General features: G+C 43.6%; 7 protein-coding genes across 24 annotated transcripts; 3 read left to right on the forward strand and 4 right to left on the reverse strand.

The window, feature by feature from the left end:
- Positions 1 to 13,032: 13,032 nt before the first annotated feature.
- On the reverse strand, positions 13,033 to 69,514 carry agtpbp1 (ATP/GTP binding carboxypeptidase 1). 10 transcript variants are annotated; one of them, XM_042320400.1, is made up of 28 exons: positions 62,971 to 63,325; positions 62,631 to 62,788; positions 61,599 to 61,660; positions 60,492 to 60,622; positions 46,591 to 46,658; positions 43,150 to 43,213; positions 42,494 to 42,640; positions 42,228 to 42,359; positions 41,949 to 42,042; positions 41,827 to 41,864; positions 41,402 to 41,604; positions 41,064 to 41,241; positions 40,910 to 40,948; positions 40,285 to 40,379; positions 32,866 to 32,982; positions 31,883 to 32,508; positions 31,685 to 31,786; positions 31,520 to 31,606; positions 29,235 to 29,383; positions 29,009 to 29,096; positions 27,079 to 27,223; positions 23,066 to 23,216; positions 22,729 to 22,909; positions 22,438 to 22,567; positions 21,368 to 21,499; positions 20,164 to 20,340; positions 17,352 to 17,512; positions 13,033 to 14,187 (listed from the first exon to the last, which is right to left on the reverse strand). In XM_042320400.1, the coding sequence occupies exons 3-28, from the start codon at positions 61,628 to 61,630 to the stop codon at positions 14,019 to 14,021; spliced, it is 3,636 nt and encodes a 1,211-aa protein (XP_042176334.1). In that variant the 5' UTR covers positions 61,631 to 61,660; positions 62,631 to 62,788; positions 62,971 to 63,325; the 3' UTR covers positions 13,033 to 14,018. The 10 variants fall into 10 exon arrangements, with proteins under 10 accessions (XP_042176334.1, XP_042176339.1, XP_042176338.1 ...); XM_042320405.1 differs by having other exon boundaries at positions 31,685 to 31,768; positions 62,971 to 63,324; XM_042320404.1 differs by lacking the exons at positions 62,631 to 62,788; positions 62,971 to 63,325 and adding an exon at positions 69,446 to 69,514.
- naa35 (N-alpha-acetyltransferase 35, NatC auxiliary subunit) lies at positions 69,039 to 81,267 on the forward strand. 2 transcript variants are annotated; one of them, XM_024417137.2, is made up of 23 exons: positions 69,039 to 69,145; positions 69,716 to 69,844; positions 70,200 to 70,233; positions 70,391 to 70,508; positions 70,683 to 70,757; positions 70,864 to 71,031; positions 72,798 to 72,864; positions 72,977 to 73,020; positions 73,258 to 73,308; positions 74,804 to 74,887; positions 75,083 to 75,197; positions 75,330 to 75,508; positions 75,642 to 75,701; positions 75,780 to 75,886; positions 76,103 to 76,169; positions 76,395 to 76,493; positions 76,620 to 76,798; positions 76,894 to 77,039; positions 77,145 to 77,212; positions 80,179 to 80,319; positions 80,484 to 80,606; positions 80,707 to 80,787; positions 80,869 to 81,267. In XM_024417137.2, the coding sequence occupies exons 2-23, from the start codon at positions 69,724 to 69,726 to the stop codon at positions 80,926 to 80,928; spliced, it is 2,187 nt and encodes a 728-aa protein (XP_024272905.1). In that variant the 5' UTR covers positions 69,039 to 69,145; positions 69,716 to 69,723; the 3' UTR covers positions 80,929 to 81,267. The 2 variants fall into 2 exon arrangements, with proteins under 2 accessions (XP_024272905.1, XP_024272906.1); XM_024417138.2 differs by having other exon boundaries at positions 70,394 to 70,508.
- Positions 81,194 to 93,254, reverse strand: golm1 (golgi membrane protein 1). 2 transcript variants are annotated; one of them, XM_024417139.2, is made up of 11 exons: positions 93,065 to 93,254; positions 90,042 to 90,176; positions 89,475 to 89,651; positions 87,366 to 87,420; positions 87,112 to 87,214; positions 86,867 to 86,984; positions 83,157 to 83,355; positions 82,763 to 82,930; positions 82,354 to 82,518; positions 81,997 to 82,107; positions 81,194 to 81,927 (listed from the first exon to the last, which is right to left on the reverse strand). In XM_024417139.2, exons 2-10 carry the CDS (start codon positions 90,168 to 90,170, stop codon positions 81,998 to 82,000), a joined length of 1,224 nt encoding a protein of 407 aa, XP_024272907.2. In that variant the 5' UTR covers positions 90,171 to 90,176; positions 93,065 to 93,254; the 3' UTR covers positions 81,194 to 81,927; position 81,997. The 2 variants fall into 2 exon arrangements, with proteins under 2 accessions (XP_024272907.2, XP_042176344.1); XM_042320410.1 differs by lacking the exon at positions 93,065 to 93,254 and adding an exon at positions 89,812 to 89,900 and having other exon boundaries at positions 90,042 to 90,174.
- A 3,335-nt stretch (positions 93,255 to 96,589) lies between these two features.
- On the reverse strand, positions 96,590 to 123,103 carry cep78 (centrosomal protein 78). Of its 2 annotated transcripts, none has more exons than XM_024417141.2 (16): positions 123,017 to 123,103; positions 116,891 to 117,156; positions 116,624 to 116,793; positions 116,467 to 116,539; positions 116,272 to 116,375; positions 105,909 to 106,083; positions 105,647 to 105,760; positions 105,398 to 105,462; positions 103,523 to 103,628; positions 102,726 to 102,840; positions 102,511 to 102,553; positions 102,246 to 102,380; positions 101,956 to 102,033; positions 98,071 to 98,240; positions 97,688 to 97,823; positions 96,590 to 97,506 (listed from the first exon to the last, which is right to left on the reverse strand). In XM_024417141.2, exons 2-16 carry the CDS (start codon positions 117,147 to 117,149, stop codon positions 96,937 to 96,939), a joined length of 2,313 nt encoding a protein of 770 aa, XP_024272909.1. In that variant the 5' UTR covers positions 117,150 to 117,156; positions 123,017 to 123,103; the 3' UTR covers positions 96,590 to 96,936. The 2 variants fall into 2 exon arrangements, with proteins under 2 accessions (XP_024272909.1, XP_024272911.1); XM_024417143.2 differs by having other exon boundaries at positions 96,591 to 97,506; positions 97,706 to 97,823.
- An 11,347-nt stretch (positions 123,104 to 134,450) lies between these two features.
- LOC112248262 (guanine nucleotide-binding protein G(q) subunit alpha) lies at positions 134,451 to 148,810 on the forward strand. Its single transcript, XM_024417144.2, has 7 exons — positions 134,451 to 135,360; positions 141,620 to 141,804; positions 143,003 to 143,157; positions 143,434 to 143,562; positions 144,703 to 144,832; positions 146,621 to 146,774; positions 146,919 to 148,810. The coding sequence occupies exons 1-7, from the start codon at positions 135,225 to 135,227 to the stop codon at positions 147,107 to 147,109; spliced, it is 1,080 nt and encodes a 359-aa protein (XP_024272912.1). The 5' UTR covers positions 134,451 to 135,224; the 3' UTR covers positions 147,110 to 148,810.
- Positions 148,811 to 158,911: 10,101 nt separating this feature from the next.
- Positions 158,912 to 185,706, forward strand: LOC112248263 (guanine nucleotide-binding protein subunit alpha-14). 3 transcript variants are annotated; one of them, XM_024417145.2, is made up of 7 exons: positions 158,912 to 159,158; positions 172,445 to 172,629; positions 172,811 to 172,965; positions 173,436 to 173,564; positions 173,683 to 173,809; positions 182,556 to 182,709; positions 182,979 to 185,706. In XM_024417145.2, exons 1-7 carry the CDS (start codon positions 159,035 to 159,037, stop codon positions 183,164 to 183,166), a joined length of 1,062 nt encoding a protein of 353 aa, XP_024272913.1. In that variant the 5' UTR covers positions 158,912 to 159,034; the 3' UTR covers positions 183,167 to 185,706. The 3 variants fall into 3 exon arrangements, with proteins under 3 accessions (XP_024272913.1, XP_042176345.1, XP_024272914.2); XM_042320411.1 differs by lacking the exon at positions 158,912 to 159,158 and adding an exon at positions 159,443 to 159,836; XM_024417146.2 differs by lacking the exon at positions 158,912 to 159,158 and adding an exon at positions 162,958 to 163,008.
- A 2,391-nt stretch (positions 185,707 to 188,097) lies between these two features.
- Positions 188,098 to 268,420, reverse strand: LOC112249461 (vacuolar protein sorting-associated protein 13A-like). Of its 4 annotated transcripts, none has more exons than XM_042320413.1 (70): positions 268,119 to 268,420; positions 265,499 to 265,542; positions 265,351 to 265,393; positions 265,102 to 265,197; positions 264,891 to 264,992; positions 264,541 to 264,650; positions 264,344 to 264,403; positions 263,970 to 264,029; positions 263,773 to 263,853; positions 263,600 to 263,657; positions 263,254 to 263,381; positions 262,832 to 262,938; positions 262,427 to 262,598; positions 261,832 to 261,894; positions 261,428 to 261,560; positions 258,637 to 258,731; positions 258,374 to 258,516; positions 257,705 to 257,906; positions 257,427 to 257,541; positions 256,983 to 257,119; positions 256,270 to 256,402; positions 255,995 to 256,112; positions 254,866 to 255,010; positions 253,954 to 254,038; positions 253,640 to 253,818; positions 253,351 to 253,507; positions 252,601 to 252,680; positions 252,387 to 252,446; positions 252,044 to 252,251; positions 251,565 to 251,681; positions 245,722 to 245,825; positions 245,247 to 245,414; positions 244,687 to 244,994; positions 244,305 to 244,452; positions 244,002 to 244,152; positions 243,767 to 243,891; positions 243,054 to 243,223; positions 242,276 to 242,520; positions 241,784 to 242,103; positions 241,271 to 241,633; positions 239,846 to 239,947; positions 238,510 to 238,662; positions 237,995 to 238,256; positions 237,511 to 237,671; positions 237,249 to 237,352; positions 228,792 to 229,086; positions 226,408 to 226,842; positions 226,143 to 226,247; positions 225,787 to 225,933; positions 225,385 to 225,516; positions 225,074 to 225,207; positions 224,348 to 224,425; positions 223,455 to 223,581; positions 209,917 to 210,146; positions 209,628 to 209,781; positions 209,307 to 209,453; positions 209,027 to 209,108; positions 208,787 to 208,856; positions 208,447 to 208,561; positions 203,293 to 203,406; positions 202,951 to 203,096; positions 199,063 to 199,144; positions 198,760 to 198,873; positions 198,521 to 198,596; positions 197,637 to 197,800; positions 196,699 to 196,983; positions 190,680 to 190,765; positions 190,463 to 190,586; positions 190,085 to 190,159; positions 188,098 to 189,951 (listed from the first exon to the last, which is right to left on the reverse strand). In XM_042320413.1, the coding sequence occupies exons 1-70, from the start codon at positions 268,216 to 268,218 to the stop codon at positions 189,901 to 189,903; spliced, it is 9,783 nt and encodes a 3,260-aa protein (XP_042176347.1). In that variant the 5' UTR covers positions 268,219 to 268,420; the 3' UTR covers positions 188,098 to 189,900. The 4 variants fall into 4 exon arrangements, with proteins under 4 accessions (XP_042176347.1, XP_042176346.1, XP_042176350.1 ...); XM_042320412.1 differs by having other exon boundaries at positions 243,978 to 244,152; positions 268,119 to 268,419; XM_042320416.1 differs by lacking the exon at positions 224,348 to 224,425 and having other exon boundaries at positions 268,119 to 268,418.
- Between the last annotated feature and the right edge of the window lie 2,246 nt (positions 268,421 to 270,666).

A 270,666-nucleotide genomic window follows, 5' to 3' on the forward strand; every position in this document is an offset into this window, starting at 1 on the left:
GGTGTTCCTTTGGGGGGATCCTATCCACTGAAGTTGAGTCAAGTTTTTAAAAATCAAGGCACCAGCTGCAACACAATTTGTAGTTACCCAACTTTGGGCATTCAAGTTCTGCTAACATACATTCCTGAGTTATCTCAACACATTTGTTATATCTGGAGTACTTCTCCTGTCCTATCCGGTGTCCTGTGTGAATTTAACTATGCTCTCTCTAATTCTCTCTTTCTCTCTTTCTTTCTCTCTCTCGGAGGACCTGAGCCCTAGGACCATGCCTCAGTACTACCTGACATGATGACTCCTTGCTGTCCCCAGTCCACCTGGCTGTGCTGATGCTCCAGTTTCAACTGTTCTGCCTGTGATTATTATTATTTGACCATGCTGGTAATTTATGAACATCTGAACATCTTGGCCATGTTCTGTTATAATCTCCACCCGGCACAGCCAGAAGAGGACTGGCCACCCCACATAGCCTGGTTCCTATCTAGGTTTCTTCCTAGGTTTTGGCCTTTCTAGGGAGTTTTTCGTAGCCACTGTGCTTCTACACCTGCATTGCTTGCTGTTTGGGGTTTTAGGCTGGGTTTTTGTATAGCACTTTGAGATATCAGCTGATGTACAAAGGGCTATATAAATAAATTTGATTTGATTTGCCAATGTTGAATAAACTAGAAATAGTACTGCAGCTAGTTGCCTTGATTTAAAAAAAAAATGTATCAACTTTTGATTTCAAGTCCTCTCAACTTAAAGATGTAAGGGTATCAGATGAACTATACATTTATGTTGGATGAACTATAATATAGATGTTTCCTCAACTATGGAATTACTTTGTTATTGACAGATAATTTCTAGTTTCAGTCATGATCTAATTACTGGACCAGAAAGTTTTTTTCTTTCAAATGCTTCCTGACTAACCCCAGAATATGTCCTGACTAACCCCAGAATATGTCCTGACTAACCCCAGAATACGTCCTGACTAACCTCAGAATACGTCCTGACTAACCTCAAAATATGTCCTGACTAACCCCAGAATATGTCCTGACTAACCCCAGAATACGTCCTGACTAACCCCAGACTACGTCCTGACTAACCCCAGACTAGATAATCAGGTACAACAATCTCACTAATGGTTCAAACAAATCCATTTTTTGGCTATATCTGGTGTAATGCATCATATTTTAGTCTATATGTTATAATTGTAAACTGTCCCTGACAAGTATATTGACTAAAATAATTCAGAATACATCTTGCTAAAAGGCGTCCAGAAAACATTTAGAGACATTTATTTTAAGCCAACACAGTGTTTTAAATTGGGTCTTAGCAAACTAAACTCTTTTGTGTGATCAACTCAGCTATGTGTTGCAATATTTAAGTTCACACAAGTTCACACAACATTGTTTTTCAAATTCAACTCACATTGAACAGAAATCAATAGGGTTAGAGGATTATTTCATGTCAACTCAACAATTTCCCAATTTTAAGTCTAGCCAACTTGAATATTTAAGCAACATGGAATTTTCTTAGTTGCATTTTTTTTAAGTGTAGGTGGAGTTGAAGAGGAAGGATGAAGTGGAGGGAGAGGAGGGAAAGGGCTGGGGGTAGTCGAGGACCTCTTGTCCCCATACAACCTCTGTTCTACAGAGCACCCCTGTGCCTCTCATTGAGATGTTTTGTGTAGTGTGTAGTGTGTGTGTGTCCTAGCAGATGTGATTCCTCCAATGCCAATGAAGGCAGTTTGACTGGTGCTCGAGAGAGAAGGCTTAATGAATGTTCACAGTGTCACCATGGACACATTTGTTTGATACTTTTTTAGGCCAGAGAACGTGCAGTTGGCACTCTCTCTCTGTGTGTGTATGTGCACGCATGTGCACGCGTGTGTCTGTGTTGGGAGAAGGCACTAGAACAAAAAGGTCCTTTTGTGTTAGAGAGGAAGTTAGAGACGCCACCTTTTGGTTGAAGTGAAAAGTCATCAGTTTACTATCAACGTGTTCCACAATATTTTACAGTTTTCTTTTTTATCACTTTAGTACTGTTTTCACAAGTAATGTGGTGATGTTTTTTGGGGGCCCAGTGGCCCTGTCTAACTTAGGTGTTTTGCTAAAAAAAATATAATTATCTGGCTAATAACGGGGGCTTCAAGGGAAACAAATGGGCCGGTATGCGTGTGTGCATGTGTTGCATACTGCTCATCAAGCTTTGATTATTTTAATCATGCATTATTGTAATAGTGAACGCCCCCCAAAAATATGTGCACCCCTTGGGGTCCCAAGGACCGAGTTTGGGAAAAGCTGTAAGAGTTGAGTACCCATGGTATAAAGAAAGACAAGAATACAACAGAAAGCAGAAAGTGCATTTTTGTGGGGAAGGGGACTAGACATGTGAATAGGTGACTATTGAAACATTCCTCTGCCTTTGTGAGACTTTACTTTCTGACTGCACGCACTTCTTTAGTATCTTTTTAGGTGTCTTTGACACGGAAAAGCCTGCGGCTATATTAAGATTCATAAGCCAAATGATCGTTTGTAATATAACACACATATTGATACAGACAGATGTCTAGACTGCCTCCACATGTACCCTCTCAAATTCTCACACAGACATATCCGCCGGTTGCCATGGTGATCCTTAATTATATTGAAGTAAGGCTTCATTGTTGTGGCCAAATAAAGTGCTCACTATTGATTGCAATTAGGAAATGTATCTACTATTACCATTGATTTTAATAAGGTAAGATGTTTATGCATTGATGAAAGAATATGACTAAGTGTCACACACCAATACAAATACACTTTGTGTGGGCTATTATACGCTTGCTTGCGCACGCAGGCACACTTATAATGCAATTCTTAATAATACGTGCAGAGTAAAAGAACACAGGCACATGGTTGAAGAGGTGGTGGTTAGGGCTGGGCGATAAATCAATATCAATAATTATCGAGGTAATTACTTCCCTCAATAGCGATATAAAGACGTTTAGATTCATTTTCGATAATGTCGATATAGAATAATTAGGTACAGCAGTCCATTTCACCCCTGACGCAGCAGGAACATGCGGAGAAGTGACAATATGCACGTGGAGAGGTATACGCCCACAAAAACCACTTAGCACCTCGAGTGATGGAGAAGCCACTATTAACCACAAAATGAGTGATGTAGGCGAAAACAGTGGCAGTGATAGCCATGGAGAAGGAGAAGCTTCCAACGAATAAATTATTAACCACAAAATGAGTGATGTAGGCGAAAACAGTGGCAGTGATAGCCATGGAGAAGGAGAAGCTTCCAACGAATAAATTATTAACCACAAAATGAGTGATGTAGGCGAAAACAGTGGCAGTGATAGCCATGGAGAAGGAGAAGCTTCCAACGAATAAATTATTAACCACAAAATGAGTGATGTAGGCGAAAACAGTGGCAGTGATAACCATGGAGAAGGAGAAGCTTCCAACGAATAAATTATTAACCACAAAATGAGTGATGTAGGCGAAAACAGTGGCAGTGATAGCCATGGAGAAGGAGAAGCTTCCAACGAATAAATTATTAACCACAAAATGAGTGATGTAGGCGAAAACAGTGGCAGTGATAGCCATGGAGAAGGAGAAGCTTCCAACGAATAAATTATTAACCACAAAATGAGTGATGTAGGCGAAAACAGTGGCAGTGATAGCCATGGAGAAGGAGACGCTTCCAACGAATAAATTATTGATAAAAGGGGTTAAACTGTTTCAGTAATTTGGAAGTGGTTTGGCTTTTTGAAGTTTGACAGTGGCTACGAAGTCTGGTAACCTTTTTCATCTGAAGCAAAAATCACTCTTTGGAACATGAAGAAAGTTTGACTTTGCGCCACGGTATTGATAAACTTCCCTCAAGCTCCAGGCCAATCTAGGGATGTTTGCCCGAAGCAGTCAATACTGATAGTGTTTATGCCCTACAAGCAAACATCAAAAAGACAAAGACATCACAAATGCTATTATGCATTGCATTACTAAGGACATGCTACCAATTAGCACAGTCGAAAAGGAAGGTTTCAAGAGGCTTATCAATTTAATTGACCCCAGGGTATGTGCTCCCTGGCCGCAAACATGGAACAATTTTCCTTAAAGTATAATTTTATGTGTAGCGCACATAATAAAAAAATTAACCTTTATTTAACTTGGCAAGTAAGGTTAAGAACAATTTCTTATTTACAATGACAGCCTATCGGGGAACAGTGGGTTAACTGCCTTGTTCAGGGGTAGAACAACAGATTTGTACCTTGTCAGCAAAACAACAGTCTCAACGTCAACAGTGAAGAGGTGACTCTGGGATGCTGACGTTCTAGGCAGAGTTCCTCTGTCCAGTGTCTGTGTTCCTTTGCCCATCTTAATCTTTTGTTTCTATTGGCCAGTCTGAGATATGTTTTTCTTTGCAACTCTGACTAGAAGGCCAGTATCCCGGAGTCGCCTCTTCACTGTTGACGTTGAGACGGGTGTTTTGCGGGTACTATTTAGTGAAGCTGCCAGGCATCAGTTGTGAGGCATCTGTATCTCAAACTAGACACTCTAATGTACTTGTCCTCAGTTGTGCCCCGGGGCCTCCCACTCTTCTTTTTATTCTGGTTAGAGCCAGTTTGCGCTGTTCTGTGAAGGGAGTAGTACACAGCGTCATACAAGATCTTAAGTTTCTTGGCAATTTCTCACATGGAATAGCTTTAATTTCTCTGAACAAGAATAGACTGACGAGTTTCAGGAAGAAAGTTATTTGTTTCTGGCCATTTTGAGCCTGTAATTGAACCCACAAATGCTGATGCTCCAGATACTCAACTAGTCTAAAGAAGGCCAGTTGTATTGCTTCTTTAATCAGAACAACAGTTTTCAGCTGTGCTAACATACTTGCAAAAGTGTTTTCTAATGATCAATTAGCCTTTTAAAATTATAAACTTGGATTATTAACACAACATGCCATTGGAACACAGGAGTGATGGTTTCTGATATTGAGCCTCTGTACGCCTATGTAGATATTTCCTAAAAAAAAATCTGCCGTTTCCAGCTACAATAGTCATTTACAACATTAACAATGTCTACACTGTATTTCTGATCAATTTGATGTTATTTTAATGGACAAAAAAAAAAAATCTTTCAAAAACAAGGACATTTCTAAGTGACCCCAAACTTTTGAACGGTAGTGTATGTACTGAAAATATTAAATACATTTTACTGTATGCATCCATTTGTTTACCTTGTGACTGCTAAAAAGATCATATAAATATTGAGGAGACTTAGAAAGACATGAAATCACCACGGCGACAACAAGGAGAGTACGATAATAATAAAGGTTTTCAGTGGACATGGACTGAAAATTAGCAAGACAAAGAGGGAAAGACAAAGCGAGAGAGAGGGATGGTCTTTTGACGGCAATTCATGCACATTGGTTATGACTGCCCTGTGCCAGGAACATAATGAGTCAACTGATCAATGACCCGGTCGATGCGAGCTGTTTTGACATTGTACATTAAGCACTAACTAATTGCTAGATTGCTAAATGCTTTTAAAAAACATATCCAGGACAATCAATAATGCAATCGCTCACACTCACACACACATAATACTGTCAGGGACAGGCAAGGAGAGAGGAGTTGTTGTGGTCCATGAACATGGGAGTTGTGGTTTAGGACTAACTGTGATTTTGGTTGGGTTTCATTCTCAGTGGAATTGTTGATTTGTTTCACAGCTCGGGTTGACCACCACCCATTTAAAGAGCTCAATGGAAGTGAAAGGTGGTTTAACGTTAAATGTGTTTAATGTACATAGTGTGTGTGTGTGTGTGTGTGGTTGTGCGAGTGTATGAGTTCTTGATAATTGCGTACTGATGATTTCATAGGTCAGGGAAAGTGAGAACATGATTTATCTCAGAGTAACAAGGTCAGTGTGAGTAAGAGAGTGTGTGTGTGTAATATGGTGAGGGACATTGTGAATGATAATCCAGTCAATCGCTTTCCTTACAAGAAAGAGGAATTTCAAAATCCTTTCCATTCATTTTGAAGCGGAGTGAGGCTGGAGGTTGCTGGAGGTCTCCCCTTGTGTATAAATGTTTAACAGTACAGGGTGGACACGTGGCATTACAGTTCAGCTACACAGGCTGTTATTGTTGTACAGAGGAGCACATAAAACAGCCTGCCTGTAAACCATGTTAAGTGCAGCTGGATTCACTAGTTGATGACAGGCGGGGGGAGGGGTGTCAATTTATTCAATTGAAATCCACTTCCTGGATGGAAAATTGCCCATTGTTTTCTATAAGGCTTGATCGAATTGAACATTTCATTTACTCCACCTTGCTTCATAGTGTGGCTGACATTTTTTATTTTCAACATGCGAAAATAGTGTAAAGACCTGTGTTGCCGTCTCAGCATGTTCTGATCCGTACACAATCGATGAAGCCCCTCCCCTCACAAGCCGCCCATCACGACCACGCTCACTATCTGTTACCCTCTTCATGTTACGGTTGAGTTCCATATGAAATTGGATCATGTGGTCACCTGGAACACTGTGAATCAAATCAAATCAAATCAGAAGAAGCAGACAGAAGATTGATGCCAAGCTAAAGAAAGCTGCACACTGGAAAACCACCTAACCACTGCTGCCCTGGGAGAGGGAGGCTTCATTAAGTACACAAGTAACACTGATCCCCGGTCAGGTACACGAGGATCACAGGAATGTGATGAAAGGAAAACCACACTTTTAGCACTGACTTTGGGTCAGATATCAAATGGATCACACAGGTTTATTCATAAAGGTCCAAAACAAGCACACAACACTGACTTGGCTCCATTATAGGCCTTACAACAATAACCTTGCTAATGTTGATGTAACGTTGCTATCCCCAGGACCCCCCTCCCTTGTGTGCCTCTCCCCACAGCCCCCCCTTCCCAAGCTCCAAGTTGTCTCCCGTGCCTTCCTTCCTCCCATCTCCCTCCAGTAGCAATTACACAGATAAATTATTAATCATTATAATAATCAATCAATAATGCTCTTTCTATACCACTTAATAATTGACATATCCAGAAAGAACCTCTACCCTTCGTAGAGTGTGTGTCAATTTGTTCAATGCTATTTTAAGCTTAAGGGTTAGGTTTTGGGGTTAAGGTTAGGGTTTTGGGATTAGGGTTTGTTTTAAAGTTAGATTAAGGGGTAGGGTTAGGTTTAGGGAATATGGATTTTTATTTTATTATTTTTTTGAATTTTGCCCCTTTTTCTCCACAATTTCATGGTATCCAATTGTTAGAAGCTACTATATTGTCTCATCGCTACAACTCCCGTACGGGAGTGTATTAGAGGACGCATGAAAGTCATGCGTCCTCTGATACACAACCCAACCAAGCCACACTGCTTCTTAACACAGCGCGCATCCAACCCGGAAGCCAGCCGCAACAATGTGTCAGAGGAAACACCGTGCACCTGGCAACCTTGGTTAGCGTGCACTGCGCCCGGCCCGCCACAGGAGTCGCTGGTGCGCGATGAGACAACATTAACATTTTTACTCACAAAAATAAAGCAGTGTGTAACAGTATAACTTTAGACCGTCCCCTCGCCCATACCCGGGCGCAAACCAGGGACCCTCTGCACACATCAGTCCCCCACGAAGCATCGTTACCCATCGCTCCACAAAAGCCGCGGCCCTTGCAGAGGAAGGGGAACCACTACTTCAAGGTCTCAGAGCAAGTGACGTCACCGATTGAAACGCTATTTAGCGTGCACCGCTAACTAAGCTAGCAGTTTCACATCCGTTACATGTGTTCATAAGACAGTAAATGTTTCCAGAGTAATAATGTGATGTGTCATAATAATGTGATCTTTCTATAGTATGGCTATAGGCCACATAAACCAGGGTCAGAATAGAACCATGACACAGATACAGGTTTCTCTAATCACAGCCAGTCTTTCTCACTCTAACCGTCTCATCTGAGCAACAAACCCATGCACAAACATCCACCTCTAGAGTCTAGGCTAGCCCTCTCTAGCTACAGTACCATCATGGTTTGTTTTGCGGGTACTGCATTGGCTCTTATGAGGAGGGCCAGACACCTCAGATATGACAAACATCAAGGCCTGTATGCATAAAGCATCTCAGAGTAGGAGTGCTGATCTAGAAGTCTGGGTAATCAAAAATAATCTTGCTCAGGTATCCCTCAACACTCACCGTTTTAAACTTTTAACCAAACACTGTGATATCTAACACAGTGAAAAGGAGATGACACTTGAACACCCTCAGGGGGAGCAGAGGCTTGTGGGAGATTAGTGTTGTAATGACGGGTTCCTCTGGGGCTTCCTGTCACAACTAAACAACTGGAGGCTCAAGGAGATTCCAGCACCAATACCAACGCCTCTATCAGAACAGCTTGCGGTAAAAACAAACATGTCCTCTCATTGACTCTAGCCGGCTTAATCATGGGGCGTGTCTGCCCAAGGTTGCAAATTCATGGGGTGAATAGTTATTTTGCTGCAAACTGTGTGTACGGGGCCTCTGTCCCTGACCCTTCAACACTGCACCCTAAATGACCTGCTAGCAGGACCTTTCAGACAAGAATGTTAAGCTCAAACTATGGTTCTGATTGTTGTGACTTGTTGTGATGGAAGTGAAGCGCTATTTGATTGACAATTCTGTAATTCCTTACTAAATATACTGTGTCTTTCACCTGTCACATGTCCAGCAGCTATGCTCTTCTTCCCTCACCTGTTATTCTCAGGCCAGTTAAAGACCTGCACATGTTTGATAGGGCTGGTGGTGGGAGTGGGTGTAAGAGAGTGAGTCAGTGTGAGTGAGTCAGTGTGAGTGTAAGCGTGAGAGAGAGAGAGAGTGAGATGCTTGCAGGTTAACTATGCTCATGAGAGGGTGTGTGTGTGCTCCAGTGTCTCTCTTGGAGCCTGCTTGCCCCCTGCTTTAACCTGAAGGTTATTGCTTTTAACTCAGACGGTGTCCATCGACATCCCAGTCGACCTGGGCAGGACCCGCTGTCATAGGACTAGCCCATCAGTCGTCAGCTAATGTCCATCAGTCACTCACTCCATCACAAACATCCCAGCTAGTACATTTGGAAGTTGTGGGAATGGAACGTTTTTTAAAAACGTTCTGAGAATGGAATGTATGTTTTTATATAACATTCTTAGATCATTCTCTGAACGTTACTAAAGTTTTCTTGTGGTTTTTAAGGAAAGTGTTCTTAACGTTCTCTGAACAATTTGAGAACATGGCTTTAAATAGAATCATGAGGAAACCTGTAGGAAACGTTCTGGTGTAGTACTGAAATTCTCACAGAAGAACGTTGTTTCTTAACGTTCTCTGAACTATTTGAGAACATCCCTAATTTTAAACCAGTTGGAAAACATTTCTAGATCATTACCAAAAAAGTAATGAAATATCAAGAAATAGTTTTTTGTGTGTCAATTTCCTTAAATATTCCAAAGCCAAGCAACTATCCTGCACCATTACCAGAAAGTTGTGGGAAGGTTGTATGCAAAATGACCATAATAGGAGAAAGACGCTTTCACCAAGCTCTAAGAAAACATACGGTTCTCTGAACGTTATGTGCTATTTAGGATACATGTTCCTTTTTCTTCGCCCTCGCTCTCTCTTTGGCACTCACACTCTTTCACATCTCAACATTGTCCTCATACGTAAATGTGAGTTTGACCTCTGGTACCCTAGACATTGGAAAGACTACAGAATAAATAACCAGCCCCTGGGTAATACATTGTCTCATGAGTCTGTTTTCAACAGAGTTATAAACTAGGGCACAAAAATACTACAGTATGTCAGTCTGTATGTTATTATTTTTAACTGCCCCATCTATCACCAGGCCAGTGAGAGCTCTGGCTATAGGGCACCACTTCCTGTTCTCCCACAATGACAACCTGATATGCCCGAGAGAATGAAAGAGGGAGAGAGACAGAGCGAGCGAGAGGAAGAGCGAGAGAGGGAGAAGAGACAGAGAAACAGAGAGAGAGCAAAGAGATGCACACAGACACAGAAAGCAAAGAGCCCCAGCTCTTTTTATTTTATTTACCTTTATTTAACTAGGCAAGTCAGTTAAGAACAAATTCTTATCTTCAACGACGGCCTAGATGCGCTTCGACTTCTATGCGCGCTTCGAGTAACACTGAAGCATGCATGACAGCACCAGCTGTTCTGGACGACTGTGTGATCACACTCTCCAAAGCCGATGTGAGTAAGACCTTTAAACAGGTCAACATTCACAAGGCCGCAGGGTTACCAGGACGTGTACTTCAAGCATGCGCTGACCAACTGGCAAGTGTGTTCACTTACATTTTCAACCTCTCCCTGGCCGAGTCTGTAATACCAACATGCTTCAAGAACACCACGATAGTCCCTGTGCCCAAGAACACTAAGGTAACCTGCCTAAATGACTACTGACCCATAGCACTCACGTCTGTAGTCATGAAGTGCTTTGAAAGGCTGGTCATGGCTCACATCAACACCACTATCCCAGAAACCCTAGACCCACTCCAATTTGCATACCTCCCCAACAGATCCACAAATGATGCAATCTCTATTGCACTCCACACTGCCCTTTCCCACCTGGACAAAAGGAACACCTACGTGAGAATGCTATTCATTGACTACAGCTCAGCATTCAACACCATAGTGCCCTCAAAGCTCATCACTAAACTAAGGACCCTGGGACTAAACACCTCCCTCTGCAACTGGATCCTGGACTTCCTGACAGGCTGCCCCCAGGTGGTAAGAGTTGGTAACAACACATCTGCCACTCTGATCCTCAACACGAGGGCCCCTCAGGGCTGTGAGCAGCGATGAGACAGCCTATAGGGAGGTCAGAGACCTAGCATTGCGGTGCCAGGATAACAACCTCTCCCTCAACGTGATCAAGACAAAGGAGATGATCGTGAACTACAGGAAAAGGAGAGCCAAGCACACCTCCATTCTCATCGATGGGGCTGTACTGGAGCAGGTTGAGCGCTTCAAGTTCCTTGGTGTCCACATCACCAATGAACTGTCATGGTTCAAACACACCAAGACAGTCGTGAAGAGGGCAGGACAACGCCTATTCCCCTCAGGAGTGAAAAGATTTGGCATGGGTCCTCAGATCCTCAAAAATTTGACAGCTGCATCATCAAAAGCATCCTGACTGGTTACATCACTGCCTGGTATGGCAACTGCTCGGCCTCCGACCGCAAGGCACTACAGAAGGTAGTGCGTACGGCCCAGTACATCACTGGGGCCACATTTCTGCCATCCAGGACCTCTAATACCAGGCGGTGTCAGAGGAAGGCCCTAAAAATGTCCAAAGTCTCCAGCTAGTCACAGATTGTTCTCTCTGCTACCGCACAAGTCTAGGTCCAAAAGGCTTCTAAACAGCTTCTACCCCCAAGCCATAAAACTCCTGAACAGCTAACCAAATAGCTACCCGGACAATTTGCATTGATTGCATTCATTTCAAACTTCACATTTCTCTAGTAAAGGCTACTTATCGTAATGAACGATGGCAGCAAAATGCCTGCGATAATTAATCGGTATGGTCGGTGTCGATCATTTTCGGTTTATCGTCCCAGCTCTAGCCTGTACCCTGTCCCTATCTCATTACCACAACTCACGGCCTGTTCCATTCACATCCCATTTTAATTGGTCTCGAGAATTGGGTTTATTTGCATATGCATGTGAACAGGAATCGCATCGGAGGAGAGGGAGATAGAATGTAGATGGAGAGAAAAGAAAAACATTTGTGAAGAGGCTGAATGAATAACACGCTGGACGGGAGTAAGCGCGTCCTAGAAAATAGGTCTACAGTTACCGTGGCAACGTGAGGTTGAAGTCAGCTCCGCTTTCCACATAACCAATTATGCCCATGTGAGTATGTCAGAGAGAAAGTGTGTGTGTGTGTGGATTTTTTTAAAGCTTAGGTTGAAGGTCTGATGGCCAGTTTGGCAGGGACAAAGTATACAGTTGGGCACGGACACTTATGTTAATTGCCCATGTCGTATAAGGGCCTCAGCTTAGGCCAATAAGAGACTGTGAGACTGAAAGCCGTGCATGGCGCCCAAGTGATGTGTGTGTGTGGGTGTGATGAACATGGCGATCTTCGGCAGCAGCTGAATGCCCCCCTCCATCGTCAGACAGAGAGAAGCCGGAACTGTAATTGGGTTGGGGGCGGAGGACGTCTTTTAGTTCTTTGTTCACCACATTTCCGAGCGTGTGATTGACACAGGGGAGGGCAGGCAGAGACAGGAAGTGGGGCGTAGGGCTGAAAGAGGAAAGAGCTGTTGATGCACTACCTCTCTGATTAACATTTTACTCCACTACTAATCCTCCTCCTAACACAAGGCTCTCTCAGTGTCCTGCAGCTTTTCTCTTCTCCTCTGCTGTCACTCTGCCCATCAGCGGCACAATGCGATGACAGAGAGAGAGGTTGACTGCATGTCCTCCAGACAGGTGGCTCTTTGGCTGATTTATTGACATGCACACTGTACAAATGAATTAATATGCTCTGTCTTCAATGACTCCTCTTTCATTCTAGATTTCCCTCTGTCCAATGTCCAGGTTGTCTGTAGGTCGTTGGTTTGGAGACACCACCCTCTCTCCATGTGTCCCCTGATGAACTTTAACCTTCTCCATGAAGCTTTGTCTAACCCATAGAGAATGAGAGGGCTCTAGTGGTCAAAATGACTTTTTAGCATGGGCAGCGCCATAGAGGGCCTCCACCATGCATCTGCCATTTTAAAGTAGTCAACTGGGTGGGGATTCCTATGGGTTGTAGCCTCAATGGTGCTGCCCATGCTATCACAGACGCTATAATGGCACAGAAATAAAGAGGAGTCCACTTTCTGTATCAATGGTCCGACCTCAGATTGGCATATACAGCCAGAGGGGCATTAGCGGTGGGCACACACATCACTTGCACTCAAACAGAATCAACAAACACCTCTAAAACACATACACCACACACACAAAACACATCCTTCAAAACAAAATACTCACTCGGGCTCAACATTCACATGATTAAATGGATAATAATACACCGCAAAATGATCCAGATATTTTCACATTCACATTTATTTCCCATGATTTCATTGCAAGCTTCAACTTATTTGTGTTACAATCAAATTAAAAGGTTTAGTCAGTTTTCTTTTTTTACTCCCACAAACAGAGCGTTTGGCTGCCCAGTTCTATGGTGGTCTAGCATTTCCATCTACTAAACACACACACACACACACACACAAGGTGCGTCTCACAAATAAAATAAAACTAAATAAATAAGAATAACATTAAAATAGTCATGCACCGACTGTACAAACACAACAAAAACCTAATAGCTACTTACATCTAGAAAAAATACAAGTAAAAAATAAAATATCTAAACTACTCCCAGATAGCACCATCCTTCCTAAAACTCAGTACCATTGCATTGTACGGACAACCACCTAAGCTTACAGGCAGACTAGAGAAATACATATACTTCTCAGTAGCAGAAAACAGATCCACAACATCAATGTCAGTTTTGGCCTGAGCTTTTGACCTTTTACTGTGAGGTGGATTGTAAAAGTGCCTTTTCTTCTGCCCTGTACCTGTGTTCATGTGTACGGTATGCATGTTGATGTGTTACATGTGCAAATAGTTCTACTTTGCATACTACCTTTCCGGTATGCCAATTGTGCGCTACCGTTATTAGTAGGTAATTGAGACATACTGTACTATTTATGCAAATACGACCAAGGTGTACATTCCATCTCAACTTGTGTCTAACCATAGAATTACCTATAGACATACGTAAATAGATATTTAGAAATTCTCTTTGTGTAACACTTTTCATGACAAATGGCGACATTGCAACAAAACCCTTGTGAAAACGTATTAGTCTAATGTGTCTATTCATTCTATAACGCTCTAAATCTGCATGAGATATGCAAGGCAGATATAGCATGGATGTGGTATCCATGATGCACCAAGGCCAGAGGGAGAGGAGTAAGTAACTTCAGAGCAAAATGGGGATATCTGGTTGGGTAGTGATCAGGGGGTTTGAGCTAGGTGAGTGAGTCTCTATGGTTGTTGGACTCGGAGTCGGAGAGGTGGTTGTCGTGGGGGTCGGCGGTGTTGGGGTCGTTGTCGGGTTCATCGCCACTCTCGGCGCTGTAGTCCACCTCCTCCATGAAGGATGCCTCTTCATCCTCCAACAAGTATGTACTAGGGGTGCTGCTTGACAACACAACACACAGACAGACCATCATTCTAGGCAGGCTCAATGTGTGAAATAGGACTAACATAAAACACCCACCAAATGATTAAAACACAAAGTATTTGAAAGAAAACAAATATTTGACCATGGGTCTGGACAGAAATTAGGTATAATGATTTATAAGATTTCAGAAAGAAATTCAGAAGATAAAACTAGTGTTCAGGCACGTAAAATAATACAAACCCAATGACAAAAATCAAATCAATCACTAGTTGTGCTACGTTTCTGATAGAGACATCTCTTCTTACGCATTGGTTTAGTGGTTTAATGGATAAATGTCTCAGATGTTTAGTGGTTTTAGTGTTTTTTAAATGGTTTTTAATGGTGTGAGGTCTTTGAAAGAGGATCCTGTGGAGACAGTGGATGGTTGGGGTTCAGTCATTGACCCCTGCTCCCCGCCCCAACCCTCTCTCTGCCCCAGAAAAGGGTAAAGTGGATTAGGAGGAGGGTGTGACGGGTTGTAATGGGATGGACAGAGTGCTGTCTGGAGAGGAGTATTAAGATCCCAGAGTGAGAGAGCTTCAGCCATTACAGTCCATTAGAGAAAGACTGCAAGGGCCGCACTTACACCGGACTGGCCACACACACACGTGCATGCACACAAAGGCCACACACACACACACACACACACACACACACACACACACACACACGTGCATGCACACACACACACACACACACACACACACACACACACACACACACGTGCATGCACACAAAGGCCACACACACACACACCACACACACACACACGTGCATGTACTGTACACATACAGGGCCTATTGAACATCTATACAGCCCTTGCATATGCTTCTAATTTTGTTGCCTTAAAATTAAATCTAAAAAATGAATACATTATATTTTTTGTCCTACAGATTTACACAACCTAGCAATGTTGACAAAAACAATGTCCCTGAGAGTTGTGCAAGGTTGGTAGAATATTATTGTAAATTATTCACAGCTGTAATGGCAAAAGGTGCTTCTACCAATGTATTAACTCTGGGGTGTGAAGACATACACAATCAATATGTTCTCATTTTGTGTTTTTAGTCATTTGGAAAATGTTTTATAATTCTTCTTTCACTTTGAAAATGTGTAGATTGTAGGGAAAAAAACATATGTCATTACTTTATAGATTACATTTTATGGCAGAAAAATGTGAAGACTGTGCAAGGGGAATAGCCTTCCACAGAAACACACGCGCACATGCACAAAATTCCAATCCTATTGTTATATCATTGGTCTGATGATGAAATATTAAACGAGAAAAAGCATAAAGCTGTGATGAGCCTATAGCCAAGCCCTGAGGTCTCTAACCTGGCTACTTGATGGGAGTCAATGAATACAGTGCATTCGGAAAGTATTCCACATTATTCATTTTAAAACAAGGCTGTAATGTAACAAAGTCATTTTTTCCCTCAATCTACACACAATACCCCATAATGACAAAGCGAAACCAGTTTATTTTTTATTTTGTATACAAAAAAATGTATATAAAACTTATTTACATAAGTATTCAGACCCTTTGCTTTGAGACACCGAAATTGAGCTCAGGTGCATCCTGTTTCCATTGATCATCTACAACTTGATTGGAGTCCACCTGTGGTAAATTCAATTGATTGGACATGATTTGGAAAGGCACAAACCTGTCTATATAAGGTCCCACAGTTGACAGTGCATGTCAGAGCAAAAACCAAGCCATGAGGTCGAAGGAATTGTCCGTAGAGCTCCGAGACAGGATTGTGTCGAGGCACATATCTAGGGAAGGGTACCAAAACATTTCTGCAGCATTGAAGGTCCCCAAGAACACAGTGCCCTCCCATCATTCTTAAATGGAAGAAGTTTGGAACCACCAAGACTCTTCCTAGTGCTGGCCTTGCCAAACTGAGCAATCGAGGGAGAAGGGCCTTGGTCAAGGAGGTGACCAAGAATCCGATGGTCACTCTGACAGAGCTCCAGATTTCCTCCGTGGGGATGGGAGAACCTTCCAGAAGGACAACCATCTCTGCAGCACTCCACCAATCAGGCCTTTATGGTAGTGGCCAGACAGAAGCCACTCCTCAGTAAAAGGCACGACACTCTGCTTAGAGTTTGCCAATAGGCATCGAAAGGACTCTCAGACCATGAGAAACAAGATTCTTTGGCCTGAATGCCAAGCGTCACATCTCGAGGAAACCTGTCACCATCACTACGGTGAAGCATGGTTGTGGCAGCATCATGCTGTGGGGATGTATTTCAGCGACAAGGAGACTAGTCAGGAACGAGGGAAAGATGAAATGAGCAAAGTACAGAGAGATCCTGAAAACTTGCTTCAGAGCACTCAGGACCTCCGACTGAGGCGAAGGTTCACCTCCCAACAGGACAACGACCCTAAGCACACAGCCAAGACAACGCACGAGTGGCTTCGGGACAAGTCTCTGAATGTCCTTGAGTGGACCAGCCAGAGACTGGACTTGAACCCCATCAAATATCTCTGGAGAGACCTGGAAACAGCTATGCAGCGACGCTCCCAATCCAACCTGACAGAGCTTGAGAGGATCTGCAGAGAAGAATGGGGGAAAGTCCACAAATACAGGGGTGCCAAGCTTGCAGCATAATACCCAAGAAGACTTGAGGCTGTAGTCACTGCCAAAGGTGCTTCAACAAAGTACTGAGTAAAGGGTCTGAATACTTACGTAAATGTGGTTTTCAGTTTTTTTTTAATACATTTACAAACAAACACTTTGTCATTATTGGGTATTTTGTGTAGATTGATGAGGGGAAAACAACTATTTAATACATTTTATAATAAGGCTGTAACATAACAAAATGTGGAAAAAGTCAAGGGGTCTGAACACTTTCCTAATGCACTGTAAATACATGAATTATACATGGATAAATCAATAAATGCAAGAGGAGATTTGTAAAAAGCCACATTTAAATGTCATGAGGATTCTGAGGATGACAGCGGACGGTGCAGCTACACTACTGTCCTGAGTGTTGGCCATGCTGCAACTCTCAAACTAGTGTACCATGTATGGTTTATTGTTGGTAAGTGGGATTGTGTGTGTGACCTGGTAAGTGTGAGCGTGTCTAAGTGTGCGTGTGAGTGAGTGACCTGGTGGGGGGGTGTGTGTCTGACCTGGAGCCTTTGCAGCGTGTCTCCGTAAGGTCACTCTCGACGTCCAGCAAGTGTGCGTGGTTCCTCAGCTTCAGGGGGGAAGTTAGTCTCTTCAGTCTTAGCAGAGCCACACAGAACTGGGCTCCCATCTCCTCTAGCTCTCTGGTGCCTATCTGAAGACCCTGGACACACACACAATCACTTACTGTACAAACATTATATAAACATACACAAGCATGCATGCTCAGTGCACACACACATTATTTTAGGGCTGTCCCTGACTAAAAAAACCTCCTGGTTGACCGAGAGTCTGTTCTTCCATTTTAAAATGTGTATTTTCCATATATTAGACACATCCTATGTGTTTTAAATCAAATCAAATATATGCACTGAACTTGTCAGATGCTTTCAGCGCACTCTTTGATTAAATAATTAAGACACAAATAACTAAATGGAGTCCGACTGCAATTGATTTGATTGTACTGGGCCAGACGAAGACTTGCTGCGCTGTGTAAAAAAAGAAAAAAAAAGACAGTGAGTGACTGTGTGATTAGCACCCAATTGTCTCTGTCACCCCAGTCAGACGTGTGGTATAAATTTGACTATTTGTGGAAAATACTGGAGATCAAGAACAAGAAGGTAAGGAGCAAGGTCTGCCTGCATATTATGTGTGCCAAACAGGTGCTATTAGATTAGAATATCATTTTTCCAATGTAAACACTAAATCAATTATAAGCAAGTTTTTTTGTGAAGCATTTATTACAGCAAAGACTAAAAACTGCTGCATTCATTCGTGAATCCAATTTCCGAAATGGAACAGTTTGTTTACGCTAATTATTCAAGTGGCTTTATTATTTTATTTAAAAACTAAAATGCTTAATTGCATTTCAAATCATGAATGACTCATATGCTGTGAGATGACATGAACAAATTAATGATTGATACAGTACTGTAGCCTATAAAAAGTTGTTATATAGGCCGAAGTAAGTTACGGCATTAAGACTATACAGGATGTGGTCTTTGGCCTACAGCTCGATGGTGGTTATAAAAGGTTGCTATGCCAATCCTACCAATGATAATGACATTACTTATTAGTTTAATGATGATCATAAGAATAACAATAAGGAGATCAAGAAAAAGGAGGGTTATTATTTTTAAATCAATTATAAATAATATCAAAGGCTGTTCTAACGGGAAAAAAGTGTAACGCATTTATTACAGAATAGCGAAGATTAAAAACAGCCAAATTTGTTAGAAATTGTTGATCCGACATGTGGTTGCGTGAAGCTTGGCACTCACGGAATCAGTAGGCTATTAAACAAACACTCAAGCAGGATCTGTCATATTTCTGTGGCTAGATATATACAGTAGGGATGATTTATAAAGCCAGCCACATTTAACAGTTCGGCTATTGATTATAGACCTAATAAAGTTGGGGTTTCTTCTCTCCTCACTTTTCCTAGACAATTAAGGCAAGGGCTGTTTTCTAACTCTGCTGCTGCCTCCACTGCATTGTTCTCAACACCAATATGCTGGTTAACCTTGCTATTGTAAACATAGCAACATGGTCTAGGAAAAGGCGCCAATTCAACAGCGCACTGATGTGTTTCACAACCATGGACAGCGACCATTAACTAACGCGGGAGAAAGTGCATCTGTTATGAAATAATATTTTTTATTAGTGTTGCACCATTGTTCTTATGTAATATAACCATATACAATTTCAGTTGCACGTCTTAGTGATGGACTGTGCCATCCCTACGGCCTCCACAGTGGATTAGTCCACTCAGACAGGTGTCTTGTACACCATTAATTATTATTTTTTGCTACTGCTCGACTTAAGAAATCTCGGTCAACCAACAGCCTATCGACCAAACAATCGACCAGTCCTCTAAATGAAGTCAGCGCTGTATTATTTACACTTAAAAACATCTCACACACACACACACACATCTGTCCCATGTGCAATCTCAAGTCTACAGTGGGCTTCCAGTAAAATGGTTGTGTTGTGGAGCATTGTGATTAGCCGAGTGGTTAGAGCGTTGGACCAGTAACCGGAAGGTTGCAAGATTAAATCCCCGAGCTGACAAGGTAAAAATCTTCCGTTCTGCCCCTGAACAAGGCAGTTAACCCACTGTTCCTTGGCCGTCATTGAAAATAACAATTTGTTCTTAACTGACTTGCCAAGTTAAATAAATGTCAAAAATAAATAAAGAGGACACTTGCTTGGCATGATCATGACAAATAGAACGTCAACAAAATGGGCTTCCTGCACATCTGTCCAAACAATTTCCCCATAAATATATAACCCAATCAGGAAGGATGAGAGAAAGGGACCATACCAAACTGGCAACCCTAGCCTACCCCTGGGCTCTGCAGATGTTGACATTGGCAACTCCAGTGCTGAGAGGGCTAGGAGCTGCTAGAGGTTTCTGCACTCACTGACAGGCAGAACATCGGTACACTCAATTCTGTTTTTTCTACCTTCCTAGTGGGGACCAAACAGTTGATTCCCATTCATAATCCAATTTTCCCTAACACTAATTGTAACCCCAAGCCTAAAATTGCCATTTTCCTTGTGGGGACAGGCGCATGTTTTACTAGCCTTGTGAGGACTTCTGGTCCCCACAAGCCTTGTGAGGACTTCTGGTCCCCACAGGGACAGTAAAACCACACACACACAGTTCTGTTCCGTGTTTAGTGGATATGACATAATAAGCCCGATGATGCTGCTTTTAGTCACTGACAGTATGATTTACAGGACTATAGCTCCCCCTGCTGGTTGTTAGTCCACACACACACCAGGCTGTATCGGCACACACACACACCCCACCTTGTATTTGCCCTGGTCACAGCCGCAGAGTGTGCTTTCCATGGTGTAGCTGCGCTGGACTCCGATCTCCCTCCACACCACCACGCGGGCCGTGGCCTCCTTGGAGCGCTCCACCACAAAGCTACAGCTGGCCATGCTGAAGGCCGGTGCCATCTGGGACAGGATCTTAGGCAGAGTCTGAGGGACGGAGTACGGGGGAAGAGTTTGAGCTCAACACCCATAGACAATAGACAATGAGGGCATGCCTGTGGATGGATGTACGTGAGAGGATCTAAAAGAGAAACAGTCGGTGTGTGTGTGTATGTAACTATACACTGTGTCCGCATTGTTTCCAGGTGGCCTGGTGTCTCCCTGTATGCAAATTATTTGAGAGATATTGTTGCGGAGTTGACCTGAGAAAAATTGTACAGCCATGAAAATTCCATGAAAAATGTGGAAAGCATATCCAGAGATTCCTATAACAGGGATCACAGCTATACTGATGTAATCTGTTCTGATTTATCATCAGGGTTTCATTGGCTAAATGCAAGTAATATGTTTCTGAGCCAGAGCCTTAATACATTAACAAACATAAGGGAAGATAGTGTGTGTGTAGGGCTGGCACAATTACCGAGCATTTGTGCGGTTGACTCCGTTTCTGTGGTGACATGGACTTTAACAAGGTGATGAAACTTTGTTGCTCCTTTCTGAAACAAGCAGCGTGTTGTAGCAAAACATAGAAATAGAATCAATAGAATGGGCTTGGAACCTCTAACCCTGAAAATTTGACTGGTAAAGTCATGGGTACACTCGCAATGGCTGCCTGGTATTGTGATGCAATCATTTCCATGGTAATGTAGAATGTTCATTCAAATTGGGTTAACTGATGTGGCTCATGCAATGGAATGTATTTTTTGTAATGTCAGTTGAATCAACAAATCCCAACACATATTAATGGGTACGCTCCCTGCTTTGCTCCTATGTACACTTGCAAAGGCTGCCAGTCCCACCCATTATGCAATCATTCACTTGAATGGGGACACCCGTTCTATTCCTTCTATTTCTATGGCAGCACATGCAGTCAGGACCGGAGGAGAAAATGCACCCCAAACGGTAATTACGGAGACCGCAGTCATTTGGCTGGCCAATTACTGTCATCCAAAATTCTATGACCGTCACAGCCCTAGGTGTGTGTGTGTGTGTATACTTGTGTGTGTGTTCTCACCCTATAACCAAGGTCTTCATGTAGCTCACAGGATGTGGCGCTGATGTTGGTCTCCCATACAGTCTCCTTCAAACTGCAACCGTACATAAACACGTTCTTCTTCCGGGAGTGACCGTGGTAGTCACAGAACACCTACATAGCAGAGGGAAGGAGAGGAGTCAGACACACAGGGAAGGAGAGGAGTCAGACACACAGGGAAGGAGAGGAGTCAGACACACAGGAAAGGAGAGGAGTCAGACACACAGGGAAGGAGAGGAGTCAGACACACAGGGAAGGAGAGGAGTCAGACACACAGGGAAGGAGAGGAGTCAGACACACAGGGAAGGAGAGGAGTCAGACACACAGGGAAGGAGAGGAGTCAGACACACAGGGAAGGAAGAGGAGTCAGACACACAGGGAAGGAGAGGAGTCAGACACACAGGGAAGGAGAGGAGTCAGACACACAGGGAAGGAGAGGAGTCAGACACACAGGGAAGGAGAGGAGTCAGACACACAGGGAAGGAGAGGAGTCAGACACACAGGGAAGGAGAGGAGTCAGACACACAGGGAAGGAGAGGAGTCAGACACACAGGGAAGGAGAGGAGTCAGACACACAGGGAAGGAGAGGAGTCAGACACACAGGGAAGGAGAGGAGTCAGACACACAGGGAAGGAGAGGAGTCAGACACACAGGGAAGGAGAGGAGTCAGACACACAGGGAAGGAGAGGAGTCAGACACACAGGGAAGGAGAGGAGTCAGACACACAGGGAAGGAGAGGAATCAGACACACAGGGAAGGAGAGGACAGACACACAGGGAAGGAGAGGACAGACACACAGGGAAGGAGAGGACAGACACACAGGGAAGGAGAGGACAGACACACAGGGAAGGGGACAGAGATTGTGAATGTATGAAGACAATCAAACTTCATCAACCTGGCTTTCCTGCCACGACTGTTAGGGAAAGAGAAAAGGTTAAGGTAATGGCTAGGGAAAGGGTTAGCGTGACAGAGTTAGCCACGTTCGACCAGCGCTGTAAGGGTGTCGGGCTATGGCACATATGGTGGGTACGGTATTCAACCGTGGGGCTGACCAATGGCGCCCTCTGGATGGCAGCGAGGTACTGCAGCAGGCTCTTAGTGTGGTAGATGGTAGGATGCAGCTCAGGACTGGGGTTCTGCCACTGTCGGTTCAGATCCTCCCCGCTCAGAGAACAACGGTGACTGGAGGGAGGGGCGGGAGAAATGGAATGAGAAAAAGAGAAGTTAATCAACTTGAGTTTGTGTGCGCACGTGTCTGCAATATAGTATTAGCTGTGTGTGTGTGTTCGCGTATGTGTGTGCGCACATGTTCATACGCGCATTGTGTGTGTGTGTACACTTACTTGCCATTGACCACTCCGTCAGGGTTGAGCATGGGGACTATCTTGAAGATGTAGGCCTCCCTGAGACTGTGTGCCAGGGGGCTGCTACCCATCAGGAACTCCAGGGTGCCCTTCATCACCCAGCTGGCGTTGGTCTCCCCTGGGTGCACCCGCGATGACAGGAACACCAGCGGACGGTTCCCTGGACACACACATCACACAGTACATAGAAATACACTCAGCAGCACACACACCCCCCCAGAGAAGGAGGAGACAGTTATCTGACAGACAGTGATATCTTTAACTCAGTTCAGGTCAGTGTTCCTACCCCAGTAGTCAGTGGTCAGTCAGTACTCACTGAACTGGCAGATCTGGTCGTTGCTGGTGGACTCGGGCATGGCGGTGATGGTGAGGAGGGGGCAGCTATTGCCCCCCAGAGTCTCACACAGGATGTCTTCGCGCAGGTAGGTCTGAGGGGTCCTCAGCGCCTCCAGCTTCTGCAGGTGCATCTGGGCAGGAACACAGACGTAAGAAGGCTTTACACAACGGTGGAGCTCTGTTGCACAAACATCAAAACAGTGAAACTTGAGTTTTTTAAAGAGTTGATTTAGCTTTTATACCTTTAGAGTACAGTAGGGGTAGTGCTATGCTGGGCGGCATGTACCCTAGCGGTTAGGAGTGTTGGGCCAGTAACCGAAAGTTTGATTTATAATGGACTGGTTTTGGATTGGTTAAACAGTAATTGTGTGAGGGCGGGGATGCAGGGTTCTGTTCCAAACAGCACAGCTAGGAGAACTCAAAATAGCACCTTATAGTTGAAGACTCATCTTTGAATCATAAAAGTGCATTGAAATGACTTAGGAACTGTGTTGGAGAAGTGTGTGTCCAATTAGAGACACCAGTTATTCCTCTCACTCAAACCCTTGTCATTGTTTTGTCTCATGTTGCACCTACCCCACATTATCCAGAAATATTCTTATCATGTTACTGAATGTATGCAGAGTATTTTCAGATTTCGTTATCAACAAATGCGGCAAAAAGTACAGTAAATACACTGCTCAAAAAAATAAAGGGAACACTAAAATAACACATCCTAGATCTGAATGAATGATTCTTATTAAATACTTTTTTCTTTACATAGTTGAATGTGCTGACAACAAAATCACACAAAAATGATCAATGGAAATCAAATTTATCAACCCATGGAGGTCTGGATTTGGAGTCACACTCAAAATGGAAAACCACACTACAGGCTGATTCAACTTTGATGTAATGTCCTTAAAACAAGTCAAAATGAGGCTCAGTAATGTGTGTGGCCTCCACGTGCCTGTATGACCTCCCTACAACGCCTGGGCATGCTCCTGATGAGGTGGCGGATGGTCTCCTGAGGGATCTCCTCCCAGACCTGGACTAAAGCACCCGCCAACTCCTGGACAGTCTGTGGTGCAACGTGGCGTTGGTGGATGGAGCGAGACAAGATGTCCCAGATGTGCTCAATTCGATTCAGGTCTGGGGAACGGGCGGGCCAGTCCATAGCATCAATGCCTTCCTCTTGCAGGAACTGCTGACACACTCCAGCCACATGAGGTCTTGCATTAGGAGGAACCCAGGGCCAACCGCACCAGCATATGGTCTCACAAGGTGTCTGAGGATCTCATCTCGGTACCTAATGGCAGTCAGGCTAACTCTGGCGAGCACATGGAGGGCTGTGCGGCCCCCCAAAGAAATGCCACCCCACACCATGACTGACCCACCGCCAAACCGGTCATGCTGGAGGAAGTTGCAGGCAGCAGAATGTTCTCCACGGCGTCTCCAGACTGTCACATCTGTCACATGTGCTCAGTGTGAACCTGCTTTCATCTGTGAAGAGCACAGGGCGCCAGTGGCGAATTTGCCAATCTTGGTGTTCTCTGGCAAATGCCAAACGTCTTGCACGGTGTTGGGCTGTAAGCACAACCCCCACCTGTGGACGTCGGGCCCTCATACTACCCTCATGGAGTCTGTTTCTGACCGTTTGAGCAGACACATGCACATTTGTGGCCTGTTGGAGGTCATTTTGCAGGGCTCTGGCAGTGCTCCTCCTGCTCCTCCTTGCACAAAGGCGGAGGTAGCGGTCCTGCTGCTGGGTTGTTGCCCTCCTACGGCCTCCTCCACGTCTCCTGATGTACTGGCCTGTCTCCTGGTAGCACCTCCATGCTCTGGACACTATGCTGACAGACACAGCAAACCTTTCCGTAGCTCGCATTGATGTGCCATCCTGGATGAGCTGCACTACCTGAGCCACTTGTGTGGGTTGTAGACTCAGTCTCATGCTACCAATAGAGTGAAAGCACCGCCAGCATTCAAAAGTGACCAAAACATCAGCCAGGAAGCATAGGAACTGAGAAGTGGTCTGTGGCTATCACCTGCAGAACCACATGTTTATTGGGGGTGTCTTGCTAATTGCCTATAATTTCCACCTGTTGCCTATTCCATTTCCACAACAGCAAGTGAAATGTATTGTCAATCAGTGTTGCTTCCTAAGTAGACAGTTTGATTTCACAGAAGTGTGATTGACTTGGAGTTACATTGTGTTGTTTAAGTGTTCCCTTTATTTTTTTGAGCAGTGTATAACATTCACATAAAATCAACAGTGTAATGTAGAGATTCAGTCTTTTATTCTACAGGCCATCCATTGGTGAGCTGAAGCTGATGGGCAGCTGGGTCATGCAGCAAGACAATGATCCAAAGCAAGTCTACATCAGAATGGCTGAAAAGCAACAAATGTAAACTTTTGGAAAATGTCCATACCTAAAACCAATGGAGATGTGGCAGGACCTGAAATTAGCAGTTTATGCTTGAAACCCACAAATGTCGTGGAGTTACAGAAGTTCTGCATGGAGGAGTGGGACAACATTCCTCCACAGTGATGTGAGAGTGATCAACAACTATAGGAAGTGTATGTTGCAGTTATTGTAGCTAAAGGTGGCAAAACCTGTGTTACTGAAAGGGGGCAATTACTTTTTCACACAGGGGCATTGGGTGTTGCATAACTTTGTTTCTTAAAATACATGAAATAAGTATCTCATTTTTGTGTTATTTGTTCACTCAGATCCCCTTTATCTAATATCACGTTTTGGTTGAAGATCTGATAACATTCAGTATGGAAAATATGCACAAATAAAGTAAATCAGAAAAGGGGCAAATACTTTTTCAGGGCACTGTATACAGTACCTTTAGAGTAGTGTAGGTGTAGTGGTATACAGTACCTTTAGAGTAGTGTAGGTGTAGTGGTATACAGTACCTTTAGAGTAGTGTAGGTGTAGTGGTATACAGTACCTTTAGAGTAGTGTAGGTGTAGTGGTATACAGTACCTTTAGAGTAGGTGTAGTGGTATACAGTACCTTTAGAGTAGGTGTAGTGGTATACAGCACCTTTAGAGTAGGTGTAGTGGTATACAGTACCTTTAGAGTAGGTGTAGTGGTATACAGTACCTTTAGATTAGAGTAGGTGTAGTGGTATACAGTACCTTTAGATTAGAGTAGGTGTAGTGGTATACAGTACCTTTAGATTAGAGTAGGTGTAGTGGTATACAGTACCTTTAGAGTAGAGTAGGTGTAGTGGTATACAGTACCTTTAGAGTAGAGTAGGTGTAGTGGTATACAGTACCTTTAGAGTAGTGTAGGTGTAGTGGTATACAGTACCTTTAGAGTAGTGTAGGTGTAGTGGTATACAGTACCTTTAGATTAGAGTATGTGTAGTGGTATACAGTACCTTTAGAGTAGTGTAGGTGTAGTAGTATACAGTACCTTTAGAGTAGTGTAGGTGTAGTGGTATACAGTACCTTTAGAGTAGGTGTAGTGGTATACAGTACCTTTAGAGTAGTGTATGTGTAGTGGTATACAGTACCTTTAGAGTAGGTGTAGGTGTAAGGGTATACAGTACCTTTAGAGTAGTGTAGGTGTAGTGGTATACAGTACCTTTAGAGTAGGTGTAGGTGTAAGGGTATACAGTACCTTTAGAGTAGGTGTAGTGGTATACAGTACCTTTAGAGTAGGTGTAAGGGTAGTGGTATACAGTACCTTTAGAGTAGGTGTAGTGGTATATAGTACCTTTAGAGTAGAGTAGGTGTAGTGGTATACAGTACCTTTAGATTAGAGTAGGTGTAGTGGTATACAGTACCTTTAGATTAGAGTAGGTGTAGTGGTATACAGTACCTTTAGATTAGAGTAGGTGTAGTGGTATACAGTACCTTTAGATTAGAGTAGGTGTAGTGGTATATAGTACCTTTAGAGTAGAGTAGGTGTAGTGGTATACAGTACCTTTAGATTAGAGTAGGTGTAGTGGTATACAGTACCTTTAGATTAGAGTAGGTGTAGTGGTATACAGTACCTTTAGAGTCGAGTAGGTGTAAGGGTAGTGGTAAGCGAAGTAGCAGACATCGTCCTTGTGGTTGAAGGTCATGCTGAAGGTCATGGTGTAGTAGGACTTCCCCTTCTGACCACCTGCTGCTATCGAGCTCCTAGAGAAGTGGTTTCTAGGTAAAAGGATGTTGAGAAGTTCACAAAAGCTTGATACAATAACATACAGAAACACATTCACATGACACCAGTATCTACGGAAGTGACCAACAAGTAACCTATTTCATGGCCCTGTTCAAATACTTAACTACAAAATGCACCCCTCCTTCCTCGCTTCCTTGAGGTAAGCACAGACCTAAACTAGCAAAAAAAGAAACATCCTCTCACTGTCAACTGCGTTTATTTTCAGCAAACTTAACATGTGTAAATATTTGTATGAACATAACAAGATTCAACAACTGAGACATAAACTGAACTGTACTGCAGTGCATCTCCTCCTCATAGAATGCACCAGAATTGCCCGTTCTTGCTGTGAGATGTTACCCTACTCTTACACCAAGGCACCTGCAAGCCCCCAAACATTTCTGGGGGAATAGCCCTAGCCCTCACCCTCCAATCCAACAGGTCCCAGACGTGCTCAATGGAATTGAGATCCGGCATTGTCATGCTGGATGAGCCTGCAGGAAGGGTAACACATGAGGGAGGAGGATGTCTCCCTGTAACGCAAAGCATTGAGATTGCCTGCAATGACAACAAGCTCAGTCCGATGATGCTGTGACACACCTCCCCCAGACCATGACGGACCCTCCACCCCCAAATCGATCCCGCTCCAGAGTACAGGCCTCGGTGTAACGCTCATTCCTTCGACGATAAACGCGAATCCGACCATCATCCCTGGTGAGACAAAACCGCGACTCGTCGTTGAAGAGCACTTATTGCCAGTCCTGTCTGGTCCCACGACGGTGGGTTTGTGCCCATAGGCAATGTTGCCGGAGATGTCTGGTGAGGACCTGCGTTACTACAGGCCTACAAGCCCTCAGTCCAGCCTCTCTCAGCCTATTGCGGACAGTCTGAGCACTGATGAAGGGATTGTGCGTTCCTGGTGTAACTCGGGCAGTTGTTGTTGCTGTACCTGTCCCGCAGGTGTGATGTTCGGATATACCGATCCTGTGCAGGTGTTGTTACACGTGGTCTGCCACTGCGAGGACGATCAGCTGTCCGTCCTGTCTCCCTGTAGCACCGTCGCATCCTGTACCTGTCCCGCAGGGGTGATGTTTGGATGTACCGATCCTGTGCAGTTGTTGTTACACGTGGTCTGCCACTGCGAGGACGATCAGCTGTCCGTTCTGTCTCCCTATAGCACCGTCTTAGGCATTTCACAGTACGAACATCACAATTTATTGCCCTGGCCACAGCTGCAGTCATCATGCCTCCTTGCAGCATGCCTAAGGCATGTTCACGCAGATGAGCAGGGAACCTGGGCATCTTTCAGGGTTTTTCAGAGTCAGTAGAAAGGCCTCTTTAGTGTCCTAAGTTTACATAACTGTGACCTTAATTGCCTACTGTCTGTAAGCTGTTAGTGTCTTAACGACCTTCCACAGGAGCATGTTCATTAATTGTTTATGGTTCATTTAACAAGCATGGGAAACAGTGTTAAAGCCTTTACAATGAAGATCTGTGAAGTTATTTGGATTTTTACAAATGATCTTTGAAAGACAGGGTCCTGAAAAAGGGATGTTTCTTTTTTTGCTGAGTTTATAAGTGAAAGCAAAGTTACAACCCTATTACTTTCACCACACTAATCAATTTAGATCTGGGGTTACTTCAAGGTACAGGTCGGAAGGATGCATTTCTAAAGTATTGGAACGGGGCTCATTTCTCCTGACAGGTACACTACTTGTCCGTTGGGCTGTGTGATTACTGCCTCTGCTGGCGGGGTGAGGGAGGACAGTCACACCTACTTGTAGTAACATATGTCCGTTCCGGTGCGAACCCAACGGGGCCTGCCGCTAATGGCCTCCTGTACAGAGTACATCAGAACCTGCATACCTGAAGACGGTACCAAGAAGACGTTAATACCATACACACAGAAAACTGAACTAGCATTTCTTTCGAAACACAGAACCTTTGCCAAACATCATTGACTAAATAATGCAACAAAAATGACCAAGTCAGTGAGTCACTTACCGTAGTTGAACTGGCTGTTTGACTTTTCACAGTTGATGATGTTGAAGCGATAGGGGGCTCCCACGCGCATGCCGCTCACCTCAAAGTAGAACCACTGGTGGTAGTGGTTACTGTTGATGTCGGAGTTTAGGACCAGGTCGTACTCAAACCTGGAACACACACAGATCACATCAGCTCAACCTTTACGCAAACCAAATGGCCCATACATGTGGGCAAAGACGATTGAATACAACAACTACTACCTTTTTTTTTTACATTTAATTAACTCTTTACAGTTGTGGGAATTGGCATATATGGACAGGGCAAAATTAAGAAATATGAGAAGCATATGCATAACCATGGTAGCAATTGAAAAGGAACAGTTTGGAGACCGTGGGAAAATTATTAGACCAAAGGTGAGTATCAACAACAACAGTTCACCTGACAAGACTGAATCCAAATATTACACTGTTGATTTTATGTGCATTTTACATTTACTGGACTTTACCGCATTTGTTGATAACGAAATGTGAAAATACTCTGAATACTTTCAGTAACATGATAAGAATATTTCTGGATAATGTGGGGTAGGTGCAACATGAGACAAAACAATAACAAGGGTTTAAGTAAGAGGAGTAACTTGTGTCTCCAAGTGGACCCACACTTCTCCAACGTGTTCACAGTTCTGCACTTATGACTGAAAGAGTCTTCAACTATACGGTGCTATTATTATTTGTAGCTCTGCTAGATATACCATTGAGGAACTCGAGCAAAGCACACCTGTAGTTGTTTTTAACACAACCCTGCATCCCAACCGTCACACAATTACTGTGGTTGATGACGCAATCCAAAACACTATAACAATCCTGGTCAGGTGGGCATGATTTGAAAGCTTGTTCTATCGACCCCTTCCTGTGTTTGCAAACATTGCCACAAGTTAGTGGCAGAACAAGGGGAAGTTCTTATAGAACGCCAGCAAAAAAGCCTCCATTTACATGTTGAATTATAAAAATGGGATTTTAAGGCTTGTATGAATGTCCTGCTTAATATAATGTTTGCGTCATCATCGCAAATCTGCATTATACTTAAAAAACATTTAAACTTCAAGCAGTAAAATGGCTCTTTGGCTAGCTTTTGCTACAGCCTATATCAATGAGGGTTAGCATTCTAGCTAACAACTGCAGCATCCAAAATAGTTATTTTGCAAAGACCACAAACAAATATAATCTAAGTGACTGTTCAAGCAAGAATTAAAACATCACTGTAAGCGTATGAAACCCAAAAAAGTTATTTAGTTTAGAAGTAATAAAAACATAGATCTAGGCGATGTTGAATGGGCGCAGCTGGCGATGGCTCTCTTACAGCCTCCAAGAGTCGCGGGTATCTGTACCGGATGTCAGCGGGTCGTGTACTGGAAAAGGGTCTATTGCCAACATGACTAGCTAAATTACAAAATACGATATTACAGTTTTAGGCTTTCGTAAGGTAATTCAGAGAAACAGATCATTTTAGTGTGAATAGAAAGGAGTCATGTTTAAATGATCTAAATGTTGAAAGTGCGTGTGCGACGGAAAGAAATAAAATGGTGTAGTTTCAGGCCATGTGGCGGAAAGTGTTGCGGGCTGGAGATGGGGGTGTGAGCAGGTGGATCTGGGAAGGGGTGATATTGGGGATGCTTGTGTACATCTGTATGTTGTCGTTTGTATGTGGATGCTTTGAATTGTAAAAAATGATCACACCCAAAAAAGAAAGGAGTCCTGAGTGCATTCAGGTGCGTGTGCCGCAGCAAATCTTCTTCACAATAAAAACAGACTCATTCTGTTCAGAACAACCCAGTGTATGACGCCATGTTGTCTTGTAACTGTACATCAAATACAGTGATCATAAACATTGACACTGTATAGGACATGAGTTTTATGAGATGGAAATGAGAAGAGCATATTTGGACTCATGGGTGTTTGGCTTGCGTCTCATCTTTCAAAATACATAGTCATCTTAATTTACAGCATTTCCCCTCTCTCTGACAACAAAACATTAGCAAAGGTTTCCCAATTAGCATGAGTGATCGGGGAATCATCTTGTCGCGCTCGTTGCTCAAGTTCAGAATGGCTATCAGTGAAAACCCACACTGTGAAGAGCAGAGCCAGAGCTCTGGAAACGCTAGACCCCAGTATAATGACAGCCACTACGTTTAAACTTATTAGTGTCCAAATCTGCCATTTTGAACCCGTATACAGGTATGACTAAACGGTCTACATTAATTTTATTTTATCCCAGTTTATGTAACAATGGGACACAACACTCACTTTCTGATTTGAACTGCTTTCCTCAGGTTGCCAGACTCAAACTGAGAGTTGAACTTCAGAGATTCGCCACCGTCAACCACTGGACAACTGAAACACACAGGGCCCACACCGTGAGACACACACACACACACACACACACTTCCCTGGACGGACGATGGTGCTCACCTCTGTATGTCCAAGTCGTAGACCACCTTATCCAGGATGTCGTTGGGGTGGATCAGCCTCTCAATGTCCTGGAAGATCTTAGTCCTGAAGGGGGGCAGAGGACTGAGTGACATCATCATCATCACACAACAGTAGCAGTAAGACAACGGAGAGAGGGGGCAGTCATATAGATCCTAGATCAGTGTCTAAGGGTCTCACCTCTGCACGCCGTAGACCCTCTCCAGGATGTGTTCTCGGGAGGTGGGCGCCACGTGGCCAAAGTAGTCTGGGTAGGCCACCTCAGAAAACTGTGGCACAGAGCTTGTGCTCTTCACCATCTCCACGTACAGGTCAGGGTCGTGGAGCGGCAGGAGCAAGGCCGTGTCCGGCACATGCAGCACTCCCTCCTCGCTGCTCTCCTCCTCCTCAGCCCAGTCCTCCGCTAACATCTCCTCACCTTCTCCCCCCAGTCGGGCAGCCACACCCCCAGCCAGTATTGGGGGCTGTCTATTGTGCTTGTTGCCCCCTCCTCCTCCACCCTGAGGTCCAGCCCCATCCAGGGCCACCTGCTCCAGTCCCTGCACCAGCTCCTGCTCCAGCCCCGCCCCAGGGTGGGGTCGGCTGTGGGTGTGGTCACCGCAGCCATCTTGGTCCTTGGTGATATTGATGGTGTCAAGGTCCAGGGCAGGGACTGGGGCCGGATGGGGGCACTCCCCCTGAAGGGGGGCAGCAGTGGGGTTTTTCGGGGGCAGGGCCTGGGCGGTGGGAACGACTATTGGGCGGTGAGACTTGGGAGCTGCTGGGGTGGCCGTCACACCTTTCTTTGGGTTGTCAAAGTTAAACACCTGCATAGACACAAAGGAAATTGGACTTCAGGCAGCTTTCTGATCACTTACCACAGTGTGGTCCCCAGGTTAAAAACACACTTCTGTAAGTTTTAAGATGGAATGTTGAAAATGTGGGGGGCAGGTAGTCTCGAGGTTAGCGCGTTGGGCCAGGAACCAAAAGGTCACTGGTTCAATACCCAATTGCTTCAGGGGCACTGGACAATGGGGTCACTGGCCGTGACCCCACTCCCTGCAGGTGTCTCAGGGTGAGTTGCAAGAAACATTTCCATTACACACTAGTACAAGTGTATATAACGGAAATATGAAAACATCCCCAAAAATACTATTATTAAACCAAAAGGTGTACTGCATTACCTGGAAATCCTCTGAGAGCTCCATAAAGAATCTCTCATAGATCTTCAGCTCTTCAAACGGCCTGCTATGGGTCTCTTTGGGTCTCAGTTTATTGATGTCCGTTTCTATGTCATCATTCTGCAGAGGGGAAAACATCATCATCAAACACCTGAAAAAGCTGGAACAGGATCCCAATAGAAAACCCTGTATTAGATTGTTTTTACTTCAACCAGAGAGAGAGAGAGAGAGAGAGAGAGAGAGAGAGAGAGAGAGAGAGAGAGAGAGAGACAACCCAGAGAGAGAGAGAGAGAGAGAGAGAGAGAGAGAGAGAAGAGAGACAACCCACAGACAGGCAGAGAGAGAGAGAGAGAGAGAGAGAGAGAGACAGACAGGCAGAGAGAGAGAGAGAAGAGAGACAACCCACAGACAGGCAGAGAGAGAGAGAGAGAGAGAGGAGAGACAACCCACAGACAGGCAGAGAGAGAGAGAGAGAGAGAGAGAGAGGAGAGACAACCCACAGACAGGCAGAGACAGAGAGAGAGAGACAACCCACAGACAGGCAGAGAGAGAGAGAAAGAAGAGAGACAACCCACAGACAGGCAGAGAGAGAGAAAGAAGAGAGACAACCCACAGACAGGCAGAGAGAGAGAGAGAGAGAGAGAGAGAGAGAGAAGAGACAACCCACAGACAGGCAGAGAGAGAGAGAGAGAGAGAAGAGACAACCCACAGACAGGCAGAGAGAGAGAGAGAGAGAGAAGAGACAACCCACAGACAGGCAGAGAGAGAAGAGAGACAACCCACAGACAGGCAGAGAGAGAGAGAGAGAGAGAGAGAAGAGAGACAACCCACAGACAGGCAGAGAGAGAGAGAGAGAGAGAGAGAAGAGAGACAACCCACAGACAGGCAGAGAGAGAGAGAGAGAAGAGAGACAACCCACAGACAGGCAGAGAGAGAGAGAGAGAAGAGAGACAACCCACAGACAGGCAGACAGAGAGAGAGAGAGAGAGGAGAGACAACCCACAGACAGGCAGAGAGAGAGAGAGAGAGAGAGAGAGAAGAGAGACAACCCACAGACAGGCAGAGACAGAGAGAGAGAGACAACCCACAGACAGGCAGAGAGAGAGAGAAAGAAGAGAGACAACCCACAGACAGGCAGAGAGAGAGAAAGAAGAGAGACAACCCACAGACAGGCAGAGAGAGAGAGAGAGAGAGAGAGAGAAGAGACAACCCACAGACAGGCAGAGAGAGAGAGAAGAGACAACCCACAGACAGGAGAGAGAGAGAGAGAGAGAGAGAGAGAGAAGAGACAACCCATAGACAGGCAGAGAGAGAGAGAGAGAGAGAAGAGACAACCCACAGACAGGCAGAGAGAGAGAGAGAGAGAGAGAAGAGACAACCCACAGACAGGCAGAGAGAGAGAGAGAGAGAGAGAGAGAGAAGAGACAACCCACAGAGAGGCAGAGACAGGCAGAGAGAGAGAGAGAGAGAGAGAGAGAGAGAGAGAGAAGAGACAACCCACAGACAGGCAGAGAGAGAGAGAGAGAGAGAGAGAGAGAGAGACAACCCACAGACAGGCAAGGCAGAGAGAGAGAGAGAGAGAGAGAGAGAAGAGACAACCCACAGACAGGCAGAGAGAGAGAGAGAGAGAGAGAAGAGACAACCCACAGACAGGCAGAGAGAGAGAGAGAAGAGACAACCCACAGACAGGCAGAGAGAGAGAGAGAGAGAGAGAGAGAGAAGAGAGACAACCCACAGACAGGCAGAGAGAGAAGAGAGACAACCCACAGACAGGCAGAGAGAGAGAGAGAGAGAAGAGAGACAACCCACAGACAGGCAGAGAGAGAGAGAGAGAGAAGAGAGACAACCCACAGACAGGCAGAGACAGAGAGAGAGAGAGAGAGAGAAGAGAGACAATCCACAGACAGGCAGAGAGAGAGAGAGAGAGAAGAGAGACAACCCACAGACAGGCAGAGAGAGAGAGAGACAACCCACAGACAGGCAGAGAGAGAGAGAGAGAGAGAGAGAGAGAGACAACCCACAGACAGGCAGAGAGAGAGAGAGAGAGAGAGAGAAGAGAGACAACCCACAGACAGGCAGAGAGAGAGAGAGAGAGAGAGAGAGAAGAGAGACAACCCACAGACATGCAGAGAGAGAAGAGACAACCCACAGACAGGAGAGAGAGAGAGAGAGAGAAGAGAGACAACCCACAGACAGGCAGAGAGAGAGAGAGAAGAGAGACAACCCACAGACATGCAGAGAGAGAGAGAGAGAGAAGAGAGACAACCCACAGACATGCAGAGAGAGAGAAAGAAGAGAGACAACCCACAGACATGCAGAGAGAGAGAGAGAGAGACAACTCACAGACATGCAGAGAGAGAGAGAGAGACAACTCACAGACATGCAGAGAGAGAGAGAGAGAGAGAGAGAGAGAGAAGAGAGACAACCCACAGACAGGCAGAGACAGAGAGAGAGAGAAGAGAGACAACCCACAGACAGGCAGAGACATGCAGAGAGAGAAAGAAGAGAGACAACCCACAGACATGCAGAGAGAGAGAAGAGAGACAACCCACAGACATGCAGAGAGAGAGAGAAGAGAGACAACCCACAGACATGCAGAGAGAGAGAGAGAGAGAGAGAGAGAGAAGAGACAACCCACAGACAGGCAGAGAGAGAGAGAGAGAGAGAGAGAGAGAACCCACAGACAGGCAGAGACAACCCACAGACAGCAGAGAGAGAGAGAGAGAGAGAGAGAGAAGAGACAACCCACAGACAGGCAGAGAGAGAGAGAGAGAGAGAGAGAGAGAGAGAGAGAGAGAAGAGAGACAACCCACAGACAGGCAGACAGGCAGAGAGAGAGAGAGAGAGAGAGAGAGAGAGAGAGAGAGAGAAGAGAGACAACCCACAGACAGGCAGAGAGAGAGAGAGAGAAGAGAGACAACCCACAGACAGGCAGAGAGAGAGAGAGAGAGAGAGAGAGAAGAGACAACCCACAGACAGGCAGAGAGAGAGAGAGAGAGAAGAGAGACAACCCACAGACAGGCAGAGAGAGAGAGAGAGAAGAGAGACAACCCACAGACAGGCAGAGAGAGAGAGAGAGAGAGAAGAGAGACAACCCACAGACAGGCAGAGAGAGAGAGAGAGAAGAGAGACAACCCACAGACAGGCAGAGAGAGAGAGAGAGAGAAGAGAGACAACCCACAGACAGGCAGAGAGAGAGAGAGAAGAGAGACAACCCACAGACAGGCAGAGAGAGAGAGAGAGAAGAGAGACAACCCACAGACAGGCAGAGAGAGAGAGAGAGAAGAGAGACAACCCACAGACAGGCAGGAGAGAGACAACCCACAGACAGGAGAGAGAGAGAGAGAAGAGAGACAACCCACAGACAGGCAGGCAGAGAGAGAGAGAGAGAGAAGAGAGACAACCCACAGACAGGCAGAGAGAGAGAGAGAGAGAGAGAGGCAGAGAGAGAGAGAGAGAGAAGAGAGACAACCCACAGACAGGCAGAGAGAGAGAGAGAGAAGAGAGACAACCCACAGACAGGCAGAGAGAGAGAGAAGAGAGACAACCCACAGACAGGCAGAGAGAGAGACAGGCAGAGAGAGAGAGAGAGAGAGAGAGAGAAGAGAGACAACCCACAGACAGGCAGAGAGAGAGAGAGAGAGAGAGAAGAGAGACAACCCACAGACAGGCAGAGAGAGAGAGAGAGAGAGAGAGAGAGAGACAACCCACAGACAGGCAGAGAGAGAGAGAGAGAGAGAAGAGAGACAACCCACAGACACCCACAGACAGGCAGAGAGAGAGAGAGAAGAGAGACAACCCACAGACATGCAGAGAGAGAGAGAGAGAGAGAAGAGAGACAACCCACAGACATGCAGAGAGAGAAGAGAGAGACAGACATGCAGAGAGAGAGAGAGAGAAGAGAGACAACCCACAGACAGGCAGAGAGACAACCCACAGACATGCAGAGAGAGAGAGAGAGAGAAGAGAGACAACCCACAGACATGCAGAGAGAGAAGAGAGACAACCCACAGACACATGCAGAGAGAGAAGAGAGACAACCCACAGACAGGCAGAGAGCAGAGAGAGAGAGAAGAGAACCCACAGACAGGCAGAGCAGAGAGAGAGAGAGAGAAGAGAGACAACCCACAGGCAGAGAGAGAGAGAGAGAGAGAAGAGAGACAATCCACAGACAGGCAGAGAGAGAGACAACCCACAGACAGGCAGAGAGAGAGAAGAGAGAAGAGAGACAACCCACAGACAGGCAGAGAGAGAGAGAGAGAGAAGAGAGACAACCCACAGACAGGCAGAGAGAGAGAGAGAGAGAAGAGAGACAACCCACCCACAGACAGGCAGAGAGAGAGAGAGAAGAGAAGAGAGACAACCCACAGACAGGCAGAGAGAGAGAGAGAGAGAGAGAAGAGACAACCCACAGACAGGCAGAGAGAGAGAGAGAGAGAGAGAAGAGAGACAACCCACAGACAGGCAGAGAGAGAGAGAGAGAAGAGAGACAACCCACAGACAGGCAGAGAGAGAGAGAGAGAGAGAAGAGAGACAACCCACAGACAGGCAGAGAGAGAGAGAGAGAGAAGAGAGACAACCCACAGACAGGACAGAGAGAGAGAGAGAGAGAGAAGAGAGACAACCCACAGACAGGCAGAGAGAGAGAGAGAGAAGAGAGACAACCCACAGACAGGCAGAGAGAGAGAGAGAAGAGAGACAACCCACAGACAGGCAGAGAGAGAGAGAGAGAAGAGAGACAACCCACAGACAGGCAGGCAGAGAGAGAGAGAGAGAGAGAGAAGAGAGACAACCCACAGACAGGCAGAGAGAGAGAGAGAGAGCAGAGAGACAACCCACAGACAGGCAGAGAGAGAGAGAGAGAGAAGAGAGACAAGGCAGAGAGAGAGAGAGAGAAGAGAGACAACCCACAGACAGGCAGAGAGAGAGAGAGAGAGAGAGAAGAGAGACAATCCACAGACAGGCAGAGAGAGAGAGAGAGAGAGAGAGAGAGAGAGAGAGAAGAGAGACAACCCACAGACAGGCAGAGAGAGAGAGAGAGAGAGAAGAGAGACGAGAGACAACCCACAGACAGGCAGAGAGAGAGAGAGAGAGAGAAGAGAGAAGAGAGACAACCCACAGACAGGCAGGCAGAGAGAGAGAGAGAGAAGAGAGACAACCACAGACAGGCAGAGAGCAGAGAGAGAGAGAGAGAGAGAGAGAGAAGAGAGACAACCCACAGACATGCAGAGAGAGAGAGAAAGAAGAGAGACAACCCACAGACATGCAGAGAGAGAGAGAAAGAAGAGAGAACCCACAGACATGCAGAGAGAGAGAGAGAGACAACCCACAAGAGAAGAGAAGAAGAGAGACAACTCACAGACATGCAGAGAGAGAGAGAAGAGAGACAACTCACAGACATGCAGAGAGAGAGAGAGAGAGAAGAGAGACAACCCACAGACATGCAGAGAGAGAAGAGAGACAACCCACAGACATGCAGAGAGAGAGAAGAGAGACAACCCACAGACAGGCAGAGAGAGAGAGAGAGAAGAGAACCCACAGACAGGCAGAGAGAGAGAAGAGAGAGACAGAGAGAGAGAGAGAGAGAGAAGAGACAACCCACAGACAGGCAGAGAGAGAGAGAGAGAGAGACAACCCACAGACAGAGAGAGAGAGAGAGAGAGAGAGAGAGAGAGGGAGAAGAGAGACAACCCACAGACAGGCAGAGAGAGAGAAGAGAGAGAGAGAGAGAAGAGAGACAACCCACAGACAGGCAGAGAGAGAGAGAGAGAGAGAGAAGAGAGACAACCCACAGACAGGCAGAGAGAGAGAGAGAGAAGAGAGACAATCCACAGACAGGCAGAGAGAGAGAGAGAGAGAGAGAGAGAGAGAGAAGAGAGACAACCCACAGACAGGCAGAGAGAGAGAAGAGAGACAACCCACAGACAGGCAGAGAGAGAGAGAGAGAGAGACAGAGAGAGAGAGACAACCCACAGACAGGCAGAGAGAGAGAGAGAGAAGAGAGACAACCCACAGACAGGCAGAGAGAGAGAGAGAGAGAGAGAGAAGAGAGACAACCCACAGACATGCAGAGAGAGAGAGAAAGAAGAGAGACAACCCACAGACAGGCAGAGAGAGAGAGAGAGAGAGAGAGAGAAGAGAGACAACCCACAGACAGGCAGAGAGAGAGAGAAGAGAGACAATCCACAGACAGGCAGAGAGAGAGAGAGAGAGAGAGAAGAGAGACAACCCACAGACAGGCAGAGAGAGAGAAGAGAGACAACCCAGACAGACAGGCAGAGAGAGAGAGAGAGAGAAGAGAGACGAGAGACAACCCACAGACAGGCAGAGAGAGAGAGAGAGAGAAGAGAGACAACCCACAGACAGGCAGAGAGTGAGAGAGAGAAGAGAGACAACCCACAGACATGCAGAGAGAGAGAGAAAGAAGAGAGACAACCCACAGACATGCAGAGAGAGAGAGAAAGAAGAGAGACAACTCACAGACATGCAGAGAGAGAGAGAAAGAAGAGAGACAACTCACAGACATGCAGAGAGAGAGAGAGAGAGAGACAACTCACAGACATGCAGAGAGAGAGAGAGAGAGAGACAACTCACAGACATGCAGAGAGAGAGAGAGAGAGAGAGAAGAGAGACAACCCACAGACATGCAGAGAGAGAAGAGAGACAACCCACAGACATGCAGAGAGAGAAGAGAGACAACCCACAGACAGGCAGAGAGAGAGAGAGAGAGAGAGAGAGAAGAGACAACCCACAGACAGGCAGAGAGAGAGAGAGAGAGAGAGAGAGAGAAGAGACAACCCACAGACAGGCAGAGAGAGAGAGAGAGAGAGAGAGAGAGAGAGAGAAGAGACAACCCACAGACAGGCAGAGGCAGAGAGAGAGAGAGAAGAGACAACCCACAGACAGGCAGAGAGAGAGAGAGAGAGAGAGAGAGAGAGAGAGAAGAGACAACCCACAGACAGGCAGGGAGAGAGAGAGAGAGAGAGAGAGAGAGAGAGGGAGAAGAGAGACAACCCACAGACAGGCAGAGAGAGAGAGAGAGAAGAGAGACAACCCACAGACAGGCAGAGAGACAACCCACAGACAGGCAGAGAGAGAGAGAGAGAGAGAGAGAGAAATCCCACAGACAGGCAGAGAGAGAGAAAGAGAGAGAGAGAGCGAGAGGAGACAACCCACAGACAGGCAGAGAGAGAGAGAGTGAGAGGAGACAACCCACAGACAGGCAGAGAGAGAGAGAGAAGAGACAACCCACAGACAAGCAGAGAGAGAGAGAGAGAGCAGTTGTGGTTGTGGTCAGTATATATGTTTGCATATTACGTCTGTCAGTCTGGTCACTGCAGTGTAACCTTTCTTGTGGTCATTCTGAGGTCAGTCAAACAAGGTGCGGTTTAAATTAAAAGGCTGTGGTCATGGTCACTGTACCCCAGCGTGGTGGTCCTTCTCCTCCACCTCGTTCTCCATGTCGTTCTCGGCCTCTGCATCCTCATTATTGTCGCTCTCGTCCACCACATCATCCACTGGCAAGCACAAACAGGGAAACAGGCAGGGTTAGCATCAATTCCATTTCTAATCAGTCAGGAAGTAAAACATACATTATAGTTTACTTTCAGTTTACTTCCTGAATTGAGCCCAAGATTAAGGCGTAACCTGACTGGTTACAGGGGGTAGCGTTTCCAAAAAACAAAGACAATCTTAAGTCTATTAGTAAGCAAAGGATGAACAATGATCAATGCTTAGTTAAATAAATGGTTAAATAAAATGTAAAAATGCTAAAGATAATATTTATGATTTCTGATTGGTTGGTTGGATTGTACACTAGAGAAAGGTGACTGAGAATAAGTAGCCAGGAGTGAGATGAGAGAGAGCTGGTGTCTTGATTGGCTCGTTGAGTGAGGTGATGTCAATGAACAACTAAGTAGTGTGAAAATTCACGAGTTACAGATCCTTGATGTAGGACAGGGTGTATTATACTGTTAGCAGTGTGACAGACTGAGGAGTGTGAGTCAGTAGTGGTTAGGCTGCTGCTATTTATTGTGACAAGTCTTACCCCATGGGGGCTTGGTGTAGAACTGGTAAATGGGTCCTCCTGAAATGTACATGTGGAGCGTGAGAGTGAACTGTGTGCAATGACCATTGGGGTGATTTAAGTGGCTCGCAAGTATTGTGGGTGTAGAATGTGTGTGTCTGTGTGTGAGCCTCACTCCCCAGTGGCTGGTTGTAGAGCTGAGCGACTGGCCCTCCTGCAGGTACACGAAGCAGCTGGTGGTGGAAGACACTCTTGATGGTGGGCAGAGGGAGGCGGTTCTTGGGGAAGCACTTCCTCATGATGAGGCTGGAGGTGTTGATCAGAGGGTCCAGAGTCCTCACTGGCAGGCACTCCTAAAAACAACACATCACCATCATTAATATTCACCATCACCACCATAATCATCCATTTTGGTGTAATGTAAAAGGTGAGACAGCATTGGGGATAGAACTAGGAACATAGAGGGTGGCTGAGACTGAGCTCAGGTTTTGGTAATGTTGTCACCCTACTCACAGTGGAGGTGTTATAGAGGATCCTCATCCCGTCAGCGTCGATGAAGGCCTTGCGGCCCAGCTTGATGTTGGTGATGTTCTTCAGGCAGCCCAGGATGCCCTTGCGGATGAGTATGTGGCGGTGGCGCGTGTCGTTACGGTGCCAATCCTGATAGATGTGCAGCAGGATGGGCACATGGACCACCGCCCGCTGGGCGTTCGTCTCTGAGGGATGGAGAGGGAGGGAGGGATGGAGAGAAGAAGGAATGAGCAAGTGGGCAAGGGAAGGATGTAAGGAGAGACGGGGAGAGGGATGGAGAGAGAGAGAGAGAGAGAGACTGGTTGATAATAGCCACTGACAATAGCACTGTTATTGAAGAACCATGACAGGACATTGTCCAAAACACTGCAGAGCGAGAGAACGGGGGAAGAGAGAGAGACACTTACTGGATTTGAGCAAGGCCCCCAGTGTGTCCAGGGATACTCTGTTGAGTAAAAGACAGCCAGAGAAGGGTCAAAAACAGCAGCACCCACACCATTCATCCTCAACACATACACACGCCACTTACTTCAGCAGACTGGTGTTCTTTTTGCTGTAGGGTCCAATGATTTTGAACATGAGCTCCACCACTCCATTCTTCCCCAGGGACACAGCATTCACAGCTGAAGGCAGACAAACCTCAATGCCCTCAACAATACCACCAGACAGTAGTTGGCTGTAGTTGAAGTCATACTACAATAGGCTGGGTTTGTAACTGTCAGATGTATGGTTCCTATGGCAACAGCAGGTTGGGTTAGTAACTGTCAGTCAGATGTATGGTTCCTACAGTATGTAAGGTCAGACTCACTGTTGGAGGAGTAGACCTGTAGAACCAGCAGACAGGGCAGCAGCAGCTTGTAGTTCTGCAAGTTTTGTTTGAGCAGGTTCACAGTGACGTTCAGAGCTCCGTTCAGACGGGCTTTCACACCAAACTTCCTGTCTGGAGAAAGACAGACGTGAAGGGGTGTACATGCTGAAATTGGTATGGATTTAGTTTATGGTAGAAGTTTGAATGACAATGTTGGGGCTCCTGGTACAGCAATAGAGTACCTTAACATACAGAGTGTGTGTTACCTTTTGGTCCAACCTTGGCCAGGACTGAGTGGAGCTGCAGCATGACCTCCTCACTAGGGGGAGACTCTTTACTGGCACTGATGACCAGCTGCAGCAAGATGCCTGTGCCACCCTTGGACACAAACACACCAATCCTGCGACCCCCACCTGGGACAGAGAGAGAGAGAGAGACACACACACACACACACACACATTACTACAGCCTCCACAAATTGATCAATCACCATTTAAATGTTCACAAGTCAAATGATCCCCATCAGTTTCCACAAAACCAACCTATCAGTTCAGCTGTTATTGAGCAGAGTTCACACAAACCATGTGAGAAAATCTAGTCTGATCTCAACTGGATTCCATTGGTCTGGCAGTGTGACCGGGGAAAAAAAGATAACGAACAAATTCCTGTTTACATTTTTTTTAAAGATTCTTGATCAGTCTCAGATTTTGTGTGAACAGGTTCCAAATTTCTACAACTTGACAATCTACACCAGTTGAAATGAGTCTACATTTTCTTAGATGGTCTGCGTGAAAACAAAACCTACGCAATCAAAGCACTGTTTCCACCCAAGACAATTGACACTTGTCAAATCAGAGATCAGGACACTCAAACAGAACACCGTTTGCCCCCATTATCCAATTACAGAGCGGTTACCACTTACCCACGGTTAACAGCTCATTCAGAATGTACAAAATGTTCAGGATAGATTGCAGATCCTGTGTGTTCTATCAAAAACAGAGAGCATGCTGGGTATTACCAACACACTCAATAACACGTGAGCATGGACAAACACATTTGTATGTGCACACACAGACAGACACACAGTCATTCATGCACACACCACCACATCTACACACACACACACACACAAACCGTCTCACTTAGGTTTCAGTCTCTACAAATAGTAATGGCTTTTCCCCAACTCATAAATTGATCTGTCATCAAGTGGTATATAAAGACATAGGGAGATATAACTAGACAGGGAGATTTAGAAGCCATTGCCAAAACCAAGTGTGTGCTATGTAAACTGCATCTCGGGAGGACAATTATTTCCAATACTTTTAGGATACCATGATGTTGATAGTAGGGCTGGGCGATATGGCCAAAATATTATATCATGGTATTTCAAAAAAAACTGGACGGTATGATGGTATTTTTAGTTGTTGAATAATAAAAGTTGAACATTTGCTTTATGAGTAGTGAGTGATCCTAGGGTGGCGACACATACATTCTAAGTGATTTCAATGAGTCTTTCTCCATTCTGATTGTTATATACTGTTCAATTCAACTTCAACCAAAACAAATTACAGCACTTTTATAATTTCTGCATTTCCTGCATTCAATTGCAGTGGTGGAAAAATACCCAATTGTCATTCTTGAGTAAAAATAAAGATACGTTAATAGAAATGACTCAAGTAAAAGTCACCCAGTAAAATACTACTTGAGTAAATATCTAAAAGTATTTGGCTTTAAATATACTTAAGTATCAAAAGTAAAAGTATAAATAATTTCAAATTCCTTATATTAAAACCTCTTAGGGCAAGGTGAGACGTCTGTGTCTCACCTAGCCAACAGGAAATGGACATGCGCAACGCCAAATGCTAATCGTACTCGATAAAACTCAAACTTCCATTAAAACACACATGCAGGGTACTCAATTAAAGCTACACTCGTTGTGAATCTAGCCAACATGTCAGATTTTTTAAATGCTTTTCGGCGAAAGCATGAGAAGCTATTATCTGATAGCATGCACCCCCCGCAATACCGGAAAAAGACGTAAACAAAGGAATTAGCGTAGCCGGCGCTACACAAAACGCAGAAATAAAATATAAAACATTCATTACCTTTGACGAGCTTCTTTGTTGGCACTCCAATATGTCCCATAAACATCACAATTGGGTCTTTTTTTTGATTAAATCCATCCATGTATACCCAAAATGTCAATTTATATAGCCCGTCTGATCCAGGAAAAAACAGCTTTCCAAAACACAACGTCATTTTTTAAAATTAAAAGAGTTGCCGATAAACTTTGACAAAACACTTCAAACTACTTTTGTAACCCAACTTTAGGTATTTGTAAATGTTAATAATCGATAAAATTGATCACGGGGCGATCTGTATTCAATAGCAGCTACTCTTGAAATCATGGTCCAAATTCTCTCTTCTAGAAACTTCCTCCTGTGTACTGGATGACAGGAGGTGCCTAATTCTCATTTCACCAAGGATTAACTTCAACCCAATTGCCAGTACTGGCGACATCGTGTGGAAGCTGTAGGAACTGTAAACTGGCCGCTATCTATTTTCCCTTGCCATAGACAATACAGAGACTGGCAGATGGATACTTTAAAAAAAAATTTGTGAACAGGTTTTTCTTGGGATTTTGCCCGCTATTCACGTTCTGTTATAGTCACAGACATGATTTAACCCGTTTTAGAAACTTCAGAGTGTTTTCTATCCACACATACTAATCATATGCATATACTATATTCCTGGCATGAGTAGCAGGACGTTGAAATTTTGCGCGATTTTTAACAAAATGTTGAAAAAATGCAGGGGAGCCCTAAGAGGTTTTAACCAGACGGCACAATGTTCTTGTTTTTTAAATTTACGGATAGCCAGGCACACACTCCAACACTAAGACATAATTTACAAACAACGCATATTTGTTTAGTGAGTCCTCAGAGGCATTAGATGACCAGGGATGTTCTCTTGACAAGTGCGTGAATTGGACCATTTTCCTGTCCCACTAAGCATTCAAAATATAATGAGTACTTTTAGGTGTCAGGAGAAATGGTCAAAATCATGTAAAACATACAGTATTTTCGTTAGGAATGTAGTGAAGTAAAAGTTGTCAAAAATAAAAAATGGTAAAGTACAGATACCAAAAAAAACAACTTAAGTAAAAAATACTTTCAAGTACTATTTAAGTCTTTACACCACTACTCAATTGAGATAACTTCCGCACTGCCACGTAGGGCTGCACTATATAGGCAAATAATTGCGATTTGACTTGTGAATTAGGGCATAACTATTGGAATCATGGAAACAGAATGACTATTTTGAATACAGTGTCGTTTGAATACAGGCACTTTGAATACAGTGTCGTTTGAGACAATTAATTAAAATGCTAGGGAAGAGTAATTGTGACATGGTAGGAACTAAAGTGTTGATAAGTGTTTCCTAGGGGACCCTATAAGCTTTGGCTATATTGCAAGTTCTCTTATCTACTTCATGTAGCTAACATTCTTGCTTTACATAATCCTCTGATTTAGAAGATACTGTTGCACAAACAACATGCTGATTTAAGTCTACACTATCACTGGTATTATCAGGCTGTATTAGCTTGCTACGTTTGCTCTTACTCAGTACATTTATTAGCTAGCTAGCTATTAGCATCTATCAATTAGCATCTCACAAGATTTAGGGCAACATGCTATGAAAAGACAAACTAGCTGTTTGCTGATGTAAGAAACACAAACTAATAGTGTCATTATAGAACCCTAGTGGAATTATATGAAGAAGCTAAGTGAAAACAGCATTGTTGTCATCAACATTGTTGCATGTGCTGCATTGACCATGCAGACTGAACGCAAGTGCCTTGTGGTTGAGAAACATCAAATGCACTCCTTGAGTGACAGGGGGCGTGGCTAGGTCTGTGTGATTAGTAGAGCGGAGAAAGATGACTCAAGTAGCGAAATAAACTATAAAAATTAACATTACACATGGTGTATACCAGTTAACAAACCAAACATTCAAATACCGTTACAGAAGGTAAAGTAAAAACCCATACCGCCCAGCCCTAGTTGATAGTTATTGCTATAACTGAGTTGTACCCTTTTCACACTACTGAACCAAGCTGTACAGTACTGGCCTGGTTACGCATCCACCATACTTGCTGGACAAGTGCTAAAAAAGGCAAACTGAAAAGAAATTAGCAACACCAGCACAATATTCCTTGTTATGAATGTGTTAGTCTCCTTATTCCCTCTCCTTATTATGTTGTGGTATTGTACAGTAGCGGAATATGGAGTTAAATTAGTGACATGTGAGCTCGATTTTTGGCACCAACTTAACTCTATAGTGGAATGTGGCGGGAACTCACCTCCAAAGTCGCCAGGATAACCTCCATGCCACTGGAGCCCTTGGACACGATCTCCTTCCGTGTCTTCTCTGTAACACAAACAGGGACCTTAGTTACATTACATTACATTACATTACATTTCCCTCCACTATGTTAGCGCTTACAAATAGGCTACTGTAGTACAAATAATCAATCATCATCATCATCATCATCATGCTGGCCTTTTTACCATGCCATTTCTTAATCAAATATCAGAATTCATGTGAAAGTGAGTAGTAGTGTATAAGCAAAGACAAAAATAACATTCAGTGCCTTTGGTGCATAACTCAGACCCCTTTACTTTTACCACGTTTTGTTATGTTACAGCCTTAAAATAGTTTCCCCCCCCTCATCAATCTATACACAAGACCCCATAATGTCAAAGCAAGAAAAGGTTTTTAGAAATTTGTGCAAAAAATAAATAAATAACTGAAATAGACCCTTTACCCAGTACTTTGTTGAAGCACCTTAGGCAGCGATTACAGCCTCAAGTTCTTGGGTATAACGCTACAAGCATGGCACACCTGTATTTGGGGAGTTTCTCCCATTTTCCCCTGCAGATCCTCTCAAGCTCGGTCAGGTCGGATGGGGAGCATCGATGCACAACTATTTTCATGTCTCTCCAGAGATGTTCGATCAGGTTCAACTCCAGACTCTGGCTGGTCCACCCAAAGACATTCAGAGACTTGTCCCAAATCCACTCCTGCATTGTATTGGCTGTGTGCTTAGGGTCATTGTCCTGTTGGAAGGTGAACCTTCGGCCCAGTCTGAGGTCCTCTGTACTTTGCACTGTTCCTCTTTCCCTCAATCCTGACTAGTCTCCCAGTCCCGCCGCTGAAAAACATCCCTACAGCATGTTGCTGCCACCACCATGCTTCACCATAGGGATGGTATTGGCCAGGTGATGAACGGTGCCTGGTTTCCTCCAGACGTGGCGCTTCGCATTCAGGACAAAGAGTTTAATCTTGGTTTCATCAGACCAGAGAATCTTGTTTGTCCTGGCCTGAGAGTCCCTTAGGTGCCATTTTTTCACGGAATCACAGCTGATGACATGGATATTCAGCTAGCAGGATATACACTGTACCAGCTAGATAGAACAGTGCACTCCGGTAAGACAAGGGGGGGGGTTGCATATTTGTAAACAGCTTCTGCACGAAATCTAAGGAAGTATCTACATTTTTCCTCGCCTGAAGTAGAGTATCTTATGATAAACTGTAGACCACACTATTTGGCAATTGAGTTTTCATCCTAACTTTTCGTGGCTGTTTATCTACCACCACAGACAGATGCTGGCACTAATAAGCAAACCGCTCACCCAGAGGCGGCGCTCCTAGTCGCCGGGGAATTTAAGGCAGGGAAACTTAAATCAGTTTTACCTCATTTCTATCAACATGTTAAATGCGCAACCAGAGGAAAACAAATCTAGATCACCTGTACTCCACACACAGAGATGCCTACAAAGCTCTCCCTCACCCTTCATTTGGTAAATCTGACCACAATTCTATCCTCCTGATTCCTGCTTACAAGCAAAAATTAAAGCAGGAAGCACGAGTGACTTGTCTATAAAAAAGTGGTCAGATGAAGGAGATGCTAAACTATAGGACTGTTTTGCTATCACAGACTGGAGCATGTTCCAGGATTCTTCAGATTGCATTGAGGAGTACCACATCAATCACTGGCTTTATCAATAAGTGCATTGAGGACGCCATCCTCACAGTGACTGTACGTACATACCCCAACCAGAAGCCATGGATTACAGGCAGCATTCGCACTGAGCTAAAGGGTAGAGCTGCAGCATTCAAGGTGCGGGACTCTAACCTGGAAGCTGATATCTTGCTAAGCCCTCCAACAAACCATCAAACAGGAAAAGAGCCAATACAGGGCTAAGATTGAATCGTACGACACCGGCTCGGACGCTCATCTTATATGGCAGGGCTTGCAAACTATTACAGACTACAAAGGGAAGCACAGCTGCGAGCTGCCCAGTGGCACGAACCTACCAGACGAGCTAAATCACTTCTATGCTCGCTTCGAGGCAAGCAGCACTGAGGCATGCATGAGAGCATCAGCTGTTCCGGACGACTGCGTGATTACGCTCTCAGTAGCTGACGTGAGTAAGACTTTTAAACAGGTCAACATTCACAAGGCCGCGGGGCCAGACGGATTACCAGGACGTGCGCTCCGGGCATGTGCTGACCAACTGGCAGGTGTCTTCACTGACATTTTCAATATGTCCCTGATTGAGTCTGTAATACCAACATGTTTCAAGAAGACCACCACAGTCCCTGTGCCCAAGAACACTAAGGCAACCTGCCTAAATGACTACAGACCCGTAGCACTCACGTCTGTAGCCATGAAGTGCTTTGAAAGGCTGGTCATGGCTCACATCAACACCATTATCCCAGAAACCCTAGACCCACTTCAATTTGCATACCGCCCAAACAGATCCACAGATGATGCAATCTCTATTGCACTCCACAATGCCCTTTCCCACCTGCACAAAAGGAACACCTATGTGAGAATGCTATTCATTGACTACAGCTCAGCGTTGAACACCATAGTACCCTCAAAGCTCATCACTAAGCTAAGGATCCTGGGACTAAACACCTCCCACTCTGCAACTGGATCCTGGACTTCCTGACGGGTGGCCCCCAGGTGGTGAGGGTAGGTAGCAACATATCTGCCACGCTGATACTCAACACTGGAGCCCCTCATGGGGCGTGCTCAGTCCCCTCATGACTACATGGCCAGGTACGGCTCCAACACCATCATTAAGTTTGCAGACGACACAACAGTGGTATGCCTGATCACCGACAACGACGAGACAGCCTATAGGGAGGTGGTCAGAGACCTGGCGGTGCCAGATTAACAACCTATCCCTCAACGTAACCGTGACTAAGGAGATGATTGTGGACTACAGGAAAAGGAGGACCGAGCACGCCCCCATTCTCATCGACGGGGCTGTAGTGGAGCAGGTTGAAAGCTTCAAGTTCCTTGGTGTCCACATCACCAACAAACGAGAATGGTCCAAACACACCAAGACAGTCGTAAAGAGGGCACGACAAAGCCTATTCCCCCTCGGGAAACGAAAAAGATTTGGTATCGGTCCTCAAAAGGTTCTACAGTGCGTACGGCCCAGTACATCACAGGGGCTAAGCTGCCTGCCATCCAGGACCTCTACACCAGGCGGTGTCAGAGGAACGCCATAAAAATTGTCAAAGACCCCACCCACCCCAGTCAAAGACATTTCTTTCTACTACCGCATGACAAGCGGTACTGAAGCGCCAAGTCTAGGACCAAAAGGCTTCTCAACAGCTTTTACCCGCAAGCCATAAGACTCCTGAACAGGTAATCAAATGGCTACCTGGACTATTTGCATTGTGTGTGTGTGTGTCCAAACCCCTCTTTACACTGCTGCTTATCTCTGTTTACCATATATGCATAGTCACTAACTGCTAATCTCTGTTTACCATATACAGTGGGGCAAAAAAGTATTTAGTCAGCCACCAATTATGCAAGTTTTCCCACTTAAAAAGATGAGAGAGGCCTGTAACTTACATCATAGGTACACTTCAACTATGACAACTATGGTTTCACTGCTAACCTACAAAGCATTACATGGGCTTGCTCCTACCTATCTCTCTGATTTGTTCCTGCCGTACATACCTACACGTACGCTACGGTCACAAGACGCAGGCCTCCTAACAGCTGGAGGCAGGGCTTTCTCCTATAGAGCTCCATTTTTATGGAACGGTCTGCCTACCCATGTCAGAGACGCAAACTCGGTCTCAACCTTTAAGTCTTTACTGAAGACTCATCTCTTCAGTGGGTCATATGATTGAGTGTAGTCTGGCCAGGAGTGGGAAGGTGAACGGAAAGGCTCTGGAGCAACGAACCGCCCTTGCTGTCTCTGCCTGGCCGGTTCCCCTCTTTCCACTGGGATTCTCTGCCTCTAACCCTATTACAGGGGCTGAGTCACTGGCTTACTGGGGCTCTCTCATGCCGTCCCTGGAGGGGGTGCGTCACCTGAGTGGGTTGATTCACTGTTGTGGTCATCCTGTCTGGGTTGGCGCCCCCCCTTGGGTTGTGCCATGGCGGAGATCTTTGTGGGCTATACTCGGCCTTGTCTCAGGATGGTAAGTTGGTGGTTGAAGATATCCCTCTAGTGGTGTGGGGGCTGTGCTTTGGCAGAGTGGGTGGGGTTATATCCTTCCTGTTTGGCCCTGTCCGGGGCTGTCCTCGGATGGGGCCACAGTGTCTCCTGACCCCTCCTGTCTCAGCCTCCAGTATTTATGCTGCAGTAGTTTATGTGTCGGGGGGCCAGGGTCAGTTTGTTATATCTGGAGTACCTCTCCTGTCCTATTCGGTGTCCTGTGTGAATCTAAGTGTGCGTTCTCTAATTCTCTCTTTCTCTCTCTCTCTCGGAGGACCTGAGCCCTAGGACCATGCCCCAGGACTACCTGACATGATGACTCCTTGCTGTCCCCAGTCCACCTGACCGTGCTGCTGCTCCAGTTTCAACTGTTCTGCCTTATTATTATACGACCATGCTGGTCATTTATGAACATGTGAACATCTTGGCCATGTTCTGTTATAATCTCCACCCGGCACAGCCAGAAGAGGACTGGCCACCCCACATAGCCTGGTTCCTCTCTAGGTTTCTTCCTAGGTTTTGGCCTTTCTAGGGAGTTTTTCCTAGCCACCGTGCTTCTACACCTGCATTGCTTGCTGTTTGGGGTTTTAGGCTGGGTTTCTGTACAGCACTTTGAGATATCAGCTGATGTACGAAGGGCTATATAAATAAATTTGATTTGATTTTGATTTGATGACAGACAAAATGAGAAAAAAAATCCAGAAAATCACATTGTAGGATTTTTAATGAATTTATTTGCAAATTATGATTGAAAATAAGTATTTGGTCACCTACAAACAAGCAAGATTTCTGTCTCTCACAGACCTGTAACTTCTTCTTTAAGAGGCTCCTCTGTCCTCCACTCGTTACCTGTATTAATGGCACCTGTTTGAACTTGTTATAAGTATAAAAGACACCTGTCCACAACCTCAGTCACACTCCAAACTCCACTATGGCAAAGACTAAAGAGCTGTCAAAGGACACCAGAAACAAAATTGTAGACCTGCACCAGGCTGGGAAGACTGAATCTGCAATAGGTAAGCAGCTTGGTTTGAAGAAATCCACTGTGGGAGCAATTATTAGGAAATGGAAGACCATCAGCAAGGGCATTGAAGATGAAACGTGGCTGGGTCTTTCAGCATGACAATGATCCCAAACACACGAATGAGTGGCTTCGTAAGAAGCATTTCAAGGTCCTGGAGTGGCCTAGCCAGTCTCCAGATCTCAACCCCATAGAAAATATTTGGAGGGAGTTGAAAGTCCGTGTTGCCCAGCAACAGCCCCAAAACATCACTGCTCTAGAGGAGATCTGCATGGAGGAATGGGCCAAAATACCAGCAACAGTGTGTGAAAACCTTGTGAAGACTTACAGAAAACGTTGCCAACATACCCATTGCCAACAAAGGGTATATAACATTGCCAACAAAGGGTATATAACAAAGTATTGAGATAAACTTTTGTTATTGACCAAATACTTATTTTCCACCATAATTTGCAAATAAATTCATTAAAAATCCTACAATGTGATTTTCTGGATTTTTTTTCTCATTTTGTCTGTCATAGTTGAAGTGTACCTATGATGAAAATTACAGGCCTCTCTCATATTTTTAAGTGGGAGAACTTGCACAATTGGTGGCTGACTAAATACTTTTTTGCCCCACTGTATGCATAGTCACTAACTATACATTCAAGTACATACTACATAAATTAGCCCGACTAACCAGTGCCCCCACACATTGGCTACCCAGACTATCTGCATTGTGTCCCGCCACCCACCAATCCCTCTTTTACGCTACTGCTACTCTCTGTTTATCATTTATGCATAGTCACTTTAACCATACCTACATGTACATACTATCTCAATTTGCCCGACCAACCGGTGCCTGTACATAGCCTCGCTACTGTATATAGCCTCGCTACTGTTATTATTCACTGTCTTTTTACTGTCGTTTTTAAGTTCCTTACTTATCTATTGTTCACCAATACCAATTTTTTTTACTTAAAAATTGCACTGCTGTTGGTTAGGGTCTATAAGTAAGCATTTCACTGTAAGGTCTACCTACACCTGTTGTATTCGGCGCACGTGACAAATAAACTTTGATTTGGGCAAACTCCAAGCAGGCTGTCATGTGCCTTTTACTGAGGATTGGCTTCCGTCTGGCCACTCTATCATAAAGGCCTGTTTGGTGGAGTGCTACAGGGATGGTTGTCCTTCTAGAAGGTTCTCCCATCTCCACAGAGGAACTCTGTCAGAGTGACCATCGGGTTCTTGGTCACCTCCCTGACCAAGGCCCTTCTCCCCCGATTGCTCAGTTTGGGCAAGCGGCCAGCTCTAGGAAGAGTCTTGGTGGTTCCAAACTTCTTACATTTAATAATGATGGGAGGGCACTGTGTGCTTGGGGACCTTCAATGCTGCAGACATTTTTTGGTACCCTTCCCCAGTTCTGTGCCTCGACACAATCCTGTCTCGGAGCTCAACGGACAATTCCTTCGACCTCATGGCTTGGTTTTTGCTCTGACAGGCACTGTCAACTGTGGGACCTTATATAGACAGGTGTGCCTTTCCAAATCATGTCCAATCAAAATAATATACAACAGGTAGACTCCAATCAAGTAGTAGAAACATCTCAATGATGATCAATGGAAACAGGATGCACCGAAGCTCAATTTCGAGTCTCATAACAAAGGGTCCGAATACCTATGTAAATAAGGTATCTTTTAAACCTGTTTTCACTTTGTTATTATGGGGTATTGTGTGTAGATTGATGAGGAAAAATATGAATTTAATCCATTTTAGAATAAGGCTGTAACGTAACAAAATAAGCAACATTTTCCTCCCCAATGATGGGTCTGCCTGCCATAGATTCTCTCTGAAACACTAACCACACGGATGGACAAGAAACTCCAGCAACCTTTCCGTGACGGCTCCTCAACAATTTGTAAAAATAGTAGAGGGGGTCTCACTCACACACACAAACACACTAAAAACCAACGGAGCAAAAGCTCAAAACACTAACTAAAACGAATTTGTGTGCCCTAATGTATACCCTCTGACCAACAGCACCAACAGAAACCAACAGAAATAACAGAAAGTCCAGGAACGCAAACAAAATAAGGCCTATAAAACTCAGTCAACAGCACCCAGGGCAGCTCATATCCCATCAAATAGAGTCTCACCACCCGGACCAATAAATGGTTGATGGAGTGGACCTTATGAACCCCAGGATGAATGGGAATATGGAGATGAAAAGTGTGTAACATCCCCCCTCTGATTTATAGACTCATAAATAAAGCACACGTCACAAATCAGGTTTCAGCAGTGGGGCAGCCAACGAGCTCAAACATGTGCATACACAGACCAGACGTGCACCCACACAGACCCCCTGGTGCATAATTCAACTTCACAAGACCCGGACCAGTCTCTCATCTATGCCCCAGCGCGCACACACACACACACACACACTTCAACAGTCAGTGGCTATACGAAAAAGTGACCTCTAAAAACATTTCTGTCATACTAGACTTTTTAAGCTCTTCGAAAACAAAAACAGCTCACAGCTGATCTTGAAAACCAAAACAAGAATGCAAATACCTATCAAAGAAATGCATCAAGTAAAATAAACTTAATGGTTCAAATCAAATGCTACTATTGATGTGATGACGGACATGCCAATGGCTTTACTGTAACAGTCTTGTAATAGGATAGGAAGGAACTATTACGGGCACTACCTATCCAGTATTATGGTATTCATGTTGTGTTATCTCCACAAGAAATAACCAATACAAGGGTTTTATTGGTTATTGAAGTCATCTACAGGATAATAGAATACAGTGGGGTTTACACTGACATACTGGCTGGCAAGGTGAACCGTAAACACTTCAGAAATACGTTCAACTTTACACAACTTTCTTTTATTAACAGAGTAGTGATTTTATTTTGTGCAAATACAAGATTTGCAGGCTCTATAGAAACCTTTGTCCCATTGAACAGTAGCCTAGCTGCACAAACTGCTCAAAGCAGTAGCTACAGTAGCTGTGGTAGAACTAATGGTGTTCTGCACTACAGGGGCTGCACAACTGTAGAACTTTTCTTCCTCATCCCCCAGTCTCAGTCCCAGTCCCATTCCTTACCTGGGGAGGTCGATCGCTCTGCGGGCTCCACCAAGCGGCTAGGTCTCTCGGTGCATCTATATTCCATCTTTCTCAGAGGTAGGATCCCCCCAACCAGCCAGGAGTACACTGACGCTAACCGCCCCCAAGCCCAACCACCAGACCAGGATAGAACACAGCTCTTGGCACCTCCTCCTGCACTCTAAAAGTTTAGACCTAGAAGGCTACTACACTACCCAGCATCCACTCAGCATTCAAGCCCAGACCGACAGACAGGCAGACCAGACTGCGTTCCAGCCATGCAGACAGCACCTCTTATGCAGACAGCGAGCACAATACCCATGCATGGATAGAAAGACAACTGCCTCCAATCTCGCTCTCCCTCCCGATGGATACAGTTCCATACCATAATATTATTTTGGACGATATCACGTCGATACTTTGACTGCAAATTGATTTAGTTTTGCTAGGTAGCGTTAGCTAGCGCTAATCGGCAGTACCTGTGCAAAAACACTTATTTTTCATCCTATATTCTTTTTAAAATAGCAAGCCAACATGTTTTCAGTACTTAATTCCATAATCCATGACTGATTATGGAAATAAGTGACACGTCTCTCTGCAGCAGACATATAGAGAGCAATATCTTTGGAACATCAAATTGCAATAAAATGAACCGTATCAAATTGCCAGTGTTTCCACTGCAGTCATTTATCTTTGGTGCTGCACCACGGCAAAATTGTTGCCACCACGCCTATAAAATATGTAACATGAAAAAATATTTATGCTTGAACAGTCCACATTGACTTTGTCGGCAAACAAAACGAGTAACGAATAGAAAATTCAGATTACCCCTTAGACTAGTTTAAATCTATAGTATTTACTTAGAACACACAACAACAAGCCGACCTATGCAAGATAAATATTCCTCTCGAGGCGCATTCAAGTTAGGAGTGCCATAGGGAGGGAAACGTGCACAACAATTCTTGCAATTATGGGGAAAACAGCAGTTTTAAAACAGCCTTTGTTAAAAAGAAGGGGATCTTTCCAGCTTTCCATTCCTACTTTCTTATTTCTCAACTCCTAAATATGTACTATTCTAAACCCAGTTTTTATCAGCAGCTTTGTAAGCATGTTACTGCGCAGCAATTTTCTGTGAGTGGATAGGGGAGAGGGGCTAAATGTAACATGGGTCAATTATAGGATATTTTTGGTTAAAAATGACACCCTACTTCAAAATGACTGTTTTGGAGTGACTTATATTATAATGAGACAGATGACATTTTAAGTTTAGCAAGAGTAGTGGCAACAATGGAAAGTGTTGGGGGAAGAAATGGTGACATTAAGAGGTTTCTGTGAGAAGTACAGGCAGGGGGCATGTTCACGGACCCGCACCAGAACCCAACCTCCCCCCCAAAACCATTGAGAGGAAACTGGAGGAAATGAATTACATACTATGCTGTTTTTTACTAAAATAATTGTCCATTGTTACATGCTAGTAATTTTTACTCATACAAACTTGTCTTGTGTGACTTAGTCATACATCTGAGCGTACAAATTCATGAGCCATTTGGGTGCGACTACAGCATGTGACCTCTTGTGTCCACAATCGGCAGGAATTTAGCTATGTGGGAATTGCACGGAGGAACAGAGAATGGTGGCGATATCAGCTATCTTGATCTGCACAGATGAGCCAAATTATTTCTTGCAACTCGTTCCCCAGCCCTGTTTCTGCACATCTGCTAACTGTCACATAGATAAGAGGATGTACTTTCTATAAAAGGAGAGAGCCAACTTTGTTCGTTGGGCTTTCAACTCTGAACTATTTGAGTGATTGTTGATTGCTCCATTTTTGCAAATCTTATAATAAAGTTGTTTGAAGAATCTACAGTCTCTCTTTAGAATTTCCACAACAAAACAATTATGATAATTTGGTGCCGATATGTATTGCTTTTCTCACAATTCTATATCATATACTGAGGTCCCTGACAATTCTATGCCCTAATGATGACTGTGTGAAACAGGTCTGGATGTCTCCCAAGTGGGGCTGATCGTGTCAGGGTGTGGCCGGAGGCCGAGCCCGAGAAGAGCTGTAGCCTGCCGTGCGTGCAGGAGTCAGGGCCACAGAGATTTATCACTGCAAGAGGGACGTCCCACCAAGAGAGACACGCTCACGTTTCACCACGCACCGCTGCTCTGATTTCAGCTAGAAACTACAGCTGTGAGACAGCATTCCCTCTCTAGAAGACTATATTTCCATAATAGACACATACAGTATCATGTTTTTTCGAATGAAAACCTATTTGAGCAACAACAACCGAATAGATAATGTGATAATAGATAAACCTTCAATGAATCCAAAAGTGCTGAAGCGTGACTTCTACTGGCTACATCAGACATTGGAAAGTCTGTGCTGCCCATGTTCAAAGAAACAGATCTAAAACAAAAGGTGTAATGGCTGAAAGCTAAGTTTTGCTAAGTGGCTATGAGCTTAGAATGAAGAACTTGATCCAGCCAAGTGACCTCTACATCAGTGGAGGCTGCTGAGGGGAGGACAGCTCAGAATAATGGCTTGAACGGTGTGAATAGAATGGCATCCAACACATGGAAATCATGTGTGATGCATTTGATTCCATTCCACTCCAGCTGTTATCCATGAGCCTGTCCTCCCCAATTAAGGTGCCACCAACCTCCTGTGCTGTACAGCTAACTCAACTTGGTACAACAAACCAATCCATGTGTCAATGCTGATCTTGAAGTGATCTTCAATCAATGTTTGACGTCCAGTTCTCTTGTTTCCATTTTCAAAGTCTCAACTTTGCTCTAGCGCCACAAACCTAGCACCACCGGTCCACCACTGACCCTTGTCATCGCAACAGATGTCTATATATGGATGTGAGTGTCCACAACACAGCTGTGTCATGCGAGTCTCTGACATTTATATTTCTAGCTATGCCATTTATCTCAATAGCAAAAGGCCAATGTGTTTTTTTTCCAAACAGTATCACATTGCTGACTAATGAACGAAGTGACGGGATCTCACTTTCTCCATCAGCTGTTGACTCAGCAGTCTTCACTCGGAATGACGTGATACACCAGATTAGTTGTCAGGCTTTTCTTTTTTTTGAAGCAGTCGCCCTATACAGCATAACGGCATGCAAATGTTTGTTATTCACTCAAACCAGGACCTGTGTGTGTGTCCACACACACACACACACACACACACACACACACACACACAAGCACACACACGCTCGATGGCCTTCCTCAGTGCAGTCTGTCTGAGAAGATTCACTGAGGGCTGCTGGCTGGGTAATTATAAACTGAGTGAAACAGCTTTTCCTCAAATGTCAGATTCTCTGTGACGTAAGAGCCAGCAGGGGGGTGGGAAGGAGGAAGGATTAAGAGGAACTCACATTGGTGAGGGAGCTGGGCAGTCCAAGAGGGGTGGAGGGGGTCAGGTATCACTCCCAATGGGGCAGAGAGCTGAGCATTCACTGGGTGGGGGGGGTCTAGTTACAGAGCTAACCGTCCCTCTGCTAAAATGTTTCCACCACTAAAGACATGCCATCCTAGGACAACCACCCCAAATATCTACCCACTAACATCCCAACACTCCTTTCACCCTCGTAAATCTCCCCTGACCAACAAACACATACCCTTTGATGTCACCAAACATCTACTTAGCCACCCAAATACCTTTTGACCTATTCACATATCCTATAGGCTGTCACTTGAACAGAGTCCTCATCTACCCTGAAATGCTAAAGACAGGCTACAGGACAGGACAGTAAGTGTGGTCAGCTCTGCATAAAAAACAAACAAGATCAGGTAAGAGGAATTACGATGGACCTTGTATTCAACCCCAGAAGACCTCGACTTTGCTGATGACCAGGATGTTTTATCACACACACACCAACAAAACTCACCAACAACTACCCTACAAGAAAAACAACTGAGATGCAAGTCAGACTGGTTATTAACTGCAAGACAATGGTCATGCCCATCAACACAGCAACAAAAAAAAAAGAATGAAAATAAACATGACCTGGAGTTACTTGACAAAGTTTTACATACCTAGGGAGCACCATCTGCCATGACAGTGTACCAGCACTTGGATCAACAAAGAACAAACGACTAGTGATGACTATATATCGCATTGACAATATCGCAATATCCTTTAAGCGCTAGTTGGCTGTACCTACACCAAAACAGTATTTTTCCTTCCTAGCTTGTTCTCAATCTTCTTTTAAATAGGGAGCACTTTTATTTCCATGACTGCTCAAAACTTTCTCAAGGCTCTGTCTCGTCCCTCAGCAGCCAACATATGGTGAGCAACATGTTTGGAACATCGAATCGCAATAAAAATCACAGAATCAAATCGCAATACATATCGGCACCTAAGTATCGTGATAATATTGTATTGTCATTGTCGCTGGCAATTCCCAGCCCAACAAACAACACAAAACTCAATATCTACCAGAGCGGTTTACTAACAACACTTCTAGGAGCAGGTCGATAAGGTTATTCTAAGTGCTGAAAATGACCAAAAAATATATACACCTTACACACAACTTGTATCTGAAGAATCATGAACAGCATCTGGACTCCAGAAGGAAGGCCCAAGACAACATGGTGGATTACCATAGAGAATCAGCTACAACAACATCAGCACTAGAGTAAAGGTACAGAGAAGATGGCCAAGACAACCTTTGATAATGCTATATGCGCCAGCTGGAATAACAGGGGTGAGTGAGTGAATGTCATGTGTGCATAATACTGTAAGTAATGAGAGTAATACTGTAATGGGGTTGAGCTGAAGGGAAGTGCAGCCATGAGAAGAATACAAATAATGTTGAAGTGTTGTTATGAGCCGTTGTTGGGGCTTGGCGACGCACGTGAGGTAGAGGTTTGGTGCAGGTGTAATGCAGCCAAAGGTACAGATGTAGGATCATAATTTGAGCCAGTTTGCTACAGCAGGGAAATAATCCTGCAGCAGAAAATGTTAATTATTATTTGGATTATAATTAAATGGACATTTTTGTACATATACATTTTTCATTTGGGAAAATCAAGTCTGAAGCCTCAAATACATTACAACTTTAAAATGTCCTGCATTGAGGAAAGTTATACTACAACAGGGTGATCAAATTAGGATCCTACATCTGTAGCACAAGTGCCTCAGCTTGACTTGTTTGAGAGGTTCCACAAAGACATGCGATACAGGTATGATCAGATATGTCTGTGATACAAATATGATAGGGTGCAGCTATTATCAGGCTGTATTGCCAGCAATCATTCAGTGTGAGCTAGAGATGCTGTGAAATTCCACCAAGTAGACTGGCAAAATGTGTGCAGCTTAATTATATAACTATTTTTTGAACAAGCGTTTATTAGAGGCTAGCGTTTATTTGCAAAAATGTGAAATTATACCCAGCTATTACAAGAAACAGGCACTTGTTGGAGACTCAGCGTTTAATGGAAGTTTTACGGTTTGCTGACTATAATATAGGATATTATTTCCCATTGGCCTTTATGGCATGGTTTCAGCAACTATATGGTCAGTGAGTAACAGGCTAGCTTGATCAGCTAGGCTCAGTGAGTGTGAAAGGAGTAGTATACAGTAGGCTAGCACTCTTCTCACCTTGAGTCTGTATGAGGTGAAGGATCTTGGCAGTGATCTGCCTGGCGATCTCAGGGTCCACCAGCATGGACTCCCTGTTCAGCTTCTCCAGCTGGCCAAACAACATCAGCACCCTGGAGTTACTGGGAACGCTGGGAGGGAGAGAGAGAGGTTTAATACTTGACACATAGCCAGACATGATCAGCCCATGCTCTCATAAAGCAAATATTTTCCGTAGTACGCCCTAATGAACATGACCCTGCTCTATGGTTATATTAAGCTCATAAGGGGCAGTGAGGTCAAAGGTCACTTTGGAATGACAACAGCCATGGGAGAGACAATCACAATGTAGAAATAGACCCAATGTCTCTCATATGACCTTATAAAGACAGAGTGAGAGATAGACAGAGAAAAAAGATAGACAAACAAACTCACAGACCAAAATACAGTGAGAGGGAGATGGAGTAAGATACTGCCCAAACAAATCTACCAAAGCAAAAATACACATGCGCATACATATACCTTCATTCATTACTAACACACTCAGACACATTAGTTAGGCTAAAGAGAACAGACATCCACACTCAGAGTCAAACATTCTGCCAAGGCCTTACAAGAGGGTAAACATTATGACTGTTTTCAGAGTTCATAGCTTATCAAAATGTAGCCTAGAAATTGTGCTTTGCCATTGAAATGTTAGGCCTTCTTACTATAAGGAAAAAAGCTAATGATTACAGGTGGAGAATCAAAAATAGGCTAGCTTCTGTCTCAGTGTCTGGCGACGCAAGACTAAGGCTTGACAATAGGTCAATAGGTGACAATAGGCTAGTTATTACAAGGCCCCAAAAAGTGATTGACCCCAAACAGTAATGTTTGACAGAGGAACCCAACACAATAGCTAGGGTCAAGATGGCATCATGACAGGCCCTAGCAGGTTTAATGATCTGTGGTGTTGCTGTCCTAAGACTGACCTTACATTGTCACAAGACATAGAGCAAACAAGAGTGTAGCATTTGAGGGCAGTGTGTGAGAGAGACTAAGAGAATCTGACAGAAACACTTCTGTTCACACACACACACATATCACACAGAAAGAACCTGGCGCATGTGTTCAAGACTGGTTACTCACCCTTTCTCAGTAATCATTTTGTGCTTATTCATTTTTTCTCAGACGTCAACATTTCACATCAACTGCAAGTAAAGAAACGCAAGGATCAGCAATGCAATTCAGTTGTCATTCCCGGTCCGGACTTGTGTGTTCACCCGTGGACATCACAGTCTATCCTTTCTATTCTCTCTCGCTGTCCTGTGGCAAGATGAGATCAGCAACATAGAGAGATGACCATGAACGAACAACCCATATCGGTATATGCAATGTAACAAAATAGGGCCAGTTTTGCTCTAACCAGCTCAACTTGTTTAACCAAAACAAAAGGGTGTCCAGTAGAGTTAAATGGCTCCAGTGTCAGGAAACAAAACAGCCCTGACTATGTAATTAAGACACTTAATCAGCGCAAAAGCATGACAAGCCAACAGGAGAAATACACTAGTAAAGAGATAGAAGACAAGAGTGTAGACGTGTGAAGATACAGTACTTGACCGGTGTCATTAATGAGTTATTACCATTCATTATGTCATTGATGATTTTAATAAGTGTGTAGCCTATCACATGCACTATTCCTGGATATCAAATTGGAGGCCATCATTTTATTACAAGGTTGTAACTAGTGGGATAACATGTACAGCCGATGCAGTGCATGCTTGTTGTAGTTAGCCCAGCTATCTAGCTAGCTAACTTGACCCAACTGATGTAGCTAGAAGGGCCTAATCAAATTGAACAGCGTAATCTGGCCAGGCTGCCCATCTGTCAAGTGTGTTGCAGATCTTCATTGACAACAACAGAACTAGAGTTAGCACAACGGCGAAATCAGCTAGACAGCTAGTGACTGACTGGTTTACGAGATAACTGGCTGGCGAGCTAAGGACTTCACAGCCCACATTGCACCTGCTTAGTCAGTGTCCATTCAGTTTGCTATCTGACGTTAACGTAGCTAGATAACTTAACATTCCTGCTAATTTGGCTACCTAGCTAGACATACATTTGTAAACAATGACATGTACTAGCCATGCAAAATACTTCAAACAAATACATTTTTCGAACCTATATTGAAAGGAATTGTTGTCCCATTAGGGCGAGCCAATCCATAGACGTATTTGTGTTGCCTTTAAAGCCCCGACGTTATGATACAAACCCCCTACTCAGTTGGAGAATTAGGGTCCGGACCTTGATTTGGGTTGTAGAAACGAGGGATATCAGCCCTTGACGAGAACAGGAAAAATCAAAAATCTAACAGTAATCTGCACCGCACGGTCATGTTGTCAACAAGGCATCATGATGCATTGTTCAGAAACATACATATATTTTCCATAAAATATATGTTCGAATTTTCAAAATAGTTTTAATTGCATCACCGACCAGTGTGAAAACACAGAATCCTTACCAGAGAGAAAGAGGCAAATCGAGAAGTTTTACTCGTTTAAAATCTGTCCACGAAAATAAAAGAACGAAGTGAGGAAATGTTGTATGGAGGTTAATTATAGTGTCGAATTTGGTTGAAAAAAATGGAATTGCTGAGGCTTATTTGATCGAATATTAATTTCTTATTGTTACAATGCACTGATATAATTGGACGCACGTGTCATTTCGGGGGAAAAAAACGACTTTATATCAGGTTGTGCCTGTTGTAGAGATAGAGGATTGATCATGGATATAACCTGATTTAGCATGTACTTAGCCAATTTATTATTATTATTTTAACTTGGGAAGTCAAGTAAGAACTAATTCAAATTCGTATTTACAATACCGCCAAACCCGGACGATGGTGGGCCAATTATGCTGCGCTCTATGGGACTCCCGATCATGGTCGGATGTGATATAGCCTGGATTCGAACTAGGGACTGTAGTGACGCCTCTTGCACTGAAATGCAGTGCCTACGACCGCTGCTGCCACTTGGTAGCCCAATAAGGGCTTCCACCATTTTAAAGTAGTCAACTGTGTGGGGATTCCAATACGTTGGAAACAATTAGACAATGAAGACGAATTGACTACTTTAAATGGATAAAAGTTCAATAAAAATAAAAAAAAACCTAAAGGCACTGCCCATGCTGTCAGACGCATAGCTTATATCTATATCATAGCTGTCTATATCTATGACCTGTTGTTCCACACACATCTGTCCTCTCATTGGCTAAAATGGTCCCACCTGATCTCGCCTCCTTCCATATTTTAGGACATGTATTTCCATCTTTAGAGCGGTCACTTGACAATAAAGTAGACAATATTTGACGCTATTCATCCACAGCCACACGTGCTTAATTAATCTACATCACTTTTGTTTTGAGCCGACTTCGCCGTCGGCTAAAACGGATCACCTGGCTCGAACGCAGTTCCAAAACGAATGCCATCAATGCTAACCCGATTCACCCGGGGCGTTAACATAACTCCCTCAATGTCAAGAAGATCTACCAGGAGGCGTGAACAAGGCGAGAAAGCAAATTTAGTTTTTAGACGCGACACGAAATTATGACTAGCAGCTCTGATGCTGCGTTCATGGGATAGTTGGAACTAGGAAACTCTGACATTTCCAACTTGTATAACTACAACCAAAATGTATGAACATGTTAAATTATTATTTGACGTGAGGTCATATTCAGGCCCTGATTGGTCAATAAGCTTATTTTACACGTCAAATCGTGTTATTTGACGTGTATCTTTTTGACACGCAAAGACCCAGACGGCGTTCCAAAAGGAGCAGCGATTATGCTGAGTTCAAATGCTAGTTGAATTGAATAAACTCTGACATTTCCGACTTGCTGATTCGGTGAACACGGGACTTGTATAACTACAACCAGTTAGCAAGTCGTACATTTCAGAGTTTCCTAATTCCGACTAGCATGTGAACACAGCACGAATGAAAGCAGGTCATAAACGCGGATCAAACATCACATACACCATTAACAAAATAGGGTGCAAAACCCCCGTACGGGCCTGAAATTATCACCCAAAGCGAACCTCCAAGCATAACCGACCAGCTTGTTTACAGTTGTACTAAGGTCGGACAGCATTACTGTGGAGCCGGCTCGAGATATGGCTCGGAAAACATACGTCAATCCAGGGATGAGAAATGCAATGTACACCGAATTGTCCCATTATCCCAACTGTTAAACTGAGAAGATTGAACGACTGCAAGAAATAGTAGTTCAATCTTCTTGGTGTAACAGTTGGGATAATGAGACAATGCATATATGCAATATCTGTCATCTCTGGATTGAGGTATGTTTTTTGGACTATATCTCGAAGCGGCTACGAGGTGTTTTAAAGGTGCAATAAGAAGAAATTGCTCCCCCACTTACTGGTTGCAAAAATTCTAATCTTTTGCCTAATTTCAGTTTGTGACAAACCGCAGTGAAATATCTTTTCAATTACCAAAAGATTGTATTTTCAGCTGAGTCTGGTGTAAAAAAAAAAAAAAAAAAGTAAAATATGCAAAAACTAGGCAATGATGTCCTTTATCTACTTCCCCAGAGTCAGATGAACTAGGGGATAACATTTGTATGTCTCTGTGTCCAGTATGAAGGATGTTAGAGGTAGTTTTGAAAGCCAATGCTAACTAGGGTTGGTGCAATGACTGGAAGTCTATGGGTATCTGGTACACAAAGTCTATAGGTATCTGGTACTTCCATCATTGTGATAACGGCAGTTACCAATTGCGCTAGTGCTAATTATATGTGAATTTCTATGTGAATTTGGTGGGGTCACCAGAAAAGTTACATATAGCAGCTTTAATATTTAGAGGAATGCTGTCTGACGCTGCAGCTGTAAGTGAGCGGGTCGGATCTGCTGGCTATTGCAATAGCTAGCTATGCTGTGGGACTTCATGTCCAAAGGTGCAACGTAATACCATCCTATTTGTGCTTTTTCCCAGGCTCAGATGACTGCTAGGTAAAGGTATTGAACAGGAATATGTGGTGGTGGTGGTGGAGGTGTGGTTGAGAGGAGGGATGCTAGTGGTAGAAAACTATTATAATCCTTGTCAGATATTGGACCTGGAGGTGCTGGAGAGGGTGGAGTGCCAGGATAGAAGTAAGGTAATGTGGTGAGGGGATTTTAATGCCCACAATATGCTCTTGGGATGGATGGTTGGAAATTACCAAGTGATGGAAAACCTGATAGAAATGAAAGATCTGGTGTGCCTGAATGATGGCAGAGGGACCAGGATTGATGTAGCCACAGGAAGAGTCTGCCTTAGACCGCACTCTGGTATCTAGTGTGATGGCAGGAATCTGTATGGGAGGAGTCGACAGTAGGGAGTGATCATTACCCCATAGCATGCACAGTAGGCCAGAGGGAGGGGGAGGTGTCAGTGGATGGCAGGTGGGTGTTGGAAGGGAAAAGTTGGATCAATTTCAGGAACTGAGTGAGCAGGTGATGGCTCGTGTGGATATGAGAGGGGATGTGGATAGTATGAATAACTGGGTGAGAACAGCGTTAGTGGGGGCAGCTACTGAGGCTATACCTAAGAGTTCAGGGAGGAGGAAAGCAGTCCCATAGTGGATGGATGAGTGTGGGGCAATGGTGAGGAGTAGGAACAGGGCATTTAGAGTACTGAAAAGGATGCATAACTTCCAACATCTGATTCAGTATAAATAGGCCCAGGCCAAGGTGAGGAGAACTATCCATTAGGCAAAGAGGTAATGTTAGCGTTGGTTCGGTTTTGAATGCACCACTTACCATGGCAGAGGTGAAAGGGGCAATATGTAATGCTGGATTAACTTCACCTGGGAAAGATGATGTGTACTCAGTTATGTTGGCCCATCTTAGGGATGAGTCACTGGATAAGGTATTGGTGTTGTACAACAGAGTCTGGGAGTAGGGGAAACTACCAGGTAGTTGGAAGGAGGCAGTAGTTGTACCAATCCGGAAGCCAGGAAAAGACCCAACAAGGCCAACAAACTATCAGCCAAAAGCTTTAACATCGCATGTACAGTTGAAGTCGGTGTTTTGCATACACTTAGGTTAGAGTCATTAAAACTTGCTTTTCAACCACTCCACAAATGTCTTGTTAACAAACTATAGTTTTGGCAAGTCAGTTAGGACATCTACTTTGTGCATGTCACCATTCATTTTTCCAACAATTGCTTACAGACAGATAATTTCACTTATAATTTACTGTATTCCAGTGGGTCAGAAATTTACATACACCAAATTGAATGTGCCTTTAAACAGCTAAAACGATGTCATGGCTTTAGAAGCTTCTGATTGACGTAGCTAAGCTAATTGACGTAATTTAAGTCAATTGGAGGTGTACCTGTGGATCGATTTCAAGGCCTACTTTCAAACTCAGTGTCTCTTTGCTTGACATCATGGGAAAATTAGAAGAAATCAGCCAAGACCTCAGAAAACAAATGGAGACCTCCACAAGTCTGGTTCATCCTTGGGAGCAATTTCCAAACGCCTGAAGGTACTACGTTCATCTGTGCAAACAATAGTACGCAAGTATAAACACTATTGGACCACACAGCCGTCATACCGCTCAGGAAGGAGATGCATTCTGTCTCCTAGAGATAAATGTACTTTGGTGTGAAAAGTGCAAATCAATCCCAGAACAAAAGCAAAGGACCTTGTAAAGATGCTGGAGGAAACGGGTACAAAAGTATCTATATCCACAGTAAAACTAGTTCTATATTGACATAACCTGAAAGGTCGCTCAGCAAGGAAGAAGCCACTGCTCCAAAACCGGCATAAAAAGCCAGACTACGGTTTGCAACTGCACACGGGGACAAAGATTGTACTTTTTGGAGAAATGTCCTCTGGTCTGATGAAACAAAAATAGAACTGTTTGGCCATAATGACCATCATTATGTTTGGAGGAAAAAGGGGTGCTTTGCTGCAGGAGGGACAGGTGCACTTCACAAAATAGATGGCACCAACTTATTGTGAGAAGCTTGTGGAAGGCTACCCAAAATGTTTGACCCACGTTAAACAATTTAAAAACTTGGAGTATACCCAGGTTTCTTGAGGTATACCTTGACACTAGACTAACCTGAGCACAACACATTGAGAAAGTGTAAGAAGGTGCTAAATGTGATGGCTGTCTGACAGGGAAGGAGTGGTGGGTTGGGTGTTCCTCATTGATCCAAACTGTAATCGACTATGGCAGTATAGCGTATGGTTCGGCAGCCCGGACCTCATTGGAAAGGCTAGATGTCATACAGGAGCAAGGATTCAGAACATGTAGTGGGGCGTTTCGGACGTCCCCAGTGGCTGCACTACAGGTGGAGATGGGGGATATGCCATTGCAGATTAGGAGACAGTAGCAGGCAATGAATTATTGGTTCAACCCACAAGGACATGGGGTGTCTCATCCTGCGAACGGGATTTTACAGGCACGCTGGGAACATGAGAAAAGACAGAACACAAGCTTTGGGTGGGTGGGTAATACCCAGGCGAAGGGGATGGGACTGTATGGAAGGGAGTTTAGTCCAATGGTAGCTATTCCTGTAAATCCACCATGGCTACTCCTGCCTCCAGTAGTAGATCTAGAAATGTTGGAGAGACTACAGAAAGATAGAGAGGGTGTTGATCCATCTGATTTGTTTAAGATACACAGTATGCAGACGTATCAGGATTTTGTTGCCATTTACACAGATGGTTCAAAAGATCCAAGGACAGGACGTACTGGGTCAGCATTTGTAGTGCAGGAATGTGGGGTGGAAGTCAGGAAATGTATAACTGATCATCTAGCTGTATACATGGCAGAGCTGATGACCATACTGTTGGCCTTGCAGTGGGTGGAGGAAGTCAAGCTGACCAGAGTAGTTATTTGCTCTGATTCATGTGCAGTGTTAGAGTCTCATGTCCAGCTCACATAGCAGACAAGACCTGCTTTATGAGGTGCTACAAACCTATGGCAGGATTAGACAGAATGGTTACAGATAAGATTTAATTGCGTCCCAGCTCATATGGGGGTGGAGGGGAATGAGGCAGTTGATTTACTGGCTAAACAAGCACTTAGTAGTGGGGATGTTGATGTTGTAGTTTCAACGAGCAAGGCAGAGGCAAAAAGCCTGATATGGACAGTGATGGTGTAGAGATGTCAGGAGCAGTGGAATAGAGATACTAAGGGCAGGCATTTATTTCAAGTACAAAGGAAAGTCGGGGAGAGGAGGACGGCAGGAAGAGACAGAAGAGAGGAGGCTATATTTACAAGATTATGGGTGGGACACAGCCAGTTGAAAAATACCTTAAATGTGATAGGAAAGCATCCAACAGGAAAGTGTGATTATTGCCAGGAAACAGAGACTGTGGAGCTGGTATTGCTACAGAGTGGGCAGTATCAGAGGGAAAAAGAGCGACTGAGATCTATGAGGGAGAAGGGGATACAGGAAATTAGTTTAAAGAGTATTTTTAAGAAGAACATCATTAGATATAGTCTCACATATATTGTTCTATTTTTTTTAGAGCAACGGGGCTGGCAGGTAGGATTTAGTTTCTCCCTGTCCCTGGCTCACACTCCAGTACAGTAGATGGCGGTAATGCACCATCACGTTGGATGCCAACCGCCGAAGAAGGAGGAGCCTCCGACGACTATCTAGCAGCGCTAGCAGTTAGCAAGGTATGTAGCTATGTGATTTTACAACGAAAAGATCCCATCAAATGTCCCCAAAATATGCCCAAATGTTTTATGCAATTTGATTCATATGTATGATTAAACATTTGTGTTGATGCAGAGACCAAACTAGTTAACGTTAGCCAGCTCGACTGATTTATTATCCTCCAGCTCGGAGAGAATCGTAGCAAAGATATTTAGCATAACTAGCTATTAACACTGGCTAGCTAGTGCAATGACATTAGACTCCGGTGCCTCATTACAAATTGCGGTTAGCTAGTTATCGTATTGAATGAATCCACAGACCTCACAGTCAACTCTGACTGGCAGAAATGATAGCCTGCTGAGTTCCCCCTGGACCTTCCCCCGGTGACTGAGTTGTACTCCAATCAGAACCCATATAACCTTGTTTTACTCAAATGATGTTTTTGAACAACGTACATGTAAACGAACACTGTAGTCTCAACACATGGGTAAAATTATACATTTTATATCATGGATGGTCAGTCCTTGCATCAATAGCTCTATACATTTGTATCTTATTTGAATTTGACAACCTACTGGTTTTACTTTCAGCTGTAACCATGGTGATGAAGTCATCAGTAGAGGATGACGATGTAGGATGGGGATTGGGTGTCCCAGAGAAGATGAGGAACAATGCAAACTGGGTGGACATTACACATGAATTTAAAGGGGCATGCAAAGGTACAAACTCAGTGTGCGTGTGTTCTGTTACATGTGTTAACACCGTTTTTCAGGATGTGCTGATGATTTGAATTGTGTATCGGGGGTTTATGATACTTGTTCCTCTCATTTGTTTGCTGGACAGTTCTGAAATACCTTCCCTGGTAAATCAGGTTTCTCATCAAAAGATTGGTGTAAATCTGCACAACCAGTAAAAGAATGGCCAATACAGTAAAGTAATTCTTAATGTAGACCCAGTGATTTCAGCTCTGGGAATTTGGTGCCACCAGTCTGAAATGCAAGCTGGATGGCACAGGTTAGCATAGTTCAGATGACTGAGTACTCTTGTATTTGTTTTCTCGTGTTGTATTTACAGAGCTCAACCTTGGGGAGTTGCTCCATGACAAGTTGTGAGTGTTTCTGTTTGTTTCTCACACTGTTCTCTATGCCATTAATTCAAATGTGCTGTGTTAGTGAAATACTGAAGTGCTGCAATATACATGCATCTATTTATCACTAGACAACACACACACACAGCTTTAGGTCTTTTAATGGCAGCGTTTTCAGCAGGTTTGGCCTGTTCGAGGCTATGTCTGCCATTGAGATGATGGATCCCAAGATGGACGCAGGGATGATTGGTAATCAGGTCAACAGGAAAGTCCTCAACTTTGAACAGGCAGTCAAGGTATGACTCTGATTCCTGGAGTTTCAGACTGTGAAATGAAAATGTTGGTTTTATGTTGAACCTTTAGTGAGGTGCATTATAGTCCATTAAGACTCTCCCTCACCTCTCCTTTTCCTCTCTGTCGCTCGCGCTCTCTTCTCCTTTTTTGTCTCTCTCCTCTCTTGCTCTCTCCAGGATGGTGCTATCAGAGTGAGGGACCTCAGTCTTCCTGAGCTGATTGGGATCATGGACACCTGTTTCTGCTGCTTGGTCAGTTGTATTTCTTTATCAATACCAAACTGCATCAACCCACTATGCATAATAATTACCAATCAAAACAAACATAAGTACTTTTAAGTTGTTTGTGTGTGTGTAGATCACCTGGCTGGAGGGTCACTCCCTAGCCCAGACAGTGTTCACCTGCCTCTACGTCCACAACCCCGACCTGATCGAGGACCCTGCCCTCAAGGCCTTCACTCTGGGCATCCTCAAGGTGTGCGACATCGCCCGCGAGAAGGTCAACAAAGCCGCCGTGTTCGAGGAGGCAAGACATTTGGTCTCTTTGGGCTTTTGCACGGAACACATTCTCTCTCTATCACTCACACACTCTGTCATGCCAAATAAATTAGCAAGACACCACCAACAGATCTGGGACCAGGTTAACACAAACTGTCTCTATACCTCCTATAGTCCCGTCTATGGGACACAGTCAAACTACAGTGCATTCGGAAAGTATTCAGACCCCTTGACTTTTTCCACATTTTGTTACGTTACAGCCTTATTCTAAAAGAGATTATTGTTTTTTCCCCCCTAATCAAATTACACACAATTCCCCATAATGACAAAGCAAAAACTGGTTTTTCGAATTTTTTTGGAAATGTGTATATATATATATAAAAAACTGAAATCACATTTACATAAGTATTCAGACCCTTTACACAGTACTTTGTTGAAGCACCTTTGGCAGCAACTACAGCCTCGAGTCTTCTTGGTCTGGTGCTGCAAGCTTGGCACACCTGTATTTGGGGAGTTTCTCCCATTCTTCTCTGTAGATCCTCTCAAGCTCTGTCAGGTTGGATGGGGATTGTCACAGCACAGCTATTTTCAGGTCTCTCCCGAGATGTTCGATCGGGTTCAAGTCCGGGCTCTGGCTGGCCCACTGAAGGACATTCAAAGACTTCTCCCGAAGCCACTCCTGCGTTGTCTTGGCTGTGTGCTTAGGGCCGTTTTCCTGTTGGAAGATGATCCTTCGCTCCAGTCTGAGGTCCTTGGCGCTCTCGAGCAGATTTTCATAAAGGATCTCTCTATACTTTGCTCTGTTCATCTTTTCTTTGACCCTGACTAGTCTCCCAGTCCCTGCTGCTGAAAAACATCCCCACAGCATGATGCTGCCAATTTAAATCTTGGTTTCACCAGACCAGAAAATCTTGTTTCTCATGGTCTGAATCCTTTAGGTGCCTTTTGGCAAACTCCAAGCGGGCTGTCATGTGCCTTTTACTGAGGAGTGGCTTCCGACTGGCCACTCTGCCATAAAGGCCTGATTGGTGGAGTGCTGCTGAGAATGTTGTCCTACTGGAAGGTTCTCCCATCTCCACAGAGGAACTCTGGAGCTATGTCAGAGTGACCATCGTGTTCTTGTTCTCCTCCCTGACCTAGGCCCTTCTGCCCCATTGCTCAGTTTGGCTGTGTGGCCAGCTCTAGGAAGAGTCTTGGTGGTTCCAAACTTGTTCCATTCAAGAATGATGGAGGCTACTGTGTTGCGGACCTTCAATGCTGCAGAAATGTTTTGGTACCCTTCCCCAGGTGTCTCGGACCTCTATGGACAATTCCTTCGACCTCAAGCCTTGGTTTTTGCTCTGACATGCACTGTCAACTGTGGGACCTTATATAGACATGAGTGTGCTTATCCAAATAATGTCAAATCAGTTTAATTTACCACAAGTAGAAACATCTCAAGGATGATCAATGGAAACAGGATGCACTTGAGCTCAATTTCAAGTCTCATAGGAAAGGGTCTGAATAAATGTTTTTTCTGTTTTCTTATTTGTATTACATTTGCAAAAATGTCTAAACCTGTTTTTCTCTTTGTCATTATGGTGTATTGTGTGTAGATCGCTGAGTAAAATGTTTTACTTAATCAATTTGAGAATATGGATGTAACTTAACAAAATGTGGAAAAAGTCAAGGGGTCTGAATACTTTCCGAATGCACTGTATGTCCACTGTTCCTCCTAGGTCTTCTGATCTGAAACAACGCTTAGTTTAGTTCTAGGTATAATATTTAAGATACTGTTCTATGTCCTGTCTCTAGGAAGATTTCCAGGCCATGACGTACGGCTTCAAGATGGCCAACAATGTGACAGACCTGCGGGTTACAGGTGATTTTCATGTGGTGGCTTAAGTTCCATGTTTGGCATTGCATGTATAAAATAATAATGTAGTGATGTGTGTGTGCCAAGTTAACTTTATACATGTCAATGGCACCAACAGGTATGCTAAAGGATGTGGAGGATGAGTTACAGAGGAAAGTTAAGGTACATGCATACTACTGTCTTCACCATCCACTTACACTCTCACAACCGGTGCGAATACAGCTAACCAGACTCTGGCAAAGTGATGAAATAATGTATCTGATACTTAGCTGAGATGGCCGCTAGTGTATACAACTCTTTGTGCCACTAACATAACTCCACAGCTCGTCCGTCACACGTTCTCCTCTTCCTCGCTCTCCTTATCCTCTTTTTTCCCCCTCTATCTTTCATCTCCTGTAGAGCACACGCAGTCGCCAGGGTGAGCAGCGGGACCCGGAGGTGGAGTTGGAGGTAAGACTATCAGTCACTCTGTCTCTGAGTATATCAACCAGTACACCCCATCATCTCTCCCATCCAATAGATGCGGTAAAGCTGTCAATGGAACTCAAACCAAACAATAGAAATGCATGGGGGAAAGATCCTGAATCTCCTAACTGCCCCCCAGTAAAATGTGCCTTCATATCGAAACAATAGCCAATGTGTGTTCCACACTATGTTGAGGTAAACATCTGTATAAAGCTGGTATGGATGTCAACCCCACTACATGTTCATGTCAGCGTCACCAATCAAATGCATTACAGTTAAAAACTACTTTGACTACCACCACCGATTTCTGTATGCTAGCTATGCTACCAGCTTATAAGAACGGGAGTAGGCATTTAGCAATCACTTCTTCTAAACCTGAAAAGGAACAATTTCTAAATGTTATGCAGCGAAAATAGCCAAATATATCAAAATCTGACTTTAGTATCCACTTTGTGGGCCTGTTGCAATACATCAATCATGACATATCTATCCACTTTGTTAGATTTGTTGAATGTTTGCCAATCTGGCATCCCCCTTCTATCCCCCACAGCACAGGTTGACCTCTTTACTGCATCTATGGCCAATCTCAAATCAACCCCTAAACCTTATGCACTTGTGGAGATCTATTGAGGATTTGATAGGTGTTAGCAATATGGTGAGAATCCCTCCTATCCTATCAAGAGGACAACTTACAACCTTATCTCTACATCCAATTCGGTCAGAGTGCATAGGCTGTAGTGTAGGGGTCCATTTGGGATTAGCAATATCTATTACCCCTGCCTTCTGCCCTGGCCAGTCCACCAGAGCGTGGGAATGAGGCAGCCTTTCATTGAGACAAGCCTGGAATATGCAGCTGTAAAAAAAAAAGCACCCATCCCCCAAAATGGAGAGGTCTCTAGATGGTCGGAATCGCCATTTTACGACAGAGCTAAATCTGTGTCCCTACAAAGATACTGAGAGTACAGAAACATTAGGAACACCTTCCTAATATTAACAATTTGTCGGGGCATGGACTCTACGAGGTGTCAAAAGCATTCCACAGGGATGCTGGCCTTGTTGACTCCTATGCTGTCCACAGTTGTCAAGTTAGCTGGATATCCTGAGGGTGGTGGAGCATTCTTGATACACAGGAAAACTTAGTAGCGTTGCAGTTCTTGATAAACTAAAACCGGTGCGCCTGGCACCTACTACCAAAACCCTTTCAAAGGCACTTAAATATCTTGTCTTGCCCATTCACCCTCTGAATGGCACACATACACAATCCATGTCTTATTTTTAAGCCTTGAGACAATTATTTCTTTAACCTGTCTCCACCTAGTCATCTACACTGATTTGAAGTGGATTTAATAGGTGACATCAATAAGGGATCATGGATTCACCTGGTCAGTCTGTCATGGAAAGAGCAGGTGTTTAATGTTTTGTACACTGTATAGTGTGTGAGAGACTTGTTATTAACCTGTTTCTCTGCCTCCTTTCTCAGCATCAGCAGTGTTTGGCACTGTTCAGTCGGATCAAGTTCACACGCCTTCTACTGACAGCGGTGATCGCCTTCACGAAAAAAGAGGTAACACAAATAAAATGTATTCATAAAGCATCAACAGATGTCAAAGTGCTTATACAGAAATCCAGCCTAAACCCCAAAGAGCAAGCAATGCAGATGTAGAAGCACACCACACACGTTTTAGCTTAGCTTTACTAAAAAAGGAACAAATGGTTGATTTATTTGATTGAGCATGTGATGTCATGTTGGCTCTGTCAGACCAGCTCAGTGAGTGAAGCTCAGAAACTCATGCAGCAGGCGGCAGATCTCCTCCCAGCCCTCCGCTCCAGCATCGAACATGGCATTCAGTCCCAGAACGATACTACTAAAGGAGGTAACACACACACACTCCACAATGGCACCTAGGCCCAATGTGTCACTCACTACCATAAAATGAATGCTTCACTCACTTAGAAAAACTCTAACCGCAAGTGAACCATTCACAGTTCTGAACCCTGCGTTCCAGATCACCCGATCATGATGGGGTTTGAACCACTTGTGAACCAGAGACTGCTGCCCCCCACCTTCCCCCGCTATGCCAAGATCATCAAAAGGGAGGAGATGATCAACTACTTCAGCAAGCTCATCGACCGCATTAAGACCGTGTGCGAGGTCATCAACACAACTAACCTTCATGGAATTCTGGTACTACATCTATAATACTATTGTACTTCACCATTACTGTAATATAAAATTCTGACAATACTTGTATAATGGTTTGCCTGTTCAAGCATTTGTTAAAGGTTGTAGTAATGTCGTTTTAATATTCTGCTTTCAGGACTTTTTCTGTGAGTTCAGTGAGCAGTCCCCCTGCGTCCTCTCCAGGTCTCTGCTGCAGGTAAGGAACATTCTCCCTCATCCCTGCATCTGGACAATTCTCGGATCCAGTTCTGATGAATACCCTCCCTGTCTCTAGACAACGTTCCTGATTGATAATAAGAAAGTGTTTGGGACCCAACCAATGCAAGACATGATCAAAGATGCTCTGAGGTACTTTGTCAGCCCACCAGTCCTCTCCTCCAAGTAAGTCATAGAAGATTGGAGTGCTTCTTTCTATGGCCCTACCTTCAAATGCATCCTTCCTTCCTAGAAGTCCTTAGAGATCTGAATTGGTATTTGTATATGGTGGCATTCTTACGTTCAAATATCTCAAGGAAATAAGGATGCATTTCTGAGGTATTCGAGTTCAAGATCTACCTCTGTCTTTGAAATTGACTGATCCATGCACTGCCTCTGCAGGTGCTGCCTGTATAATAACCACCAGGCCAAGGACTACATTGATTCCTTTGTCGCACACTGCTCGAGAGTAAGTCACCTGGCTGCATTCCAATACACCTTCTCTTATATTAATGCCACAATCCTTCATTTGTTTTTTTCCAGCCCAAATGGCATCCCCTCCACTCGGTTAGCATAAGGGGAAATGTAACCACTCAAATGCATAGATGAAGCTGTGGCTCTGACAGTCCTTGATGTAAACATAATATTGTTCCCAAACAATGGAGTAAAACAACCCTGGACTGTTTCCCTGCAGCCCTTTTGCAGTCTCATCCAGATTCACGGACACAACCGCGCTCGGCAGAGAGACAAACTAGGCCACATCCTGGAGGAGTTTGCCACACTGCAGGATGAGGTGTGAGAGAGAGACCGTATGAGTATGCATTGCTGTTTAGCGATGTAAATTACCTAATGGGGGTGTGCTTGACTGTATGTTGCTGTTCTCCTGTGGTTGACTGTGGTGTGGGGGCACCCCCTGCAGGCAGAGAAGGTGGACGCAGCGCTGCACAGCCTGCTGATGAAGCTGGAGCCCCAGAGACAGCATCTGGCCTGCCTGGGCACCTGGATCCTCTACCACAACCTGCGCATCATGATCCAGTACCTGCTCAGCGGCTTCGAGCTGGAACTCTACAGCATGCACGAGTACTACTACATCTACTGGTGAGTGTGTGCCATGTGTACACTTGACCGATTTGTGCCGTAAGAAAATATGTTCGGTGTTCACTTGAGGTATGCTTGACTGAGGTGGTGTGTAGGTATCTGTCAGAGTTCCTGTATGCATGGCTCATGTCCACTCTGAGTCGGGCGGACAGCTCTCAGATGGCTGAGGAGCGCCTCCTGGAGGAGCAGCAGAAAGGACGCAGCAGCAAGAAGACCAAGAAGAAGAAGAAGGGTCAAGGAGGTCAGGGTTACATCACAGTATTTACATTTAATTTAATCCATCTGGTACTACACTGCCGCCACCCAGCCATAACATGCTCCTCAATAAGAATGTGTTTGCCTGCAGCTCGCCCCCTCAGCAGAGAAATCACCATGAGCCAAGCCTACCAAAACATGTGTGCTGGCATGTACAAGGTAAGTGTACACACACACTTGTGTCCTAAACATGTACTCTGTCCTGGCTCAGTTGTAGTCCCATTTTCTATCAAGACTACACACACAAATCAAATCTATTTATATAGCCCTTCGTAGATCAGCTGATATCTCAAAGTGCTGTACAGAAACCTAGCCTAAAACCCCAAACTGCAAGCAATGCAGGTGTTTAAGTACGTTAGCTAGGAAAAACTCCCTAGAAAGAAACCAGGCTATGAGGGGTGGCCAGTCCTCTTCTGGCTGTGCCGGGTGGAGATTATAACAGAACATGGCCAAGATGTTCAAATGTTCATAAATGACCAGCATGGTCAAATAATAGGTCTGGGACAGGTAGCACATCCGGTGAACAGGTCAGGATTCCATAGCCGCAGGCAGAACAGTTGAAACTGGAACATCAGCACAGCCAGGTGGACTGGGGACAGCAAGGAGTCATCATGTCAGGTAGTCCTGAGGCATGGTCCTAGGGCTCAGGTCCTCCGAGAGAGATAGAGAGAGAATTAGAGAGAGCATACTTAAATTCACGCAGGACACTGGATAAGACAGGAGAAGTACTCCAGATATAAACAAACTGACCCTAGCCCCCGACACAAACTACTGCAGCATAAATACTGGAGGCTGAGACTGGAGGGGTCAGGAGACACTGTGGCCCCATCCGATGATACCCCTGGACAGGGCCAAACAGGAAGGATGTAACCCCACCCACTTTGCCAAAGCACAGCCCCCACACCACTAGAGGGATATCTTCAACCACCAACTTGCCATCCTCAGACAAGGCCGAGTATAGCCCACAAAGATCTCCGCCACGGCACAACCCAAGGGGGTGCGCCAACCCAGACAGGAAGATCACATCAGTGACTCAACCCACTCAAGTGACACACCCCTCCTAGGGACGGCATGAAAGAGCACCAGTAAGCCAGTGACTCAGCCCCTGTAATAGGGTTAGAGGCAGAGAATCCCAGTGGAAAGAGGGAAACCGGCCAGGCAGAGACAGCAAGGGCGGTTCGTTGCTCCAGAGCCTTTCCGTTCACACTCCTCCACACTCATGGGCCAGACTACACTCAATCATATGACCCACTGAAGAGATGAGTCTTCAGTAAAGACTTAAATGTTGAGACCGAGTTTGCGTCTCACATGGGTAGGAAGACCATTCCATAAAAATGGAGCTCCATAGGAGGAAGCCCTGCCTCCAGCTGTTTGCTTAGAAATTCTAGGGACAATTAGGAAGCCTGCGTCTTGTGACCGTAGCGTACGTGTAGGTATGTACGGCAGGACCAAATCAGAGAGATAGGTAGGAGCAAGCCCATGAAATGCTTTGTAGGTTAGCAGTAAAACCTTGAAATCAGCCCTTGCAGGGAGGAACTGGAGTAATATGATCAATTTTTTTTGGTTTTAGTCAGGATTCTAGCAGCTGTATTTAGCACTAACTGGAGTTTATTTAGTGCTTTATCCGGGTAGCCGAAAAGTAGAGCATTGCAGTAGTTTAACCTAGAAGTAACAAAAGCATGGATTAATTTTTCTGCGTCATTTTTGGACAGAAGGTTTCTGATTTCTGCAATGTTAGGTAGATGGGGAAAAAGCTGTCCTTGAAACAGTTATGTTCGTCAAACAAGAGATCAGGGTCCAGAGTAACGCCGAGGCCCTTCAGTTTTATTTGAGACGACTGTACAACCATTAAGATTAATTGTCAGATTCAACAGAAGATCTCTTTGCTTCTTGGGACCTAGAACAAGCATTTCTGTTTTGTCCGAGTTTAAAAAGTAGAACGTTTGCAGCCATCCACTTATGTCTGAAACACAGGCTTCTAGCGAGGGCAATTTCTGGGGCTTCACCATGTTTCATTGAAATGTACAGCTGTGTGTCATCCACATAGCAGTGAAAGTTAACATTGTTTTCGAATGACATCCAAGAGGTAATATAGTGAAAACAATAGGTCCTAAAACGGAACCTTGAGGAACACCGAAATGTACAGTTGATTTGTCAGAGGACAAGCCATTCACAGAGACAAACTCATCTTTCCGACAGATAAGATCTAAACCAGGCCAGAACTTGTCTGTGTAGACCAATTTGGGTTTCCTATCTCTCCAAAAGAATGTGGTGATCGATGGTATCAAAAGCAGCACGGGGACAGATGCAGAGCCTCGGTCTGATGCCATTAACAGGTCATTTACCACCTTCACAAGTGTAGTCTCCATGCTATGATGGGGTCTAAAACCAGACTGAAGGATTTCATATTCATTGTTTGTCTTCAGGAAGGCAGTGAGTTATGGAAGATTCGATATAGGCGGATGGGGCGGCAGGGTAGCCTAGTGGTTAGAGCGTTGGACTAGTAACCGAAAGGTTGCAAGTTCATATCCCGAGCTGACAAAGTACAAATCTGTCATTCTGCCTCTGAACAGGCAGTTAACCCACTGTTCCTAGGCAGTCATTGAAAATAAGAATTTGTTCTTAACTGACTTGCCTAGTTAAATAAAGGTAAAATAAAATAGTTTATATTTTCTGGGTCAAGGTTTGGCTTTTTCAAGAGAGGCTTTATTACTGCCACTTTTAGTGAGTTTGGTACACATCCGGTGGATAGAGAGCCGTTTATTATGTTCAACATAGGAGGGCCAAGCACAGGAAGCAGCTCTTTCAGTAGTTTAGTTGGAATAGGGTCCAGTATGCAGCTTGAAGGTTTAGAGGCCATTATTATTTTCATCATTGTGTCAAGAGATATAGTACTAAAACACTTGAGCGTCTCTCTTGATCCTAGGTCCTGGCAGAGAGTTGTGCAGACTCAGGACAACTGAGCTTTGAAGGAATACCTAGATTTAAAGAGGAGTCCGTAATTTGCTTTCTAATAATCATGATCTTTTCCTCAAAGAAGTTCATGAATTTGTTACTGTTGAAGTGAAAGGCATCCTCACTTGGATGGACACACACACACACTGAACTCCTGTCTGTTGGTGCAGACTATGATAGCCCTGGATATGGACGGAAAGGTGCGGAAGCCCCAGTTTGAGTTGGACAGCGAGCAGGTGCGATACGAGCATCGCTTTGCCCCCTTCAACAGTGTGGTCACTCCCCCGCCAGTCCATTACGTCCAGTTCAAGGTACAGTAGTGTTACCAACCATTGCTAGCTCTGATTGTATGCATATGTGGTGCATTCCAGGTTGACTTAAATTGCAGACATGCTGCACAGAATAGCTCAGGAATTACATGTTATAGCGGAGATTAAAAAGATGACCTGTGCCTCTCGGTTTATGTTGGCTGTAGGAGATGTCTGATCTGAAGAAGTACAGTCCTCCTCCTCAGTCAGCTGACCTCTACATGGCAGCCAGTAAACACTTCCAGCAGGCCAAACTGATCCTGGAGAACATCCCCAGCCCTGACCCAGAGGTCAGTAAGCCTTTTAACCCCTAATAGTGAGAGGTTGTGCCTCAAGTTTGTGGGTCTAAAATGTGAGTTTTTTTTTTTTATACATTGCTGGTTGTTGCAGGTGAATCGCATCCTAAAAGTGGCCAAACCCAACATTGTGGTCATGAAACTACTTGCCGGCGGGCACAAGAAGGAGACAAAGGTAACAATGGGAGGAGCAAAACGCACTACAAAATATATTGGGAAATTGAAACATTGATCAAATGGTACTCCCCATTTCTAGGTACTACCGGAGTTTGATTTCTCCACTCACAAGTACTTCCCTGTGGTCAAGATCATCTGAATCAGAGTCCTGCATTATTATGACAACTCGTACCCACCTCCCTGACCCGGTCTCCGTACACCAACTTTTTCCATCTGTGTAACTGTGGTCGGTCGCTATGATAGGACAGAGGGAGACAGTGTCTGAAGTTGGTTGACCAGGACAAGATCATCCTTTACCCAATTGTCTTTTTGGTCCTAACCCACAAAGGACTACAAATACCAGACATCCCAAAGGACAGAAGAACTATATCCTCCACAATACCAAAAACAAACTTGTCCAACTATGGTATTAAAATGATTTATTTTGTCATCCTTCTGTGCTACATTTCCTCAATAAAAAAAAGATTATTTAACAGTTCAGTAAGCAACAAATCCATTGTAACAATCTAAATAGAAAAAAAAAAAATCAAACCTGTGTTCAACCATAATTACCATTTTGAGTGGGCTATAAAAAAAACAATCGTATCTGAAACATTTACAGTAGTGGGTCTGCCTGGTGCACAGAGGCCACTTTTACCAACAAGTTACAAAATAGTTATTCTATGGTGAGCAGGACACATGACCATCAAGCTTATGGTTGAATGATCCCTGCAAACATTTCAAATTATGAAACAAAAACCTTATTCACATTGTCATACAGCAGGACACCTCATTTTCTATTGGTTTATGAAACTACTGTAAGAACTGCTAAGTGTAACTAGTCTTGATAGTGACTTAATGTGCAGTTAGAGTGTGAATCGGAGTACAGTTCTCTATCAGCACGATCTGGGATGTTATCACAAACTATCGTTTCACCCATGGTTATAGCAGTTCTGAAATCCAAAGTCTGTTTTCCCGACAAAATATACATTCACTGCAGAAGACTTGAGTATATTAAGGCGAACCGTGAGATGCTTTCACTGAAAGAGCAGAAGTCTTAGACGGTAGTCTTGACAACAGTTCTGTTGAGGAGCTGTAGTCCCTTCCTGGTTCGGTAGTGGATTGAGGAGGGTCTTAGCTCCCACCTTTCTCCAACCACCTAACAAGACCAAAAATTAGATATTTATATCACTAAAACAGACTGTGTGTGTGTGTGTGTGTGTGTTACCTCAGAACTGAGCGAGCTCTGCCTGTTTGTCAGCCTCAAACTCTCCTTCGTTCTCGTCGTCTCCGTTGTAGTCCGCCAGCTCTTCCTGCATTTCCCGTTCAGCCTCCTTATCTACGAGTGAACACATCAGCATCTTTACTATACATTAGAGCTGGGACTATACCAATCACTTATCACAGGCATTTTGCTGACTTCGTTCATTACGATAAGTGTCCTTTACTAGAGAAATGTGAAGTCTGGTTAGGACCCCCCCACCATACGAGTGTGACGGTAGGACCCCCCATACGAGTGTGACGGTAGGACCCCCCATACGAGTGTGACGGTAGGACCCCCCTTCCCTATACGAGTGTGACCCACCTATGTTCTCAGCCATCTGGTTCCGTTGGTCTGGGTCGACCCCGCCCACAATCGGCTTGTCTGCGTCGTAATCCTCCTCAGGATCCTCCACCTTCTCCTGACCAATAGGAGCCTCTTCTTCCTTCCACTGGCTAAGCTGAATGTCATCAGCACCAGGGTCGGCATCTGGAGGGGAAAAACATTGGCGTCTGTTTCCATTTCTCACATCTTTGACTCTGTAAAGGCGAAAACCTTGGCAATACTAGGTCTCACTATTTCCCATTTTAGATACTTTCACACAAAGTACACTATTTTATAATTATGGCGGGACAAACTGGCTTATCCTCCCTGGACTTGTGGAACGTCTGGTCTGGAGGAGGTTGAACAGTTTGAGATGGTGGGTGCAGAGTTGAGGCTGTGCGAGTCATACCCTCTATCTGAGGCTCTCCTCCATGTGTGTCCATCACCTCCAGCTCCGTGTCCTCGGTTAGGTTATTTTTCCGGGGCTTACTGGCCCCCTCTACAGGCCCCGGTTGGTCCCCCTTAGCATCAGCGGAGGGCAGGGACTCTTTAGGGGATAGCGCAGGAGTGTGGAGAGCTAGACAAAGGACAGCATACACATGTCAGCCTCTCAGAAGCAAAACTACCAATTCAAGACATGTACTTGCTTAAAGGGTAATGGTGAATATGACTGTGGTATAAATGGTGTGTATGTAATGTCATGTCAAAGATGAGTTGATAAGGAAGTGGGAGAGCTGGTGTGAAATTGTCTTATTGGCCCAGATCCTTCCACCCTCAATGAGAGCAGCCATCTTGTCCTGTACCTTTGTCTACTGCGATCTCATTGGTCTCCAGCTCTGAGGTTTTGAGGTCCACTGCAGGACCTTTGGCCGCTGATGGTTCAGGGGCGTGGCCGTGGACAGGAGTAGTCTTAGTGTCATCCAGCCCTGCCTTCCCAGGCCCCTCTTTATCTGGCACGCCCACCTCAGTGGAGCCAATTTTCTGTGTGGGTGCTGCATTTGTCTGCAGGGAAAATACAGTCAAAGTTGTATCCAATTTCATCTTGTGTATTTTTTATTTACCAAACAAAACCACTAATGACAGTGGCAAGAAAATGTATTAAGTCATAAGACAAATTGTGCTTAAACACATCATTGTATTTTTCCTCGTCTATATTGAATGCATTATTTAAACATTCACAGCGTAGGATGGGAAAAGTATGTGAACCCCTAGGCTAATGACTTCTCCAAAAGCAAATTGCTGCACTGTCGGAACTAAAAGCACAAACATTTCGCTACACCCGCAATAACATCTGCTAAACCAATACAATTTGAATCAGGAGTCAGCTAACCATGTCTTGAACAAAAGATCTCAGAACACTTAAGATTAAGAATTGTTGACTTGCATAAAGCTGGAAAGGGTTACAAAAGTATCTCTAAAAGCATTGAAGTTAATCAGTCCACGGTAAGACGAATTGCCTATAAAAAGGTTCAGCACGGTTGCTACTCTCCCTAGGAGTGGCCGTCCTGCAAAGATAAATGTAAGAGCACAGAGCAGAATGCTCAATGAGGTGAAGAATCCTAGAGGGTCAGCTAAAGACTTACAGAAATCTCTGGAAACATGCTAACATCTCGATGAGCCTACGATACATTAAACAAGAATGGTGTTCATGGGAGGACACCACGGAAGAAGCCACCGCTGTCCAAAAACATGGCTGCAAGTCTGAAATGTGCAAAAGAGCACCTGGATGTTCCACAGTGCTACTGGTAAAATATTCTGTGGAACTAAAGTTGTGTTGTTTGGAAGGAACACACATTACTATGTTGAGAAAAGGCAAAGCACCAACATCAAAACCTCATCCCAACTCTAAAGTACAGAGGAGGGAGCATCATGGTTTGGGGCCTGGACAGCTTGCTATCGTTGATGGAAAAATGAATTCCCAAGTTTATCAAGACATTTTGCAGGAGAATGTAAGGCTACCCATCCGCCAATTGAAGCTCAGAAGTTTGGTGATGCAACAGGACAACGACCCAAATCACAGAAGTAAATCAAGAACAGAATGGCTTCAACAGAAGAAAATACGCCTTCTGGAGCGGCCCAGTCAGATTCGACTGTAGCAGGACCTCAAGAGTAGTTCACGCCAGACATCACAAGAATATTGCTGAACAGTTTTGTAAAGAGGAATGGTCCAAAATTCCTCCTGACCGTTGTGCAGGTCTGATCCGCAACTACAGAAAACATTTGGTTGAGGTTATTGCTGCCAAAGGCGCGTCAACCAGTTATTAAATCCAAGGGTTCACATACTTTTTCCACCCTGCACTGTGAATGTGTACACAGTGTGTTACATTTTAATTTATAATTGTTTGTTTTATTAGTTTAAGCAGACTGTGTTGGTCTATCGTGACTTAGATGAAGATCAGATCATGACCAATTCATGCAGAAATCAAGGTAATTCCAAAGGGTCACATACTTTTTCTCACCACTGTGTGCACACACAGGTCAGCCAAGCTATACTGCATGATGTTCAGGGTCTTTTATCAGTGGTGGATAGATACAATGGTGAACTAAACTCAGTACGTCAGATTATGGAAATTGTGTTGGTACTTTTGCCAGGCAGCCACTGTTCAGGGTCATGTCGGGTAATGTTCTGATTGTGAGTCAAATCCCTGGATGTACTTAATGAGTGAGCCAGTTAATGGGAGATAGGTAAGGTCTACGACAGGGTTCCCCAACTGGCGGCCCACGGATCAAATTATTTTCTTTGGCCCCTCAAGTTGAGCAAAACATTTTGTTATAGCACCAAGTGATTTTAATGTTGTTCAATAATTCCCACGCGTAATATAGACATGTGATTGTATACAAATGTAAGCAAGAGGTGAAATACACTGCTCAAAAAAATAAAGGGAACACTTAAACACAATTTAACTCCAAGTCAATCACACTTCTGTGAAATCAAACTGTCCACTTAGGAAGCAACACTGATTGACAATAATTTTCACATGCTGTTGTGCAAATGGAATAGACAACAGGTGGAAATTATAGGCAATTAGCAAGATACCCCCAATAAAGAAGTGGTTCTGCAGGTGGTGACCACAGACCAATTCTCAGTTCCTATGCTTCCTGGCTGATGTTTTGGTCACAATGAATGCTGGCGGTGCTTTCACTCTAGTGGTAGCATGAGACGGAGTCTACAACCCACACAAGTGGCTCAGGTAGTGCAGCTCATCCAGGATGGGACATCAATGCGAGCTGTGGCAAGAAGGTTTGCTGGGTCTGTCAGCGTAGTGTCCAGAGCATGGAGGCGCTACCAGGAGACAGGCCAGTACATCAAGAGACGTGGAGGAGGCCGTAGGAGGGCAACAACCCAGCAGCAGGACTGCTACCTCCGCATTTGTGCAAGGAGGAGCACTGCCAGAGCCCTGCAAAATGACCTCCAGCAGGCCACAAATGTGCATGTGTCTGCTCAAACGGTCAGAAACAGACTCCATGAGGGTGGTATGAGGGCCCGACGTCCACAGGTGGGGGTTGTGCTTACAGCCCAACACCGTGCAAGACGTTTGGCATTTGCCAGAGAACACCAAGATTGGCAAATTCGCCACTGGCGCATTGTGCTCGTCACAAATGAAAGCAGGTTCACACTGAGCACATGTGACAGACGTGACAGTCTGGAGACGCCGTGGAGAACGTTCTGCTGCCTGCAACATCCTCCAGCATGACCGGTTTGGCGGTGGGTCAGTCATGGAGCCACAGCCCTCCATGTGCCTGACTGCCATCAGACCCCTTGTGAGACCATATGCTGGTGCGGTTGGCCCTGGGTTCCTCCTAATGCAAGACAACGCTAGACCTCATGTGGCTGGAGTGTGTCAGCAGTTCCTGCAAGAGGAAGGCATTGATGCTATGGACTGGCCCACCCGTTCCCCAGACCTGAATCCAATTGAGCACATCTGGGACATCATGTCTCGCTCCATCCACCAACGCTACGTTGCACCACAGACTGTCCAGGAGTTGGCGTATGCTTTAGTCCAGGTCTGGGAGGAGATCCCTCAGGAGACCATCCGCCACCTCATCAGGAGCATGCCCAGGCGTTGTAGGGAGGTCATACAGGCACGTGGAGGCCACACACACTACTGAGCCTCATTTTGACTTGTTTTAAGGACATTACATCTAAGTTGGATCAGCCTGGAGTGTGGTTTTCCACTTTAATTTTGAGGGTCACTCCAAATCCAGACCTCCATGGGTTGATAATTTGTGTGATTTTGTTGTCAGCACATTCAACTATGTAAAGAAAAAAGTATTTAATAAGAATATTTCATTCATTCAGATCTAGGATGTGTTATTTTAGTGTTCCCTTTTATTTTTTTGAGCAGTGTATTTGTCAAATATGATCCGTTCGGGCTTCTTGCGGTCAATTTTCAAGTCTACAAACTATTGTGTCCCCCCGACCATCCGCTCAAGAAAAACCTTGTCACACAGCTAAATCTAGCTGATGATCCCTGGTCTACAATGTGAGCGTTGAACATGGTTACCGGTTTACCTGGGAGGACACTGCTGGGTTCTTCATCTCCAGTTTCTTCTGAACTTCCCGCTTGGCTGCAGCCACCTTTTCAGCACAGTCCTCCCTCTGTGCTAGTATCTGAGTGTTACACTGAGTCCTATACAAACACCACATGTTATTACTTGCACATTAAGATTTGATAAATTACCTCTGACAAGGTCACATAAGACCCTAAAAGTGTGATGCATGATTATCTGTCATACACGTTCCATAGAGGGCCTTACATGTCATAGGTGAGTTTTTTGTTCAGGGTGTTCAGATTGCCTTGGCAACTCTGGAACTCTTTCTGAACTTTACCCAGGTCCTCATTTAGCTCATTTAACTGATCTGCAGAGACAAATTCACAGGTAGTATTAAGTCCTGACTGGGGATAAAAAAAATAATACACTTTGGATTAAGAGAGTGAGATTTCACAACACTAAAGACAGAAAAGAGACAGGTAGGCAGAAAAAAAAAAAAAAAAAAAAAAGCATCTTACTTTTCAGGTCCTGTATTACTTTGGTACTGGAGGATATATTTATCAGTTGGTTTGCCTAAAGGAAAACAGACATGACTCATTTTTTGGGGATCTGTGTGTGTGAACCCAGTAGGTACTCAGATGGTCACAATTCCCTTTCCATGCTGCCATGGTATCACACCTTTACTGGGAATTCACACACAAACACACTCCATAAACAATAGGTACACTGATCTACGGATGAAGGAACCTATCTGAGGGAGGAAAACTCGGGACTGGCTACCAGCAAGGTGGCGTATACAGTACAGTCCTCGATCACAAAAAAACTGATAGCACTAATTTTAGAGGCCACATCTTGGCAGTGTAGATTATTATTTTACATTATCAAGCCAAATTCCTGCAGATTTCTACATGGAGCTGAAAGGAACGTTCTAAACTACAAAGTGAATTTCCTGTAATTCTACACAGTTTGCCATGGAGCTGAGAAACTGTTGCCGTTTTAAAGCAAATGTCCTGCAATTCTACACAGTTTACCATGGAGCTGAGAAACTGTTGCCGTTTTAAAGCAAATGTCCTGCAATTCTACACAGTTTACCATGGAGCTGAGAAACTGTTGCCGTTTTAAAGCAAATGTCCTGCAATTCTACACAGTTTACCATGGAGCTGAGAAACTGTTGCCGTTTTAAAGCAAATGTCCTGCAATTCTACACAGTTTACCATGGAGCTGAGAAACTGTTGCCGTTTTAAAGCAAATGTCCTGCAATTCTACACAGTTTACCATGGAGCTGAGAAACTGTTGCCGTTTTAAAGCAAATGTCCTGCAATTCTACACAGTTTGCCATGGAGCAGAGAAACTGTTGCCGTTTTAAAGCAAATGTCCTGCAATTCTACACAGTTTACCATGGAGCTGAGAAACTGTTGCCGTTTTAAAGCAAATGTCCTGCAATTCTACACAGTTTGCCATGGAGCAGAGAAACTGTTGCCGTTTTAAAGCAAATGTCCTGCAATTCTACACAGTTTACCATGGAGCTGAGAAACTGTTGCCGTTTTAAAGCAAATGTCCTGCAATTCTACACAGTTTACCATGGAGCTGAGAAACTGTTGCCGTTTTAAAGCAAATGTCCTGCAATTCTACACAGTTTACCATGGAGCTGAGAAACTGTTGCCGTTTTAAAGCAAATGTCCTGCAATTCTACACAGTTTACCATGGAGCTGAGAAACTGTTGCCGTTTTAAAGCAAATGTCCTGCAATTCAATGCATTTTACCATGGAGCTGAGAAACTGTTGCCGTTTTAAAGCAAATGTCCTGCAATTCTACACAGTTTGCCATGGAGCAGAGAAACTGTTGCCGTTTTAAAGCAAATGTCCTGCAATTCTACACAGTTTACCATGGAGCTGAGAAACTGTTGCCGTTTTAAAGCAAATGTCCTGCAATTCTACACAGTTTACCATGGAGCTGAGAAACTGTTGCCGTTTTAAAGCAAATGTCCTGCAATTCAATGCATTTTACCATGGAGCTGAGAAACTGTTGCCGTTTTAAAGCAAATGTCCTGCAATTCTACACAGTTTACCATGGAGCTGAGAAACTGTTGCCGTTTTAAAGCAAATGTCCTGCAATTCAATGCATTTTACCATGGAGCTGAGAAACTGTTGCCGTTTTAAAGCAAATGTCCTGCAATTCAATGCATTTTACCATGGCTAATGCGGTGATCCTTTACTGCTAAATTCCTTGTTTTTGGAATTTTCAATTCTTCCAGTCTATCTTTTATTTAAGTGATTGTAAAATCTCAAAGATGATTAAAGAAAAAAATAGGCAAATGATCTTTTCTACATATTTCATCTCTGGTTTTAGTCATTTAAGTTAAGTGTTTTTCCAGTCTGAAAATGTATCCTTTTTTTATTACACGGTTTGGACTTGAGTGGCAGAAAAATCCCTAGCACTGATTCAATGACGTTTAGAATATACAAATGTGTTGATCACACTTTACATGTTGCATTGTCCTGAGGGTTGCGTGTTGATGAGCAACTGTGTGTGTGTGCAAGTTAGAAGTGGTGTTGTGCTCAGGTGTGTATTATGCATCCATCTATGATGCAGTGCTCAGGTGAGTACACTCCAGTACAGTAAACTACCTTTTCCTGGCTGCAGGTGTTGTGGACTCCCTCCAGCCTCTTGTTCAGGCTCTGCATGCGGCTGCTCTCCTCTTTCAGCCGCTGAATCTCTTCCTGGAACTCGTTCTTCTTCACCTCCACTGCCCCACGTTCTGACGCCGCCCGACGCATCTGCGCTTCCAACTCGTACAGCTTTGTCTGCCCGCCACCACAGCACACGCAGGGTGTCACAGGGTCAGAGTAGCATCATTCAAAACAAAGGCTTAGAGAATCTTTAAACACTTAAAGCGGTACAAAATTAGCTTACTCATTCTGCTCTGTGACATGGCCCTTGTTCTAATCACATACTTCAGCTTACCATATTCATTCATCTAAACAGCTTGCCTTTCTCCATACAACTTCTCCAACTGGCTCGGCCTCGTTTCCAATCCACTTCAAAAACACGGACTGTAACCCTGGGATTAGTTTATGCCCTTCTCTAAACCTAAACCCAGCCATTAGTTACACCACCACCCCCCCCACTGTTAACAACACAGATTAACAATCTTGGTTTAGTTATAAATATATTTGATTAAAGATCACACACACCTGTAACTCCAAGTTCCGTGAGTTCGAGACCCAGTAGTTGAAACCCAGGACGAGGACACAAGCGATCAGAGCACCAATCATAAGAGGAGGAGACCGCCCCCCTCGACGACCATTACCCAAACCCCCCATTTCCTCCTGAAGACGAGTGAGAGACATTGGTTAAACACCTACAAAACAGGGCCCTAGTGACCACAAGGCATAAAAATCTATCATGCAGTTCAGTGAAAGGTTAAAAGGGATAAATTAGGATTTCGGCAATGCAGCCCTTTTCTACTTCCCCAGAGTCAAGATATACTCATGTAGGTCTCTGCGTGCAGTTTGAAGGAAGTTGTTATCTAGCGTTAACCCAATGACAGAGTCTATGGTAACTGCTAACATGCTCGTATATACGATGGACTTCCAGTCATTGCGCTAACGCTAGTTAGCATTGACTTGCGAAACTACCTCTAACGCCCTTCACACTGGATGCAGAGACAACATAACAATTGTATCCATAAGTTCATCCGACTCTGGGAAACTAGATAAGGGCTTCATTGCCAAAATCCAGAAATATCCCTTTAAATCTGGGTGTCTACAGTCCTTGGTGGGTGTGCTGTGAAATAGGTTTGGGTAGACCTTTTTTACATTAGTTCTTTGCAGAAGGTTTCGGGTTTCTTGCATGTCATAAACTGTTGTGCTCAGGTCTGTACTGTGTGTCTGCCTCTCAAGTTAGTCAATGCAAATAACTGGTACAGGAACAGTTTTATTAGTATCTGAAATTATAGGGAGCTGATAATGCATGAAACCAACAACTGGAAGAGCATGCAAATCATGAATCACGATTAACATATTACCTACCTCTGTCAAACCATATCTACATAGGTCATGATAGCTATCCGATTAGCTAGCTAACAATACTGCTAATGGGGCTTGCTCAAACCACGGTAATGTCAGGAGAAAGTAGGCACCTCAACATACTGAATATAAACGCAACATGTAAAGTGATGGTTCCATGTTTCATGAGCTGAAATTTTAAAAAATCCAGAAATGTCCCATATGCACAAAAAGTTACTCTCAAACTGTGCACAAATTTGTTTACATCACTGTTAGTGAACATTTCTCATTTACCAATGATAATCCATCCAACTGACAGCTGGGGCATATCAAAAGGCTGATTAAACGGCATACTCATTACACAGGTGCAACTTGTGCTGGGGACAATAAAAGGCCACTAAAATGTGCTGTTGTGTCACAATGCCACAGATGTCTCAAGTTGAGGGAGCGAGCAATTGGCACGCTGACTGAAAATGTCCACCACAGCTGTTGCCAGAGAATTGAATGTTAATTTCTTTACCATAAGCCTCCTGCAATGTAATTTTAGAGAATTTGGCAGTATGTCCAACCGGCCTCACAACTGCAGACCACATGTAACCCCACCAGCCCAGGACCTCCACATCCAGCTTCTTCACCTGCGGGATCGTCTGAGAACAGCCACCCGGACAGCTGATGAAACTGCGGGTTTGACCAACCGAATACATTTTGAAACCGTTTCAGGGAAGTTCATCTGCATGCTCATAGTCCTCACCAGTCTTGACCTGACTGCATTTCGGCGTCGTAACTGACTTCAGTGGGAAAGTGCTCACTGGGACGCTGGAGAAGTGTGCTCTTCACAGATGAATCCTGGTTTCAACTGTACCGGGCAGATAGCACTCTGACATCGTGTTGGCGAGCAGGTTGCTGATTTCAACGTTGTGAACCGAGTGCCCCATAGTGGCGATGGGGTTATGGTATGGGGAGCCATGAGCTATGGATAATGAACACAATTGCATTTTATTGATGGCAATTTGAATGCACAGAGATACTGTGACGAAATCCTGAAGCTCACTGTCGTGCCATTCATCTGCCGACATCACCTCATGTTGTTTCAGCATGATAATGTACAGCCCCATGTCACAAGGATCTGTACACAATTCCTGGAAGCTGAAAATGTCTTCCACTGGCTTCATACTCACCAGACATGTCACCCATTGAGCATGTTTAGGATGCTCTGGATCGACGTGTACGACAGTGTGTTCCAGTTCCTGGCAATATCCAGCCACTTCGCACAGCTATTGAAGATAAGTGGAACAACGTTTCACAGGCCACAATCAACAGCCTGATCGACACTGTGAAGGAGATATGTCGCGCTCCATGAGGCAAATAGTGGTCACAACAGATACTGACTGGTTTTCTGATCCATGACCCTACTTTTAAAAAAGGTATCTGTGACCAACCTATGCAGATCTGTATTCCCAGTCATGTGAAATACGTAGATTAGGGCGTAATGAATTTATTTAAATAGACTGATTTCCTTATGAGGTGTGAAATTGTTGCATGTTGCGTTTCTATTCTTGTTCAGTGTACATACTACAAGGACAGTAAAACAACCAGTTGAGCAAGCTAGCTCTCGAGTAAGAGACTCATAACCTTGTACGAACCATCCTGATCTCGCGAGCTCACATTGTTTCGCGTCAAGGTATCCGCAAAGTCAGAATGGTTCGTACGAGACTAAGCGCTTTTAGCAGTAGCTGATTAAACTCAACGATATGGGTTATTGTGTGGCCTAATATATTGGTCGCTAATTAGGTCAGATTAATCTGATTTGTTTAAAGTAATTAGAAAACACTGATCCGACATGATAAAAAAGCCTATTTTTGAATAGTTGACAGAACAGACAAATTAGTTACCTAGTTATGTGGCTAAAACAGCAAACGTTAGCTAGCGCTTAGCTAAGCATGATGTAGCCAAGTTACGACGTTAGTAGCTAGCTAGAATATAATATCTGGAAATGGTTACAACTTTAGCTTAGCTAACTATGATATTTTGAATCAGTGAAATGTATTCTGAAAAGTGAGGGTAACACAGATCAAATCTCAGGACATCAACATCGGAGTCTGCCTCTGATAAACAACTATGTGCCACTGATTCATGTACAGTAGCCAACCTTTATGCTAGCTAACAACAGTTAAGGCTAGCTAGCGTAGCTAGTTGTTGACAAATCTTACCTGAAGCCGCTTCACTGTTTAAGCAAGGATATGTTTTGACAGTGAATGGTCCGTTCAATTTATAAGCTAGCTACGAGACTCTTTACATAGCTAGTTCAATTAATATTCAGCACTGTTGCAGTCTGATTTCCATTCTCGTTGGGAGGGGGAGGAAGCTGTGATGTTTAGCTGGCTTGCTTGAAAACGCGGAAGTGGAGTCAAGTGATGCCAACACTGCAACAAGGGTTAGTGCTATTCGATTTCCTTGGGATGTCCACAACTTACTTCAATTGGGTAACCTCAGAGGTGGTACGTACCCAATATCCCAGATACCACCGATCCTGCTCAAAGTAGCAGGCAGCCATCTATGGAAGCTGTATCAGCCCTTTTCTGCAAGTAGTAGTCCCATGGAATGTGTATACAAGCACGTTAGAGACAAACAAAACAAGAAAATGGCATGGATGCCAAATTGAAAGGACATAGTTTATCAACTATACCTTTAGTACAATCATTATTATTTTTTTTTTTTTTTAACTTTTCCTCCCACACATTTTGAGGAGAGGACACTTCTGGTTTTCATTATTCCCCTCTAATCAATGACGCCCTTTTCGCGCTACTGCGCTAAACCATAGAAATTGATAGCAGTGGTAGAAAAAGTACCCAATTCTCATACTTGAGTATAGGTAAAGATACCCTAACCCTACTATTATGTTGCGGGTCAATTTGACCCATTTTCACGTTTGAGTTGTCTAAAATACTAGTTAATGTCTCTTTTTCTCCATGGATTTAAATGAGTTTTCCTCATTTTAGGTCATGAACCTCATTTCAAAATGTGGACACGAACTGATGTGTTGTGGAATGTCTGTAGATTTTGTATACAAACATGATGTTGTGGGTCATTTTGACCCGGAGGCTTTCATCTGTATAGATATTTGCTCAGGTCCAAATTACACAAGTACATTTGATGTATTTTGTTTTGACTGGTTCTGGTTGCATTTTTATAATTAGGTTTCGGTGAAAATGAGCTTTCCCAAGCATCTCTTTCTTTGCGCGAGATCAGCAGATCTCTGACAGACACTCAAAAACGAGCTCCAAAAGATTTTCAGTGAATGAAGCCTAATCACAAATTCTGGACTGTGACAGTAAATTAGAAGAGGTTTCAGACAGAGGACATTTCAGAGACAGAGGACAATGATCCAGATTGTGAATTTTTCTTTGGTGAAGAGGATTCAGAGGAGTCTGTCATACCATCCCCTCCATCAGATGAGAGAGCATGCAACAACCATCACCCAGAGAAGAGAGGAGATGGAAGTCTAAAGATGATCATATAGAATGGACACCATCACCACAACAAAGTCAAGGTAGACTGTTAGCTTCCAATTGAATCCAAATTGTTCCTGGGCCTACACGATTTGCTCTGCCCCCCTTGACAAGACAGTAAAACCAGCACCACTTGTGTAGAATGCAATAAATACACCTGCAGAAAGAACACAGGTACATTGTGTTCAACATGTGGAGAGAAAGACTGAAGGGATCATTTTGACCAATAGGGTAATCACACCTAAGTGCTACTGTTACTGGGAAATACAAGAAAAATGTATACTTGGGGAAATAGAAAATGCTTGTTTGTGAGAAGGAAATATTTTTAACCAATATTGAGTTTTTGAAATCAAATGTTGTATTCTTTTTGAAAGGTCTGACAAGACAAAATCAAGTTTGAGCTGTTTTTACTTTATTCTTTGACTGTCATGAGTGTGTTTAAACTGTGCGGATCAATCTGACCCATACCACAATGGACATACTTATTTTTCAGCAAAGCACAAGGGTTAATAAAAAAATGTAAAAGTCTAAAAGTATTTGGTTTTAAATGTTATTAGGTACAGTGGTAGAAAAAGTACTCAATTGTCATATGAGTAGAAGTAAATGCTATTTATAAAATTCCTTATATTAAGCAAACTAGATGGCAAAAAGTTGTAGCAGAGTAGTCAACCCTATGGCAAAAATGTATGTCCTGAAGGATGCCATTGATGGACATCTCAGTCCATCACCATACCTTGGGTACCTTTTAGAGAGCATGGTGTACCAACTCAGTCTTGCACCAGAGGACAATCTTTTTAGGTGGAACTCAACTGAAAATACAGTCAAGTTTTGGAGTGAAGTCAATAACTACACAGACTCTTCTGGGTCAAATCCATTTGAAGAACTGTGCAAAGCTGCACTCACTGCCCTCTCCTTGCCACACTGAAATGCGGAGGTTGAACAGCTGTTCAGCCAAATGAGTGTAGTCAAGTCAAAGTTAAGAAATAGTGTCACTGCACACTCTCAACTCCATACTCCTGGTGCGGTATGGACTGAAGCTGGCTGGTGATACCTGTTACCAGCATAAACTACCAATTCTGCAGCAGTTTGGCACCACAGCAGCGTACAGCTTTAAGGCCACTCCATCCTCTTCTGCTGGTTCCAGCTCTGTGACAATGCAGTTGGACAGTGAAGATGAAGAGGATTTCCTTGCCAATCTATGATTCATCATATTTACAGTACATATGCAAGGAGTGGACTTTCTGAAACTGGTGGAGACACACAGCTGATGGTGGCAGTGTGTACTGCAGTGTCAACGAGAACAGTGGCAATATCTGGAGGAAACCATTGAGCAGCTAGCCAGCCAAGCAGCACAACAACCTGGAGAGAGCTGGAGAGTGATGCCTAGCGCACACATCATTATTTGAGTTAAGTTGCTTGTTCAATAAGATAGCATATATATCTTGTTATTAGCTTGTACCTATAATTGTTGATCAGTTAGGTAGCATGTTAACTACCAATACACTGCATAAAACTATAAATTGTTCAGAATGTGTAGGTTTACTAGTTAAAAAGAAAATAAATCAAATGTAATTGTTCAATAATGTGTAATTGTTCAATAATTCAATGTGTTGTGTTTAAAAATATAAAATATGTTGTGTTTATATTACTTTTACAAATAAAAAAAATATGATAAACAAATCTAAACTAACAAATGTCAAATCATATTTTTCACTGAGATGGCCAATCAATTTGAGTAACGTTATTGTATATTCTACGTAATGACGCAGTTTTGCGTTATTACGTAATGGCGTCATCACACAATGACATCACAACGTCTTTTAGCAACAAAGTGACCTGCCTCTAGCAACTTCCCCTGAAAATTAGTTGGCAACACTGCCCACAATGCATGCAATGGCTGCAGCATTATGTTGGTGAAGAACAACTTCAGAAACTTGCAGTCAAAACGAAATGACCCTTGATCACATGATTTCTGTAAAGTTCATGCAGTCTACATGTAGGCGCAAGTCGGAAATATTTTATCCCCATAATGCAACACTTTGAAAGGCAGTGACCAGCAATGGCCAGACTTGACAAAAGTGATCCGCTCGAATGAGCCCATTGTTTTTGACCCCAGGAATAGCCCTATAGAATGACCAAGAGTGATTTCTCCCATAACTTTTCCTAGTGTAAACAAACAAATACATATGGTTGACAAGTGTAAACAAAGTAGTGCCCTACAATCAATGTATATAAACTTTTTTAAACAAAGTTTATTGTAGAAAATATATACATATATTTACAAACAGTATAAAAATGTCAGTTTAAAAAAAAAAAAACTAAAAAGCCCAAAAAGTATTAATCTAACAAAAGGCTAAAATCACATTTAAGATTAGGCATCATTAGCACAATAACCTTTTAATAGTACTCCAATATGGCACCAATGGCACAAGGTAAACACAGATATAACATGAACATATTTTTAAAAAACACTCAAGGGGCAGAGTTGTGGGTTCAGAACCCATCATCAGACTCACCACCCATGCTCCCTAGAGAGCAGATCTGTTCCAACATCTCAAACTCTGAATAGAGTTTCACCTCTGAGCTCCTGACCCTACCCTGCCTTCTCCAAAAGCCTTTGACCCCAATGACCCAACAGATTCCAAACGCTCACTCATGTCACTCAGACTGGACCTTACAGAGCTGTTACTATGGAAGCTGTTGCTGTGGATGGAGCTGTAGGAGCAGTTGCTGTAATTAAAACTGTAACCATGTGAGCCTTTGCCGTTACTTTGGTGAGAGAAATTTAGACCACGGGAACCTTTGCCATAGGAACCGCTACCCTGAGAGTCATTGCTAAGGGAGCCTTTGGCATACGAGTCATTTCCATGGGAGCCTTTGGCATACGAGTCATTTCCATGGGAGCCATTGCTATGGATACTGTTCTCAGTCCCTGACACCTGTCGCCCCTCCAGTTGTGAGGGCGAGGGATCCTTCTGCTGATTCTCTCCACCAGATTTCGCCACACTGGCTAACTCACTAGCAGGGACGGGGGGCACTTCCTGTGGTTCACCCTCTAACCCTAACCCTCTGAGGGTGGCTGGAGCTCCGGGGATGAATCCATTGGGCTGGCCCTCTGACGGAGCATTGGGGCCGTCGCCTCCCTGGAAAGACAACCCAGAGAATGAGATTGAATAGGACCCAAGCTACTGACAGATATTCACCACCAACACTCAGAATCTACACTGCTTAACACTTGAATATCTACCAAAGAAACACCATCCCTGACGACAATCTTAGTACATACATACTGTACACCACCCATACCGCACTGAGACTATTTACAGAAGGTGCCGCATCAACCTTATCTCCCGTGTCTTGGTCCCCTGCCCCAACAAGAGGCTGTCCAACACTGGAGGACAGCTGGGGTGGGCCAAAATCGGACTGGTCAATCCCTGCCATGGAGGCCAACTGGCCCAGTCTGAGAGACATAGCAGAGCAAAGGGTATGTGTTAGAATACACAAGATAAGCACTGGAGAAGCAGGATAATCATTACACAACAAGTAACGTCCCCTCACATCTAAACCCCCCCAGCCTAGAAGTAAGTCTCAATATTTGTCCCATTGAGGTGAAACTCCACACATTCAAAGAAAAACTGTCCATTTCTTTCTTTACCGAGGAACTTTGTGAACCCACCAATATATATTTTGCCAGTCACAAGGCTTACCCAGCATCCTTGAGCAGGTCCAGGAAGGCGTGGAACTTGCCGAAGGAGCTCTCGATGCTGTCCAGAACCGCATCGTCCTCCAGAATACTGGAGGGGCCAGTAGCAGGAGCATGCAGTGCCTCCGACAGGGAGAAGTTGATATTGCGCAGCCGAGCATTCTCCAACTCATACTGAACAGACAGAGCAGTAGATCGACAATTAAAATACACACACGATAAGAATAAAAAAGGGGCATAGGTTACATACAGTACCAGTCAAAAGTTGGGACACACCTACTCATTCAAGGGTTTCTTTATTTTTGATATTTCTACATTGTAAAATAATAGTGAAGACATCACAACTATGAAATAACACATATGCAATCATGTAGTAACCAAGGCAAAGTAACCACCCTTTGCCTTGAGGACAGCTTTGCACACTCTTGGCATTCTCTCAACCAGCTTCATGAGGAATGCTATTCCAACAGTCTTGAAGGAGTTCCCAAATACACTACTGTTCAAAAGTTTGGGGTCGCTTAGGAATGTCCTTTGTTTTCCATGAAAACATACATGAAATGAGTTGCAAAATTAATAGGAAATATAGTCAAGCCATTGACAAGGTTATAAATAATGCTTTTTAATTGAAATAATAATTGTGTCCTTCAAACTTTGCTTTCGTCAAAGAATTCTCCATTTGCTGCAATTGCAGCCTTGCAGACCTTTGGCATTCTAGTTGTCAATTTGTAGAGGTAATCTGAAAAGAATTCACCCCATGCTTCCTGAAGCACTTCCCACCAGTTGGATTGGCTTGATGGGCACCTCTTACGTGCCACACGGCCAAGCTGCTCCCACAACAGCTCAATAGGGTTGAGATCAGATAACTGTGCTGGCCACTCCATTATAGACAGAATACCAGCTGACTGCTTCTTCCCTAAATAGTTACTGCCTAGTTTGGAGCTATGCTTTGGGTCATTGTACTGTTGTAGGAGGAAATTGGCTCCAATTAAGCGCCGTCCACAGGGTATGGCATGGTGTTGCAAAATGGAGTAATGATCTTGTAGAAGGAAGGATATTTTACCCTGTACAAACCTCCCACTTTACCACCAGCAAAGCACCCCCAGACCATCACATTGCCTCCACCATGCTTGACATGGCGTCAAGCACTCCATCTTTTCATTTTTTCTGCGTCTCACGAATGTTCTTCGTAATCCGAACACCTCAAACTTAGATGTGTCTGTCCAGTGTCTGTGTTCTTTTGCCCATCTTAATCTTTTCTTTTTATTGGCCAGTCTGAGATATGGATTTTCTTTTGCAACTCTGCCTAGAAGGTCAGCATCCCGGAGTCGCCTCTTCACTGTTGACGTTGAGACTGGTGTTTTGCAGGTACTATTTAATGAAGCTGCCAGTTGAGGAATTGTGAGGCGTCCGTTTCTCAAACTAGACACTCTAATGTACTTGTTCTCTTGCTCAGTTGTGCACCGGGGCCTCCCACTCCTCTTTCTATTCTGATAATAGCCAGTTTGTACTTTTTTGTGAAGGGAGTAGTACACAGCGTTGTATGAGATCTTCAGTTTCTTGGCAATTTCTCGCATGGAATAGCCTTCGTTTCTCAGAACATGAATAGACTGACGAGTTTCAGAAAAAAGTTGTTTGTTTCTGGCCATTTTGAGCCTGTAAACGAACCCACAAATGCAGATGCTCCAGATTCTCAACTAGTCTAAAGAAGGCCAGTTTTATTGCTTCTTTAATCAGACAACAGTTTTCAGCTGTGCTAACATAATTGCAAAAGGGTTTTCTAATAGCCTTTTAAAATTATAAACTTGGATTAACTAACACAACGTGCCATTGGAACACAGGAGTGATGGTTGCTGATAATGGGCCTCTGTACGCCTTTGTAGATATTCCATCAAATAAAATAAATCTGCTGTTTCCAGCAACAAGGGTCATTTACAACATTAACAATGTCTACACTGTATTTTGGATCAATTTGATGTTATTTTACTGGACAAAAAAATTGCTTTTCTTTTAAAACAAGAACATTTCTAAGTGCCCCCAAACTTTTGAACGTTAGTGTATGCTGATCACTTGTTGGCTGCTTTTCCTTCACTCTGCAGTCCAACTCATCCAAAACCATCTCAATTGGGTTGAGGTTGGGTGATAGTGTAGGCTAGGTCATCTGATGCAGCACTCCATCACCCTCCTTCTTGGTCAAATAGCCCTTACACAGCATGGAGGTGTGATTTGGGTCATTGTCCTGTTGAAAAACAGATGATAGTCCACGAATCGCTAACCAGATGGGATGGCGTATCGCTGAAAAATGCTGTGGTAGCCATTTCGGTTAAGTATGCCTTGAAATCTAAAGAAATCCCTGACAGTGTCACCAGCAAAGCACCCCTACACAATCACACCTTCTCCTCCATGCTTCACTGTGGGAACCAGACATGCGAAGGTCATCCCGTTCACCTACTCTGCATCTCAAAGAAACGGCGGTTGGAACCAAAAATATCAAATTTGGACTCAGACCAAAAGGACAGATTTCCACCGGTCTAATGTCCATTGCTCGTGTTTCTTGGCCCAAGCAAGTCTCTTCTTCATATTGGTGTCCTTTAGTAGTGGTTTCTTTATAGCAATTCGACCTTGAAGGTCTGATTAATGCAGTCTCCTCTGAACAGTCGATGTTGAGATGGATCGGTTACTTATTTGGGTTGCAATTTCTGAAGCTGGTAACTAATGAACTTATCCTTTGCAGCAGAGGTAACTCTGGGTCTTCCTTTCCTGTGGCGGTCCTCATTAGAGCCAGTTTCAACATAGCGCTTGGTTTTTGCAACTGCACTTGAAGAAACGTTCAGTTCTTGAAATGTTCCGCAATGACTGACCTTCATGTCTGAAAGTAATGATGGACTGTAGTTCCTCTTGTCTTATTTGAGCTGCTCTTGCCATAAATCACGAAAGCTGGAGACTCTTACCTCCCTCACTAACTTTAAGCACCAGCTGTCAGAGCAGCTCACAGATCACTGCGCCTGTACATAGCTCATCTGTAAATAGCCCATCCAATCTACCTCATCCTCCATACTGTATTTATTTATTCGTCTTGCTCCTTTGCACCCCAGTATTTCTACTTGCACATTCATCTTCTGCACATTCTACCATTCCAGTGTTTAATTGCTATACTGTAATTACTTCGCCACCATGGCCTATTTATTGCCTTATACCTCTCTTATCCTACCTCATTTGCACATGTTGTATATAGATTTTTCTACTGTATTATTGATTGTATGTTTGTTTATTCCATGTGTAACTCTGTGTTGTTGTATGTGTCGAACTGCTTTGCTTTATCTTCGCAGTTGCAAATGAGAACTTGTTCTCAACTAGCCTACCTGGTTAAATAAAATGTGAAAAATAAAGACTTAGTCTTTTACCAAATAGGGCTATCTTCTGTAAACCACCCCTACCTTGTCACAACACAACTGATTGGCTCAAACGCATTAAGGAAAGAAATTCAACAAATTTACTTTTAACAAGGCACACCTGTTAATTGAAATGCATTCCAGGTGACTACCTCATAAAGCTGGTTGAGAGAATGCCAAGAGTGTGCAAAGCTGTCATCAAGGCAAAGGGTGGCTACTTTGAAGAATCTCAAATATAAAATCCATTTTGAATGGTTTAACAATTTTGTATTTACTACATGATTCCATATGTTATTTCATAGATTGGATGTCTTCACTATTATTCTACAATGTATAAAATAGTACAAATAAAGAAAAATCCTTGAATGAGTAGTGTCCAAACCTTTGACTGGTACTGTACATGTATGCAAGTCATACCATCTTCTCACAAAAATGGTAGAATATTGTATACTCTGCATTTTAGTCTTACTAGTACAAAAGGTTGGGATGACAGTCCGTACCTCCATGAGACGAGTGTCTGCCTTCACTCTGGCCCTCCTTTCCTCTGCTAGTCTGAGCCGACACTCCTCCAGCTCCACCTGTAGGAAAAACAGGAGAACTGCACTCCATCACTGTCAAATCAAAACACCCGTGTCGGTATGTCTGCCTGCCCGTCAGTCAGTGGGAGAGCAAACATGCCTGGTGTTTGTGGGGCTTGTCAATCAGGATGCACCTCAGTTTGAAGTAATCCCTTTTCAAAATGCCCCACTAAGTACAGTATGTGCACTGTCTGCTACCATATGGACTTTACCTGTACACGTCTGTACTGTCTGACAGTGATCCTCTCATGAAGACTAAGTGGTGACAGACTTTTTGTCTCAACCGCTTCCTCCTCTCCCTCCTCCTCTGACTCAGTCTCCATTGTCACCTTGACAGTGGCAGCCCCCTGAAGAAGACCATATATTAGACATCAACAGAACATATGACCACAACACAGGTCAGGCACATAGGGATTACATGTGGCCAGAAAGTGTCAGAATTAGTCTAACAGTGTGTTAGATAAATGGATTGCTTACCTCAAAGCTCTGCTCTGCCACTGTATTACCTGGAGGAAGTCCTCTGTCAAGGTAGGAGGACATGAAAGGACATGAAAAGAAGAGGATATTCAACCACTCATGGAGGACAATGGAAGTTGATTTTAGTCTTTATTATTGAAATTAAGATAAATAAAGGCATTTCATCTTGTAGGAGGAAGATTCCTGTAGTCATTCTCCTCGACGACTGCCCTTACCTCTGTCGTCCAGCACGTTCTGCAGTGCGCCATGGGATACACCTGCTGGAGCAGGGGTGTGGCTGCTGGGCAACAACTGGACTCCGCCTGCCGGCCAACGACAACCTGCGAGGACCTGGGGCAGAACCATATGGTCAACACCAGCAGGAAATGATATGAGGTCGGCAGTTGAAAATAATGTGATTATTAATAGAACATCACAGGGTTCATTCGTATGGTAACTACATAGGGAAGTTTCATCTCAACACGATATGAAAGTCGATACGTCACACACGTCAAACAAAGCATTACGTACACTGGTAGCAAGCAAAGAGAGAGGATGCTGTAGCGAACTAACTATAAATAAGTGAATTGTTTAATTCCAGAGTTAGTTACATGTATTTACTGTTGGTTAACTACCGCTATTAGACTTTTAGATACCGGGCAACCGTAATGCTACTTCCTAGCTCCAGAAAGGATGTGGTGGCTCTAGTTACATTTACCCATTTAAAACATATCCACTGTTATAGTGTATAGTACCACAGGGTGACTGTGTGTTTGGAGGCTTAGTATTGAGAGGCTGATGGTTAAGGGAGAGTTAACAGTGACCTGGATTGTGTTCATTATGGAATGCAACCGGAAACAGAATAAATGTTTCCTATTGGACAAGTCTAGGTGGGCCCTCTATATTTCAGTCCATTGTTTTCCGTTTGGAGCCTATAATGAACACATCTCTGCATCACTGGGGGGCAAAGGTCAAAGAGAGAATGCCTTGGAAACAAATATCTACTCCCTTGAGAGTAGATGATCAAAAGTACCTATCCTAAATGTTGCTTTTCCTCTAGCTGTATTTCCCAGTATTCTTCTCTTAAGGATTGGAGGTTTCTGTGAGTCTTTGAGGGCTGGGGGCTTGATCCATGAGTACTACAACATAAAACACGGAGCACATACTACTGAGAAACCACCATCATCAACCCCAATACACATCTTCACACATGTACAGTGCCTTGCGAAAGTATTCGGCCCCCTTGAACTTTGCGACCTTTTGCCACATTTCAGGCTTCAAACATAAAGATATAAAACTGTATTTTTTTGTGAAGAATCAACAACAAGTGGGACACAATCATGAAGTGGAACGACATTTATTGGATATTTCAAACTTTTTTAACAAATCAAAAACTGAAAAATTGGGCGTGCAAAATTATTCAGCCCCCTTAAGTTAATACTTTGTAGTGCCACCTTTTGCTGCGATTACAGCTGTAAGTCGCTTGGGATATGTCTATCAGTTTTGCACATCGAGAGACTGAAATTTTTCCCATTCCTCCTTGCAAAACAGCTCGAGCTCAGTGAGGTTGGATGGAGAGCATTTGTGAACAGCAGTTTTCAGTTCTTTCCACAGATTCTCGATTGGATTCAGGTCTGGACTTTGACTTGGCCATTCTAACACCTGGATATGTTTATTTTTGAACCATTCCATTGTAGATTTTGCTTTATGTTTTGGATCATTGTCTTGTTGGAAGACAAATCTCCGTCCCAGTCTCAGGTCTTTTGCAGACTCCATCAGGTTTTCTTCCAGAATGGTCCTGTATTTGGCTCCATCCATCTTCCCATCAATTTTAACCATCTTCCCTGTCCCTGCTGAAGAAAAGCAGGCCCAAACCATGATGCTGCCACCACCATGTTTGACAGTGGGGATGGTGTGTTCAGGTTGATTAGCTGTGTTGCTTTTACGCCAAACATAACGTTTTGCATTGTTGCCAAAAAGTTCAATTTTGGTTTCATCTGACCAGAGCACCTTCTTCCACATGTTTGGTGTCTCTCCCAGGTGGCTTGTGGCAAACTTTAAACAACACTTTTTATGGATATCTTTAAGAAATGGCTTTCTTCTTGCCACTCTTCCATAAAGGCCAGATTTGTGCAATATACGACTGATTGTTGTCCTATGGACAGAGTCTCCCACCTCAGCTGTAGATCTCTGCAGTTCATCCAGAGTGATCATGGGCCTCTTGGCTGCATCTCTGATCAGTCTTCTCCTTGTATGAGCTGAAAGTTTAGAGGGACGGCCAGGTCTTGGTAGATTTGCAGTGGTCTGATACTCCTTCCATTTCAATATTATCGCTTGCACAGTGCTCCTTGGGATGTTTAAAGCTTGGGAAATCTTTTTGTATCCAAATCCGGCTTTAAACTTCTTCACAACAGTATCTCGGACCTGCCTGGTGTGTTCCTTGTTCTTCATGATGCTCTCTGCGCTTTTAACGGACCTCTGAGACTATCACAGTGCAGGTGCATTTATACGGAGACTTGATTACACACAGGTGGATTGTATTTATCATCATTAGTCATTTAGGTCAACATTGGATCATTCAGAGATCCTCACTGAACTTCTGGAGAGAGTTTGCTGCACTGAAAGTAAAGGGGCTGAATAATTTTGCACGCCCAATTTTTCAGTTTTTGATTTGTTAAAAAAGTTTGAAACATCCAATAAATGTCGTTCCACTTCATGATTGTGTCCCACTTGTTGTTGATTCTTCACAAAAAAATACAGTTTTATATCTTTATGTTTGAAGCCTGAAATGTGGCAAAAGGTCGCAAAGTTCAAGGGGGCCGAATACTTTCGCAAGGCACTGTATAATACAGTATGTATGTATGTTTACTTTAATAGCCAGATAGGCCAGGAGAAAATGTATCCCTACCTGAGAGGATTGACCATTAGTGTTCATGAGAACTCTTTCGATCACGGACTTCATCAGGTCGTTGTCTGTGCGAGGAGGAGAGGAGTAAGAACCACTCGTGTTAGGCCTATAACAAACTCTCAAAGGAAAAAACTGCAAAACGAGTCGATATGATCATTCTGAGATGTCTACTTCCAAAATATACCCTTTTGACAGGTGCCATGAGTAAAACAATCCCATCCAATCAGAGCAGTGTCAGTTGGAACTTACCCACCAAGGGGTTCCTCCTGATATCCAGGACACAGAGAGTAGAGTTGGACTTTAGAGCCTCCAGCAGAGACCGTGTCCCATCGTTGGACAAACCACACTTCTGCAGATCCAAGGCTAGGAAAACAATGCAAAAAACTACAGTCAATAGCACTATTAACAAAGAAGTTTTGATATAGTGTTCCTTAATATACACAACCCTGGATTCGAGCCCAAGGAAACGTGACTTGAAAGTCCGTCAATGAGACTGAACATGTCCTCTGACCTTTGACCCAGAGGTCCTCAGCCAGTTCCTGTGCGAGGGCGGCCGCCCCTCTGTCTCCCACCAGGGTGTTGCAGTTGAGAGTGACCCGGCGGAGGCCTCCCATGCCCTCGAATTCAGGCCTCCTATACCTCAGAGATTCGGCCCAGGCTGCACTGTGCCTCCGCATTGCCTGATGCTGCAATGCAGGGGAGAGGTCAGTCAACTGGAGGTCAGACACACAACCCCAAACACCACACAACAAGGATGCACGATTCTGCCCAATTGTTGAATGTGAATGTGTAATGACTTCAATACAGATCTTCTCTGAGTATGTCATACTGACCATCCCCACTAGAGGGACTACAGAGCTCACTGTAATGACAGTCACAGATGGCACACATACTCATTCCATTTATCAATTGTGTGTCAAGGCTTAAAAAAAACTACTTTAACAGATCTCTTCACAGTCATCTACACTGACTGAAGTGGATTTAACAAGTGACATCAATAAGTGATCCTAGCTTTCACCTGGATTTACCTGGTCGGTCATGGGAAAAGCAAGTGTTCTTAATGTTTTGTATACTCAGAGTATATAAACCTTGGATTGCTAGCCATTGTGCGGCTTTGAAGCCACCGGTTGGCCATATTGGTGCTCCCCAGTAGGAGCGGTCCTCCATAGGAATTAATGGAATTCTACAGTATTTCAATTAAAAGTATTCAAATAAAAAAATTACATGTAATACTTTTGTTATAGTGGGGACAGGAACATTAGTTCTCAAAAAAATTATACTTTAAGGAAAATGTGTGTATGTACAGTACCATTCCAAAGTTTGGACACGCCTACTCATTCAAGGGTTTTTCTTTATTTTTACTATTTACTACATTATAGAATAATATTGAAGACATCAAAACTATGAAATAACACATATGGAATCATGTAGTAAGCAAAGTCACCCTTTGCCTTGATGACAGCTTTGCACATTCTAGGCATTCTCTCAACCAGCTTCATGTGGTAGTCACCTGGAATGCATTAAAATTAGCAGGTGTGCCTTGTTAAAAGTACATTTGTGGAATTGCTTTCCTTCTTAATGCATTTGAGGCCATCAGTTGTGTTGTGACAAGGTAGAGATGGCATACAGAAGATGGTCTTTTAGCAAATAGATTAAGGCAGGAACAGCTCAAATAAGCAAAGAAAAATGACAGTCCATCATTACTTTGAGACATCAGTCAATGCGGAACATTTCAAGAACTTTGAATGTTTCTTCAAATGCAGTCGAAAAAGAATAATGGTGCCGGAGATGGCTGCCCTTTTACGTGCTCCTAACCAACTGTGCTATTTTGGTGGCTTTTTCGCATTGTTTGTAACTTTTTTTGTACATAATGTTGCAGCTACCGTCTCTTATGACCGAAAATAACTTCTGGACATCAGAACATCGATTACTCACCTCAACAAAGATTTTTTCTTTAACAAGTCCGACGTGAAGGAAATACTGCTTTCTCTGGAACAGGCCAAAATCCCCGTCATTTGCGTGAAGGAAAGACGGAGAAAAAGGGGGCGGCGGTCAGGCTGCCTTCTGAGAATTCATAGGCGAGTGAGTAAACCCCCACTGCCATCCGTTCTATTGGCCAACGTGCAATAATTGGAAACAAGAGGAAAAAAAACAATAGACCACCTTTACTCCACACACAGAGACTCATACAAAGCTCTCCCTCGCCCTTCATTTGGCAAATCTGACCATAATTCTATCCTCCTGATTCCTTCTTACAAGCAAAAACTAAAGCAGGAAATACTAGTAACTCGCTCAATACGGAAGTGGTCAGATGATGAGGATGCTACGCTACAGGACTGTTTTGCTAGCACAGACTGGAATATGTTCCGGGATTCATCTAAATGGCATTGAGGAGTATACCACATCAGTCACTGGCTTCATCAATTAGTGCATAGACAAAGTCATCCCCACAGTGACCGTACGTACATATCCCAACCAGAAGCCATGGATTACAGGCAACATTCGCATCGAGCTAAAAGGCAAGAGCTTTCAAGAAGAGGGACACTAATCCCGACGCTTATAAGAAATCCCGATACGCCCTCAGACGATCAAACAGGCAAAGCATCAATACAGGATTAAGATCAAATCCTACTACACCAGCTCTGACGCTCGGCGGATGTGGCAGGGCTTGAAAACTATTATGGATTACAAAGGGAAACAAAGCTGCGAGCGTCCCAGTGACGCAAGCCTACCAGACAAGCTAAATGCATTTTATGCTCGCTTCGAGGCAAGCAAAAATGAAGCATGCATGAGAGCATCAGCTGTTACAGACGACTGTGTGATAACGCTCTCGGTAGCAGATGTGAGCAAGACCTTTAAACATGTCAACATACACAAATCAGCGGGGCCAGACTGATTACCAGGACTGGGACTCAAAGCATGCGCTGACCAACTGGAAAGTGTATTCACTGACATTTTCAACCTCTCCCTGATGGAGTCTGTAATACCTACATGTATCAAGCAGACCACCATAGTCCCTGTGCCCAAGGGAGCGAAGGTACCGCCCCGTAGCACTCGCTTCGGTAGCCATGAAGTACTTTGAAAGGCTGGTCATGGCTCACATCAACAGCATCCTCCCAAATACCCTAGACCCACTCCAATTCATATACCGCCAAACAGATCCACAGATGATGTAATCTCTACTGCACTCTACACTGCCCTTTCCCACCTGGACCAAAGACTCACCTATGTGAGAATTCTGTTCGACGACAGCTCAGCATTCAACACCATAGTGCCCACGAAGCTCATCACTAAGCTAAGGACACTAGGACTAAACACCTCCCTCTGCAACTGGATCATGGACTTCCTGATGGGCCGCCCCCAGTTAGTAAAGGTAGGCAACAACATGTCTTCCACGCTGATCCTCAACACTGGGGCCCCTCAGGGATGCGTGCTTAGTTCCCTACTGGACTCCCCCTACTGTACTCCCTGTTTGCTGATGACACAACAGTGGTAGGTCTGATCACAGACAACGATGAGAGAGCCTATAGGGAGGAGGTAAGAGACCTGCCAGTGTAGTGCCAGGACAACAACCTCTCCCTCAATGTGAGCAAAACAAAAGGAGCGGATCAAGGACTACAAGAAAAGGCGGGCCGAACAGGCCCCCATTAACATAGATGGGGCTGTAGTGAGGCGGGTAGAGAGTTCCAAGGTCCTTGATGTCCACATCACCAACAAACTATCATGGTCCAAACACACCAAGATAGTTGTGAAGAGGGCACGACAGGAGACTGAAATGGGTCCTCAGATCCTCAAAAGGTTTTATAGCAGCACCATTGAGAGCATCCTGACCGGTTGCATCACCGCCTGGTATGGCAACTGCTCGGCATCTGACCGTAAGGCGCGATAGAGGGTAGTGCGTACGGCCCAGTACATCACTGGGGCCAAGCTTCCTGCCATCCAAGACCTATATACTAGGCATGGTCAAAGGAAAGCCCCAAAAATTGCCAGACTCCAGTCAGCCAAGTTATAGACTGTTCGCTCTGCTACCGCACGGCAAGCACTACCGGAGCACCAAGTCTCGGACCAAAAGGCTCCTTAACAGTTTCTATCCCCAAGCCATAAGACTGTTGAACAATTAATCAAATGGCCACCCGGACTATTTACATTATCACCCCCCTACATTTGTTTTTTTTACACTGCTGCTACTCGCTGTTTATTATCTATGCATAGTCACTTCACCCCTACCTACATGTACAAATTACCTCGACTAACCTGTACCACCGCAAATTGACTCGTTATTTTATTGTGTTATTTTAGATTATTAGGAAAATATTTTCATACCTCTTTCTTGAACGGCACTGTTGGTTAAGTGCTTATAAGTAAGCATTTCACGGTAAGGAATACACCGATTCTATTCGGCGCATGTGAAAAATAAAGTTTGATTTGAAAAACCATCAAGCACTATGGTGAAACTGACTCATGAGGACCGCCACAGGAAAGGAAGACCCAGAGTTCTCTGCTGCAGAGGATGAGTTCATTAGAGTTACCAGCCTCAGAAAATTTCAGCCCAAATAAATGCTTCAGAGTTCAAGGAACAGACACATCTCAAAATCAACTGTTCAGAGGAGACTGTGTGAATCAGGCCTTCATTGTTGAACTGCTGCAAAGAAACCATTAATAAAAGGAGACCAATAAGAAGAGACTTGCTTGGGCCAAGAAACAAGAGCAATGAACATTGGACCGGTGGAAATTTGTTCTTTGGTCTGATGAGTCCAAATTTGAGATTTTTGGTTCCAACCACCATGTCTTTGTGAGATGCAGAGTAGGTGAACGGATGATCTTTGCAAGTCTGGTTCCCACCGTGAAGCATGGAGGAGATGTGATGGTGCTTTGCTGGTGACTCTGATTTATTTAGAATTCAAGGCACACTTAACCAGCATGGCTACCACAGCATTCTGCAGCGATACGCCATCCCATCTGGTTTGCACTTAGTGGGACTATCATTTGTTTTTCAACAGGATAATGACCCAAAACACTCCTCCAGGCTGTGTAAGGGCTATTTGACCAAGAAGAAGGATGATGGAGTACTACATCAGATGACCTGGTCTCCACAATCACCCGACCTCAACCCAATTGAGATGGTTTGGGATGAGTTGGACCGCAGAGTGAAGGAACAGCAGACAATAAGTGCTCAGCATATGTGGGAACCCTTCAAGACGGTTGGAAAAGCATTCCAAGTGAAGCTGGTTGAGAGAATGCCAAGAGTGTGCAAAGCTGTCATCAAGGCAAAGGGTGGCTATTTGAAGAATTTCAAATACAAAATATATTTAGATTTGTTTAACACTTTTTGGTTATTACAAGATTCCATGTGTTATTTCATAGATTTGATGCCTTCACTTTTATTCAACCATGTAGAAAATAATAAAAAATAAAGAAAAATGTACGTACACTACCGTTCACTTAGAAATGTCCTTGTTGTTGAAAGAAAAGCACATTTTTTGTCCATTAAAATATCAAATTGATCAGAAATACAGTGTAGATAGTCATTTACAACATTAACTATTGTAGCTGGAAACGGCAGATTTTTTAATGGAATTTCTACATAGGCGTACAGAGGCCCATTATCAGCAACCATCACACCTGTGTTCCAATGGCACGTTGTGTTAGCTAATCCAAGTATCATTTCAAAAAGGCTAATTGATCATTAGAAACCCTTTTGCAATTATGTTAGCACAGCTGAAAACTGTTGTGCTCATTAAAGAAGCATTAAATCTGGCCTTCTTTAGACTAGTTGAGTATCTGGAGCATCAGCATTTGTGGGTTCGATTACAGGCTCAAAATGGCCAGAAACAAAGCACTTTCTTCTGAAACTTGAAGGCCATTCCATGCAAGAAATTGCCACTACTCCCTTCACAGAACAGAGCAAACTGGCCCTAACCAGAATAGACAGAGGAGTGGGAGGCAACGGTGCATAACTCAGCAAGAGTAGAAGTACATTAGTGTCTAGTTTGAGAAAGAGATGCCCCGTAAATCCTCAACTGGCAGCTTCATTAAATAGTACCCGCAAAACACCATTCTCAACGTCAACAGTGAAGAGGCAACTCCGGGATGCTGACCTTCTAGGCAAAGTTGCAAAGAAAAAGCCATATCTCAGACTGGCCAATAAAAAGAAAAGATTAAGATGGGCAAAAGAACACAGACACTGGACAGACAAATCTAAGTTTGAGGTGTTCGGATCACAAAGAACATTCGTGAAACGCAGAAAAAATGAAGATGGAGGAGTGCTTGACGCCATCTGTCAAGCATGATGGAGGCAATGTGATGTTCTGGGGGTGCTAAAGTTGGAAATTTGTACAGGGTAAAATAGCCATCCTTCTTCAAGACCCATCACTCCATTTTGCAACACCATGCCATACCCTGTGGACACCGCTTAATTGGAGCCAATTTCCTCCTACAACAGGACAATGACCCAAAGCACAGCTCCAAACTATGCAATAACTACTTAGGGAAGAAGCAGTCAGCTGGTATTCTGTCTATAATGAAGTGGCCAGCACAGTTACCTGATCTCAACCTTATTGAGCTGTTGTGGAAGAAGCTTGACCGTATGGTAAGTAAGAAGTGCCCATCAAGCCAATCCAAATTGTGGGAAGTGCTTCAGGAAGCATGGGGGGAAATTTCTTCAGATTACCTCAACAAATTGACAAATAGATTGCCAAAGGTCTGCAAGGCTGCAATTGCAGCAAATGGACGATTCTTTGACGAAAGCAAAGTTTGAAGGACACAATTATTATTTAAATTAAAAATCATTATTTATAACCTTGTCAACGTCTTGCCTGTATTACCTATTAATTTTGCAACTCATTTCATGTATGTTTTCATGGGAAAGGACATTTGTGACCCCAAACTTTTGAACAGTAGTTTATAACTTCGCAAAAAAAGTAACATCCTCACTGTCAACTGCATTTTTTCCCCAGAAAACTTAACATGTATAAATATTTGAACAAAGGGGGGTCAAAATAAAAAATAACAGTCAGTATCTGGTGTGAGATGTTACCCCACTCTTCCACCAAGGCACCTGCAAGTTCCCAGACATTTCTGTCTTCCCTGTAACGCACAGCGTTGAGATTGCCTGCAATGACAAGCTCAGTCCCACGATGCTGTGACACACCACCCCAGACCATGACAGACCCTCCACCTCCAAATTGATCCCGCTCCAGAGTACAAGTCTCGGTGTAATGCTCATTCCTTAGACGATAAACGCGAATCCGACCATCACCCCTGGTGAGACAAAACCGCAACACGTCAGTGAAGAGCACTTTTTGCCAGTCCTGTCTGGTCCAGTGACGGTGGGTTTGTGCCGTTAGGCAACGTTGTTGCCGGTGATGTCTGGTGAGGACCTGCCTTACAACAGGCCTACAAGCCCAGCCTCTCTCAGCCTATTGCAGACAGTAGGAGCACTGATGGAGGAATTGTGCGTTCCTGGTGTAACTCGGTCAGTTGTTGTTGCCATCCTGTACCTGTCCCGCAGGTGTGATGTTCGGATGTACTGATCCTGTGCAGGTGTTGTTACATGTGGTCTGCCACTGCGAGGACGATCAGCAGTCCGTCCTGTCTCCCTGTAGCGCCGTCTTAGGCGTCTCACAGTACGGACATGGCAATTTATTGCCCTGGCCACAGCTGCAGTCCTCATGCCTCCTTGCAGCATGCCTAACGAACGTTCATGCAGATGAGCAGGGATCCTGGGCATCTATCTTTTGGTGTTTTTCAGAGTCACTAGAAAGGCCTCTTTAGTGTCCTAAGTTTTCATAACTGTGACCTTAATTGCCTGTCTGTAAGCTGTTAGTGTCTTAATGACCATTCCACAGGTGCATGTTCATTAATTGTTTATGGTTCATTGAAAAAGCGTGGGAAACAGTGTTAAGATCTGTGAAGTTATTTGGAGGGTCCTGAAAAAGGGACGTTTCTTTTTTTGCTGAGTTCACACACACACTATAATTTGTATAAGCAGTGCCTTTGGAAAGTATTCAAATCCCTTGACCTTTTCACACATTTTTTGTTAGGTTACAACCTTATTCTAAAATGCATTAAATAGTTTTTTTTACCCTCATCAAATCGACACACAATACTCCATAATGACAATGCAAAAACAGGTTTAGAATTATTTTCTAATTTATATATATTTTTTAAACTGAAATATCACATTGACATAAGTATTCAGACCCTTTACTAAGTACTATGTTGAAGCACCTTTGGCAGTGATTACAGCCTTTTGTCTTCTTGGGCATGACGCTACAAGCTTGGCACACCTGTATTTGGGGAGTTTCTACCATTCTTCTCTGCAGATCCTCTCAAGCTCTGTCAGGTTGGATGGGGTGCGTTGCGTTGCTGCACAGCTATTTTCAGGTCTCTCCAGAGATGTTAGATCGGGCTCTGGCTGGGCCACTCAAGGACATTCAGACACTTGTCCCGAAGCCACTCCTGCATTATCTTGGCTGTGTGCTTAGGGTCGTTGTCCTGTTGGAAGGTGAACCTTCGCCCCAGTCTGAGGTCCTGAGCGCTCTGAAGCAGGTTTTCATCAAGGATCTCTCTGTACTTTGCTCCGCTCATCTTTGCCTCGATCCTGACTAGTCTCCCAGTCCCTGCTGCTGAAAAACATACCCACAGCATGATGCTGCTACCACCATGCTTCACTGTAGGGATGGTGCCAGGTTTCCTCCAATGTGACACTTGGCAATTAAGTCAAGCAGTTCAATCTTGATTTCATCAGACCAGAGAATATTGTTTCTCATGGTCTGAGAATTTTTAGGTGCCTTTTGGCAAACTCCAAGCAGGCTGTCATGTGCCTTTTACTGAGGAGTGGCTTCCGTATGGCCACTCTACCATAAAGCCTGATTAGTGGAGTGCTGCAGAGATGGTTGTCCTTCTGGAAGGTTCTCCCATCTCCACAGAGAAACTCTAGAGCTCTGTCAGAGTGACCATTGGGTTCTTGTTCACCTCCCTGGAAGAGTCTTGGTGGTTCCAAACTTGTTCCATTTAAGAATGATGGAGGACCACTGTGTTCATGGGGACCTTCAATGCTGCAGAAAGGCTTTGGTACCCATCCCCAGATCTGTGCCTCGACACAATCCTGTCTCTGAGCTCTACAAACAATTCCTTTCACCTCATGGTTTGGTTTTTGCTCTGACATGCAGTCAACTGAGGGACCTTATATAAAACTGGTGTGTGCCTTTCGAAATCATGTCCAATCAATTGAATTTACCACAGGTGGATTCCAATCAAAACTGTTTTTTTTCTCGTGATTATGGGGTATTGTGTGTAGATTGCTGAGAATTTGTATTTATTTAATCAATTTTAGAATAAGGCTGTAACGTAACAACATTTTGAAAAAGTCATGTGGTCTGAATACTTTCCGTGTGAGCTACAAAAGTATTGGGACAATGACATTTGTTGTCGTTTTGGCTCTGTACTCCAGCACTTTGAAATTAAAATGATACAATGCCAATGAGGTTCAAGTGCAGGCTGTTAGCTTTAATTTGAGGGTATTTACATCCACAGCGGGTGAAACTTGTCTGTAACTTTCTCACTCATCATTATTCACGATTCATTCAGGACTATCTGTAATCATGGTAGCATCCACATTAACGTAGAAGTGTTTAGAGACATATTCTAAATAAACTTTGACTACTTTAATACACAAGTGAATTTGCCCCAATACTTTTGGTCCCCTAAAATGGGTGGACTATGTAAAAAATAAAGTACTCTAATTTCTAAACAGCTCACCCAATGTGTATGTAAATACCCTTAAATTAAAGCTGACAGTCTGCCATTTAACCTCAGTCATTTTATTATTCCAAAGTGCTGGAGTAGAGCCAAAACAACTAAAAATGTGTCACTGGCACAATAAAGTACAACAATTTCTAAGATTTTACTGAGTTAAGGGTCATATAAGGAAATCAGTCAATTGAAATAAATGAGCCTCTAATCTATGGATTTCACATGACTGGGAATACAGATATGCATCTGTTGGTAACAGATACCTTAAAAAAGAAAAGAAAAGAGAAAGGGCATCAGGATCTTGTCAGCGTATCGCTGTGCATTCAAATTGCCATCGATAAAATGCAATTGTGTTCATTGTCCATAGCTTATGCCCATACCATAACCCCACCACAGGGCACTCTGTTCACAACATTGACATCAACAAACCACTCGCCCACATGACGCCATACATGTGGTCTGCGGTTGTGAGGCAGGTTGGATGTACTGCTAAATTCTCTAAAATGACATTGGAGGCAGCTTATGGTAGGAGAAATGAACATTCAATTCTCTGGCAACATCCCTGCAGTCACCATGCCAATTGCACGGCCCCTCAAAACTTGAGACATCTGTGGCATTGTGTTGTGTGACACATTTTAAAGTGGCCTTATTGTCCCCAGCACAAGGTGCACCTGTGCAATGATCATGTTGTTTAATCAGCTTCTTGATATGCCACACCTGTCAGGTGGATGGATTATCTTGGCAAAGGAGACACACCAGTAGGGATGTAAACAAATGTGCACAAAATTTGAGAGAAATAAGCTTTTGGTGCATATGGAACATTTCTGGGATCTTTTATTTCAGCTCATGAAACATGGGACCAACACTTTACATGTTGCGTTTATATTTTTATTTATATCTCATAATATAATTTAAAAGTATGCAGTACGGTGTCTGTAATAGAATAAACGTGGAAAAACGAATGTATACAGCCAAAATATTTTTTACAAACAGTGGGGAGTGCCAAGATGGAGGCACAGTGGCTTCAACACAGCGCCTCCGATCAGTCATCTAGTGTATATATAAATATTTGAAAAGGAAGGGTTGGTAAGACCAAGCTCATAACAGAGGTCCAGTACCTTGATGATGTTGGCCATATGCTCCGCTCCTCTCCAGGTCAGATTGCAGCCTGTGAAATCCACTGTCTTTATAGATGGAGAGTACTTCACACTCTGGCAGATAGCTGAACATTAGAAAACACCAAATCAGACAAAAAAGATAATGTGGTCATAACTTGCACACAAGAACACATTTTCCCACTACGTCTCACTCACCTTCTAACCCCTCGTCTGCTATAGGACAATGAGCCAAAGAGAGATTTTCCAAAGAGACACTTTTGGCTAAACCCTGGAATAACAACAAAATAGCATTAGTGGGTGCCTTGCAGAACCTTAAGTTGGTTCAGGTGAATCTGCCTCTGCAACTTGCTACCTTGGTAAGAGTGATAAGGTCTCTCTCTCTAAATGGAAGACCATGGAGTTGGAGGGTCTTGAGGTTTGGTGAAGCTGTCAGACACTCCCTGAGTGCTTTACACAGTTTGAACGTCATCTCCTTGGAGCGAATGGCTGGAATCTTCTTCCTATTGCCAGCCCTGTACCTTTCTGAGAAAGGTCATGAGAAGAGACCGTACAAGGAATAAGGATAGGTTATAAAGCAAGGGGCTCCTACTTCAAGTTGTTTAGCCAACTTGATGTTTACCTGTCTCTCCGATGCCGAGACCACTTTGGTAGCAGCTTCTGACTGCAACATGTTGTAGCTGTTTATTGATGGTCAGAGAGTTGAGTATGGGTGTCCAGTCTGTCAGTTTGAGCCGATCCCCGTTAAAGTCAAGCATCCCTTGACTCAGGTTTGCCTTGACTGCTGGCAATGGGACTGAGTCCTGCATAGTGCATGCATAATCATAATATGCCTCGAAATCTTGGGCACCTCTGCGCCGAATTTGGACTGTGTCCAACATTTCCAATCTAGTGGCAGAAAAAAACAGAGTTAACTTAAAGGACGCAATATGGAGGTTTAGGAACTTGTCTGCGTCAAATTGTGGCTTGAATGTTTATTTAATATCATATAAATAATATTAATACATTTTATTTAATGAAAGTAGCTATATAAATCCTTAGTTTTAGGCAAACATAGCTAATACTTTTGCTAATGCCTAGTCTGATTAATCAGGCTTTAATACACAATAAATGGGTATATATAGCCTTATACTAATGCCTGAAAAATATTGTAAGATGTTCTTTATAAGCCCGAATGTTGAGTAAAATTATATTTAAACTTAATCTACCGGTTGTCTGTGCGGTTTGTCCATCAGCTGCTTGAAATTTGAGACAAAATATCCACAGGAAAGTATTGTTTACTCAACTTTTTAGAGAGCTGGTAGGTATATGGTTCAGTTCAGCACAGGGGTAAAGTTAGTTTTATATTGGATATTCGGTTTGCTCCTCAATAGCATTGAATCAACCATACCATGACATAGCCCTTGATCATGACTAGGGTTGCACATTTTGGGGACTATTCAGAGGTGGAAACTTTCTGTGGGAATTAACAGGAATATATATGGGAATTGAAGGAAATATATGCAAATTAAAATTAATACCATTTTAATGTATATTTTTTTGCATTGGATATATTTACCATATATATATATACATATATACATACACACATACATATATACATACACACATACATATATACATACACACATACATCATATGGAGACCGAAACACAAACCTTTTACCTTATTATAAGTAGACATAATTGCAAATTATTAAATCCTTCCAATAATTTTTTTTTTTTTAAACATAATTTAGTTACAAATTGAACTTTAATTAAATGAGTTGACTCTTCACATGGGATGATTTCACTCAACAACAAAAAGGAATATTGAATGATCCATCACATCTCCCAAAAACATTTTCAACATACATCTGTAAAATGAGTCTACAAACTAAAGCTTTGGTTGTCTTCCTCTCAGGCTTCCATGTCTTCTCCTTGGACCTCCTCAATGTCCACCTCTTGAACATCAGACTCTGAGGCCTCATCTTCACTGTCACTTTCCAACCTTGTTGAGGATGGCTCGTTGTCAGGCTCAAAAAGCCTCAAATTTGCCCGGATGGACACCAATTTTTCAACCCTTGTATTGGTCAGCCTGTTGACGTGTGCTTTGGCGTGTGTGTTCCCAAACAAGGACCAGTTGCACTCTGAGGCAACTGATGTTGGTGGGATTTGGAGGATGATTGAGGCAACAGGAAAGAGCCTCAGATCCACAAAGTCCCTTCCACCAGGTGGCTGATGAGATATGTTGGCACGACTGCCATATTGCATCTCCATCTCAAAGCCCTTGCTTGGAAGTGTAGTTCGCCAGACTGCAAAGAACCTTTCCCTCATCCAGGCCAAGGTGGCATGACATGGTAGTGATGACACCATAGGCCTTGTTGATCAGGATGCTCTTGCCAGCATACTTGGGGTCCAACATGTATGGGCTTCAGGCAGAAGTATTCACACTTTTTGATGTATTTCAGAACTGCAGTTTCCTCTGCTTGGAGCAACAGTGAAGTGGGCAGGGCAGTACGTATTTCTCCTCTTACATCTGCAAGCAGAGTCTGAACATCAGACAGGATGGCATTGTCTCCCTCAATCCGTGCAATGGCTACTGCTATAGGTTTCAGGAGTTTCAGGCTGCTTACCACTCTCTCCCAAAATACATCATCCAGGAGTATCCTCTTGATGGGGCTGTACATATCGGCAGACTGTGATATGGCCATTTCTTGGAGACCCCTTCCCCTCCAGGAGACTGTCAAACATGATGACAACACCACCCCAACGGGTGTTGCTGGGCAGCTTCAATGTGGTGCTCTTATTCTTCGCACTTTGCTTGGTGAGGTAGATTGCTGCTATAACTTGATGACCCTTCACATACGTAACCATTTCCTTGGCTCTCCTTGAGGAGCAGATTCAATGCATGTGCAGCACAGCCAATTTTATTTCACCTTTATTTAACCAGGTAGGCTAGTTGAGAACAAGTTCTCATTTGCAACTGCGACCTGGCCAAGATAAAGCATAGCAGTGTGAACAGACAACACAGAGTTACACATGGAGTAAACAATTAACAAGTCAATAACACAGTAGGAAAAAAAGGGGAGTCTATATACATTGTGTGCAAAAGGCATGAGGAGGTAGGTGAATAATTACAATTTTGCAGATTAACACTGGAGTGATAAATGATCAGATGGTCATGTACAGGTAGAGATATTGGTGTGCAAAAGAGCAGAAAAGTAAATAAATAAAAACAGTATGGGGATGAGGTAGGTAAAAACTATGAGAATATACCATTGTCATGGAATGCTTGGTTCAATAGCTATTGATGAGAAAGACCCGAATATCCAATATAAAATCAACTGAACCATATACCAGCTCTCGAAAAAACATTGGGTAAATAATACTTTCCTATGGATATTTTGTATAAAATTTTGAGCAGTTGAAGGTAGAGGTCGACCGATTATGGGCCCAAACTGCTGCATATACCCTGACTCTGTTGCAAGAGAAGTGAAACAATTGACCCAGTTAAAATAAATTTATGTTAGCAGGCAATATTAACTAAATATGCAGGTTTAAAAATATATACTTGTGTATTGATTTTAAGAAATGCATTGATGTTTATGGTTAGGTACACGTTGGAGCAATGACAGTCCTTTAATATCATCAACCATGTGTAGTTAACTAGTGATTATGATTGATTGATTGTTTTTTATAAGATAGAAACATGTCAAACGATGTTTAAACTGTAATGGAACTCTTGACTTTTTGTCTGGATTTTGCACTCGCGCATTGTGCCTTTGGAATAGTGAATTAAACGCGCAAACAAAACGGAGGTATTTGGACATAAATATGGCCGTAATCGAACAAAACAAACATTTATTGTGGAAGTGCATTCCGACGAAGGTCAGCAAAGGTAAGTGAAGATTTATAATGCTATTTATGACTTTTGTTGACTCCATAACTTGGCAGGTAACTGTATGGCTTGCTTTTGTGGCTGAACGCTGTTCTCAGATGATTGAATATTGTGCTTTTGCCGTAAAGCTTTTTTGAAATCTGACACAGCGGTTGCATTAAGAACAGGTTTATCTTTAATTCTATGTAAAACATGTATCTTTCTTCAAAGTTTATGATGAGTATTTAATGTGGCTCTCTGCAATTTCTCGGGATGTTTTGGAGGCATTTCTGAACATGGCGCCAATGTAAACTGAGGTTTTTGGATATAAATATGAACTTGATCGAACTAAACATACATGTATTGTGTAACATTGAGTCCTGGGAGTGTCATCTGATGAAGATCGTCAAAGGTTAGTGATTAATTTTATCTATATTTCTGCTTTTTGCGACACCTCTCTTTGGTTGGAAAATGGCTGAATGCTTTCTGTGACTAGTTGCTGACCTAACATAATGATATGCTCTGCTTTCGACGAAAGGCCTTTTTGAAATCGGACACTGTGGTTGGATTAACGAGAAGTGTATCTTTAAAATGGTGTAAAATACTTGTGTGGTTGAGGAATTTTAATTATGAGATTTCTGTTGTTTTGAATTTGGCACCCTGCACTTTCACTGGCTGTTGGCGAGGTGTGACGCTAGCTTCCCAAACGATCCCAGAGGGGTTAACTGACTTGCCAAGTTAAATAAAGGTGAAAATCGGACAAATCGGTGTCCACATTTGTTTTTTATGTTATGAAAACTTGGAAAATCGGCCCTAATTAAATCGGCCATTCCGATTAATCGGTCGACCTCTAGTTGAAGGACAACCCACACAGAAAACCGGAAGAGTAAGTTTATATTTAATTTTATTCAAAATTCTGGCTTGTAAGGACATTTTCGTAGCACTAAAAACTAAAAGAGAATTGCTACTTTATTTAACAACTTTATAAAGATAAAGAATATTATAAGGTGGAGCACATTAAGAAATGGTTGGTGCCTTTAAGTAAATTAATGTCAAGAACATTAGCCTACTGGTAAAAAATATACAATTAAAATGTTAAAATAATTATTTATTTTTTAGATTGTATATTATTGTTTATTTACCAGTGCTATTGTTCAAGGATACAATTTTGAAATGCAATGTTTAAGAAAAGTCACTGTATTTTTGTTGTGTTGCACAAACAAATTGCACTGTAAAGGAAAAACAATCGATTGTGTATCCATAAAACCAGGGTCCAGTCTACTCACTAGAGTCCGTAGAAAACAAATCAGATGAGTTAGAAAGTGTTGCTAGACTTTTACTGTGGCCAAACAGCTTAAAATGGGGCCTGGACACTATACAGTACAAATATAGCACTGTACAGAAAAAAAACAATTATTTGTGCCGATGTTAAAGTATATGGGGAGTACTTTGTAGGGTTTGTACAATCTATATATGGTGTCCTTTCATGGGGCTCTGATTAATACAGTGTTGCTGGCCTTTTACTACACCCATTGCAATGGCCACAATGTAAATCACTGTATAGGCATTGCATCTCTCAGAGAGAGAAAAATATATAATTTGTGCCAATATAAAAGTGGGGTGGGAAGTAATCAGTAGGGTCTGTAGAATCTGTATATGGTGTCATTTCATGGGGCATCTATAAATGGTTAAACTATATGATATTTCACTGTCTGCTTTTGTATTTAATCTAGATCATGCATTCTATTGTACTAGGTACTAATTCATAGATTTTCAGATGTGTTTTCTTGCTTGATCAAGTGACATATGCAATTATTCTTGAAATAGAAGCCATGTGTGTGCGCCAACGATTTACACGGATGATGGTGAAACGTTTGTGTTTTGTTTTCATTTATGCACTCTTGCACTGTGATTTTTTGGGAACCATGATGTTTTAGTAAACATCTTTATTTTGCATTCAAGCCTCAGTTTTGGATTTATTCCTTTTTTTCTACAGTGTGCAGTCTCCATCTCTTCCAGCATCTATATAGGGTGTCATTTCATGTACACACAATCTATTGTTTTTCCTTCACAGTGCTATATTTGTACAGAATAGTGTTCAGGCACCCTATTTTAAGCTGTTTGACCACAGTAAAAGTCCAGCAACAATCTGTATTATTCAGAACCCCATGAAATTACACCATATATAGATTCTACAGACCCTACTGAGTACTCTCCACCACACTTTTACATCAGCAACCAAAATAGTTTTTGCTCTATAAACCAATAGGTATTCCATATACAGTGATTCGCATTGGGGGAATTTACTTGACCTTTGAAAATGTTTTAAAACCCAAATTTAATGCAAATGTCACTTAAATATGAACAAATATGAATCATTGTTAATGTGTAGACAATTATGTTTCATATATCATGAATACAGGTTATTGGCACCTTTCTACAATTACCTGGGGCCTTGTATTGTGACTTTTTTAATGTTGCTGATGTAGCTATAGCTAATTCACTTGCAAGTGGGGTAACTGGCTAATAATAACTATTTAGCTAGTTAGTAAAAAAAAAATGTAAATACATCAACCTTGGCTAGCAACACATTGTAGAGTACAAAAGTTGGTGGTAGCTGACTACGTTAACGTTAAAACACTGATAGCATTTGGGAATAAGCTTCAGATGGATGAGATGCCATCCAACGTTCCTACTAGTCGCTAGCCATGACAGCTTGCTAATGCTAGCTAACGTTAGTTAGCTGCAGACTACATAGTGAACAGTTAGCCAGCTATGGCCCCAGAAAAACCACAAGCTATCATTAATAAACATACATTCACTTTCAAATGTTGTAATGCCTTATGATTGTAAAGCTAGCTACCAAGATACACAACATGCAACCGCTCACCTGTCAGTTGCTCTAGGAGTTATTGTTTCCTTGGTTTCCTAACCGCGCCAACAGTCAAAACTGTGCAAACCCACCTCTGTTCCGCCAGCAAGAATAACGGCTATGGTACATAAGCAAGACATAGCAAGAAGAAACCCGTGACCTCCGCGATTTCTTTCGAAATAAAAGTCCCGCAAAGAAGATGGTAAAAAATCGAAAATTCGTGAAAAAGTCGAAATTCGGAACATTTTATGTTGAAATGTTAGCAGACTTAGAATGTTGTTTAACAATAGGAAAAAATGAATACAGTTAATCGCTTTTATAGCACAAATTATATTATAACATTGACATTATTGTTAACAGCATTAAAAGTAATGATTATTATCCTGAAAAACATAAACAGAACATGTAAAGTGTTGGTCCCATGTATCATGAGCTGAAATAAAAGATCCCAGAAATCTTCCATAAGCACAAAAAGCTTATTTCTCTCAACTTTTGTGCACAAATTTGTTTACATCCCTGATAGTGAGCATTTCTCCTTTGCTAAGATAATCCATCCACCTGACAAGAGGTGACATATCAAGAAGCTGTTTAAACAGCATAATTATTACACAGGTGCACCTTGTGCTGGGGACAATAAAAGGCCACTCTAAAATGTGCAGTTTTGTCACACAACACAATGCCACAAATGTCTCAAGTTTTGAGTGTGCGCAATTGACATTCTGACTGCAGGAATGCCCAACAGAACTGTTGCCAGGTAATTGCATTTTCATTGTCATGTGAAATCCATATATTAGGGCATAATTTATTTAAATTGACAGATTTTTCTATGAACTGTAACTCAGTCAAATATTTTAAATTGTTGCCTTTTGTGTTGATATTTGTGTAAGGACAGTAATACAAATAACAAAACATTATTTATGCTACTATTAATAATAATAGTAATAACAACATGAATAATAATATTGTACTGATACATGTTAGAAAACACTTTTAAATCCCATTGTTAATTAGCCCACTCGATTGCACGATGTTCAGTACATTTTTCATATTGGACATACTGTACATTGTGTCGCAGTAAAAGGGGGTCTATTCTGCTCAGGAGCACCTCTAGTTTCCAAAGGAGCGTATATACTCTGTACTTCATATGAATTTAAGATGACCTATTAATTTTGAATGACTATAGTCAGCTCGTGATGATACTGGGGGAAAAAACATTTTAGGTACTTTTCCAAGACTAGATGTGAAAGAATAATCATCTGTTGAATGTTATGGTGCATGATTCTCTGAAATGTAATGTTTGTCTTTCAAGAACTGAAAGCCTGGTACCTTTGAAATGTGATGTTCCTCTCCTTGTAAATATATTGTTTAAATTCATAACCATTATTCTACTTAAGACAAGAGCCACAGGGCTTGAATTTGTTTTTACCTTTTTTGAACTTTTATTTAACTAGGCAAGTCAGTTAAGAACAAATTCTTATTTTCAATGACGGCCTAGGAACAGTGTGTTAACGGCCTTGTTCAGGGGCAGAAAAACATGAGCCAAGTTGCATGGCTCAATAATAGGTTTTAGTTCCTTGCTGGAGGCCACTGGACACAGATATTTAGCAATTTAAGAACTAGATTACCCTTGAATAAGTGTAAAATATAATTCAGTTGGTATGTAGTTCAATTAAACAAACAAACAAGTGTATGGCACTTTGTCAAATGTCACAGAACTCCCAACCTCGGAAGGAGCAGGCCTTTTCCTGTTCATAATATAACACAATCTAAAACACAGGGGTTGATGGTATTAATCTGACTTGTGTTCAAGATGGAGGAAATGTGGTAAGAAAGTAAAGAACTATTAACAAAATCTCTGCACATTCTTAAAAGGATGATATCTCAAAGTCTTTGTATTTTCTTGGTAACCATTTTCTTCCTGGTAAAATTTGAAATCTAGGGTTATAATTCTACATGTAAAATGATTTGTTCTGTATGCCTACTATATTTTGGAGCAGACTTGTCATGGAAAATTCCAACCCAGTAACAAACATGACCAAACCAAAGGAAACATCAATGAGGTCATCAATAACTAGTTCCATTAACTTTCACCTAATGTAGCTATTAATATCATGACCATGTCAATTAAACATTATTTCCCGCATGCAGAAATAATTTGTTTTTCAGTGCTGGTACAGCACAGGGCGCATTCCAACCTGTAATATATTTCGGGAATGGGGGCTAGACCAAAAGCATGGACCAGTGAATCTCTTTTAAGATTGAATTCAAACGGTTATAAGCTGCCGTCGCTGCTCATTTAATTACAATTTGCATATTAGAAGTACTCTAGGAAATTAGGGAAGTGCAGTATCCTGTCAATTACCCCAGACAGGAAGCACAGCAACGCCCTATGATTTGAGTAGCTACCATCATGCAAATCTACACTATACAGTGCATTTGGAAAAAGTTCAGACCCCTTGACTTGTTCCACATTTTGTTACGTTACAGCATATTCTAAAATGGATTGTTTTCCCCCCCTCATCAACCTACACACAATATCCCATAATGACAAGGCAAAGACAGGTTGACATTTTAGCAATTTTATTTATTTTTTAATATCACATATACATAATTAGTCAGACCCTTTACTCAGTACTTTTTGAAACACCTTTGGCAGCCCTGTATTAGGAATTAGTCCCATTCTTCTCTGCAGATCCTCTCAAGATCTGTCAGGTTCGATGGGGAGCGTTAATGCACAACTATTTTCAGGTCCCTCCAGAGATGTTCGATCGGGTTCAAGTCCGGGCTGGGCCACTCAAGGACATTCAGACACTTGTCCCGAAGCCACTCCTGTGTTGTCTTGGCTGTGTGCTGAGGGTCATTGTTCTGTTGGAAGGTGAACCTTGGTCCCAGTCTGAGGCCCTGAGCGTTCTGGAGCATGTTTTCATCAAGGATCTCTCTGTACTTTGCTCCGTTCATCTTTGCCTCGAGCCTGACTAGTCTCGCAGTCCCTGCTGCTGAAAAACATCCCCACAGCATGATACTGTCACCACTATGATTCACCATAGGGATGGTGCCAGGTTTCCTCCAGACGTGACACTTGGCATGCAGGCCAAAGAGTTCAATCTTGGTTTCATCAGACCAGAGAATCTGGTTTCTCATGGTCTGAGAGTCCTTTAGGTGCCTTTTGGCGGACTCCAAGCGGGCAGTCATGTGCCTTTTACTGAGGAGTGGCTTCCATCTGGCCACTCTACCATTAAAGCCTGATTGGTAGAGTGTCGTAAAGATGAGAGAACCTTCCAGAAGGACAACCATCTTCACAGAGGAACCCTGGAGTGCTGTCAGTGACCATCAGGATCTTGAGCACCTCCCTGATCAATCAATCAAATGTATTTATAAAGCCCTTCTTACATCAGCTGATGTCACAAAGTGCTGTTCAGAAACCCAGCCTAAAACCCCAAACTGCAAAAAATACAGGTGTAGAAGCACGGTGTCTAGGAAAAACTCCCTAGAAAGGCAAGAACCAAGGAAGAAACCTAGAGAGGAACCAGGCTATGAGGGGTGGCCAGTCCTCTTCTGGCCAAGGCCCTTCTCCCCCAATTGCTCAGTCTGACGGGGCAGCCAGCTCAAGGAAGAGTCTTGGTGATTCCAAACTTCTTCTATTTAAAAATGATGAAAGCCACAGTATACTTGGGACCTTCAATGAGGCAGAAATGTTTTTCTACCGTTCCCCAGATCTGTGCCACGACACAATCCTACCTCGGCGCTCTACAGACAATTCCTTCAACCTCATGGCTTAGTTTTTGCTCTGACATGCACTGTCAACTGTGGGACCTAATAATAGACAGGTGTGTGCTTTCCAAATCATGTCAAATCAAATGAATTTACAACAGGTAGACTCCAATCAAGTTATAGAAACATCTCAAGGATGATCAATGGAAACAGGATGAACCTGAGCTCAATTTCAAGTCTCATAGCAAAGGGTCTGAATACATGCAGTACCAGTCAAAAGTTTGGACACACCTACTCATTCAAGGGTTTTTCTTTATTTTTACAATTTTCTACACTGTAGAAAAATAGTGAAGACATCAAAACTATGAAATAACTCATATGGAATCATGTAGTAACCAAAAACGTCTTCAACAAATATTTTAGATTCTTCAAAGTAGCCATGCTTTGCCTTGATGACACATTTGCACACTCTTTGCATTCTCTCAACCAGCTTCACCTGGAATGCTTTCCCAACAAGTGCTCCCACATATGCTGAGCACTTGCTGGCTGCTTTTCTTTCACTCTGCAGTCCAACTCACCCCAAACCATCTCAATTGGGTTGAGGTCGGGTGATTGTGGCCAGGTCATCTGATGCAGCATCCATCACTCTCCTTCTTGGTCAAATAGCCTTTACACAGCCTGAAGGTGTATTTTTGGGTCATTGAAAAACAAATGATAGTCCCACTAAGCGCAAACCAGATGGAATGGCATATCGCTGCAGAATGCTGCGGTAGCCATGCTGGATAAATGTTCCTTGAATTTTAAATAAATTACAGGCATTGTCACAAGAAAAGCACCCCCACACCATCACACCTCCTCTATGCTTCACAGTGGGAACTACACATGCAGACATAATCTGTTTACATACTTTGCGTCTCACAAAGACACAGTGGTTGGAACCAACAATTTGGACTCATCAGACCAAAGGACAGATTTCCACTAATCTAATGTCCATTGCTCGTGTTTCTTGGCCCTAGCAAGTCTTCTTATTATTGGTGTCCTTTAGTAGTGTTTTTTGTTGTTGCAGCAATCAGACCATGAAGGCCTGATTCAGGCCTGATTCATGCAGTCTCCTCTGAACAGTTGATGTTAAGATGTGTCTGTTACTTGAACTCTGTGAAGCATTTATTTGGGCTGCAATTTCTGAGGGTGGTAAACTCTAATGAACTTATCCTCTGCAGCAGAAGTAACTCTGGGTCTTCCTTTCCTGTGGTGGTCCTCATGAGAGCCAGTTTCATCATAGCGCTTGATGGTTTTTGCGACTGCTCTTGAAGAAATGTTCTAAGTTTTTTAAATGTTCCAGATTGACTGACCGTCATGTCTTAAAGTAATTATGGATTGTTATTTCTCTTTGCTTATTTGAGCTGTTCTTGCCATAATATGACTTGGTATTTTACCAAATAGGGCTATCTTGTATACCACCCTAGCTTGTCACAACATAACTGATGGCTTCAAATGAACTTTTAACAAGGCACACCTACTAATTGAAATGCATTCCAGGTAACTACCTCATGAAGCTGGTTGAGAGAATGCCAAGAGTGTGCAAAGCTGTCATCAAGGCAAAGCGTGGCTACTTTGAAGAATCTCAAATATAAAATATATTTTGAATTGTTTAATACTTTTTTGGTTATTACATAATTATTCTACAATATAGAAAATAGTCAAATAAAGAAAAACCCTTGAATTAGTACGTTGTCCAAACTTTTGACTGGTATTGTATGTAAATAATGTTTTTCTGTGTTTTATTACCAATACATATGCAAAAATTTCAGAAAACCTGTTTTCGCTTTGTCATCATGGATTACTGTGTGTAGATTGACGAGGAAATAACGTTTTTAATCCATTTTAGAATAAGGCTGTAAATTAACAAAATGTGGAAAAAGTCAAGGTGTCTGAATTCTTTCCAAATGCTCTGTATATACAAAGTATGTGGACATCCCTTCAAGTTAGTGGATTCGGCTATTTCAGCCACACCCATTGCTGACAGGTGTATAATATCGAGCACACAGCCATTGAATCTCTATAGACAAACATTGACAGTAGAATGGCCTTATTGAAGAGCTCAGTTACTTTCAATGTGTCAACATCATATGGTGCCACCATTCCAATAAGTCAGTTCGTCAAATTTCTGCCCTGCTAGAGCTACCCCGGTCAACTGTAACTGCTGTTATTGTGAAGTGGAAACATCTAGCAGCAACAACGGCTCAGCCGCGAAGTGTTCAGCACGTTAAAGTTGTCTGTCCTCGGTTGCAACACTCTCTACCAAATTCCAAACTGCCTCTGGAAGCAACGTCAGCACAAGAACTGTTTGTTGGGAGCTTCATGAAATGGGTTTCCATGGCAGAGTAGCTGCACACAAGCTGCTATTGGATTCTGGAGCAGTGGAAACAAGTTCTCTGGAAAGATGAATCACGCTTCAAATCAGCCTTCTTCACCACACTGTCTGTGTGGGTGGACCATTTCAGTTTGTCAGTGAAGTCCCCGATCATCTCCTTTGTTTTGTTGACGTTGAGTGAAAGGTTATTTTCCTGGCACCACACTCACAGAGCCCTCACCTCCTCCCTGTAGGCTGTCTCGTCCTGGTTGGTAATCAAGCCTACTACTGTTGCGTTGTCTGCAAACTTGATGATTGAGTTGGAGGTGTGCATGGCCACACAGTCATGGGTGAACAGGGAGTACAGGAGGGGGCTGAGCATGCACCCTTGTGGGGCCCCTGTGTTGAGGATCAGCAAAGTGGAGGTGTTGTTTCCTACCTTCACCACCTGGGAGCGACCCGTCAGGAAGTCCAGGACCCAGTTGCACAGGGCGGGGTTCAGACTCAGGGCCTCAAGCTTAATGATGAGCTTGGAGGGTACTATGGTGTTGAATGCTGAGTTATCGTCAATGAACAGCATTCTTACATAGATATTCCTCTTGTCTAGATGGGATAGGGCAGTGTGCAGTGCGATCGCGATTGCATCGTCTGTGGATCTATTGGGGCGGTAAGCAAATTTAAGTGGGTCTAGGGTGTCAGGTAAGGTAGTGGTGATATGATCCTTGACTAGTCTCTCAAAGCACTTCAACATGACAGATGTGAGTGCTACTTGGCGATAGTCATTTAGTTCAGTTACCTTTGCTTATTGGGTACAGGAACAATGGTGGACATGTGGTGACAGCAGACTGGGATAGGGAGAGATTGAATATGTCCGTAAACACACCAGCCAGCTGGTCTGCGCATGCTCTGAGGACGAGGCTAGGGATGCCATCTGGCCCGTCAGCCTTGCGAGGGTTAACACACTTAAATGTCTTACTCACGTCGGCTACGGAGAAGGAGAGCCCACAGTCCTTGGTAGCAGGCCTCATCGGTGGCACTGTGTTATCCTCAAGGCGGGCGAAGAAGGTGTTTAGTTTAGTCTGCCACATATGTCTCGTTGAATTGCGACTCCACTTTGTCTCTATACTGACGTTTTGCCTGTTTGATTGCCTTATGGAGGGAATAACTACACTATTTGTATTATGACATATTCCCAGTCACCTCGCCTCGGGTTAAATGCGATGGTTTGGGCTTTCAGTTTTGCACAAATGCTGCCATCTATCCACGGTTTCTGGTGATCGTAGGTTATAACAGTCACAGTGGGTACAACATCTCCTATTCCTGATAAACTCAGTCACCGTATCAGTATATTTGTTAACGTTATTCTCAGAGGCCACATGGAACATATCCTAGCATGATCAAAACAACCTTGAAGCGTGAAATCCAATCCAAACCGGTGTTGAATAGTCCTTAGCGCAGGTACCTCCTGTTTGAGTTTCTGCCTATAGGAAGGGAGGAGCAAAATGGAGTCGTGATCAGATTTACCAAAGGGAGGGCGGGGGAGGGCCTTGTAGGCATCCCGGAAGTTGGAGAAGCAGTGGTTGAGTGTTTTAGCAGAGCGAGTACTGCAGTCAATATGGAGAAGGTGGAAAGTTTTAAGTTCCTCAGCATTCACATCACGGACAAACTGAAATGGTCCACCCACATAGACAGTGTGGTGAAGAAGGCGCAACAACGCCTCTTCAACCTCAGAAGACTGAAGAAATTTGGCTTGGCACCTAAAACCCTCACAGACTTTTACAGATGCACAATTGAGAGCATCCTGTCGGGCTGCTAGTTGCTTGTCACAGTTGCTGGTACAGCAACTGCACCACCCACAACTGCAAGGCTCTCCAGAGGATGGTGCGGTCTGCACAACGTATTACCGGAGGCAAACTACCTGCCCTCCAGGACACCTACAACACCCGATGTCACAGGAAGGCCAAAAAGATCATCAAGGACAACAACCACCCGAGCCACTGCCTGTTCACCCCACTACCATACAAAAGGCGAGGTCAGTACAGGTGTTTCATAGCTGGGACCGAGAGACTGAAAAACAGTTCTATCTCAAGGCCATCAGACTGTCAAACAGCCACCACTAACACAGAGGCTGCTGCCTACATACAGACTTGAAATCATTGGCCACTTTAATAAATGGATCACTAGTCACTTTAATAATACCACTTTAATAATGTTTACATATTTGCATTACTCATCTCATATGTATATACTGTATTTTATTCTATCTATTGCATCTTGCCTATGCCGCTCTGTCATTGCTCGTCCATATATGTATATGTATATATTCTTATTCCATTCCTTTACTTAGATTTGTGTGTATTAGGTAGTTGTCATGTGATTGTGAGGTATTCTAGGTTGGGTGAACAAAAGGACTTGATTTCCTGTATGTTATCACAATCACACCATGAGTAGTAACCATGAAACATACACCCCGGCCCTTCTTCTTCCCGGGGAGATATTTATTCCTGTCTGAATTGAGAACCCAACTGGCTGTACTGACTCAAACAGTATATCCTGAGAGAGCCATGTTTCCGTGAAACAGAGTATGTTACAATCCCTGATGTCTCTCTGGAAGGAAATCCTCGCCCTCAGCTCGTCAACTTTATTATCCAGAGACTGACCTTTAGTGAGTAATATACAGTGCCTTGCGAAAGTATTCGGCCCCCTTGAACTTTGCGACCTTTTGCCACATTTCAGGCTTCAAACATAAAGATATAAAACTGTATTTTTTTGTGCAGAATCAACAACAAGTGGGACACAATCATGAAGTGGAACGACATTTATTGGATATTTCAAACTTTTTTAACAAATCAAAAACTGAAAAATTGGGCGTGCAAAATTATTCAGCCCCCTTAAGTTAATACTTTGTAGCGCCACCTTTTGCTGCGATTACAGCTGTAAGTCGCTTGGGGTATGTCTCTATCAGTTTTGCACATCGAGAGACTGAAATGTTTTCCCATTCCTCCTTGCAAAACAGCTTGACCTCAGTGAGGTTGGATGGAGAGCATTTGTGAACAGCAGTTTTCAGTTCTTTCCACAGATTCTCGATTGGATTCAGGTCTGGACTTTGACTTGGCCATTCTAACACCTGGACATGTTTATTTTTGAACAATTCCATTGTAGATTTTGCTTTATGTTTTGGATCATTGTCTTGTTGGAAGACAAATCTCCGTCCCAGTCTCAGGTCTTTTGCAGACTCCATCAGGTTTTCTTCCAGAATGGTCCTGTATTTGGCTCCATCCATCTTCCCATCAATTTTAACCATCTTCCCTGTCCCTGCTGAAGAAAAGCAGGCCCAAACCATGATGCTGCCACCACCATGTTTGACAGTGGGGATGGTGTGTTCAGGGTGATGAGCTGTGTTGCTTTTACGCCAAACATAACGTTTTGCATTGTTGCCAAAAAGTTCAATTTTGGTTTCATCTGACCAGAGCACCTTCTTCCACATGTTTGGTGTGTCTCCCAGGTGGCTTGTGGCAAACTTTAAACAACACTTTTTATGGATATCTTTAAGAAATGGCTTTCTTCTTGCCACTCTTCCATAAAGGCCAGATTTGTGCAATATACGACTGATTGTTGTCCTATGGACAGAGTCTCCCACCTCAGCTGTAGATCTCTGCAGTTCATCCAGAGTGATCATGGGCCTCTTGGCTGCATCTCTGATCAGTCTTCTCCTTGTATGAGCTGAAAGTTTTGAGGGACGGCCAGGTCTTGGTAGATTTGCTGTGGTCTGATACTCCTTCCATTTCAATATTATTGCTTGCACAGTGCTCCTTGGGATGTTTAAAGCTTGGGAAATCTTTTTGTATCCAAATCCGGCTTTAAACTTCTTCACAACAGTATCTCGGACCTGCCTGGTGTGTTCCTTGTTCTTCATGATGCTCTCTGCGCTTTTAACGGACCTCTGAGACTATCACAGTGCAGGTGCATTTATACGGAGACTTGATTACACACAGGTGGATTGTATTTATCATCATTAGTCATTTAGGTCAACATTGGATCATTCAGAGATCCTCACTGAACTTCTGGAGAGAGTTTGCTGCACTGAAAGTAAAGGGGCTGAATAATTTTGCACGCCCAATTTTTCAGTTTTTGATTTGTTAAAAAAGTTTGAAATATCCAATAAATGTCGTTCCACTTCATGATTGTGTCCCACTTGTTGTTGATTCTTCACAAAAAAATACAGTTTTATATCTTTATGTTTGAAGCCTGAAATGTGGCAAAAGGTCGCAAAGTTCAAGGGGGCCGAATACTTTCGCAAGGCACTGTACTCGGAAGCAGTGGGTGGTGTGCGCGCCTCCTGAGTCGGACTAGAAGTCCACTCCTTGTACCTCTTTTAAGCCGGCGATGTTTTGGGTCAGCCTCTGAAATCAGTTAAATTGCCCTGGGGGGTACGAACAAAGGTTCAGAATCGGGAAAGTTGTATTTCTGGTCATAATGCTGGTAATGCCGGCTGTGTGCAATAACAACAAAACAATTCTGCCCTAATAATGTAAGAAATAACACATTAAAAAAACGAAATACTGCAAATTGCCTAGGGGCTAGAAACTCGGCTGCCCTCTCTATCGGCGCCATTTTGCCTTGGGGCTAGAAGCTTGGCTGAGAGACTAATCTATATTTGGCAGATGCCAGGAGACCACTACCTGCCCGAATGCATAGTGCCAACTGTAAAGTTTGGTGGAGGAGGAATAATGGTTTGGGGCTGTTTTTCATTGTTCGGGCTAGGCCCCTTAGTTCCAGTGAAGGGAAATCTTAACGCTATAGCATACAATTACATTCTAGACGATTCTGTGTTTCCAACTTTGTGACAACAGTTTGAGAATGGCCCTTTCCTGTTTCAGCATGACAATTACCCCAGTGCACAAAGCGAGGTCCATAAATTAATGGTTTGTTGAGATCTGTGTGGAAGAACTTGATTGACCTGCACAGAGCCCTGACCTCAACTCCATCGAACACCTTTGGGATGAATTGGAACGCCGACTGCGAGCCAGGCCTAATCGCCCAACATCAGTGTCCAACCTCACTAATGCTCTTGTGGCTGAATGGAAGCAAGTCCCCACAGCAATGTTCTAACATCTAGGGGAAAGCCTTCCCAGAAGAGTGGAGGCTGATATAGCAGCAAAGGGGAGACAAACTCCATATTAATGCCCATGATGTTGGAATGAGATGTTCGACGAGCAGGTGTCCACATACTTTTGGTCATGTAGTGTATGTATCATAAATTTAATAGCTTTTGGGTAATAAGATCAGGTAGCGGTAGCCCACCAACCGCTTGTCTATTCGGTTGGTGGGATACTTTGGAGTCGCTTTTCTTCTGAGGACACTCCCTGCTACCACTGTCCGACGTCACCGGCTAGGAGTGGATGTCTCTGTTATAAAAACACATGGAGAATTAAGGACAGGGGAAGGCTGAACGAAAAACGTATTTTTTTCCAACTTTATTATAAGCAAACGTATAGCAGAATAATTTAAGTTTCCCTGTTTTTGAAAGCACACGGATGACGCGTTTTTCCGTTTTGGGAAGTAGGCTAATGTGAGATTGGTGCGTTTTTTCTTGTGTTTTTCTTTCGTCAGAGAGAAATAACAGTATTCCTGTCTTGCGGATTGGAGTGTAAATCCGCCATATTCGGCTTTACCACGTCCGGGAGTCGAGTAATTGGAAATAAAGCGAACACGTTTATTCATGTATTTCTCATCGAATGGATTATGGGACTATTAGGATACGAAGACATGCTTTAAAAAAAATATGTGAAGAGGATGACTGGGCAAGAATGAGAATGCTTATCACATAGAACATTACGTATGATTGTTTTAAACGGTGCTGATGATCATATTTAGAAGGAAAATCAGACTACCCAATTAGAATTTCTGACATTTAGTTAACTCCCCGAGCCACTGTTTGCTGCCTGACAGTCCGTCAGAAAGCGAAGCGAAACGGGGGGGCAACAATTTCTCAAATAGCCTATACATTTTCCTCTCCCCCCAGGCTATGCCACTTTATAACGCGTCCATGTTTTTTTTGCAGCTGTAATGGCGTGATTTGATATCCGTTAATTGTTTTTTTTAATCGCAACTGGAATCTGCGTAGTGTATAAAGAAGGAGGAAAGGTGATTTTTAAAAGAATGACCCTAGACGCCATAATGGCGTGTTGCCTAAGCGAGGAGGCGAAAGAATCCAGGCGGATCAACGACGAGATCGAAAGACAGCTCCGCCGGGATAAGAGGGATGCTCGCCGGGAATTGAAGCTGTTGCTTCTCGGTAAGCTAGTGGTAATGATGAGTGATGAAAATAGAGGCGAAAATTCATTTTGGGTGGTGCTGCGCAAGCTACTCCTGAAAACCAGACTAACTTTGTAGCCAGCCACACATGCCAAATTGTAGCAGTTCTATCAATCTCAAGTATTCCAAAGCAATTGTATTTGAATATTGCTACCATTTAGAAGACAAAAAAAATCGCACGAACCATCCAACTATTCATTTCATTACGTAGTAACTAGGATGATAGACTTGTGGTGTCTGTCTGTTTACGGACGAGGCCAAAGTCTAGGCGTTTTATTGGTAGCAATTACAGGGTCGAGAAATCCTGCGCTAAACATGCGTTTACCTGCACTACATATAACACATGTAGACGTTCTTGACTGTTTCGAGTCGGAACGTTTGGCCCAACAATCTGTGCACGCGACTCTCCCACTTCTCTGAATGACAGCCTTTTTTAAAGGCACACTCTGGGATACAGCTTTCTGTTCAATGGTAATTTCAATTCCTGACATTTAACCTAACCATTGACTCATGAAGAATATAATTTATGAATGCTTAGCACAGCTGCCTTTTTCTATCACACCCCCAAAATATAAAGGTTTATTCGTGTTTACAAACATGAAGCAAGAAATAGGCTAATACCTTCAAAATATGTTTAAATCTATCATGTAGATGTCATGGATTGTCAGTCCTTGCATCTAGAGCTATGTCTATGAATTTGAGAGGGGTTACATTTCCCCAGCTCCATCCCTCAGCTTCTGTATAGGCCTATATCAGGAAAAGTGGCAGGTTTAATCTTTTACTAAGTTACTATTCAAGTCTGTCTGTTTTGATCCGTTTTGGACATAGGCCTGGCATACTGTATGATGAAAGTTACTTATGTAAAAAGCTGGGTTGTAAATGGACTTGGTTTGAAAGGGGCAGATGTCATCAAATCAACTCCTAGCTGCCTGAACTGAAAGCCAGCTCTGGGTCAGTAAATTGCATTTTCCTCACACTTTCTGCACGGCAGCAGCCGCAACAATTCTTTGAAATGCAGTATTGGTAATTCACAGAAGAAACAGGTCATTGTGAGGGGTCATTACTAACACACTAACAGTGATCGTCCACTTTAGTTTTATGGGTGTATCGAACAAGTCCAACAGTTGTTAAACGACTCTGTCCCCAAATGAGTTTGGGGAGTGCATATACAGTGAACTTTAGCATTGTTGACATTTTTGCATCATTGACGTTCTTTAAGAATAATGTAGCTCAGTTAGCCAGGATAGCAATAGTGTGCAATTGCAGCTCACAATTCAGTGTGTTCCTGCATGTGGGCATTCCTTGCTAGCTAGCGGGAGCGACACCGGTAGACAGTGTCCTTTGCTCCTACCTGCCAAACACCTGCCCTCACCGTCGTTAACAGAATTGCAGGAAAACAGTGCCTGATTGGCGGGAGCGAAGGACACTGACTATCGGTCGCCTCCCACTAGCACAGCAGGGGGAGGCTGGGGTAACACGGTGTGTTAGCTAGCTTGACAGTTAGCGACACCGTGTGCTTGCTAGTTAACTAGCACACGGTGTTGCCCTCGCCTCCCGCTTGCTGTTTGCCAGAGTCCTCCTTAGGACTAGCTGGCTAAGCTAGCACACAGTGTCCTTCACTCCCGCCTGCCGAAAACTTGCCTTCAGTCGATAACAGAACTGCATGAAAACGGTGCCTAACAGCCTTGGGGCAAAGGACACTGGCTACCCATGTACTGCTAGCTAGCTACCTTTGTCGGTTCCGCCCCTTCTTCTGGCATCCAACATTATTGTGCATTAACACCACCTACCGTACTGGAGAGCTTCCGCCTGTCCAAACTTAACATGTACCAATAGAAGTATAAAAAGGGGTTCCTGCAGATGCAGGAATGCCCACATGCAGGAACGCCCTGAATTGCGGAACATAATTGCAGCCTTCTCCAGAATAATAGGTTCCTAAGTCACTTTGGATAAACACTTCTGCTAAATGGCGTAGTTGTATTATTATTATATTGTAACTATACTAGAGCATTGGCCATGTGTCAGTTTCCTTACTTGAATGCAACCCCTCATACACCACTCAGAATACAGGGGGTCTCTAGAACCAGGCAAACCCTATAGAGTTCTGACACTCTACATTGAGTGAAAACCGGTGGGGTCTCAGTCTACTCATTGGATCTTTGTCATCACAGAATAATTTTATTCCATTTGAATTTAAAATTCAGAAATGTAAAAACGTAATTTGTGTTCACTTCCTGAATTGACTGCCTTTAATTGAAATTGAGCCCAAAAAAAGCGTCCACATGCTTCCCAGCCAAAACAGTTCAGAAGAGTTTGTGCATATATTATGAGGACGTTTTGGACTTTAGTGAGGGTTTTTTCGGCTGTACAGGCACACCATTTTTTTTCTAGAGGCCAGCCGAAGTTCGGAGCTGAAGTCTACGCCCATTCGTTGGTGATTGGTCAACCATAGTGATTCTTCAGTAAATTCTTTGTGGTCATTCAACGAGAGACTTTTTATGCACGTTTTCATTGGGAAATACTGCACCAAACATCTTAGTTAGATGAAAAATTGCATGACTAAGATCTCCTCTGCAAAATGATGACAGATTAATGACCGATTCTTAAATTATCTTAGATTAATTCAGACTATTTTGAGGAACTGTATACTGGCTACGGCATCTCAAAATGGACAAACAATACTATTGCAATTTTTCCAGTTCTTCAAGCGAAGGTCTTTTAAGAGAGTATGCCAGCACACTCGTTAGGTTCACCTAGACGACTTTGACTAACCGCCAGCCGAACTGAAGAATGCTGACGCCTTACCTAAAGTATCTTAATGGGACCACCCCTAAAGCAGTCTGTTTGTGAATTCAGGTGGGATCCTGGGTAACATGTATTCTATCACATACCATTGGAATGTCTGGTGCAAGTGTATAGGATACTTCAGATGCATAATATAAGAACATCAATATTATAATAGAAAGCACTATAAATTAAATGTATTATGTTAGGCTACTTCATTATTATTTTATTTATCCTTGACCATCATTTGTGTTGTCTACAGCTACACGTCCTCATAGAAAGTAGATGCACAATTCACAGTAAAAAGAAATGCAAGCAGTCTGTCTATGATGTAATATTTCCAAAGTTGCGTTAGTTCCCTAAAAAATGACTTGTGTCAATGTTATGATGTAATCCGTGTGAGAGAAGCTGGTAGAGTGATGGGGGAAGACTGCTGCCTGGATACAGGCCAGCCTTATTCTGTGTTCGTAACCAAGTGGGAATTTATCACATACGACTAGGAAAAATCCACTTGAACGACCCTCCAACTGGTAATTACTCGTGGGAAACTCGTCGATCATCCCTGAGCTCCGATTTCTCCCACGTGCGGAACTCAAATGTCACCTACTAAGGAAATGACCTCAAACAGCATTTTTGGCAGTTAAATGTAACAAAACAGTATTTATAAAAAGCTAACTATAAATGTGTTTTTTTTTACTCTTTAAATTGCTTACAAGCTTGATAGCTGCACATTTAGGTTATGGTTTACGCATCTTGTTGGCCGTTAGTCAATCAGCATTTATCAACGACTTCAAAGCACGTGAATGCATCCAACTGGTATTTACAACTTCACAACTGGTAAATCCCACCTCCCACTTGTTAACAAATGGAGCATTAGAACACAGTACTGGTCTCTATGGTTTAGGCCTGATTTACCTGCTGCTCTGTTTGTGACAATCACATCAATGCTCTATAGACATTGGTGTAAAGTACTTAAGTAAAAATACTTTAAAGTACTACTTAAGTTGTTTTTTGGGGTATCTGTACTCTACTTTAAATATTTATATTTTTGACAACTTTTACTCCACTACATTCCTAAAGAAAATAATGTACTTATTATTCCATTAATTTTCCCTGACACTGAAAAGTACTCGTTAGTTGAATGCTTAGCAGGACAGGGAAATGGTCCAATTCACACACTTATCAAGAGAACATCCCTGGTCATCCCTACAGATGACCTGGTGGACTCACTAAAAACACATGCTTAGTTTGTTAATTTTGTTTGAGTATTGGAGTGTTCCCCTATTTATCCGTAAATGTAAACAAAAACAACAAGAAAATGGTTCCGTCTGGTTTGCTTAATATAATGAATTTGAAATGATTTCTACTTTTACGTTTGATGCTTAAGTATATTTGAACATTTACTTTTGATACTTAAGTATATTTAAAACCAAATACTTTTACTCAAGTAGTATTTTACTGGGTGACTTTCACTTTTACTTGAGTCATTTTCTATTAAGGTATCTTTACTTTTACTCAAGTATGACTACTGGGTACTTTTTCCACCACTGTATATAGACCAGTGGTTCCCAAACTGTGGGTCGGTACTCACTTGTGGGTCCCGGCAGGGGTCCGGGTGTGTCGTGGGATGCCATTTTTTTTTTTTGTGCATTTCAAAAACAAATATATTTTGTTATTTAAAAAAAATATACATTTAAGTGTGAACTTAAATGACTAAAATCAAAAAAGTATGTAGAAAAGATAAGGGACTTGTATATTTTTGAGAACTTACAATCAACAAAATAAAAGCTAGACAATCAGGCACCGTTGATTTTGTTATAATGTTCGAGCATATGAACACAGCATTAGCTATGTCAAAATGCATAGAATTTGCTTAAAAACTGCAAAATTCTCTCAGCTCCATGCCAACATGTTTAGAATTGCAGGAAATTAGCTTTAAAAATACATGTTCCCTCTGATGCCAGATTTTATATTTTTTACTTATTATTTGGTCTGTGTATGTTTTTTTTCACTGCTCAACCCTTATGGTTGGTTGCGACTCAAAAGACACCTCAATTGGTGGGTTATGAAGCAAAAAAGTTTGGGAAGCTTTCTCTACTTCCTGTGTTGCTGTGTTTGACTCTGGGTTAGAGGGTACCACTTTCTGTAGGACCCTAACCGTATGCCTGGCAACACCCTTAGTCTGCAAAAGATCTACATGTACTTTACAACAGGACCAGCTGTCTATAGTCCACTGGTTTCAGTCCCAGCCAAAGACCAGTTGATGGTTTCATGTCTACTATCTCTAGTTATCAGAGTCATTCACCAGAGATGTGTTCTATCTCTGACCCAGAGTTACAGGCAGTGATGTGTTGCTCCCTTTCTCCCACAGGACACACCTGCTTGCCCTCCCCTCCTCTCCTTATTTGTAAATTAAGAGGTTCTTCTATCTCCTCTCAGAACTGTGTGTGTGTGGGGGGGGGGGGACCTTACAGTGAAATGCTTACTTACAAACCCCTAACCAACAATGCAGTTTAAAAAATACGAATAAGAAATAAAAGGAACAAGTAATTAAAGAACATCAGTAAAATAACAATAGCGAGACTATATACCGGTGCTACCGGTACAGAGTCAATGTGCGGGGGCACCGGTTGGTCGAGGTAATATGTACATGTAAGTAGAGTTATTAAAGTGACTATGCATTGATAATAACATAGAGTAGCAGTGGTGTAAAAGAGGGGGGGAGCAATGCAAATTGTCTGGGTAGCCATTTGATTAGATGTTCAGGAGTCTTATGGCTTGGGGGTTTGGACCTAGACTTGGCGCTCCGGTACCGCTTGCTGTGCGGTAGCAGTGAGAACAGTCTATGACTAGGGTGGTAGAGGTACATTTAGGTTCTGTTGAGGACCCTTGTAAAGGATCTCTCCAGGATCCAGATCTAGAACTCACATCACAATAGTTATTGTATCCATGGAGATGTTGTTCTTGGTCACTGACCAGGCCAAGAAATCTAAGGAGCTGGCAGGAGCAGCCAGGAAAGGAGATTGAGAATGTGTGTGTGTGTCTAAATGTGAATAGGGCTGTAATAGGTGATTATGGTTTGTTTGTCTTGACTCTGGGTCAGATGCTATCCTTGTCTGGATATAGTGCCTCGCACTTCTTCAATTACCCATTCCATTTCCAAGATGGCGTAGCAGTCAGACATCTTTGTCTTCGTCTTGTGTCCTGTGTGTTTATCTTTTATCTGTATGTATATATATATATATATATTGTATTATTGACTGTATGTTTGTTTATTCCATGTGTAACTCTGTCTTGTTGTTTGTGTCTCACTGCTTTGCTTTATCTTGGCCAGGTCACAGTTGTAAATGAGAACTTGTTCTCAACTAGCCTACCTGGTTAAATAAAGGTGAATTAAAAAAAAAAAGTATTCCTTCCTTCCCCATCCTCAACTCACCCCTCTCCCCTTTTACCAGGTACTGGAGAGAGTGGGAAGAGCACCTTCATTAAACAGATGAGAATCATTCATGGCGCCGGCTACTCAGAGGAGGACAAGCGAGGCTTCACCAAGCTGGTGTACCAGAACATCTTTACTGCCATGCAGTCCATGATCCGTGCCACAGAGACCCTAAGGATCCCTTACAAATATGAGCACAACAAGGTAAGGAGGGAAAGAGGGAATGAAGTGTGTGTGTGTGACAGTGAGAATGAGAGATGTGTTACTGAGAGTAATCTCCTCCTTTATGCTATCTTTCATGGAACAGTCATCCACAATCACATCCTGTCTGTTTTGGCACTTCCTGTGTCTTCCTGTCACGCTCATCCAACCCCCTTCCATGTCATCCAGACAAGGGTTTGTGTGTGAGTGAGAGGAAAGTCATCTGGTGGACTAAACCTAATTCTGCCTATTCGTTTGACCAAATAGTGGTGCTATCCCCTTTCGGTTACAAAAAGTTGGGTCTGCAGAAAAGAAAGTTCTCAAGTCACATCTAGAACTGCAGGTAATTCCACATGAAACTGGCCAATAGAGGAACTGAGACCTATCTGTTATCGACTGGCCAGGTCTCATTTGAATCCCTAGGCCTGGTGTGACATCTGACCATGTAGTCTCATGTTGTTATTTGAGGATTGGATGGTTCCCTTATGTATGTTCAGTGGTTTATCTGTTGTTCGTTAGTGTTCATATAGTCTTATTGATTAAATCACAAGTGGCCTGTATTGTATATGAAGCCTGTGGTATTTTCCTGTTGTGCTGGCTTAACGATTGGATACTTTCAACAGGGGGCAGTAGCATGTCATTCCCAGGTTGTCACTAGGAAAAAACAATCACTTCCTTTTTGGGTTTTGGTAACAAGGTACAGTAGAAATAAGTCATGAGGTGAGGCCAGATAAGGAAGTGAAGACAGTCATGTGACAGGGGAATTCATTTTCCTTTTTGTAAGTAACATTAGAATGTGATACTTCTGGAGTTGGGCTATGTGGTAGCTTCATATTAGACCCTAAGAGTCATCTGTGGAACGGCATAGTGAAAGAAAAAGGCTGCGTTTTTAGGTTATTTTTTTGCAGGCTGTGCAGCTCAGAAGATATGATATTATTGGACTTCCTGAGATGTTAATTAAACACCTCTCCTGGAGTCATGGGATCTGATCATCTGTGCACTACAATTGCAAAATAGACCACCTGGAACGCGTCCATACTCATCAACCGTCAAGATTGCAAGCCTCTGCCTGGGTTCTGCTTTAGTCCCATTTCAGACACATAGAACCTTGAATTGATGCCATTTAATTGATATGTTTGTTTCTGTCGACTGAAAGTCTAACCTGGAGGTTAAACCTTAATCAGTTTTTTTCCTCTCTCAGGGCAACGCTAACGTGGTCCGAGAGGTGGATGTGGAGAAAGTCAGCACGTTGGCAAACCCCTACATAGACGCCATCAAGTGTTTATGGAACGATCCAGGCATCCAGGAAGCTTACGATAGGAGACGGGAGTACCAGCTGTCAGACTCTACCAAATAGTGAGTAAATGAGATCTCTAACTCTACTTATGAAGGCCATTCCTGCGAGTTGCTAACTTCAATCCCAGACAGACAACTTCAATGGTCACGATGTTATAAATACTGTGCTTTTATCTATGGTCAAATAGTTAGTAAATACAAGATTTCATGGTCGACTGACTGTTCCCTAGGCTGCCAACTTAAAATGTCCGACCATGTCTTTGGTCATTCTTTTTCTATACTTTCATATATTATCATCACCTGTCAGTGGGCACAATACTTTTTTTGTCTCCGTAGTTACATGAATGCGCTGGACCGGATCGCAGAGGCCTCTTACCTTCCCACCCAGCAGGATGTGCTGAGAGTTAGGGTCCCCACTACGGGCATCATTGAGTACCCCTTTGACCTCCAGAGTGTCATCTTCAGGTAAGCCAACCATCAAGCTCACTGGGCTATTCTATTCTAACAAAGGAACAATGGAATAGAATGACACCCTGAGATGAAGGATTGTCTCAGTTCTCACACTAGCCACTATGTACTATTCCACTTCCATAATGATGTAGTGGGGAAAACAGACCAGTGGGTACAGCTCTATCAATTGATGTTATATTCTTGGGGTATCTACCCTCAGTGGCCAGTTAATTAGGTACACCCATCTAGTACCGGGTTGGACCCTACCTTTTCTTCCAGAACAGCTAGAGTTCTTCAGGGGATGGAAACGTTGCTCAAATGGTATCAAGCGACCTAATGTGTGCCAGGAAAACATTCCCTCCACCATTACACCAGGCAGGATGGGGCTATGGACTCCTGCTGCTTACGCCAAATCCTGACTCTGCCATCAGCATGATGCAACAGGAACCGGGATTCGTCAGAACAGGTGATGTTTCTCCACTCCTCCATTGTCCAGTGTTGGTGATCACATGCCCACTGGAGCCGCTTCTTGTTCCTAGCTAATAGGAGTGGAAGTCGGTGTGGTCATCTGCTGCAATAGCCCATCCGTGACAAGGACTGGCCAGTTGGGCATTCCGAGATGCAGTTCTTGACACCACTGTTGTAGTGTGCTGTTATTTTCACAATTCTCTCCATTCTCCTTCAACCTCTCATTAACGAGATATTTTCGACCACAGGACTGCCGCTGACTGGAAGTTTTTTTTCTTTTTTTCGCAGCATTCTCTGTAAACTCTAGACACTTGTGCATGAAAAGCCCAGACGGCAGAGCGTTTCTGAGATACTGGAACCAGCGTGCCTAGCACTGACGAACATACCACGCTCAGGTCACTCGTTTTGCCCATTCTAATGTTCAATTGAACAGTAAGTGAATGCCTCGATGCCAGTCGGTCTGCTTTTATATAGCATCCCAAGACCACATGAGCACTGTCTGTAGGCATAAACCATTTTGGCAATGGGGTGTTGTACCTAATAAATAGTGTGTAGTACCAGCTTGGAAGTTCACTAAAACAATGATCATGTAGCGAACACGAATAGGACCTACAGTATATTTCCATGCCAACTCGAGTGGTACTCAAGTCATCTGCACCTAACGTTGCTCCTCTGTTCCTATGACAGGATGGTGGACGTGGGGGGTCAGAGGTCAGAGAGGAGGAAGTGGATACACTGCTTTGAGAATGTCACATCCATCATGTTTCTGGTGGCACTAAGCGAGTATGACCAGGTGCTCGTAGAATCTGATAACGAGGTGAGCGTTGTTATTAACAACTGTACTGTATGTCTATTTAACACACACACACACAACAGGGCCGGCGTTATGGGTGGGCCTTAGGGGGTCTGCCCTACCGTACTTCCTTGCTTGTCCAAATAAAATATTTAAATATAATTTTTTACTGAGACGAGCGATGACAAAGACTCAATCTCAGATAAAGCATCAAAGCAAGCTAAACAGTGCCCCTCTGTCTCGGTATGTGTAGCCCATGTATCTGATGCTGTCTGGCTAAAAAGGGTTATGGCATGTCATATTCTTTTTGTCCATAAAGCATCAGGTACATGGGATATTTTATTTAACCTTAATTTAACTAGGCAAGTCAGTTAAGAACAAATTCTTATTCACAGTGATGGCCTACCGGGGAACAGTGGGTTAACTGCCTTGTTCAGGGGCAGAACGACAGAATTTTACCTTGTCAGCTCGGTGATTCGATCTAGCAACCGTTCGGTTACTGGCCCAACGCTCTAACCACTAGGCTACCTGCAGCCCTGGATATATATATAGTAAGACAGAGGGGCGCTCACTCAGATGCTTTCTCTAGTGAGTTTCAGCTACTTGCGAATTAAAGGAATGTTGGCGGGTGCACAGGATGCTGTTCAGATGCTGGAATGATTTTTGGACGAACGTGCGAAAGTAACCTACTTTTTGAAGGGATTTGTTTGACAATCAGATGAAAAAATTGACTGTGTTAATGCCACATTAAAAAGGTAATACATTTTGACAGTTAATTGACATGTCTTTTACTATTAAACCCATAAAAAAAACAGGTGGTTCCGTGAAGAAAAAAATAAAATAAAAAACCTTACCCACCTATTAAATCAAATGCCCGTCCAAATGATTCGTTCTGGCGCTGGCCCTGACACACACACAAAGTTAACAGTAGCACTTTGCATAAAGTTACATCATTTGACAATAGGACTCCCAATAATATCCAAAAAAGCAAGTTAAATACAGGTCTCTGAAACGTTGTACAATTGTCACTCAAATTACATTATTACAATGGACAAAATAATGTGAATATCTGTGGCTATGTTCTTCTCTCTCAACTATGGTGTACAATAGACACGTGTATTAGAGGCACACCTCTGCGCTTTTGAAGGTGAAAGGCTTTTCCTTATTTAAAATAATGAAGATAAGTTATTTTTCCAGCTAGACTTCCCTTCCACTTGGAAAGCAGTTGTAAATGACTCCTGCAGCTGTTTTGAATACAGCCTCGGGGCGACAGAACTTCCTCAAAGGCACACCATCTTTTTGTTCCCAGCAGTTTCCAGCATGCTCTTGGTTTTTTCACTGTCTGTGTCCTTGGGAGAAATAACTGAGACCATTAAAACATCATGGTGACGATACAATAGAAACAGCATAAGACCAGTTGGTTGGCTGTAAAGCTGTGAAATTTGATCGTTTTGTCACCTGTACTTCAGACCTCCATGCAAATCGGAGAATTGTGAGACCTGAAAGATTGCTTGTGGAGCATCGCACACAAATGAGCAGAGATTTGTGACAATACTCTTGTCTATATGGATATGGCATCATAAAATGGACTTTGTGGATCACTTTAGGTGCGGTGTGTATCTAGCAATGAATGTAAAGGTTAAAAGAAAGTACATAGCAGCCCAGTGGTGAAATGAAAAGGCATCTGGAGGCCATCTCTCTCTCTCCCTGATTTAAAGCCTGTACTTAACGGGATAGTGTAGCTAAACTATCCCTTTTTAATGAAAGCAGCTGGACTTAAACTGTGCTCTTCTACTCTCGTTTCTCTCTCAGAACCGAATGGAGGAGAGTAAAGCCTTGTTCAGGACCATCATCACATATCCCTGGTTCCAGAACTCTTCCGTCATCCTCTTCCTCAACAAGAAGGACCTCTTGGAGGAGAAGATCATGTATTCCCACCTGGTCGACTACTTCCCAGAGTTTGACGGTGAGTGGCCTCTGGGGAAAAAATATAGTTCCTTTTTACTTAAAGCCCATGAGTATAATGGTTTATAACTTGTTAAAAGCATTCATGAGCCTTTTTATAATGTGTAATAACAAGGCTTATAATATGATTATGTCTCTAACATAGGTCCCCAGAGAGATGCCCAGGCTGGCCGCGAGTTCATCCTGAAGATGTTTGTGGACCTGAACCCAGACAGCGACAAGATCATCTACTCCCACTTTACCTGCGCCACAGACACGGAGAACATCCGCTTTGTGTTCGCCGCTGTCAAAGACACCATCCTGCAGCTCAACCTGAAGGAGTACAACCTGGTGTGAAACCATAGAGTTCGAATATTAGAAGGGACTTCAGCATTAGCACAGCAAGGCTGAGGCCCAGAGACCTTTCTCTAACTTACTCTGTCAAATCTGTGAAGAAAAAAAGAATGGTTGCATAATATTAATTTATTGCCATTGTTGACCTTTTTTTCTATTTAAAAGAACATGATTGAAGGATTTAGGGGGTTTGAAGGTCACTGTTGGATGTGTAAAGCACAGTTCCTCCAATTATTCTAATTGTTTTTAGCTTTATTTTTTAAGACACTCAATGTGACTGCTGGGTTCTGTCCAATGCCTCTGAACTTGATTCCAAGGTGCTCCCGCCATTTAGTTTTTGATTCGATCTAGTCGGTCCATTCCAGCGCCAGTCTGTGGCCCCACTCTCCTGCTTGTCAACTAAGACCTCTGGAGTTCGAATTCATGAATGAACACATTTTTCTTCCCCTGACAGGGTGAAAAGTGTTGACACTGTGATTTCTTAAAATTATTGTTTTGATTATTGCATCCACTTTAGTACCGTTTGACGTGTACAATCAGCCACACAGTAGGGCAGGAGGTCAGTCATTTAACTGGGCTGTATAGTGAGGGGGCATCATGATGCTCATCGTCCATTGCAGTCCCTAGGGTCAGGAGTCAGTTATTTTGGAATCAAGTTGTGCTGTACCAGGCTTTTTAAGGTCCTATTTATTGCCGATGCCAAAAGGATGTAGCGTTAACTCGAGGCTCCCTTTCACACTGTTAACTAGAAAGAGTGTTGGAGGCAAGACAGGACACAGCCTTTTGAAGGATCCAAGAGTTTACCGTGCGCACGTGTGACCTTTTTAAAGTGTTTCACCACGTTTTTGGTTAGACTTTTCTCCCCCATCTTGTATTAATTGTTGAATGCCAAAAACCACTTCTTTGAGTCAGTAAGTCAAGCCTGACAAAACACTCATTCACTGGAGTTCGTAGGGTCGTTGTTGTTAATGCCAATCGTAGTGGCCATTGTGAGGATATGATAATACTATTGACAGTAGAAGCTGAACTCCGCTAGTGACCGGTTGTGAGTATGTGGACGGTTGTAACCATAAGCCCCTTTTTATTAAAGGCTTGAGTTTGGAAATCCTTACAAAGTATGAAATGGTTATTTTATTTTGCCCAGACAGAGGCAGGGACTGGCGGATGGAGGACCTTGCTCTGCTGATGGGTGACAGTCAGATGTGAGAATCTGCCTTTGAAAGAGGTTATTCTCTTGTAGAGGGGCTGCTAGTCTTCTCTCACTGCCTGGACTGAGCTGGGCCACCGCAAATGCAGCTATGGCAGCCAGTCATAGCTCCGAGGTCTCACGTAGACTGAGCAACCACAATGCAGCTGTGTCCTTTTGTTGTACGATCACAGCACGGCTGTCCGACTGTTTTAGTTTGTTAGCAGTGGAGATGATTAGTTGTTTCCCACGTTAAAGGGGGCGGAGCATTGATTTGTACCTAAGTAATCCCTCACTTCTCAGTGGCTCTGACCCCCAGTTATTTCTCTGAGTATATCTTCTTGTAACAATGCCCTAAGCCTGTAATTGACATTGAGGCATAGTGCAATTATGAATGCTATAATCATTGTACATCTCTCTCATTTATATATACAGTTGAAGTTGGAAGTTTACATACACTTAGATTGGAGTCAATAAAACTCGTTTTTCAACCACTCCACAAACTTCTTGTTAACGAACCTATGGTTTTAGCAAGTCGGTTAGGACATCTACTTTGTGCATGACACAAGAAATTTCTCCAACAATTGCTTACAGATTATTTCACTTATAATTCACTGTATCACAATTCCAGTGTGTCAGAAGTTTACATACACTAAGCTGACTGTGCCTTTAAACAACTTGGAAAATTCCAGAAAATGATGTCATGGCTTTAGAAGCTTCTGATAGGCTAATTGACATCATTTGAGTCAATTGAAGGTGTACCTGTGGATGTATTTCAAGGCCTACCTTAACTCCGTGCCTTTTTGCTTGACATCATGGGAAAATCAAAGGAAATCAGCCAAGACTTCAGAAAAACAATTGTAGACCTCCACAAGTCTGGTTCATCTGTGGGAGCAATTTCTAAACGCCTGAAGGTACCACGTTCATCTGTACAAACAATAGTACACAAGTATAAACACCATGGGACCACGCATCTATCATACCTCTCAGAAAGGATATGCGTTCTGTCTCCTAGAGATGAACATACTTTGGTGTGAAAAGTGCAAATCAATCCCAGAACAACAGCAGAGGACCTTGTGAAGATGCTGGAGGAAACGGGTACAAAAGTATCTATATCCACAGTAAAACAAGTCCTATATCGACATAACCTGAAAGGTCACTCTGCAAGGAAGAAGCCACTGCTCCTGAACTGCCTTAAAAAAGCCAGACTACTGTTTGCAACTGCACATGGGGACCAAGATTGTACTTTTTGGAGAAATGTCCTCTGGTCTGATGAAACAAAAATAGAACTGTTTGGCCATAATGACCATCGTTATGTTTGGAGGAAAATGGGGGAGGCTTGCAGGCCGAAGAACACCATCCCAACCGTGAAGAACAGGGGTGGCAGCATCATGTTGTGGGGGTGCTTTGCTGCAGGAGGTACTGGTGCACTTCACAAAATAGATGACATCATGAGGGAAGAAAATTATGTGGATATATTGAAGCAACATTTCAAGACATCAGTCGGGAAGTTAAAGCTTGGTTGCAAATGGGTCTTCCAAATGGACAATGACCTCAAGCATACTTCCAAAGTGGCAAAATGGCTTAAGGACAACAAAGTCAGGGTATTGGAGTGGCCATCAGAAATCCCTGACCTCAACCCTATAGAACATTTCTGGGCAGAACAGAAAATGCGTGTGCGAGCAAGGAGGCCTATAAACCTGACTCAGTTACACCAGCTCTGTCAGGAGGAATGGGCCAAAATTCACTCATTTTATTGTGGGAAGCTTGTGGAAGGCTATCCAAAACGTTTTACCCAAGTTAAACAATTTAAAAGCAATGCTACCAAATACTAATTGAGTGTATGTAAACTTCTGACCCACTGGGAATGTGATGAAATAAATCATTCTCTATTATTGTGACATTTCACATTCTTAAAATAAAGTGGTGATCCTAACCGACCTAAGACAGGGAATTTTTACTGTGATTAAATGTCAGGAATTGTGAAAAACTGAGTTTAAATGTATTTGGCTAAGGTGGATGTAAACTTCTTACTTCAACTGTATGGCAGCATCCATGTTGGCTTTGTAATCATTACTTTTTTGCCAGATTGAATGTGCAATATTGAAAATGTATGTCTAATATATGGCTAATTAATTTGTGAAAAAACATGTTTTTAAGAGGAGAATGTATATATTTTTTTGCCAGTTAATTTTTCAACAAGAAACCAAGTGCAGTTTTAGATCTGCATAATGAGCAATCAATATGATCTAACGGAACAGTTTGCCAGAAGCTGCAATAGCTTTTGTTCATTCACTTTTGTATGAAAGACTGCAGACTCCAATTACAGGGCTAATTCCATTGGTTTAGACCAAAATACTGGCTTCAGGAAATGAGCACTTGTCCTAAGTATTACTAGATGAGTGTTTTGAAAACACTTAATTTCTTCCTTTCCTCATTGGAGTAGTCACTGATCTAGCATGATTGGATATGTTAAAGCAAGAATCCCACTGGTCACAGATGTGAGTTCAACGCCTAGTTTAGATTTTTCATTTGTTTGAGTTGTCAGCTAATGTGAATTCAATGTGAAATCAACAAAAAACACCATGTCATTGGATTTAGGTTAAAAGTTATGTGAAAAAAAACATTCTCTTACAATGATTTTTCCCCCCCTGAAACCAATCAGTTTTCCAAGTAGATTTTCCAAGTTTGAGTTGAAATGACTAAAACAACATTGATTTAATCTGTTTTTGTCCACTGGGATCCCACTGCCAAATTAGTGATTTCTCCAAGGAAGGGAGGCAGGAAGGATGTATGAAAGTATTCAAACAGGGCTTTGGTTTCCCCTAGTCCTCCCCACACTGGGACTACTGTGTTCCGTTGGGGCTTATTGTTCAGGGGCCATTTATCGTAATGCTGCACCCCCTGAAGGTTCTTATGTTCATGTTTAAGACTGAGCTGTGACCAAGCAACGGTTCCAATGCCCAGTAAGAGTAAGCTGTTAGCCTCTCAAAAATACCTTCCAGTGTCTTTTTGCTGTCGAGGGTCCACGAAAACAACCCTAGATTAGAACCATTCCGAGTTCCAACATGCTTGAACCTATCCTGGACTGTGTTCATTAGGCATGCAACGGCAAATGTTTTCGAAAAATAAAGAGTTTTATTGGACAAGGCCAGGTTTGTCCGTTTTATTCTATTTGGTGCCTAATGAGCACGACCCAGTTCCTTCAGATCTGTAACATTGAAGGAGTAGGGGGCAGGGGCTAGGGAATGGGACGTGGGGGTGTATTTTTACCAGCACTTGATTACCAGAGTGGGTCATGGGTTAGAATGCAGGTAGGGGATCAAATGTGGCACTCTCCATAATGGCACGTGCACCACGCTCACAATATGCTAGGCACACACATTTGTTTGAATAGATTTCAAATCCAGTTGAGGAATGTACATTAACAGAAGCTTTTGCATTTCTTTTGATGGCCAATCATCAGAATGTACATTCTTTCAAATGTATTTATGAACTACATAAAAGTGATAGAAAAAAGTCTGCATGTGCATGTGCCTCCTGCTCTTATTTAATTAAGGAACACTTCGTCATGTTTCCGCTCTCTAAATGAGTATGTATGACACCTGTATGAACATGTTTCAGTATTCACATCGAGACCAGAAGGCTATGTCACGAAGCCAGCCAGAAAGTAACAGGAAAGACAGCTAAATGTATATTTGAAGCGTGCGCACACACACACACACACACACACACACACACACACACACACACACACACACACACACACACACACACACACACACACACACACACACACACACACACACACACACACACACACACACACAGACACAAAGTGAGTGTAGATAGATGCCATAAAGGGTGGCAGATAGCCTAGCGGTTAAGAGTGTAGGGCCAGTAACCAAAAGGTTGCTGGTTCAAATCCCTGAGCTGACTAGGTGAAAAACATTTCCACTTGCCCTTGAGCAAGGAACTTAAGCATAATTACTTCTCAAAGGCACTCTGGATAAGAGTTCAATTAAAATAATGAATTCCTTTCCTAGAGGTGCTTGACAGATATTTACCTTGTGAGGTCACTGGCTTTGGTGCAATAGAGACCATGACAAGGAACAACTTGTGCAACTAGGCTATGGAATTGCGTGACAAAACAGAGTGATGGCCTCTATTAAAAAGAGGAGGATTCCAACAGTTTTCTATAGGCTAGGCCTACTATGTTATTTCTCAACTTTTCCTAATATTAAGCACATTGCTTCTCTTTACAACAGTTCTAAAGCCTATCTGGCTGGCATGAAAATGAACCACGGGAAAAGTGTCCTCCATTTGCTATTTAAGTGCATAGATGAAATGTTGTTTTTGTTAATTCACGGTCAATTACCATGAGACTGGCAGTTATTTGCTTTACAATCACAGGCTGACAAAATTTCATGACCATCACAGCCCTACTCACAACCGCAGACCACGTGTACCCACGCCATCCCAGGATCTCCACATCTGGCTTCTTCATCTGTGAGATCATCTGAGAACGGCCACCTGGACAGCTGATGCAATTGAGGAGTAATTCTGTCATTAATAAAGCCCTTTTGTGGGGAAAAACTGATTCTGATTGGCTGGGCCTGGCTCCCAAGTGGGTGGGCCTATTCCCTCCCAGGCACACCCATGGCCATGCCCTTCCCAGTCGTAAAATCCATTGATTAGGGCCTAATGAATTTATTTCAGTTGACTGATTTCCTCCTGTAACTCAGTAAAATCAATTAAATTGTTGCATGTTGCGTTTATATTTTTTGTTCAGTATTATTAGCCAAAATAGATAATTAAACTAATCTATTTCTAAAGCAGGAAGACTCTAAATTGGAAGTCTTGATTTAGTGTTACTTTTGTCATATGAGCTTAGGTATTATAGAAACATAACAGTGCCTTAGTCTCCTTGTAACTACAGGTAACTGCCAAAATATTGAAAACACCAACATAAAGTGGCTTAATAGGGTGTTGGGCCACCATGAGCCGCCGAAACAGCTTCAATGCGCCTTGGCATAGATTCTACAAGTGTCTGGAACTCTACTGGAGGGATGTGACACCATTCCTCCATGACAAATTCCATATTTTTTAAATATATTTTTAAAATTGTGGTGGAAAACAGTGTCTGAGGCGCAGCTCCAGAATCTGTTAAATTGGGTTAACATCTGGTGACACACACCCACACCCTTTAAACCCCCTATGCTCCTCTGAGATCTCTTCTAGCCATGGTAGCCAAAATAATGGGCAACTGGGCATTTTTATACATGATCCTAAGCATGATGGGATGTTTTAATTGCTTAAATAACTCAGGAACCACACCTGTGTGAAAGCACCTGCTCTCAATTTACTCAACCTGGTCTCAGGGATAGACATAACATACTGTAACGACCCTGGGTTTATAAGCGCGGAAATCGACTCTGCCGCTTGAGAATGCTTTTGCGCGCCGGAACTCGGGATCGAAGGTTCGAGACCTGCTCCCTGCTGTTTCATTACATTGGTGTCAGAAGTTGGATCGGACCTTGCATCCACGACAGTGCGTGTGCTTGGCTGGTGAGCGCGTTCCTGTAAGACGTAGAGTCGCAAGCTAGCGCGAGGACGCGCTCTTTGAAAGGTGGGAGTAGTGTAACGACCCTGGGTTTATAAGCGGAAATCGACTCTGCCGCTTGAGCATGCTTTTGCGACACAGTCGATAGCGCGCCGGACCCTCGCCGAGGGACCTACTCCCTGCTGTTTCATTACAATACTGTAGAAAATGTAAATCCTGGACACTCCATTTAGTATGATATGTTATGTTTCATATGGTATGTATTAATTTGTGGATTTCCATCATACATATCGTATGATATGTTACGAATTACAAATCGTATGTTATGTTCAGAATTGCAATTCATGCAATATGTTATGAATTTTCAGATCACATGATATTTTACAAATTCCAATTTGTTGTGGCTAACATTAGCAAGGCTTGGAGTTAGGGGTAAGGTTAGGGTTAGTAGTTAGGTTAGTAGTTAGGACTCCATCCTAGCTGGAGGGGTGCTCTCATCTTATCTACCAACATAGACAGGGCTCTAACTCCTCTAGCTCCACAATGAAATAGGGTGCAGGCCAGGCAGCAGGCTGTTAGCCAGCCTGCCAGCATAGTGGAGCCTGCCACTAGCACAGTCAGTGTAGTCAGCTCAGCTATCACCATTGAGACCTTGTCTGTGCCTCGACCTAGGTTGGGCAAAACTAAACATGGCGGTGTTCGCCTTAGCAATCTCACTAGGATAAAGACCACCTCCATTCCTGTCATTATTGAAAGAGATCATCATACCTCACATCTCAAAATAGGGCTACTTAATGTTAGATCCCTTACTTCAAAGGCAATTATAGTCAATGAACTAATCACTGATCATAATCTTGATGTGATTGGCCTGACTGAAACATGGCTTAAGCCTGATGAATTTACTGTGTTAAATGAGGCCTCACCTCCTGGCTACACTAGTGACCATATCCCCCGTGCATCCCGCAAAGGCGGAGGTGTTGCTAACATTTACGATAGCAAGTTTCAATTTACAAAAAAAAAAATGACGTTTTCGTCTTTTGAGCTTCTAGTCATGAAATCTATGCAGCTTACTCAATCACTTTTTTAGCTACTGTTTACAGGCCTCCTGGGCCATATACAGCGTTCCTCACTGAGTTCCCTGAATTCCTATCGGACCTTGTAGTCATTGCAGATAATATTCTAATCTTTGGTGACTTTAATATTCACATGGAAAAGTCCACAGACCCACTCCAAAAGGCTTTCGGAGCCATCATCGACTCAGTGGGTTTTGTCCAACATGTCTCTGGACCCACTCACTGTCACAGTCATACGCTGGACCTAGTTTTGTCCCATGGAATAAATGTTGTGGATCTTAATGTTTTTCCTCATAATCCTGGACTATCGGACCACCATTTTATTACGTTTGCCATTGCAACAAATAATCTGCTCAGACCCCAACCAAGGAACATCAAAAGTCGTGCTATAAATTCACAGACAACACAAAGATTCCTTGATGTCCTTCCAGATTCCCTCTGTCTACCCAAGGACACCAGAGGACAAAAATCAGTTAACCACCTAACTGAGGAACTCAATTTAACCTTGCGCAATACCCTAGATGCAGTTGCACCCCTAAAAACTAAAAACATTTCTCATAAGAAACTAGCTCCCTGGTACACAGAAAATACCCGAGCTCTGAAGCAAGCTTCCAGAAAATTGGAACGGAAATGGCGCCACACCAAACTGGAAGTCTTCCGACTAGCTTGGAAAGACAGTACCGTGCAGTACTGAAGAGCCCTTACTGCTGCTCGATCATCCTATTTTTCTAACTTAATTGAGGAAAATAAGAACAATCCGAAATTCCTTTTTTGATACTGTCGCAAAGCTAACTAAAAAGCAGCATTCCCCAAGAGAGGATGAAAAGATTATGATTATTAGAAAGCAAATTATGGACTCCTCTTTAAATCTGCGTATTCCTTCAAAGCTCAGTTGTCCTGAGTCTGCACAACTCTCCCAGGACCTAGGATCAAGAGAGACGCTCAAGTGTTTTGGTACTATATCTCTTGACACAATGATGAAAATAATCATGGCCTCTAAACCTTCAAGCTGCATACTGGACCCTATTCCAACTAAACTACTGAAAGAGCTGCTTCCTGTGCTTGGCCCTCCTATGTTGAACATAATAAACGGCTCTCTATCCACCGGATGTGTACCAAACTCACTAAAAGTGGCAGTAATAAAGCCTCTCTTGAAAAAGCCAAACCTTGACCCAGAAAATATAAAAAACTATCGGCCTATATCGAATCTTCCATTCCTCTCAAAAATGTTAGAAAAGGCTGTTGCGCAGCAACTTACTGCCTTCCTGAAGAGAAACAATGTATACGAAATGCTTCAGTCTGGTTTTAGACCCCATCATAGCACTGAGACGGCACTTGTGAAGGTGGTAAATGACATTTTAATGGCATCGGACCGAGGCTCTGCATCTGTCCTCGTGCTCCTAGACCTTAGTGCTGCTTTTGATACCATCGATCACCACATTCTTTTGGAGAGATTGGAAAGCCAAATTGGTCTACACGGACAAGTTCTGGCCTGGTTTAGATCTTATCTGTCGGAAAGATATCAGTTTGTATCTGTGAATGGTTTGTCCTCTGACAAATCAACTGTAAATTTCGGTGTTCCTCAAGGTTCCGTTTTAGGACCACTATTGTTTTCACAATATATTTTACCTCTTGGGGATGTTATTCGAAAACATAATGTTAACTTTCACTGCTATGCAGATGACACACAGCTGTACATTTCAATGAAACATGGTGAAGCCCCAAAATTGCCCTTGCTAGCAGCATGTGTTTCAGACATAAGGAAGTGGATGGCTGCAAACTTTCTACTTTTAAACTCAGACAAAACAGAGATGCTTGTTCTAGGTCCCAAGAAACAAAGAGATCTTCTGTTGAATCTGACAATTAATCTTAATGGTTGTACAGTCGTCTCAAATAAAACTGTAAAGGACCTCGGCGTTACTCTGGACCCTGATCTCTCTTTTGAAGAACATATCAAGACCATTTCAAGGACAGCTTTTTTCCATCTACGTAACATTGCAAAAATCAGAAACTTTCTGTCCAAAAATGATGCAGAAAAATTAATCCATGCTTTTGTCACTTCTAGGTTAGACTACTGCAATGCTCTACTTTCCGGCTACCCGGATAAAGTACTAAATAAACTTCAGTTGGTGCAAAATACGGCTGCTAGAATCCTGACTAGAACCAAAACATTTGATCATATTACTCCAGTGCTAGCCTCTCTACACTGGCTTCCTGTCAAAGCAAGGGGTGATTTCAAGGTTTTACTGCTAACCTACAAAGCATTACATGGGCTTGCTCCTACCTATCTCTCTGATTTGGTCCTGCCGTACATACCTACACGTACGCTACGGTCACAAGACACAGGCCTCCTAATTGTCCCTAGAATTTCTAAGCAAACAGCTGGAGGCAGGGCTTTCTCCTATAGAGCTCCATTTTTATGGAACGGTCTGCCTACCCATGTCAGAGACGCAAACTCGGTCTCAACCTTTAAGTCTTTACTGAAGACTCATCTCTTCAGTGGGTCATATGATTGAGTGTAGTCTGGCCCAGGAGTGGGAAGGTGAACGGAAAGGCTCTGGAGCAACGAACCGCCCTTGCTGTCTCTGCCTGGCCGGTTCCCCTCTTTCCACTGGGATTCTCTGCCTCTAACCCTATTACAGGGGCTGAGTCACTGGCTTACTGGGGCTCTCTCATGCCGTCCCTGGAAGGGGTGCGTCTCCTGAGTGGGTTGATTCACTGATGTGGTCATCCTGTCTGGGTTGGCGCCCCCCCTTGGGTTGTGCCGTGGCAGAGATCTTTGTGGGCTATACTCAGCCTTGTCTCAGGATGGTAAGTTGGTGGTTGAAGATATCCCTCTAGTGGTGTGGGGCTGTGCTTTGGCAAAGTGGGTGGGGTTATATCCTTCCTGTTTGGCCCTGTCCGGGGGTGTCCTCGGATGGGGCCACAGTGTTTCCTGACCCCTCCTGTCTCAGCCTCCAGTATTTATGCTGCAGTAGTTTATGTGTTGGGGGGCTAGGGTCAGTTTGTTATATCTGGAGTACCTCTCCTGTCCTATTCGGTGTCCTGTGTGAATCTAAGTGTGCGTTCTCTAATTCTCTCCTTCTCTCTTTCTTTCTCTCTCTCTCTCGGAGGACCTGAGCCCTAGGACCATGCCCCAGGACCATGCCCCAGGACTACCTGACATGATGACTCCTTGCTGTCCCCAGTCCATCTGACCGTGCTGCTGCTCCAGTTTCAACTGTTCTGCCTTATTATTATACGACCATGCTGGTCATTTATGAACATTTGAACATCTTGGCCATGTTCTGTTATAATCTCCACCCGGCACAGCCAGAAGAGGACTGGCCACCCCACATAGCCTGGTTCCTCTCTAGGTTTCTTCCTAGGTTTTGGCCTTTCTAGGGAGTTTTTCCTAGCCACCGTGCTTCTACACCTGCATTGCTTGCTGTTTGGGGTTTTAGGCTGGGTTTCTGTACAGCACTTTGAGATATCAGCTGATGTACAAAGGGCTATATAAATAAATTTGATTTGGTTACTAAGTAGCTGCAAAGTTGCTAATTAGCTAAAATGCTAAAGTTTTCCTTGATGAGATTCGAAAACACAACCTTTGGGTTACTAGATGTTCGCTAGGAGTTAGGGTAATGGGTTAAGGTTAGGGGAAGGGTTAGCTAACATGCTAAGTAGTTACAAAGTTGCTAAGTAGCTCAAATGGTCCATGATAGGATTTGAACATGCAAACTTCAGGTTGCCGGATGTTAGCAGTATACGCCCAACCATCCACCCCACTTTCACTTTTGCCATAAGTAACCTTCTGTCTTATGTAACCATACCAAAAATATCATAACATACTAATTTGAGTGTCCTGGATTTACCTTTACTATATTAGGTCGAGTCTATGAGACCAGGCTGATACTTGAGTAAATGAGGGATACAAAGTGTGTTACCTGTATGTAACCATCCCGCCGGGAATCTACTGTGTGTAAGGCGCGCCCGTCCCCGCCACGCCCCCGTGGAGATGCGTCCTCCTACGACCGTGGAGTTCAGATGTACCAGAGCCCCATGTAATAGTGACTGCTTCAATGATAATCATTGCTCGTTAATTTTACGCCTGCAAAGTTTGGTTAATGATGGCTGGATGTTGTATGTCGGCCGAGGAGAAGGATAATCACAGAATCAATCAGGAGATTGACAGGCAGCTGAGACAGGACAAAAAAGACTCGGGCAGTGAACTCAAACTGCTGCTATTAGGTGAGAGCTGTCACATCTGTCAAGAAGTGCACACTGCTTAGTGCATAGCCTAGGGTCCTAGGCTACTTAGGTAAAGCCTGGACCACACGTGTAAAATCAGGTGAAGAAGGGAGCAGTAGGCTATCAGAGTGTTGTAGACGTACCAATTTAAAGTTAGAATAATAGTAATATATGTAGTAAAATGTCAATACTGTGCAGACATGGGAGCGCATTAGTTTTAATATTATTTTACTTTCATTTGGTGTGTCGTCATAGCGGTCTCTGATTTATGCTCATTAGTTCAGGTGCAACAAATTTGCGCCTTTTTTCAATGTTGAATTGAAAGAAATGGATGGCCTCACTTTCAATGTCGACAAAAACTAACTATCTGGGAAGCTTTTAATTACGAGATTCTGGTGGCTTGCGTTGGGCCTTGGCCACAACGAAGTGTTTGTAGTCGCAGGTAACTGGTGTACCGGAGTTATGCTCATGCAAAGCCATGCAAATACAGCCGCGAGTCTCATATCAGTTTTGCCTGATCAACTCTCCTCGAAAGTGTGCTCTAAACTCAAACACAAAAGGCTAGCATGAAAAAAGAAAGCTTGCAATGCACATGCCCATGATAACTCGTATTAAAATGTCAAACACTGGATATTTTATGTTTCTACTCCCATAAGGGGATTCCTACGTCTTCACCAGGTAAACACAAAACACGTTATAAAGCCATATATTATTGTTAAGAATACATCCGAATTGATCATGTTTATAACTTTGTTTGCCATATAGCCAACAAGCATAGTTATGCTTTAAGTGATTACCTTGTTCTGTGCTCTCCTGTCCTGTGTGTGAAAGTCGGAAATTTGCATACACCTTAGCCAAATATATTTAGTCAGTTAACAATTCCTGACATTTAGTCCTAGTAAAAATTCCCTGTCATAAGTCAGTTAGGATCACTTTATTTAAAGAATGTGAAGTCAGAATAATAGTAGAGAATTATTTATTTCAGCTTCTGCCCACAAATTTTCTATAGGATTGAGGTCAGGGCTTTGTGGTGGTCACTCAAATACCTTGACTTTGTTGTCCTTAAGCCATTTGGCCACAACTTTGGAAGTATGCTTGGGGTCAATGTTCATTTGGAAGACCCATTTGCGACCAAGCTTTAACTTCCTGACAGATGTCTTGAGATGTAGCTTCAATATATCCACATAATTTTCTTTCCTCATGATGCCATCTATTTTGTGAAGTGCACCAGTCCCTCCTGCAGCAAAGCACCGCTACAACGTGATGCTGCCACCCCCGTGCGTCACGGTTGGGATCGTGTTCTTCAGCTTGCAAGCCTCCCCCTTTTTTCTCCAAACATAACAATGGTCATTATGGCCAAACAGTTCTATTTTTGTTTCATCAGACCAGAGGACATTTCTCCAAAAAGTATGATCTTTGTCCCCATGTGCAGTTGCAAACCATAGTCTTGGCTTTTTTTATGGCGGTTCTGGAGCAGTGGCTTCTTCCTTGCTGAGCGGCCTTTCAGTTATGTCTGTATAGGACTCTGTGGATATAGATACTTTTGTACTTGTTTCCTCCAGCATCTTCACAAGGTCCTTTGCTGTTGTTCTGGGATTGAGTTGCACTTTCTGAACCAAAGTACGTTCATCTCTAGGAGACAGAACGCGTCTCCTTCCTGAGCGGTATGACGGCTGCATGGTCCCATGGTGTTTATACTTGCATACTATTGTTTGTACAGATAAACGTGGTACCTTCAGGCATTTGTAAATTGCTCCCAAGGATGAACCAGACTTGTGGAGGTTTCTGAGGTCTTGGTAGATTTCTTTTGATTTTCCCATGATGTCAAGAGGCACTGACTTTGAAGGTAGGCCTTGAAATACATCCACAGGTACAAATCTAATTGACTGATGATGTCAATTAGCCTATCAGAAGCTTCTAAAGCCATGACATAATTTTCTGGAATTTTCCAAGCTGTTTAAAGGCACAGTCAACTTAGTGTATGTAAACGTCTGACCCACTGGAATTGTGATACAGTGAATTATAAGTGAAATAATCTGTCTGTAAACAATTGTTGGAAAAATTACTTGTGTCATGAACAAAGTAGATGTCCTCACCGACTTGCCAAAACCATAGTTTGTTAACAAAAAATTTGTGGAGTGGTTGATAAACGAGTTTTAATGACTCCAACCTAAGTGTATGTAAACTTCCGATTTCAACTGTACATGTCCCTAAAGGTATCATTAGACCCGTGACTGGCCACAGTAAAACTCTTGGGAGACATTCAGCACATATTGAAAAGGGTTTCTGGTCCAGATCTACATATGATCACCATGTGTATTGTAACACTTTCATATTGCACAGTCAAGGGGCTATTCTACAGTAACAGAATTAAGCTTTGACTCAGTTATTTCACTTTGAAATGTATGCCAAACAAAAACCATTGATTTCAAAGTGTAACAAACCATACAACTCTATGCACAAGGACAGTGTTTTACAATTTCCACTGAAAAATGTACAAAAACTAATTTATTGGAAGAACTGCGCAGATGCAAACTTTCGTAAAGAAATCACGGTAAAATCTCCATCAGGTTTTTATACAACCACCTTTTCCAATACCTGCTCCGAATTAAGGGTCAAAGATGTCTGCAGAAAGAATGTGGTGTCAGCTATGACATGTCACCTTGTACAGTAGAGTAGAGTATAGTTCAGCACAATACACTACATTCTATTCACTGTACTACTGTATCATATTGGACTGTACTCTTCTGTGCTCTACTTACGGTACAATACTGTGGTGTACTTGTACTTTACTGTGCCCTACTTACTGTACTATCTAAACTTGATTGGTTCAGATTTAGTCCTGTCCAGTCTGTCTCTGTCCAGTCTGTCACAATTTTTCAACCCTTGTATTGGTCAGCCTGTTGCGTGCTTTTGTGTGTGTTCCCAAACAAGAACCAGTTGTGCTCTGAGGCGACAACAGACACACCGGTCTGATGTTGGTGGGATTTGGAGGATGATGGAGGCAACAGAGGAAAGAGCCTCAGATCCACAAAGTTCCTTCCACCAGATGGCTGATGAGATACGATGGCACAACTGCCATATTGCATCTCCATCCCAAAGCCCTTGCTTGGAAGTGTACTTCGCCAGACCTCTTTGGGATGCTGCGAATTTTCGCAGCTTTTTGTTAAAAATCGCGCAACATTTCAGCGCCCTGCTACTCATTCCAGGAATATAGTATATGCATATGATTAGTATGTGTGGATAGAAAACACTCAGACGTTTCTAAAACTGTTTAAATCACGGCTGTGACTATAACAGAACGTCTGTTTCATCGAAAAGCGCAGGAAAATCTGATCACTGGAGATGGAAAAAAATATCCATGCGCCACTTCCATGAATTGTTAAAGGTGAACCGTAATATATGGGGCCGAGCTTGCAGTACCTACAGCTTCCACAGGATGTATAGAGTCTTCTCATTTGAATCTGAATTGATTCTTGGTAGATCCGACCAAAGGGAACCGATTCTCTCCGACCACCAACCCGAGGCATTGTCTGTCTTTTTTTCCGGACATTTTTCCACACGGCAGGCTATCGAATTTACATCGCCCACTGATGATTTTTATAGCTTATTGACGTGTAGTAATACCTAAAGTTGCATTAGAAAGGTATTTCGAAGTGTTTTGTGAAGTTTATCGTCGACTTTTTAACTTTTAAAAAATGACGTTACGTTATGAAACGCTATTTTTTTCCGTTTATCACACAGTCTTCATAGATCGATATCTAGGCTATATATGGACCGATTTAATCCAAAAAAGACCCAGTATTGATTATGGGACATCAAGGAGTGCCAAGAAAGAAGATGGTCAAAGGTAATGAATGTTTTATATTTTATTGTGCGGTTTGTGTAGCGCCGACTACGCTAATTATTTTTGTTTACATCCTCTACGGGTCTTTTGGGGTGTTACATGCTATCAGATAATAGCTTCTCATGCTTTCGCCGAAAAGCATTTTACAAATCTGACTCGGTGGCTAGATTCACAACGAGTGTAGCTTTAATTCAATACCTTGCTTGTGTGTTTTAATGAAAGTTTGAATTTTAACGAAAAACGATCAGTGACGCTCTAAAATATCCGCTGACTACCCGCTGATTTGATCCCCCCGAGGGAACATCCTCCCTAACAAGAACCTTGCCCTCATCCAGGCCAAGGTGGCGAGACACGGTAGTGATGACACCATACGCCTTGTTGATCTCTGCATCAGACAGGATGCTCTTGCCAGCATACTTGGGGTCAAACATGTACGCTGCGGCGTGTATGGGCTTCAAGCAGAAGTCTTCACGCTTTTTGATGTATTTCAGAACTGCAGTTTCCTCTGCTTGGAGCAACAGTGAAGTGGGCAGGGCAGTACAGATTTGTCTTACATTTGCAAGCAGAGTCTGAACATCAGACAGGATGGCATTGTCTCCCTCAATCTGTGCAACGGCTACTGCTATAGGTTTCAGGCTGCTTACCACTTTCTCCCAAAATATATCATCCAGGAGGATCCCCTTGATGGGGCTGTCCATATTGGCAGACTGTGATAAGGCCATTTCTTGGAGACTCCTTCCCCTCCAGGAGACTGTCAAACATGATGACAACACCACCCTAACAGGTGTTGCTGGGCAGCTTCATTGTGGTGCTCTTATTCTTCTCACTTTGCTTGGTGAGGTAGATTGCTGCTATAACTTGATGACCCTTCACATACTTAACTATTTCCTTGGCTCTCTTGTGGAGTGTGTCCTTGAGGAGCAGATTCAATGCATGAGCAGCACAGCCAATGGGTGTGATGTGAAGGTAGGACTCCTCCACTTTAGACCAAGCAGCCTTCATGTTCGCAGCATTGTCTGTCACCAGTGCAAATACCTTCTGTGGTCCAAGGTCATTGATGACTGCCTTCAGCTCATCTGCAATGTAGAGACCGGTGTGTCTGTTGTCCCTTGTGTCTGTGCTCTTGTAGAATACTGTTGAGGGGTGGAGATTATGTGGTTAATTATTCCTTGCCCACTAACATTCGACCACCCATCAGAGATGATTGCAATACAGTCTGCTTTCTCTATGATTTGCTTGACCACCTGAACTCTGCATCCAGCAAATGAGTAGATAAAGCATGTCTGGTTGGAGGGGTGTATGCTGGGTGAAGAACATTAAGAAATCTCTTCCAATACACATTGCCTGTGAGCATCAGAGGTGAACCAGTTGCATACACAGCTCGAGCAAGACATCAGTATTTCTCTGACTACGTTCCTCCATTGAGTCAAACAAACTTCGGATTCCAGGAGGACAATGAGCTCTTGCTATCAATAAGGTGTCTGATTCATAATTTTCACCTCGAATAGAACTAGAGGGACTTTTGTCAGACGTTGCTTGTTGTGAGCGCTGACGGAACTTTATCCACTTGGCCAGATGATTTTGCATCTTTGTTGCATTCTTCACATATGATTTGGCACAGTACTTGCAAATGTACACAACTTTTCCTTCTACGTTAGCTGCAGTGAAATGTCTCCACACATCAGATAGTGCCCGTGGCATTATCCTGTAAAGGTTAGAAAAAAATGTTTAAAAAAACAACAACATACAATTGCATATACAGATAAATAGTGAAGCAGATAGATTAACTCCTTTGTAAGATACATTTTTAAAATGCAATGTATGGAAACAGGTGAATTAACACTCCTAAGTTAGCAGACTCAAGCAAACTAAAACCCAAATGGTAGCAAAAACTAAGTAGCAGAAATTGTTAACAAGTTAGAAATGATTTAAACACACTTTGCTGTAGGCTACTATTTACTAGTTAACAAAAAAATGATGTCATATAAAATATATTCACCCCACCCAGTATTGTAATCAAAATGTATCAGAAAGCATGTAGTCCTTGGCTCAGACAGTGTAGTAGTGTGGACTCAATAGCATCTCATTAGTGTGTAAGATCTTGAAAATCAGCTGTACATGTGATGGAAGAACACACTGGGTTGCAATTCCATTGAATTGTGACATATTTTGGTTAAACTATCCCCAAGACCTAGCATTGCCTTATGTGTATCCCACAAAAAAGGTTCACTGTTATAAGCTAACTTTTTTTGATGAATTTAAGCACAATTCCTAAAACCATGGAAAATGTCCGGAAATTTACCGTAACGTTTCCGATCCTTTGCAATCCTAGGTGTCCACATACTTTTGTATATATAGTATATCTTAAAGATGTGTGGGTTTCTGGTAATGGAAATACAAGGCACAAGGTAATATTTCTTAAACTTACAGAAGGTAAAGATTTTCTCCAAAACAAAATATATGTGTTGATATTAGTTGGCAGGGGTCTTTACGTCAACATTATTGTGTATTTCTGATCCATTTAAGACTATTTCTGGTATGATGTTTTCTAAGAGCCCTTTTCTATCTGTTTTATCTAGAAATCAAAACCTTTACTTTTTGGGAAAATTGTTGGAAAATGTGTCTATGCCTTCACTTCCCAAAAATATAGAGACTTGGCTGTCATTTGACACCAAATGTAATATTTTCCTATGAACTTGTTGGTGCTCGATGGAAATTCCCCAAGGTAAGTGAACCACCACTGTTTTACACCAACATCAGCTACAGCCTCCTCATACTTCGGTGAGAGACTATACAGACTCTGTCGAAGGGCTTTGTGTAGGCTACTGTCCTCACACCTCCTAAGAAAGAGGAAGTGTAGGTGTGTGTGTCTGTTCCTGTGGTCAATGTGGCAGGCTGGGTGGTTATGGTAATGTCTAATGCCTACAGCAAAATACTCCTCTGAGTGGGAGAGAGGCCAGCTGGGCAGACAGTCAGAGAGACAGACAGAGAAACTGACTGGTGGTGGTAACCACATGGGTAATGGTATGGTAAATCAAATCAAATTATATTATATTGGTCACATACACATGTTTAGCAGATGTTATTGTGGGTGTAGTGAAATGCTTGTGTTTCTAGCTCCTACAGTGCAGTAATATCTAACAATTTCACATACCCCAACCAGAAGCCATGGATTACAGGCAACATTTCTGTCACATAATGGCGCCGGAGAAGAAGGCAGATGTTTTATGTGTCCCCAACAAATTGTGTTTTTTTGTTCGTATATTTGTGTTTTTTTATTTATTTTTACATATTATGTTTACTTATTTTGTACATAATGTTGCCGTTACCCTCTCTTCTGACCGAAAATAACTTCTGGACATCAGGACTGTGATTACTCACCACGGACTGGCAGAATCTTTTTTTTCATTTAGTATATTGAGCCCGACGCGAACGATATACTGCTTTCTCGGGAACAGGCCCAGATCCCCGTGATTTGCGTGAAGAGGAGGTGGATAAAAAGGGGCCAAAGGGCGGGCTGAGAATTTGTAGGTGATCTAATAAACCCCCACTTCCTTCCATTTTGCGAGCAAACGTGCAATCTTTAGAGAATAAAATAGATGACCTACGAGCAAGATTAAACTACCAACAGGACATTCAACACTGTAATATCTTATGCTTCACCGAATCGTGGCTGAACAGCTGGCTGGTTATACGCTGTACCGGCAGGATAGAACAGCAGCGTCTGGTAAGACAAAGGGTGGGTGGGCTATGTATTTTTGTAAATAACTGCTGGTGCATGACATCTAAGGAAGTCTCGAGCTATTGCTCGCCTTAGGTAGAGTATCTCATGATAAGCTGTAGACCACACTATCTACCTATAGAGTTTTCATCTGTATTTCTTTTTCGTAGCTGTTTACATACCACCACAGTTAGAGGCTGGCACTAAGACAGCATTGATAGTATAGCTGTATTCCGCCATAAGCAAACAAGAAAATGCTCACCCAGAGGCGGCTATCCAAGTAGCCGGGGAGTGTTCAGTGAAACTTAAATCCGTTTTACCAAATTTCTATCAGCATGTTAAATGTGCAACCAGAGGAAAAAATACTCTGGACCACCTTTACTCCACACAGACACGCTTACAAAGTTCTCCCTCGCCCTCCATTTGGTAAATCTGACCATAATTCTATCCTCCTGATTCCTGCTTACAAGCATAAATTAAAGCAGGAAACACCAGTAAAGTGATCAATAAAAAAGTGCTCAGATGAAGCAGATACTAAGGACTGTTTTTCTATCACAGACTGGAGTATGTTCTGGGATTCTTCCGATGGCATTGAGGAGTACACCACATCAGTCATTGGCTTCATCAATAAGTGCATCGATGACGTGGTCCCCACAGCAAAGTGTCAATACAGGACTAAGATTGAATCATACTACACCGGCTCTGGCGCTCGTCGGATGTGGCAGGACTTGCAAACCATTACAGACTACAAAGGGAAGCACAACCGAGAGCTGCCCATTGACACGAGCCTACCAGATGAGCTAAACTACTTCTATGCTCGTTTTGAGGCAAAAGGACCATGAAACCTGCATGAGAGCATCAGCTGTTCCTGAAGACTGTGTGATCACGCTCTCCGCAGCCGATGTGAGTAAGGCCTTTAAACAGGTCCATTCACAAGGCCGCATCGCCAGACGGATTACTGACATTTTCAACCTCTCCCTGTCCAAGTCTGTAATACCAACATGTTTTAATGCCTGTGCCTAAGATCAGGCCTTGATAATGGAGTTGGAGCCGTGCGTGACTACGCAGTCATGGGTGAACAGGGAGTACAGGAGGGGGCTGAGCATGCATCCTTGTGGGGCCCCAGTGTTGAGGATCAGCGAAGTGGATGTGCTGTTTCCTACCTACACCACCTGGGTGCGGCCCGTCAGGAAGTCCAGGACTCAGTTGCACAGGGCAGGGTTCAGACCCAGGGCCTCGAGCTTGATGATGAGCTTGGAGGGTACTATGGTGTTGAATGCTGAGCTATAGTCAATGAACAGCATTCTTACACAGTTATTCCTCTTGTGAAGCCCATTTTTAAGGCATTTGTGACCATCATATTCATATCTGTATTCCCAGTCGTGAAATCTACAGATTAGGGCCTAATTAATTAATTTAAATTGACTGATTTCCTTATATGAACTGCAACTCAGTAAAATATTTGAAATTGTTGCATGTTGTGTTTATACTTTTTGTTCAGTGTGTGTGTGTGTGAGTGTATATAAATAGGTAATTCATATTATCTTTCAGGTGTGAAGGTCCTAATGAATGGATTTAAGTTTGTATATTACAAAAAATGTATAGAACTCATTGTATTTATTTGGAAAACTACATGCACATTCTAATCTCAATTGCAAATGGATGGATCAACCCATCTTCAGTAAAGCGTTTAAAACACAATATAAATGTTCTATTTATTTATATCTCTATGGCTTATTAGGTCATGAGAGTAAGTGCAAACTCCAGGTCCCTCTCTGACTGCTTTGGTCAGTTATACATGCTAACTGTCTCTTCGATTGGTCAACTTAATATTCACAAGTGCCTATGGCCTCTGATCGGTCATTGTCAGGCACAAGTCCCTGCCCATTATGTCTTCTGGATGGATCTGTGTGGGGTGGTGGCTATTTGAGTACACACTTTCATGTTGTTCTCATTAGAATATTGACTGGCTAGTTTTTGAAAGTAACATTCATTCAATATGTTTTAAAGCCTATGTACATATGTCTGCAAATACAGTTTCCTTAGCAACAACTCATTTATTTGGTTTTAGTCTCTTGGAAACCCCCTAGAGCTCAACACATACAGACATACTGTCCAATTAACTTGAAGAAGCATTTTCGAAGTCCACTTCCATTGTCTTCCAAGGGTAGCTGAAAATGAATGGCTGGAAGGAGGGTGTGTGTTTCAGTGAGGTGCATTCGGGTTTAAGTGTTCATTGCAGACTAAAGACAGAGGAGACCCAGCAACAGAGAAACTGTGTTCTGTACCTGTTGGGGTCTGGTGTTTGTTGGCAACAATTATCCATGCTGACATGTTTAAATCCTGAGTGGCTCCAGGAATTGTGAATAAATTGGTGGCCAGGAATGAGCCTGTCTGTCTTCCTCTCAGAAACAACGCAAAAAAGATTGCTGACCAACCTGGTCTCAGAGCATTTCGTATCATGTACGTAAATCCGAGACAGTCCATTTAGTTTGATATGTTACTATATTACGTGTAGTATATGAGACCAGGCTGAGCTGACCCCCTCTTTAAAACAGCAAACTTCTTAGGAACAGCCTCACTCTTCATCTATTTTTCACCTCGCCTATCCCGGTGATTTCCTCTGAACTAACAATCTGGTGGGTCATTTGATTTTTTAAATGTATTTAACCTTTATTTAACTATGCAAGTCAGTTAATAAATTCTTATTTACAATGACGGCCTACCCCGGCCAAACCCTCCCCTAACGACTCTGTGCCAATAGTGCGCTGCCCTATGCTGCCCTACCAAGCAAAAAGGCAGTGACTGCTCATAGCGTGGAACTGAGAAAAATGGCTTTTATTTACCTTGGTTTCACAGTAACTTTATGCAGTTACTGCTAACATGACCCCCATTTTCTCCAAAACACAATAAGAGGCAGGATACTTGTCCACATAATTAAGCATGTATTTAATGTATAAAAAAATGCCATTAACTCATTTTCAACCAAATTAGCAGTTACTGCCTTTTTGCTTGGTAGGGCAGTATGGGACTCCCGATCACGGCCGGTTGAGATACAGCCCGGGACTGACAGCTCTAGCACTGAGATGCAGTGCCTTAGACCGCTGCGCCCCGCAGGTGGGTCGTTCCACCTCAAAAAGCACAAGAAACAGGATTGACACCCACCATCTCAAATTGTGCTGAAATTGTTTCTGTAGTTATAAACAAATGAGATTATCATTCCTGAAACATTATTTTGTTGAAATGTAATTTGATCTCTGAGAAATTTGGCAAATTAATTGCACCCAAATTGGCCATTTTAATTAATAGGATTCATATAATCTTCAATAAATATAGTACCCAACATCCGATTTAGACCATAATTCTTCCTAACAATGAGTAAGACGAGGAATCTAATAAAATGATCAAAAGCCACCCATGTACCCCCCCCACTACATGCTGCTGTTCCTGCTACTGCCACACCTTTTTATCCAATCCATTGTGATGGTCTCTTGTGTTTATTAAAGGAATCACAATATTTCCTTTGCAACTTTGGGTAGAAAACCAATAGCTTTTGCTCATGATAAAATAAATAGTGTGGTCACACAATTCAAGCCAGTCCTCCATGAAAGCAATTCAGTTTGTCCACTTAGGCTTAATATGTGTCCAGGAAAAAGCTCCCGCTCAGCCCAGTCCAAGTTCTTCTCTGTCCTGGGACCCCAATGGTGGAACCAGCTTCCCCCTGAAGCTAGGTCAGCAGAGTCCCTGCCCATCTTCCTAAAATATCTGTAACCCGGGGCCTCCCGGGTGGCGCAGTGGTTAAGGGGGCTGTACCGCAACGCCAGCTGTGCTGCCAGTGACTCTGGGTTTGCACCCAGGCTCTGCCGTGACCGGGAAGTCCGTGGGGCGACGCACAATTGGCCTAGCGTCGTCCGGGTTAGGGAGGGCCTTACCGGTAGGGATATCCTTGTCTCATTGCGCACCAGCGACTCCTGTGGCGGGCGCGCTAACCAAGGTTGCCAGGTGCACGGTGTTTCCTCCGACACATTGGTGCGGCTGGCTTCCGGGTTGGATGCGTGCTGTGTTAAGAAGCAGCGCGGCTTGGTTGGGTTGTGTATCGGAGAACGCATGACTTTCAACCTTCGTCTCTCCCGAGCCCGTACGGGAGTTGCGATGAGACAAGATAGTAGCTGGATTGGATACCACGAAAAAGGGGGTAATTTTTATTTATTTTGAAACCCTTCATACAGTATCTTAAATAATACACTCCCCCCATAAAAACCTTTTTGTGATCTCACACTTTCTTTCCACATTTGCTGATTGTGACTATTTTGAGTAAAAATGTACACTGTGATATGTGGTTGTCCCACTTAGCTGTAAATCGCTCTGGCTAAGAACGTCTGCTAAATGACAAATGAAAAATATATTAAAAAAATCCCAAACACACACTGTATAGTGTTTTCTAATAGTATTGGGTTGGGTTTTAATGGTAAATGTCTCTAATCATGTTATTGAAAAACATGATCATCAAATACTTTATTATGGTTGTCACACCATTTTAGGCATAGCCTATTTCTCCCAATTTTTTGGCTTGTAGGAAAATGAGAATTGCACCATAGAGCTGCCAGTTGTTGGCCTATTCAAAGAGTTGGGTTGACGTATTAGGCTTCTAAGAGAAGGACAAATGTAATTGCTTTCATGGAGGACTGGCTTGACAACACAATTTATTTTCATCATGAGCAAAAGCTATTGGTTTTGTACCCAAAGCTGCAAAGAAAATGTGATCAATGTAATAAATGCTAGCGACCAGAAAAATGTATGAAAGGGTGTGGCAGTAGCAGGAACAGTGGCATCTAGTGGACAAAACCTAGTATTTCCACACTAATTTATGCTAAATAATGCTAACCGCTTCAATTGCAAATTTTTCTCAACAGGGGAAAAAAACATGACCAAATTCACAGATAATACATTACAAAGGATGAAGAAGCAAAACTCCAAACCACACCTCCATACTACTTGTCAGACATAGAGAACTGATACTGGTTGTTGGGTGGGATGTGGGGGGTACGTGGGTGGCTTTTAACTAATTTATTGGATTCCTCATGTCTTACTCAATGGAACGAAGACGTTTGGTCCAAATCAGATGTTGGGTCCTATATTTGCTTATATTTGGCTCCCGAGTGGCGCAGCAGTCTAAGGCACTGCATCTCAGTGCTAGGGGTGTCACTACAGACCCCCTGGTTTGAATCCAGGCTGTATCACAACCAGCAGTGATTGGGAGTCCCATAGGACGGAGCACAATTGGCCCAGTGTCGTCCGGGTTTGGCCGGTGTAGGCCGTCATTGTAAATAAGAATTTGTTCTTAACTGACTTGTCTAGTTAAAAAAAATATAGATATATTCTGGTAGTCACTCCCTGTTTCTGTTGAGGAACCTTGTCAAGGATCTCTCCAGGATCATTATCTAGAGCGCACATCACAATAGTTATTGTATCCATAGAGATGTTGTTCTTGGTCACTGACCAGGCCAAGAAATCTAAGGAGCTGGTAGGAGTAGCTGGGAAAGGAGATTGAGAATGTGCGTGTGTCTAAATGTGAATAGGGCTGTAATAGGTGATTATGGATTTTGGTTTGTTTGTCCAGATGCTATCCTTGTCTGGATATAGTGCCTCACACTTCTTCAATTACCCATGTATTCCTTCCTTTCCCATCCTCAACTCACCCCTCTCCCCTTTTACCAGGTACTGGAGAGAGTGGGAAGAGCACCTTCATTAAACAGATGAGAATCATTCATGGCGCCGGCTACTCAGAGGAGGACAAGCGAGGCTTCACCAAGCTGGTGTACCACAACATCTTTACTGCCATGCAGTCCATGATTCACGCCATGGAGACCCTCAACATCCCCTTCTTGGAGGCCCAGAATAAGGCAAGAATCCCAGCCACATCACACCTCAGGTCTGCTTCCGCACCAGCTGATCACGGAGCCAAGGACTTTTCCAAAAATAAACTCAATTTTAGTTTTAATTTGTGAAGAGTTTTAAAGCATTTTGCTTTGCGTGACCTAATGAACACCCCAACCATCTTGTTGTTTGCTCCCTCCCTCCCAGGGCTATGCCAGCATGTTGAGTGAGGTGGAGGTGGACATGGTGAATGATCTGGAGAGAGGCCATGTGGACGCCATCAGGAGCCTGTGGAGGGACGGTGGAGTACAGGAGTGTTATGCCCGCCGCAGGGAGTACCAGCTATCTGACGCCGCCAAATAGTGAGTAGAAATAAGTCATAGGGCAGGAGTTGCTCTTAACCTGATAATGATCAGGAAAAAAACACAGGCCCTGGTTATGGGCTATAACTAGGGCCTGGAGTTTTCCTGGTCAGGTAACAAAGACCACATCTCTATTGACAAAAGTAATTACACTATAACGTAAGACTGCAAAGCCATTCAAACCTTAATTAAAGATTAAATCTGTGCTGCTGCAATTGTTTCCCCCTGCATGTCCTGGTAGAGAACTAAATCAATCTTCACACTGGAATGTAAATTTGCTGCCAGCATGCTGTTATTACATGGACAATGTTAAGACTCTAGCTGAGTCTTTCAAAGGACACTCTTTTGGGGGCATATACTGTACCAGTCTGAAGTTTTTAATTCATTGTTTGTAGTATTGTTGTTCTTTTTTTTTTCTTTTGGTGATCACACAATTCCCATAAACATACTCTTTATGCTGTGTTGTTCAGTTATCTGAGTGACCTGGACCGGATCGCAAAGGCCTCCTACCTTCCCACTGAGCAGGACATCCTGAGGGTCCGAGTGCCGACCACGGGAATCATTGAGTACCACTTTGACATGGAAGAAGTAATCTTCAGGTGAGGGGAAACTTTGGTTCTGTTAATGATGCTCCTTCTCCAATCTCAACTGAGCACATGTTTTGAGGAAACACTATTACCAACAAGCAACGCTCCTAACATTGGCTTGATGTGACAGGATGGTGGATGTGGGGGGTCAGAGATCAGAGAGGAGGAAGTGGATCCACTGCTTTGAGAACATCACGTCCATCATCTTCTTGGCCGCGCTCAGTGAATACGACCAGGTGCTGGCTGAATGTGACCAGGTGAGCTCCCCGTCAGTCAGAGCACAGTGTTCAGGCACTGGACATATTTTACTGATACACCTGTGGGCCGCATCCATGGGCAAACATGCTGTTGTGTAAAATTGGTAAGTAAAAGTCAATTGTATCTCACACATTATGTGAGATTATAAACTGGGTGGTTTGAGTCTTGAGTTCTGATTGGCTGAAAGCCATGGTATATCAGACCGAATACCACAGGAATGACAAAACATGTAGTCATACTGCTCTAATTACATTGGTAAACAGTTTAAAATAGCAATAAGGGGGAGGGGGGGAATCACGTGACCCTTGGACGAGATGGCCGCATGAACTAAGAGCTCCGCACAAGTAGTTTCCAATTCCTAATCTTAACTCCACTCCAAGTTCAAACTCATTTAGCTTTAGTAAGAAAAAGTCATGGCGGCTACAAAAGGCGACACTACAGGTGACATTTTTACCCGGACTCGAGTATTAGCGACGGAAAAAGCCTCCAAGAAGAAGCTAGCGCCATTAGCCAGGAGCAAGAGAACCCGCTCCCCCACGAGGCACAATGAATGCCAACCTCGCACTCTGTCGAAGACATCCTTTCTGAGTTGAGATCCCAACGTACAGAACTAAACACTAAATTAGATGCCATTAACTCTCAGCTCCGTGCGATAGGGGGCAAGGTGACAATCCTGGAAAACGCTTTGCCTGACATCAACAACAAGAACCATAAACGCGGGGCGCCTGGACGAGCCAGAGGGGCGAATCCTATCCATGGAAAACTTATTGACAGATGCCATGGAAACAATAGCATATGCTAAAAAGAAAATCGAGCATCTGGAAGAGAAAACAGAGGACCTGGAAAACAGGGGGCGAAGGAATAATTGTGTTCTATTCAATCTGGGCGAAAAAGAAGAGGGAAACATGCCACTGATCTGCTACCTGCAAGACAAACTTCCCGAGTGGCTCCACATGTCCACCGACAGGCCCATAGAACTCGAGAGAGCTCACCGAGCACTGAGGCCCCCACCAGCAGCCAGACAACCACCGCGCCCAATCACCATACGTTTTCTGAGATTCACCGACAAGGAACGAGTCCTACAGGCGGCGAAAAACAACACCATCACAGTGGGAAACGCCAAACTCGCTTTGCACCAGGACCTGTCAGCTGGAATACGCCGAAAGCGCCGAGAATTTGACGAAGTGAAGAAATACTCCATTGACCGAGGCATCTTCAGGGGATACAAATACCCAAACGAGCTCAGGATTCTTCACCAAGGAGCCTTGCGACACTTCAAAACTCCCGAAGAGGCAAAACGTTTTTTTTTGAAAGACAATCCTGGTCAATGAGAAACAGACCAATGACTAAATGCGATTAATGCCATTACTAAAGGAGGTAAGACGACATATAGCCGATATCCAGAGACCTACCCCCTAAATGTCATTATAGCCGTCCAATTTATATTTATTTTCCTTTAACTGAGAGGGATGGGCTGTATAGCCTAACCTAGGCCTACTAATGTTTCAGCCTACTGTTTTTTGTTGTTGTTGTTGCTATTATTACTTGGGGTTCCCTATGTCCCCTGGGGGAGGTATATGTAGGCTGGGCTATTGATTTGATTTTTCTCCCCTCTTTTACTGTGGTCTGGACGAGGGCAACTGTGTTATTTACTCAATGCGGGGTGGAGAGGATAAGGCATTTCTTTGGTGGGGAGAGGGAGACGTTGTGCGTTGCTAAATGTTCCCGTTTTTTGTTTTATTCGGAACACAGAATTGAGACTGAGCGGGGGGGTAATAGATCCAACGGGATGTGTCGAGTTGTGTGGGAACTCGGCTGGGGTGTTCAGAGATTATTATTTTATGTACACCATTTATTTTCCTTTTATGTGAACGCAGCTGTAACTACTATCCACTTTTACCCAGAGATGACTTGCACTAAAGTTCGATTACTGCTCGATGACGATGACTAGTACCTTAAATCTGGAAAAATGGAAATGGAACTGCCATGGTCTAGGGCAGGGTTGTCAAACTCAAATACCCAGTGGGCCAAAATGTAAAACCTGAACAAAGTCACGGGCCAACATTGAACAAATTAACCTTTTAATATGGACCCAAACAAGTTTTGCTTTAACATTGAATATGGAACAAGCATCGCTTATTACCATACAATATATAATTTAATAGTGGAGACATGCAAAATCGAATTTCAAATGAAAAAACACATCAATGGCATTCATTTATTAAATAAATAAAATTTAAATAAATTTTTTATATCTTTTCTATTTACAGCCTTCTGATTTAAATACCAAAATAAACTTTTTCCACTGGCTAATAATTTTACAAATAAAATGATAATAAATCAATCAACCATTCAAGCCCATGCCTTGTAGCAAGAAAAAGTGCATAAAGAAAACGTTAATTATTGCACACTGGTCTAATCTGATGTGCCCAAGCCAGATACCTGGCATCTCTTCTTGGATGCTAGTTCATCAATGTCTGGGCTCAAGCTCTGAGCTGAAGAAATCCTCAGTATCGAGCGAAGATGTTCATCAGTCAGACGTCTCCTGTGAGTTGTTTTGGTCATCTTCATCGAGGAGAAAAGTTGCTCGCATAGATAAGTGCTGCCGAACATGGAGAGCATCTGAGCAGCTTGGAGCTGAGGCATTGTGTCAGGGATGAACCATGGAAACTGTGCGGCGCCCACAGCATCATACTTTGACTTCAGCGTGTCGTTGCACTGGAGTTCAATCAGCTCCATTTGGATGTTGGTTGGTGCATTTTCCACATCAACTGCGAAGGGATTACTAAGCAGTTCAAACTTGCATTTCTGGGCATCGAAGTCGGCAAAGCGCCGGCTAAACTCAGCGGCGAGAACACTGAGTTTTTCAGCAAACTGTGCGCATGGGAACACGGCGGTAGAGATCTGCGCTTTTATGGATTGGCAGCAGGGAAAATGGCAAGGGTTTCCTTGCAGCATCTGATTCTCCCACAAGCACAGTTTAGTTTTGAAGGCCCTCACTGCAGCGTACATGTCTGTGATGATGCGCCCCCGCCCCTGAAGCTGCAGGTTCAGCGCATCGAGATGGCTCAAGATGTCACAGAGAAAGGCCAGCTCACACAGGAACTTTTGCTCCCGGAGCTCTGCTGTATCCTTCCCTTTGGTTTCCAGGAATTGACATATTTCCTCACGCAGCTCGAAACATCTGTTCAGTACTTTTCCTCTGCTTAGCCATCTCACCTCTGTGTGATACGGCACGTCTGCGTATTCGAACCACACTCCTCCAGAAAAGATTTAAACTGGCGGTGATTTAGACCTTTGGCTCTTATAAAGTTAACTACCTGTGTTACTGTGGTCATAACATGTTCCATCTTTAGGGCTTTGGCACACAGTGCTTCCTGATGTATGATGCAGTGGTAAACAGTTAGCTCACCTGCACAGTTCTCTTCCCGCATCTTCTCCCGAACCATGCCCACCAGTCACTCTTTTTACCGCACATCGCTGGCGCACCATCTGTCGTTAATCCAACGAGTTTATCCCACGGCAGCTTTATTTCAGTTACACATTTGGAAACCTCCTCAAAGATTTCCTTTCCTGTGGTTGTGCCATGCATTGATTTGAATCCTAATAGCTCCTCCGTAACACACAGATTTGAGTCCACTCCACGGATGAAGACTGACAGCTGAGCAGTATCAGATGCGTCGCAGCTCTCATCCACAGCGAGGGAGAACGCAACAAAATCTTTTCCCTTTTCCATCAGCTGGTCATACAGATTGGTGGCAAGATCACATGTGCGATCAGCTACTGTGTTCCTGCTCAGGCTCACGTTTGAAAATGCTTGTTTTTTCTCTGGGCATACGAGGTCACAAACCTTCATCATGCACTTTTTCATGAACTCTCCCTCATTAAAGGGCCGGGCTGATTTTGCGATCTCTGCTGCCACTATATAACTAGCCTTTACAGCAGCCTCGCTTTGTGATGTGGCTTTTTAAACATATTCTGTTGTGAAACCAAACTTCTTTTCATCTCCTCTACTTTCTGGCTCCTTTGAGTCATGTCCAGGTCCTTGTATTTGTCATGGTGTTTCGTTTCATAGTGTCGTCTAATGTTGTACTCCTTACTTACAGCCACGTTGACTCCACAAACAAGACAAACAGGTTTGTCTTTTACATATGTAAACAGATATTCTGCCTCCCACTTGTCCAGAAAGCTCCTGTTTTCTGCCTTTCTTTTTGCCATTTTTGGGAAGGGTTAGCTCGCTGACAGTTGTAGCGTCTATGTTGCTATGACTACTGTCACAGAGGAGAGAGCGTTTCTGGGTCCTGTCCTGATTGGCGCGCGAAAACAGCAGAGCATTATGGGATTCGTAGTATTAGTGGTGAATGCGCTGTATAATACCGGCGGGCCAGCTCTAGTAGTAATTTGGTATTGTCTCGCGGGCCAAATATAATTACCCCGCGGGCCAAATTTGGCCCACGGGCCAGAGTTTGACACCCATGGTCTAGGGCATGCAATAAAACGAAAAAAGATACTATGTGCTCTAAAAAAGGAAAAAGCAGATATTGCGCTATTACAAGAGACACACCTCTGTGATGCTGAACATGCCAGACTTCGCAGAGCTTGAGTGGGACAGGTGTATTTCTCATCTTTCAAATCAAACAGTAGAGGCACAGCCATACTTATCCATAAAAATGTTCCATTCATAATTGACAAAAACATATCTGATCCGGAGGGGAGATTTATTTTGATAACTGGGTCACTATATGGTCAACCAATTACTATAGTAAACATATACGCCCCTAACAAAGATACTCCTGCCTTCATGTCAAAAATTATAACCCTGTTCAATGAGCATTGTGTCTCCTTTGGCGTGGTGGCCAGAGATTTTAATTGTACCCTTAACCCAACCCTAGACAAATCATCTCAAGTCCCCACCACAAATCCTAGATCTGCAAAGATGTTGAACTCTCTTACTAAAGAGATGGGACTGATAGATATCTGGAGAGAGACTAATAGCTCATCTATGGACTATACATACTACTCTAATGTCCATAACACCTACTCCCGTATAGATTACATTTTTATCCCAAAGAGTTTCATAAATTCAGCCACTTGTACACTTGTACAATTGGACCCATAGCACTTTCAGATCGCGCCTTTGTCCACCTCCGCTTTGACCTCTGCAAAAACATCCCGAGATCAAAGAGCTGGAAATTCAACACCTCCATGCTATCAAACGAAGCGTTCCATACATTGGTAACTACATGGATAGACAACTACACACAAGACAATAAAGATTCTCCTGTTTCTCCGGCCACAATGTGGGACGCTGCTAAAGCCACACTAAGAGGTCATCTAATTGCATATGCTTCCTCTAAGAAAAAAGCAATGGAAGCACACAGGCTAGATCTTGAGAGGGAGCTGGAATGCTGTGAAAAAATACATAAACAATCCCTAGACAGCACCTCCTGGAGTCATCTTAAAGCAGCCAAAGCCAAACTGAATTTGGACTACACTCTGGAGATAAAAAAAAAATTCAATCATGGCTATCCGAACAGCAGAGGACGAGGTCACATATGACCCAAAAAAGATCAATTGAACTTTTCATGATTTTTACTGCAAACTATATACCTCTGAGAGAAAACACACAGAGGCAGAACTCCACTCTTTCCTAGAGGGAATCTCGCTACCTAAACTATCAAAGACCGACCAAGAAGATCTCAACTCCCCCTTCACTCCTGAGGAGATCCTGGAGGCAGTTACCTCCATGCCACCTAATAAGTCCCCAGGCCCAGATGGATTCCCCAGAGAGTTCTACAAAACTTTTTGGCCCCAGCTCAGCCCTATCTTCATGCCAATGCTGGAGGATTTTTGCAAAAACTGAGTTCTCCCAGACTCAATGCACACAGCTCGCATTACAGTGTTGCTAAAAAAGGACAAGGACCCCCTATCCTGCTCGTCCTTCCGGCCCATAAGCTTGTTGGATTTCGACTATAAAATAATTACCAAATTGCTCGCCAAAAGACTAAACACTCTTCTTCCCAAAATAATAAAAGCGGACCAAACTGGATTTATTAGAGACAGATACTCTTCTGATAACATTTGCCGTCTTTTTGATATTATTGATCAAGTAAACACACAGAAGACCCCTGTCCTGCTGGCTTCACTGGATGCTGAGAAGGCGTTTGACAGGATGGAGTGGAGCTTTCTGTTTTCAGTCTTAGAAAAGTTCAATATGGGCCCAAATTTTATTAAATGGATCAAATCACTATACTCTCATCCAAATGCCATGGTGACTACTAATGGACTGAGCTCTGACAGATTCCCTCTGGAACGGGGCACAAGACAAGGGTGCTCACTGTCCCCCCTGCTCTACTTGTTGGGGGCGGAGCCTCTGGCAGAGCTGATAAGGAGCAATCCAAGTATTATGGGTGTTTCTGCAGGCGGCCTGCAGCACAAGATTTCGCTTTTACGCGGATGATGTCTTGCTCTACATATCCAACCCTGAGAAATCCCTCCCTCTCATTTTAGACACAATTGCTCAGTATGGCAAGTTTTCAGGTTATAAGATCAATTTTAACAAATCCACTGTCTGCCCTCTCAATATTACACTCACCAGCTCTATGAAGAGACTTTGTCCTTTCCAATGGAAAACACAGGGGTTTCAATACCTCGGGATCTTCATAACACCAGATCCGAATAGCCTTTTTAAGGAAAATTATCTTCCACTCCTCGATCGAATCAAGAACGTTCTCCAAACCTGGATCTCCCTCCCAATTAATTAGCTTAGTAGGAAGAATTAATGTAATCCGTATGAACGTCCTCCCTAGACTGAACTACTTATTTCAGATGCTCCCATGCTATCTCCCAGTTTCCTTCTTCAAAACAACTAACCAAAGCATCACCAAATTTATATGGGGCAATAAAAAACCTAGGATCAAGTTTTCCACTCTATCGAAACCTGAATCTAAGGGTGGTCTTGCCCTTCCCTCCCTTCAATTGTACTACTGGTCTGCCCAAATCCGCAACATGCTAACATGGATCACAAACAGACAAGAGTCAACGTGGATTCAGATAGAAGCTCAATCCTGTGGTTCATTGCCCTTAAGCTCAATTATATTAATTAATAACTTTAGTGAAGTGGGTAACATAGCCAAAACCTTTGTGATTTACAGCACCCTACTTGCGTGGAGGGACTGTAAGAAATACCTGGGCATTTCCTCCCAAATATGTTCTCACTCGCCTATAGTAGGCAACCCAGACTTGCCAAAAGCCCTGAGGGATGCCAACTTTAATCTTTGGCATACTCTAGGAATCAGGACCTTTTCAGACCTATTTCATCAGAAAACCACTACACTGAAATCCTTTCAAGAGCTCTGCAGTGAATTCGATGTGCCAAGATCCCATTTTTTTTAAAAATATCTTCAAATTAGACATGTAATTTCCTCATTTACCTCCAAGAGGAGGTTTAGAACTCAGTTGAATCCCTTCTTGTCACAGCACAATCCATTAAAGGCAAAATATCTTACATCTATAGACTCCTTTCTGAGAAAGGAAGCTCCTCCTTTACTCCTTTGAAAATAGTCTGGGAAAAGGACCTTGGTCTGACTATCAGTGATGAGTTATGGGCGGAGGTTTGCAACAGGGTATACTGCTCCTCTACCAGTGTAAAAATGAAAGAATCTAATTACAAATTTTTGTACAAATTTTATTATACTCCTTTGAGACTCCATAGAATGAAAACAGATATGTCTCCTAACTGTAAAAGATGTACCTCTGAAAGTGGAACCTATATGCATGTATTTTGGAGCTGTAGAGAGATTGCCAGATTCTGGCAATCTGTACATACTGCTGCACAGAAAATACTAGAGGTACAGTTTGATATGACCCCGTGTATCTTTCTTCTTAATGCCCAGCAGGACTTTGTTCTTGATCCTGACAGAGAAAATTTGCTTATGACTATTACATACTTTGCTAAGAAATGTATTCTTCTATTGTGGGCCTCTAATACCCCTCCTACATTTAAAATGTGGATTGACCAGATTGTTGACTTTCTTGCTCTTGAAAAGCTCACTTATGACTTCCACAAGAGACAGCCCAAGTTTGATAGACTCTGGTCTCCACTATTCAACTATATTTAAAACTGGACAGAGTGAACGGGGTGACTAGGGAAATGCGCAGATACTTGTTGTGTAAGGTACTGTAAAACCTAAAAACAAATTATTGGCCCGTCGTCTCAGCGAATGCTTGAAATAGCTGATAAGAACCTTGATAGTGCTGCTGCGAGTGTTATATGTTTTTTTTGTGTGTTTTTATTTTAATTTAGTTTTTGAGTATGTGTGCGTATGTGTGTGTATATATGTATGTATATGTGTGTATGTATGTCTATATGTATGTATATTTATATGCACCAAGGAAAATAAATAGATTAAGAAAAATAAATGCTTTTATTTGACTATCATTCATTTTAATTGTTTTTTATTTTTTTATTTTTTCAAATGTATTATTATCATTTTTTGACTTTTTCTTTTTTTAAAGCCTGTCACATCTGTGAATGTGGAATGTGTTTTGTTGGTTGATTGAAAAACAAGAACTCAATAAAACTTTAAATTGAAAAAAATAAAAATAGCAATAAGGCTCCTTGGGGGTTTGATATACACCATGGCTGAGGGTATATTGGCCATATACCACGCCTCCTCTGGCCTTATGGCTTTCAAGTTTGGGCTTTCATATCCGCTTACTATACATGCATTGTCTGTCCCCTAGAACTGTATGGAGGAGAGCAAAGCACTCTTTAAGACCATCATCACATACCCCTGGTTCCAGCAATGTTCTGTCATCCTATTCCTTAACAAGACCGACATCCTAGAGGAGAAGATCATGCGCTCCCACCTTGTCAACTACTTCCCAGAATACACTGGTAAGCTCTAGTAGTGTTTGTGTGACCGCTATTCTTATCAGTATAGTAAGAGAACCCATTAGTTAACACACACGACCAACCAGGTATCAAACCCAGATGGCCACATGACTCAATGCCATGTTAGCCCACTGAGCTAAAGCCTAGGCATTCGTTGTGGGAGCTAACACAGGTTTTCAGGTCTCAAGCAAGGTTACTCATCACAAGAGGGCAGTTCACCAAAAAACCTCCGCTACGCATGCACACGCCATAACTAAAGCTGTTGTTTCCAGGGCCGCAGAATGACCCTAAAGCAGCCAGGGAGTTCATCCTGAAGATGTACCAGGAGCAGAACCTAGACAGACAGACTGTTTACTCCCACTTCACCTGTGCCACTGATACAGAGAACATCCGCTTTGTCTTTGCTGCTATCAGAGAGACCATCATCAAAAATCACCTCAAGGACTTCGCCATTATTTAGAGGAGAGCCAAGGCTCCTGTGAGGTTAAGAGACATCTAGCCTGGTCCCAGATCTGTAGCATGTGCTCTAGACAACTCCTCTAACTGCCATTGACATGAGTTGGTTAAAGCACATACAGATCTAGGATCAGGCTAAGAGACTTGAGAGTATATGTATAAGGTTGGAACGTTAGATTGATGCGGTAGAAGAAAATGCTTTGACTGCAAGATTTGTAGCATGGGTTGGAACCGGTTCAGGGAACAGAACCGAAACCGGACAATAACATTTTTCAAGGAACAGAAACAGAACTGGGAATGAAAGTGATCCATACTGTTCCGGAACAGAACCGTTATTTGAAAAGCATGGGAATCAGTTAATAACGTTATTTTACGTTCCAGGCATTTTTGTTCTAGTCTCACAAAACACAACAATGCGCCTATGCAAAGCCCTCACTCTGTCACTCAGAAACGTTTTCCAGTGTTTGCCTGCAAGCTGAGAATCTTTGCCAGTGTGGGTGCGTGCTTAGGCTACCTGCCCCTCCCCCATCAGAAGCATAGGATTCTGTACTGATGTTACAAACATGATTCAGAAGATGGGGAGAGACATTTTTAATTAGCTAGAGAAGAATGGATGAACTTTTTATATGCTAGTTAAGGATGCTATGTGCATTGTAACGTTTCACGTAGGATTTATTAACTATAAAAAGTGTTTCATTCTGCACTCTCAAGCTTGTTCGCTAGCTCAAAAGACATTCAAAGTTCCTCCATAGAAGCCGCTCCTCCTAGGTATAATTCTGTGGACCTAATTCAGATAATGCATGTCATAACAAGATGCCCAGTGCTTCAAACCTCCTCCTCAACACTCTCTCTTCCCAGAGACCCTCAGTTGCATCTTGGTCCATAGGCTACACTTATCTGTCAATCACGCATGTAAACAACTAGCTTGCCTGCTCTATCTGCACTGTTTGTTGAAGTAATTTAATTAGACTTGTACATACAAAACTGTTGATTTCACAGATTTAAAAATGGAACAGAAAGGAATGATATAAACCGGTACTTTTTTGGGATTCAAACTGGTTCAGAACTTTATTTTGCTGTTCGGAACAGTAGAATGGAACAAAAAAAGAGTGCTGTTCTGTTCAGAACGAAACGATTGGAAAATAATTTTGGTTCCAACATGATTTGTAATGCTGTTTTTCTGTCCAGAGTGCTTTTGTTAGGTTGAGCATCTATACCATTTGGAAATAGTATCTGAATAAAAACCATCAGATCACTAAAGAGAATCTCCTGTACATATATTTTTGAAAGAAAGAAAAGTCTACTCACTGTGACAAGGATGCCAAAGTATTTTTTTAACGTAAAATATATTTTTCTTGTATCGTCTTTGTCGTTCTTTGAAATGGATGACTTGAATTGATTTATCTTGTATAGAGGAAGGAGTTAAATATAGCACCTTTTCATTTACAAAAAAAAATAACAGAAACTATGATCTATCTACAGGTTTGGGGAGTAACTGATTACAATTTTGGACAGGTACTACAAAAACGAACTGTAACAGCTTAAAATAATGTAATCAGATTAGATACTTTTGAAAAACTAAAAGACTACTTCTTGGATTACCTAAAAATTTAAGAGGTGCAAGATGAAGTTTGTTCCACCTGAGCGAGCCTGACCAGAAGTCAGAGACCACTATGACACACCAAATGCATTTGATGGATACTTTTTGTCTTCTTCTAATGACTTTTAAGGGGACAATAATTCAAAAGTATCTGAAAGTAATCAGATTATGTTACTGAGTTTGGGTAGTCCATAACTTAAAAAACTGATTACAATTTTGGACAGGTAACTAATAACTGGATAACATTTAGAAAGCAACCTACCTAACCCTGTCTAACACTCCTCAGTGAGCACTAGTGTGATGAGAGTGCAAGTGGAATTGTGAATTCATTATTTGGCCAAGTCTTTTACTTGTTTAAATGTGAGAAAAGCAACACTTGGCTGAAAAAAATGCAATTTGTTTTGGTTTTCATACAGATACTGTATTTATATATTATTTCAATACATCACCATATATCTAAACAGTGAAGCAAGCGTGCATGTTTTAGCCAAGTAATCTGTCCAAAGTGCCTTGCGAGAGGAATAACATAGGGACATTTACCTGAGACTTTAATTCATTTAGGAGCAAATCCTTCCACTTAATTTAAAATTTCAGCAGTGAGGATTCACCCCTAAGTGTATATGTATTCTAACAATAACAGATTTTTGGTCATGAAAGAATTCTGTTCATAAATTGTTGTGACTATGTTCTTATTCATTATGTGCATCTGTTATTTTCTACATTGTTTCTTTCAAAAATAAATTCAAGATACATTTGTTACGTTTCAATAAATTGTTACAGTAGTTAAATGTAGACTTTTATTGATTAATGTACTGCATTGTTGAGGGAGCTAGCACATAAACATTTCATACCTGCCTTAAACTGTGCCAAATAACATTTTATTTGATGTAAAATCTTTATTGGTGCGTGTCAGTAAAAAAAATGTCAAGCAGAACTGGAGGATAGATACAGTGCCTTGCGAAAGTATTCGGCCCCCTTGAACTTTGCGACCTTTTGCCACATTTCAGGCTTCAAACATAAAGATATAAAACTGTATTTTTTTGTGAAGAATCAACAACAAGTGGGACACAATCATGAAGTGGAACGACATTTATTGGATATTTCAAACTTTTTTAACAAATCAAAAACTGAAAAATTGGGCGTGCAAAATTATTCAGCCCCTTTACTTTCAGTGCAGCAAACTCTCTCCAGAAGTTCAGTGAGGATCTCTGAATGATCCAATGTTGACCTAAATGACTAATGATGATAAATACAATCCACCTGGGTGTAATCAAGTCTCCGTATAAATGCACCTGCACAGTGATAGTCTCAGAGGTCCGTTAAAAGTTTTATATCTTTATGTTTGAAGCCTGAAATGTGGCAAAAGGTCGCAAAGTTCAAGGGGGCCGAATACTTTCGCAAGGCACTGTATATACAGTGCCTATAGATCTATACCACCTTGAACATGTTTTTCACATTTTGTTGAGTTGAAGTGTGACAGATATAGATTTAATTGTAAAAAAAGTAATTAATCTACACACAATACCCCATAATGAAAAACCCCCACAAAAAACATGTTTTTACAAATGTTTGTAAAAAAAGAAAAAACAGATACCATATTTACATAACTATTCAGACCCTTTGCTATGAGACTCAAAATTGAGCTCCGGTGCATCCTGTTTCCATTGATCATCCTTGGAATGTTTCTACAACAAGCAAAGCTGTCATCAAGGCAAGGATTGGCTACTTTGAAGAATATGAAATATAAAATATATTTTGATTTGTTTAACAATTTAGTGTTTACTACATGATTCCGTATGTATTATTTCATAGTTTTGATGTCTCCACTATTATTCTACAATGTAGAAAATAGTAAAAAAAAGTTTGGTGTCCAAACTTTTGACTGGTACTGTATATATATATTAAAATCTCTCTGTCGTTAATGGCACTGCATACCTGCTGCATAAAAACATGAAAATTGCCAATGAGGAGACACAAGCCCACCCATAGATTTTAAAGGACCTGGCTGCGAATCCAGAGTTTCTGCCCCCACCCCTCTGGAAACCTATTTCTCAAAAGCTACAGATCACATTCTGTGCATGTGTTATTTTATGCACACATGTTTTCTACGTAGCTGCTGCTCACACTCCACCTCCCTCACTTTACACACCGTCTTCTGAACCATGATGTAGCCGGATATTCCTGAACAGCTGCAACTAAAACCCTTCAGCGATTTGAACCAACATTCAAGGCCATTATGAAGGCTACAAGCTTCTCCATCTGTTGTAATGGATAATGCAGTCACACAAGCAGGACGCAGTGCCATCTCCTCATTGGTTATACCCACGTGGGTGATTGAAAGACTAAATGTTTTTCCGGTTGTCATGGTAATACTATGAAAGTGTAGATGCCAATCACCATATAAGTTCAAAGATGAAAAAGCCTGGAAGGAGGAGAGATGACTAGAAACGATTCGGTTAGCCGGTTTACGTGTGGATTAATTGTCGGAGTAGAGGACCTTGTGCATTTCAGGTAAAATAACAACTCAATGTTTATATCCCAGGACAAATTAGCTAGCAACACCAAGCTAGCTAAATAGGACAAATTAGCTAGCAAGTGCAAGCTAACTAGCTAAATTGCCATACATGTTTAATGCTTTTCGACCTGTCCCCAAATGAATGTCATTGGTTCAGAGTTTGTTTTGATATTTTAACCTGTGTCATGATCGCGTTTGGTGTAGGGGGACAAAATACAATTATGCACGATAGGGCACGATGGCGCACACGCGCAGCCGGTTTGGGCTCCGTGTAAGGCCCTGCATCGCAGTGCTAGAGGCGTCACTACAGATTTGGGTTTGATCCCGGGCTGTGTCGCAGCCGACCGGGAGAACCATGAGGCGGCACACAATTGTCAGGGTTAGGGAAGGGTCTGGCCGGCTGGGATGTCCTTGTCCCATCGCGCTCTAGCAACTCCTGTGGCGGGCCGGGTGCCTGCACGCTGACATGGTTGCCACTTGGCCGTGTTTACTCCGACACATTGGTGCGGCTGGCTTCCGGGTTAAGCGAGCAGTGTGGCTTGGCAGGGTCGTGTTTCGGAGGACACATGGCTCTCGACCTTCGCCTCTCCCGAGTCCGTAGGGGAGTTGCAGCGATGGGACAAGACTAACTACCGATTGGGGAGAAAAGGGGGTGAAAAGTAAAGAAAAAATAGAAAACAACTTTGTATGACCATGTTTATCATGTCTTTTGTGTAGGCTATAACATGTAAATAGCTACATGTAGCCTAACCCCCCTCCTGATAAAATAACATAATCATGCTTAATAGCCTACTGAGGGATGGAATGCAGTAGTTGGAACATGCAGAGTGGACAGCAGCTACATAAAAAATTCCAACATGCGCAGAAAAATTCATCAGCACTTGCACTTGACCCCCCCCCCCAGCTCTGACTCTACTGATAGCTACATTATTGAGGACAAATGTACTTTCTATGCCTGCAATGTGGTTGTCCCAGCTAGCTATCTTGAATGCACTAACTGTAATTCGCTCAGGATAAGAGTGCCTGCTAAATGACTAACATGTAAATTTCTATCTGTAGCCACGGCAAAACAGGTTTCCAGAAAACCCAACACTGCTGCCACTCCATTACGCACCCTCCCCTCAATTGCCTCAATTCGTTAGTGCATAGACTCTACAAGGTGTTAAAAGCGTTCTGCAGGGATGCTGGCTCATGTTGAAACCAATGCTTGCCAAAGTTGTCTCAAATTGGTTGGATGTCCTTTGGGTGGTGGACCACTCTTGAAACACACAGGAAACGGTTGAGTGTAAAACACTCAACAGCATTGCAGTTCTTGTCGTAAACCGGTGCGCCTGGCACCGACTACCATACCCTGTTCAAAGGCACTTAAATCTTTTGTCACGCCATTTCACCCTCTGAATGGCACTCACACACAATCCATGTCTCAAGGCTTAAAAATCCTTATTTAATCTGTCTCCTCCCCTTCTTCTACACTGATTGAAGTGGATTTAACAAGTTACATCAATAAGGGATCATACATTTCACCTGGATTCACCTGGTCAGTCTATGTCATGGAAAGAGCAGGTGTTCTTAATGTTTTGTACACTCAGTATACACACCCACACACTCCACTGAAATTAATGTAGAGCAGATTAACATATAAAAAATGCATGCAGAATTGTGTAGAAAAACAACAGTTAGTGATTTAGGAAGAGATGGAATGGAATAGGGTGAGTCTTGGAACAGAATCATTAGCATCTTGGACTGGACTCTGCTAACAAGCTGATTTTACAAAAAGTTTAAATGCTTTTCCCCCTCCTATATTAACAGTAAAATAATTGTTTAACATAGACACATAAAGGCAGTTAAAAACAGTGCTCTGAGTCCCACAATGATTTGGCCACAATATCTTTACAAGCACGTCATTCAGTAACTGTCAAACAAATTGTAGTGTGATGACAGAGCTCCGTTAGGAAAGTCCCTCAGGCACCTACTTCTTCAAAGAAAATATAAAAAACAAACATGTATATTTAGGAAAGGGAGACATTTCTGGCACATAATTGTATACAATCATAGCAGTGACATTGACACACATACAAATTGTTTTACAGACACACGGACTGCAACCTGACATGACTTGCCTTCTGATAGAGAAACGCACACAGAATGACCCTAAAGCAACCAGGGAGTTCATCCTGAATATGTACCAGGAGCAGAACCTAGACAGAGAGACTGTTTACTCCCACTTCACCTGTGCCAACGACACAGAGAACATCAGCGAGTAGTTTACTGCCTTCGAATACTCCCACCCGCGGCCTCTTCTACAACCGCTGGCAGACCAAACTGGCTTAAGGAAGTGCAAGGAGATATTTCTGCCACATGGCTGTGTACAACCGGAGCAGTGATAGTGTTAGCTAGTGCAGCCTGTGTGTCTGCAAGATGTCCAGACAGTCCGTGTGTGTGTGTCTGTGTCTGTGTATGAGTGCCTGTGTGAATGAAAGAGCAAGTCTAACCTGGGGGTGAGTAGGTAGTATACTGACAGAGGCACACCCTACCCTTGCGCGCACACACACACACACTATCAGTCAATGTTGTACTTTTGCCATGTCTCAGTGCTGGTTGGTGGCCCTATTGGAGTGACCAGTCAGTACTTGTGTAGATTCTCCCTGGCGTCCTCCAGCTTGGTAAGAACCCACTGTAGATAAACAAAACCACACATTTCAATACTAAACCATAGAATTACAGTTTGGTGTCATTTGCTGACAAATATTGTTTGGTGTGTGTAACGACAGCAAAAAATGGCAGCGGTTTATGTTATGCTAACCCACCTTGGCTATTTCTGGACTTTTGAAGTTTATAATCTTCCCAAACTCTTTGGCATGAAACACAGACTTTACTCTCTCCTGAAAGACATACAGGAAAGTTTTTTTTTTTTTATTAGTTTTTTTTTTAGACAACACATGATTTCTGAGAAATAGGGGGCCGAACTATGATACAATGTAGAGGAACAAACTGTTTGGATGCAAATGAGTGAAGGGGTATTCCATACGCAGGTATTTCCAGCTAAAGGGAGATACTCCTTTGCAAATGGGGAGCGGTTTATTCAGATGGTTATAATAAGCAGTTTGGTTAAGATGAGTTTCATTCACGTAGTATCGGGTATTACTTTGTGTGTGTGTATCACTACAATGGGCAGATGAGGATACCTTTGCCTCTATCCGAAGCCTCCTCCCCTCCACGATCATGGGCTTCTTGGTGAACTCGTCAAACAGATACTGCCACTCACAGGTAAGCTGCCCAAATGTGCCTTTGGTCACGAAAAAGATTCCACTAGCAAGACAAGAGATAGATAGAGCCTCAGAACATTCACAGACAGCCATTACAGTCTACATTTAATACTACAAACTTTAGCCAGCCTCTTACCTTTTGGTGATCATCAAGAAATCTGACTCGTTTACTTTGGCGTGAGCAAAGTATCTGTACTTGGCGAACTGTCCATTCTCAATTTTCTAAAAGAGAGGAATTTGCTTATCAGATTATTTCAACACAATTCTAGAAAATAGGCACATGTCTTTATCAAATTGGACATTTAAACATAGGATATGCTAAACTAAATGCTAACTCTACTGCTGATATGATAAGAGAAATTTGGTACCCTTTTCACACTTCGATTAAAATGGCTTTGGGATGTTCACCATTCACACGGGCTCTGGCAGGAGATCTGATGAGTACTGTTACTGATCTACATACTTCCCCTACGGATCTGACAATGGCTTGCATGCAGGACACATCCTAGGCTCTGTTTGAATACTTGATGGATGCATCCTTCCTTTCTCCATTTCTTGAAGAAATCCCTGATCTGACATGGCTGGATTGGAGAAAGTTGTGCTACAACAGTTGCTTACACACATAAATGTGTGTTAGATCAGTGATAACTTCAAGGGAAGAAGGAAGGAAGACGGGTGTATTTTTGAAGTATTCAAACAGGGCCATCATCTTTCCACTTGACTTGTGGACCATCTGTCATGTGACCATCTAAATACTCCCCTGTGGTACACTGATACTTCTTTATTGAGTCTAACGCATACCTGTTATAAACCGTTTAAACCTTTCATAATTGCATGGTAATGAATGTTGATGAAGTGATAAGAAAAGGTTTGGATGAGAAGACGATGAAATAGATGTTTTAAAATGCACTTTATTTAGTAGGAAGAGCAGCAGTGATGGATATGAGTGAAAGACTGAGTGCATAACAATGATTCTGAAAGAGGGAGGGCCAAAATGCCATGACGGAGGACTGCTGACTGACCATTACATCACTCCAGACCAATACAATATACAGTGGGCTCAAATTACTGCCATCCCTGACTGGCAATGCATAAACAATATAATTATAGAGAAACTCAAAATACCAACATATAAGAAATACTGTACTTTATTAATGTTTCATTGGAAGACACCCAAATAATTTATTGATTTAATTCAAAACCAATGTCCTCCAAATCCAGGTTTCACAATTAATGGCATCCTTAAAGATGATTGGAAATAATATCTACCAAAATTAAACCAGGAATTACATTCCACTTATTTAAGTTTATCTAAGTCTTAAGAAACTATATTGAGCCATTACATCCCTTTCTGTTTCACTAGGGTATAAAAATGAGGAAACACGCATGCAATATACCTTTGTCATCCAACACCATGAAGAAAACAAAAGAACTGGCAGTTTAAAAGAGACCGATGGTGGTAAACCTTCATTAATCTGGTAATGGCTACAAGAAGATCCACAAACGATTGAATATACTACTACTGAGCACTGTCAGGGCAATTATAATAAAATTCTAAATATATGGAACAGTTGAAACCTCACAGGTAGAGGACACAAATGCATTTTGCCCCCCAGGATTGGGAGGAGGACGGTGAGAGAAGCAACAAAATCCCCAAGAATCACTGTGAATGAATTGCAGGACTTGGTAGTGTCTTGGGGTCACCAGGTTTCAAAAAGCACCATCACACGCCACCTCCACAGGCTCTTTGGAAGGGTTGCCAGAAGAAAGCCCTTTCTGACCCAAGACACAGACGCAAGCGCTTGGAGTTTGCCAAACGCCATTTAAATTATGACTGGAAGAAGGTGCTCTGGTCAGATGAGATCAAAATGGAACGTTTTGGTCAGATACAGCATCGGCATATTTGGCGTCAAAACAGAGATGCATACAAGGAGAGTCACCTCATACACATGGTGAAATATGGTGGTGGGTCAGTAATGTTTTGGGGCTGTTTTAATTCCAGAGGTCCAGGGGCACCTCATACCCACGGTGAAATATGGTGGTGGGTCAGTAATGTTTTGGGGCTGTTTTAATTCCAGAGGTCCAGGGGCACCTCATACACATGGTGAAATATGGTGGTGGGTCAGTAATGTTTTGGGGCTGTTTTAATTCCAGAGGTCCAGGGGCACCTCATACCCACGGTGAAATATGGTGGTGGGTCAGTGATGTTTTGGGGCTGTTTTAATTCCAGAGGTCCAGGGGCACTGGTTAAGGTTGATGGCATAATGAATTCCACCAAGTATCATGCAATTTTGAGGGCAGTTGATAAACGCAAACCCAAGATTGTGAAGGATCTTGAAAGGATCTGCATAGAGGAATGGTCCAAAATCCCTCCAAATGTGTTCCTTAACCTTGTCAAACATTACAGAAAAAGACTCCATGCTGTTATCCTTACCAGAGGTAGTTGCACTAAGTACTAAATGAGGAGTGGCAATAATTATGGAACCTTGATTTTGGTTACATTTATTTTGTATTATATAATTGTATGATTTTGGTTGGTTCCATTGAAACTAAACTAATTAATAAAGTACAGTATTTCTCACGTTGGTATTTTTGAGTTTCTCTATAATTATATGGTTTTAAGTATTGTTTGTGCATTGCCAGTCAGGGGTGCCAGTAATTTTGGAACCCACTGTATTTCATATTAACTTAAAATGAATAATATCTACTTTCCCCCCCCAAAATCCTGGCTCTACGACAGCATAACATTCATATTTGTTTTAATCAATTAAATTATTATGATTAAAGATTTCTGACTCCGCCCCCTTACATGATAGGGCAGAAGGTTGGATGACAGATGAAGGGTAAAATAAATAAAATGATGCTTTTACATGACAAAATGCAAGGGGGTCCTGCCCTTGCAATGCTGGGCACAGAGTTAACAAAAAATAAAAAACAGACGAGAATGACAAACAGCCTGGCAGCTGGTTATTCAGGAGGCCTAGTGTTAAAATGTCCTGCTGGAGCAGGCTACACCCCAGTGACCGACACAAAAAAACATACAGTACACATTAAAAGCTATGGAAGACCAAAGCGTTAACTAGGACTTAGCAATTACACTCTAGTGATCATCATCATCACTGCCAGTCCTACTCCAATCAGTGAAGGCCACCCTTTTCTGTAGACATGACAAGAGAGCAGACCAAGCCAATGTCAGGGCAGACAGACAAGCCCGTCGCTAATAATATCGAGCTCTACAAAAACATTTTGTTTCCATTGAAGCAAATTATCACATAATTTCATCACTCAAAACATCAGTACAGCGCAGCTTCAAGAACAACTATGAAAGACCAAAGCATTACCTGTCACACCCTGATCTGTTTCACCTGTCTTTGTACTCGTCTCCACCCCCTCCAGGTGTCGCCCATCTTCTTCATTATCCCCGGTGTATTTATACCTATGTTCTCTGTTTGTCTGTTGCCAGTTCGTCTTGTCAGATCTTACCAGCGTGTTTTCCTGTCTTCCTGCTTTCTCAAGTTCTGTTTCCTAGTCTCCCCGGTTCTGACCTTTCGGCCTGTCCTGACCCCAAGCCTGCCTGCTATTCTGTACCTTATTGACTCTGCCCTGGATTACAGACCTCTGCCTGCCTTTGACCTGTCTTTGCCTGCCCACTTTTTGGGTCCATAAACATCAAAACAACACAACATTATGACAAAACAACACAACATTATTATCTCAATGCCTTAGCTCACGACATCTACAGTTCATGACGGTCCCATTCCATTCCAGCCCTGCAGGCCAAATTTAATTGATTGAATTGAAATCAACCCAAACTCTGGCCATCTACATTGCTGACACATGCCAGATGTTACAAAGCCTGGATAGGCATTTAACATACCAGGTAACCAAAATCACAAGTTATACCAATCTGATGCCTGTCGATGACGTGGAATGAAACAATTGGTTGATGCAATGCAACACCTGCGTATCTAGCCAGGCAGGAGGAACTCGAGCTCTGCCATGCTTTGTTCTTACTGCAGGCCTTAATACTGAAATTAGTTTTGGAATACTGACTGTCCAAACAGCAAGTTACTTGTGAACAAATCAGACTGGCGGGAGTGGTGTAGGCTGACTGGCGGTGGTGGTGTAGGCTGACTGGCGGTGGTGGTGGTGTAGGCCTACTGGCGGTGGTGTTGTAGGCTGACTGGCGGGAGTGGTGTAGGCTGACTGGCGGGAGTGGTGTAGGCTGACTGGCGGGAGTGGTGTAGGCTGACTGGCGGGAGTGGTGTAGGCTGACTGGCGGTGGTGGTGCAGGCTGACTGGCGGTGGTGGCGCAGGCTGACTGGCGGTGGTGGCGCAGGCTGACTGGCGGTGGTGGCGCAGGCTGACTGGCGGTGGTGGCGCAGGCTGACTGGCGGTGGTGGCACAGGCTGACTGGCGGTGGTGGCGCAGGCTGACTGGCGGTGGTGGCACAGGCTGACTGGCGGTGGTGGCGCAGGCTGACTGGCGGTGGTGGCGCAGGCTGACTGGCGGTGGTGGCGCAGGCTGACTGGCGGTGGTGGCGCAGGCTGACTGGCGGTGGTGGCGCAGGCTGACTGGCGGTGGTGGCGCAGGCTGACTGGCGGTGGTGGCGTAGGCTGGCTGGCGGTGGTGGCGCAGGCTGACTGGCGGTGGTGGTGCAGGCTGACTGGTGTTGGTGGTGCAGGCTGACTGGTGGTGGTGGTGCAGGCTGACTGGTGGTGGTGGTGCAGGCTGACTGGTGTTGGTGGTGCAGGCTGACTGGCGGTGGTGGTGCAGGCTGACTGGTGTTGGTGGTGCAGGCTGACTGGTGGTGGTGGTGCAGGCTGACTGGTGGTGGTGCTCGTGCTTCCTCTCACGCACACAAGTTTTTGTGTAGCAAGTTAAGGTGCCAACATCGCCTGTCTTGGAAGTTTCCCAATTGCTTTGAATTTTCTAAAATTCAACCGTCAACAAGATATTTAGCTTGTTAGCGCACTCACTAATTTGTTTGTAAACAATTAACAAGCTAACAAGCTACACCATGTTTTTGTCAAACTGTCAACAGAGTATCTAGCAAGCAACAAGATATGCCAAATAACAGTCAAAAAATACTTGAGGGCAAATAAATCTGAACTGAACATTCAGACAAGTCACATGGCCAGGAATCAGATTTGTATCTGATTTCAAACCACCTATGAATGTGGTTTGAATCTGATTCCATGTGCTTTTTGTCTGTTCAGACTGCAGGAAAAGATTCGATTAGAATAGGATAGTCCAAAAAATAAGATTTGAGTCACTTCAAACTGCCAGTGAGAACAAGGCCTAACATCATTAAGGCTGGTTTTACACAGGTAGCCCATTCAGATCTTTTGCCAATTATTTCCATATCTGATATTTTCCCTAATATGTACACAACAACAAAAACACATGGAATATGATCTTCTGACTTCCGATTTACATCACTTCTTTATGTGGATCTCAATGCTGATATAATTCTGATGCTCCATATGTGACTCTCAAATCAGATATTGTTTTGCTCTGAGATGTTTTTTTTTTGCACATGACCTACCAAAATTGAAAGGAACAGTGAAATGAAAAGAGCATTGCATCTGTGCGCTGCTTCAGAGGCTACATCAGTGTGAATGCGCAAATCAGATATGGGTCACAACTTGCTTGTTGACAGATGGAAAAAAAGATTGTATATAAAAAAAAAATGTTTTATTGGGTTCTTCGGGTGTAAACACAGCCTATGTCGAACTCCACACACAGAGAGCTACAACAGCCATGCTCTATAGGAGAACTATAGACCAGGTGGGTTAACGCACATAAATCTGAGATTTAGGATGAAAGAGACAATGAAGATGAAAATCTATCTGGACTTTAAGATGCAATAAGGGGCTGAGAAGTGGAGTGAGAGAGGGAGAGAAAGGGGATGTTTTTATGCGAGGCCACACATTAACATGAACCCTGACACCTGACCTTGTGGCATCGTGTTCATTAGGACACGAATGGAAAAACAATTTGGAACATGAAGGAAGATTAGCGTCTCTTATTGGAGTTCACATAATCCCCCAATTTTAGTTAGTGTTCTTCTATTTGGTGGCTAATATCAGAGAAGTCCTCTGTTTACAGAGGATATAAGGGTTAGTTGATGTTTTAAAGATAATTCCTGTTACCTGTAGCATCTGGCTGCCAATGCCTTCTCTCTCCTTATATGGTCGGATGACCCCGTCCTCGTGAATGAAGCGAGGCGGACGCAGACTCTCCACATCCTGGGACGTCTCAGCCGCCCTCTTGATGCCCTGGAAAGTGCTGCTGGCCATGTCGATGATACCTCCTGTGGGTCTGGCCACAGCCCCCACCAGCCCCTTCCCGACACCCTTAAAGAAGCCTGCCGCACCCTCCTTCTGAGCACCTCTAATGGGCATGGTGACAATCCCTGTGATCCCACTGACGAAGCCCTGAGATGGAGAATGGGAGTGTTACAGACAGGGAAAACAGGTCTGAGAGACTGTTTCTACTGCTCAGCTATACTGGTAAGACTCACAGACAGCTGGATTGTGTTCTGTAGGCACCCGATGGGTGAAGACTGTTGAAATGGAGACTATCTGAACTTGGTCATTAGGAAAAACCTAGGCTGTGCTTACACAGGCATACCAATTCTGATATTTTGCCCAATTATTGGCAACAGTTTTGGGGACATATCCGCAAAGCATATCAAGTTAGAAAATTGTTTGTAAGTTCTGAGAATGGGGCCATTTTAGTCCTACTCTTATAGTTAAAAATAAAAACTATTCATAAACCTTCTTTAAAAATATTTATACAATAATATGTCTCTTAGGCTGTGTTTACAAAGGCAGCACAATTCTAATATTTTGCCCAATTATTGGCAAAAGAGCTGATCTGATTGGTCAAAATAACATTTAGTGGAAAAAGATCAGAATTAGGCTACCTGTGTAAAAGCAACCTTATCTTCAACTTCCCCTATAACGTAGTAGGTTACGTTGTACTACTGCACACATCCCGGTTCTGTTGTGATGATGTTTCTGGGTTTGATTATCAGACACCAGTTAGGCCGTACTGGTGTTAGTGTTCTATAGTGGGTCAGACTCACAGAAACCAGTCCTTTGCCTCCACGAGTCAGGCCCTCTCTCAGGCCGCTGGGCTGCTTGTTCATAGCCTCTCGTCTCTTCTGCTGGTATTCCTCATCCATCGTCATGGCAGCCACACCCTTCGCCATGGCGCCTGTTATCCTGGAGGCAGCGCCCGCAATGCCCCCTGGGAGAAGGGAAGAGAAGAGAGAAGAGGGGAGTTAGAAGACAAGGGAGAGAAAAGACAGGGGGGAGAGAAGACAAGGGAGAGAGAAGACAGGGGGAGAGAAGACAGGGGGAGAGAAGACAGGGGAGAGAGAAGACAGGGGAGAGAGAAGACAGGGGAGAGAGAAGACAGGGGAGAGAGAAGACAGGGGAGAGAGAAGACAAGGGGGAGAGAAGACAGGGGGAGAGAAGACAGGGGAGAGAGAAGACAGGGGAGAGAAGACAGGGGGAGAGAAGACAGGGGAGAGAGAAGACAGGGGAGAGAGAAGACAGGGGAGAGAGAAGACAGGGGGAGAGAAGACAGGGGATAGAGAAGACAGGGGAGAGAGAAGACAGGGGAGAGAGAAGACAAGGGGGAGAGAAGACAGGGGAGAGAGAAGACAGGGGAGAGAGAAGACAGGGGAGAGAGAAGACAAGGGGAGAGAGAAGACAAGGGGGAGAGAGAAGACAAGGGGAGAGAAGACAGGGGAGAGAGAAAACAGGAGGGAGAGAAGACAAGGGAGAGAGAAAGAGATACCCATAAGAGAAGGACAAAGAAGAGAGAATGGAAGAGAGAGAGAGCGCGAGAGAGAAATGTCAGGGGGTAAATATAGTTAAGTAAGTCTGAAGTGGAAGGATGGCAATGAGGGAATTAAGGAGAATCAAGGTGAGCAGAAAAGAGATGAACAAGAACAGCACTTACCCACTGCTCCTCCAACCAGTGCCTTCACCCCCAGTGCCATACCCTCCACAAACTCCTCTGGTCCCTGGATAGCTCCCTTGAGAACCCCAAAACAGAGTTACTCGGATACATACCATCTATACAGATAACTACCGCACTGTGTCAAGTATTACACATTTATAGTGTTTGGCACTATAAGTGATTTAGTTTATGCGTAGTTTGACCTGGCGTGGTTCATACTGGTTGCACTGGGGTCTTACCTGATAGGGCTCATAGAAGAAAGCCTCCACTCCCTCAGACAGACCTCGGATCAGTCCAAAGGGGTTTCCCAGCACGTCCAAGCCCAATACCAGCACATACATCTGCTTTATCGCCTGAGACATGGATGGGTACATGGCTCAGTTGTCTTGTGTATCATAGTAATTACATTACTTGTTGGGGGGGGGGATCCTAACTAGAGGAACTAAAAGTTTTCACATAAACCATTAGTTGAAGTGAATGAGTGACTTGCTAGGATTTGGCCATTAGTTCCCAATTGGAGTAGAGTGTGTGTGAGATGTTACCTGCTTCGAGTAGTGTCTGATGACCTCCCATTGTAGTTGCTGGCGAGTGCGAAACTGGAATGTCAGCTCGAAATAGGCCAATCTAGGGAAGTTACAGAAAATGACAGTGGGTCAGACGCTAGTGTAAATGTTTACAAAAAGGGGACATGGTAAAATAAAGCTTTGCCAAAAGCAAATAAATGGAATGAAGTGCTTTTGTAGAGTCTCTGTTTGTGTGTGTGTGTGTGTGTGTGTGTGTGTGTGTGTGTGTGTGTGTGTGTATATATATATAATATATATATACAGTGGGGCAAAAAGTATTTAGTCAGCCACCGATTGTGCAAGTTCTCCCACTTAAAACCTCTTAAGTCGACTCTCTACTTTTTCGAACATTCTGTTAAAAATCGCGCAACATTTTGGCGTCCTGCTACTCATGCCAGGAATATAGTATATGCATATGATTAGTATGTGTGGATAGAAAACACTCTCACGTTTCAAAAACTGGTTAAATCACGGCTGTGACTATAACAGAGCGTCTGTTTCATCGAAAAGCGCAGGAAAATCTGATCACTGAAAATGGAAAAAAATATCCATGCGCCACTTCCAGGAATTGTTAAAGGTGAACCGTATTAAATGAGGCCGAGGTTGCAGTACCTACAGCTTCCACAGGATGTCTAGAGTCTTCTCATTTGCTTCGGATTTGATTCTTGGTCGAACCGACCCAAGGGAACCGATTCCCTCCGGCCTCCAACAGGATGTATTGGTTGAGTTTTTTCCGGACATTTTTTCCAGACGACCACCTATAGAATTTACATCGCCTCCTGATGAATTTTATCGCTTATTAACGTGTACTAATACCTAAAGTTGCATTACAAAAGTATTTCGAAGTGTTTTGTGAAAGTTTATCGTCGACTTTTTTACTTTTAAAAAATGACGTTACGTTATGAAACGCTATTTTTTTCCGTTTATCACACAGTCTTCATAGATCGATATCTAGGCTATATATGGACCGATTTAATCGAAAAAAAGACCCAATATTGATTATGGGACATCAAGGAGTGCCAACAAAGAAGATGGTCAAAGGTAATGAATGTTTTATATTTTATTGTGCGGTTTGTGTAGCGCCGACTATGCTAATTATTTTGTTTACATCCCCTGCGGGTCTTTTGGGGTGTTACATGCTATCAGATAATAGCTTCTCATGCTTTCGCCGAAAAGCATTTTAAAAATCTGACTTGTTGCCTGGATTCACAACGAGTGTAGCTTTAATTCAATACCCTGCATGTGTATTTTAATGAACGTTTGCGTTTTAACTAATACTATTAGCGTTTAGCGTAGCGCATTTGCATTTCCAGAGCTCTAGATGGGACGTCTGCGTCTCAAGTAGGAGCAAGAGGTTAAAAAGATGAGAGAGGCCTGTAATTTTTTATCATAGGTACACTTCAACTATGACAGACAAAATGAGAAAAAAAATCCAGATGCCATCTATGTTGTGAAGTGCATCAGTCCCTCCTGCAGCAAAGCACCCCGCAACATGATGCTGCCACCCCCGTGCTTCACGGTTGGGATGGTGTTCTTCAGCTTGCAAGCCTCCACCTTTTTCCTCCAAACATAATGATGGTCATTATGGCCAAACGGTTCTATTTTTGTTTCATTAGACCAGAGGACATTTCTCCAAAAAGTACGATCTTTGTCCCCGTATGCAGTTGCAAACTGTAGTCTGGCTTTTTTATGGCGGTTCTGGAGCAGTGGCTTCTTCCTTGCTGAGCGGCCTTTCAGGTTATGTCAAAATAGGACTCATTTTACTGTGGATATAGATACTTTTGTACCTGTTTCCTCCAGCCTCTTCTCAAGGTCTTTTGCTGTTGTTCTGGGATTGATTTGCACTTTTCGCACCAAAGTACGTTCATATCTAGGAGACAAAACGCATCTCCTTCCTGAGCGGTATGACGGCTGCATGGTCCCATGGTGTTTCTACTTGCGTACTATTGTTTGTAAAGATGAACGTGGTACCTTCAGGTGTTTGGAAATTGCTCCCAAGGATGAACCAGACTTGTGGAGGTGATTTCTTTTGATTTTACCATGATGTCAAGCAAAGAGGCACTGAGTTTGAAGGTAGACCTTGAAATACATCCACAGGTACACCTCCAATTGAATCAAATGATGTCAATTTGCCAATCAGAAGCTTCTAAAGCCATGACATAATTTTCTGGAATTTTCCAAGCTGTTTTAAGACACAGTGAATTTAGTTTATGCAAATTTCTGACCCACTGGAATTGTGATATAGTGAATTATAAGTGAAATAATCTGTCTGTAAGCAATTGTTGGAAAAATTACTTGTGTCATGCACAAAGTAGATGTCCTAACCGACTTGCCAAAACTATAGTTTGTTAACAAGAAATTTGTTGAGTGGTTGAAAAACAAGTTTTAACTAGCCTTAGGTTGGAGTAATTAAGTGTGCCACTTAGGTTGGAGTCATTAAAATGTGTTTTTCAACCACTCAACAAATTTCTTGTAAACTTCCGACTTCAACTGATATATATATTAGTACCAGTTAAAAGTTTGGACACACCTACTCATTCAAGGGTTTTTCTTTATTTCTACTACTTTCTACATTGTAGAATAATAGATGATGACATCAAAACTATGAATAACACATATGGAATCATGTAGTAACCAAAAAACTGTTAAACAAATCAAAATATATTTGAGATTTTTCAAAGTAGCCCCCCTTGCCTTGATGACAGCTTTGCACACTCTTGGCATTTCATCAACCAGCTTCACCTGGAATGCTTTTCCAACAGTCTTGAAGGAGTTCCCACACAGCAGAATGCATTGGTAGCTATGCTGGTTAAGTGTGCCTTGAATTCTAAATAAATCACAGACAGTGTCAACAGCAAAGCACCCCCACACCATCACACCTCCTCCTACGTGCTTCCCAGTGGGAACCACACATGCTGAGATCATCCGTTCACCTTCTCTGTGTCTCACAAAGACAAGGCAGTTGGAACCAAAAATCTCACATTTTGACTCATCAGACCAAAGGACAGATTTCCACCGGTCTAATGCCCATTGCATGTGTTTCTTGGCCCAAGCAAGTCTCTTCTTCTTATTGGTGTCCTTTAGTAGTGGTTTCTTTGCAGCAATTCGACCATGAAGGACTGATTCACACCGTCGCCTCTGAACAGTTGATGTTGAGATGTGTCTTCTACTTGAACTCTGTGAAGCATTTATTTGGGCTGTAATTTCTGAGGCTGGTACAGTAACTCAAATTAACTTATCCTCTGCAGCAGAGGTAACTCTGGGTCTTCCATTCCTGTGGCGGTCCTCATGAGAGCCAGTTTCATCATAGCGCTGGATGGTTTTTGCAACTGCACTTGAAGAAACTTTCAAAGTTATTGAAATGTCTTAAAGTAATGATGGACTGTGTTTTGTTTTGCTTATTTGAGCTGTTATATGGACTTGGTATTTTACCAAATAGGACTATCTTCTGTATACCACCCCTACCATGTCACAACACAACTGATTGGCTCAAATGCATTAAGAAGGAAAGAAATTCCACAAATTAACTTATAACAAGGCACACCTGTTAATTGAAATGCATTCCAGGTGACTACCTCATGAAGCTGGTTGAGAGAATGCCAAGTGTGCAAAGCTGTCATCAAGGCAAGGGTGGCTACTTTGAAGAATCTCAAATATATTTTGATTTGTTTAACACTTTTTTCGTTACTACATGATTCCCATGTGTTATTTCGTAGTTTTGATGTCTTCACTATAATTCTACAATGTAGAAAATAGAACAAATATAGAAAAACCCTGGAATGAGTAGGTGTGTCCAAACTTTTGACTGGTACTGTATATGTATATATGTGTGTGTGTGTGCGCGTGTGCCATTGTATGTGTCCATACTTGAAGACGACGTCCTGCACATCAGTGAGGGTTGCTCCGATGCTCTTCAGCAGCAGATTGAGGGATTGGACAGGGATGACCTCAGTCTCCCTCTTCTCCTTATTACCATCCTCTCCTCCAGAACTCAAAGACAAACTCAGGTGCAACTATCAAACAAACAAACACACCTTGTTATAGCTACATCATCCCATGATAGAATCCCTTGCTATGGTGCATAACTGGCCAATAACAATTCATGACTAGATGGCCTACTGGTCAAGCCATGCTGTCTGGAAAATCTCCTGGCCCTAACGTAATATAACATACAGGTAGTAAATGCACTGTAATGACACTGAAGCTCACCTTGATGGGAGAGATGTGGAAGTACTCATAGAGACTGATAGGGGACGTGTCAGCGGCTGAGATGTTGTTCAGCTCAGTCTTCAGATACTTAATGTCCTTCTCAAACAACTCCACCTGAACACCACCGAGGGAGAGGAGAGAGATATTGACGAGGAGCGGAAGTGAACCCAGGAACTCAAAAAGAACTTCAATTGCTTTTGTAAACATCAGCTGTTTCATCACAGTTCTAAACTTAGTCTAGTTGTTTTCATAGTATTCGCAGGTAGGATGGGTCTTACGTCCAGGGACAAATCTATTTTAGAATATTAAAGTTGATAGATTTCCCAAAGAAGCATCGCAGCGGGCTGCATTGCCTGCATGGATAGTAATGTTAGCAGCAGGATGTGGGTACAAGGGTAAATTGTTTATCAAGTTAACTATATATTCTAGGTAATGTCAGCTAAGTACATATAAATAGGATAGACAGACATCCAATATTTGTTATTTTAATGAAACAAACGTTAGCTTGATCTGCTAAAAACAATGTTAGCTACCATGAACTATGACAAATTATAGAAAAATTAAACAAATGTTATATTACCTGAGAATAATGACACAAGTCCTAGTCTAATTTCTATGTTTTCTAACCTCCGATACAGAGACCTGCGAACTCTGCAGATGAAGGTCACAAAGAGAGTCTCAAGTCCTGGAGAGACTGAAGGGTATATCTCCAACGGGTTATATACATTGTAGTTTCTCTTGCTCCTAGAGATCTAGCTACTGGGTGTGCAGGTTTCTGTTCCAGCCCAGCCATTCTGCTTATTATTTGTATTAGACACTATTAATAACTATTCAATCATCTCTTGTTTTGGAGTGAGATGAATATCTAAACCCATTAACTGTTTACAAAGGCGTTCTTTGAATGATAGGAAATACAGTGTTGATTCCTGAATTTAAGTATAGCATATTTTTTGGTCAGTGAACATTCCCTGTTTGTCTCTTTTATTTGGTTGTCACTCACTCTCATTTTGTTTGATGATATTACAAAGATTTGTAGCTGATGTCCTTGATCATTGGTGTAGGTGTAACAATCCCTGTATATGGCTGACCTAAGATGCAACCCCTCTCTACAACAGCACTTCATACCCACAAAGCAGCATCCATTATCCTACCAAACCCATGATCTTGGTTAGGCTAGGATAACAGTACTTTAGGTCTCAGGGTGGGTGACAGCACCAGATGATGGCATGGAGGTAGTGGTGTGGATCAGAAAACCAGTCAGTATCTGGTGAACCCCATTTGCCTGATGCAGCACGACATCTACTTCGCATAGAGTTGATCAGGCTGTTGATTTTGGCCTGTGGAATGTTGTCACACTCCTCTTCAATGGCTGTGCAAAGTTGCTGGATACTGGCGGGAACTGGAACAAGCTGCCGTACACATCAATCCAGAGCATCCCAAACATGCTCAATGGGTGACATGTCTGGTGAGTATGCAGGCCATGGAAGAACTGGGACATTTTCAGCTTCCAGGAATTGTGTACAGATTCTTGCGACATGGGGCCGTGCATTATCACGATTAAACATTAGGTGATGTCGGTGGATGAATGGCACGACAATGTGCCTCAGGATCTCATCACAGTATCTCTGTGAATTCAAATTGCCATTGATAAAATGTACTTGTGTTTGTTGTCTGTAGCTGATGCCTGCCCATACCATAACCCCACCGCCACCATGGGACATTTGGAACTCAAACGTGAAAAGGTTAACAGGGTCGGTAGCGCCTACCTGGCTCAAATTCGAAACGTCGGATTAAAACGAGACAGCGTCCATAAAGTTACTATTGATCTTAAAAAATGCAGTATTAACTAAGTTTGTAGGTGCAACAGTTTTTATTAAATGTATAATTTATCGCTCTCACGTGCACATTTCCGTCTGTTAAGAAACAACAATGTGATACCTTTTTGTAGTGCTTCTACACCTGCATTGCTTGCTGTTTGGGGGTTTAGGCTGGGTTTCTGTACAGCACTTTGAGATATCAGCTGATGTACGAAGGGCTATATAAATTGATTTGATTTGATTTGATGGGGCACTCTGTTCATAACGTTGGCATCAGCAAATCGTTCGCCCACACGCCGCCATACATGCTGTCTGCCATCTGCCCGGTACAGTTGAAACAGGGATTCATCTGTGAAGAGCACACTTCTCCAGCGTGCCAGTGCCCATTGAAGGTGAGCATTTTCCCATTGAAGTCAGTTACAATGCTGAACTGCAGTCAGGTAAAGACCCTGGTGAGGACAACGAGCACGCAGATGAGCTTCCGCTAGACGGTTTGTGCAAAAATTCTTTGGTTGTGCAAACCCACAGTTTCACCAGCTGTCCGGGTGGCTGGTCTCAGACGATCCCGCAGGTGAAGAACCCAGATGTGGAGGTCCTGGGCTGGCGTAGTTACACGTTGGTCTGCATTTCTGAGGCTGGTTGGCCATACTGCCAAATTCTCTAAAAAGGACGTTGGAGGCAACTTAGGGTAGAGAAATTAACATTAAGTTCTCTGGCAACAGCTCTGGTGGACATCCCTAGAGTTAGCATGCCAAATGCACGCTCCCTCAAAACTTGAGACATCTGTAGCATTGTGTTCTGTGACAAAACTGCACCTTTTAGAGTTGCCTTTTATTGTCCCCAGCACAAGGTGCACCTGAGTAATGACAATGTGTAATGATCATGCTGTTTAATCATCTTCTTGATATGCCACACCTGTCAGGTGGATGGATTATCTTGGCAAAGCAGAAATGCTCACTAAAAGTGATGCAAACAAATTTGTGCAAAACATTTGGGAGAAATACTTTTTGTGCATATGGAAAATGTCTGGGATCTTTTATTTCAGCTCAAGAAACATGGGAGCAACACTTTACATGTTGCGTTTATATTTTTGTTCAGTGCAGAAAGTGTTATTGTTTGGACAGTTGAAAAGGTCTATAGCAGGCGTCGGCAACCTTTTTTGTGTAGAGTGCCAATTTACAATTTATCCTAAGATTTTTAACGATCTGCGTGCCCGTTATGATTTTCATATGTGCATTACAACTAACTGTGTCTGTTGAATATCTAAATTGCTCACAAACTGAAGAATTTCATAGCTCGCTAAACAGAGGCGCTGTCCAAGATTAAGCACTACGGGCTTAATCTTTGAACACAGATTCTCTTGGTGAATGATACAGTGACATTTAACCACACGGTGGCCAATCTTATCTTCAATCAGCTTTGTGGATCCTTTATGTTTCCCACCATAGCGGAGGCACCGTCAGTTGTAATAGCGAAAATGTTTTTAATAGACACCTCTCTCCTCAAAATTATCTGTGAAGGCTTTTGCTTCATCTTCCCCTTTAGTAGTAGCATGCATGGGTTATAGACACGTACCTATTCTGAGTCACAGTATCCTATAGACAAAGCAGCTCCACACGTACCTGCTCTGAGTCACAGTATCCTATAGACAAAGCAGCTCCTCACTTACTTATTCTGAGTCACAGTATCTTATAGACAAAGCAGCTCCTCACGTACCGGCTCTGAGTCACAGTATCCTATAGACAAAGCAGCTCCTCACTTACCTATTCTGAGTCACAGTATCCTATAGACAAAGCAGCTCCTCACGTACCTAGTCTGAGTCACAGTATCCTATAGACAAAGCAGCTCCTCACGTACCTATTCTGAGTCACAGTATCCTATAGACAAAGCAGCTCCTCACGTACCGGCTCTGAGTCACAGTATCCTATAGACAAAGCAGCTCCACACGTACCGGCTCTGAGTCACAGTATCCTATAGACAAAGCAGTTCCACACGTACCGGTTCTGAGTCACAGTATCCTATAGACAAAGCAGCTCCACACGTATCCTATACCATTTGGCTCTGAGTCACAGTATCCTATAGACAAAGCAGCTCCACACGTACCGGCTCTGAGTCACAGTATCCTATAGACAAAGCAGCTCCACACGTACCGGCTCTGAGTCACAGTATCCTATAGACAAAGCAGCTCCACACGTACCGGCTCTGAGTCACAGTATCTTGCAACAACTGCCAGACATGAAATGCCATTTACATCCACACTCTCATCAAGAGCCACACAGGTGCATCTTTCAACTTTACAGCTTGCTGCTCCTTTACATTTTCAACCATCTCGGTAACGTGCCTTTCAACAGTTCTGGCAGACACAGGCATGGCTTTTATCTTTGAGATTATTGTGTCTTTGTTAGGCAATCCATCTAATAAAGCCTGCAAACTACTGAGGAAAGCCTCCTTGATATATTCCCCATTAGTAAATGTTTTTCCATGTTTAGCAATGTACAGCGCAACTTTGTAGCTCCCCTCTGTAGCTTGATTATTGACTGCATGTAGATTTGTAAACATAACTGCTTGCTTATCACACAGCCCTTTTGATTCCTTCAGCCTTTTCCGCCTCATCCTTCAAGTTTTTCTCCCATCTCGTTTCAAAATGATGGCGTACACTTGATGTCCGACAAACAACAGTTTTACAACAGAGAGCTCAAAGAGCCCGGCCCTTCCATATTCCTTTGTCCAAGAGGGAATAAATGGGTGGACATCTGCCGAACTTTTCTTTGCTGATGTCATTTTGCGCCCTGAACTTCTTTAAATAACAAGCTAGCTCTCATCTTCAGTGCGGTCTTGGTTTTGAATTTGTCAGGAGAGGCAGGTCCTCTTGCACTGAACTAATAATATGAAACTCCTGCAAAATCATGAAAGCCCACTGGCTAATCAGGATTGACATATCTTGGGAACTACAACATTGCAGTGAATATCAATGCAAACCAGTGCATGCAATTTCAATCATTTTCTCCAGTTTATATAAAAAATTACTGACCAAAATAAGTGAGATAATAAACGTCAAGGCAAGGCTTAGCACACCAAGAATAAAATAGAAAAATAATAAGAAAAAAATATATATACATTTTTAAAATTAGTCTTTTTTTGGGTGGGTGGCTTGCCAAGCCTTAGCGTGCCAAGGCAAATACCCTCGCATGCCAAGGCTGGCACGCATGCCTTCGGTTGCCGACCCCTGATCTGTAGGCTCTTTGCACATGCTAGATCATTGGTTCCAAACTCCAGTCCTCGAGTATGTAGTGGGGGTAATGTGTGGAGGTCAACTGAGGGGAAGGTCAGGTCTTACCATCTGCTCTGATGTCATCACGCTGGCATTCTCCGGGGTGAACAGATCCAAGATGGCGTAGAGGAAACCCAGGTCCAACTTCAAGTCCATCTCCTGGATCAGCACCATGAAATACCTGATGAAGTCAGGGGGTGGAAGATATAGAGACAGGCAATGAGAAAGTAGTCAGAAAGGAAGGTAAGGGAACAGAGAGAGAGAAGACACAGAGAGAACAGAAGAGAAAGAACAGAAGATAGAGAAGACACAGAGAGAGAGATGGAACAGAAAAGAGATGGAACAGAAGGAGAGAGAGAGAGATGGAAGATAGGTGGGAGAAAATGAACTATAGTGATGGACTCACTTGATGCGGGAGATATCTGAGTGTCCGGCTGCCCTGGTAACAATGCTGATGTCGGTCAGAGGTTTGGGCTCTAAAGGACAGTGTGGAGCAGAAACACCCATAGATATGTGTTTATCCAGAGTACTCCACTCTACAAATGTGTATGGTTGCGTTCGCAATGGCCCCCTTTAGAGACCCACTTAGGCCCAGGTAAGTGTGACTGCACACAACCAAAGGACTTGGACAGAGTTTGGTACTGACCTGAGTCCATGGTGACAGACTTTGGTAGTTTTATTGGGTAGAAGACATAGGGAAAGATTGCTCCAGGCAGCTGATTTTGGATCTGTAGAAAAATAAAGGACTCAAACAATGGAACCAAAAAAAAAAGGTCAGCATGAAAGGAATGGCATTTAATTTAACTGAATTGTTGGCCAAATTACTAAATGGTCAATATAAAAATCTATGGTATGATAGTCAGGTCGGGTGGGGACCCACCATACAGTTGGATAGAGTGCGCACTTTCCAACTCTCTGGAACCCACCTGTATGCGGTTGATCTGGACACGGTAGGCACTCTGGCGGGCCGATACGCTGTACTCCACCTTCACCCCCGGAAGGAAGTTCCTCCTGATTGGAGCATCACATGGCTTCATCATCCTCATGTCTTGCCTATTTGGCGTCAGAGACACCTGATAATGGAGTTAGCCCACACACACACAGGTTATACTTGAGCTGTGCACAAATTGAGAACCACATCTACCTTTACAAATTGTATCATTTTCAAGGGGCAGGATATCAAGTGGATGGTACATGGTATCAGACACATGGATACTGTACAGTGGCATATCCAGTTGCTGTCTGACCTGGAAGTTGCTCTCCAGGTCTAAGATGGCGTTGTCCACTGATCCACTCTCGGTGTACTCTCTGAAGTGGGTCTCCAGCAGCGCTGCATATTTAAAACTCAGGGGTTTCCAGCGAGACTTCTTCTTTGGCTTGAACTCCCACACCACGTCTGAACTACACACACAGGAAAGCACACTGAACATGCTGCTGTTCTGAAACTGGAACCACCTTTCCACTCACAGTACAATCAACTGTAGTACTATCATACCATAGTGAGTGAGTGTATATACTATGTGAGTGTGTGTATACCCGGTAATGCCAATGAAGGACACCTCCTGGTGGTTGCTGTTGTTGACCAGGGAGACACCCACGTCTTGCAGGGAGAGGATGATCTCCTGTTCAGCCAGCTCGGCCTTCTCACTCTCACACAGCAGCTTGTAGATCCGCCTGTCCTCGGTGAACAGCGCCACCCGCTGGAGGCCCTCGTAGAATGAGATGAGGTACAGCTTACCCTCCTCATTCACGTCCAACCGCAGGTCCTACACACGGATCAAGTGCACATCAGATGCAAAGAAAGCCTCAACAACTTTTTACACTATGCTTATACTACTGTACGTATTTTGTCTGTCTTGTAGAATTTTAAACTGGTTATCATCATGTTTCTTCTCTCAAGTCATCAGACCAGTATAAAGAGGATAAAAATGCAGTAACACTTTCAAAGTTTCTGGTGGACTTACCTAAATCCTTTACTAAGCCTTTTTAGGATCGGAGCCTGAATAATGATCCGATTAAAGTTGTGTGATTACTACACCTTATTAAGCAGCTCTGTTAAACACTAAGCAGGAGATCCTAGTCTGTTTCATATCAGTTCATTTTTAGTGTGATATGTAATATGTATACGTATAGCCTACATATTAGTCTGAGGAGATACTATGGTTGAGCCTCACGCCTGTGTGTCATATTGGTCTGATGTACTCAATACAAAATGTGTATCACACGAATATGAAACACTGGTATAAATAAGAATGAACCATATTATCAATCAAACCGTGTGAGAATGTAACATATCAACACCGCTAGCGCAAATGGTGAATGGTGGTTAGGGTTGGGCAATCAACTTTTGTTCAATCGTGATTCTGTACATATAAAATCGCCCGATAGACAATGTTATCGCCCCTCTAGAGGCCAGACATTTTTGTATTTAAAAAAATGGTATAATTAAGAAACAAACAGAAAAAATCTGAATAGACCGCTAGTGGAAGCTCGCATGTTACGGGAGGGACGAGAGGAATCGGTATTCATGACAACATATTTAGGGGTGCTGAATGGGCCAAATCCGATGTAAAAAGAACACCTAATAATCCTACTTATCATTTATTATTATTATTATTATTATTACAAATAGAAGATTATCACTTATCACAATGGTGCTTGTTTAGTATAGTTAGATCAAAGCTGAATCAATATCTCACAAGATCACAATGATTCATTAGTATTTTATAATACACCAAAAACACCTCCTTAGTAATTTATCTGAAGCTGAATAGTTTAAAAAATCCTCAACACAGCAAGCCACTAGGCCGGATATACAGTCTATTCGGAGTGAATTCAGACGCCTGGACTTTTTCCACATTTTGTTATGTTACAGCCTTGTTCTAAAATGGAATGCATTTCAATTAACAGGTGTGCCTTGTTAAAGGTATATTTGTGGAATTTCTTTCCTTCTTAATGTGTTTGAGCCAATCAGTTGTGTTGTGACAAGGTAGGGGTGGTATACAGAAGATGGCCCTATTTGGTAAAAGACCAAGTCCATCAACTGTTCAGAGGAGACTGCGTGAAATGTTTTATTTATTTTATTTCACCTTTATTTAACCAGGTAGGCTAGTTGAGAACAAGTTCTCATTTACAACTGCGACCTGACCAAGATAAAGCGTAGCAATTTGACACATACAACGACACAGAGTTACACATGGAATAAACAAAACATACAGTCAATAATACAGTAGAACAAAAGAAAACAAAAAGTCTATATACAGTGAGTGCAAATGAGGTAAGTTAAGGAAATAAATAGGCCATGGTGGCAAAGTAATTACAATATAGCAATTAAACACTGGAATGGTAGATCAGCAGAAGATGAATGTGCAGGTAGAGATACTGGGGTGCAAAGGAGCAAAATAAATCAATAAATACCAGTATGGGGATGAGGTAGGATAGATAGATGGGCTGTTAACAGATAGGCTAAGTACAGGTGCAGTGATCTGTAAACTGCTCTGACAGCTGGTGCTTAAAGCTAGTGAGGGAGATGTGAGTCTCCAGCTTCAGAGATTTTTGCAATTCGTTCCAGTCATGGGCAGCAGAGAACTGGAAGGAAAGACAACCAAAGGAGGAATTGGCTTTGGGGGTGACCAGTGAGATATACCTGCTGGAGCGCGTGCTACGAGTGGGTGCTGCTATGGTGACCAGTGAGCTGAGATAAGGTGGGGCTTTACCTAGCAGGGACTTGTAGATAACCTGTAGCCAGTGGGTTTGGCGACGAGTATGAAGCGAGGGCTATCCAACGAGAGCGTACAGGTCGCAATGGTAGGTAGTGTATGGTGCTTTGGTGACAAAACAGATGGCACTGTGATAGACTGCATCCAGTTTGTTGAGTAGAGTGTTGGAGGCTATTTTATAGATGACATCACCGAAGTCGAGTATCAGTAGGATGGTCAGTTTTACGAGGGTATGTTTGGCAGCATGAGTGAAGGATGCTTTGTTGCGATATAGGAAGCCGATTCTAGATTTCATTTTGGATTGGAGATTCTTAATGTGAGTCTGGAAGGAGAGTTTACAGTCTAACCAGACACCCAGGTATTTGTAGTTGTCCACGTATTCTAAGTCAGAGCTGTCCAGAGTAGTGATGCTGGACGGGCAAGCAGGTGTGGGCAGCGATCGATTGAAAAGCATGCATTTAGTTTTACTTGCGTTTAAGAACAGTTGGAGGCCACGGAAGGAGAGTTGTATGGCATTGAAGCTCGTCTGGAGGTTAGTTAACACAGTGTCCAAGGAGGGGCCAGAAGTATACAGAATGGTGTCGTCTGAGTAGAGGTGGATCAGAGGATCACCAGCAACAAGAGCAACAGCATTGATGCATACAGAAAAGAGAGTCGGCCCGAGAATTGAACCCTGTGGCACACCCATAGAGACTGTCAGAGGTCCGGACAACAGGCCCTCCAATTTGACACACTGAACTCTATCAGAGAAGTAGTTGGTAAACCAGGCGAGGCAATCATTTGAGAAACCAAGGCTGTCGAGTCTGCCAATAAGAATGTTGTGATTGACAGAGTCGAAAGCCTTGGCCAGGTCGATGAATACGGCTGCACAGTAATGTCTCTTATCGATGGCGGTTATGATGTCGTTTAGAACCTTGAACGTGGCTGAGGTGCACCCATGACCAGCTCTGAAATCAGATTGCATAGCGGAGAAGGTATGGTGGGATTCGAATTAGTCAGTATGTTTGTTAACTTGGCTTTCAAAGACCTTAGAAAGACAGAGTAGGATAGATATAGGTCTGTAGCAGTTTGGGTCTAGAGTGTCATCCCCTTTGAAGAGGGGGATGACCGCGGCAGCTTTCCAATCTTTGGGAATCTCAGACGATACGAAAGAGAGGTTGAACAGGCTAGTAATAGGGGTTGCAACAATTTTGGCAGATCATTTTAGAAAGAGAGGGTCCAGATTGTCTAGCCCGGCTGATTTGTAGGGGTCCAGATTTTGCAGCTCTTTCAGAACATCGGCTATCTGGATTTGGGTAAAGGAGAAATGGTGGGGGCTTTGGCGCGTTGCTGTGGAGGGTGCCGGGCAGTTGACCGGGGTAGGGGTAGCCATGTGGAAAGCATGGCCAGCCGTAGAGAAATGCTTTTTGAAATTCTCAATTATAGTGGATTTATCGGTGGTGACAATGTTTCCTAGCCTCAGAGCAGTGGGCAGCTGGGAGGAGGTGCTCTTATTCTCCATGGACTTTACAGTGTCCCAGAACTTTTTTGAGTTAGTACTACAGGATGCAAATTTCTGTTTGAAAAAGCTTGCCTTAGCTTTTCTAACTGCCTGTGTATATTTGTTCCTAACTTCCCTTCGATGCTAATGCAGAACACCACAGGATGTTTTTGTGCTGGTAAAGGGCAGACAGGTCTGGCGTGAACCAAGGACTATATCTATTCCTAGTTCAACATTTTTTGAGAGGGGCATGCTTATTTAAGATGGTGAGGAAGGCACTTTTAAAGAATAGCCAGGCATCATCTACTGACGGGATGAGGTCAATGTCATTCCAGGATACCCCGGCCAGGTCGATTAGAAAGGCCTGCAGAAGTGTTTCAGGGAGCGTTTGACAGTGATGAGGGGTGGTCGTTTGGTCGCAGACCCATTACGGATGCAGGCAATGAGTGATCGCTGAGATCGTGATTGAAAACAGCAGAGGTGTATTTGGAGGGCGAATTAGTTAAGATGACATCTATGATCAGTGTTTACTGATTTGGGGATGTACCTGGTAGGTACATTGATAATTTGTGTGAGATTGAGGGCATCAAGCTTAGTTTGTAGGATGGCCGGGGTGTTAAGCATGTCCCAGTTTAGGTCACCTAGTAGCACAAGCTCAGAAGATAGATGGGGGGCAATCAGTTCACATATAGTATCGAGGACACAGCTGGGGGCAGAGGGAGGTCTATAGCAAGAGGCAACAGTGAGAGACTTGTTTCTGGAAAGGTGAATTTTTAGAAGTAGAAGCTCAAATTGTTTGGGTACAGACTTATATAGTAATACAGAACTCTGCAGGCTATCTCTGCAGTAGATTGCAACACCGCCCCCTTTGGAAGTTCTATCATGGCGGAAAATGTTATAGTTAGCAATGGAGATTTCAGGGTTTTTGGTGATTTTCCGAAGCCAGGATTCAGACACGGCTAAGACATCTGGGTTGGCAGAGTGTGCTAAAGCAGTGAGTAAAACAAACTTAGGGAGTAGGCTTCTAATGTTAACATGCATGAAACCAAGGCTTTTACGTTTACAGAAGTCAACAAATGAGAGTACCTGGGGGGTGGGAGTGGAGCTAGGCACTGCAGGACCTGGATTAACCTCCACATCACCAGAGGAGAAGTAGGATAAGGGTACGGCTAAAGACTATACGACCTGGCCGTCTAGCACGTTCAGAACAAATAGTAAAAGGAGCAGGTTTCTGGGCACGATAGCATAGATTTAAGGCATAGTGTACAGACAAAGGTAAGGTAGGATGTGAGTACATTGGAGGTAAACCTAGGCATTGAGTAATGAAGAGAGAGATATAGTCTCTAGAGATGTTTAAACCAGCGTAAATGTAGGAGGTGGAACAACATGGTTGGTTAAGGCATATTGAGCAGGGCTAGAGGCTCTACAGTGAAATAAGACAGTAATCACTAACCAGGACAGTAATGGACAAGGCATATTGATATTAGAGAGAGGCATGCGTAGTCAAGTGAACATATGGGTCCAGTGAGTGGTTGGGCTGACTGGGGACACGGCGATTCAGACAGTTAGCAGGCTAACAAGCTAACAGTTAGTAGGCCGGAGCTAAACAAGCTAGCAGCTAGTAGACCAGGGCAAGCTAGCAGTTAGCAGACCGGGTTAGCAAGCAAGCGTCAAATCAGGCCTTCATGGTCGATTTGCTACAAAGAAACCACGACGAAAGGACACCAATAAGAAGAGACTTGCCGGTGGAAATCTGTCCATTGGTCTGATTAGTCCAAATTTGAGATTTTTGGTTCCAACCTCCATGTCTCTGTAAGACACAGAATAGGTGACCGAATGATCTCTGCGTTTGTGGTTCCCACCGTGAAGCATGAAGGAGGAGGTGTGATGGTGTGTGGCTGCTTTGCTGGTGACACGGTCTATGATTGATTTAGTATTAAAGGCACACTTAACCAGCACGGCTACCACAGCATTCTGCAGCGGTACGCCATCCCATCTGGTTTGCACTTAGTGGGACTATCATTTGTTTTTCAACAGGACAATGACCCAAAACACTCCTCCAGGCTGTGTAAGGGCTATTTGACCAAGAAGGAGAGTGATGGAGTGCTGCATCAGATGACCTGGCCTCCACAATCACCCGACCTCAACCCAATTGAGATGGTTTGGGATGAGTTAGACCGCAGAGTGAAGGAAACGCAGCTAACAAGTGCTCAGCTTATGTGGGAAGTCCTTCAAGACTGTTGGAAAAGCATTCCTTATGAAGGAGGTTGAGAGAATTCCAAGAGTGTGCAAAGCTGTCATCAAGGCAAAGGGTGGCTACTTTGAAGAATGTCAAATATAAAATATACTTTGATTTGTTTAATACTTTTTTGGTCCCTACATGATTCCATATGTGTTATTTCATAGTTTTGATGTCTTCACTATTAATCTACAATTTAGGAAATAGTCAAAATAAAGAAAAACCCTGGAATGAGAAGGTATGCCCAAACTTTTGACTGGTACTGTATATATTTTTGTATCAATCTACACACAATACCCCATAATGACAAAGTAAAAACAGGTTTGCACATTTCTAAAAATAAAAAATTAAATAGAAATACCTTTACATAAGTATTCAGACACTTTGCTACGATACTTGAAATTGAGCTCAGGTGCATCCTGTTTCCATTGATCATCTACAACTTGATTGGAGTCCACCTGTGGTGAATTCAATTGATTGGACATGATTTGGAAAGGCACACACCTGTCTGTATAAGGTTCCACAATTGACAGTGCATGTCAGAGCTAAAACAAGGACATGAAATCGAAGGAATTGTCCGCAGAGCTCTGAGACAGGATTGTGCCGAGGCGCAGATCTGGGGATGGGTACCAAAACATTTCTGCAGCATTGAAGGTACCCAATAACACAGTGGTCTCCATCATTCTAAAATAGAAGAAATGTGGAACCATCAAGACTCTTCCTAGTGCTGGCCTTGCCAAACTGAGCAATCGAGGGAGAAGGACCTTGGTCAGGGAGGTGACCCGAGAACCTGATGGTCACTCTGACAGAGCTCCAGAGTTCCTCTGTGGAGATGGGAGAACCTTCCAGAAGGACAACCATCTCTGCAGAACTCCACCAATCAGGCCTTTATGGTAGAGTGGCCAGACGGAAGACACTCCTCGGTAAAAGGCACATGACAGCCCGCTTGGTGTTTGCCAAAAGGCACCTAAAGGCTCTCAGACCATGAGAAACAATATTGAACTCTTTGGCCTGAACGCCAAGCGTCACGTCTGGAGGAAACCTGGCACCATCACTATGGTGAAGCGTGGTGGTGGCAGCATCATGCTGTGGGGATGTTTTTCAGTGACAGGGACTGGGAGACTACTCAGAATCGAGGGAAAGATGAATGGCGCAAAGTACAGAGATCTTTGATGATAACCTGCTCCAGTTCGCTCAGGACCTCAGACTGGGGCGAAGGATCACCTTCCAACAGGACGAAAACCCTAAGCACACAGCCAAGACAATGCAGGAGTGGCTTCGGGACAATTCTCTGAATGTCCTTGAGTGGCCCACGCGAGCCCGGACTTGAATCCAATCTAACATCTCTGGAGAAACCTGAAAATAGCTGTGCAGCGATGCTCCCGATCCGACATGACAGAGCTCAAGAGGATCTGCAAAGAAGAATGGGAGAAACTCCCCAAAAACAGGTATGCCAAGCATGTTGCGTCATACCCACGAAGGCTGTGATTACTGCCAAAGGTGCTTCAAAATATTGAGTAAAGGGTCTGAATACTTCGGTAAATGTGATATCAGTTATTTATTTAGCTTTTCTTTATCATTATGGGATATTGTGTGTAGATTGAAAAAATAACAATTTAATCAATTTTAGAATAAGGCTGTAACGTAACAAAACGTGGAAAAAGTCAAGGGGTCTGAATACTTTCCAAATGCACTGTATGCTTGTATTGAAACAAAACAATTAATAACAACTATTAATTAATTAACAACTAATTCGCTCACAAAACAGTAATTCAAGAAGATGTCAACTAATTGAGAAAAAATGATTGGCATGCAGTTTGGACATTTCACCGGTAAAACTGAATAATGTCATTCACAATTGACAGTGATGGTGGCCTATTTTGAAATTAGGTATGCATAACTCCAGAATCCAGGAGTCGCCTCTTCACTGTTGACGTTGAGAGTGTTGTTTTGCAGGGACTATTTAATGAAGCTGCAAGTTGAGGACTTGTGAGGCGTCTGTTTCTCAAACTAGTCACTCTAATGTACTTGTCCTCTTGCTCAGTTGTGCACCCGGGACTCCCACTCCTCTTTTCTATTCTGGTTAGAGCCTGTGTGCGCTGGTCTGTGAAGGGAGTAGTACACAGAGTTTTATGAGATCTTCAGTCTCTTGGAAATTTCTCGCATGGAATAGCTTTCATTTCGCAGAACAAGAATAGACTGATGAGTTTCAGAAGGAGGTTATTTGTTTCTGGACATTTTGAGCCTGTAATCGAACACACAAATGCTGATGCTCCAGATACTCAACTAGTCTAAAGAAGGCCAGAACCCCTCTTTTTACGCTTCTGCTACTCTCTGTTCATCATATATGCATTGTCATTTTAACGATACCTACATGTATATACTACCTCAATAAGCCTGACTAACAGGTGTCTGTATATAGCCTTGCTACTCTTTTTTTCAAATGTCTTTTTACTGTTGTTTTATTTTTTTCCGCACCATTAGTTAGAGCCTGTAAGTAAGCATTTCACTGTAAGGTCTACCTACACCTGTTGTATTCGGCGCACGTGACAAAAACTTTGATTTGATTAGAGTTTTATTGCTTCTTTAATCAGGACAACAGTTTTCAGCTGTCCTAACATAATTGCAAAAGGGTTTTCTAATGATCAATTAGCCTTTTAAAATAATAAACTTGGATTAGCTAACACAACGTCCCATTGGAACACAGGACTGATGGTTGCTGATAATGGGCCTCTGTACGCCTATGTAGATATTCCATAAAAGATCTGCCATTTCCAGCTACAATAGTCATTTACAACATTAACAATGTCTACACTGTATTTCTGATCAATTTGATGTTATTTTAATGGACAAAAAATGTGCTTCTCTTTAAAAAACGAGGACATTTCTAAGTGACCCCAAACTTTTGAACGTTAGTATATATATACAGTTGGAGTCGGAAGTTTACATATACCATAGTCAAATACATTTATACTCAGTTTTTCACAATTCCTGACATTTAATCCTAGTAGAAATTCCCTGTCTTAGGTCAGTTAGGATCACCACTTTATTTTAAGAATGTGAAATGTCTTCATAATAGTAGATAGAGCGATTTATTTCAGCTTTTATTTCTTTCATCACATTCACAGTGGGTCAGAAGTTTACATACACTCAATTAGTATTTGGTAGCATTGCCTTTAAATTGTTTAACTTTGGTCAAACGTTTCGGGTAGCCTTCTACACGCTTCCCACAATAAGTTGGGTGAAATCTGGCCCATTCTTCCTGACAGAGCTTGTGTAACTGTGTTAGGTTTGTAGGCCTCCTTGCTCGCACGCCTTTTCAGTTCTGCCAACAAATTTTCTATAGAATTGAGGTCAGGGCTTTGTGATGGCCACTCCAATATCTTGACTTTGTTGTCCTCAAGCCATTTGGCCACAACTTTGGAAGTATGCTTGGGGTCATTGTCCATTTGTAAGACCCATTTGCGACCAAGCTTTAACTTCCTGACTGATGTCTTGATGTTGCTTCAATATATTCACATAATTTTCTTCCCTCACGATGCCATCTATTTTGTGAAGTGCACCAGTCCCTCCTGCAGCAAAGCACCCCCACAACTTGCTGCCACCCCTGTGCTTCACGGTTGGGATGGTGTTCTTCTGCTTGCAAGCACCCCCCTTTTTCCTCCAAACATAACAATGGTCATTATGGCCAAACGGTTCTGTTTTTGTTTCATCAGACCAGAAGACATTTCTCCAAAAAGTACGATATTTGTCCCCATGTGCAGTTGCAAACAGTAGTCTGGCTTTTTTATGGCAGTTTTGGAGCAGTGGCTTCTTCCTTGCTGAGCAGCCTTTCAGGTAAGTCGATATAGGACTCGTTTTACTGTGGATATAGATACTTTTGTACCTGTTTCCTCCAGCCTCTTCTCAAGGTCTTTTGCTGTTGTTCTGGGATTGATTTGCACTTTGCGCACCAAAGTGCATTCATCTCTAGGAAACAGAATGCGTCTCCTTCCTGAGCGGTATGAAGGCTGCGTGGTCCCATGGTGTTTATACTTGCGTACTATTGTTTGTAAAGATGAACGTGGTACCTTCAGGTGTTTGGAAATTGCTCCCAAGGATGAACCAGACTTGTGGAGGTCTACACTTTTTTTCTGAGGTCTTGGCTGACTTCTTTTGAGTTTCCCATGATGTCAAGCAAAGTTTGAAGGTAGGCCTTGAAATACATCCACCTCCAATTAACACAAATTATGTCAATTAGCCTATCAGAAGATTCTAAAGCCAAGACATAATTTTCTGGAATCTTCCAAGCAGTTTAAAGGCACAGTCAACTTAGTGTATGTAAACTTCTGACCCACTGGAATTGTGATACAGTGAATTATAAGTGAAATAATCTGTCTGAAAACAATTGCTGGAAAAATTACTTGTCATGCACAAAGTAGATGTCTTAACCGACTTGCCAAAACTATATTTTGTTAAGAAGAGATTTGTGGAGTGGTTGAAAAACAAGTTTTAATGACTCCAACCTAAGTGTATGTAAACCTCCGACTTCAACTGTATGTATATCTATCTATATATATATATATATATATATATTGTTTTTGAGACAATATGTGTGGGCAGACGATGCAATTGGAGGAACCATTTTATGCATATTCCATAATGATATTCAGTACAAATTTTGATTGAGAAATTATGTTGTCATATATATTTTTTAAAGAGCTCCCTCCCCTAAAACAATTGTCCTACACCACGCATTAAATTGTATGTCTAGATTGACAGAAATAGTAGCAAAAGGTGAAGTTTAACTTTCGTTGCACAAATAGACAAAAATGTTGGGATTACATAATGACAAAAGTTTGACTTCAGAATGTATTACTCAGCAGTGATGCTGTCGGTCTGAACGGAGCGCAAGACCTAAGCTACTATGCATTGTAGGTAGGTTGCACATTGCTCGAATAATATCAAATCAAATCAAATTTTATTTGTCACATACACATGGTTAGCAGATGTTAATGCGAGTGTGGCGAAATGCTTGTGCTTCTAGTTCTGACAATGCAGTAATAACGAGCAAGTAATCTAACTAACAATTCCAAAAAAACTACTGTCTTATACACAGTGTAAGGGGATAAAGAATATGTACATAAAGATATATGAATGAGTGATGGTACAGAGCAGCATAGGCAAGATACAGTAGATGATATCGAGTACAGTATATACATATGAGATAAGTATGTAAACCAAGTGGCATAGTTAAAGTGGCTAGTGATACATGTATTACATAAGGATGCAGTCGATGATATAGAGTACAGTATCAACGTATGCATATGAGATGAACAATGTAGGGTAAGTAACATTATATAAGGTAGCATTGTTTAAAGTGGCTAGTGATATATTTACATCATTTCCCATCAATTCCCATGATTAAAGTGGCTGGAGTAGATATGGAAATAGGCCTAGGCCAACCATCAATTATTTTATTTTGCTCAGCTCTAAAGTTTTCTTTTGACTTCTCATTCCTTTCCATTTGGGTATTGTTTGACTTCTCAGTCGTTTCCATTTGGGTATTGTTTGACTTCTCATTCCTTTCCATTTGGGTATTGTTTGACTTCTCATTCCTTTCCATTTGGGTATTGTTTGACTTCTCATTCCTTTCCATTTGGGTATTGTTTGACTTCTCAGTCGTTTCCATTTGGGTATTGTTTGACTTCTCATTCCTTTCCATTTGGGTATTGTTTGACTTCTCATTCCTTTCCATTTGGGTATTGTTTGACTTCTCATTCCTTTCCATTTGGGTATTGTTTGACTTCTCATTCCTTTCCATTTGGGTATTGTTTGACTTCTCATTCCTTTCCATTTGGGTATTGTTTGACTTCTCATTCCTTTCCATTTGGGTATTGTTTGACTTCTCATTCCTTTCCATTTGGGTATTGTTTGGATACTCATTCCTTTCCATTTGGGTATTGTTTGACTTCTCATTCCTTTCCATTTGGGTATTGTTTGACTTCTCAGTCGTTTCCATTTGGGTATTGTTTGACTTCTCATTCCTTTCCATTTGGGTATTGTTTGACTTCTCATTCCTTTCCATTTGGGTATTGTTTGACTTCTCAGTCGTTTCCATTTGGGTATTGTTTTCTCATTCCTTTCCATTTGGGTATTGTTTGACTTCTTCGTTTCCATTTGGGTATTGTTTGACTTCTCATTCCTTTCCATTTGGGTATTGTTTGACTTCTCATTCCTTTCCATTTGGGTATTGTTTGACTTCTCAGTCGTTTCCATTTGGGTATTGTTTGACTTCTCATTCCTTTCCATTTGGGTATTGTTTGACTTCTCATTCCTTTCCATTTGGGTATTGTTTGACTTCTCAGTTGTTTCCATTTGGGTATTGTTTGACTTCTCAGTCGTTTCCATTTGGGTATTGTTTGACTTCTCAGTTGTTTCCATTTGGGTATTGTTTGACTTCTCAGTCGTTTCCATTTGGGTATTGTTTGACTTCTCAGTCGTTTCCATTTGGGTATTGTTTGACTTCTCAGTTGTTTCCATTTGGGTATTGTTTGACTTCTCAGTCGTTTCCATTTGGGTATTGTTTGACTTCTCAGTTGTTTCCATTTTGGTATTGTTCGCTCAATTTCACTTACTGTGGCCTGAAATATTTGTCATTCAAAATAAAACTGTGATTGAGAATAGCCAAGCTATAGACTACGACTTTCATTCCCATTTGAAAGCTGCAACTTCAGGACAAACACATTATAATATTTGGGAAACACACTTCATAACTTGTCATTTATGATATTTCAGTTAGTTGGATTAGTCTAGGCTTTTGGCCATTTGGTTCACAATGGCAATGAGGCATTTTATTTCTGTTATGCATGCTTCATTTCATTCTTATACTAGCCTACAAGCTTTGCTCAAATGTAGGAACCCTTTTCTTATCTTGCTATTGTTTGTTCTATCAATCTCATTATTACCTTACCATGTTTTTAGCTTATTCAAATACAATTAAAAACTTTCTGAGCCTACTAGAACTGTTCAATTCATTTATTGTTTAGTCATGAAATAGCGCAGTGGGAGAAATCCAGGATGCATAAAACTGAGAAGCTTAATAGGTCAAGTCATATCCAAAGAGAGAGAAAAAAATAGCTTGCGGGATTGTGTACCCACATGTTCATACCACCCCAACACCGTATTGCAAGCAAAACCTTTTAGCACCTCCCCTCTTGACAGCGAGTATATTTCATGCAATTCTACACATTTTGATAATGGGGCGTAGAGAACATGTTGCAGTTTTAAAGCAATGTTGCAATTCTACACATTTTGCTTTGGGGTGGAGAGAAGTTTTTAATATGATATCTGAGTGAGACTGACTAACAAAATCAATGGGGGCTCCCCGGACAGTAATTTGAGTGACCATCAATGACTGACACACTGTAAGAGAAAATCTGCTGATGCACAACCAAATTTTAAAATTGCACCTTGTGTATTCTAATATTCTATGTTGATCCGAGGGCTTTCAAAAGTGGCCGTCAGTTGCCCATCCTCTGTCACATCATGATGTCATCACCATCGACGATGGCTGCTAATCATCCCCGATAGACGGTGCTATGGTAATATACCCAACCCTACTAGTAGAAGTGAATAGAAAGCTGTGTTACGGTACCTCTTCACTCTTCAGCTCGCCACTGTAGCTACCACACTGCCAGGCCAGGGAGCGTGACCCGGTGGGCTCAGCCCAGGTATAGTACACCGCCTTCCCCGGGCTCAGCTTGTCCTTCTCCTTCTGACTGCTACTTGTGCACACACGCACGCACACACACACGTAACGGGAAAGAGTTAGAAAGCACACACACAAGACTACGCAAACCCCACCACTAGGAAGATGGCTGACAGTCAGAAAAAAACATGGGTTATGGAAATGGGTTGGGGAAAATGGAAGGCACTAGTAAGCAGAGGTCAGATTCCATTGCCATAGTCCCATCCAAGCAGCAGCAGAGTCCCACTATGAAGCAAATTAACCTGGAATATAGGGGAGGTTAAAGGGCAAACAGTCATAACATTGTGAAGCCGGAGTTCCTCCTTGATCACTCCACACTCTGTAGTTTGGTCACTAACAATCAGTTGACTCATGGTTGTTGAACCATACAGAGATATTAATATGTAATACAATATTTTTAAGCATTTATATAATGCACATAATCTATTTTCTTGTGGAGTGGCATGTAAGCACCAAAACCGAACAAAGGCTCTTTCCCTTCACCTGCGGTTACCTGGGGGTCCAGCTCTGACCACACTCTGACCACTCCTGAACCATGAAATGGGAACACACAGACTGTAAACACCACCGTATATGTGTACGTTCGCTCTATGGCCCATGCCTTCTGCATTAGTAATTGTATGCTAGGGAAAGAATTTAAAGTTCCCCAATATGTCCACACCATCTGAAGCAAGTTACTCATTCAGTCTGTTCCTACCCCATATCCCTCTCCCTCCCTCCGTCCCCCCAAGGTCTGAGTGGGTGAGAGCCAGAGTACCCGTGGGGCTGGGTCCTGCTACCTGCGCTGGGTCTCCTCTAGTGAGAAGGAGAGTTTGAGCAGCTCGTCTGCCAAGCATTTTGACGAGTCTCTCCGCAATCTGCCCGTCCAAACAAAAACCAAACAAATCCATAAACACACACAAACTCTGTCAAGAAGAAAGAGCACACATTCACATTTCAGACAAACAATGTGTCACTAGCAAAGAATTCTGACTTAAAGCAAAATAAGTGTCAATCACAAGTCACTAACCAAAGGAAATTCATCCATGCAAACAGGGCAAATACAGATAAAACACCAAATTGAAGAAAACAAAAACCCTGTATTAAAACAAATAAAAAGTAAGTGCAAACAACAAAGAAAAGCGAGGAACAACAAGTAAAAACAAAAGATAGGGGTGTATCCAGCACGCAGCACAGCCTGGGAAGTTTTCTGAACCTGAGGCTGTAAACATGCAGGTTTCATTTAGAAACCAATGAGGACAGCCTCAACACTTATTTTGTACTGTTAACATAAATAATCGCCACTATCTCAAGGACACTGCTAAATGGAAAGTTGAGACTTCCCACTTCAAGATAGACTAAGATTTATGAGGAATATAGGTTGTTTCAGTGCATTGCACCTGTTTTAAGAATAAAATGTCACCCATTTAACATATTTCTGCTTATTGCCCTGTTTACCTACCTTCCTCCCTCCCCATCCTTCCCCTCCTCCCCCATCCACCCCCTCCCTCCAGTCTTTACTTTACCTCTGGTAGAACTCCAGCGTCTGCTCCAGGGTGTGGTTGATGATGAGGAAGGGGGCGGCTCCATCGTGGTAGTCCGAAAAACGGATAATGATCGAGTGGTCTGATAGGTTCACGTCCACAATGACTCCGCCCAGCTGGAAAATACAGGAGGAAAGCCAAATTAAAAGTGGTAGTACTAGTACATTAAGGAACCCAACTTGGAAAATGTATTTATCGCCACATCATCAGCTTATACAGTAGTTACCCACAAACACTCCAGTACAGTCCTTAAGTTTGTGTGTGTGTGTAGTGCAATTTCAGGCATTACTCACAGTGTTGTCTAGGTGCAGCAACAGGCAGTTTTCTGGTTTGGTGAAGTCCATGGTTTGAGGGGTTGACTGACAGCCTTCTACCTTGATTTTGAGCTTCTTGGAGTCCTTCTCGGGCCAGAATGGGATGGCTGCCTGAGTAGCACAGAGAGAACGAGAGAAGCAAGTGAGAGAGAGAAGAGAGTGAGAGAAGAGAGTGAGAGAGACAAAAACAGAGAGGTCAGTTTCACTACATGGATATGCTATGCAGGGTAGGGATCCATTATTCCATTTAAAAATTCTGAAAATAACTGATATTCAAGCCCTGATTTGAACATATTTTTACTATTAGCACTTTTCATTGCACTTCCTGAATGGATTGAATTGCATTGCATTGGGGGTTGTAGGTAGCTCTAGTTGTGGTACCTGGTGTGGTTTGGCCTTGGTCCAGTGTTCCTGGCCCTCCTCTCCCACCCAGATCACATGCTTGGTCCTGTTCACCAACAGGTAGTATGGCACAAAGCTCACGATACGGGTCAGGCTGAAACTGCTGCGGTCAATCTTCACCCCGATCTTCAATCAAACCATAGAAAGCCACAATCAACCTGAATCAATCCACTCATCATCTGTGGATTGTTCAATGTTCAGCAAATCACACTCCATGACCATTCTGAAAGTTGTTGAAAGGGTGAACATCAACCAACACTATAATTCTGCTGGTGTCACTTCAAATAAACTCCCAGCAGGTTCTCTGCTAGTAGTCTTGATTCACCACCACTCACCAGGTAATCTTTGAGCCTCCCTTTGCACTTCACTTCACCATAGCTACCCACGGTATCCAGGGAGAAATCATCAGACAGCTCGCTGTCCGAGATCATCAGCCGCACCTGCCACGGGGAGAGAGAAAGGTTCGGCGAGACAAGCAGTAAGGATTAGGTCTTTAAGATTAGGCATTATCATTTAAAAGCCCAGTCCTTGTTTAAATAAAAAAATAGCAGGCCCGCCATTTGGTGTGCGCTTTGACCAAAGTCAATCCCCACCCACTACCTTGTTGTTGTGCAGAAAGTTGCGTGGCTTGAAGGAGAAGAGCAGGGGCATGTCATAGTCCATGGCGTGTTTGCGGTGGATGTCGTCGGCCTTGTATTGTAGCAGGCGACCCGTCTTATTCACCATCCAGTAGGGAGAATGGATGGCCACCTCAGTCAGGCCCGCATCGTACTTCACATGCACCGCAATGTCCAGCTCTGCCCGCTTCCTTTCTCCACCCTCCCCTAACCTAACCTCCTCATCTTCATCGCGCAGGGAGTGGAACACAATGAAGGTGATCTCGTCCTGGTCGCCACGGAGACCATAGTGGGCCTTCCAATCCTGCCCCAGGTAGTTGAGGAGGCGGAGTTCCAGGCTTGACAGGTCCATGACGGCGGTGTGAAGCTCTGCTGAGTGGCCGTCCATCAATGTGATGGGGGCGGGCTCTTCACTATCCTGTCAGCCAATCAACACACACAATATCAATCAGTGACCAATAATAGTCATGTGAAGGTGAAGGTCTGAGGATATATGACATACATATATATCCAGTGGTAGAAAAAGTACCCAGTAGTCATACTTGAGTAAAAGTAAAGATACCTTAAAAGAAAATGACTCAAGTAAAAGTCACCCAGTAAAATACTACTTGAGTAAAAGTATTTGGTTTCAAATATACTTAAGTATCAAAAGTAAACGTAATTGCTAAAATATAAGTAAAAGTAGAAATTATTTCAAATTCCTTAAATAAAGCAAAGCAGACGGTAGGGCTGGGCAATATGGCCAAAATATTATATCACAGTATTTTTTTTTTAAAAATGGACGGTAATGATGGTATTTTTAGTTTCTGAATAATAAAAGTTGAACATTTGCTTTATGAGTAGTGAGTGATCCTAGGGTGGCGACACATACATTCTAAGTGATTTCAATGAGTCTTTCTCCATTCTGATTGTTATATACTGTTCAATTCAACTACAACCAAAACAAATTACAGCACTTTTATAATTTCTGCATTTCCTGCATTCAATTGCAGTGGTGGAAAAATACCCAATTGTCATACTTGAGTCAAAATAAAGATACGTTAATAGAAAATGACTCAAGTGAAAGTCACCCAGTAAAATACTACTTGAGTATAAGTATAAAAGTATTTCATTTTAAATTAAGTATCAAAAGTAAATGTTATTGCTGAAATATACTTAAGTATCAAAAGTAAAAGAATAAATCCTTTCAAATTCCTTATATTAAGCAAACCAGATGGCACCATTTTCTTTTTTTTTTTTTTACATTTCCGGATAGCCAGGGACACACTCCAACACTAAGACGTAAAAACAAAAATATGACTGTTTGGCCATAATGATCATTGTTATATTAGGAGGAAAAATGGGGATGCTTGCAAGCCGAAGAACACCATCCCAACCGTGAAGCATGGTGGTGGCAGCATCATGTTGTGGGGGTGCTTTGTTGCAGGAGGGACTGATGCACTTCACAAAATAGATGACATCATGAGGATGGACAATTATGTGGATATATTGAAGCAACATCTCAAGACATCAGTCAGGAAGTTAAAGCTTAGTCGCAAATGGGTCTTCCAAATGGACAATGGCCCCAAGCATACTTCCAAATTGTGGCAAAATAGCTTAAGGACAACAAAGTCAAGATATTGGAGTGGCCATCACAAAGCCCTGACCTCAATCCTATAGGAAATTTGTGGGCAGAACTGAAAAAGCTTGTGCGAGCAAGGAGGCCTACAAACCTGACTCAGTTACACCAGCTCTGTCAGGAGGATTGGGACAAAATTCACCCAACTTATTGTGGGAAGCTTGTGGAAGGCTACCCGAAACGTTTGACCCAAGTTAAATAATTTAAAGGCAATGCTACCAAATACTAATTGAGTGTATGTGAACTTCTGACCCACTGGGAATGTGATGAAAGAAATAAAAGCTGAAATAAATCCCTCTATCAACTATTATTCTGACATTTCACATTCTTAAAATAAAGTGATGACCCTAACTGACCTAAGACAGGGCATTTTTATGTCAGGAATTGTTAAAAACGGAGTTTAAATGTATTTGGCTAAGGTGTATGTAAACTTCCGACTTCAACTGTATATCTATGTGCAGTATGAAGGTGATAGAGGAGCAGTTGTAACATACTGTAGGTCCATTTCTCTGCTGGTGGGTAGGGACTCAGGAGTAATGTGGGTAGTAGCCACTGATCTGTCTATGTGTGTGTGTTTTGGTTTTCTTCACAACAATAGTGAAAGAAGTCAAATTTGGACAAGTGGGGAGATTTCGCCGGTCCGCACAAGGAAAAGGCTATTTTAGGCTTATCAATTGTTTTCAATGACGATGATTGTTCATTGATTGTTTGGTCCCCACAAGGATAAAAAAACAAGTGTGTGTGTGTACCTGTAGGCGATAGGTGATGGGGTAGGGTAGAAGGTTCCGGAGCAGGACGGAGGGCCACAGGTGCAGGATGTAGGGCTCATCAAAGTGCTCCCCGGCCACTCCAGTGTGTTGTGATGTCACTGTGTCTTTCAGAGGTACGATGTTGACCATTAGCACGCTGGCGCTGTTGCCATGTCGATGACAGGTCTGCTGTACACGTGCGCCAGGCTGCTGACTCACTGACTCGTAGCTGAAGCCCTCGGAAGAATCATATTGATTGTCTCCTTCGGTTACCGGCTGCAGGCTCAACTTTGACCTAAGGGGGGTGGACACACAGCAGTCAGTGTGTGTGTGGTGTGTGTGTGTTGAGGACAACTTCCTGGGCTTCAGGAGGAAGGCCAATGGAAAATTGGACACTCGTGCTGCAGGGTTTGGAGTCTGGTCAGACCACCTCCATTCCTGTCATTATTGAAAGAGATCATGATACCTCACATCTCAAAATAGGGCTACTTAATGTTAGATCCCTTACTTCAAAGGCAATTATAGTCAATGAACTAATCACTGATCATAATCTTGATGTGATTGGCCTGACTGAAACATGGCTTAAGCCTGATGAATTTACTGTGTTAAATGAGGCCTCACCTCCTGGCTACACTAGTGACCATATCCCCCGTGCATCCCGCAAAGGCGGAGGTGTTGCTAACATTTACGATAGCAAATTTAAATTTACAAAAAATAAATATGTTTTCGTCTTTTGATCTTCTAGTCATGAAATCTATGCAGCCTACTCAATCACTTTTTATAGCTACTGTTTACAGGCCTCCGGGGCCATGTCCAGCGTTTCTCACTGAGTTCCCTGAATTCCTATCGGACCTTGTAGTCATAGCAAATAATATTCTAATCTTTGGTGACTTTAATATTCACATGGAAAAGTCCACAGACCCACTCCAAAAGGCTTTCGGAGCCATCATCGACTCAGTGGGTTTTGTCCAACATGTCTCTGGACCCACTCACTGTCACAGTCATACGCTGGACCTAGTTTTGTCCCATGGAATAAATGTTGTGGATCTTAATGTTTTTCCTCATAATCCTGGACTATCGGACCACCATTTTATTATGTTTGCAATTGCAACAAATAATCTCCTCAGACCCCAACCAAGGAACATCAAAAGTCGTGCTATAAATTCACAGACAACACAAAGATTCCTTGATGTCCTTCCAGATTCCCTCTGTCTACCCAAGGACGCCAGAGGACAAAAATCAGTTAACCACCTAACTGAGGAACTCAATTTAACCTTGCGCAATACTCTAGATGCAGTTGCACCCCTAAAAACTAAAAACATTTCTCATAAGAAACTAGCTCCCTGGTACACAGAAAATACCCGAGCTCTGAAGCAAGCTTCCAGAAAATTGGAACGGAAATGGCGCCACACCAAACTGGAAGTCTTCCGACTAGCTTGGAAAGACAGTACCGTGCAGTACCGAAGAGCCCTTACTGCTGCTCGATCATCCTATTTTTCTAACTTAATTGAGGAAAATAAGAACAATCCGAAATTCCTTTTTGATACTGTCGCAAAGCTAACTAAAAAGCAGCATTCCCCAAGAGAGGATGACTTTCACTTTAGCAGTGATAAATTCATGAACTTCTTTGAGGAAAAGATTATGATTATTAGAAAGCAAATTACAGACTCCTCTTTAAATCTGCGTATTCCTTCAAAGCTCAGTTGTCCTGAGTCTGCACAACTCTGCCAGGACCTAGGATCAAGAGAGAGGCTCAAGTGTTTTAGTACTATATCTCTTGACACAATGATGAAAATAATCATGGCCTCTAAACCTTCAAGCTGCATACTGGACCCTATTCCAACTAAACTACTGAAAGAGCTGCTTCCTGTGCTTGGCCCTCCTATGTTGAACATAATAAACGTCTCTCTATCCACCGGATGTGTACCAAACTCACTAAAAGTGGCAGTAATAAAGCCTCTCTTGAAAAAGCCCAACCTTGACCCAGAAAATATGAAAAACTATCGGCCTATATCGAATCTTCCATTCCTCTCAAAAATTTTAGAGAAGGCTGTTGCGCAGCAACTCACTGCCTTCCTGAAGACAAACAATGTATACGAAATGCTTCAGTCTGGTTTTAGACCCCATCATAGCACTGAGACGGCACTTGTGAAGGTGGTAAATTACATTTTAATGGCATCGGACCAAGGCTCTGCATCTGTCCTCGTGCTCCTAGACCTTAGTGCTGCTTTTGATACCATCGATCACCACATTCTTTTGGAGAGATTGGAAACCCAAATTGGTCTACACGGACAAGTTCTGGCCTGGTTTAGATCTTATCTGTCGGAAAGATATCAGTTTGTCTCTGTGAATGGTTTGTCCTCTGACAAATCAACTGTAAATTTCAGTGTTCCTCAAGGTTCCGTTTTAGGACCACTATTGTTTTCACTATATATTTTACCTCTTGGGGATGTTATTCGAAAACATAATGTTCACTTTCACTGCTATGCGGATGACACACAGCTGTACATTTCAATGAAACATGGTGAAGTACCAAAATTGCCCTTGCTAGAAGCATGTGTTTCAGACATAAGGAAGTGGATGGCTGCAAACTTTCTACTTTTAAACTCAGACAAAACAAAGATGCTTGTTCTAGGTCCCAAGAAACAAAGAGATGTTCTGTTGAATCTGACAATTAATCTTAATGGTTGTACAGTCGTCTCAAATAAAACTGTGAAGGACCTCGGCGTTACTCTGGACCCTGATCTCTCTTTTGAAGAACATATCAAGACCATTTCAAGGACAGCTTTTTTCCATCTACGTAACATTGCAAAAATCTGAAACTTTCTGTCCAAAAATGATGCAGAAAAATTAATCCATGCTTTTGTCACTTCTAGGTTAGACTACTGCAATGCTCTACTTTCCGGCTACCCGGATAAAGCACTAAATAAACTTCAGTTAGTGCTAAATACGGCTGCTAGAATCCTGACTAGAACCAAAATATTTGATCATATTACTCCAGTGCTAGCCTCTCTACACTGGCTTCCTGTCAAAGCAAGGGCTGATTTTCAAGGTTTTACTGCTAACCTACAAAGCATTACATGGGCTTGCTCCTACCTATCTCTCTGATTTGGTCCTGCCGTACATACCTACACGTACGCTACGGTCACAAGACGCAGGCCTCCTAATTGTCCCTAGAATTTCTAAGCAAACAGCTGGAGGCAGGGCTTTCTCCTATAGAGCTCCATTTTTATGAAACGGTCTGCCTACCCATGTCAGAGACGCAAACTCGGTCTCAACCTTTAAGTCTTTACTGAAGACTCATCTCTTCAGTGGGTCATATGATTGAGTGTAGTCTGGCCCAGGAGTGGGAAGGTGAACGGAAAGGCTCTGGAGCAACGAACCGCCCTTGCTGTCTCTGCCTGGCCGGTTCCCCTCTTTCCACTGGGATTCTCTGCCTCTAACCCTATTACAGGGGCTGAGTCACTGGCTTACTGGGGCTCTCTCATCAAATCAGTGATACATGTATTACATAAGGATGCAGTCGATGATATAGAGTACAGTATATACGTATGCATATGAGATTAATAATGTAGGGTATGTAAACATTATATAAGGTAGTATTGTTTAAAGTGGCTAGTGATATATTTACATCATTTCCCATCAATTCCCATTATTAAAGTGGCTGGAGTTGAGTCAGTGTCAGTGTCAGTGTGTTGGCAGCAGCCACTCAATGTTAGTGGTGGCTGTTTAACAGTCTGATGGCCTTGAGATAGAAGCTGTTTTTCAGTCTCTCGGTCCCAGCTTTGATGCACCTGTACTGACCTCGCCTTCTGGATGATAGCGGGGTGAACAGGCAGTGGCTCGGGTTGTTGATGTCCTTGATGATCTTTATGGCCTTCCTGTAACATCGGGTGGTGTAGGTGTCCTGGAGGGCAGGTAGTTTGCCCCCGGTGATGCGTTGTGCAGACCTCACTACCCTCTGGAGAGCCTTACGGTTGAGGGCGGAGCAGTTGCCGTACCAGGCGGTGATACAGTCCGCCAGGATGCTCTCGATTGTGCATCTGTAGAAGTTTGTGAGTGCTTTTGGTGACAAGCCGAATTTCTTCAGCCTCCTGAGGTTGAAGAGGCGCTGCTGCGCCTTCTTCACGATGCTGTCTGTGTGAGTGGACCAATTCAGTTTGTCTGTGATGTGTATGCCGAGGAACTTAAAACTTGCTACCCTCTCCACTACTGTTCCATCGATGTGGATAGGGGGTGTTCCCTCTGCTGTTTCCTGAAGTCCACAATCATCTCCTTAGTTTTGTTGACGTTGAGTGTGAGGTTATTTTCCTGACACCACACTCCGAGGGCCCTCACCTCCTCCCTGTAGGCCGTCTCGTCGTTGTTGGTAATCAAGCCTACCACTGTTGTGTCGTCCGCAAACTTGATGATTGAGTTGGAGGCGTGCGTGGCCACGCAGTCGTGGGTGAACAGGGAGTACAGGAGAGGGCTCAGAACGCACCCTTGTGGGGCCCCAGTGTTGAGGATCAGCGGGGAGGAGATGTTGTTGCCTACCCTCACCACCTGGGGGCGGCCCGTCAGGAAGTCCAGTACCCAGTTGCACAGGGCAGGGTCGAGACCCAGGGTCTCGAGCTTGATGACGAGCTTGGAGGGTACTATGGTATTGAATGCCGAGCTGTAGTCGATGAACAGCATTCTCACATAGGTATTCCTCTTGTCCAGATGGGGTTAGGGCAGTGTGCAGTGTGGTTGAGATTGCATCGTCTGTGGACCTATTTGGGCGGTAAGCAAATTGGAGTGGGTCTAGGGTGTCAGGTAGGGTGGAGGTGATATGGTCCTTGACTAGTCTCTCAAAGCACTTCATGATGACGGATGTGAGTGCTACGGGCGGTAGTCGTTTAGCTCAGTTACCTTAGCTTTCTTGGGAACAGGAACAATGGTGGCCCTCTTGAAGCATGTGGGAACAGCAGACTGGTATAGGGATTGATTGAATATGTCCGTAAACACACCGGCCAGCTGGTCTGCGCATGCTCTGAGGGCGCAGCTGGGGATGCCGTCTGGGCCTGCAGCCTTGCGAGGGTTAACACGTTTAAATGTCTTACTCACCTCGGCTGCAGTGAAGGAGAGACCGCATGTTTTCATTGCAGGCCGTGTCAGTGGCACTGTAATGTCCTCAAAGCGGGCAAAAAGGTTATTTAGTCTGCCTGGGAGCAAGACATCCTGGTCCGTGACTGGGCTGGATTTCTTCCTGTAGTCCGTGATTGACTGTAGACCCTGCCACATGCCTCTTGTGTCTGAGCCGTTGAATTGAGATTCTACTTTGTCTCTGTACTGACGCTTAGCTTGTTTAATAGCCTTGCGGAGCGAATAGCTGCACTGTTTGTATTCAGTCATGTTACCAGTCACCTTGCCCTGATTAAAAGCAGTGGTTCGCGCTTTCAGTTTCACACGAATGCTGCCATCAATCCACGGTTTCTGGTTAGGGAATGTTTTAATCGTTGCTATGGGAACGACATCTTCAACACACGTTCTAATGAACTCGCACACTGAATCAGCGTATTCGTCAATATTGTTATCTGAGGCAATACGAAACATCTCCCAGTCCACGTGATGGAAGCAGTCTTGGAGTGTGGAGTCAGCTTGGTCAGACCAGCGTTGAACAGACCTCGGCTTGGGAGCCTCTTGTTTTAGTTTCTGTCTGTAGGCAGGGATCAACAAAATGGAGTCGTGGTCAGCTTTTCCGAAAGGGGGGCGGGGCAGGGCCTTATATGCATCGCGGAAGTTAGAGTAACAATGATCCAAGGTCTTTCCACCCCTGGTTGCGCAATCGATATGCTGATAAAATTTAGGGAGTCTTGTTTTCAGATTAGCCTTGTTAAAATCCCCAGCTACAATGAATGCAGCCTCCGGATAAATCGTTTCCAGTTTGCAGAGAGTTAAATAAAGTTGTTCAGAGCCATCGATGTGTCTGCTTGGGGGGGGATATATACGGCTGTGATTATAATCGAAGAGAATTCTCTTGGTAGATAATGCGGTCTACATTTGATTGTGAGGAATTCTAAATCAGGTGAACAGAAGGATTTGAGTTCCAGTATGTTTCTGTCATCACACCATGTCACGTTGGCCATAAGGCATACGCCCCCGCCCCTCTTCTTACCAGAAAGATGTTTGTTTCTGTCGGCGCGATGCGTGGAGAAACCCGCTGGCTGCACCGCCTCGGATAGCGTCTCTCCAGTGAGCCATGTTTCCGTGAAGCAAAGAACGTTACAGTCTCTGATGTCCCTCTGGAATGCTACCCTTGCTCGGATTTCATCAACCTTGTTGTCAAGAGACTGGACATTGGCAAGAAGAATGCTAGGGAGTGGTGCACGGTGTGCCCGTCTCCGGAGTCTGACCAGAAGGCCGCCTCGTTTCCCTCTTTTTCGGAGTCGTTTTTTTGGGTCGCTGCATAGAATCCACTCCGTTGTCCTGTTTGTAAGGCAGAACACAGGATCCGCGTCACGAAAAACATATTCTTGGTCGTACTGATGGTGAGTTGACGCTGATCTTATATTCAGTAGTTCTTCTCGACTGTATGTAATGAAACCTAAGATGACCTGGGGTACTAATGTAAGAAATAACACGTAAAAAAACAAAAAACTGCATAGTTTCCTAGGAACGCGAAGCGAGGCGGCCATCTCTGTCGGCGCCGGAAGTAGGAAGGGGTGCGTCACCTGAGTGGGTTGATTCACTGATGTGGTCATCCTGTCTGGGTTGGCGCCCCCCCCTTGGGTTGTGCCGTGGCGGAGATCTTTGTGGGCTATACTCAGCCTTGTCTCAGGATGGTAAGTTGGTGGTTGAAGATATCCCTCTAGTGGTGTGGGGGCTGTGCTTTGGCAAAGTGGGTGGGGTTATATCCTTCCTGTTTGGCCCTGTCCGGGGGTGTCCTCGGATGGGGCCACAGTGTCTCCTGACCCCTCCTGTCTCAGCCTCCAGTATTTATGCTGCAGTAGTTTATGTGTTGGGGGGCTAGGGTCAGTTTGTTATATCTGGAGTACTTCTCCTGTCCTATTCGGTGTCCTGTGTGAATCTAAGTGTGCGTTCTCTCTCTTTCTTTCTCTCTCTCGGAGGACCTGAGCCCTAGGACCATGCCCCAGGACTACCTGACATGATGACTCCTTGCTGTCCCCAGTCCACCTGGCTGTGCTGCTGCTCCAGTTTCAACTGTTCTGCCTTATTATTATTCGACCATGCTGGTAATTTATGAACATTTGAACATCTTGGCCATGTTCTGTTATAATCTCCACCCGGCACAGCCAGAAGAGGACTGGCCACCCCACATAGCCTGGTTCCTCTCTAGGTTTTTTCCTAGGTTTTGGCCTTTCTAGGGAGTTTTTCCTAGCCACCGTGCTTCTACACCTGCATTGCTTGCTGTTTGGGGTTTTAGGCTGGGTTTCTGTACAGCACTTTGAGATATCAGCCTATGTACGAAGGGCTATATAAATAAATTTGATTTGATTTGATGTGCAACCGGAATAGAGTGGAGCTCTGATGAACATGGACTGATATGCAAACTGAGCCAGTGACTGCCTCTGATGCAGTTGTGGCAGATTGCAGTGTTTTTGTGGAGGCTTCTGTCACCCATGATGGAACATCTCATCCTACATCCAGGACAACACTCCTTGGTATCAGACGGATGCAGCTACTGCAACACTGGACTGGCCTGAGGCAGCAGGGGAAACTCACTGCCCTGGACTGTGCTGACCACTGTCACCCATTGGAGGCAGGTAGCCTAGTGGTTAGAGCGTTGGACTAGTAACCAAAAGGTTGCAAGATCGAATCCCCGAGCTGACAAGCTGTCGTTCTGCCCTGAACAAGGCAGTTAACCCACTGTTCCTAGGCCATCATTGAAAATAAGAATTTGTTCTTAACTGACTTGCCTAGTTAAATAAAGGTAAAATTAAATTAAATTCCATGTACCAGAATGCTGCCATTGGCAAGGACATTCTCACCTTTACTGTTAAGGCGAGGCAGCAAGTTCTACCAACAAAATATAAACTAGTACTCTGGTACCCTGCAAGCCATAACCCATTTTGTATTATACATGTGTCAAATGTAATGGAGTCCATGTTGTGAATGGTTGCTGTTCCTACAAGGATTTGTACTATTGCTAGTCATGACCTCTTTGTCGACCTGATAGCCAGCGAGGTGAGACCGGTAGTCTCACCAACAGCACACATCCAGGAAGCTGGTTTGATCTAAATTATGAATGTGTTTTCCTGTGTACCAAATACGCCAGATGTTGTTGCTGTTGTGGGGGGTTACTCATTTGACGGCTACATGGGGCAGGCCTTTACCGATAAGCTGCTGAAATACCAGCCCCTCGTGGCACGCTTGGACAGCCTCATGCATACAGGGACCTATGAAATGTTTGGATCCTTTTTTACTGTAAAATTTGATTGGTGGACTCAAAGTATTTAAATGTATGTGTGCTACCTGTAGGAGTCGAGAGGCACGCAGAACTCCTCTGTAGGTAATGACATCCCCAGACACATGGAGCCCTCCATCACTCTGAACGGGATGGAAAAGTGGTTTATGATCTGTAAGGGAGACATGAGAAAGAGACACGTTGTTCAGATAGAAATTATATTCTCTGGGGTCACATTTAGTACCTTCTGGGGTTCGAGTTAAGTACAGTGGAGAGAGAAGGAAGAGGGGTAGGGAAGCAATCCCCCCCCCCCCGGTGACTGTAACTTGCCTGGAAGGGAGAGCGGATCTTGATGTGCTTGCTTCCCTGCACAGAGTAGATCTGACAGACCAGGAAGCGGGTGACCCCAGAGACTTTGTGCATGACACTGTACATACCACGCCCCACTTTAATCAACGGAATCATGCTGGCTGAAGTGTGGCCCGCCGGAGCTGAGGGCAAGAACATCAAAAGCCATGAGATCAACGGCTAAATTGACCCTAGACCCAGCGAACTACTTGTGTTAGCTCCGCAAAACAAATGCCAGAGCATTAGGTCAGAACGCTAACACTGTCTTTGACCCAGGGTCTAAATATCAAGGATCGTATTCATAAAGCAACTCAGAGTAGGAGCGCTGATCTAGGATCAGGTCCCGTGTCCATATAATCTTATTCATTATGATATAAAAAGCAAGACTGATCCCTAGATTAGAAGTCCTACTCTGAATATGGGTGCTGGTCTGCACTGGTGTAACTGTTGTAACTGTGTTGCTTACTGGGCTGTATGTAGTAGTCCTTGGCCACCAGCGAGGTCATGGCAGAGAACTGGTCTGAGTGGGTGGTGGTGCGACGATAGTCCATGTTGACACTCTCTCCGTTCTGCAGCTCTACACGGTTTTCTGTGGCCTCACAGCCCAGGGGGCAGAACATCTCACTGTACACCACTGACACAGTCAGACCCAGACGGTTCTTCACCACGAACGGCGCCTCGTCCTCCTGGAAACTCTCTGATGTCTGCTTGGCCGCCTCCGCAAAGGCCTACCATGCATTCACAAGCACGTTGGGATGTACAAGAAATAAGGACTACACCAAGCTATCCCAACACATTAAAAACAACCCACTTAGACATAAAAAGTTATTCTTTAAAATGTTTTATTGTGATTATTATTGACAGTATAGATTACGTGATTCCATAATTAATTTTTTTAATTGTTCACAAAAAAGTAATATTTTCAGCTAGTCAATTGAATAGCACATACAAGAGTGCTGGTGTGTGACGTCATTGACTTACCGTTCCCAGGTTACTGAGCATGCCCAGTCCACACTTGGAGAGGGTGATGTTGAGCTGGTCCTTGCTGCTGATGCTGATGATAGTCTTGTAATCTGGGATGCTGTAGTCTACTTCATCTGATATACCTGAGTATTTTACTGGCTTCTTCTTCATCTGCAGTTGGGGGAAATCATGGCCGTTAAGTGTGTGGTGGACAGTGTGTTTACACTATCTGGATGAGCGATGTGTGTGGAACATGGGACAGTGTTTGTGAGTTTGTGTGTGTGTGGTGTGAATGAGAAATTATTTAAAGGTTGACATTGGGCAGAAAATCTTTTTTTTTTTAAAGTTTTCTGCTGTATAACTGATCAATGCACTATCATACCATATCTCTATAGCTTCCGTCCAAAAATAAATCCTGTGAAATGACGTCAACACATACTGGAAGAGTTACTGGCTAGCTTTTTTGTCACCTAAAACCCTCACAAACTTCTACAGATGCACAATTGAGAGCATCCTGTCGGGCTGTATCACCATCTGGTACGGCAACTGCACCGCCCACAACCGCAAGGCTCTCCAGAGGATGGTGCGGTCTGTAGAACGCATCACCGGGGGCAAACGAACTGCCCTCCAGGACACCTACAGCACCCGATGTCACAGGAAGGCCAAAAAGATCATCAAGGACAACAACCACCCGAGCCACTGCCTGTTCACCCCGCTACCATCCAGAAGACGAGGTCAGTACTGATGCATCAAAGCTGGGACCGAGAGACTGAAAAACAGCTTCTATCTCAAAGCCATCAGACTGTTAAACAGCCATCACTAACACAGAGAGGCTGCTGCCTACATACAGACTTAAAATCATTGGCTACTTTAATAAATGGATCACTAGCCACTTTAACAATGCCACTTTAATAATGTTTACATGTCTTGCATTACTCATCTCCTATGTATATACTGTATTTTATACCATCTATTGCATCTTTCCTATGCCTCTGACATTGCTCATCCATATATTTATATTCTTATTCCATTCCTTACTTAGATTTGTGTGTATTAGGTAGTTTTGTGGAATTGTTAGATCACTTGTTAGATATTGCTGCACTGTCGGAACTAGAAGCACAAGCATTCCGCTGCACTCACAATAACATCTGCTAACCATGTGTATGTGAGCAATACAATTTCATTTGCTACAGTAGCTAGCTTAGCTAACGAACTAGCAACGTTTGTAGCGGCATGCATGACCAGAATGACACATCGATGAACCACCAAAGGCACACCCCATTTCTGTTAGAAGATTGAGTAAGAGGCGGAGTTGGACCGTTTTTCGTGCCCAAAGTCGACCTTTAAGGGTCACCTTTAATCCCAGAGTCCAGGATCTGAAGCCGTCTCTGATATCGTCCTCTAGGGGCTCCAGCAGAGGCTCCCACAACCCCATCACCTCGTTGAAGTAGTGAACCTAAACACACAACACTATGTTACAGTACACCAAATGCAGTCTGACTAAACCCACAGTTGAAGTTGGAAGTTTACATTCACTTAGGTTGGAGTCATTAAAACTTGTTTTTCAACCACTCCACAAATTTCTTGTAAACAAACTATAGTTTTGGCAAGTCGGTTAGGACATCTACTTTGTGAATGACACAAGTCATTTTTCCAACAATTGTTTACAGACAGATTATTTCACTTATTCACTGTATCACAATTCCAGTGGGTCAGACGTTTACATACACTAAGTTGACTGTGCCTTTAAACAGCTTGGAAAATTCCAGAAAATGATGTCATGGCTTTAGAAGCATCTGATAGGCTAATTGACATAATTTGAGTCAATTGGAGGTGTACCTGTGGATGTATTTCAAGGCCTACCTTCAAACTCAGTGCCTCTTTTCTTGACATCATGGGAAAATCAAAAGAAATCAGCCAAGACCTCAGAAAAAAAATTGTAAGTCTGGTTCATCCTTGGGAGCAATTTCGAAAAGCCTGAAGGTACCACATTCATCTGTACAAACAGTAGTACGCAAGTATAAACACCATGGGACCACGCAGCCATCATACAGCTCAGGAAGGAGACGCATTCTGTCTCCTAGAGATGAAAGTACTTTGGTGCGAAAAGTGCAAATCAATCCCAGAACAACAGCAAAGGACCTTGTGAAGATGCTGGAGGAAACAGGCACAAAAGTATCTATATCCACAGTAAAAACGAGTCCTATATTGACATAACCTGAAAGGCCACTCAGCAAGGAAGAACTACGGTTTGCAACTGCACATGGGGACAAAGATCGTACTTTTTGGAGAAATGTCCTATGGTCTGATGAAACAAAAATAGATCTGTTTGGCCATAAAGACCCTCGTTATGTTTGGAGGAAAAAGGGGGAGGCTTGCAAGCCGAAGAACACCATCCCAACTGTGAAGCACAGGGGTGGGAGCATCATGTTGTGGGGGTGCTTTGCAGCAGGAGGGACTGGTGCACGTCACAAAATAGATGGCATCATGAGGGAGGAAAATGATGTGGATATATTGAAGCAACATCTCAAGACATCAGTCAGGTCGCAAATGGGAATGTTTAAAAGGATTAAATGTCAGGAATTATGAAAAACTGAGTTTAAATGTATTTGGCTAAGGTGTATGTAAACTTCCAACTTCAACTGTATATTTTAGTTGAATTGAGGTTGTGTAGAATTTGTGAAAATGTTGTGTAGATGTGTAAAGGTTGTGTAAATGTTTTGTAGATGTTGTTTAGAGGTAGTGTAGAGGTCGCATGCAGAGATGTGCGGTGCCTGACCTCCAGGTTGAGCTGGCTGTGCAGGTTGATGAGGGTGCTCCAGTTCTTGACGTCCCCGTGGAAGGAGGACTTGGCCAGCAGCATGGGGACGGTACGGTGGCCCACCCCTGCCTCCAGGGTCAGGCAGATGGAGGAAATGGCCACCTGCAGGGACTCACCCTGGGGAATCAGCCGGACCAGGGACTGGGCATCCTCGTCTTTACCCTCCTCCTCCAGGAACCACAGCTTGAGATCCCGCCAGGACCGGCGCTCCCACAGGTCTGGGGGCACGGGGCTCTCCAGCTCCGACTGGGGCATGTCTGCACCGGCCGGGCTCAGCACCGACTGGATGGTGATTACTGTGTTGATGATGATGGGCGACACCTGTGGGAAGGGGGCACAGAGGAGAATGGAATGTAAGACACATTACTCTGGTTTTGGCAGCTGTGCCAGAAATAAAAACATAAGAAAAAGTGACAAGGTATTTTATTAGTGAGATGCTTCTTCCCGTTCCGTTTTTTGGCCGTGGCCTACCTTGAGTGTCAGTGCCTTGATGGAGACCTCCATGGCCTGCGGGGAGGTGGAGGACTGGGCGCTCTTGAAGAACACCTGGCAGGGCTGCAGCACAGTGGTCTCCTTGTTCCTCCTCTTCTCCCTCAGGAAGGGGCAGGCCACTACCTTCAGTTCCTTGACCACTGCCGTCATCAGCTGACCATCCGGGTTGCTCTTCATCACCAGCTCGCACTCCATGGTCATGACCAGGGCTGGGGCGTCGGCACGCGTCAGGTCAGCCACAAAGACAATCTCTGGGTTCTTCACCAGAACATTCATCTCCGACTTGACTGCCACTGGAGCTGCAGCACAGACAGAGAGGAAAGCAGGGTGTGTTCATTAGGCATCAAATGGAAGAAAACTGTCAGAAACGGAGTGAAACTATCGGACATTTCACTTTGCACTAATTGGACGTCGTACAAACATGACATTTGTGGTGAATATTGTGTAGTGTGAAATGTGAACATGTCGTACCAGGTTCCTTGAAAGCGGTGGTGGCTGTAACTGTGGGTTTAGTGCTGCTGTTCTTGGGGGCGGCTGAGGAGAAACCTTGTTGGCTGGCCTTGAGGAAGATGTCGGCCACGGTTAGCAGGAACTCCATGCTGGCACAGAGGTAGACATCCTGCACCACCGTCTCCAGAGAGGTGCCTTCACGCCCCTGATTGTAGTTCACCTCCACCATCACGTTCCTCTCAGCGCTCGGACGAATCGCCATCATCCTGACAGACAGAGGCCAGAGGGACAGGTGTACATGATGATTCCTACAGAAAGAGCAATAATAACAATCCCTACAGCAAGGGTCCTAATAACATACCCTATCATAAGTGCACTAAATACCTTGTAATCTGTTTGTCATATGATGTTACATAGAAGAGTGAGTAACTTTTTATTCTACTCTACAGATTCAAAGATTCCATTCTCTCAAAACAATTGACATACCAGATGGAAATACTCATGGGTTTTGATGAACTGGGAGTGCGAGATTAAATTAAAGCTGCTTTGACTATCATGGGGTTGCTAACCAAAGCCATTCATCTTAGCTGTGTGACAGTCCTGTGTGACAGACAGATGGTGAAGCAGTGATGAACATTATGCCACGCTGGAGAACACACACTGAGCCTCGTACATCAACGCCAGCACTGAGCCACGCGCTCATATGTTCACAGTACACACACCACTCTGCGGTATCTCTCCCAGTGTCTGTGAATGTGTACGTAGGCTCAGTACCAAGGTAACTGTGTGTGTGTTTTACCTGGCAGTGATATTCTTGACTCTGCGTCTCTTGTCGTCTAGCAGGCAGTCTGTGAGTTTGACGGAGGCCTTCATGGATCCGTCTGAGAACATGTGGACAGATGTAGAGATTGTTCCCAAGGTGAACTCAGCCAGCATCAGCTGATCATCCCTGGAGTCCAACACCTGCACCTGAATACAGACACATAGGCAGAGACGCACGCCCACAGAGACAGGCACAGACACATAGGCAGAGACGCACGCCCACAGAGACAGGCACAGACACATAGGCAGAGATGCATGCCCACAGAGGCAGGCACAGACACATAGGCAGAGATGCACGCCCACAGAGGCAGGCACAGACACATAGGCATGCAGACAGGCACAGACACATAGGCAGAGATGCACGCCCACAGAGGCAGGCACAGACACATAGGCAGAGAGATGCCCACAGAGGCAGGCACCACAGAGACAGGCACAGAGGCACACATAGGCAGAGATGCACGCCCACAGAGGCAGGCACAGACACATAGGCAAAGACGCACGTCCACAGAGACAGGCACAGACACATATGCAGAGACGCACGCCCGCAGAGACAGGCACAGACACATAGGCAGAGACGCACACCCACAGAGACAGGCACATACACACACTTTCTGGTAAGAATATCTAAGTGGATGGAGTTTTCTGTGGTCAATTAGTGCTTGTGAAGGTGTGCAGTGATGCAGTAGTCACCTCAGTCCCATTGGGGCTGTACAGGACCAGAGTCATGGAGTCAAACTTGAAGTCTACTTTGAGTATGTTCTTCAGCTTAGTGCTCTTCTGGGTCTCGACCACTGCAGCAGTTACCACTATGTTTCCTACAGACAGGGTTCAACATGATTATCAATATCACAATCATCCAAATATTAAGACTCACACACACATTCAACCCAACTGTTCTCACCGCTGGTGGAGATAGTACCAGTACCTCCTGTGCCCTGCGAGCCTTTGGTAGTGGCAGTGTCGGAGTGATCCACTGTAGACGGAGGAGGACGAGAGGAAGCAGCGTCTGACGTCTCTGACATGTTCTCACCCAGAGTCCTCAACACCACCGTCATGTCATCCTGACTCAGGATCAGCTAGTAAGACAAAAACACACACACACATCCACCCCGTTACACAAATGTATCAACAACCATCATTTCATACTAACATTTCTTGTTCATTGAGAGTTGGCTTTAACTAACAGACACACACACTGACACATACACACATACAGACACACACTCACATTCATAGGTTTGAGGTGGGCAGTGATCTTTATGTCAGGGATGCTGTGGTACCAGGAGGCTGACAGGTTCCTCTGGATGGACAGGTCCAGGTTGACCGGCTTCAGAACCTGGATCTCCCCCTGAAATCTCCCCTTCTCAAAGGTGGTTCTGCACAATCAAACACAACAAACAAACATACATCCAGGGATGGACCAGATATACAAAAGTAACTGAAACACACAGAACTCTGTCTTTTGTCAAGAAACACCTCACATCCCTGTGAACAAATGAAGTCATCCGTTCACTTTAAACAACTGCGAATCCATGAGGTTTAATTCTGGTTCCGTATACAGAACTGGCTGACTACTGGTGTGCTTTACTAGCAACCCTGTTCTGTCTCACCTGTACATCTTCAGGTCACTGAGGACCACGGTCATGGTGTCGATGATGGGAGGGATCTTGACATGCGTCTGGGAGTCGACCAAGGCAAAGCAGTTCTTGACCGTGACCATACCGAGGTCAGCCACAGTGACGTTGGTGGAGGAGGACGACTGCGGCAGGAAGACAAGAGGAGCTTTGAAGTCTACATCCAGAGAGATGCGCACGCTGCGCTCAGCCAGCTCCATCACCCCTGTGGCTGCCTTTTCCGCTGCCTGCACCGTCACCTCAGCCAGGGCCTCCTTGGCCACCTGGAAATTGTTGATGAAAGCCTGGGGGAGAGGGAGGTGAATGAGGAGGAAGAGAAGGGGTGGGACAAAGAGCAGTCGCGTTACAGAGTTCTCATCGATGGTCATATGACGTAGGACAATCCAGAACTGAAAAAGTGCACCGAATGTGATTAGGCTTGGTAAGTTCTGGGGCATTTTGGTACCGTTACTATAAGTAAGGCCATGGTTTTCAACACCCTGGAATAGTGTTGCTGGCAGCTGAATTTATGAAACACGAGAGATGGTGTCTCTTACCAGGATGGAGGAGACAAACTTGTTGAGGAAGATGACCTGGATGCAGCCCACTGTCAGGGTGATGCTGGTGTCCACTTTACCCATGTCTAGATAGGCATCGCCCTCAGTGGCGTCCGTGTGGTTCACCATGCGGAAAGCAAACACCTCCTTATCAGCTATGGACACACACTAGGATGCAGACGCCATACAAATATAGCAGCAGAAAGCAAAAACAACAATCATAATTTCTCGTGAATGTGGCCCCTTGACTGGGAAAATAACATCTCTAAAGTAAAACAAATGGCAAAGATTAGGTGATGTTTGTTCAAATGGCAAAGATTAGATTTGGCGTTATTTCAAATTTTAATATGTCAACTTTTCATTTGATTCTTTTTGGATACTGGAGGCCATGAGTGAGCCTTGTGAGTATGGTAGTCAATGACTGCTGGGTCGTGTTCATTAGGGAACGCAAAGGAAAACATTGAGCAAAAGTTACCTGCTTGTACAGTGCCTCCTTATCACAGTCCAGGATGACTATGTTCTTCAGGTTGGCCAGAACCTCCACCGCCTTTCTCCTCATCAGCACCTCCGACACCAGGCCTGGAACATAGAACAAAGAGGCAGAACACTGAGGAGCAGGTCTAGGTCTAGAACAAGTCTAAAACAAGGCAACAGTAAACATGTCGTCCCCCACAAATAACGAATGATGCAAGCTTGTTCAAAGTTTGGAACTTCAGTTGATTACTATAGCGCCCCCTTTGGCCAATCAGTGTAATTTTGTAAATGCCATATCTCTGTGGTATGGCACATTATTCACCAAAGTTTTGTCAAAATCGGGCCAGCGGTGTCTGAGATATCACGTGATTAACTAACATACGTACTAGCGGACGGCGACAGATCCATAGTTAGTCCCCCCCCTCGATATTATGGTGGGGCACCACAAAGGTGTGTTCATATCAGTTCCAGAGCCAATAGGAAAAGATCATCAGTGGCCTGAGTATTTCTTCATGTTTACCACAAGGTAGCACTAACATCATTATAATGTGTGTGTGTGTGCGTGTCCTGTCCACACAACTAATCACACAAACACATAATTGTATGCAATATCATAATTCATGCACGCAGCTGTTGTGGATGTGTGTCGCGGAAGCAGACTTGCGTCGGGGACGGCGACGTGTGTCGCGGACGTGTGTTGCGGACGATGACTTGTGTTGTGGACGTGTGTTGCGGACGATGACTTGTGTTGCGGACGTGTGTTGCGGACGGTGACTTGTGTTGCGGACGTGTGTTGCGGACGGTGACTTGTGTTGCAGACGTGTGACTTGTGTTGCGGACGTGTGTTGCGGACGGTGACTTGTGTTTTGCGGACGGTGACTTGTGTTGAGGACGGTGACTTGTGTTGCAGACGGTGACTTGTGTTGCAGACGGTGACTTGTGTTGGACGGTGACTTGTGTTGCGGACGGTGACTTGTGTTGCGGACGGTGACTTGTGTTGCGGACGGTGACTTGTGTTGCGGACGGTGACTTGTGTAGCGGACGGTGACTTGTGTAGCGGACGGTGACTTGTGTAGCGGACGGTGACTTGTGTAGCGGACGGTGACTTGTGTAGTGGACGGTGACTTGTGTTGCGGACGGTGACTTCTGTTGCAGACAGTGACTTGTGTTGCAGACGTGTGTTGGGGACGGTGACGTGTGTTGCGGACGGTGACTTGTGTTGCGGACGTGTGTTGCGGACGATGACTTGTGTTGAGGACGGGGACTTGTGTTGCGGATGGTGACTTGTGTTGCGAACGGTGACTTGTGTAGCGGACAGTGACTTGTGTAGCGGACGGTGACTTGTGTAGCGGATGGTGACTTGTGTAGCGGACGGTGACTTGTGTAGCGGACGGTGACTTGTGTAGCGGACGGTGACTTGTGTAGCGGACGGTGACTTGTGTTGCGGACGGTGACTTGTGTTGCGGACGGTGACTTGTGTAGCGGACGGTGACTTGTGTTGCGGACGGTGACTTGTGATGATGAATTGTGTTGCGGACGTGTGTTGCGGACGGTGACTTGTGTTGCAGACTTGTGTTGCAGACGTGTGTTGCGGACGATGACTTGTGTTGCGGACGGTGACGTGTGTTGCAGACGTGTGTTGAGGACGGTGACTTGTGTTGCAGACGTGTGTTGCGATCGATGACTTGTGTTGCGGACGTGTGTTGCGGACGGTGACTTGTGTTTTGCGGACGGTGACTTGTGTTGAGGACGGTGACTTGTGTTGCAGACGGTGACTTGTGTTGCAGACGGTGACTTGTGTTGTGGACGGTGACTTGTGTTGCGGACGGTGACTTGTGTTGCGGACGGTGACTTGTGTTGACAGTGACTTGTGTTGCGGACAGTGACTTGTGTTGCGGACGTGACTTGTGTAGCGGACGGTGACTTGTGTAGCGGACGGTGACTTGTGTAGAGGACGGTGACTTGTGTAGCGGACGGTGACTTGTGTAGTGGACGGTGACTTGTGTTGCGGACGGTGACTTCTGTTGCAGACAGTGACTTGTGTTGCAGACGTGTGTTGGGACGGTGACGTGTGTTGCGGACGGTGACTTGTGTTGCGGACGTGTGTTGCGGACGATGACTTGTGTTGAGGACGGGGACTTGTGTAGCGGATGGTGACTTGTGTTGCGAACGGTGACTTGTGTAGCGGACAGTGACTTGTGTAGCGGACGGTGACTTGTGTAGCGGACGGTGACTTGTGTAGCGGACGGTGACTTGTGTAGCGGACGGTGACTTGTGTAGCGGACGGTGACTTGTGTTGCGGACGGTGACTTGTGTTGCGGACGGTGACTTGTGTTGCGGACGGTGACTTGTGTTGCGGACGGTGACTTGTGTTGCGGACGGTGACTTGTGTTGCGGACGATGAATTGTGTTGAGGACGGTGACTTGTGTTGAGGACGGTGACTTGTGTTGCAGACTTGTGTTGCAGACTTGTGTTGCGGACGATGACTGTGTTGCGGACGGTGACGTGTGTTGCAGACGTGTGTTGCGGACGGTGACTTGTGTTGTAGACGTGTGTTGTGACAATGACTTGTGTTGCGGACGTGTGTTGCGGACGGTGACGTGTGTTGCAGACGTGTGTTGCGGACGGTGACTTGTGTTGCAGACGTGTGTTGCGATCGATGACTTGTGTTGCGGACGGACGGTGACTTGTGTTGCGGACGGTGACTTGTGTTGCGGACGGTGACTTGTATTGCGGACGGTGACTTGTAGTGCGGACGGTGACTTGTGTTGCGGACGGTGACTTGTGTTGCGGAAGGTGACTTGTGTTGCGGACGTGTGTTGCGGACGGTGACTTGTGTTGCGGACGTGTGTTGCGGACGTGTGTTGCGGACGGTGACTTGTGTTGCGGACGGTGACTTGTGTTGTAGCGGACGGTGACTTGTGTTGCGGACGGTGACTTGTGTTGCGGACGGTGACTTGTGTTGAGACGGTGACTTGTGTTGAGGACGGTGACTTGTGTTGAGGACGGTGACTTGTGTTGAGGACGGTGACTTGTGTTGCAGACGGTGACTTGTGTTGCGGGCGGTGACTTGTGTTGCGGACGGTGACTTGGTTGAGGACGGTGACTTGTGTTGCAGACGGTGACTTGTTGTGGACGGTGACTTGTGTTGCGGACGGTGTGTGCTGCGGACGGTGACTTGTGTTGCAGACGGTGACTTGTGTTGCGGACGGTGACTTGTGTTGCGGACGATGACTTGTGTTGCGGACGTGTGTTGCGACGGTGACTTGTGTTGCGGACGTGTGTTGTGGACGGTGATTTGTTTTGCGGACGGTGACTTGTGTTGAGGACGGTGACTTGTGTTGCGGAAGGTGACTTGTGTTGCGGACGGTGACTTGTGTTGAGGACGGTGACTTGTGTTGAGGACGGTGACTTGTGTTGAGGACGGTGACTTGTGTTGCGGACGGTGACTTGTGTTGCGGACGGTGACTTGTGTTGCGGACGGTGACTTGTGTTGCGGACGGTGACTTGTATTGCGGACGGTGACTTGCGGACGGTGACTTGTGTTGCGGACGGTGACTTGTGTTGCGGACGGTGACTTGTGTTGCGGACGGTGACTTGTGTTGCGGACGGTGACTTGTGTTGCAGACGTGTGTTGCGGACGGTGACTTGTGTTGCGGACGGTGACTTGTGTAGCGGACGGTGACTTGTGTAGCAGACGGTGACTTGTGTAGCGGGCGGTGACTTGTGTTGAGGACGGTGACTTAGGTTGAGGACGGTGACTTGTGTTGCAGACGTGTGTTGTGGACAATGACTTGTGTTGCGGACGTGTGCTGCGGACGGTGACGGTGACGTGTGTTGCAGACAGTGACTTGTGTTGCAGACGTGTGTTGCAGACGATGACTTGTGTTGCGGACGTGTGTTGCGATCGATGACTTGTGTTGCGGACGTGTTGCAGACGGTGATTTGTGGACGGTGACTTGTGTTGAGGACGGTGACTTGTGTTGCGGAAGGTGACTTGTGTTGCGGAAGGTGACTTGTGTTGCAGACTTGTGTGACTTGTGTTGCGGACGGTGACTTGTGTTGCGGACGGTGACTTGTGTTCGGACGGTGACTTGTGTTGTGACTTGTGTAGTGGACGGTGACTTGTATTAGCGGACGGTGACTTGTGTTGAGGACGGTGACTTGTGTTGAGGACGGTGACTTGTGTTGCGGACGGTGACTTGTGGACGGTGACTTGTGTTGCGGACGGTGACTTGTGTTGCGGACGGTGACTTGTGTTGCAGACGTGTGTTGCGGACGGTGACTTGTGTTGCGGACGTGTGTTGCAGACGGTGACTTGTGTTGCGGACGGTGACTTGTGTTGAGGACGATGACTTGTGTTGCAGACGTGTGTTGTGGACGGTGACTTGTGTTGAGGACGGTGACTTGTGTTGAGGACGGTGACTTGTGTTGAGGAACGGTGACTTGTGTTGCGGACGGTGACTTGTGTTGCGGACGGTGACTTGTGTTGAGGACGGTGACTTGTGTTGCGGACGGTGACTTGTGTTGCGGACGGTGACTTGTGTTGCGGACGGTGACTTGTGTTGCGGACGGTGACTTGTGTTGCGGACGGTGACTTGTGTTGCGGACGGTGACTTGTGTTGCGGACGGTGACTTGTGTTGCAGACTTGTGTTGCAGACGTGTGTTGCGGACGGTGACTTGTGTTGCGGACGGTGACTTGTGTAGCGGACGGTGACTTGTGTAGCAGACGGTGACTTGTGTAGCGGGCGGTGACTTGTGTTGAGGACGGTGACTTAGGTTGAGGACGGTGACTTGTGTTGCAGACGTGTGTTGTGGACAATGACTTGTGTTGCGGACGTGTGCTGCGGACGGTGACGTGTGTTGCAGACAGTGACTTGTGTTGCAGACGTGTGTTGCAGACGATGACTTGTGTGCGGACGTGTGTTGCGATCGATGACTTGTGTTGCGGACGTGTGTTGTGGACGGTGATTTGTTTTGGACGGTGACTTGTGTTGAGGACGGTGACTTGTGTTGCGGAAGGTGACTTGTGTTGTGGAAGGTGACTTGTGTTGCGGACGGTGACTTGTGTTGCGGACGGTGACTTGTGTTGTGGTGACTTGTGGACGGACGGTGACTTGTGTTGTGGACGGTGACAGACTTGTGTTGCAGACGGTGACTTGTATTGCGGACGGTGACTTGTGTTGCGGACGGTGACTTGTGTAGCGGACGGTGACTTGTGTAGCGGACGGTGACTTGTGTAGAGGACGGTGACTTGTGTTGAGGACGGTGACTTGTGTTGAGGACGGTGACTTGTGTTGCAGACTTGTGTTGTGGACAATGACTTGTGTTGCGGACGTGTGTTGCGGACGGTGACGTGTTGCAGACGTGTGTTGCGGACGGTGACTTGTGTTGCGGACGTGTGTTGCAGACGGTGACTTGTGTTGCGGACGTGTGTTGCGATCGATGACTTGTGTTGCAGACGTGTGTTGTGGACGGTGACTTGTGTTGCGGACGGTGACTTGTGTTGAGGACGGTGACTTGTGTTGCGGGCGGTGACTTGTGTTGCGGACGGTGACTTGTGTTGCGGACGGTGACTTGTGTTGCGGAAGGTGACTTGTGTTGCGGAAGGTGACTTGTGTTGCGGAAGGTGACTTGTGTTGCGGAAGGTGACTTGTGTTGAAGGTGACTTGTGTTGTGGACGTGTGTTGCGGACGGTGACTTGTGTGCGGACGGTGACTTGTGTTGCGGACGGTGACTTGTGTTGCGGACGGTGACTTGTGTTGCGGATGGTGACTTGTGTTGTGGACGGTGACTTGTGTTGTGGACGGTGACTTGTGTTGCGGACGGTGACTTGTGTTACCCTCAATGCAGATCTCTGCTATCATGTGGCTATGGCCTCGGATGAAAACCTTCAGACAGTTGAGATCAGCTCTGATGTGCAAATTCACCACGTCCTCAAACTTTGACTTCTTAGAAGCTGAGGAGAGTGGGGTAGAGAGACATTGATGAAAGAGTAGTTCCTTTGTCCAAACGTAAAAGACGCTTTGATGAGAAGATGATTTTGTTTGCATCACAATACATCAAACGTCAAGTGGTCCATACAATGGCAGAGAATTTACATTTGGTTTAGCTAGCTACGTATTAGAAGGAGAATACATGGAGGACATGTGTCTACTCAATATCTCTACATGCAACAAATATACAGGAGGTATATTACCGAACCAAATTCTCTTCCACTTTCGACTAACTTTGATTCATGAAATAAATTCTAATACATTTCAACAGTGGAAAAGTCTTAGTTCCAGTAACCGGAATGGATTCCATGAAACTGATAATTACATGTTCTTTTTGCCACGGCCGATTCCTCCTTCTCGCCCTCATCCCCCTCTCCCTCCTCCCCCTCTCCCTCGTCCTCCTCTGCGATTTTGGGAAGCTCCTCCTTGCTAGGCACCGCCTCCTTGGTCGGGGGGAGGAGGCTGTTCAGGAAGTTCATGGCGTTGAGCAAAGCCTCCGTGTGCAGGTGTACATCCAGAGATGAGAAGTTCACCTGAGACAGAGATTTCACGCACACACCACCGTCACAATGAACACACTAACACAACTGAGCAGAGTACTGAGCTCAAATCAACATCATGTTGAAGTTCCAAATGTGGGTTAACACAGTTGTATTGTAAGATCTTACCTTTACTGTTTGTTCAGTGTTCTTGTACTGAGACTTGAATTCTGGCCCGTTCTTATCAGCCTGAAAGAGACATTGAAGCTTTTAGACCTGCTCTACTGTTAATCTACATTGGATGAAGAATGCATGAAACAGTGTTGACTGTGTGTGTGTGTGTGTGTGTGTGTGTGTGTGTGTGTGTGTGTGTGTGTGTGTGTGTGTGTGTGTGTGTGTACACCTTTGTGTACTCCAATGTGAGGAGGTCCTCCTCTGTGTTGTCTAGAGTTGTGATCAGGTGCACTTTCTTCTCCTCTGAATCTGGACAAGTATATCAAACCAGAAAATCATATCACACCAAAACCACACAGAGAAGTCTGCAGACATGCCACACAACCGCCAACGAGGAAGCAGCATATAACGTTTATTTCATAATGATCTAGACAATCATTTCTTCGCATTCCAAACGTAGCAAGGTGCACAGAGCTGTCTTGCTAATGTTCCAAAAATGCAATCGAGGGAAAAACACCATTCAAAAAACACACCAGATGCAAGACATTTCATGTGACATATGTTAAAAGCGTGGAAAGAGGGGTGATGTAAAGATGCAACAACTCAAATAGGTTGCTATCAAACATGACTAGATTACTACCTTTGAATGTGGTGGACAACGGAATAAAGTTCATTTGAAAAACAAATAGAACAGGAGAGAAATGCTGGTTTCAATGGCATAAACAGGCACATTCAAGTGTGGCTACCTTTTCTGGCGTCTCCCCTAATGTCAGAGCTGGTATGGAGAAGGCTGTAGCGAAGGCGCATAAGACTCAGATTTGTACATTCACGTATTTATGTAAATCTATGCTAATTATATTAAAACTATTATTTGAATATTGAAATGTTTAAGATACATTTTCGATAGTGAATTTCTGGATCAGTTAGTTGACAGGCCTACCTTTAAAAGACAACGATTCCCACCCACCCCCTCACCTACCCATATACTCTGAGCACTCTAGGCAGATCTCGCGTAGAAAGGTGTTAGATGTCATGTCGAAGGTGCGAATCTTTAGCTCGGTGCCGAGACGCTCGACGTCCAGGTGTAACACTGTGACCTCCTGGCCTCTAGACAGACGACACAGCTGAACAGACAGCTAGACAGCAGAATGAGGGAGTTCAAGTACACACATATACACACACAGCTTTATTAGCAATCAGTGTGAAAACATCTAAATTAAGTGTTTAAGGACTCTCTCACACACAGATGTATATTATGTTAAGCATACCTTGTTGATCTCAAACGTCATGAGGAACTCTGTCATGTTCTTCTTGGGGTCTTTCTTGACCAGACCTCTCTTCTTGACCGAGTCGGAGCGTTGCAGGGGGCTGGGCATGTTGTCGGGGAAGAACGGACTGTCGCCTATAGGAGAGCTGGGAGCATCGTAGAACAGGTCCTCCTCTGAGCCTGCACACACACACACACTTAAATGATAATGCCACACTAACGTCTGTCATGATCACAGTTGTGTGTATGCGTAAAGTACAAAGATCCATTTGTAATGGGCTGTATGGGCTGTATGTGTGCGTGCATGTCTCTCACCTGATTCCCATATGAGGGAGTTGCGCAGTTCAGACATGGTTGGTTGCCTGGGGGTTAGCTGAGGGGTGTACGACTGCTTTGGAGCCTGTGGAAGAAAAACAAGCAGAAATTAGACACGAACACACACACAACCCAATAGAAATCTATTTACACACAAAACAACAACCAACATTACAGTCAACCCACAGACAGGCAGAGAGGGAGAGTCAACCCACAGACAGGTAGAGAGAGAGAGAGTCAACCCACAGACAGGAAGAGAGAGAGAGAGAGTCAACCCACAGACAGGCAGAGAGAGGGAGAGGCAGAGAGAGAGAGAGAGTCAACCTACAGACAGGCAGAGAGAGAGAGAGAGAGAAAGAGTCAAGTCACAGACAGGCAGAAAGAGAGAGAGAGAGAGAGAGAGAGAGAGAGAGAGAGAGAGAGAGAGAAAGAGAGTCAACCCACAGACAGGCAGAGAGAAAGAGAGTCAACCCACAGACAGGAAGAGAGAGAGAGAGAGAGTCAACCCACAGACAGGCAGAGAGAGAGGGAAAGTCAACCCACAGACAGGCAGAGAGAGTCAACGAGAGAGAGTCAACCCACAGACAGGCAGAGAGAGGGAAAGTCAACCCACAGACAGGGAGAGAGAGAGAGCCAACGAGAGAGTCAACCCACAGACAGGCAGAGAGAGAGGGAAAGTCAACCCACAGACAGGCAGAGAGAGAGAGAGTCAACCCACAGACAGGAAGAGATAGAGAGAGAGAGAGTCAACCCACAGACAGGTAGAGAGAGTGAGTCAACCCACAGACCAACAGAGAGAGAGAGAGTCAACCCACAGACCGACACAGTCAACCCACAGACCGACAGTCAACCCACAGACAGACAGAGAAAGTCAACCCATAGACAGGCAGAGAGACTTCCAGTAGTTAGTACCTTAGGTGTAGAGTGTGTGTTGGTGCTGCGCGGGGCCGGCCTGCTCTCCGGCAGCGGGATGCTGTTAATCAGCTCCAGCACGGCCCGCACCTTATCATCAGAGATCCTCAGAGACAAGAGAGGCATCTCCCCGAAGATCTTAAACCTGACACACACGCACACACACACTTTATTCATATCATTCATCTGACCAGCTTTTTGACAAACACGATTATACATAGTGGTAGTCCAAAAAAGGCATCGCACCCACCCCTCTCTCTCTACCCCAGAACCAACCCACCCCTCTCTCTCCACCCTAGAACCCACCCACCCCTCTCTCTCCACCCCAGAACCAACCCACCCCTCTCTCTCCACCCCAGAACCAACCCACCCCTCTCTCTCCACCCCAGAACCAACCCACCCCTCTCTTTCCACCCCAGAACCCACCCACCCCTCTCTCTCCACCCCAGAACCAACCCAACCCTCTCTCTCCACCCCAGATCCCACCCACCCCTCTCTCTCCACCCCAGAACCAATCCACCCCTCTCTCTCCACCCCAGAACCAATCCACCCCTCTCTCCACCCCAGAACCAACCCACCCCTCTCTCCATCCCAGAACCCACCCACCCCTCTCTCTCCACCCCAGAACCCGCCCGCCCACCCTCCCACCCCTCTCTCTCCACCCCAGAACCCACCCACCCCCCCTCTCTCTACCCCAGAACCCACCCACCCCTCTCTCTCCACCCCAGAACCAACCCACCCCTCTCTCTCCACCCCAGAACCAACCCACCCCCTCTCTCCACCCCAGAACCAACCCACCCCTCTCTTTCCACCCCAGAACCCACCCACCCCTCTCTCTCCACCCCAGAACCAACCCAACCCTCTCTCTCCACCCCAGATCCCACCCACCCCTCTCTCTCCACCCCAGAACCAATCCACCCCTCTCTCTCCACCCCAGAACCAATCCACCCCTCTCTCTCCACCCCAGAACCAACCCACCCCTCTCTCCATCCCAGAACCCACCCACCCCCTCTCTCCACCCCAGAACCCGCCCGCCCACCCTCCCACCCCTCCAGAACCCACCCACCCACCCCCTCCTCCTCCACCCCTCTCTCTACCCCAGAACCCACCCCTCTCCCCTCCCTCTTACTTGGGCATGCGTGAGTCTGTGACCACCATGGCTCTGCTGAACACCACCTTGACATCAACAGGCTCCAGGATGTGGAGGGCCGATTGCTTCAGCTTACGGGCTTTCCTCCAGTCCCCGTCTAATACACAACACAACAACCACCGTTAAGCCTAATTTAACTATATTCTACCTAAGTATGCAACGCAAGAACGCAATAAGCTACAGAAAACGACTTCCCTGCATAGTTGTGTCACATGACACATTTTGGGCAGATAATTGTATGCGTGTGTGTGTACCTGGTTTGCTGTAGAGGAACTGTAGGCTGCTGAGCTTGATGTTGAAGCTGTCGTAGGCTTGGGACATGATGTCCTGTATAGTCCTGCTCCCTACAGAGAGCTGGGGTAGCCCCTTTCTGCTCAGACTAGACACCTGATAACACAATGGCATAGAACGGGGATTTTCAAACTTTTCTTCCCAGGCAATAAAGCCCTTTTCATCTGCTACCTCAGAGTCGGATGAACAGCTATTATGCCAAATGTTCCTGTAGACTTCCAGTTATTGTGCTAACGCTAGTTAGCATTGGCTTGTGAAACTCCCTCTAACTTCCTTCATACTGGACATAGAGACATTCAAATGGTTTCCATGACGGTATTCTGTTACAGCTAGCGATATTCATAAACTAATCATTTTTCACGTACCAAAATACCCCAAATAGTTTTTCAAAACAAAGCTAAAATGTATGGACCCCAGTTTGAAAATCCCTGTCATAGCACACCTGGATGAGGTCCTGTTTATTATGCAGGGTTCGGCTGCCTGGGGCTAGTAAACTAAACAGTCAGGCAAGTTGAGTCTGCTCAGTGGTTGCCTTATTGGGCAAGTGAAATTTAGCAACATGACAGGATCAATCACAGTTTGCAAATTTTACGTACATCGTCTCTCACTCACTCAGGTCAGATCGAACCGCTGTCTCTACACAAACATGTGTGCTGTCTCAATTGAAGTGACCTACCTTGAAGTGACCCAGGTCCAATAGCATGAGGTTCTGAGTGGAGTCGTAGAAGCCGGTTTGGGGCACGATCACGTAGGAGGCCATGAGGTTGACGTTCAGATCCAGAACCTTCTGGGTCTCAATCACGTACATCAGCCCTGCAGACAATATATAATGGACGGCATACTTCAACACGTTCTTACATAATATAGGATATGAAAGGGGAGGGAGGGGTGTCTGTCAATAGGAAATAAGAAGTATGGATTGGAGATTGAGGTCAATGAGGCGGATATCCTGGCTGATTAATCATAAGTTTACCTCACCAACCTCCATGTCCATAGAAAATAAATGAATAGATCTCTATATTTGGGCCTGCCGCATATGTAAACAAATCCATCAGTGCTGTGTTTCAGCCCAGGAAAGTGAGTGTGGCCTGTCAGTCAGAGCTAGAGGCGGGGCTCTGACCTGTGGAGGTGCGGTCTCGGAACTGTTCCAGCTTCATGAGAGTGGCGTTGGTCAGCTCGTCTAGCTGGAGGTCATCAGGCGGCAAGAAGAACGCAGACATGCTGTTCACCGTCACCTGCCGGAGGGAGACACAGGTACCCATGTTGTTACACTTGCAAACACACTCATTTTGTTCTAACAACTCCACGCCAGATTGAACCGAGGAACAACTGATATAGTAATGTAAACAGGTACACACCCACACACCCACACACCCACACACACACACACACACTAACAGCGTCATAGATGATCTCCAGAGGCTGGGACTCGACGTGGAGCCGCTGGTCAGCACTCTCATCCAGAGGGTTGGTCTCAAACAGGATGTCAAGCAGGGGGGTCCCTGTTACCGTGGCAGCCTTCCTCGACGACAGCAGCGTGGGCGCCGGACGATTATTGGCCAGTCCTTTCACCTCAAACAGACTAAGCTGGGCCGACAGCCTGAGGGCAACAACAACAACAACACCAGCAGCATCAGAACCAAGGGCAGAGAGTGGAGGGAGCAGTGGAAGAGAGAGAAGTCTGGAGAGCGAGAAAGGGGGAGAGAGAAAGGGGAGATAGATGAGGGAAAAGCAAAGGGGGAGAACGAGAGAGATACCAACAAACCGAGCATCGCAAAATAGTGTCGTCAGCTGTTCTCAAGTTTGCTCTTGGACTATGGCACGACAACAAAAACCTGGCAACAATATCCCATTGATAAAGCACTACAACAGGGAAGGAGGGGGAAGTATTTAAACGCAGGGTCTGTTCACAAGTGTACAGAGTTACTGATTATAAATAGATTTTGTTGAACAGATATGATATTCTGTCATGTAAATTTTGACATCATGTCAGCTCTTCATTTCTGTGTGTAACGTTCTGAATGTTTCCCCCCACTGAACACACCCCAGAGTGTGTACTGTGCATACTTAATGGCTTGTGCTCCGGGCCTCTGGGTCAGCATGGATTTCAGGTCTTCAACTGTGACCTTGAGGATTTCATTCTGATCCTTGTTGTCTTTCATTGAGAAAGACATCCTCTTCATGTGAAAATGTATCTTTATGTCCTCAAACTGAAAAAACAAAATGAGAGAGGGACAAGAGATTGTGAATAGTGTCCTGGGTTATCTTTCTATATCCAGGGATTGCTGTACTGCACTACGATGTGTAGGAAATATACAGTAGCCACTCACGTTCTTTGGCAGGTTGTGATTGACAGCTACCTCACTGTAGCCAATGGCGGTGTAGAGTTTGGCCTTCTCGGCAGGAGTCATAAGCTCACCAAAAGCTGAGGAGAATAAAGATTTTTATTTTTATATTGTCCATAAAATGTGTCTAGCTTCACAAAAACAAACATTAAAACATCATCCTCATCAGGAGCACCTTATCATCAAGATTATTTCAAATCAACTTTACAAAAGGGAAGAAAATGCTAAATGCAATTCCAAGTGCGCAATTAAATCCAAGTCAAAGACATAACTGGTCCAAAACCATTATCATCATCATCATCATCATCATCAGGAGCACCTTGTTATCAACATGATTCAATACTTGATCATTCATAGGGTGGGACAGGACAGGGTTAAAGGGAAATGTCAAATATTCATCATCTTCAGCACCACCCCGACATCAACATGATTCAATACTTGATCATTCATAGGGTGGGACAGGACAGGGTTAAAGGGAAATGTCAAATATTCATCATCTTCAGCACCACCCCGACATCAACATGTGAAAATGACACATTTCTATGTTTTGAAGTAAAAAAGATAAGTGTTTCCAATGACATCATCAACCAAGACAATTAATAGGCAATGCCAGCTCATAATTGGTTAAAATCACACAATGCACCCCGATGATATCATTTTGAAACCAGCTGAATGACACACAGTAAACCAGCTGAATGATTGGCACGTTGGCCTTATGAGAAGAGGCAAGGCGACCTGTAGAAGACTAAGCATTGGTGCCCTGGTAGCCTACTCGTCTGATCTCATTTATTGCTGATATGTCTGTCTAAATCCAAGGACACTCTCCTCTCACGGTGCCCATGCATCTCTTTGCAAAGTAACAACTTTGATTTGCTGCCAATTTCTCCCAATAAAATAAATGTTTGGTTGGTTCAGAATGTATGTGCCGATGCGGTCTTCTAAACTCCAAACGTGCTTCACCTGTGTCAGAGGATTCTGCGGAAAGGAGCGACAGCCTCCTGGACAATGGACGGTTTTTATTTTTTATTTCACCTTTATTTAACCAGGTAGGCAAGTTGAGAACACGTTCTCATTTACAATTGCGACCTGGCCAAGATAAATTAAAGCAGTTCGAAACATACAACAACACAGAGTTACACATGGAGTAAAACAAACATACAGCAATAATACAGTATAAAAATAAGTCTATATACAATGTGAGCAAATGAGGTGAGATAAGGGAGGTAAAGGCAAAAAAAAGGGCCATGGTGGCGAAGTAAATACAATATAGCAAGTAAAACACTGGAATGGTAGATTTGCAGTGGAAGAATGTGCAAAGTAGAAATAGAAATAATGGGGTGCAAAGGAGCTAAATAAATAAATTAAATACAGTAGGGGGAGAGGTAGTTGTTTGGGTTAAATTATAGATGGGCTATGTGCAGGTGCAGTAATCTGTGAGCTGCTCTGACAGCTGGTGCTTAAAGCTAGGGAGATAAGTGTTTCCAGTTTCAGAGATTTTTGCAGTTCGTTCCAGTCATTGGCAGCAGAGAACTGGAAGGAGAGGCGGCCAAAGGAAGAATTGGTTTTGGGGGTGACCAGAGAGATATACCTGCTGGAGCGCGTGCTACAGGTGGGTGCTGCTATGGTGACCAGCGAGCTGAGATAAGGGGGACTTTACCTAGCAGGGTCTTGTAGATGACCTGGAGCCAGTGGGTTTGGCGACGAGTATGAAGCGAGGGCCAGCCAACGAGAGCGTAGAGGTCGCAGTGGTGGCTTTGGTGACAAAACGGATGGCACTGTGATAGACTGCATCCAATTTATTGAGTAGGGTATTGGAGGCTATTTAGTAAATGACATCGCCGAAGTCAAAGATCGGTAGGATAGTCAGTTTTACGAGGGTATGTTTGGCAGCATGAGTGAAGGATGCTTTGTTGCGAAATAGGAAGCCAATTCTAGATTTAACTTTCGATTAGAGATGTTTGATGTGAGTCTGGAAGGAGAGTTTACAGTCTAAGCAGACACCTAGGTATTTGTAGTTATCTACATATTCTAAGTCAGAACCGTCCAGAGTAGTGATGTTGGAAAAGCGGGCAGGTGCAGGCAGCGATCGGTTGAAGAGCATGCATTTAGTTTTATTTGTATTTAAGAGCAATTGGAGGCCACGGAAGGAGAGTTGTATGTCATTGAAGCTCGCCTGGAGGGTTGTTAACACAGTGTCCAGAGAAGGGCCAGAAGTATACAAGAATGGTGTCGTCTGCGTAGAGGTGGATCAGAGACTCACCAGCAGCAAGAGTGACATCATTGATGTATACAAAGAAGAGAGTCGTTCCACGAATTGAACCCTGTGGCACCCCCATAGAGACTGCCAGAGGCCCGGACAACAGGCCCTCCGATTTGACACACTGAACTCTATCAGAGTAGGTGGTGAACCAGGCGAGGCAATCATTTGAGAAACCAAGGCTAAAGGACTAGGCCGAGGAACAACATGCACAGTGGATTGACAGGAATTCTCCACCTCAATATCAGTATGGGGTCTTTTCAAGTGACTTGTTTCGCCATTGTCAATTTTTGTAGCTAGGTTTGTACTTGGTAGGCCTACAATGCCATTTAACTAGCCACTGCCTACTTCAAGCTTGCAAGCCAAAAAGATTGCAGCTGTGGCTGAATGCTGGCACTAAGACATTCTGCGTTTATTTATTAGTCAAAGTGAGACCCCATATCAAACGTGAAATGTCTCAATTAATAAGAATGTATGTACAAAATGGAGCATGGTGATTGGGTATATGGGCAGTCTCACCTCCGGTCTTGACCTCCTTGGACTTGGCGCCGTCATCTCCTGACCAGCCGGACCACATCCAGCCCAACCAGCCCTGAGATTCCTCCTCCACCTTCACCCCCGGACGAAAGATACGCAGACCCGCCTTGCTCGCCTGGAACAACCAACCATTGCTGGTCACAGTCTACACATAACGCCTCAGACACAACCACTAGCTGGAACCACTGTTAGTTAGACTGTGACCACGTGTTGCACTGGTGGTTACGCTATGGCAGTGTGACTAAGTAGGGTTATTTCAGTCATGCTTTACTGCCATTTTGAACAAATGAGTTAGTTGACGGACAGACAGGCTAAACACATTACAGTAGATGCAGAGAAGAGAGGTAGTTAGCTAGGAATAATTCAACAGATAGCTCAATCCGTACCTCCATCTCAGCTTGCTGCCTGGCCAGCGTGATGTTAAAAATATCCAGAGTCCGCTCAGTCTCCTGGGCACATGGAGGGAAAGATGGATCCATTAAAACAGTTCCCGGACCGTTATGGGAATCGATCAATTATTACTTCATCAATTACTTAACGTCCATCAATCAATGCAGCAGAGTAGAGAAAAGGACTGGGGTTGCAACTCTGAAAGCGAGGGAGGAGTAGGCCCTTCTCAATCTCCACCACACCTGGGTTCAAAGAGCATTTTGTTTTCTTTTAAATACTTTGAGTGCCTGATTGAGTCAGCCCGAAGTGCCAGATGGGCAAGGCTTGAACTTTGGGGAGTATTCCATTGGTCAAATTACAGCCAGGCAAGCTCAATCAAGCACTGCTCAAGTTTTGGAAACAAAACAAATACTATTTGAATGCAGGTCTGGGTTCCACTCTTTAGGGAACGCAATGGAAAATGTTTCAAAACCTTTTGCAATAGAACATTTTAATGTGTGCTTCTTTTTGAACAAGTCCAAGTAGTCCCTTCCTATTTGCCAGTTTTCCTCCATTTGGTGCCTAATGAACATGACCCTGATCTCCACACACCTCCACTTCCCTGAGCAGCTTCTCAGTGGGCTTCTTGTTGGTGATCTTGGACTTGTAGAGCGCTCTGTAACACTTGACTGTCTGCCGGTGGCGGTGGATGCGCTGCCACGACCACATGTGCAGCCGTGGCTTCACGTCCACCTCCATGATGCCCATAATCACATACTGCCACCTAGATGAAAACACAAGCAGAGTGACAGTCACAATGGGCCTAGTCTGTGTAAATCACTGTAACTCAATTGATTGGAAAAATGTGTCTAATAATCTTATACTGGGTGGCATGCAACATGACACAATTATCATTCACTGCCTAAACATTAACAATAACCACAATTGTCATCAATACATCAAGAGAAAAAGGTTTAAGTATTTTTTTGTATAAGAAACAAAAGAGTGAGTGTTGACCATATGTAGGCGTTGGTGTGCACGTGGAATTGCGGCCGGTATTTCCTGTACGGCAGGTTGCGTGACATCATATCCACCGAGCCCAGGAGCTCCAGAATGCTGATATACTGCAGAGAGGGAAAGGATCAGAGTTCAGGGGTTAACGAAGAAGACAGAGAGGGAAATAATAAACCCGATTTTATATTGGTAAAAATACTGTAACATTTCAAATAGACAGGATAGCAAAATTGTGGAAATTGCATGTATCAGTGTCCTTCTCTGTGGTTAAATAATAGCCACCCTCCTTATTATGCACATAGTTGAAGTCACAATGCAGATTCTAATGAGTTTTACAGTATTTTTGGGGGCAAATGTGCTCTTTTGCTCGAAGAAAATTGTAGCCCTTTCTCGCCCTCTCTTTCATGGCCTCTCTCCCGTCTCACCTGTGGCCTGTTCAGCTCCACGGCCACCTCTCTCAGGTTGACTACCAAGTCTACCTTGGGTGAAGAGAAGTTTACGTCTGACCGGGGGTTCATGCTCAGCTTCGCATTGGCCGTTATCGGACGAAAAACTGCCAGCATTGAACAGGAAAATTAGGTTAATAAGGATATGATACCGAATTAAACAACAATTCAACAGTGGGTTTAAATAATGAGAAAACGTATTCAATTACAATACACTCAAATGACTGATTTGATTTCCTGTATCAGGTGGATGGCAACATGAATACCAAGACTGATCCAGACGATGAATGATGTCACACCCCTGTATCGACTAGGCAACACTCACTGAAATCGTGTTTCATGGGGGTAGAACTGTAGATATCCATGCTGTTCTGGAGGCATCGCTGTGGAAACGACAGGCAGGAAGAGACACTTAATTAGACATCATAGATAGACATCACTCTCACTTAAGAGACTCACCGCTCAGCAACGGTGCTGAATGATGACACGTTCACTCACCAGGGCCTCGTCTGGCATGTGATTGGAGTACAGCATTGAGTTCACGTTCCAGTAGGCAAAGAGATTGTCCAACTGGACAAGCTGAGGAGGAAAAAGCACAACAGAAAACAGCTTAGAATGCTGTTGACAGTACAATAGTGTCATAATGTATGTAAAACTCATCTACAGAATAACCATTGCTGTAAAGAATACTCTACCTTGAAAAACAGCTTGGCTTTCTCATTCAGAAGACAAGGTTTCCAGTTCTCATCTGCGGTCTGTGGGGTAACACAGTTTTGGGGTTGAGAAGTTACGTGATCCTGTTTCAGCATCAGACCACAAATAGACCATAACTCTGACCACAACCATAACAAAACCAAAGCATGGATTGCTGTCATACCTTGTCCATAGACTGCTTACAGGGTAAGGAAACCAATATCACATATTGTCATTTGGGTGAACTATCCCTTTAACCACGGCAATATCACATATCCCACATCCAGATGTTAACTAAATCGAACCGCTGCAATTTAGATTGTACATCATCCACAATGAATGACAGATTTCATGAGAAGGCGACACACAACATTACCTGAAGGCTGAGGTTCTGTAGAGACATTCCAAATGATAATGGGCATTTGGGATTGGTGACCTGAGAAAGAGAAGAGAGAAAGAGATGAGAGGAGAAAGAAAGAAACTTACAGTAATGCAACACAGTAGTAATATACATAGTTCTAGTACTGTAGAACAAGTGTAGTACTACTGTAGTACACTAGGCAGAATACTCACGTCATCCTCATAGCGGATGTGGATGTTGGAGATCTTCACCTGAAGGTTCTTGATCACCTGTGTCACCAGTTTCTCCACAAAGGTGTCTTGTTTCTCAAGTGCTGGGTTTTCTGTGACACCAATGAACATGATATAAGAACACATGCATTAAAGTCACAGTCCTGAGTCTGTGTTTTAACCCAAAGGCAGCCCCGCCAAGGGGTGCATCTGGGGAAATGTAAACACTGACTGACAGTCTGAGATGCACATGACGGTTTTAAACATTTTGAAGCTATACATAACTTACAAAGACTCAAAATGTATAATATTGTAACTAACTGCCAAAAACAGACAGACACATGAACTCTGACCTTGTTCCGCTGCTTTCTGTTTGGTCTCTTCGATCCTCTGCAGCTCCCTCTGACGAGCCTCCTGGAGCTGTTTCTCCTCCTTCTCTGCATCATACTTTATACCTGAAACATGCAAAGACATAGGCTACCCATTAACAAAAGCAAAGACACATGCACACACACAAACTACAGCTAGGGTTCATGCATATCGGTGATACGGTCAGGTTCTCACTGGCTGTGGGCACGATGAGCAGGTAAACTCCATCCAGTGTAGCTTCCACTGACTGGGTGTACAGATTCTTCCATGGAATCTTCAGCTCCAAACGTCCTGACAGAACCACACACACAAACACACAGCAGAGGAAAAGAACAAATAGAAAGAGGTTGAAGAGTGAGAAAGAGGGAGTAGGAGGGAGGCACTATTGTAAATGTCATAGGGTTACGGTAGGTGTTGGGTTGAGAGTCATCGTACAAATCTTACCTATATGTCCGGCTCTTACTTTAAAAGGAATGTCAAGTTGACTCTGAAACAAGAACAAAAATATTCAGCACAATATAATGTCAATGTACCTACATAATTAACAACTGATACGTTTAGCAGTAGGCCTAGCCATTCATGTTAAACCTACCAAGGCATTTTCCTTTATTTCAAGATTTCTGAGCACAGCATCACCTAGGGGGGGAAAAAGCATATTAGTTTAAAAAGACTCAAGAAGCACTGTTACATGAATATACAGCGCTAATAGATACATAGTACCATGAGGTTGGAAACATATAGGGCTGAGCCTAAGCTGACAAATAAGTTTGCCTCATTACACTATACAAATATTGGCAAGCGGCACCTTATGTTATCATGTGCTCTGTCTGTTGGCCAGGTGTCAGGCTTTGGACTTACAACTCCAAGTATCATATCTTTCTGGTTGTGCAACTTTTAGGTGCAATGACTGCAACCAAATGCTTCCTGTAGTTGTTGATCAGACTCTCACATCGCAGTGGAGGAATTTTGGCCCACTCTTCATGCAGAAATGCAACATTTATGGGTTTTCAAGCATGAACTGCTCATTTCAAGTCCTGCCACATCAACTCAATTGGGATTAGACCATTCCAAAATTGACTAGGCCATTCCAAAATTTCAAATGTTTTGCTTTTTAGCCATTTTCATCTAGACTTGATTGCGTGTTTTGGATCATTGTCTTGCTGCATGACCCAGCTGCACTTCAGCTTCAGCTCACAGACGGATGATCTGACAATCTCCTGTAGAATTCTCTGATATGCTTGACCGTTGGTATGAGGCTCTTACTGTGGAATGCTTTGTTTGGTTTTCGCCAGGCATAATGGGACCCATGATGTGATGTACAAAAAGTTGACTCAAGTTTGCCAAACACATCTGGAAGCACCTGGATGATTATCAAGACTCTTGGAAGAATGTTCTATGGACAGATGATTCAAAAGTATAACTTTTTGGATGACATGCCTGGCGAAAACCAAAAGCTGCCTTCCACAGTAAGAACCTCATACCAATGCTAAAGCATGGTGGTGGAGGTGTGATGGTTTGGGGATGCTTTGCTGCCTTAGGACCTGGACCACTTGCCTTAAAAGAAGGAACCATGAATTCTGCTCTGTATCAGAGAATTCTACAGGAGAATGTCAGGCCATCCGTTGAAGCACAGCTGGGTCATGCAGCAAGACAATGATCCAAAACACACAATCAAGTCTACATAAAAATGGCTTAAAAGCAACAAATTTTACATTTTGGAATGGCCTTGTCAAAGTCCAGATCTAATCCCAATTGATATGTTGTGGCAGGACTTGAAATGTGCAGTTCATGCATGAATACCCACAAATGTCACTGAGTTAAAGCAGTCCTGCATGGAAGAGTGAGCCAAAATTTCTCCACAGCGACAATAGAGACTGACCAACTACAGGAAGTGTTTGGTTGGAGTCATTGCAGCTAAAGGTGGCACCGGTTATTGAGTGTAAGGGGGCAATACATTTTTTACAGAGCATCATTGGGTGTTGCATAACTTTGTTTATGAAATAAATTAAATAAGTATGTAATTGTTGTGTTACTTGTTCACTCAGATAATATTAGGTTTTGGTTGAAGAGCTGATAAAAATCACTTTAAAAAATATGCAAAATTGGCCACGTGTCAAATCTTTGCAGACGGGAGAAGTATGATATTGAATAATCTGTGAATGGAAAATGTTGCAACTGTGGTGGGGATCATACTCCGAACTGCCTTGAGTGCCCTGTTAGGGTGAATGAGGTCGAGGTGTCAAAGATCAGGGCTGCGTAACGATTCTCCTATGTGGAGGCCCGTGAAGAGAGTTGAAGGGGCAAGAGGCAACAGTGTTGAAGATATGGTGGTGGATGAATTGAAACCAGTTGCTTGTGTTTGAAGTCAATCAAGTGATCTGGATACACTCACTGTGAAGGTGGATTTTGTGGCATTTATAGCCACAGTGATTAATTGTACAGCACAAGTGTCTAAGATGTCCAAGAAGCTGGATATCATATCTGCAGCCGAGAAGTTTTTTGGGCTCCAAGACTTCACGGCAGAAGCAGTACAAGGACTATGGTCCTAGGAAATGTCCAGCCCTTACAGGAGGCTTCTGAGCTTGTATTGGGACCTGATTAGAATGAGGTTTTTACAGAAAAGCAGGTAGATTAAAAAATTAAAAAAATTAAAAATGTGTTTATAGTTTGTCTATTTATTTTTACTCGAATGTTTTCCTTTTTGGGATCCTTATTATCCACACGCACAGTAAATGGCGGAATGCACTTCTAATTGTTGCGAACGCCATTATACCATAGAAGAAGACAAATAATAAGAAACGGGCGTGACCACACTTGGACTCCAGCCAAACAAAAAACTTTGGCTTTTTGGGGGGTAGGGCTTGCGAGCAAACCTGTGAAGATGGCTACCTGGGCTAGTTGACTGATGTAGGCTAGCAAACGTAGCTACCTAGTTAGCAAATAAAACTCCATAATAGCTAGCCAGTTGCCAACAAAACCTTAACAAGCAAGCATAGTAGCAATACTTTCCCTCAGCAAACCAGCCATGTCTTACTCTGGGAAACACACTTTTCACGGCACTTCGATACTAGTAACGTTACCGAAGTGACTTTTTCGTAGCAGGTTAGGAAATGGACCAGGGCTATCCAAAATCACTTCGTATTTAAGTGCCGTGAAAATAGTGTGCCCGTTGTCTCGCAAACCATAACACTTAATCGTCAAAGTAACGTTACCTCCCCAAATCCCGAGCTTGAGTTGTGAGGTGTCAAGGTTCACAACGTAGTCCCCCAGAAACCTGTTTAGGACATCTACCACCACGCTTTCGAATACCATGTTGCTGTGTCGTTCACCTCTCGGTCACCATGTTAAGTTGTTTACATTAAGTTTCTCTTGACTAGCTAGCTACCTGTCGCGCCTAGTCCTGTTTCTCAAGCATTTGGTTGCGTCAGTAGAGTAGTGGTGGGGAGTCAATTCCAAAATAATCGATTCCTTGCCAGTCGACTCCCATTTCTAGTTGTCAAGCTTCGATTCCACTATGAATAGACTCCTAAGGTTCAGTATTTTTGCAACAGAGGAAACTATTTGACGTCGCCTACTTCGAGAACAAACTCTCGCATCTTTCACAGCTATGGGGGTGCAATACACAGCGAAGAAAGAGAGGGAGAGACGGCAGAGGCACAGCCAGGCATAGACATGTCGACCATCAGGCAGAAAGTCAGAACCGTGCATCGGTAATCAAAATGTATAGCGTTGGCTATCGCAATGGTGTATATTAAAATGGAAGAGCAGGCGAGGGAGAGAGAGGATGGGGCCAAGCAGACAGACTGTCGGAATAGGCGCTTAAACGATATTTTGGTCATCTGTATCTCGCAGTGGCTTGTAAATTCACCTAAAGTATTTTAAAGTATATATTAAGCTCCCAATGAGTATGATTAAAATATTCGTCATAGTGCCAGTGAATTGAAATTAAACATAGCCAAATTCATGTTTAATTAGGCCTAAATGTGCAATAAAACGTATTGTGCTTATAGATTATTTAACGAAACCCTGGCTGGCTGTTGATGTCCTGTGGGCGGCAGGTAGCCTAGAGCGTTGGGCCAGTAACCGAAAGGTTGTTGGATCGAATCCCCGAGCTGACAAGGTAAAAATATGTCGTTCTGCCCCTTAGCAAGGCAGTTAACCCACTGTTCCCCGAGTGCCGTAGACGTGGATCTCGATTATGGCAGCCCCGCACCTCTCTGATTCAGAGGGGGTGGGTTAAATGCGGAAGACACATTTCAGTTGAATGCATTCAGTAATAGAACTAGGTTTTCGCTCCAACCAGATTAATTTGATCAACCAGCTAATTATTGAATCAGATGCCCTAAATTAAGGTTGGAGTGATGGATGGTAGGTAGCGCTCCACGAACAGGGTTGGAGAGCTCTGTCAAAGCAGGACATCCCCGCTAAACTTTTTGGAAATGGTAAATTCACTTAAACGCATCTCAAGTGCAAGTATGGTTCAGCAGCTCAAATCAGCAGGATGGGGGGCATTGTTATTAGGAAGTACGTCTACCATGGATCACTAAAATAACGATTTTGATCACACTTTATCAATTTAAATAATACGGGGACGTCTATACATTTGGCAGCCAAACATGAAATATCTTCACGCCTATAATAAACTCCAGGCTTCCATCATGTCAATTATATAAAATATAAATTATCTAGTAATACCCGTCCGAATAGCGCTATAACATGGCAAAGAATAGGTGTATCAACACAGTACCAGCATCATCCCATGTGATCCGTCAAGGCTGCACACAGCATAAACATTACTGCAATATTCTAGTTCCTACACATTACCTTCTATATTCAAACAAAATAGGCCTTTTATAGGCTAAATTGATGACTAAATGGGCATGCTCATGTCAGTCCTCTAGAACGCACATGTAGTCTTCCTAGTAGGACTGTAATGAGGTGGCGTGTCCGCATCCGTTTCAGCGTGTTTTCGAGTCGAGCAAGTGTCGCCTCTTTCAACTCTAACCACAGGAGTTGACTACTTTCGACTCCAACAATAGGAGTCGCCATAGTCTATGGCATGTAGAAAATAAAAGGTCAATAGTGTGCAACTGCAGCCCGTAATTTGGGGCGTTCCTGTGTTTGGGCATTCCTGCATGTGCCCCACCTCGATTATCCCATTGGTTCCTCTCAAGCAGTGTTGCACATTTGCTGTTTTCTCGCGAATTGGGCTACTTTGAAGACGATGTCGCTCGTGAAAATGTAGTGGTTACGTTTTTTGAGCTATTAGTAAATTGCACTGCGGCCGCCATGGCATTTCTCTTAACAAATATATATTTATATTCACTGTGACCTGTTGCTTACTGTCTGGCAGAGGCAGGTTGTTGCTGAGGGAGTGAGTGTTGGGGAGGGACGGAGGGGTGTGTGTTGAGAGAGCACTACAGCTATTGGCTGAGTCATTTGAGCGAGAGAAGAGGGAGCAACGCACGTCCTGACAACTTTTTACCAGTTGTACATAGGCTATTTAGATTGTCGTTTGTATACTGTTTTTTCTGCGATAAATAAAAATAATAATAAATACATTTAGATGGTCGTTATGGAGACACCTATTTCCAACCCATTTTCGTAAAACATATGAATACACTAGGGCTGCATTCCAAACACATTATTTTACCCCCTCAACGGGTTAATATGACCCACAATTCAATGCAAACTATAGTCACATGTCAAACTCTGGTGGCCGCGAAGTGCCCAATTCAATAAACAAGGCTGCATTTTCGG

Source organism: Oncorhynchus tshawytscha, linkage group LG04, assembly GCF_018296145.1.
Source record: "Oncorhynchus tshawytscha isolate Ot180627B linkage group LG04, Otsh_v2.0, whole genome shotgun sequence".
NCBI lineage: Eukaryota > Metazoa > Chordata > Actinopteri > Salmoniformes > Salmonidae > Oncorhynchus > Oncorhynchus tshawytscha.

Coding starts and splice junctions, on each gene's coding strand:
- agtpbp1 (XM_042320404.1), bottom strand. CDS start 61,630: ATGAATAAGCACAAAATGATTACTGAGAAAGG. Junction 31,607..31,684: donor TACGACTTGGACATACAGAG/GTGAGCACCATC, acceptor TGTGTGTTTCAG/TTGTCCAGTGGTTGACGGTG. Junction 29,097..29,234: donor AAACAGCCAGTTCAACTACG/GTAAGTGACTCA, acceptor TACCGTCTTCAG/GTATGCAGGTTCTGATGTAC.
- naa35 (XM_024417137.2), top strand. CDS start 69,724: ATGGTGATGAAGTCATCAGTAGAGGATGACGATGTAGGATGGGGATTG. Junction 75,887..76,102: donor CCACCAGTCCTCTCCTCCAA/GTAAGTCATAGA, acceptor CTGCCTCTGCAG/GTGCTGCCTGTATAATAACC. Junction 77,213..80,178: donor TGTGTGCTGGCATGTACAAG/GTAAGTGTACAC, acceptor CTGTTGGTGCAG/ACTATGATAGCCCTGGATAT.
- golm1 (XM_024417139.2), bottom strand. CDS start 90,170: ATGGGGGGTTTGGGTAATGGTCGTCGAGGGGGGCGGTCTCCTCCTCTT. Junction 86,985..87,111: donor AAAAAACTCACCTATGACAT/GTAAGGCCCTCT, acceptor GTGTTTGTATAG/GACTCAGTGTAACACTCAGA. Junction 83,356..86,866: donor ACCCAGCAGTGTCCTCCCAG/GTAAACCGGTAA, acceptor TTTTCCCTGCAG/ACAAATGCAGCACCCACACA.
- cep78 (XM_024417141.2), bottom strand. CDS start 117,149: ATGTTGGACACAGTCCAAATTCGGCGCAGAGGTGCCCAAGATTTCGAG. Junction 116,794..116,890: donor TCTCGGCATCGGAGAGACAG/GTAAACATCAAG, acceptor GACCTTTCTCAG/AAAGGTACAGGGCTGGCAAT. Junction 105,761..105,908: donor TGAGGACCTCTGGGTCAAAG/GTCAGAGGACAT, acceptor TTGTTTTCCTAG/CCTTGGATCTGCAGAAGTGT.
- LOC112248262 (XM_024417144.2), top strand. CDS start 135,225: ATGACCCTAGACGCCATAATGGCGTGTTGCCTAAGCGAGGAGGCGAAA. Junction 135,361..141,619: donor ATTGAAGCTGTTGCTTCTCG/GTAAGCTAGTGG, acceptor CCCTTTTACCAG/GTACTGGAGAGAGTGGGAAG. Junction 143,563..144,702: donor CTCCAGAGTGTCATCTTCAG/GTAAGCCAACCA, acceptor TTCCTATGACAG/GATGGTGGACGTGGGGGGTC.
- LOC112248263 (XM_024417145.2), top strand. CDS start 159,035: ATGATGGCTGGATGTTGTATGTCGGCCGAGGAGAAGGATAATCACAGA. Junction 173,810..182,555: donor TGCTGGCTGAATGTGACCAG/GTGAGCTCCCCG, acceptor TCTGTCCCCTAG/AACTGTATGGAGGAGAGCAA. Junction 182,710..182,978: donor CTACTTCCCAGAATACACTG/GTAAGCTCTAGT, acceptor TGTTGTTTCCAG/GGCCGCAGAATGACCCTAAA.
- LOC112249461 (XM_042320412.1), bottom strand. CDS start 268,218: ATGGTATTCGAAAGCGTGGTGGTAGATGTCCTAAACAGGTTTCTGGGG. Junction 264,993..265,101: donor GCTCATCGTGCCCACAGCCA/GTGAGAACCTGA, acceptor TGCATGTTTCAG/GTATAAAGTATGATGCAGAG. Junction 224,426..225,073: donor ACGCTGGAGTTCTACCAGAG/GTAAAGTAAAGA, acceptor TTGGACGGGCAG/ATTGCGGAGAGACTCGTCAA.